Source organism: Urocitellus parryii, chromosome 9 (assembly GCF_045843805.1).
Source record: "Urocitellus parryii isolate mUroPar1 chromosome 9, mUroPar1.hap1, whole genome shotgun sequence".
NCBI lineage: Eukaryota > Metazoa > Chordata > Mammalia > Rodentia > Sciuridae > Urocitellus > Urocitellus parryii.
Genome location: NC_135539.1, coordinates 5,892,542 through 6,180,899, shown reverse-complemented (window position 1 = coordinate 6,180,899; position 288,358 = coordinate 5,892,542). Strand labels below are relative to the sequence as shown.

At 45.0% G+C, this 288,358-nt stretch overlaps 4 protein-coding genes and 1 long non-coding RNA gene across 13 annotated transcripts in view; 2 read left to right on the top strand and 3 right to left on the bottom strand.

The window, feature by feature from the left end:
* Slx4 (SLX4 structure-specific endonuclease subunit) overlaps window positions 1–15,069 on the bottom strand; it is a 21,697-nt gene extending 6,628 nt beyond the window's left edge. The window contains exons 1-11 of the mRNA XM_026385640.2: window positions 14,637–15,069; window positions 12,736–12,912; window positions 9,905–10,094; window positions 8,601–8,813; window positions 6,991–7,199; window positions 6,544–6,860; window positions 5,780–5,999; window positions 5,278–5,366; window positions 3,989–4,135; window positions 2,661–2,827; window positions 1–1,661 (exon numbers count right to left, since the gene is read on the bottom strand). The exon at window positions 1–1,661 is cut by the window's left edge and continues 582 nt beyond it. Of these exons, the coding sequence (XP_026241425.2) occupies window positions 1–1,661; window positions 2,661–2,827; window positions 3,989–4,135; window positions 5,278–5,366; window positions 5,780–5,999; window positions 6,544–6,860; window positions 6,991–7,199; window positions 8,601–8,813; window positions 9,905–10,094; window positions 12,736–12,912; window positions 14,637–14,994 (3,748 nt within the window). The 5' untranslated portion in view covers window positions 14,995–15,069. The remainder of the gene's footprint in view (window positions 1,662–2,660; window positions 2,828–3,988; window positions 4,136–5,277; window positions 5,367–5,779; window positions 6,000–6,543; window positions 6,861–6,990; window positions 7,200–8,600; window positions 8,814–9,904; window positions 10,095–12,735; window positions 12,913–14,636) is intronic.
* Window positions 15,070–17,401: 2,332 nt separating this feature from the next.
* LOC113180415 (uncharacterized) lies at window positions 17,402–22,292 on the top strand. The gene is made up of 3 exons (XR_013344319.1): window positions 17,402–17,844; window positions 19,919–20,043; window positions 21,869–22,292. It is a non-coding gene; the product is annotated as an uncharacterized LOC113180415 (long non-coding RNA).
* Window positions 22,293–23,911: 1,619 nt separating this feature from the next.
* On the top strand, window positions 23,912–32,583 carry Dnase1 (deoxyribonuclease 1). 7 transcript variants are annotated; one of them, XM_026385217.2, is made up of 8 exons: window positions 23,912–24,667; window positions 30,465–30,622; window positions 30,909–30,997; window positions 31,127–31,210; window positions 31,587–31,702; window positions 31,862–31,974; window positions 32,054–32,208; window positions 32,299–32,546. In XM_026385217.2, exons 2-8 carry the CDS (start codon window positions 30,476–30,478, stop codon window positions 32,462–32,464), a joined length of 870 nt encoding a protein of 289 aa, XP_026241002.2. In that variant the 5' UTR covers window positions 23,912–24,667; window positions 30,465–30,475; the 3' UTR covers window positions 32,465–32,546. The 7 variants fall into 7 exon arrangements, with proteins under 7 accessions (XP_026241002.2, XP_026241004.1, XP_026241000.2 ...); XM_026385219.2 differs by lacking the exon at window positions 23,912–24,667 and having other exon boundaries at window positions 26,511–30,622; window positions 32,136–32,208; window positions 32,299–32,395; window positions 32,494–32,583; XM_026385215.2 differs by lacking the exon at window positions 23,912–24,667 and having other exon boundaries at window positions 26,511–30,622; window positions 32,299–32,395; window positions 32,494–32,583.
* A 46-nt stretch (window positions 32,584–32,629) lies between these two features.
* On the bottom strand, window positions 32,630–70,317 carry Trap1 (TNF receptor associated protein 1). Its single transcript, XM_077802783.1, has 18 exons — window positions 70,190–70,317; window positions 57,379–57,546; window positions 56,140–56,222; window positions 54,869–55,009; window positions 52,410–52,481; window positions 49,932–50,092; window positions 48,502–48,611; window positions 47,980–48,053; window positions 47,394–47,549; window positions 45,603–45,723; window positions 44,658–44,727; window positions 40,555–40,702; window positions 39,035–39,220; window positions 38,609–38,747; window positions 38,030–38,115; window positions 36,779–36,924; window positions 32,978–33,050; window positions 32,630–32,859 (listed from the first exon to the last, which is right to left on the bottom strand). The coding sequence occupies exons 1-18, from the start codon at window positions 70,275–70,277 to the stop codon at window positions 32,758–32,760; spliced, it is 2,124 nt and encodes a 707-aa protein (XP_077658909.1). The 5' UTR covers window positions 70,278–70,317; the 3' UTR covers window positions 32,630–32,757.
* A 4,487-nt stretch (window positions 70,318–74,804) lies between these two features.
* On the bottom strand, window positions 74,805–207,875 carry Crebbp (CREB binding lysine acetyltransferase). Of its 3 annotated transcripts, XM_026385650.2 has the most exons (31): window positions 207,730–207,842; window positions 183,767–184,479; window positions 151,507–151,683; window positions 135,012–135,252; window positions 133,642–133,755; window positions 123,317–123,559; window positions 121,723–121,825; window positions 121,273–121,419; window positions 119,536–119,653; window positions 118,512–118,683; window positions 118,158–118,196; window positions 115,855–115,979; window positions 115,054–115,242; window positions 112,995–113,411; window positions 110,895–111,074; window positions 109,763–109,952; window positions 103,791–103,909; window positions 102,521–102,760; window positions 101,995–102,083; window positions 96,292–96,372; window positions 93,827–93,883; window positions 90,210–90,287; window positions 89,725–89,792; window positions 87,351–87,501; window positions 86,947–87,093; window positions 85,717–85,830; window positions 84,353–84,518; window positions 83,442–83,609; window positions 81,349–81,510; window positions 80,630–80,911; window positions 74,805–79,542 (listed from the first exon to the last, which is right to left on the bottom strand). In XM_026385650.2, the coding sequence occupies exons 1-31, from the start codon at window positions 207,812–207,814 to the stop codon at window positions 77,383–77,385; spliced, it is 7,335 nt and encodes a 2,444-aa protein (XP_026241435.2). In that variant the 5' UTR covers window positions 207,815–207,842; the 3' UTR covers window positions 74,805–77,382. The 3 variants fall into 3 exon arrangements, with proteins under 3 accessions (XP_026241435.2, XP_026241436.2, XP_077659108.1); XM_026385651.2 differs by lacking the exon at window positions 123,317–123,559 and having other exon boundaries at window positions 207,730–207,875; XM_077802982.1 differs by lacking the exon at window positions 151,507–151,683 and having other exon boundaries at window positions 207,730–207,875.
* Window positions 207,876–288,358: the final 80,483 nt, after the last annotated feature.

Genomic DNA, 288,358 nt, shown 5'->3' with positions numbered 1-288,358 from the left:
AGCAGTACCTGGGGCGGGGACCGGAAGGGCTTCTGTAGACCTGCCTTCTACTGTCAGAGGCTCCTGGGGTGACAGGTGACATCTGGGGCGTGATCACTGAAGACTGTGCAGCTTCCTGAGTGGCCCTGTTTTCTGAGGCGGCGCTGGGCATGTGCCGACCCATCTTGTCCCCTGGAGTCCTGGGGACAAGGCTTGTTATCTGGGTTTGTGATGAGCAGTCACGACTTTTACTGGCCAGTGGGGTGGCAGGCACCAGCCATGAGGTGTCTGTGCTGTCCTCGTGGAGGCTGCTCTCCTGGTCACACAACAGCCAGGGGACCCTTCCACGGCCCAATGCATCCTGATTTTCCAGCTCTCCCTCTTCTTCCTCCGGCTGTATCCCAGCTCCTTCCTTCAGTGGGCTGCAACATTCCTGATCTGCATCAACATCAATGACTGAAAATAGTTCAGAGGACCTGGGGCTGAATTCTAGAACTTTCCTTTCCTCTGGGAGATCATTAGAAATGGACTTTGTTTTGGTCTGTTCCAGTTCCAACTCTTCATCTGAATCCAGTAAAAGGATAATCTCATTCTCTTTGCTCAAGTGGGATGGGAGGTCCTGGGAGCTGGTACTCAAGCGGTCAGGCTGTGACTGGGTCAGGTCAATGGGTGAAGATTTTTCTGGAGAAATCGGGACACCCTTGGTTTTGCCTTCTAACATGGAACTACATCCTTTGCTTTTCCAGTGACCTGGCTCTGTGAGTGAAGTGAGAAAACTATCGTCCCTCTTCTGCCTTAAAGGTACAAGTGGGGACAGTGAGCCTGGGGAAGCCACCCGGGAAGCACCACCGTGTGACTGAGACGCTGCTGGGGATGGATCACCTATGTCAAGGTGGAACTGTGACTGGCCAGGACTCCTGCCTCCGGGGGGCTGTGACAGGAGGTAGCATGGGTGTGGCGGGGATATCTGCTGTGGAGCCAGGGGACAGGCCATCTCCACCTGCCTCTTCCTGACAGTGCCACTCTGCTCTTCAGGGCTGCTCATTATTTGGGACACTTCAGATCCTTGAGTTGATGAACAGGCCTGTTGGTGATTGTGGATCTTGACTGGATGCAAAAGGAAGCCTTCTTTTTCCCCTGCCTGGCAGCCCCCAGAGGGCCTCGGGCCAGGTGGCCCTGTTGGCACCTCTTGCTCGTGGGTCTCTGCCTCCCCTGTGCTGACTGAACGCAGGCCCGGGAGCAGCGGAAGGGAATGTGGTGCGTTTCCCCAGGTGGCCGAGGCCTCCTCTTTGCCAGGCCCAGACAACTCCGATTGTTCTTGCTTTTCTAACTGTTCATCACTCTGGACCCTTCCCAGCACAGGCCCAGCCACTGGACTGTCCTCCCCGGGGTAGTCACTGTCCTCCTCTGTGTCTGCTTCTCTCTCCCGCTGGAGTAGCTTTCGCTGAGTAGCTGCAAATTCATAAATTTCTTCCATCTCTGCTTCATTGACCTGCACTCTGTCTTCTTGGTGGCTCTCTGTTTCCTCCTCCTCCTCATCCGCCCACACTGCCCTCAAGAGCTCTTGGAGATTCTCCACTCTGCTGTCACAGTTCTCATCTTCCTTCTCCTGCTGTTCGCCCTCGGAGTCCATCAGGACAGGCACCTGCTCACACAGGTGAACGAGGTCATTCACACCAAACCTGCAACAGGAAGCACTGTGTCACCACCACTAGGGTGGTGGCCCAAGCTATCTTCAGGAGGAGGAGCAGCCAAGGGATTCGGCTGTGGCCTTCCCCACTCTCCTAAGATGGCGTCCACTCTCCTGCCCAGGACACCCCAGCCACTAGCTCTAGGAACCAGAGACCTACCACATTTACTGGGCTGCTACAAACTCAGGGGTGTGTAGACAGAGTACGGGATGGAGGGGTTGGCAGGGCTGCAAATCTGCATAGTGCAGGCTGCCCTGAGAGGCCCCTGGGACAGTCAGTCAGAGACAGACCAGAGCAGGCCAGTCAGCCACTGCCCCGAGGCTCTGGGACTCAGCATTGCCTCCTAAACACGGGGGCTGAGCTGTTCCTTCCCAGGCACTGAGGAATGAGGCAGCCTGGGAGGAGCAAGGCTTTACCCCCAAGGCCCTTGAGGTGGCTGGGAGGCAGGATGCCTGCTGCTGCTGCTGAGCTCACAGGGGATGATCAAGAGGCTGCAGTGTGGGGATGCTGAGGCCGCAGGTCAGCCTCTCACCACGCTTGTGGCCTGGCAGAATCCTCCCTATCCAGGGCTTGGCATCCCAATTTTCAACTACCATACTCTATTCAGAGTTGTCACTGGTCATAAACTTGGGATTAAAATTGGACTTTCAAAGTTTTTTGGGGGAAGGGAGTAATGGGGATTGAACCCAGGCATGCTTAACTACTGAGCCACATCCCCAGCCCTTTTTATGTTTTATTAAGAGATAGGGTCTTAGTAAGTTGCTTAGGGCCTCACTAAGTTGCTGAGGCTGGCTTTGAACTTGTGATCCTCCTGCTTCAGCCTCCTGAGCCACTAAGACAATAGGTGTACTAACAGACCTGGCTAGGACTCCAAGTTTTGACAGCCTCAGCCCTGACATTCCTGCAGCACAATCTTCCCCTGAGCTGTCAGTCTGCCAGCCCTCACTACTGACTCAAAGACTGTGAAGCTGTGGAAGGAACGGTCCCAACCTGAGGGCCAAGGAGCTCAGGGCAGGGACCAGGCACGGAGGCAGGCTAGTATCTGCTGTGTAGAGATAGTGCAGGAATGCACAGGCCGCCTCGAAGCTCACGTTGCTCAGTAGGACACGCTGGGTCAGATTACCATCTTCTACAGCAGAGAAGCCTTCATTGTTCACCTGAGAATAAAACAAAATACAGAAGGTTAATTGACTGGACAGTTGTGACTTGGAGTGAGCAGATTGTCCAGATGTCCGTGTGTCTTCAGCCTGGGCCTTTGCTGTGCATTTAGTTGGCCACAACTCTGGAGGATGGGCTATAACATTTCTCTTTATTTTTTTTGTACCAGGGATTGAACTCAGGGGTGCTTAACCACCGAGCCACATCCCCAGCCCTTTCTATTTTCTATTTTGAGACAGGATCTCAATAAATTGCTAAGATTGGCCTTGAATTTTCAATCCTTCTGCCTCAGCCTCCCAAGCCACTGGGATTACAGGTGGATGCCACCATTCCTGGCTTGGGATATAACGGTTCTTATTTTCAAAGTCACATTATGGGTGGATGTTTAAGGAGCTAGTTCATTTTCCTTTGACAAGGTCTAGAGTTTTTTGACACAGACTAATTTCTTGGATTCCTATAAGTTAGAACATGTCTGAACAGCAACTCAATCTTAAAGAGACTAATGTAAGACTTTAAAAGAGTACAAAAGGAGGAAAGAGGGAACAATTCTGAGGGGAAAATAAGGAACTGAAAATCTGGCCAGTTGCAGTGGTACACGCCTGTGATCCCAGAAGCCCGGGAGACTGAGGCAGAAGGATTGTGAGTTCAAAGCCAGCCTTAGCAACTTAGTAAGGCCCACAGCAACTCAGCAAGACCCTGTCTCTATTAAAATACAAAAGGGGGACTGGGGTTGGATCAGTGATAGATCACTTGTCTTGCATATGTGAGGCACTGGATTTAAAACTCAGCACTACATAAAAATAAATAAATAAAGATATTGTGTTCATCTACAACTAAAAAAAATATACTAAAAAAAAAATACCAAAAGGGACTGAGGATGTTGCTCAGTGGGATGTTGCCCCTGGGTTCAATTCCGAGTACAAAACAAACAAAAAAAAAATTGACATTTCCCAGCTCTGCAGCCTTCCCTTCTCCACAGAACCACAGAAGCAGACCCTGCTGGCAACCATCAGGAAGCCTGCTCTGCAAAAGGACAGTGGTGTGGGGTGAGACGAGTGAGGAAGGGAAAAGGCTGCATGAGACATAAGAGAGGGCCCGGTCGGAGAAAGGTGGCAAGGGAGGGCGAGAGGTACGTGCTGGCCACTGCCCTGCGTACTTACATACTGAATGAGAAGTGGACATCGGGCATAAAGCACAAACTTGTGGGCATAAAGCACCTCCCCACTGTCCATCTGGAACTGGACGTCACTCAGGTGTGGGTTATTGACCATGGCACTGAAGTCAGCAGCCAACAGCCCCAGGGAGACCTGCAGAAGGAGAAAAGGAGGAATCCTAGCATTTCTAACTGGGCCTTGAGGGCCCCAACAGGGGGGGCGCTAGGGTGGGCTGAGCCAGGACACTTGCTCTCCTCTCTAGAACGTGCCTGCACCACCTCTGGGTTACCTTAAAGCCCTCAGTGATCCAGAGGAGCAAGACACTACTTTTGTCTCAGGTTCCCTAGCATACTGTGCTCCCTGACCCACAACGGGAGGGACCTGCAAGTGGATTACGATAAGATGTCCTCGCAGCCTCTGGGATTGTGTGTGCACATGCTGTCACACCCAAGTCCTCAGAGCAGCCTGATGTAGCAGACCAGAACCCTGAGCTCAAGGTGCTCGGGGACCTGCCATTTCCTGACTATACGTGGTGACATCACCAGGCTGGCCCATGGCATGAGGTGCTGGGTCTCCTGGGATGATATCCACTCTAAAAAGTACCCAACTTCTGGGGCTGGGGTTGTGGCTCAATGGTAGAGCGCTCGCCTAGCATTTGCAAGACATCGATCCTCAGCACCACATAAAAATAAATAAACAGGGGCTGGCGTTGTGGCTCAGTGTAGCGCGCTCGCCTGGCAAGCGCGGGGCCCTGGGTTCAATCCTCAGCACCACATAAAAAACAAATGAGGGTATTGTGTCCAACTACAACTAAAGAATAAATATTTAAATAAATAAGTAGATAGATAGATAGATAGATAGATAGATAAAAGTGTAAAAAAAAAAGTACCCAACTTCTAATGCTCTCTGCCAACAACATGGGACACTGGACCATTAGTTGGAGCCCAGGACACACACAGAAGGGCCACAGCAAGTCCCTACACAATGAAGGTAACAAGCATGTGAGCAGATGCCAGGATGAGGAAGCTGCAGTCAGTAGTCCCACTGGGCTCCCAGGACAGAGAGGCTCCAAGGCTTTGCTGCTGAGGTAACCCACAGCATCCAAGGATGAAGGGACAGAAGCACCAGGAGGGGACTCAGGAGGGCAGGTGGGCTCTCTGCTGGCTCCATTCAAGGGCCAGTCAGGGTGTCAGTCATCTGGGAAGCAGAGACCAGTATTTGAGGACCAGTGGCCAAGACCATGGAGCTGGAGCAGAGCCAAAAGCCTGGCCTGTGGCACAGAAGCCCATCCTTACCGAAATGTGGTCACCTCTCTCAGGAGGCTTCTCCTTGAATGGCAGGACAAAGCCAGTCAGTGGAAGGCTGCTGGGCACCGAATCTATCCCTGAGAGGAGGAGTCACTCATTAGAACATTACTTCCTGTCAACGTCAACCACCAAGCAGGCAGCACCACCTTAGGCTGGGCTGCTCCAGCAGTGCCCTGGCAAACTGCCAGCCAAGGCCACCTGCACTTAAAGCACACCCCCAAGACTATTCTCACCACCCTTCCTGAGGGGGAGGTAAAAGGACAGTAAAACATACAAAGTTAGCGAGGATGGCTCAGTCTTTGGTTGAACTTCTTGTAAAACTGTGACAGACACAAGTGTCCTACATCACATTTCCCTCTAAGGAAAATACCCAAGGCCTGACCCTCACGTTGAGCTGGGATGAGCCTCAGGTCTGAGCTACTTCACAGCTCGGTCTAGCCTAGCCAGCCACATCAGGTAGGGCTGGCCCAAAACCCCACCCAGGGCTCACCTGCAACCCCACTGCAGGGCCATGGGCTGCCACTCAGCCCCTCCTCCGCCAGGTCCATGAGGTCCTGCAGGGCTTGGTGCTCCCTCTGGCTGGCAGAGAGCAACGGGTCCCTGGGGCCAAGGGCTGCAGGGTGGCTGCTGTGGAGAGCAGGTGACTTTTGCATGCTTGGCTCTGGCTGCTCCCACAGCACCAGTGGTAGCTCAGGTTCCTGCCTGAGACCCTGCAAGAAGGTGGAAAACAGCAGTTTGATCACTGTCACGCACTGCAGCAGCCACCTCCCCCACACACGGCTGGACCTAAAACTGCATAGCAGGAAAAGGACTGTTCTGAGGGTGGCCAGTCACAGCCAGGAGCAGTCCTGGGAGGCTTTCTCCCATCCCTGTATCCTGGGCTCTGTCATGGCCCGGCTGGGCCATGGCATCCATGTCTGCAGTCCATCCCTGGGCTGGAAGGGGGCCTAATGTCATCTAAATGGCTGCATGCAGTGAGTGTTGACTGAGGACCTCCTACAGGAGGATCCTCTGAGGAAAGACTTTACTAGTCCCCCTGGGGGTGGAGGGCATGCTAATTTTTGGAGCCAAAGTTCTTCCTTTCTTATCAAGAGAACCACTTAGTTGCTAGAAGGAGAAATGAGTGGCAGCTGGTGCCCCTTTGGCTTCCTCCCCTTCTATTTCCTGGACTTCTCATTGCCCACTGTCATATCCAGGGCTGCATTTCTGCACTCTCCCCAAAGCCTGTCCATGTGCTAGGAGGGACAGGCTCACCTTGGCTGGCTGCTGGGGCACGATGGGAGGTACCAGGCCCATGGTGTAAAAGGACTCCACAGCCCAGGCCCCAGTCAGGGCACTTCCCTCCCACAGAAAGTTCCTCTTTCCTTCAGGCAGCTGTAGACGCCAGCCTGCCTCTTCCCATTCTTCCTTGAAAATCCTGCTGGCAGGAAGTGGTGGCGTGCTGGACAGCTCCACTTCCTCTGAAAGCAGCTGGGCCACGCGGTCCTCAATCTGTCTACCTGTGGTCTCAGAATCCTGAACTAACAACTGTGGGGGGGAGGCCGGGGGTTTCTTCTTGCGACTCTTTTTCTCTAGAGATAAACAGAAGTGGCTCAGTCAGTGATGGATCTATCTCCTTGTCTGGAAGCCCCCACTAAGAGGAACTTAGTCATGGCACAGCAGCGAGATCTCTCGGGGGGCCCTGCTCCCAGCCACTCATACCTGCTCCTGGTCTCATTCTCTCAGAAAAAGCGTTTTCTAGTATGAGTGCAGGCACAGCTGGACACTGCTCTATCTCAGATCGGGACAGAGCCATGGCCACCAGCAGGTCCTCGGATGGCACGCTGGGCTTGCTAACCTTCCGCCTCTTCTGGGGCTCCTTCTTGTTGGTGGCTCCTTTCCTTTTCAAACCCCTAGTATGACTGCCGGAGCTAAAAGGCACAGAGAAAGGCTGGTGAGGGCATCCCCAAAGCCTGGGCCTCTTCCCTTTTAGGGGTGACAGGAAAAGGATTGACATGCCATCAGTCACCTCAGCTTCCACTGTGCTGATTCTGCTCCTCCTGAGCTCACGCAATCCTAGCCAAAAGTTCAGCATAGGCGGGACACAGAAAGATCTGGGCCCTTTCTATGACTGTCCAGTTGGGTTCTTAGCAGACAGACAAAGCCATTGGTGGTCCCTGTAAACCCTAGTTGTGTCCAAACCTTCTGGTGTAGTCAACACTTGATGGCTCTGAGTTGGCTCCCTAGATTTGCACTGAAACTTCAGGTGGCCCCAAAGCAGCCCTTCCTTCAGGGGCTCCAGGGCAATGTCTCTACCCCAGTCTAAAGGAAGGGCCTCCTTTCCGTCAACAGTGAGCAGCCTCAGCCAGTGCAGCGCCTCTGACATGGGCAGTTAGTGTGGAGGGATCTCTGGCTGGAGGAAACCTGCCTGCCCTGGCTTTTGCAAATGCTGTGTTCTTGCTGGGTGAGGAAGGCTGGAGATTCCAGCGGTGGCCTTGGAAGATCTAAGCAAGCCCTAACTCAGCTCCAGCTTCCTAGGAACCATAACTGCCAAAGGGAAAGGGGCCAGCTTGCTCCTATGAGGGCGGCAGGGCCTGAGCTCCAGGAAAGCAAGCGAGGAGCTCAGGGGCTGGGTGCCCAGTCAACATAGGCACCCAGGCCAGCGAGCCTGCCAGAGAGCCACATGCCCAGGCTTGGCCTGAGGAGGTGAGTTCAAAGACCCCTCAAGGGTATCCAATTCCTGTAGCTTTCTATTCAACCTGCCTTCTAGGACCCACATATGTCTAGTTTCACTACTTGGGAGAATTTTAGAAGCAGACATTTAATCTGATTGGCAAGCAATGGGTGAGACAGTCTATTCACAAGCCTCAGGCTGCCCATCCTATAATCTAGTGTGGATGTCTAAATATAGATGGGCTTCTCAGCTAAGAGAACCCCTCTGCCTCTGCAATCTCAGCTTGACCAAGCCCAGCTGCCATGACCCACAGGCAAGACAGTGGTATAAACAGTCCCCAACCTTCGTCTTCCCTATACTCCTGCTAGCTGTCAAAGAAAAGAAGTCCCAAACCTAAAATAGTCTGAGGCCCACAGTGCCTTTGTTCCCTCTAAAGTTGGGATCAACTTGGGTGTCCTGAGCCCCAGGGCAGTCTGAGCAAAGCTAACCTGTGTGAGGCACTGGGTTTGATCCTCTGCACCACATTAAAAAACAAACAAACAAAAAACATAGATAAAATAAAAGCATTCTGTCCATCCACAACTACTCCCCCCCAAAAAAAAGTACAAACCACATATCAACACTATCATTTGGCTCCTGTTTTCCTCATCTGTCTCACCTGGGTACAGGAAGACTGCCGCCTGCCTCCCCCTGAGCTGTCTGCAGCCGCGCGGCCTGCAGCAGGAGCTGGGGGCCCACCTCCATCTTCACTGCACACTGCTTCAGGTGACTGATTCTGCTCTTGGAGCTGAGAAATGGTTTGCCACAAATCGGGCACTCAGGGATCCGAGGGATGGAAGGTTTTAGTGCCTTTTCAGCCTCATCCAAGCACCTGAAGGAGAACAGTAAATAGGGGAGAGCTAGCCTACCCAGGAACATGGGAGGCAGCAAATGCTGGTTCATTTCAACATGGATCTGCTGAGGTCCAGGCATGTCCCCAAAGCCAGTCCCCCACAGTCTGCGCATCTCCCCGGCAGTTGGCTCCAGAAACTAAATTTAGACATCTGTTAGTAAAGTGGCTAAAGAAAGCAAGGAGAGTTCCAACAGAATTACCTTGGGATCCAGCAACTCCACTCCCAAGCACAAGCCCTGAAGAACTGAAAACAGGTATTCAAACAAATACATGAAACCTCCATCAGAGCAACTATTCACAAAACCCACGAGGTGGGAAACATCCAACCGTATATACAGGGATGAAAGGATAAATATGTGGTGGCTCCATACAACGGCTGTTACTCAGCCATGAAAAGGAATGACACACTGATACATGCACCACACAGATGACCTTTGAAAACATTATGTTAAAGGAAAGAACACATGAAACATGTGAGTGAAGGAGGAAAACAAAAGGACCAAGTAATGCCTGACTCTACATCTATGTAGTGTCCAGAGTGAGCAAACCCACAAACCACAATCTGTGGTTTCCAGGGGAGTGACGGAGGGGCAATGGGGTAGAGACTTCTTGGGGTGATGAAAGTAACCCACAATTGATACTGGTGACAGCCGCACAACCGTGTGGATATAACAAAAGCCTCAGGATTGTACACTGTTATTTTCTTGTGACACTGAGAATAGAACCCAGGGTCTCAGAAGTGCTAGATAAGCACTGAGCTGTATCCCCCACCCTTTCTATTTTTATTTGGGGATAAGGGTGTTGCTAATTTGCCTAGGCTGGCCTCAAACTTGTGATCTCCCTGCCTCAGCCTCCCAAGGAGCTGGGATCAGGGGTATGTGCCACCATACCCAGCTGGAATTGTGCCCTTTAAATGGGTGAAAAGTATGATGTGATTATATCCCAATAAAGTTGTTAGGTGGCAGGGCATGGTGATGACACCCAGGTGCTAGTCTCAATTCCCTCTAGAGTGGGCTGTTCCCTACTTGGGTCGTTTAGGTGGGAGACAGGACGGTCTGTGTTGCTCCTACCTGTTCACGTGCTGCTCCCTCCGGGTCACGTTCATGGATGAGAGGTTCTTCTGACACATTTGGCAGAAGAACAACCCATTCTCCTCCAGACTACCATTGTGCGCAGATGCTGCTTCCCTTCCAAACTCCTGCTGCAAGGCCAAGGCCACGGCAGCATCGCTATCTGTGGCAGGGAGCCTGGGCTCATACCCTGTGGAGAAGCAACCAAGATCCATGAGGACAGGGCCACCACCAGACTCTGCCATGTCTATGCCTCTCACAGAGCATGAAGAAACCAGAACCCAGCACCACTGTGCAGGCTTGGTGATGGGGGTGCGGCCCACTGAGACTGGGCACGAGGGCACTCCTGGAACAGCTCTCCCAAAGTCCAGTATGCACATGAACCACCTGCCAGGCTTGTTAAGATGCAGGCTCAGATTCAGGAGGTCCAGGTGGCACCTGGAACTTTGCATCTCTAACAGCCACCAGATGGGTGATGTGAGTGGTCCAGGCCACTCTGAGTGGTCCTGCAGAAGTTGTCCTTCATCTTCCACTAAATCCTGCACCTCTGGTACTACAGGGTCACACGGCTCCTAGTCCAGCAGAACTAGGTTTTCTCTTTCAAGCTCAGCCTCCCCCACTGCTGACCTACTGCCCATGACAGAAAAACCACAGCAAAGTAAAAGGCCTTCTGTGGTTAAAGGCAGAGTCTCCAACTTAGCATTAGACCAAAGGAGGTACTGATTCTGACCCTGAAATGGCTGCTGGGTGGCCCATCTGATATTACTGGAGCTGAGTATCACTGTGGCCTATCACTGCAGCCACAAAACCAGGAAGCAGCACTCCTTCATTTGACATCCTGTTTTCCTGTCTTCCTGTGGAGCTGGGAACCAAACCCAGGGTCTCACCCATGCCAAGCACATGTTCTACCACCGAGCTAGCTCCCAGGTACCCTCCCTTTTTTATTATTATTATTTTTGTTACTGGGGATTGAACTCAGGGGCATTCAATCACTGAGCCACATCCCCAGCCCTATTTTGAATTTTATTTAGAGACAGGGTCTCACTGAGTTGCTTAGCACCTCGTTTTTGCCGAGGCTGGCTTTGAACTTGCCATCCTCCTGTCTCAGCCTCCCCAACCGCTGGAATTACAGGTATGCCCACCATGCTGGGCAGCCCTCCCTTTCTTTTCTTTTTTTTTTTTTTAAATAAAGAGGTGGAGCCAGGCACAGTAGAACATACCTGTAAACCCAACACCTAGGAAGACTGAGGCAGAAAGAGCTCAAGTTCAAGATTTGACTTGGTAACTTAGTGAGAACCAGTCCCAAAACTTAAAAAATAAGAAAAGGGGGTGTCTGGGGACATAGCTCAGTGACAGAGTGCCCTGGGTTCAATCACCAGTACTGGGGGCAGGGAAGGTCTATCCCTTCCTGAATCTTAGGTGGGCATAATGTGAAAACACCTGGCAAACAACTGAGTCAAATGTATGGCAGGTGCCAGGCTTAGGCAATTGCTGAGTGACTCCTCTGTCCCCCACTTGTGTCACAAGGATCAATGCCTCTGTAGATATCAACTCACATGCTGTAGACCTTTGGGGCAGCCCAAGAATCCTCATGCTCTCAGGTGAAATCAGGAAATATATTACCAATCTGTATTTATTAGCTGTAGTTCTACCACAATGGTTTCTTCCTACTTCTTTTCCTGTTGTTATGTACTTATCAGAGGATCCATGCTTTTTAGGCGATAAAGAGGACCATCTGGCACTACGACACTGACACACTTGCAGTGGCGCAATACAAAGTACACAGCACTGTGCAGTGTGGCTTCACAGTGTTTAACCTGGGCCAGTGGAGCCCGACCCACCCACAGTGCACCACAACCCAAGCACCAGCAGAAGGCATGAAATGACACCAGAGGAAAGAATCAAACACATCCAGAAAGTGGAAGATCTTATAGGACAATTAGCATGGACTCCTAGGAAAGTTAGTGTTAAAACAAAACAAAACAAAATAAAAATAAAAACCAGGGCACTTGGGGCTGGAATTGTGACTCAGCGGTAGAGCGCTTGCCTAGCATGGGCGGGACCCGGGTTCGATCCTCAGCACCACATAAAAATAAAGACATTGTGTTGTGTCCATCTATACCTAATAAATAAATAAATAAATAAATAAATAAAACCAGGGCACTAGTCTAGAATATGACCTTCAGATACCACAGAGCTATAATACAAAGTGTATTACTTATACTGAGTCCTCACTAGGAAAAAACAGTTATGAGAGACAGTCTGGAAGCAACTGGGAAATAGGACTATGAACTGCATATAAGTTCAATCGTGGAATCAGATGGATGTTGGTGGTGTGGTTATGCAGGAGAATCCAGCAGTGAAGCATCATAATGTCTATAACTTATTTTCAAATAATATAAAAATATATATTTTTAAAGAAACATACAACAGGAACATTCTGAACCAACTTTGGGACTACTGGTCAATTCTAGAATCACAAACAAAACCAATTAAGATCTGAAAAACTAAAAAAAAAGGGTATATATGTGGCAAAATGTTAACATATTGTTGAATCTATATGAAGGTATAGAGAATTCATTGTAATTTTTATCAAGCAAAGACTTATATAATGAAATGTCAAAGTTAAAAAAAAAATTTAAAAAAGGTACTTTTATCAAGGAAGCCAACTGAAATGACCAAGGGACCCTTCATTCTTTGGCTGGAAAAGTTTAAACAATAGGCAGAGAGCCTGCCTACAACAGAAATGGAATGAACACTGGTTCCTTTCTGCCCCCGTACTCTAGTACTATAACTTATTTCTACTTGGAATAAGAACATGCTTCTCATACCATTTCCTGCCACCATCTCCTCTTGAGGACTCTGTGGGCTGTTCTCTTCCAGTGCGGCCTCCACGGAGCACTCTCCTGAAGCATGCCTCAAACGCTCAGGGTCTGCTCGCTTGAACTGCTGCATCCGCTGGAGAACCAGCTCTGCAGTGCGGGGTTTGGAGGGACTTGGCACAGCTGCTGTCAAACAGGTTGGAGCAAGGTGGGAGTCACGACTGGGAGCATTCTCTGGCAGAAGAAAATATTCAGTGTCTGTACTACTAGAGAAATGACTTTCCCCACCAGAGGCAAGTGACCCAAGGTTCCAAGGGATACTTTACCAACCAGTTTAGGTTGGACCTGCAAGTGTGAGCAAGACTGCTTGCTGGGAACTTGTTTGTGGCAATGACAGGAGGAGGGATGTGACTGCTGATGAGCTTGGGGTCTATTTTTGGGGTGTTTAAAAATGTTCTAAAATTAGGTAGCAGTGGTGGTAGCACAACTCTGATTATACCACTGAACTCTACATTTTAATAAGTGAATTAAATTCCAATACATTTCACAGGAAGTGAATTATATTTCAAGAACACTTATTAAATATTAATGACAAATGTTTATTTCTAGATCCATTCTCCTTTAACTTGGGATCCACAGAAGGCCTTCAGTGGAGACCGTGAACCCCCTGAAGCTGGGTCAATTTTACAGGCATAGGGTTTTCTGGGAACCATGAAGAGCTTTCATTAGATGCGCAAAAGGGAGCATGAAGGGCCAAGAGTGTCTAGGTGACATTACTCTGCTGTCTACAGTCTCTGAGCTAAGGTTTGACTACCACGCTTTAGAGGAGCTTCTGCCCATGTTAGGGGGAAAAATGCTATTTCAGGTCAGGAAGTGAAGGTAAGGAAAATTTAGAAACAGAACAGTAGCTCAGAGGACTTGTGGTGCATTATTCACACATGGCTGGCCTTCAGTTCTACATGCAGAACTTATGCTGAGGCAGGCCTCAATGTGCTGAGGGCAGCAGGAGAGAATGGCTACCTCAAACGAAGAGAAAAGGAAAAAAATAATTAAAGGTCTTTGGAGAAGAGTTAAGACCTGAAGATGCTCCTGGGATCTAGACACAGCACAACTTCCTCAGCCTTCTCAGCAACCTAAACAAATTGGCTGGCCATTCCAACTTACCCACACTGGAATGAATTCAAGAAAATCACAGCATTATTTTCAGGTTGTGTAACTCCCGTTAGCTATGTAACATAAACATTCATGAGCAATTCTCAAAGAGCAGAGGGCTCCAAAGAGAATTGCATGGGAGATTCACAAAGGGCTCATGTTTTCTATAGTTACAGTTTATAAGTTGGCAAACTCTGGGCCTGGGGCTGGCTGCCTGTTTTTGTACATGAAGTTTTATTGGCACATGGCCACACCCACTGATTTCCATATGGTCTATGGCTGCTTTCACACTATAGATTCAGAGTTGGGTACAGTCATGCCTCTAGGGAACTGGTTCCAGGACCCCCTACAAATACAAAAATGTGCAGATGTTTGAGTCCCTTATATAAAATAGTACAATATTTGCAAAGGACCTTTAAGTCATATCTAGATGACTTATGACACTTAATATAATGTGTTAGGTAATTGTTACACAGTATTGTTTAGCAAATAATAAGAAAATAAGTCTGTACTTGCTCAGTACAGATGCAGTTGTTTTTCCTCAAATATTTGCTATCTGAAGCTGGCTGAATCTTCAGATTTGTATCCCACCTATAGGGAGGGCCAATGACAGTTCTAACCGATTGTAGGGCCCACAAAATCAAAATATTACTGTCTTTTGCCTTTTTCAGAAAGTTTTCCAACCCATGGTTGGAGATAGTGCAAATAATTTATGTGGTCCTCTCTGAAAGGTGTGGCCACGGTTCTTGCCTGGTTACCTGTCTGGATGCTCTGTGCTCTTTCGCAGAGGTTGGGCTGATTCAGAGCAGGAGCAAGCACTCCTCCCTCCCCATTCACAGAGAGAGCTTGTTCATTTTCTTGCAACTTGGTTGCCTCTGGCTTTTTAGTGCTAGGGTCCTCGCTGCCTAATTTAGGTTTCTTCCCTGCAGGGCCAAGAAGTGTTTTGCTCTTGGTGGTGGATTGTTTGTTTTTTTTCAGTTTGTTTCTGATCTGAGTGCTGTTTGAGGCCTTCTGGGTCTTCTTTTCTCCTGACACTTCCTTGGTCCCATTTTTTTTTACCCTTTGGAAAAAGTTGGCACAGAGTTCTTTAAAATCATCATCTGACTCATCCATCATCTGACCAGTTTTGAGTTTTAAGGCTTTGGGACGGGTCTTCAGGGGAGTAAGGACTGATCTGAGGGCATTTCCACAGTAAGAGAGAGAGAGGCTGCCTACAAGCCCAGCTTCAGTCACACTTTCAGCTCCACCAGCTTCTTCCTCGACTCACCAAGTCCCATGGAGAGTGCACAACTGAGCAAAAAGTATTGTTTTCCTCTCCATAATGATTTAAATATCTTTCTTCAAATTGGGCCCATGGTTAAACCACATATTTAAAGCTTCCTTCTGCTAAAGTTCACAGCTGAGAAAATATTCTGCTGTCCAACAGAGGCCTCTGACATAAAACACACATGAACTCCATGCTCAGGTGAATCTCCAAGATCTCCATGATAATGAAGCACATGGGTTGGTTTGATTTCATATCTGTGGAAAACCAAAAGCAGAACTGTAATTCAACAAACATTACCATCAAATGTCATTTCTTCCAGGAAGGTAAAAACCATGCAGGGTGTGGGAAGTCTTCAGAGTAATAACATTCTACAAATGCTCTGTATGGCCTTATTAACATAGTATAATCATCCCACAGGACATCACAACACATCAGGGTATCTAGAAACCTGCCAATGCAGTCTTCCATAGGCAGGAAAAAATATGTGCATCTTAGGAGAGCTTTGCTTTTACTGAAATTTGGAGAACCCTACAAAGGGCAGTTACCAAAGAAATTGGGTAAGCCCAAACCTAGGGGACCTATCTCCCTACACAGGCCTAAAACTATCAGATTTATTAATGGCTTGAGGCTCCATGAATAAATACTGCATAAAAGAAAAAGCATATAACCCCAAACATGTAGGAGAGAAAAGGCCACTTCTCTACCTTCTCAGCCCACAAGAGCTCTCCAAACCCAGAGAACCAGAATACTGCTTATATGCAAAAGTTGAACCAAAGGGCATTATTATTTACTTCAGCACACTATTTAGTGTGGTTCAAAAATCAAAACTGAATTATCAGATGGCAAAGTCCTTCATTTCGAATTCAACAAAATCTCCAATGCCCAGTCTAATTAATCATTTAGTTTTCCAGAACTGGGTAGATAAAGCTGCCCAGAATCTCCTTTGTATGGCAGCTGACTGAGTCTCATCTTCCCTGTTATCTCCTCAGAGCAGCTTCCTTTGATGTTTAAGTGAACACTCTCCATGTATTGTCACACATGGTTTTCAAAATGGCACTTATCAAGGTTATAGTCACATACAATGAAAAACCTTTATTGAGTGCTTACTGTGTGCCAGACTGTTCCAATTGCTTTTCAAGTCTTTAACTCATTTAATCCTTACAACTCAAAACAAGAAAATCAACCGTCATCTTTTCTTTACAGCAAGGACCTATGCACAAGCTGAATAAGGAACTAGCTCGAGTCATACAGCTTTTCAAGTGTCGAGGCAGAGATCAGACTCAAGCAGTGTGGTTCCAGAGTATCACTCTTATGTTTTATTCATAGACTTATCTGTCCCCAACTTAAGTTCAACACTTCAAGAGGGCACAGTGAATTCTTTCTGGCTGATCCAGCACCTGACCTGTAAAAAGGTGCTCAACAACCATTTGTTGATCATGAACTGCAGAGAGTTTGATACAATTGAAGTGAAGGAAGTGGTAGGGAGAAGGTCTGCAGGGAGCAGCAAAGATCGGTTCAGGAGAGCGCGTAACATCAGGCTAAAGCAAACTGATTTCGTCTTGTCGGGGTGGGGGCGGCTAGACCAAATTCCACACGCCACAGTGAGGAGCCCCCACGCCTCGGTCGGTGATTGTCAAGGCGGTCGGTCCCCGGTGGGTGCGCAGTCACTACCTGCCGGATGACAAACGGACAGGGCGCTCTGCGGGCGCGCTCCCAGCAGGCGCGGGAAGAATGAATGAGTCGGGGCGGGGGGACACCTCCCCATCCCGGCCACTACAGGCAGGGGCTGGGGGTCCGTCTGGGGAAGAGATGCTAAGGGCCCTGAGAGCCCTAAGGCCAGAGAAGGACTCCGATCGCTGGCCGCAACCTCCCGCCCCGCCTCCCTCCGAGGGGCCCCCGTACAGCAGGCGCGGCTCCGGCCTCTGGGCCCCGAATGCGGCCCTGCGGAGGCTAGGAGGTCCACCAGAGGCGGGTGAGTACAGATCGGCCCGCAGAAGAACGGGAACGGCTAGAGGGGAGAGGCCTTCCTCCTCCCGGGCGCGGACTCCCAGCCCCGAAGCCGACTCCTCCTACCTCCGGCGCCGCCGCGGCACCTTCTCAACCGAGAGCCTTGCGCTGGCGCATGCGCCCCCCGGCGTCCCACGGAGCACGGCTTGTGCGCAGGCGCAGAGCGGTCGCGTCAGGGATGTGGAGGGAGGTCTTCCCGACTTCCTTTGCGGCCTCGGGGGCGCGCTACGGCGTGGGGCAGGACGAGTGGGCGGGGCGAGGCGCGGCTGTACCGCTCCGAGGAAGGCGGCTCAGGGTCGGGGCAGAAGCCGGGTGCGCCCCACGCGTCGTGGTTTTTCGGGGACGCTTACGGGTGCAGCCGCGGCCCCGTCGCAGCACCTGCCGCGGAGCGTGAGCGCGGGGAAAGGCGGTGGCGCGGGCGGGAGCCTCGCCCAGAGTGGCCCCGAGCCCCAACCTGTTGCGCCGGCAGGACCTGGGGGGACGTCGAGGCCCGCGTAGGGGCCCCGCTGCAGCCCGAGGCCTGGGCGGCCGTGCGGACCGCCGCGCTCAGAGGAGGGGAGGCGCGGGGCGCGAAGGGCCGGTGCCAAGGGCTTGGAGCGGCCCGGCCCGGTCGCCGTCGGTTACTTTCTGGCCGAGCATCTGAGTTAAGTGGGATCCCAGGCGCTGTACGAGTGACCGCTCAAGGCGAAGGAGTAGGTTTGAGGAAAGATAATGTTTGCTGTTTTTTTAAACATGTGATGCTCATAATGTAAAAGTCACCCCTTGAACCTGTGCGATTCCGTGGTTTTTCAGTCACAAGATTGTGCTTCCATTGCTCCTCTAATGACCCCAGGTGGAAACTGCTCTCCCTCCCCGTTTCCTCGTGTTCCGTCTCCCCTGAATCGTAAAACCAGGAGTTTTCTGTCTGGCTTTTACTAATCAAGGTTCATCCATGGTGTAGCTGACTTAGCACTTCATTACTTTTTGTGACTGAATAAACATTCCCTGTAGGTATACACCACATTTTGTTAATCAGTTAATTGACTTATGGGTGCTTCCTTTTTTTTTTTTTTTTTGGTTACTCTAAATAATGCTGCAAGATTTTGTGTTCTAGAAGTGGCATTACTTGGGTAAAACTACTTCTGGATTTTTTTGGGTAACATTTAGTTTTGTGTTTGTGGGGGTGCAGACTCAGTGCCTCCTGCATACTAAACACACATTCTATCACTTAGCTACATCCCCAACCCTAGCTCTGACTGTTGAATTTCAAATGGTAGAGAAATTCCAAGATTTTTTTCTGTGTGATTGAGCTAGGAGGTATTACTTGGTCTCTGGGTTTGGAATTCTTAGTTTGTAGTATGGTTCCCAACTGGACTAGTTAAGTAGATAGGACAAGCCTGGAAGGCAGCAGGGAAACATGGGTTGTCTGGAGGTTTAGCCTATGGAGATGCCTGCCTGACAATGTGTAGAGGTCAGTGCCATCAAAAGAGGAACTGAGGGGCTGGAGATGTGGCTCAGCGGTAGCGCGCTCGCCTGGCGTGCGTGCGTGCGGCCCGGGTTCGATCCTCAGCACCACATACCAACAAAGATGTTGTGTCCGCCGAGAACTAAAAAATAAATATTAAAAAAAAAAAAAAAGGTATTGTGAATAAATATTAAAAAAAAAAAAAAAAAAAGAGGAACTGAGTAGTTTCTCTAGAAGAGGGAGCATGCCAAACCAGTCAGGGCCACAGGGGAAGCCCCAGGGTTTGCTTAGGAGGAAGCAGGAGCAAAGGGAAGCCTAGGTGAGCACTTTCATGGGGCCTTGGCAGGAAAGGCACCTGGGACAGAGTGGACATATAGGATTGGCTGATTTTAATAAGTTGAGACTCAGGGGTAGAGCGCTTGCCAAGCACATGTGAGGCACTGGGTTCGATCCTCAGCACCACATAAATATAAAGATGATTTGTCCATCTTAAAAAAAAAAAAAAACCTAAAAAAATGTATTGTGTCCGTCTATGTAACTAAATATGTGCAAATATATATGAGATACATTTTATGAATAAATAATTCCAGGGGCTTTGGGCTAGATAGTGTTGTTCCCCAGATGTTTGGTACCTGGCCGTGGGATGGTTTAGAGGAAGGAAAATAATGGTGTGTGAGTTAGATAAAGAGGGTAGTGGCTTACCTATGAGTCTACACTCCCTAGTTAAGTTTTGTACTCCCTAGGAATTAGCTAGTCCTGAGAGAGGCGGTGTTTTCCCAACAGCAAGATTAAATATCATAAGATACAGAAAAATTTTAAAAATGACTTGTATATCTGGACATGGCTGGGACAATGGGAAAGTCAGTTATGAGAGTATTTTTTTCCTCCAATCAGATTAGAAATGAAGTACCTCATTTGCTTTGGGGATTTAACTCTCTTGGAAGCCAGGTGAAGAAAACCCTTTCTACCTCCCCTCCCTAAACCCATCTATTTAAGTAAAATGGATCAAAGTGTGGCTTAAAGAAGAGAGTGCTTTAAACTTGGGATTCTCAACTGAATCACCATGTGATTTTCTGCACTGGAAATGGGTGGTCACTATCCTTATGCTTGAGAAACCTTGAGGGAAGAGCCCTGTTCTCAGATGATTCTGGTGGCCTCTAGATTAGGAAGCACTGTGTTTAACCACAGATGCTGAGTAGATCCTGGAAGCTGAAAGACATGCCAAAAGTCTCTAGGAAAAGGACAACTGGAATTTAATTTTAGGCCTAATCCTTTGAGAAGCGGAGTTATCCCTAACTGAGACAGCTTTCTCTTTGACCCAGGGTGAAGGATGTGAGCCTATTGATCAAGATCCTGTTGGGATAAATCTCCAGCAGAGGCACTGGGATTAGGCAGAAGTCATCCACTGTGACTAAGCTGAGAGACAGTGTCCAGAAACTGATACTGGGTCTGTGTTATTTCCATGAGAATATTACTGTATGTTTCGTGCTTTGCAAAACCCATAACCCAGGGAGGTTAAGGGGCACTTCAAGTATTAAAAAGTGAGGCTTGACCTTGGATGGATGCAGAAGTGTGTGGGAGAAGCCTGTTGTTCCAGGCGTGGGCTCCGTTTTTCTAGCCTACTGGACTAGGTAATTTTTTGAGTCCAGGGGAAAAAGCAAAGAGGTTGAATGCTCTGATTATCACAGCCTAACCGTCCTGGAATAATTACTTTTAGAAAACGTTTGGCTTCTTCCACTGAGTTGATGTTTAAAGCAGTCCTGTGGTAGAAGTGAAAGCACTTGTCTCAGTTCTGCAAAGCCAAAACCTGTCCAGCTCCTCCTCGTTTATCTGGGCAGGGGTCAGGGAGAGTGCAGATTGAGTAAGCAAATAATTGTCTTCTCAGTTTTTTTAGTTGTAGTAATTTTACTTTTCCCCCCCTTTTTTTTTTCCCAGTTGTACTGGGGACTGAACCAGGGGCACTCAGAGGCTCTGTTTGCCCGGTTCTGAATAGGACCCCCGTATCCCCCCAGGCTAATGATTCGCTCTCCTGGGTCTGTAGCTGGGGTGGGGGGTTGAGGATTCACAAACACCTTTATAGCAGGGAAACAGTTGGTCAGGAAAGGCAAGAAGTGTATGTAGAGATGAACCTGGTAGAGCATTTATATTTTTATTTGGTGGTACTGGGGATCGAACCCAGGGCTGCTCTAGCACTGAGCTACATCCTCAGCCTCCTCTCTTATTTTGAGACAGAGTCTCACTAAGATACTGAGACTGGTCTCAAGCTTTCCATCCTCCTGCCTCAGCCTCCCAAGTAGCTGGGATTACAGGTATGCACACCCGGCTGGCTGGCTTGCTTCTTTTTAATGATTTGCAGTACAGTAGGTGGAGCCCAGGGCCTCCTGCATGCTAGATAAGTCCTGTGCCCTAAGCTGCACTGCAACCCTCCTCAGTAAATAGTATACTTTTTTTTTTTTTTTTTTTGAGACAGGGCCTCACTAAGTTGCTGAGGCTAGCCGTGAACGTGTGGCCTTCTGAGTCTCTGGGATTACAGGTGTGCACCATGTGCCTGGCCGTAGTGTGCTTTTTAGCAGGGCCATTTTTAAGATTTTATTTTCTTTGCTAGACCCAGTGGCACAGCCAGTAACCCCAGAGACTGGGGAGGTTCAGGAGTTTGAGGCCAGTCTTAGCAACTTAGCTGCTAAGGCAGTGGCTGTGTGCTGGCATCCCCTTGTCTGAGGTCTGTTACAGCAGACTTGGTGTGTCACCTCCACTCAAGGCCGCTGTGGTTGCTGCGGGTGACACCCTCCTCCCTTGCTGCCTGCTGATCTGCTGGGGCTGGAGGAGCATCCTCTGTGCTGCTGTTCTGCTTATGCTTGTTCTGTGACAGGCTGGCCTGTGGGATACTTGGGCACCTTAGGCAGGTTCTGTGGCCCCAGCTGGCTCCTGGCTACTTTCTGGTGAGTTTGTGCTTTAGAAAAAGCCAGTCCCAGTGTTTGAGAACCGGCTGCCAAAGGTGGAAGGGGTCACAGACCAAAGTAAGAGGACGACAGATCCAGTAATGCACCGACTGCAGTCTCCTGGGGACTAGAGGACTGAAGGTGTCTTGGGTGGTGGCGGCAGGAAGACGGGCTTTCATGCTGAGCTGGACAGAGATGGGCTGTGCCATCTGGAATGCACTCAGCCTTTCCCATGAACTCTGAACATGCCCACACAGTCAAGGAGCAGTCCAAGCATGGGTCAAGGGCACAGCCCACTCAGGTGATTGTTTTAATGATCTCTTTGCCCTTTAGGGGTTGCGACTCGTGCCAGGGTCTCCTGGTGGCAAGATGGAGGCTACCACCAAGATGGCTGCACACGTGAAGCTGGACCCCACACAGCACCCTCACCTCGGGTCTTCCCAGCCCTTCCACAGAGAGCCTGACAGCTGGGTTCAGCACCCCCAGGGGTTCTCAACCCTTGGCCTGGGACACCATGGCGGGGTACCTGTGACACACCCTCCCCAGGTCTGGATCCTTCCCTTGGTACCTCTCTACCCTAGGGGTTCTGTGGAGTTCTCTTTTGTTGGTTCCTAGTTAATTTCTGTAAGTAATTAATTGTTTTCTGTACTGAACGGCCCTTGTCTCCACGTTGGACCCATGGACAGACCTGGATTGAAGATATTGTGGATTTTAAATCGCTGGCTCTGAGGTTCTATATCTCCTTCAGCAGTGTTGAGTTAGGATTTAGCAAAGCCCGTTCAACTCGGGGGTCTTTGGAGGTGTGCTTCTGGGCTTTGCTTACAGCTGCCTTTAGTCCAGCTTTAACTTTTTGTTATCAAGGGCCATGCTCCTCTGAGGTTCTACCAGTCTCCTGTGAGTTAGGAACCGTGGCTTGTGGAAACCAAGTCTCCATCCCCACGTGGGTTCTGGGGACTCTTAGTCTACTCCCTGCAGGGTCCTTTCCCTTGGGTCCTCCCGCCCCCCCCAGCTGCAGGCCCCAGGGGACCCTCTGGCCAGTGTCCTCTTCTCTACCCGCAAATCCTCATCTGTGTTGTCCATGTGTTCAGGGGTCCCTGTTGTCCCACTTTAAGCCTGTCAGGAACTTAAACAGGTGGCACCCACTTGCCAAGCTGGCCATGTCAACACCCCTCTTCCCTTCCTTAGGATCCAGCCACCTGGGAATGGGAGCAGCAAGATGGCAGAGGCTTTGAGTGGTAGCCAGGAGGCAGCTGGAATCTGCCACCCCAGCAAGCTTGCACTTCTCCAGTGTCCCACAGCTATGTCATTGGTGACCTAAAGCCCCTCAGTGCCTCCTCACAGAGCCCAAGTGAGGAAAGAGCCCGATCATTTAGGAGCTTATTTTGGTACCAGGGATTGAACTCTGGGGCCCTTGACCACCGAGCCCCCAGCCCCAGCCCTGTTTTGTATTGTATTTAGAGAAAGGGTCTCACTGAGTTGTTTATCACCTCACCTTTGCTGAGGCTGGTTTTGAACACATGATCTTCCTGTGTCAGCCTCCCGAGTCACTAGGATGACAGGCATGCACCACTGCACCCGGCTCACTCAAGGCAGGGTGCTGGTGGTGGTGGCACATGCTGGAACTCTGAACAGGGACGCAGGGAGAAGTGCTCACCCCGGTGGACACCTGTGCTTCCCTGCATGTCCAGGAGAGGGAGCCTAGGAAGTCACCTTCCCAAAGTGAGGGGACTCTGGGAATGGTGCTGCTCCAGGGCCCAGTGAGGCAGATGTCTGGCTGCTACATTTTCCCCTCGGTCACCTTTCCCTTTCCACAGCCAGGCCTCTGTGCTTCAGGCCCTGCCCTGGACTGGTGCCTGTGCTAAGGTGGGAATGGAGGGAGGGCCTTGGGGAGCCCCTCATGCCAGTTGGGGATTGGGACAGGAGGGAGCATGGTGTACTAACTGCAGCCTCAGAAGGCATGTGTCCTAGAGGCCACCATGGGGCAAGGCCTTTCCCTGAGCATTGGCTCCCCACACTGCTGAGTCCCCTGGCTCTCAGGGAAAACAAGTGTGCTTCCTGCACATGTCCCTGCTCCCACAGGAGAGGTCAGTTGTGGAGAATGTAACAGCACATGACTTCTCCTGGGCAGCGCAGGTGGGGGAAAGACCTGGGTGAGCTCGGCACCATGGCCTCCTCACAACTGGAGCTGGGCTGCCCTGGCAGTGCCACATTGCCCCAGTGTCCTGTGCTGAGATCCTGAGGTGCCTGGGAGAGCAGAAGCTGGGTAGGAGCAGCCGCCCTGGCAGGAGGCTGCAGCGGGACGTGCAGCCCTCAGAAGACCAAGAGGGCAGAAGCTGTCTTCACACCTGCACTTGTGTCCAGGAGGAGGCCCGAGGACAAGCACAGGCCCTCTTGCTCACTTCAGGAGCCAACGGGCAGCTTCTGGTGGGAGGACTAACCAGCTCCCGGCACATGCCATCCTTGTTAGGAGGAGGCTGCCAAGAATGCAGAGGCCACTGTCCCAGAAAGGTGACAGCTCAGTCCCTGACTGCCCCACAAAATGGGCTTGTGTCCATTTTGATTCTCCCTCATCTGGTGCACTCTAGACAGGACATCCGTAACTGGAGCTGTTTAACGGCTACTGGTTGGACCAGCCCCACTGGTGTCAGCCCATCTCAAGTGACTCAGGGTGCTGCTCCCAGATTAGCTGCTCCCATGGAGCAGCCTGCGGCAGACTAGTGCTGCCAAGAACGCGAGGCTCCAACACAGGACAGCCACCCCAGTCACAGGAAGGCTCCTGTGCGGGGTCTTTCCCCCCAGGGCCCTGGCCAGGCAAGATGCTGAGGCGTGAAGCTGAGGGCTGTAGGCAGTATCCCAGGGTGGGCCCCTGCTGAGCAGCAGTACCCCAGGGCCAGGATCCCCAAGGAGGAGGAGGCCAGAGAAGAGACCAATCCCAAGCACCAGGAAGAGAATCTGGAAGTGGAGAATCTGGAAGAGGTCAGGCCTGTCAGGAGGAAGGGCCTAAGATAGAACGCAGGCTTTTGGTCAGGACAGGTGTGGGGCACGTGGAAGTGAGCAGGCCGCAGGGCAGTTGGTCTTCACAAGGTCCCTGAGTGCCCCCCCAGTAGGCTGTTCCTCTGGCCCTCCAAGGAGGTAAGTCTTCCGTGGAGGGGACACACCCAGACGCTCCCTTCTGTCACAGTGGCTAATTCTTAGTCGAAAGTGACGAGGCACACTAGGAAATGGGAGCATGGGAAGATGACTCACAGATGGGCTTGGGGACAGCTGTGGCTGACCCCTGAAGAGACGGGGTGAGGGGAGTTCAGGGGCGTTGGAATTCCCAGAGGAAGATGAGGAGAGGGTTGTGGCTGGAGTCTACCTTCGGGTGGCTGTGTCAGCAGAGCAGGACTAGGGAGCTGAGGGGAGGTCAGTGGAAAACACACGGCCTGAGCCTTGGGACCCTGGACCTGTGTACCTCTCCATAGCTCCAGCCCCAGGATGGACACACGGAGCTGCCCAGAGCGCTCCTTGTGCCTGTGGGAGGCTAAAGTGGCTTTGGAACTAGGGGATTTGAGAGGCATTTTCATGGTAGCACTTGGGGCCCTGCTGCATGCCCAGGAAGTGCAGCTTGTGGCTGGCGCCCCAGAGGCATGTGCTGCAGGGGTACCCACACACCCAGCATGGGCTTTAGAATGTGGCTTTTAGGCAGACGACCTGTTTTTGTGTTTTCCTGAAACCAGGGTGCAGAATAGTGGTGTGCTCAGGCTGGCAGAGCCCTCCTGGGAGTGCTGGCTCCTGGCCTCCAGATGCCATCTGCCCCCTAACGCACTGGGTTTGGCATGACTGACCGAGCATGACAGAGCGGAGGTCACGAGTCTTGGCATTTCATGTGTGTTGTTCTGAGGAATTTTCCACCCTGGGTGGAAATGAGCAGAAATGAACTTGGGCTGGCAAGTGCAGGCCAGTCACGGGCCAAGGGCAGCACACTGTGCTGAGCGAAGCCTGTGACCTCCTCAGGGATTACAGTGACATGGCAAAGACAGGGCCTTTGTCCTCCAAGATGGGCTGACGAGACGGGGTGAGGGGGCAGCACACGTGCCTCCTGAGGTACGTCTAGCCCACTGAAGGGAGCTATGCCTTGGATGCCCACAGTGTCCCCTGTGCCCAGTGTCTCTGAGGACAGGCTTTTCTCTGGAGGGTCCTGGAGGAAGGGACATTCTCTCAGCCAGGAGGAGCAGGAAAGCTGAGCACAGCTTAGCTGTGGGTGCCCTGTGCCTTCCAGGTGTTGCCGTGTGCACCAGGGACCTTCCATGGACAGAGAGCCAGGGTCTCTGCCGCAGAGCTTTCTGCTTGAGAAGTCGGCCATCTGGGAGTGTGAATGAGGAGCATGTTACAACCACTGAGCAACAGGGGCCCTGTGGGCAGGGAGGGAATGGCCTCTCTGGAAGAGGTGACATTTAAGCTGAAACTGGGATGACATAATAGAAGGCCCCAGCTGCTCAGGTGAGCAGAAGCTCTGAGCTGGAATTGTTTAGGTTATGGTAAGCATTGATTTCTCCTTAAGGACAATGAGAAATTGGTGACAGATTCCAAGCAGAGGAATAACGTGTTATGTGATCTGATTACACACTTAGGAGATGTTCTGGGACCGGGTGGACCATGGAGGTGTTTCTGGAAGCTGAGAGGCCACACAACAGTGGTGAGCGGGCCAGTGTGGTGGCTGCAGATTGGAGAGAAATGCACTCTGGATGTTTGGGGGAGGGTAGGGGATGGCAAGGACCTGGAGTGCTCTCAGGAATTTTGGCATCTGCACGTGGTGGGGTCACTGCATTGGGCCAGGAAGGGGGTGTGCCTGGGTTCCAAGCTAGCGCTGCAGATACTGGATAGCATAGAAAGGAATAAAGTGGGATGCAGCTTCAGGACCGTGGACTTCCCTGAGCAGCACACGCCTGATCTGAGGGTGCCTTCGCACAGCTCCTTGCACCTTGCCTTGACCCCTGTGTGGCCTGTGCCACTGCACATGTCCCTTTGAGGTCCTTTTATTATGGCTAGATTGCATTAAATCACTGAGTAGATCTTAAAGCAGGGCATGGAACCATCTTTATTCAGCAGCCTGTGGTTAGGATCCACCAGCTGGCGGGTCAAGGGGCAGGCTGCAAGTCTACACCCTTCAACTCCCTCCTGGGGTTAGAGCACACCTTTACAGTCCAAAACCACATTAATCATAAGTGGCTGTTGCTGATTCAAGACCATAAGCAAACATCAGGAGATCATAAGCAGAAGGGGAAGTAGGTCAAAATGATCCTCATTTGGTACAAGTTAAAGAATGGTTACTAACATCTAGACAACCAATCTGACAGGGTACATTGTCCAAGAAAAATGCGAACCAAAGAGAATAATTTTACATTGTATAAGAATTGCCATTTTGTGGGCTGGGGCTGTAGCTCAGTGGCAAAGTGCTTTAGCATGCGTGAGGCCCTGGGTTTGATCCTCAGCACCACATAAAAATAAATAAATAAAGGTGTCCAACTACCACTAAAAAATATTAAAAAAAAAAAAAAAAAGAATTGCCATTTTGTGTCGCCAAACATGCTATGCTGTTTGATGGGCACAGAGGCAGGTATTCCTATGGGAGGAGCATTTCCTACATGATGTGGAGTCTCAGGGCAAAATGGAGTCTGTTTGGTCATTGCCCATAAAGTCTGGCCCATAACACTTTGTTCCTGATTGTGGTGTTTATAGGATTTTCTTTACACTTTGTTCCTGACTGCGGTGTTTGTGGGATTTTCTTTATCCTGTGACTTGGTTCATACTTGAGACCACTGTCATGAGCTGCTTCCCTTTGTGTTTCTGTGGAGGAGACAGGAGAAAGCTGCAGATCCTCGTGGCTGATGTAAAAACTGCTCACCCTGACGCAAAAAAGGGGCCAGCTTCCCAGCTGTGGGCATTGGCTCTCGGCACACACATCCTAGCTGATAGGACTGGAGATGCCAGGAATGCCATGCCTCTCTTCCCTGGTGCCCATCTCTGCATCTGCAAAGTAGGGGCCATGAGAAGAGTGTACCTCACTCCTTTCCGCTCACCTTGGCTTGGCCTACTGGCCTGCTAGGGCCAAAAGAGTGGGCAGAAGGGACAGCACAGAGTCCAAGCCTAGGCCTCAAGGGGTGTCAGATACCCTGCTTGCCCCTTGGGACCTTCCAGCCCAGCCCCAGCAGCCCCAGCGCCGTCCCAGCTGGTCTGCAGATCTGCACACAGGAAAGGAAATGCATGCTGTGAACAGACACTTGTGTTTGTTCCCCCCAATACTGGGGTTGAACCAAGGGGCACTTATATCCCCAACCCTTTTTAAAAAATTTGAGATGGGGTCTCACTAAATTGCTCAGGCTGACCTTGAATTTGCCTCAGCTCCCAGGTTGCTGAGGTTGCCAGCATGCACTGTTATGCCTGGCTGTGCACACTCGTTTTGGGGCAGCTTGTTACACAGCAACAACTGGCTGAAACAAATAGAAATACCCAGAAGGGAAAGGTAAGATCAATGGTGGTACAGCATTTGAGAGGGCCTGTCCTCAGGGAGCAGGGGACTTTTTGAAGAGCTGCAGTGATTCTGTGGAATGGTGTTGTGTCTACTGCTACTTAAACCTCAGGACAGCAGTGGAGGTGGTCCCACCCCTTCTGATGGTTGGGACCACCAGTGCTGAGCTGGGGGCTCACACTGAGCTGGGGGCTCACATAGAATAGGAGCCCCTGTTCTGAAGGCTGTTACATACAGTGGGAGTCCAGGGCCCAGTCGTTTGTACAAGGCCTGACTCCCAACCTTCTTGGTGGGTAGGAGGAGGGTGAGGATGGTGCTTGGGAGCTCCCAAGAGTAGGGAAAGGATGAGAGGCCCCCAGGCACCCTTGTCCACTGTGCTGCAAACCCGAGCTAGACCTCTGACACACTGTGTCAATGGTAATCGGTGCCCTGCATCCACCTGGAAGCTAAGCAAGTCATCTCTGTGGAGCACAGTGACTTGCTAAGCCTGCTCCTGAGATTAAAAATAGGGAAAACCCAGCAACCAGACCTTTGAAAAAGTCTGATGGGGCTTCTGGAAGCTGGAGCAAGTTGGTGACTCCATCTCTCAGGTGCCATAACAAAGTCCAGTGAACCTTTGCTGATGGCCAGAGGCACTTCTCAGTGCCCTTTGATTCCTTAAAGTTCAGGTTTACCCTCTGTTAACCCTCACTGGGCCTGCACTTGGTTCCTGGCCAGCAGGCCAGATCTGTAGTTTCCTGACTGACCTTAGCCCCTACTGACTCCTGCCCTGGAGGCCACCCTGCTCCCTGATCTCCCATAGCACCCCCTCCCCCAAGGTTCTTGAGCCTTGGTCCAACAATTTCTGCCAGGCCCTCCCACCTCCCAAGGAGAGACCAAGGCCTCCCACATGGTTGTCCTTGGAGACGCAATAGCTCTTCCCATATGGGGCAGAGCCCCCTTAGATGGACTGCCTGAGCACGGGCCCTAAGAAATACCCATGTCCTAAGCTTATGTGGCAAGAGGACTTCACAGATGAGACTAAGGATGGTGAGGTGGGGACATTATCCAGCTGACCTGGGAGGGCCCCAAATGCAACCATGGTTATCTTTCTAGAAGGAGAATTGACAGATTGACAGGCCACATAATCACAGAGGCAGAGTGGAGCTAGCCTAGAGGAGGATCCTCCCCTAGAGCAGCACCCATGGCCATGCTGATTCTAGGCCTCCAGAACGGTGAGAGGATCAATTCCTATTGTCTTAAGCCACAGAATCTGTGACTTGTTGCTGTAGCCTCAGGACATGAACACTCATGGGAAGGCCAAGGATTCTGAAATGACTGGACCAAGGTGTGGCCTTGTGACCTCTTCACTGAAGGTCCCTGAGGCTTAAGCCTCTCATCTGTTTCAGAAAGCTCCCTGCTGCTTGGCCTTGCAGTCCTCACCCTTACCCAGTGATGCTGTCATGCCACAGCCTGCACCCCCATTCACAGCCCTGCTCCTGCTCAGCTGCCAGTCTGCCGCCTATCACGGCTGATGAATTGGGAGGAACTGGGGTGCCCTGAAGGTCCTGGGCCAGAGTGGTGGTGCTCCACTGGCAATGTGCAGCTGTGTTCCTGGCTTTGGCCTTGGCTCCAAGGTGACCTCCAGGATCCTAGATCTGAGGCTGAGAGCAGCCCTGCCCTCCAGCACACACCCGTGCCCATCCCTGGTGGGCAAAGGACATTTACTAGATACTTTACAGCCAAGTGCCAACATCATTATCAGCTGCTGTGTTCACTCCATGATGGAGCCGGTCTGTCAAGGGCCACACAGGTGTGCCATTGTTCTGCTCAGGTGCAGGCGCACTCGTGCCCTGGGGGCGGTCTTGCTGCCCGAACCCTTAAAACCCTGGCTGGGACCAGCAGTGTCTGGACAGAGAAGGAGCCCTGGCAGATCTGCAAGTCCTCACTGTGTCGTTTCTTCCAAGAGCTCCCTCTGGAAATTAACTTTTTCTTAAAGCAGCAAAAGGAGAAAATTATCACCAAAGAATATTCCAAATTCTTAGCAGAAATCCCATCATCTCTGCAGACATCACCTTGGGTGAGTGTTAGGCTTGGTCATCTGTGGAGTCCTAGGTGACCAGCCAGTCCCTGAGCAGGGAGGGCAGGCTCAGCTGTGTCCCACCAACAGAACAGGGTCTGCTTGGCAAGTGCAGGCTCTGGTGGCCCCAGTGGCTCAGGATGGCATGTTTCTGGGGCTTGTTTCCCCTGGTGGGTGAAGGAGGAAAACCAGGGACTTCTGTGGCACTGGGTGCTTGTCCCTCTGGATATGTGGTGAAAGCACTGAGGGTCTCCCCGGCCTGTGCTCTTCTTGTAGTACAGCCATGAGGGCAGATGCCCTTGACCTTGGGGAGGCGGGGGCGAGGACGACAGGCGATGTCCCACTGTTCCCTATAACAGGTTCTCCCAGGATGAGGGGCACAAGGCCTATGATAGTGCTGCTTGCCCTGGCCAGCCTGCAGCATGTGGTCACATCTCTGAGAATTGCAGCCTTCAACATACGGAGTTTTGGGGAGACCAAGATGTCCAATGCAACCCTCTCTAGCTACATTGTGCAGGTAAGTCTTGGTGGCCTGCTCCTGAGTGCAGACCTCAGGGGGAGGGTGTCACAGCCCCATGAACACAGGGCCAGTGGTTTGGGCAGGGCAGCTCCGTGGGGCAATGAAAGCCCCAGGACCCAGGCAAGGTGAAGACAGGGCCTGCTGCACCATGAAGAATGTCCCAAGGAGCAGCCATGGCTCTGGCTGTGACCCTTGAGATGGGCAGGACCCGATGCCCCAGGCAGCTAAGGGCTGGAGTCACCACCCAGCTCCTGCTCAGTACCCGTGCGGCCCTGTCCCCTAGATCCTGAGTCGCTACGACATTGCTCTTATCCAGGAGGTCAGAGACACCTACCTGACAGCTGTGGGGAAACTGCTGGATGAACTTAATCGGTGGGTGACAGTGGTAGGGTTCTGGGAGAAGAGACCACTTCCATGGTACAGCCTCACTTCATTCTGGTCCCAGGGACAGGAGGCAGAGCCCTGCTGAGGCCCTGATGGACCTTTGTTTCCCCCATCCAGAGATGCACCGGACAATTACCACTATGTGGTCAGCGAGCCTCTGGGACGCAGTAGCTATAAGGAGCAGTACCTTTTCGTGTACAGGTAAAACCTGGGCCAGTGCAGTCTGTGACTGCCAGGACCAGGACGTGAGGACCCCGTCTGTACCTACAGGGCACCGTGCAAGGGTCAGGGGTAGTCCAGAGTCCAGTAAGCCCCTCCCTCTCCTGGGAGGATCCTAGGAAAGTGGGAGGGACAAGAACCCAAAAAGAGAGCACGCCAGGAGGTGGCGACCACCCCTGCCTCCAGCCCGAGTGAGCCGGTGGCTGGCACCTGCTCCTCCCCAGGGCCACCTGCTAGTGCCAGTGCTAGTGAGACCTGGTCCCTTCTGCTGCCCCAGGAAGCAGGTTCATTGAGATAATGTGAAGGAGCCGGCTGGTTCACCAGCCCCACGGTTACCTCCTGCCTGGCCCTCCCGCAGGCCTGACCAAGTGTCCGTGTTGGACAGCTACTACTATGATGACGGCTGTGAGCCCTGTGGGAATGACACCTTCAGTCGAGAACCAGCCATTGTCAAGTTCTTCTCCCCATATACACGTGAGTATTGCTGAGCCTCAGCCCTACCCAGGCCATCCCCACACCTGTTGGGATCTTGTTGTCCTTAAGTCCACTCCCTGGGGCACCATTGTGTGTCCTTTATCCCAACAGCTGAGCCTGCTTCTGCCTGCCAGGCGCTCAGTGTGTCTGTCTCCTCAGATGTCAGGGAGTTTGCCATCGTGCCCCTGCATGCTGCCCCAGCCGACGCAGTGACGGAGATTGATGCTCTCTACGACGTCTACCTGGATGTCCGGCATAAGTGGGGCCTGGAGGTGAGATGGTCCGTCCTGTGGGCAGTGGGCTCTAGCAGCCCAATCAGTCCCAGGGCCAACAGGCAGGTGTCTCTCGCAGGACATCATGTTGATGGGTGATTTCAATGCTGGCTGCAGCTATGTGACCCCCTCCCAATGGTCCTCCATTCGTCTGCATACAGACCCTGCCTTCCAGTGGCTCATTCCCGACACTGCGGACACCACAGTCACGTCCACACACTGTGCCTACGACAGGTGAGTAGGATACATCATGGGCGTCCAGCCTCAGAATGCATCACCAAGCCTCTGAAGCCCAGCCTTCACCTCCTGTCCTGTGTCACACAGGATTGTGGTCTCTGGAGCTCTCCTCCAAGCTGCCATTGTTCCCAACTCGGCTGTCCCTTATGACTTCCAAGTGGCCTACGGCCTGAGCAACAAGCTTGTAAGTGTGCACCCTGCCAGCTCGGGGTGGGTAGATGATGCGCTTCCTCCAGGGGAGGGGTGGGGCTAAGTCCCGAAGCCCTGTGTGTCTCCCTTCAGGCTGAGGCCATCAGTGACCACTACCCAGTGGAAGTGACGCTGAGAAGAGCCTGATGTCAGTGAGTAGCATGGCTGTGCAGCTTCCAGCCAAGGGAGCTACCTCACTGGACATCTCAAAGCCTAGACAGCCCAAAGGTGGATTAAGAAATACTTTAATGGAGGTAAATAAAGCTCAAGAAGGTGGTGGTCTCTTGTCCTTACTGTCTCTGCTTGGGAACACTTCCCAGGCACATATCTCCTTTGTCACCTGGGAGGACCATGTCATCAGCGTCTCTCCAGGGCCTTGACGAGAAGGTCATTGAGGCGGCCAACCATGGCCCTGGGGTCGTCTACTAGCCCTGCTGCTATCATGGCGTTGTCATAGATCTGAAAGGCAAGGGTGGAAATGTCATTGGGCAGGGGACCCAAAAAACAAAGACAAGAGAGCTGTTTCCCACCTCCCAGGTGGGCAGGGGCTGTCCTGGGCGGGCCCGGCTCCTCTCACCTGGTCGGCCAGCAGCTGGGCCAGCTCTGGCTCCTGCTCTCTGAGCTGACTGAGCTTCTTGATCAGCATGTGCCTGCAATGTGGGAACCACAGGAGCTGTTGGCTCAGGCCTCTACCTGCATGCTGCTGACCCTCTGAGGGGGTTAACAGAACATTCCGGAAATGGCCAATGAATCCCCAAACAACCCACCAATTTACTAATAGACTGTTAAAAACCACAGAAGACCAAGTAGCCAAGAGGGCCCCTGGAGGATGCCGGTGCACGGCAGGGCTCGGGGAAGGCAGATCAGCTGGCCTGTGGTGTTGGGCTCACCAGCAGCCAGCCAGAGAACGATGAGACTGGATTCCTGCCTTCTTCCTTAGACCAAAATTAACTGGGATCAAAGATAAAAAGTACAATTCAAAAAAGCTTAATCTCAGAAGAAAACAGGTAAATTAAAAAAATTTCATAAACCCAGAAGCCCAAAACAAAAGAATGACAAAAACATTTTTCCTGCAAAGAAAAAATATAATAAGAAACATACATCAAACTGATGAGACTTCACTTAGGTAAACTGAGCGCACAGGGGAAATGGGAATTAACTATGATCTCTACAGAGACCCGAGGTCCACAATTACGCACAGATGGTGTCCCATCTGCAAACTGCACCGGAGCAGGAAGCATCTCTAACGTACGTCCTTACAACAGCATCAACACAGCTGGACAAAGGAGGGCATTCGGGATATTCTAGCACGGGGGTCCCTTGTTACACCATTAAGTGAAAAAATCCAAGTGACCACCTGCACAATGCCCGGGAGGAGCCCCGGCTGCTCCCTGGGACACGCACTTCTGGCTGCACTGGGGACAAGGCCAGGAGGGAGCGTTTTTCCTATCAACTCCAGGTATATTCCAATTCTGGACCATGTGAACACACACAGGTTTTAAAGGCAAGATTGAGAAGTGAAGCCCTTGGCCACTTCCATACAGCAGAACTAGTCAGCAGTTGCCACCGGCCCAGAGCTGCCACCTGTTGCTCCACACTCAATTTACCTAAGTGACCTGCAAAAAGGGGAAAGAGATCTCCCCAGCCCACTAGTTCATGGTAAAGACCATGATAAAGTGACAATGAAGAAGTTAAGCCATGTGCCACAGGAAAGCTCCACACAGATGTGATTCACCAAGTAGGCCACGCTGTGGCAGGTGAGGAGGTGGATGAGGGTTTTCCTTTCGCTATTAACATTTTTGGTAACTTGTTTATATAATTTCGTTTCAAAAGATTATTACCAATTAAAAAAACGACAAGCAAAACAAGGGCTGGGGACATAGCTCAGCTGGTAGAGTGCTTGCCCTGCATGCACAGGCCCTGGGTTCCACCTCCAGCACCACAAAAAATAAAAAGAGTTCAGAAAATGATAACTTAAACATTTAATAAAAAGACCCATCAGCAGCCAGCTGGGTGTGGGGGCACACACCCGAATCCCAACAACTAGGAGATGGGAGCAGGAAGTTACAGGCTAGCTTTAGCAACTTAGCAGACTGTGTCTCAAAATAAAAAGGGGCTGGGGATGTGGCTCAGTGGTGGAACACCCTTAGTAGCACCCACAAAAAAAAGGCATTAGAGCCAGATGTGGCACACACCTGTAAACCTAGAGACTCAGGATGCTGACACAGGAGTACAAGTTCAAGGGCAGCCTAGGCAATTTAGGGAGACTCCATCTCAAAGGAAAAAAAAGACATCAGCTATAAAAACTAAAGGGACATGCCAGGCATGGTGGCACACACCTATAATCCCAGCAGCTTGGGAGGCTGAGGCAGGAGGATTGTGAATTCAAAGTTGGCCTCAACAACTTAGTGAGGCCCTAAGTAACTCAGCAAGACCCTGTCTCCAAATGAAAAATAAAAAGGGCTGGAGATGTAGCTCAGTGGCTAAGTGCTCCTCGTTCAATCCCCAGTATAAAAAACAAAACAAAACAATCCAACAACAACAAAAAAGAACTACACAGAGAACCTAAATTGCCAAAAGGTATTAAAGTCCCAAGTAAAGGGAGAAATATACCATGTTCTTTCGAAAATTGATTTAGGGAGTTAAGACCATCCCCGTCACAATCGCTGGATTCCTGTGTGTGAGGGGTGTGGGCGTGGCACAGGTCAGGCCACTTACAGAGAAGCAGCCAGCTCAGGGGCAGACCTGGCTGCTGGGCCTGGAGACCTGGGAAAGCTGAGCACCCAGGACCCTGCGGAACTGGCAGAGGGACAAGCAGAAGATGTGCGTGGACACCTGACACCCTGTGACCTGGGCAAGGACAGGTGTGTGCAGCGAGTGGGTGGGACGATGGCTGTCTTGCAGAGTGGGTAGAAATCCAACCCCCTATGACCACCAGTCAGTTACAGAGCCAGCTGAAGGGCCAGAGTCACCTAGACCTTAGAAGGGAAGGGAGGGGTTAAGTTCGGCCTCCAGTGAGAGGTTCCTTAAGATCCAAGAAAGCCTCCAAGACAGATTCCTAGATTTAATTAAAGTCAAGCGCTTCTACTCGAAAGAGAGGGGCCAAGCTCCAGGCCAGGAAATGCTTGAGAAAGCACGCGCAGGAGCCGTCCAGGGCCCAGGGGTCTTGCTCTGTGGGAGGGGGCACTGCTCCAGGGTCCACAGCACCACAGCTGCCTGGCAGCAGCTTGGGCCAGTGAGGACCTGTAGCTACTTCACCACTAGTGATCCTCCCAGAGAAGCCACATGCGTGCCAGACCTGGAACAAGAATGTGCACAGCAACCCTGTTCCAACAGCCCCAAACTGGAAACCACCAAAATGCCATCAGAACAGAACGCTCGAACAAGCTGTGCCGAGGGGGATTCATTCAGTGGGTGCCACTCATCTGTGGCCTCAAAGGCCCCTGATTGCAGACCATCTCTCGGATGCTGTGTGAAAAAGACAATTTCAAAGAGAATATCCATGCCAGATGCAGTGGCACACCCACAATCCCAGGGACTCAGGAGGCTGAGGCAGGAGGATTGCAGTTCAAGGCCAGGCTGGGCAACTTTTTGAGGCCCTATCTCAAGATACAGTAAAAGGGCTGGGGTATGGCTCAGTGGTAGAGGCCTGGGGTCCAGCCACCAACAGTGTCCAAAAAAAACAAGGCGGGGGAAGGACAAGTACATGTGCTGGGACCCACTCCCGGGTTCAAAACAGGCCAGTCTGCTGCTCTAAGGCACACAGGGCAATGTGACGCCAGGACGGTCCTGTGAAATGTGGCTGACCTCTGAGGGACAATCACAGAGGGCAGAACCCTGGGAGGGTGTCCAGTCTGTTTAAATCTCATGGAGTATAGTTCAATGGTGTGGATCGTGTGTGGTTTGGGTCTTAAATATCCCCCATGTCTCCTATGTCAAAGGCTTGGTCCCCCATGAGTGGCACCACTGGAAGGGGATAGAACCTCTAGGAGGTAGGGCCCAGCAGAAGGAAGTTAGGTCACCGAGGGCATGCCTTTGAAGGGACATTGGACTCTGGTCCTTCCCTTCTCCCTACTTCCTGGCTGCCACAAGTAGCTTTACTTTACTGCATACCCGTGCCATGTTCTGCCTAGCATCAGACACCAAGTGACCAAGCCAAATCAATGCTGGCTAAAAACTTTGAAATCATGAGCCAAAGTCAACTTTTCCTCTTTTTAAGTTGAATTTCTCAGGTATTTTGTCACAGCGACAGGCCTTCTCCTTATAAACAGCCATCTAACTGAGTGAAACCTTTGTGTACTTTCCCATGCCCGAGAAGGATGCATGCTCCTGTAGGATAAAAACCCCTCAGCAGGTCAGAAAAGCGCCTGGACTGCACCTGGGGTTGACCTCCAGTGTGGGCTGTAGGAGCTGAGCACGCTCCTCTTGTGTCTTGGCCAGCTGCTGCATGCGCAGGAAGTGCCGGGCGGCCCCCATCTCTAGCACAGTCACCATAGCAGGGTGGGTGTCCAGGCGGAGAGTTACCTGCAAGCAAGGCCGGGGTGGAGCTGAGGGGGACTGCAGGGGCTAAAGAGCCAGGCTTGGCAGGGTCTAAAATGGGGGGATGCTCTCCCACATCACAGGGTAGAAGGCACGGTCTCAGGGACAGTCCCTCATAGCCTGGAGCCAGCCTTGCTTGCTCCTCTTCCCCCCTCCCCACTAAGAAGGGGATCACTGAGGCCCATGCCGCCTCCCTGAAGCACCAGGCCCTGTCTCTGAGAGCCCAGCCCCAGGGCAGGTCCATCGCTGAAGTTCCTCCTTTGCTCTGTCCTGCAACCCTGCTCTCCCTCCTCCCATCATAAAAAGACACCCTCCCAGCAAGGCACCCACTCCAGACGCTGGAGTGGCTGGGACCATGGACTCTTGACTCAGGCTGAGAACCCTCCTGCCTGCCAGCCTGGCCACTGGGGAACAGGCTCTGAGCTCTAAATCAGACTCTGCCCCCTGATGTCTAGCTATGGTCCTCTTTCCTCACCACAGACCGGGGACAACAGTTGCCCAGGGCTTAAGGACCTGGCATTTGTGAAGCAGGGACACAACATGCTCCACAGAAGCAGGTGCCACACGTAACCCTGTCTGCACAGGTTGGCCCCAGTGTCCTGCAGAGGTTCTTTCTCTTCCAGCCAGGGCCACCCTCACCTCACTGCCTTTTGCTTGAGGTCACTCCTGCACACCCTGAGCCAATGGCCCTGCACCAGATGCCCCTTTACTGCTGGTTGTCTCTCTCCTTTCACTGAGCTAGGCCAGCAGGTTCTTAGCTCCATGAAGCCCACCAGAACCCCATTAAGACCCCCAACTGAGAACATGAACTCCCCTCAGGCGGGGGGGGGGGGGCACTTCCCTTCTTTGGAACCCCCACTTTAGCCATTACAGCTTCTACAAGGTCCAGAACAGGCTGGCCCTGGGGTACCTGCTGAGGACCTATTGTCTACACCTGTCCTCCAGGGCCCTGGCTGCTCCTTCCACTTCCTCAGTTCCCATGACCTCCGCCATATGCTGCAGGTTTCCACCACTGCCAGGGCCAATGTCTACCAGGCCAGCAACTTAACAGCCACAGGGGTAGAGGGAAACCCGCCTAGGAGGGCCTGACCTTTACGTTGGCAACTCGAGATCCCAGTGCGTTCCTCATCCAGGCCATCAGCTCCTCTGTCTCCTTCTCAGACAGGCGGTCACTGGCTGCACAAGAATGAGCATGAGCAAGCCCAGGGGCCACTGCCCACAGCACTGCTCCTCGGACTCCTTTCTTGGGCTCTTCCCACACCTGCCCCCTGACTGCCCGCTGCTCCAGAAGACTCATTTCATCTACAGTGAAAACCTCAGGAGGGCACTTTGGTTGCCTGAGGCCCAGGTATTTTTTTTTTTTTTTTTTTTTTTTTTGGTGGTGGAACCAAATCTGGTTCTCTTGGGACACTTGGTCAACACTAGAAGCCACCATGAAAGGAGCATCAGAGAGGCCCTAAGACCTATTTTCTATGAATTACTAAGATGTTCCCAAGCACCTTCTTTCATGGGTTGGTGTCCCCAAACCCAGGTGAAAAAGAACATCCCAGGTCAATTAACAGACAGGACAGGAAAGGACTTATAGGACCAAAGCATCAGTCCCAGGCCACCTGCTACTTAGGCTACAACCTGTGCTAGCTCTATACCCTGGAGAGGAAAGCAAGCCCACCTGGTGATGTGTCCTCAAACTTTTCCTCCTTGTACTGATCGACAACAATGTCTGTCTCTACAGAGATCAGCTTCTTCTTGTCAAACTCTCGAAGGTGCAGCAAGGTGAGCTCATCAAACTGCTCATAACAGAAGAGGACCTGCAGACGTCACAGAACCTCAGTGGATACATGACAGAAGAGGGGACACCTCTTAGCAGGTCCTGAGGCTCACTCTACTCATGAATGAGTTCCCCTGCCATGTGCTGGTGAGAAATGCGCCACAGGGCAGGAGAGGGTCCGCTGAGGAAGGCCTGGCTCATACCATGTGGCCTCCCAGCCTTGGGCACACTGGGCTGGGACATTTGAGACCTCTGCTCAGGGGCTCTGACCCTGCAAGGGAGCCTGGCCAGGACAGCGGCCCCAAGGCAGCCCCACTGCTTGCCCACCTCTGTGTGCTTCTGTTTCATAGCCTCGTAGTAGGGCGAGTGCTCTGCCAGGTGCCGGCTAGGTGCGCACAGGTAGTAGATGCTGCGGGTGCCAGCCTGCATGCGGCTGGCATAGTCTGACAGACTGGTCAGCTGCCCAGCAGGCAGTGCTGAAGACTCGTAGCGCAGCAGTTTCGCGATGTCCTCCTGTGGACAGACACGGGCAATCACTGCTTGCTGCAGGGCTACTCCCTGAGCAGCTCTACCCTGCAGGCCGCAGGCCTCCCTCTGCTCATGCACCCCCACCTAAAGAGGAACAGGGACCTTGGACTGGACCTAGATACGAAGTCCACATTTCCCAACCTCCTTCACAGCCAGGGGTGGCCAGTGACTAGCTCTGGCCAGTGGGGTGTGAGTTAGAGTGGGCCTTGGAGAAGGCCCTTAGGAGCTAGGTGGAGTGTGGGCTGCATGTGAAGGACAGGAAGGAGTAGCAGCAAGCTGGGAGCCTGGGCCTGATGTCCCCAGCCCAGACACTGCTATACCCAAGCTGCTGTCACCGCTGACAGTGCAGCAGAAGGGTGGCAGAGAGTGTGGGACCCAGGGGAGGGTGAAGAGGACACACAGGGACAGGTCCAAACTAAGTGCCAAGCCGGGGACTCAAGGTGGACAGACACAGACAAACTGAGGGAAAGATGAAGACCAGGAATGGCCCTGGAGCGGCCACCACACAGTCCTGTGCATGGCAGGCATGGGGCACTTCCTGGTAGGCACAGCTGCACGTTCACAAATCACTTGGAAAAGACCAAATCTACCAGGTCTATGAAGTAAAGGCCAGACCAGCAGGAACGAGGGGTGAGCTGGACAGGGGAGCGCAGTCTGCTGCCTCGGGTGGAGGTGTCAGAGGCAAGCCACTGGGCCCATGCCCCAGTGTTTAGCCTTCTTCCCTGGCCTTAGGGAGGATGCCGTGGGCAGGGATGAGGACGTCCTAGGACAAAAGGGTGCTGGAGCTGACACAGCACTATGGCTGCGCTAGATGCCACTGACCTGTGCATTTCAAGAGGGTGACATTCATGGGTTTAAGGTATGCAAATGACACCTCAATAAACCTCATGAACAACAGCAGTGTTGAGGGCTTCCACTGTCATGAAAGGCAAACCCCTGGTTAACACCAGACCCCATCCTTAGCCTGCCCTGCCTTTCTGTGCCCGCCCGAGCCCCCAGCAAGCTCTCAGAGAGTGTGAATCCCTCTTCCTGGCAGCTTCAGAGGCCAGGGCCTCAGGAAGAAGAGGCTCAGTCCTTGAGCTGAGAGCCATAGTGCCTGTGGGACCAGGGACGGGCATGCAAGCACCATGTGCTTGGCCTGCTGCGTCTGCCAGCAGAGGCCCAGAACTCAGCATTTAGTGCACTGACCCCAGTGGCAGTGGCCAGGTGCTGGCTGCCCCATTGCTGCATTCACAGAAGCAATACCTCTGAAGGAACCAATTCCTCTGAAGCCCTAGTGCTGAGGCAGACCAGAGGAAGGCCCAGAAAGCCAGTCTCACCTTGACCTCCTGCTCTGCAGTGGTCACAATGCCTTCCCTCATGAACAAGCCGTAATCTTCAAAAAACTTTGCGTACTTCTCAGCATCCCTTTTGCTCTGGTCAACGAAGAACTTTATCAGCCTCTGCTGTAACACGTCCCGGAGCTTCCTGGGAACAGAATTCACTCATGGTGAATGACAGCTTCTGTGACACATTCAGGTAAATGACCAGCCCACCCTCAAAAATGTGAGAATAGCAGAACCACTGAGCCTCCTGATTCTCAGCAGAGGGGCACCCTGGAGGCCCAGAGCTGACCATGCTGCCCCCCTGCAGGCCCAAGACACCTGAGAACATGACCCTCTGCGAGGGTCGTTCCAACTGCAGGGCAATGGGCAACAAGGGGAGCACCAGGCTGTGTGAGCAGGACCTCGCCTGGCACACAGATGCAGAGCTGCTATAAGCAAGGTCCTGGAGCAGTGGGAAAGAACAGCACAAGTGGTGTGCTGCCACACAGCCACCAGATCACCTGAGTCCCAGCAGCCTGAGACATGCCAAGGAGAAATCAGAGCCATCCCAACAGGAGAGATCACAAGACAGAACAGCTCCATCTGTCCACATCTGTTTGGAACCAGGACCACTAGTGTCCAGACCATAGTGTACTCTGTAACTTGGGATTTATTTCCTCATCAATCCAAGGCAGGGGACAATAATGTCTAAAGCTCATTTAATCCCTCTCCTATACTCCTGTCCCAAACACTCATCTTCAGCCCCTGAGCAGAATGGGACAGGGTGGGAATCCTCACCTGTGAGAGCGGTCACAACTGCCCAAGATGGGGAGGCACTGTGTGGAGTGTCCAGGCCTGGGAGGGGAATACCCAGACAGGAGGGTGGGCAGGCACAGGGTGTCATAGCCAAGCAAGGTGATATGGCCCCCACAAGGAGGGTGGGGACTATGCCAGATCAGTTATGTGGAGGGAGATCAGTCAAATAAGGAACCACGTTAAGAATAATGAGAAGCAGATTTCTCATGTCAAAAGGGCGTTTCCAACATGGAGAGGGTCAAGTCCAGAATGCACCCGTGCTACTGGCTTAGCACTGGAGGTATTGGTGTGGGCTCCACAGAACAAGAGGGAAACACACATGAAATCATGTGCAATGGGGCTGGGGATGTGGCTCAAGCGGTAGCGCGCTCGCCTGGCATGCGTGCGGCCGGGGTTCGATCCTCAGCACCACATACAAACGCAGATGTTGTGTCCGCCAAATACTAAAAAATAAATATTAAAAAAATTCTCTCACTCTCCCTCTCTTTAAAAAAAAAAAAAAAAAAAAAGAAATCATGTGCAAGCTCATCCGCACAATCACACGCTCCTGAATTCTCTCCCAGGAGGGCTGGGAGCAGTAACACCTCACTAGCCATGAGCTTCCCCAGTTCTCAGATCTCAGCCAGGGCTCCCAGGGGAAGCAAGGAAGCGCTTGGAAAAGAGGCATCGAGGCACCAGAAGGCCTGGAGCACCTCGTGCCAGCAGAAGCATCCAGAGCTCAGTGGAGACTCATCAAAGGGACAGGAGCCTCTCACCTGCCTTAGGGGACAATCAGAGATCAAATCAATGATGAACAGATTATTAACCTTTGATGAAAATGGAAAATCACACCAGAAAGAAATTATGAACATTTAAGGATCATAAACGAATATGCTAAAGTCTGAAGATGGTATGACACTGCTTCAAATCACCTGAGTTGATATTCATTAACAAGGTCAAGAGACACCATGTAGAGACACCTGCAGACACCCCTGAGCGAAGTGTTGCTGTGAACCTCACCGGCATGGGACAAGTCAAACCAATGCCACACCAGACAGGACTGTCCCCGTGTTCTTTCACCAGAGCATCAGTGGCAAACACAGGGTCACTCCACAGAACCACAGACCTCCTCTCCAACAGTATCCTGGGAACTGAAGTCAAAGAAAGCCCAGGTGCTCATCTTCAGTGGGGCAGCATGGGAACCTGGACTGGCTGGAGGACAGACGGTGGCAGTGACATGGCAACACTGAACCCTGACCCTGAGGCTGCACTGGAGCTACACGGGACCCCAAGGTATCTAAAGGAAGGCGAGGCAGTGAAAGAAGACTTGAATGAAGAATTGAGGGGGAAAATGTTCTTTGTAGACTTTGCAATTCTTTCCAAATTTCTCATAAGGTGGGCTCTTGAGCTGTCAGACTGGCAACCTGACAACCACGAACAGAGACAAGGGGCCTCTGCAGGTGGGGCACAGTGGGCTGTCTGGCAGACTCTGGGGCCATGGCAGCCAGAGCTGCAGGTTTGCTGACTGATGCACATGACCTCTCCGTGACGCAGGTAGGAAGGGGCTGTGTGACAAGGCCCACACAGTTCTGCTATGGTCAGCCTGGGGTCACTTCACCAGTCTCCTGGTTCTAGGGTTGCTCTTGTCTCTCCATCTCCAAGATGTGGTTGGGGCCTAGAATCTCCCTGACTGTGGTATCCTGGGCTGAGAAGTAGGGATGGGCCACAGTGGAGCCCCCGACCCTTCCCATTAACGTGGAGCAAAGCAACAGACTCACCAGCCCCCGGGCTCACTCAGCACCCTCGTGCAAATGCACCAAAGCCCTCTGCCCCCAGCAGTGGAAACTGCTCTGCGGCCACTGGCCAAGAAGCAGAGGCCACAGCTCTCAGGAGGACGGCATCGCTGGCATAGACTAGAACAAGGTACTGAGGTCTGTTTTTTATTTATTACACCTTGTGCTTTTTTTTGTTTTGTTTTTTAAGACAGAGAGAAGAGTGGATTTTTTAATATTTATTTTTCAGTTTTCAGTGTGGTGCGAGGATCGAACCCAGCGTCCTGCGCATGCCAGGTGAGCGCGTTACTGCTTGAGCCACATCCCCAGCCCATTGTGGTTGTTTTTAATAGGAAAAATAACTGGTTCTACTCTGGGGGACTGGATACTATACACATCTGTGAGACATACTACTATGCAGTTATTAAAAGAGCCTCCCAGCAAATTAACAGTGGTTGGAAATAGCCAAAATAAACTACTACGTAAGGAAAATAGTATAAATATGAATTATGTAAAAAACAAAGACAAAAGCATCTGCATGGTGACATCTGCTCCTGAAGGCCAACCCTCACAAGTGGGAGCCACTGGCCCTGGGATGAGACAGTCCTGGCCCCTCTCGAGGCAGGTGTCTCACCAGCGAGCTGCCCCTTCTCTACGCAGGGAGCACATTCTCTTGAGGATGGAAGAGCAGTCCCTTGCTGCGAGCTCTTGCAAGACTCAGTGAGGCACGCTGCTGCTGCATCTTGTTCTATATAGGCAACCTGGAGACTCTTGAAGGCCACGTTCCCAATTTGGTTGATTATTTATTTATTTGGGGTGGTGGTGGTATTGGGGATTCAACCTAAGGGCACTCTACCACTGAACCACAACCCCAGTCTTGTTTATTTTTTGAAAAAGGGTTTCAACTCAATTGTCCAGGCTGGTCTTGAACTTGTGACCCTTCTGCCTCAGCCTCCTGAGTACCTGGGATTATAGGTGTGTGCCACACCACATCTGGCCCCAATCTGGTTGTTGCTCTGGTTGTTGAGGCTCTAAAACCTCTGCTCCTATCTTCTAAATCCTAAAATGCCAACCATGGCCATTTCTAGGTTAGGATTACAGGTGAGACATATGTCCAATAAATGCAAACAGTAACTTTCACTAGGAAAAAAAAAAAAACAGTGAATGCAGTTTGAAAACACTATCTAGAGAGCCTGGAACCAGAGTGGGTGCAATAAAGATGTTGATGGAGAATCCTGCGCTGGAGTTCCACCTTTGCACAGGGCCTGGCCTGCTGTAGCCAGCTGCCAAGAGCCTTGGCCCCATGCAGCTGGGCACCCCAGCTGGCCCCATAGCCCCTGTCCTCTCTAGATTCAGCCTAGGCGATGACCAACTACTCCCAAACTCTTTCAGATCACAGCCTGAGTTGTTCAAGAGTAGGCCAGGCCCAGCTTTCTGCTCTTTACATCGCTCTGGGTTCCTGTAACCAAGCTCAGGCCTGAGAGGCACAGCCTAACTGGAGTGCCTGGTCCTCAACAGGAATCCCGCACTGCCCCTTCCCCCCGGGCTCACCGGATGAGCGCACTCTCCTGCAGGAGCTCCCGGCTGAGGTTCAGAGGGATGTCCTCACTGTCCACCACACCTGCAAGAACAGGGCAAGTCAGAACTTCCCTGCGCCTGTGGCCCCTCAACCACTACCCAAGAGCTCTTACCTGGCCCTTTGCCTCACACCTTGGCCTTATGTGGTGAGAAGAGCAAGGAAGACAGAGGGCTAGAGATAGCCTGGGGATAAGACACATCTGAGACAGGCCCAGCCTAGGCTGGGGGTATGCCTACCACCTCAGAAGCCCTTCGACACTTGGCAAACACACTCAGGATTCGACCTTAAAAATTCTAGCTACATCAGGTGCAGTGGCACATGCATGTAATCCCAGTGACTGGGGAGGCTGGGGCAGGAGGATTGTGAATTCAAAGCCAGCCGTAGCAACTTAGCAAGGCTCTAAGTTACTTAAGAGAGACTCTGACTCTAAAAAAAATGTAAAAAGGGTTGGGGATGTGGCTCAGTAGTAAAGCACCCCTGCATTCAATCCTTGGTTAAAAGGGAGAAAAAAAAGGTGAAAAAAATCCTAGCTACATCAGGGACAGTAGACACCTTTGTGCTACAATGATATAAAGATCTAAGCACTGAATTCTTTACTCAACTTATGATCTCAAGTTCAAGACAATTCATGCATGAATCTGGAACTCACATGATAGTTCTAATCACTGAAAGAACTCAAGTCAATCTCCCCTGCCCTCTTACCCAAATCAACTACAAAAAATGTGGAGGCTGGAAACAGTCCTAGAGGCTCTGAGCTATACTTCTCAACCACTCCATAAATACGGCCAGTGCACTGAGGCGTGCTTAGGAAAGCAGATCTGAGAGCCAGACCAGCAGCCCGCTTTTGCAAACAGTGAGCAATGTGAGGCCACATAGGAAGCCACTCACAGACTCAAGGCCAAAGTCCAGCACCGTACCTCGAACAAAGCGCAGCCACTTGGGTAGGATGTCTGCAGCCTTGGTCTGGATGAGGACTTTGCGACTATACAGTGCCACACTGGAGCCCAGCTCCCTGCTCACGTCAAACATGGAAGGTTTCTGAGAACAAAAGGACAAGGTCAGGAGCAGTGGCAGAAATCCATGATAGACACAGGGAGGCAGAGCTCAGTGGCAGGATGCGAGACAGCCCTTCCAAGGCTGCCCTGGGCAAAGAACCCAGAAGGCAGGGAAGGCCAGGGGACAGCTCCACCAGAGGCCCCAGTCCAGGGAGGACACTTCCATGACACTAACACCAGGGTTCTGCAGGGTGTGGGGTGGCCTTCTTTGGGCAGCTGCTACCCTCCCCAACCCACTCCCACTGGAGAACATAAAAGGACGTGCATGTCTCCAAGAATGGAGCCAAACTTGGTGATAAATCTGGGGTCAGAAAACCACAACCCAGAGGCCAAATCTGGCTCACTGCCTATCTGTATGACCCGAGGATGATTTATACAGTTTTAAATATCTGGGGGGAAAATTAAATAATTAATGACATGTGAAAAGATCTGTATCTTTTTAAAAAAAATTTTTGTAGTTGTAGATGGACAGAATGCCTTTGTCTACTTTTATGTGGTGCTGAGGATTGAACCCAGTGCCTCACACATGCTAGGCAAGCGCTCTGCCGCTGAGCTATAGCCCCAACCCCTGTAACTATATCTTAACATTTACAGGCCCAGGGGCCCTGCCTGAGTGGTTCCCAAGGCACCGTCTATAGGGCTCTCTCACCATAGTAGCAGGGTCAGTGGCCACATAGAGACCGTGTGGCTGCAGGGCCAAACCCAGTGCTTTCTGCTCTCACAGTAATGTGTGCTGGGGTGAGCTGGGTGCAGTGATGCACACTTGTAATCCTGGTTACTTGGGATGCTGAGGCAGGACGATCACAAGTTCAAGGCCAGCCTCAGCAATTTAGCAAGACCCTGTCTCAAAATTTAAAAAAATTAAAAGGCCTGGGGAAGTGGCCCAGCAGTAGAGCACCCCAAATATTTAAAACTGTATAAATCATCCTTAGGACACACATCACCAGTACTGCCATCTCCAAAAAAATTTAGAAAAAGAAAAAAAAAAAAAAAAAAAAAAGGCTATTGGTGCCCACTCTGCCTTAGCACTGGGTCCTGCTCATGTGGGCTCTGATCCAGGAGGTCTTGATAGGCTAAGACTCTCAGCATTTGTAACAAGTCCCAGGGGGTGCTGAGGCTGTAGTCCATGGACCTCACCTGGAGGGAGGACACAGTCCAGCTCTTTCTCAAAGGGATACTAAGAAACCGGCACTATAACAGTTTGGTCAGATGAAGGCACAGGAACCTATATGCCCACACGAGCCAGGCTGAGGGATGAGTGGAAGCACACAGTGACCCTGTGGATCCACCAGAGCCCTTTCTGCAGCATCCTGGGGAAAGCCTCACAAGACCTGCAACACAGGCTGCATTGCCCGGCCAGCACAGCGGTTCCAAGGGCCCCTCACCATGCAAGCGCCTGAGCCCAGGCCTGCTCCGAAAGATGTCATATGAGACAACCTTGCATGTGGGAGACTGACGAGACTGCATTCCCCACCCAGAGGCCCCTGCTTTTCTTTTGCTCTAATCCTGCCAATGTGGTGGCATGTCTGCATGAAGATGTGCCCATTTGGGGCCATCATTGTGGCCACAGGAACGCCCTGGCTCTGAGAGCAGAGGGGTATCTCCACAACTGTAGCGTGTGAGGGTCCTGCAGGTCTGAGCCAAGTGCCTCACCATCTCTGGCACATAGAAGAGGCTCCGGATGTTGAGGGGTGCATCTGTCCTGTAGTGCAGGGTGTAGCGGGGCTTGTCATATGCCTGAGCGATGTAACGGTAGAATTCCTCATGCTGCAACTCGCTGACATCCTTGGGGTCCATCGTCCAGAGGGCCTGGTGATGGAGATGGAAGGGGAGCACAGAGAGCTGCATCTCCACCACAACCCCATAGGTTGGTGGAGGAGTGCATGCCCCTTGACAGCCTGGGGTGGGGAGGGGCCTGCCCTCCACCTCCATCCCCTCTAGTACCTAAAAGGCTCTGGCACAAGCGTCCCTTCCCCAGGGCAGTGAAGTTGGGCAAGGGCCAACCAAGAGGCTGGAGCAGAGCGTGAGGGAGAATCATGCCATCTACCAACACAGAATGTGGACTGGGTGCACTGGGACTGGGGACCCTGCCAGCACCCCCAATCTCATCTCTCCACAAATGATGCCTCGTCCTGGGATTCTGGGCAGCGACCCCCTGTCATCTCTACCCTTCCATCCATGGAGTAGGCACATCTGTCTCCAGGGCTGCCTGAGCCCTGCAGGCAGCTCAGGGCCTCACCTGCAAGGTGTTAATCCGCCTTCCATTAAGGTACAGAGGGAAGCTGACGAAGTTACTGTACTTGGTCACCACATCTGCAGGAGGTGGAGACAGAGGAAAGCAAAGCTGCTCCAGGGTGAGGACAATGCTTGCTGAGTTGCACCCACCTCACAGGTGCAGGCCAGGGTCCGACAAAGACACAGGTCCTGCCCACCAGTTGCATGGAGGTGGTGGCAGAACCTGGAGAGAGCAGACTTCCCAGGGCCTGCTGTGAGACCATGTGGGCTAACCGCATCAGAGAGCTCAGCGCTCTCTGTCAGACCCACCAAGTTTACAAAAGATGGAGGGCTACACACCCTGTCTGCCAGCAAGCCTTGCCTTTGGTTCTCTGAAAGAGTCAATGAGAATTTTGTCCTCTGCAGACCTACTGGCCAAGCTGGAAGCCCAGTCCTTGCCCAGCCCTTCTCAGCTATATCTGCCTCACCAACCCACCTGGCTACCACACAAGTCCCAGAGCCCAGCTGGGGCCCAGGTGCCACTCACCTTGAACCCGGGCTTCACTGGCAAACTCTCTACAGTCTGACTTGAGGTGGATGACAATTTTGGTTCCAGTTCTGACTCCTGAAGCTTCAGCGATTTCAAACACTCCAGAGCTAAGACCCAAGAGAAAGAAAGGCAGTGTCATCGTAGGGCAAAGGTAGTTGCTTTCCTGAGCAGAGCCCAGGCCAACATGTGGGAGACCAGATGTGCCTCTTCTGACCTAGGCAGAACCCCTCAGGTCACAGAGTGCACACCAGATGAGAACCTCTGGGCTGGGGTGCAGGTACAAGCCCCCAGGCTCCCTTGGAGAATTTCCTGGGCTTGAGTGACCAGAAAGCAGACCCAGGGCACCAGTGAGGCCTGGCCCAAGTATAAATCAGCATTAGATACCTCTGCTGTTTCTGAACTGCAGCGGAGGCCAGGGGTCCCTGAGAAAAGCAGAAGCCACCTCAGAAGTGAGGGAGGAGGGGATGCCCTTAGACAGGGCCTTGCTGATGCCTTGGCCATGTTCATGCTGAGCAGCCGCTTTCATGAAATTTAGAGATCTCAATATGGACTAAGGGAGGAGGCAAGCTATGCTCCAGCCAGGCCTCCTGTCCCTGGGGCTGCTATGCACAGCCAGAAGGTCAAACTCATTTAGGGGTAGAATGAGACGAACATCATTACCCTAGGTACATGTATGATTGCATAAATGGTGTGACCCTACTTCCCGTACTACCAGAGAAGTAAAAACATGTGCTCTATTTGTGTACAATGAATCAAAGAGCATTCTGGTGTCATTTATAACTGATAGGAACAAATTTAAAAAAGATTATATTTAAACTGATTTTAAATTGTACCCTAAAAAAGGCAACAACAAAGTTTTGAGGCCAGCTGAAAACAATGCTTAAACTTGGCCAAGATCCCACTCTCCTCAAACACTGCTGAAGTGCTGCTAAAACACTTACCTAATCAACTTGTCACATATGGGAGTAGGAAGTGAGCAAGTGGCTCTTTTTAAAGAGTGCCACCACCTGTTGCACAGAGGCATCCTAGAACCTGCTGATGGGGTGGAGTACTAAGGACAAGAACCTAGAGGGTGGGGAGAACCAGAGGAGCCCCCATAGAACCCAGGCCAGAGAGGCTGTCTACAGGATGGCCCAGGAGGAAGGCCCATCCCATACCCAGCCACCGAAGGGGCTCAGCCTGGACGGGCCAGCACCAGAGCACAGTGATTGGTGTCCAGTCACACAGACTGTTTGGAGCCACAAAGTAACTACCTTCCCAGAGTAGGAGAGTCAGGTTTCACACCCATAAACCTGTTTTTTGCATTTTCTCAATAAAGTCTCTTTCCAAACTCAGTGGTCAAACTCAAGTATTAGGTAACATTGACTCCAAGTGTTCCCAAGGGCAAAGACACTGCCCATGTGATGGAGGCTTGCTTCCTAACTTACCCATCTGATAGCCACTGGTAACCTGGCTTCCCAGGGGCCACTGAGCGGGAATAGACTTCAACTCTGTCGGCTACCATAAAGGCCGAGTAGAAGCCCACTCCAAACTGGCCGATGATCTTGCTGCTGGCCTCCGCCTGGTTCTGCAGTGCTTCCAGAAAGGCCTGAGGGGACAAAGGTTGGTCACAGGGAGGCTGCCCCTCTGGCACCAGGAGCCGACATTCTTACTTTCTGTGTAGGTTCTCCAGCCCAGTCAAGATCTCAGTAAATGCTGAGGCGACCATGCTGAGATGCCCTCTTCCCATGCTGTACGTAAATAACTAAGAGGTGGGACAACCCACCTAAAGACACACAGCTGGGCCAAAGCGGGAGGGTCCTTATTCATCCATAAAGCCACACTTCCACTTGTCTCAAGGCAAGGGCAGACCTGTAGGTCACACTTGAGTGGGCAGAGTAGTGCCTCCACCTATCAGGTCACTGAGTAAAGAATGAAGACTCTCCTCAGTTTGTCTTTTGTCCCATGTCTCCAAGACTTGAAGCCTTGAGGGAGACAGCACAAACCCAGCACAGCTGTCCCTCAGCACCAGGGGGTAGTCCTAGGACCCCCACAGATACAAAAGCCCATGATGCTGAAGTCCCTTGTATAAAATGGTGTATCATCTGCTTATAACACATCTTTCCCTGTATTTTAAATCACCTCTAGATTATTTAAAATGCCTAATACAATGCAAATGCTGTGTAAATAGTTATACCATACTGTTTAGAGAACAATGACAAGAAAAGTGTCTGTACGTGTTCAGTACAGACATAATTAAAAAAAATATTTTCTTTCCCAGCAGGAAAGAAAAGGAGGCTGAAGCAGGAGGATCACAAGTTCAAAGCCAGCCCCAGCAACTTAGCAAGGCTCTGTCTCAAAAAATAAAAAGGGTTGGGGATGTGGTTCAGTGGTTAGGCACCCTTGGGCTCAATTTCCAATGCCAAAAAGGAAAAAAAAAAAAAAAAACTTTTTAAGATCGGCTGAATCTGTAGTTGCGGCACCCCTGCACACAGTAGGCTGACAGTGATTGCAGAGCGTTCCTTGTTCTGAGCTATCAACATTCTGAAGGCTAAACAGGAAGCAAAATGCACATGCTCTGCTGCTCTGCCAACTCAGCCCAGCCCAGCGTCCTGCCAAGGTGTGGACATTCTACACCTGCACCAAGGGGCTGTGGAGTACCTGGAATGTGACTGAGGAACTGAACTTGACATTTTATCTCCTTTTACTGCATTTAAATATAAGCAGCGGGGCTGGGGATGTGGCTCAAGAGGTATCGCGCTTGCCTGGCATGCATGCGGCCTGGGTTCGATCCTCAGCACCACACATAAACAAAGATGTTGTGTCCGCCAAAAACTAAAAAATAAATATTAAAATTCTCTGTCTCAAAAAAAAAATAAAGAAAGGTGTTGTGTTTACAACAACAAAAATAAATAAATGTAAGCAGCCACACCTAGCTCACAGCTGCCATACAGGACAGCGCATACTATCCCTGCCATCATGGTCACAGAAGTTTTTTCCCCCCATTTATTTATTTATTGATTTACTTATTTATTTTAGTTGCAAAAGGACACAATATCTTTATTTTTTTAATGTGGTGCTGAGAATTGAACCCGGTGCCTCACACATGGAAGGCGAGTGCTCTACCTCTGAGCCCCACATCCCCAGCCCCCTCACAGAAGTTTTAAAAGCAGAAATTTCTGAGTCGCTTTGGACTGACAATGGTACCACTTAGGCCAAAAAAAAACAAACAGAAAAGCACTCAGTCACCAGGAGAGGCAGCAAGGGCCTCCAGCCCCTGTGTTAGGCTGGAACAGACACACTGAGAGGACTCTTGGACCACTCATCTCTTCCCAGCATCAGATTATGCCACACTGGGCTGGGGGTGTGGCTCAAGCGGTAGGGCGCTCGCCTGGCATGTGTGCAGCCTGGGTTCGATCCTCAGCACCACATACAAACAAAAGATGTTGTGTCCGCTGAAAACTAGAAAATTAATATTAAAAAATTCTCTCTCTTAAAAAAAAAAGAAAAAAAAAAAAAAGATCGTGCCACACTGGTGGCCACATGATCCCTGTGTGGCTGGCAGAGCAGAACTGCTATACCTGTAGACTGTGGCCCGGGCTGCCTGGGAGGAGGCAGACCACCTCTGCTGTGGTGTCAAGCCCACACAGCTCAGGCAGGGGCCCAGTAGCCGCCACAGAAAGGCACCAGGAGGTGAATGGCACCCTCAAAATAGACTGACAGCTGTGAACCTGCCACCCTGTTTCCCACTCTGGGCAAAGTGCTTGTCTGAACCCTTCCTGCCCAGCAGTGCCTGGGACCTGTGACGCTGAAGGGAAACAATGCTGCTCTCACAGCGCCCTCTGAGGGGCCCACCTGACCAGGCCTCACTAGCCTGGCACCCAGGGCCGCCCTGTGGAGGAGAAGCAGTGACTGCGCCATCTTACCTTTGACCCTGATCTGGCGATTGTGCCCAGATTGGACACCAGCTCCTCCTGTGTCATCCCGATGCCAGTGTCCTGAGGAGAGACACACTAAGTGCCAAGCATGGCCCATGCGGCACAAATAGCCTCAGTGGTGGGGCCCAGACGGGATCTGGGAAGTACACTTCACACACATCAGAAAAGCCCAAGTCCAGTTATGTGAGCCCTGAGTCCCTGGAGAACACTGGAAGGGGTGGGAGATTTGTTATTAAGACAGTTCAGGGGGATGGGCAGAGCGCAGAGGGGCTCCATCCCCAGCACAAGCAAATGAAAACCAACCGAGGAGGAGACGCTCCATCAGTAACTGGAAGGAAAACAACTCTCGCCCTAGATGTAGCCAGCTCTGCACCCTCGGCCTGGCACACACGGGCTACGGCCTGCACTCCCCAATGCCCCTGCCCCCAGGTGGTGATGTCAGGAGGAGACTGGTCAGTGGCCACCAGCGGCTCCCCTCAGGAAAGGGGACAGGAATCCTCTGCCTCATGTATACACACAGAAACACACCACGTCTGCTGGTGTGGCTGTGGACTTCCCGGCCTCACAACTCCAGCAACCATTAGTGCTGCTCATCAATGTAACAGCCCCAACAGACAGAGACAGGCGACATGCTAGTGAGGCTGCCACGGGCCCTCCCTCTTCCTCAGACCTCTGCTGGTTGGCCTGCTCCCACGTGCAGACACCCCACACAAGGCACAAGCTGCCATGCCACCATCAACTTGGGAAGTGGGAAAGCATGCAGAAGCAGCTTTTGCCCTCTTATAGCAAGTCACTTCTAGGTGTTCTTCCTGAGAACAGCCTATGGGGCAGCTGTAGCCCACTGGGTGCCGGAACCCCCTGGCTGCTGTCAGGGTGTCCTTACACAGGCCCTGAGACTCACCAAGAAATAGGACACTGAGAGGCTTCTAGTAAATTCTGAGGTGCTCGTAGGAGTCCAAAACCTGGCCTGATTCATTTATTGTGATACATGTAATAATTACAGATAAAGAGCTGATTTAAATTAGCTTCTGGTTGGTATTAGTCATTAAATATAATTACACTAAGATGCTTACTTTCATGCACTAAAACTTTCTTCATTTTGGGTGCTGGAATTGAAGCCAAGGCCACCTGCAGGCCAGGTAAATGCCCTACCACTGAGCCACACCCCAGCCTCATGGCCCTTCCCCTAAGGATTCTGTTGAAAGTTCTAGTTTAGAGCTGGGGATGTAGCTCAGCAGTAGAGTGTTTGCTGGGGTTGATGTGAAGGAGAAAAAGCACCTAATGGTTCCTGTTTTCAGCTTACAGTGATTTCTTCTGAAATTGATCTACAGATTCATTGAAACTCAGTGAAAATTTTCACAGGTTTTGTGGAAAATGACAAGAGAATTCTAAATTCTATATAGAAACACAAAGAACCTAGAATAAACTGGAAAAGAACAAAGCCGGAGAACTTTCACTACCTAAATTTAAGCCTTACCACAAGCTACAACAGTTATGTTGCCAGGACGTGGACACTTAAGGACAGACACACAGATCACAGGCACTAAGCTGTGGTGCCCACAATTTCTAACCAAGGTTCCGAGACAGAGCAGTGGGGATGGAAGTACTTAAACAGACAGTGCTGAAGCAACTGCACACCACACACATGAAGCCAATGGCAGTCTCCAACCACACCCAGATTCACAGACCTACATGTAAGAGCTAAAGCTACAATCCTAGCAGAAGACCATGTGGGAGAAACTTTTGGCTTTGGAAGAAGCAAAAAAGTCCCAGACAAGCCAGGCGTGGTGGTGCATGCCTATAATTCCAGTGGCTAGGGAGGCTGAGGCAGGAGGATCTCGAGTTCAAAGCCAGCCTCAGTAAAATAAGGCACTAAGCAACTCAGTGCGACTCTTGTCTCTTAAATAAAATATAAAATAGGGCTGGAGATGTAGTCAAATGCCCAAGTACAATCCCCAGTACAAAAAAAAAAAAAAAAATCTGTCCCAAACAGATCACTAAAAGCATGAAGTATAATAGGCAAAAGTCATAAACTTGACTTCCTTAAAACTAAACAACTTAAGGGGATGGAGGTTAGCTTAGTGGCAGAGCACTTGCCTAGCATGAGGGTTCCATCCTCCGCACTATAAAAAAGAAAACAACAACAAAAATCTTTTGCTCTTCAAAACATAATAAAAAGACAAGCCACAGACTGGTGATTTTAAATTCTCTTCGGCTTTCTGTGTGTTCCAAATTTTCTATGAAGGGCAAGTGTTAATTTATAGTAAATTTAAGGCAGGAACTCTCAGAACAGGAAGGACAGTCCATGTGTCACTTGAGCCTAGATGTAACTGGAAGGCAGGCATGGCCTCCCTGTGTCAGCATGTTAAGCAGGGCTGCTGCCCACCAGACCATCCTGGTCAACTCTGAGAGGTGGGAAGTGGGTCTGGGCATCAAAAGGGAGGTACCTGGATGGTGATGGTGCCTTTCTCAGAATCTGTCTGCAGGTGGATTTCCATTTCTGGCAGGGTCTGGCCATCAGACACCAACTTGTGTCGCAGCTTTTCCAAGGCATCGCTGGCATTGGAGATGAGCTCCCGTATAAACACCTACAGGACAGAAGCAAGAGGAAGGATAACAAAGGGCACTGACTCTGCGGGACCTGCCTGGCTGGCTGCATCTGCCCCAGCTCCAAGTTGAGACCTGATACAGATCACTCAGCCCCCAAACACAGATGGTCAAGGCAGGCCCACACATGAAGGGTGGGTCGCTCCTCCCCAGCACAGCTTTCTGTGGCAAACTGACTTCTACTGATCTTTCCTTTGGGGTTTTCAGTCAGGCCTGATATTATTACATGTCTATTAACTCAAATTATAGCCATTTTCTTTCCTGTCTCTTGCACAGCGATGACAAAATATTGTCCTCAACACCGTTCTCTCCTACTTAAGAGGGTCACTGCTTCATTTCATCTAGTGGGGTCATCAAACATCAGAGCCCCCCATGCTCTGGAGGAAGAGGGCCCCAGGCCCAACAGTCCTCTCACAGTCTGGGAGGTACCTCTGCCCAACGCAGAGCTCCCACTCAAACTATACTAGCGCACTCAGGTGAGGCGGGGGAGGCAGCTGGCCAGGCAGAAGGAGACCTGCGAGCATTCCTGAAAAGCCCCTTCCCACTTTGTACATTGTGCTTTACCCTTCTTCCCAGCAGTGATTAGCATAGAACCTACAGCTTATTTGTTCTCTGCTTTATCCAAGTCCCGTCACCCTTAAATGTGTTTTAATCTCCTTGAAAAGTTCTTTTGTGACCCTCCCTGCTCTATGCCACACAGATAGCATGTCCTCCAGCTGCTGTTGCCCCACTACACTTGCATGTAGTCATGCCAGCAAAGAGGTAAACAAACAGGGGCCCCAGGGCACACCAACAGCACCTCAAAAATGGACCTCAGCACAGCTCATGCCAGCATTTGAAAGATTTTTAAATTATCAGCAGAATTCAAATGACTCCCAGATTGACTCTCCCAGAGTCAATCTAGCCCCTTCAAAATCATCTGGATATACTTATCCATGAAGCTGAAGCAGATTTTGGTGAAAATACTCCCTGTGGTAGATTAGGATCAGGGCTTATCTGCAGCCTAATGCATTCTCACAACTAAGACATATCCCAGCACCTCGGCAAGACGGTGTAAGAATAGTTCTGCCACAAAACATGTGAGACCTGAAAGCGATAGATGGCACCACACCTCTTTTTCTGAGTATAGGGAACGGGCCACGATATCCAAAAGCTTCTTTGTCTCCGCCTGGAACTCGTGTCTGGAGATGGACCCTGGTAATCAATCACAGATGCAGCCAATAAAGCTATGTTTCCATCTCTGTGCAAGAACATGCTATAATACCACTCAAAACAATATTTAAGGGCTGGAGTTGTGGCTCAGTGGTAGAGCACTTGCCAGTCATGTGTGAAGCCCTGGGTTCAATCCTCAGCACCACATATAAATATATAAACAAAAGATCCATTGACAACTAAAAAAAAAAAAAGTTTAAGGTTCTAAGTTTTAAATATTCCTTTTTGTGTTTTTGGTAGTAGGGACTGAACCCAGGAGCACTTTACCCCTGACCTGCATCCCCAGCTCTTTTTATTTTGAAGACAGGGTCTTGCTAAGTTTCTCAGAGCCTTCCTAAGTTGCTGAGGCTGTCCTTGAACTTGTGATCCTGATCCTCCTGCCTCAGCCTCCCAAGTTGCTGGGACTACAGGTATGTTCCACCACGCCCAGCTAAGTTTTAAATATTCTTCAAGAGTGAACAAAAAAGAAAAGTGGACAGAAAATAAAACCTTTCAGGTAAGGAGTCTCAGGAGCAGGACATCTTCCACATGACTCTTGTCTCCACGAAAAGGAGTGGGTACATATGGAAAAGCTCTCCCACATGAGGTCAACACACTTAAGTGGGCTGTGGAGGCCAGCTTCTCAGAGCTGCTGGTCATGAGAATCAGGCTGGCCCTGACAACCAGATCCTGCATCATGGTCTCCAAAAAAAGTGGCATTCTATTAAATTACTTACAAAAGGAAAATGACAAAAACTCAGTTCTCTCAACATCAAAGATTCTTTTCTTGTTGCCTCATTTAAAAGTCAGAAACAGAACCCCTTCAGGCCTGGCTCTGGAGGCTAACTTGCCGTCCTTCAGAGTTCAGTCTTGTGGAAGCTGGGCCAATACTCTGCTTCCATGATCATTAGCAGAAGTGAATCGCCACTCGGCACACTCCCGGGTGACCACCAGAGGGGGCAAGGCGCAGCAAGAGAAAGCCAGAAGTTGTTTACTGGGACGGAAATGGAGGACTCACTAGTCTAGGGATCGCTCTCCACAACTGAGACCTACATGGGGTTGTAGTCAATAAGCAGCTTTGTCAATCACTGCCTCTGCCTCAAAAATTTCCCCTACCCTGCCACCAGTGACCCAAGAAAGACTCCCCAGGCCACATCACCTTGTACCGTCTCAGTGCTGCTAATGATGGAATGCAGGGGCTCCTCCTTCTTGTCCTCAGCAGCCTGCGACGTACTATACAGACGTCCGGGGTAGAAGCTGCAAACCAGGTTTTGCCTGGGGCTCCTGAACTGAAGTGGGGTCCTCTGAGGACACAGAACTGACTTTCCTGAAAAGGCAAGGATGTGGAAAGGATGACAATTAATACTCAGAAGCAGAATACCCCAATTTCTTCACATCTCCTCTGTGCAGCAGAGGAATGAGGATTTCTCTAAGGCAGCCTGTTGCTCTGGAGGAGTGAAAAGCGACTGGGCATGGTGTGGCTGCAGTTTTGGTGACATTCCCTCACATGTACCACACAAGTGTGTTTTAATGAAAAACAGTGAAAGATATGTTCTATCTCGCAGCCAGGGAGTCAGCAGCTCACCCACTGGGTGCTGATGTCTCCTCCAGTCTACTGTTCAGACTCCTCTGCCTTCATTGCCACAGAAACCTCACAGGCCCAGTGCTCTTGCCAGCTGGGTGGACCCAGGAGCCAGCAGCCCAGGGCACTGGAGATGCTTAGATGTTCGACACAGAATGGTCAAGGATATGTAGACAGTCAACATGACAGTCTGCAGGAATCCGGGCCTAAATGAATGTTATCTGCCCTGTCAGGTATTCTCCTACTTTTTGGAAATTTGTAACAAATAGAAAGGAATGGGGGCTGGGGATGTGGCTCAAGCGGTAGCGCGCTCGCCTGGCATGCGTGCGGCCCGGGTTCGATCCTCAGCACCACATACAAAGATGTTGTGACCGCCAGAAACTAAAAAATAAATATTAAAAAAATTCTCTCTCTCTCTTAAAAAAAAAAGGAATGATGTAAAGGTACAGAAACAAGGAGACAGGTTTTTTCTTTGTTTTTATAGTTGTATATGGACAGCATGCCCTTATTTTATTTATTTTTATGCAATCCTAAGGATTGAATCCAGTTCCTCACACATGCTAGGAAGTGCTCTACCACTGAACTATAGCCCTAGCCCTGTTTATTTCCCCATTTATTAATTTTTTTGGTATTGGGCATTGAACTGAAGAGTATTTACCACTGAGCTACATCTCCAGCTCTTTTCATTTTTTTAAGACAGGGTCTCACTAAATTGCTAGCCTGGAACTTGCGATTCTTTTGTTTCAGTCTCCAAAGCTGCTGGGATTATAGGTGTGGCCACCCTACCCAGCCCATCAAACATTTAAGATGCCAACACTCCTGCATGGTCAGGCCATGCCCTGTGTTCTCTCTTCCCACCATCTATTTGGCAACCCCTCCCCACACCTCATACAGGAGGCCACCCCAGCAGCACTCATGGCCCTCCCCTCCTCTGGCCCAGTGCTGCATCCCTTCACAGCAAGAGTTGCAAAGCTTGAGATCCAGTCTTTAACTCTACATGGTCACCTCAACATCGCCTGGTTCCACCTTGTTGTTGAAATTGTGGGGCACTTGTGACCCCGACCACATGGATGTAGGCTGCTCTGGGCTGGGACTCCCGCACTCCAGTCACAGCCTGCCAACTGCCTCCTGCCCCGCCCTCCAGCAGGTGTGTGATGCCCCAATACCCACACTTTCACCTGAGCCCGAATGGCACATGGAAGCACTTGCTAAGCTTCTGTACACATGCACGTGTACACACACACACACACACACACACACACACACACACACACGGTGCTCCTGCAGGGGCTGGCATTCCACTCTGGTGGGTCGGACCTGGGAAGAGCAAGCCTCGGTCCACTCCAGCCATGGAGCACACTTCCCGAGACCATCACCTCCCTCCACCCGACCTCTTGCTCTGCTGGAGGCCCTTTCCTCACCACTGGGGCTCCTGGTCCCCTCAGCTCTTCTTCTGCCACCTTGCTCTACCCCAAAAGAACACCTGAAATCAGAGGCATCTGTTTCAACTAGTTCACAGGTATCAGTGGTCAGGGCCTGAAATGTCTTCTTGGGGACACAATTCAAAACCACAATAGACTGGTTACCTACAAGGAGGTGTGTATTGTTTCCTGTGGCTGCCCTAAGAAGTGCCGCAAACCAGATGGTTTAAACAACAGAAACTCATTGTCTCAGAATTCTGGAGACCAGAAGTCAGCAATCAAGGGGTGGGCAGGGCTGGCTCCACCTGAGTTTTCTGGATGGCCATTCTCCACATCCCCAGCCCTATAAGGATGCTAGACTGAGGCCTGCCCTAGTGACTTCAGCATAATTTGATCACTGCAAAGACCCTATCTCCAAATAGGTCACATTCACTGAGAAGACTTCAGTTTTGGTTTTTGGGGTTTTTTTTGGTGTGTGTTGGGGATTCAACCCCCAACTGGTATATGTGAATGGAGTGGAAAGAGGGAGGGTATGTGACACTCCTAAGTATACCTCTTTGTATATCTAACTCTTTGAACTATAGCAATGTTTTAAATGAGCCATTAACCATGCAGGGCATGCAGGAACACAGAAGGAAACACAAACAGTAGCAAAGGTGCACGTTACAGATGATACAATGAGCCTAAGAGGAATCAAGAACTAACCTAAGTGATTTCAGAAATTGGTGTTTATTTTGAAGCTAAACTCAAAAAAGGACTGCATATAACTACTGTACTCAGGTTGCTAAATCTGTTCACCACTATACATTAGCAAGCCCCAAACTGCTCTGGGTGTGGACCAAGTTCAAGCAAGTGGGTATAACGTGAATGAGTCCAGCTCTTCCCTGAGAGAGAAAGGTGGTAACAGCAGGAAGGAGGCTGGGGAAAACCCTGCAGAACTACACTGGAAGTGGAGGCTCTATATGGACTCACCACCTTGGTCTAGGTAGATCAGATATACAAACCAACGCAGAATTTGTGACCAGGCCTCACACATGCTAGGCAAGCACTCTGCTGCTGAGCCACACCCCCACCCCTCCATAATTTAAAATATGTTCTTTCTTAATTAACGGACTGTTTATATCTTTTTATTTATTTATTTTTAGTTCTCGGCGGACACAACAACTTTATTTTATTTTTATGTGGTGCTGAGGATCGAACCCAGCGCTCGGCGCATGCCAGACGAGCGCATTACCGCTTGAGCCACATCCCCAGCCCAACTGTTTATATCTTCTGACAATTTTTCTACTATATCCTGAATCTTTTCTTACTGACCTGTAAGAAACTTTTATAGGGCTGGGATGTGGCTCAGTCGGTAGCGCGCTCGCCTGGCATGCGTGCGGCCCGGGTTCGATCCTCAGCACCACATACCAACAAAGATGTTGTGTCCACCGAAAACTAAAATAAATAAATATTTTAAAAAAATAAATAAAAAAAAAATAAATTAAAAAAAAAGAAACTTTTATACACTAAGGAAACTAGTTCTGTTTGCAAAACTTTCATCACTTCAAGATTAAATATGGGGCTGGGGATGTGGCTCAAGCGGTAGTGCGCTTGCCTGGCATGCATGTGGCCAGGGTTCGATCCTCAGCACCACATACCAACAAAGATGTTGTGTCCGCTGAGAACTAAAAAATAAATATTAAAAAAAAAATTCTCTCTCTCTCTCTCCTTTCTCACTCTCTCTTTAAAAAAAAAAGATTAAATATGATTTCCCCGTGTCTGGTGTTTCCTGGTCTCCCCCTTAATATTTAGAATTCTTTTGAAAGGGCTGGGGATATAGCTCAGTTGGTATAGTACTTGCCTTGCATGCACAAGGCCCTGGGTTCAATCCCCAATACCACCACAAAAAAAAAAAAAAAAAAAAAAAAAAAAAAATCTTCTGAAAGGATTTGATATGTTGTGATGGAATAAGTACATAAGTACCCATAGTTGGAAAAAGGAAGGAAAGCAGCAATCCATATTTCTACCTGGAACTTCAAGATTCTTGAAACATAATTTTAAGACTACATCAATCCATATCACTATTAAAAGCAGGTCTGGAGCCAGGTACAATGGCACGTGCCTGTAATCCCAGCGGCTCTGGAGGCTAAGGCAGGAGGATTATGAGTTCAAAGCCAGCCTCAGCAAAATCAAGGCACTAAGCAACTCAGTGAGTCCCTGAGTGTAAATAAAATACAAAATAGGGCTGGGGATGTGCCTCAGTGGTTGAGTGCTTCTGAGTTTAATCCTCGGTACTACCTCTCCCCTGCCAAAAAAAGGTGAATCTGCTGGTCACAGTGGCACACTCCTATAATCCCAGTGGCTTGGAAAGCTGAGGCAGGGGATGGCAAGTTCAAAACCTGACTCAGCAACTTAGCAAGGACCCGAGCAACTCAGTGAGACCCTGTCTCTAAAGACTGGGGATATGCCTCAGTGGTTAAGTGCCTCTGGGTTCAATCCCTGGGACAAACAAAAAAAAGCAGGTCTGATTTTAGATTTATTGAACTTTCGATGACTCCACAAATAAGCCAAAATAGTGCAATCAATCTGCCCAAATCAGATACCAAACGTACCATCTGCACAGTATCTGTCTTCATATTTCCCCCACACCCTATAGAAAAAGCCACAAACCTCAATGTCAGGCCACAATATCCTTGCGTTAAGATATCAGTCAGCTTGGGGTTGCATAGAAAGAGAAACACTGGGAGTCTGAATGTGACACCATCCATAGGACCTGACAGTAGGCCTTCTGTCAAGGCCCTCTTCCCCTACTGTGGTTCTTAGTAACCTCTCCCTACAAAGAGTTACAGCACTTACTTTCCATGCTGCTCAGTTAAAACTGCTGTTACATGCAGGCTTGAGGCATCTCTTCTATTAATTTCTTGTTACTATATAATTTATCTCACTAAATTAAGAGTAGGAATGAGCTTATATTTCCCTGTATCAAATACTCGGAAGGCAAGAACATCCATACTTCTCAGGAGGCATCTATTACAAAAGCAGTACATCTCCAGATGCAGAACTTTTTTTTTTTTTTAATTGTAGATGAACACAATACCTCTGTTTTATTTATTTATTTTTAGGTGGTACTGAGGATCAAATCCAGTGCCTCGTACATGCTAGGCAAGTGCTCTACTGCTGAGCCACAACCCCAGCCCTCAGATGCAGGACTTTTTATAAACCTAGATATCACTATGTTCTAGCAGACACAAGGTGGTCCACAGTGGCGTTAGGTGTTCTTCAGGGGCTTGTTAGACAAGTTTGTTTATTATTTACTTATTTATTGTGTATGTGTGTGATACTGGGGATGGAACCCAGGGCCTTGCACGGGCTAGGCAAGTGGTCTACCACAGAGCCACACTCCCAGCCCCTTTTTTGACTAGTATGAAGGAATGAGAACAGCACCTGCCCACAGAGGCCACCAAAGTAAGGCCAATGAGTAAAAACACTGGCTATTGTGCTTTAATATAAAAAGATCACCCATCTGTCTTACCAATCAGTCACTGTCCTTACTATGGTTTTACTTCAAAATGTCATCTTCAGTTACGCTCCTTAGTAATATTTTTCTTTTTCTTTTTTTTTGTACTAGAGATTGAACCCAGCGCTTTACCATTGAGCCACATCCCTAGCCCTTTTTGAGACAGCTGCCTCACCTGACACCATCTCCAATTTTATCATGAGTGACAGCAATAAAACTATTTCACATTTAGTTTCAAACACTTCCTGACGGGCTGGGCTGACTTGTGTCCTACCACATCAAGTCTCCTACAGATAAGCACGAACTCAGCATCATCAACAAAAAGAGATGATCGGAGCTGCTAACGAACAAGAACAGGAGACTCTGAAGGCAACTGACATAGGAGGGGTCAACACAAAAGGAGGCAGGCTGGAGTTAGGTGGATGAACGCCAAGAGAAACTGCTCAATGACTTGAAGAGCCAAAGGGAGGACTGGAGCAACCACAGAAGCTGAAAGGGAAATCCCTGAAGGAAAAGAGTCAAAGAAAGAGCCTCTCAAGTTCCTGACGGATCCCCTAAACCATGCCGTGTGGCAAACTGTAAGTGACCCATCCAAGGACAAATAATGCAGCTGCTGTCTGTGCAGTTTGATCAAGTCAATAGCCTACTTTAAAACAGAAGCAACTCAGAAAAATAACAGCCTACAGAGTCCACAAAATAGCACCTGTAGCACCCAGGAGGTAATAAAAAAAAAAAAATCACTGATACAGAAAGGGGAAAATGTAACCCCTGCTCAACAGTAGAGTCCATGGAGGCTGATCCCCACAGATCCAGATACTGGAATCAAAAAGACACTGGTGTGTCAAGCATGGTGGCACACCACACGCCTTGATCCCAGCGGCTTGAGAGGCTGAGGCAGGAGGATCACAAGTTCAAAGCCAGCCTCAATAACTTACCAAGACCCTATCTCTAAATGAAATATAAAGAAAAGGAAATAAAAACCACAAAATTCAGGCCTGTGGTCACCTCTGGATGAGGACAGGAAAAGCATCAGGGAGGCAGCAGGGCCTGGAGGGACTGGTGTCTGAGCCATAGCAGCTGGGGAAGAGATGCTTTTCACTGCACACAGTCCTCTGAATTCTGCACTATGCATCAATAACCTATGCACAGTGTAACCTGTTCATAAAACTATCTACAGAAATGATCAACTTACAACACATAAAAATTCACTAGAGATACAAAACACACTTACAAAAGGACACAGCAGAGCTGGGTTGTGGCTCAGTGATAAAGCACTATGTGAAGCACTGGGTTTGATTCTCAGCACTGCATGTAAGCACTGCATGTAAATAAATTTTTAAAAATAAAGGTGCAGCCAGACACAGTGGTACCTGCCTGCTCGACAGGAGAGTTGAATGCCCGCCTGTAATATCAGCAGCTTGGGAGGCTGAGACAGGAGAATTGCGAGTTTAAAGCCAACCTCAGCAACAGCAAGGCACTAAGCAACTCAGTGATATCCTGTCTCTAAATAAAATACAAAATAGGGCTGGGGATGTGGTTCAGTGGTCGAGTGCCCCTGAATTCAATCCCAATTTCCCTGTGTTTAATCCTGAGTTACTCCACATTATAAAGCAGTAATTTGCCATAAGTTACTCCTTTTTTAAGTCCAAGTACCAAAGTGGGATAACTCCATACCTTGTTTTTACAAGTCAACAACCACCATCTACCTGGCACAACTATAAGGTGCAAAGTGATAACTTGTGCCAACTTATCAAACTAAATCAGAAGCAATCACCTGGACACCCCAAATCATATCAGAAACACTAGACACAGGAGCTTATCTACCTCAGAAGATGTAACACCTTCACCTAAGATCCATAAATGAAGGAGCCCCTGCAAACTGGACTTAGCAGCCCCCTGGCCCTGTCACCTGGTCACTCACCACAAACTCTGGAAAACTGTCACAGTGATGAACTTCAGCTTCCATCTCCAGGCTTCAGCAGAGCTTGGGTTTTCCCATCCTCATGACCACCCAAGTGTCAGCCCACTCCAAGCTGACACTCTGAACTGCCTTCTGTATTTCCAGACCCACATTTTGACAACTCTGCAGAACTGGCTTGTTAAAATTCTTATGTGACCACTTACAGTGACTCTCCTTATCTGTTCTCAGCCTGTGCTCTTGGCACAGTATCCTGTAACCCTGTGACTGCCTTAACCTTTCTTAGTCTTTCTGTGATCTGTGTATATGTGTGTGTGTGTGTGTGTGTGTGTGTGTGTGTGTGTGTGTATATATATATATATATTATACGTATATCTATCTATCATTGTGTAAAGTGTGAGCACCACAGATATCAGAAATTTAGATTAGAACAGAATAAAGGAACTTGTGATTCGCCAGCTCTATCAGTGGTGTAGCTGGTGCATCTGTTGTTCTAATAAACCCTGACACTGTGGAAAGAAACAAACATTTGGTATATGTCAATAGCACTGCTCACTCACAACAGCCCCAGAGAAGCCTGCCAGGTTAAAGCTACTGCAATGGAGGATGATAACTCCTCAGTACTCAAGACACAGTTTTGGTATGGAGGCATTTCACAGATGAAGTGTTCTTCAATCTCAAAGCCCTGCAGGGGCCAAAGCACTCAATGGAAGACAAGGAACTGACATCCAACAATACCTGGAAACCACCAAAGAATGGCTCAGCTATGTCCCAACTAACCAACAGGTCTTTTAGAAAGACTTCCAATCATATAAAATAAAATATTTAGGCTGAGCACAGTGGCGCCGACCTGTAATCACAGAGACTCAGGAGGCTGAGGCAGGAGGATGTCAAGTTCAAGGCCATTCTTAGCAACTTAGTGAGACCCTGTCTCAAAATAAAAAGGGCTGGGGATGTAGCTCAGTGGTAGAGTGCCTATAGGTTCAATCCCCAGGACCAAAAAAATTAATCAATAAATTAATGTTTAACTTTAAAAGTAAGCTTCATGGAAAATTTACTTGCCAAGGCTAGACTACTTGTGGATGAACTAAAACAGACATGTGCCTTAATTTCTCCTTCTGGGTACTATATCACATCCAGGTACACTAGGAAGATGCACACTCTTTATTTTGTTCTTAATAATATTAATATCTAATTTTCTGCCTTATTAATATGGCATTTTGGCTATCAAAATTAACTATATTCTAATCACAAGATTGCTAAATATGTGGGCCATTCTCTCTCTCTCTTTTTTTTTTTTAAAGAGAGAGAGAGAGAGGAGAGAGAGAGAGGGAGTTTTTTAATATTTATTTTTTAGTTCTCGGCGGACACAACATCTTTGTTGGTATGTGGTGCTGAGGATCGAACCCGGGTCGCACGCGTGCTTGAGCCACATCCCCAGCCCGGGGCCATTCTCTTAAATCAGTTACACCCATGACTAAGTTACACTTGCTTTCAATTTCCCTCATCTATAGGCATCTACCCAGCTAAAAAGCATATAGAGAGAAGCCCCACACATAGATCCTGGAACTGTAAGCTATGGCTTTCATGGTCTGTAATTCCTAGTGGGTTCAGCAGAAATAACCAGCCACCCCAGAAACAAACCTCCTGAAATCTGTCTTTACTAAAAGTTGCAAAACTATAAGAAATCCTGATGGACAAAGAAAAGCAGCTTCCTTGTGGAAGCCAAGTCTTCAGTATCAAGACTAAGTAGGATGGAGTGTGAAATGGATACAGTTCATTTACTATCAGAGTGCTTGTCAGTATTCCAAGAAGCAGAGGAGCACTGCTGGGTTCAGTGCAAATCTCCCTTACAGAACTTACCTCTGCACCTGGTATTTACTGACATTCAGGGTATCAGAATTTACTCTAGTTTTCTCATCAGCTCAACACACACTCCCTCCTCCTTCAAGCCATATTCCCTCTTCTTGTCAGGGGGCAGCAAAACTCAGCTAGGAACTAAAGTTTTTGCTACTGTTACATCTGGGTTGATTTTTCCTCTCTCAGACAGCTCAGATATTTTGGTCCCCTTGGTCCTCACCAAGCCAAGGCCCACTCAATACCTTGCAAGTAGTTGTGCCACATCTTCCTCATCTGCTTTTGTCTATGCCCTTATGCCCCAGCACCCGAATCACACAGATGGCAAAAACATTAGTCACTAAACCTGTACTATCATGTCATCTTAGGAACATAAAGCTGTTTCACAGACAGGGTAAAATCTGACAGCAAGCAGCACCCCACTCCATCCTGAGAAGTCCAGTCTGAGAACACCACGAATTCACCTGGATTCTTGTGAAGGCCGCAGCACAAGAGGGATAAAAATTAACAGCACGGGTTCCAACCATAAGCAGAGAAAGAAAACAAAATAAATCAAGGAAATAAAGTATGAAATGGGAGGCTGCAGCCAGGCAATGCCACCCTCAGGATTGTAGCAGGGTCCAGGTAAGGTTCTTTTCTTTTTTGTGTGTGTATGGTGCTGGGGATTGAATTCATGGCCTTGTGCATGTGAGGCAAGCACTCTACCAACTGAGCTACATCCCCAGCCCAAGGTGAGGTGCTTTTCATTAGATGAAACAAATCTACCAATGCTTGAGCTCCAGAGCAATCAGCAACCATCTCTTCTAATGTGCCCAAAGCTTGTAGGCGACCCCGCCATTCTTGTTTCCAAGACAGACACTTCTAACAATGACTCCAGCTCACAGGATGAGAAGGAAAAAAATCAAAAACCACTCAACCCTGAAAACAAAAGTATCTGGCAGAATGAAGAGGCACAGCTCAGTGGCTGCGGTGATCATGATTGCCTGGCATCCCATCTGCTTGACTAGTCAATGCACTTGGGAAGACAGTCTGCTGTGGATTCTCTGGCCGTAGCTCTCTGATGAAAACTAGTCTATCAGTCTGGTGGTCAGCCAGCCAGTTCTGATACTTGCCAGAGCTCTGGTGAAAAGATGTGATGGCAGTTTATGTTTGTTATTGTGGAGGGTTCAAGCAAGAGTCCCTCATGTTCAAGGCTCCGTTCTGGACAGCCCTTTCTCACCCCAGATTTTTTATTTTGTTTTTTATTTTTTTCTGAGATGCTGGAGATAAGGTCGGGTGCATACTAGGTAAGCACTCTACTACTGAGCTACATTCAATTCCCCCAGTTTACGTTTTTATTATTAACATCATGTTTTCCAGGTAACCCATATTCTGCCATCCCTACTCCCAACAATGAATAACTACATTTACCAGGGCACAGAATTACTTTTTTTAAAATGTTATTGTATTTTTTTATACCTTTATTTATCTTTATGTGGTGCTGAGGATGGAACGTGCCTCATACGTGCTAGGCAAGTGCTCTGCCACTGAGCCACATAACTGCAGCCCCAGTTCTGAAAAACATACTCTGGTGCAAGCAGATGAAGCAGTCCTGCATGTGTTTCTGTGCTCCCAATACCCTACAAAGGCCTCCACAGAAGCCTAAGTACACTGCCCAGTTCACATATGACACTGACAGTGGGGTCATATTACCTCTCAAGTCAGAGAGCATTTGAAATGTATTTGTTGAATACACTAAGTAGTGAGCAAAAATGAAAAATAAAAGCAGAAACCCTAGCCCATATCTCACAGGGATATTCTAAGGAAGAGTGAAGGGGCCAGTGGTGATGGAGTCAGTAGGGTTTAGAAGGATGAATCCTACATTTGAAGCTAATCACATGTTTGATTCCAGCAACACTTTCCTAAGGAAAAAAAAAATCAAGGGTTCTGGATTTTCTGTATGGGTGGATTCACCTATAACCACATTCTTCCTCCCTTAGTATATAAACAATGTTTTCTTCCTTAATAAACATTTTACTTTTACACTTGTGCACACAGGTGACAACATCAAGGTAACACAGAGGCCTCTGCAAAGCTTAAACTGCTATACCCGCAGGTGCAGGAAGAGCTGGGGGCCATGAAACACACCTATAATTCTAGTGACTCCCAAAGCTGAGGTAGGAGGATTCCAAGTTTAAAAAACCACCCTGGCAACTTGAAACCCTGTTTCAAAATAAAAAACACTAAAGAAAGGGGTGAAGATGTGGCTCAGTGGTTAACTTATTACTCTGGGTTCAATCGTTGGTACTACAACAACAACAAAGTGCAGGGATAAAGGACAGAGAGTAAGGGAAAAAGCTAAACAGAATAAAGATGTGGAGCACGCCTCTATAACCACAGATTATGGATTAATTCCGGCTTGGGAGACTGAGGCAGGTGAATCACAAGTTTCAAGCTAACCTCAATAACCTAGCAAGACCCTGTCTCAGAACAAGAAATAAAAAGGGCTGGGAGCTGGGGTTGTAGCTCAGTGGTAGAGCGCTTGCCTGGCATGTGTGAGGCATTGGGTTCAATCCTCAGCACCACATAAAAATAAGGGCACTGTGTCCATCTACAACAACAACAACAACAAAAATTTTATTTAAAAAGGGCGGGAGGGGGGTGGCGCTGGGATGTGGCTTATGGTAGAGTGCCTCAGAGTTCAATCTCCAGGACCAAGGGAAGCGGGGGAGTGCTCACTGTACTCTTCACTGTAATAAAATAACCTGAAATAATCTTTATTGCATCTAATAGGACGTTAAGCGAAGAAACACACATCCACAATACAAAACTGTGTCGCCACTGGAAACACGCTGGATACCCGTATACTGATATTTTCATGTCAGTATTTTCCTTATACAGATAAGTATTTTCCTTATACTTATAAGGATATATGTGAGGGGGCTGGAGATGTGGCTCAGCGGTAGCGCGCTCGCCTGGCATGCGTGCGACCCGGGTTCGATCCTCAGCACCACATACAAACAAAGATGTTGTGTCCGCCAAGAACTAAAAAATAAATATTAAAAATTCTCTCTCTCTCTCTCTCTCTCTCTCTCTCCTCTCTCTCACTCTCTCTTTAAAAAAAAAAAAGGATATATGTGAGTATATATAAGGATGTACACGGAATACTGGGAGCGTTAAGGAATACTGGGAGCATTAAAAAATTCTGGAGCACGATGCATATTTGACTCAGGCCTTTTTAGGCAAAAAGTTATACACGTACACGTGCGTAGCGTGAGTGTGCAGAGCCCACTAGGAACGCCAACACCTGCACCGTGGTTATCTCCGACTGGCAGCAGGAAAGCGGGGCTTAAGGTCATTCTGCATTCACTGCTCTACCCACCGATTCCTGGCCCTTGGGGTCCCAGAACCCGAGCAGGGCTCAGCCGGAGCGCGGCGGCATCCGACGAACCACGGACCCAAGCAGCGCGGTGCTCCTGAACAGCTGGGGCGGAGGAACACCAAACCAGCGCCCTGCCAGGCCCCGACGCGGCAAGCGGCTCCACTCTCCCTAGCGGCTCCGCTCTCCCGAACCCTGCGCTTGCCCGCTCTGGGTCCGGCCGGCCCCGGGACCTCGAGCCCGCGTCCCCACGTGCCCCATGCCGGCCTGCTGGGTGGCCGAGAAAAGAAGCCTACCCTGCGCCCGCCCTCGGAGGGACGACCCGCTTCCCTCACCTTCCGGAGCGGCCGCCAGCGCGGGAGACCGCAACGGAGCCCGAAGGCGGCGGCCCCAAATCAGAAGCGTCCGCAGCTGCCTTGCCATGTTGTCCTCCAGCGCCTCACGGGGAGGAGCCGCGGGGGTGGGCCTTCCTTGGGCGCGGCGCGCTGACGTCACCGCGCGCGCCGGGATGCCCGGGGCGCTGCCTGCGCGGGCACGGGGCGGGGTCGGCTCAGCGCCCGACCGGCGGGCTTGCGGGCGGGACTTCCTTGACCTTGGGTCGCGTAGTCAAGGGCTAGGGCCCCATACGTTGATCCCCGGGAGGTGGTCGTAGTTGGTCCCGCGCCAGCTGCGAGCTCTTCGGCGTGCGTCTGTCTGAAGTGCGACGAGGTCGGCGCCCGTGCAGGGCCGAGGATGGAAAGAAGCTGGTAGCATTTCTGCAGCCCCCGATTAAGCCGCTGGAAGTCTCTCCTGAACCCAGCCGACCTAAAGCTAAGAAGAACCAATAGCGGGGTCTACAGCAAAACGTGAATTCCACCACCGGCACAACGGGATGATTCGTATACTCCAGCTCTCTCCCTCCCTCTTAGATGTTAGGAGTCTGGGTAGAGACCATGAACCTGGTCTCTAAGGTTTGGTCCTAACCCTGCACCACTTCATATGCAGATTGCCTTGCACCACCCGTACCCAGGAATGGAGCCCTGGCAGCTCTTTTTACATAGATTCCCAAATGATCCTGAGGCACGTTGGAGGTCTGCTGCTGTGACCAAATAACTGCACAAAAACATTTACTTGAGGGCTGGAGGGGTTGCTCAGTGGTAGGGTGCTTGCCTAGCACGTGTGAGGCCCTGGGCTTATTCCCGCCCCTGCCCTCTACAACCAGACCCCTCCTGCACAAAAACAAAGCAGAATAGAGGACTGGGGTTGTGGCTCAGCGGAAGAGTGCTTGCCTAGTATGTGTGAGGCACTGGGTTCGAACCTCAGCACCATATAAAAATAAAATAAGGGTAGTGTGTCCGCCTATAACTAAAAATGTTAAAAAAAAATAACAAACCAACCCATAGTTCCTTGAGATTGGTAACAGGAGCTGCTAGAAGTGAAGGTCCCAGGACAGCTCCTATGTAGATCTTGGTCAGAATTGGGGTGTTGGGAGACTGTGTTTGGCAATGTGTCAAGATGGAAAGCATAGGGGATGACTCTCCACTGTACTGGTCTAAGCAACTGAGAGGGGGAGTATCCAACGAACCCGGTGGACACTGTTGCATAGAAGGCAGGAGTCCTCTCACCTGGACACTCTTGCCAGCACCCCCATCCTCTGAAGCCAAGTCCTATTCTTTTTACTCACTCCTCAATGGTCTCCCCCAAACTTTTTTGAGTGGAGGTACCTGGAATTGAACTGAGGGGCACTATATCACTGAGCCACATCCCCAGCCCTATTTTGTAGTATTTTATTTAGAGACAGAGTCTCACTGAGTTGCTTAGCACCTTGCTGTTGTTGAGGTTGGCTTTGAACTCACAATCTTCCTGCCTCAGCCTCCTGAGTGGCTGGGATTACAAGCCTGTGCCACCGTGCCTGGCTCTTTTTTTTTTTTTTTTTTTTTTTTTTTTTTAATTTTAAGAAGGGATCTTGCTGGCCTTGAACTTAAGATATGGTCTTAGCCTCCTGTGTCACTGGGATTACAAGATGTGCCAACTACTATTGTACCTTCCCTCAAACTTAAAAATCAATTTTGAATTCTTGTCTCAGCCCACAGGCCTGTATCACTTGCCCCTGCCTCTGCCTGGTTCCCTCCCCATCACCACTCTCCAGAGTGGTCTCCAGGATGTTCTCATACAGCTACTCCCAGGGAAACTGAGAGGTATTTGCCTATTTTATTCCTTTTTCACACCATTTAGGAAATCATCTCTTGTGTAAAACCAAACACATTCATCTACAGGCACTTCTGGCTTGGAAATCCTTTCACTTCAGCAAGGGGAAGTGGTGTTTGGCAAGGGGAGGAAAAACCTGGGCTCCATTTAGGATGGGACATGAAACAGCAGGACCCAGGCTCCCTGGAGGATAAACCTACCAGGTTCAGGACAAAACATCTAGGGCCCTCTGTCCACTCCCAGCTGGTTTCCTTGCTCAGGAAACCAATGCTTGGAACTCATGTTATCTATTGAGGGTCAGAAGTAACTTCCCACAAAGGTCTGAGGTTCCTCTATGCTCCAGTCCTGGCTGCCTTCCTGTGCTTTCTGGTGACACCAATTCTAGCTGCCTAACAAACACCTGTCAGCTTCAAATGTCTCTTTGACCTATGACCTTTTCTTTTCCTTGATCTATCTCCCAGCTTTGGGAGCATGTCTGGTTCCCAAGACTCTTAGCAGCATTTACCTACTCTCCCTCCATTCCTTCCTCAGGAAGCACAGGAAATAACCTTCCTCTTCTGAGGGGCCCACTCCTGTGTCAAGGTCTGAGGCATCCTTGGTGGGGTAAGAGGTTACAAGGAAGGAGTCCCAGCAGCAGGAAGCCTGGTTGACTGGAGAAACAGAGAAAGCACTGATGGCAGAATACACCTTCAGTCACCCTTCCCAGATTCGGTGGGCTTCCAAAGACCTTCAGATGTGGAATCTCATCCTGGCTTGGCGCATTCCCCAACTATCTTCTTCAACCATTCTTTCATCTGAATTTCATGGACATACCTGGATTTTAAAAATCATTTTTTAAGCCAGGCATGGTTGTGTACGTCTGTAATCCCAGTGGCTTGGGAAGCTGAGACAGGAGGAGAGTGAGTTTCAAGCTAGCCTTAGCCATGGCGAGGTGCTGAGCAACTCAGTGAGACCCTGTCTCTAAATAAAATACAAAATAGGGTGGGGATGTGGTTCAGTGGTCAAGTAGCCTGAGTTCAATCCCCAGCACAAAAAAAAAGAAAAAAAAAAAAAAAAAAAGAAAAACCCAAATCCAAAAAAATAAACTCCAAAATTAGTTTTTAAGAGGCTTCTTTGTGAGCCCAGGGACATGGGATGCAAGATCAGACTACAAAACTCATTTCAGTTTCAATCCTCTCACAGGCATTGGGCAGAGGATGGGCCAGAGTCACCTACACCATAATCTTGTTGCTGTGAACACTAGATTGACCACTAGGATGTAAACATTTTCCTGATTCCAAAGTTAACCAGCAACTGTTACCACTTACTGTCCACTTAATGTCTGAGGGGGTTACTATATAAGGTGGTTCTCCTAGTTCCCCAAACACCCCCATGGTGGGTTCAGGGTAAACCTGGTTAAGGATGGCAGTAGGAGCTCCAAAGGCTAGAAGGGCTCCTCTTCAAGCACAGGGCAGGAGCAGAGCTCAGGGCCCAGGTGCCTCTGCTCTGCTCAGCTCTGAATGCTCTATGGACTGGGCTAAATCACTTACCCCATTTACCTTTTTCTACCTTACAGGCCAAAGGAGTGAATCCATTTAAACAATTTGCATATATTATAATGCTTTTTCTATGTCTTCACTTTATTGTCTATATCAGGAAGGCAGAATTTGGCAAGCTCACTTGAGGTCAAGGCTAAGGCCCAGGGCTCCTTGCTGGGATTTTTCCTCAGTGCCCCCAAACCTCACAGAGGCCTCGTGCCAACACTTCTAAGCCCTCTCCAGGTTCTTCCTGATCCCTTAAAAACCTACCACACCAGGTCCTCCCCATGCTAGGCAAGCACTCTACTAAGTTGCACCCCCAGGCCCCTGACATTTTCTAAATCAAAGTGTTCAGTAGCCATCAGCTCCCTATGAAACTTTGTTTAGTGAAATCAGTCAATAAGATTCCTACTAACTCCTAAGAAGATTGAAGCAAGCTGAAAGCATTGTTTATGGACAATTTAGGTAAACTGCAAAGCATCCCCATCACTCATCAAGGTTCTTTGGAGAATACTTTGGCTGTTATCTTTCATTCAACTAATTTGTTTCCCCATCCTTGACTTCTTATTATTCATAATGGAATCATACATGATTAAAAATGTGTAATTAACAGCAACATCTGTTAGGAGGCCACTACATCTTTTCAGGCCCAGGTGAACAGACTTTATTCTCATTCCTACATGCCCCCATGTATGAGTCTGCTACAGTATTGAAACTGTACCTCCACTTCCCAGCCCACTATTCTGTGTCAAAAGCATTTCCTGGTTACACAGTGGATACCAAATGTACAATCACTGCCCTAATGAGGTGTTTGTTCTAAACAGCAGCTTATTTTGCAGTGCAGTGCTAAAACTACATTGTTGTTCAAATGAAACCTTTGGTTTAATTGTATAGCAATCAGAAGACACAGAAGCCAGGCACCATGGCACATGCAGGTAATCCTAGATGTGGGAGACTGAGGCAGGATGACTGAGAGTTGGAGGCTAGCCTGGGCGACTTAGTGAGACCCTGTCTCAAGTTAAACCTACCAGAGAGCTCAGGAGAGCTCTGGAGAAGCAGCAGCTTTGGTAAAGCATGCCTTCCGAGGCATCTCATTCAATTCCAGCTCTTTAAGGGTAGAAGTTCAAAGACAGCATCAAACACATATTTAGTCCAATTACAACTGAGCATCTCCAGTCTTTCAGTGACAAGCTGCTGAGCTAACACTAAGGATCATTAGCCAATCCGAACCATCTTTGAATCCAAGCAGTTTTACCAGCTTTTATTATAAACACCAGCACATTTTAAGTTCCCTCTTTTTGATCACAAATATAGGACTTTTTTCTTCTCTTCTTAAGTATACAGCATGAGACACAGCATCTGGGCTCTCCAGTTCTTACAGAAATTTCCTTAGGATTAGTATCCACAGCCCCACAACCTTAACATTGATTGCTCAGGACAGTTGCATAGGATGCAGACTCCAAAGAGGATGAGGTTGGTACATAAGTTTTAAATTCCAGGATAACCTGAAAAAGATAACCCCATTGCCCATTAAAAGGCTGCATGTCAGAGAGCACCACCTTCTGAGCAGGGGCTGGGAGTGGCTCCTCCAGGTCTCCATATCCGCTTTTTGTTTGTACACAGGGCTCAGGGCTTCCCCCTCTGGTGGAAAAGGAAATCTGAAGAGGACTTTGAATGTGCAAGGACCTAAGTAAGTTGAGCAAGATGGCAGATCTCCACAGGAGGGCATGCCATCACCATGGTGGGGGGTTGGTCAAGGGTGTTGGATGGGCGATTTTATCCTTACCTGATTAATTCACATCATTAAAACTTAAGATTGAAACCTGTATGCTATATCTACATTGCACTCTTCCAATTTCTTTGAAATCTTTAAATTGAGATTCCCAAGCCAAAAGTCAAGTATTTTGAAAATACTTCTGTGAACATAAGGGCCACAAAAGGGAACCTATCAGGGCCACAATTTGTAAATCCAACACCACAAACCCTGCTCTTCTCATCTAGACCACTCTTTGATGGATTCCTGGGGGAGAGGGTAGCAGACTAGGTGGTTAATTTTGGCTCCCCTGGGGTTGGTCCTCCTTTTGGATGAGATGTCATCCGAGAGCTCATGTCATCTGCTCAGTAAGGGCACAACTGGACCTCGGGGAAGGTGGGACCTGGGTGGCACCTGGCCTGTGTAAAGAAGGCTCTGCTGAGGCCAGAGACAGGCTGAAGGAGGTATCTGCCCTATGGAATTAAGATTTTAGAGGGGGGCAGGGAATGGGGTCAGGAACCACCCTGAGTCCCTTGAGCACCCTTTTCATCAATTCTGGGATTTGCAGATAAAAACAGGTGGCTACCTGAAGGGCAGGAAGTCCTCCCCACCACCAGGGTGACTGGCTCCAACAGAAGGCAGGACAGGGGAAGTGGGCTGGAAGCAAAGTGCTGTTTCAGACCCATTGGTGGACCTCAAGCACGAGTGAAATTCACCTGTGAGCATCAAAAGTTGAGGCTGAGGCTAGGCTGTTTTCTCAGTCTCTGGGAAGGAAGCCCCAGGAGGCTGTTGGCCTGGGATGTTTCCCAGCTACCCCCCACATCGCCACCATGAGCGCAGCCCCAGCCTCTCCGAGCGAACAATCAGAACCATGTCTTACAAAGAACAGACTCCAAAAATATATATAAATAAATAAAAACCTTAAACATTCTTACAGGGATCTTAAAGAACAGAATACATGTTAAAAACTTCAGTAATTTATATCAATTTTAAGCGATACTTTATATACAATGGGGGAAAAACACATGCATAGTCCAAATACAATGTTGAAAACAGCATTTTCATAACAAAAACCCCAACACCAAGTGTTAATACCATGTACATGAATTCAAGAAGGACCACCCTTTTTGTCTGTTGCACACAGTTTATTTAACAATATGATATAAGAAATGAGTTGGTACTTTACCATTCTATACAGTGATTGAATCTTCTTGAATTTTCTTATTTATAGTAATTATAGCGCTTGCATGATTTACACTAGAATTGCTTTTCCTCATTTCAAGTTTCACATAGAAGAAAGAAAAGAATGCTTCTTCTCTATTAACATTAGCATGGTCTAAGAGAGTGATCATCCCTATTTTTGTCTAAAACCAGTTTTATCAGAGAAACAAAGCAACAATTTCTACATCTGCAAGACAAGAGTTTGGCTTAGGCCAGCATGTATAGATAGATGTGTGTGGGTGTGTACGTGTGTGCACGCCGAGTCAACTCCTATCGTCCAGGGGTAATACTTGGAGACGCCCACAGAGTTCACTATAGAAAAAAAATCTTCCCGCAACGTCAGTTATCGGGATACATTATAAGATGCATTATTTCAGGAACCAGTTTCTGAATATTATTTTTCTTCTCACTTTTAAACATAAATGTTTAAAGTCTTGAAAATACAAATAAAAAATATGAATATAATGAACTTGCTTTTCCCATTAAAAAAAGGCATGAGTCACCAGCAATGACGACAAAAAGAATCCAAACAAGCCCCCCTCCCCCCAAAATAAAAAGAAAACAGAAAAAAAATGAAAAAAACAAAACAAAACAAACAAACAAAAAAAAACAAACCAAAAACAGAGAGAGAGAGAGAAAGCGAGAGCGAGAGAGACAGACCAGATATTTAAATCAACTGGTTTTTAACAAAAAAATATATTCTTTGTATTGTTTCTTTAAACATCAATCCACCCTTCCATGGCCTGGAAGTTGCAGTTCCATCTAGGAATAAAAAGAGCCCAGATGCCTGGATTTTCAGTACAAAAGGTCCAAGAACATGAAAGGGACAAAAAGTGATGCTCTCATAATGCTACAAACCCTCCACAAACTTTTCTAGCGTGTCTCCCGTGGTGTCACCAACCAGGGAAAGTTCGCTGGATAGTGCGCTCCTGTTGGGGGTGTTCAACTGGGGGAGCATTGCACTCTGTTCGGGGTTCCCCAGGTGTCCCTGATCCATGGAGCTGGCCATGGTGACTGCGAGTCCAGGGTGGGGGGAACCAGTCTGGGGTGAAACATGGTGTGGTGAAGGCTGGGGCTGTATCCGTGGTGACGGGCTGGAATGTGGAGGCTGGGACTGGGGTCGCGGAGACTGGACAGGGGCTGGAGACCGCACCTGGTTACTAAGGGATGTGGCGATCTGCTGGCCAGGGAGGTGCGAGGCCTGTGGCTGTCCTGAGAGCATGTGCTGCTGGGGGCTCATGGGGTTCGGTTGGCCTGGGGACCCAATCTGCTGCTTCATCTGTTGCTGCTGTAGAATCCGCTGCTGCAGGGCCTGCTGGATATTCGGGGTGCTGTCTGCCCCCAGCCCAGGCTGCCCCATCTGGCTGAGCTGTCCCATCTGAGCGGCCATCTGGCCCATGGAGCTACCCTGGATGGGGAGATGTTGCTGCATGCGCTGCTGCTGCATGGCTGGAGCGTAGCCTCCGGGTCCTTGTGGCTGCTGGAACTGGCCATGCCCAGTCATGCCCCCAGCCATGGTGGCATTGCCTTGCTGCTGCTGCTGCTGTTGCTGCTGCTGTTGCTGTTGCTGCTGCTGCTGCTGCTGCTGCTGTTGCTGCTGTTGTTGGAGCAACTGCCGCCTCAGCATCTCCCGGTACTGTGGATTCATACTTGCCATGTTGGGGTTGTGTCCTGGGTTCATGATATTCAGAGCCTGGCCCTGGGGGTTCAGGCCTCCCATTGCCTGCTGCTGTGGAGGCACACCAGGCCGTGGCACACCAGCTTGCATTGCGTTCAGGTTCTGCATGCCAGGCTGCTGGTGCATGCCGGGCTGGGGCTGCATGCCAGGCTGCGGCTGCATGCCAGGCTGATTGGCCACATACTTGGCTGTGCGCTGTTTGATGAAAGCTGCCATTAGCTGGGGGTTTGACTTGAGGATGTTCAGCACCTGTTGCTGCTGCTGAGGGGAGCTGGGAGACTTCAGGGTCCGCAGTAGGTCTTGCAAGGCGCTGGGAGAGATGCTCCTGGGTGGCTGCACACTGGGCATTCGAGGCCCAGCTACAGCTGCCTGAGCCTGCATGGACATCACAGGCCTGGGCATGCCTGGCATTGGTTGCTGCTGGGGGATGGGTGCCTGTTGCCACTGCCCAGGTGGCATGCTAGGCATGACAGGCCCACTGACCTGGTTGGGTCGGGGCACATTCAAGCCTACAGGGGCCATTTGGCTCCCTGGGGTTCCTATGCTTGTGCGCCCTGGGGGCATGCCATTGTTGATGTTCACTCGGTATAGGTGCTGCTGCTGTTGGGCCTCACGTTCAATCTGCCGGGCTGCTTCCACTGCTGCAGGTGGGGGCTGGGCTGGGGGTGGGGGGGCCTGTACTTGGTTGGTGGGCTTCCCAGCAGATACTGTTGAAGGGGGCTGAGTCCGGGCCACATTGGGGAAGCCAGCTGGTGACATGCTCACAGGTGAGGGCTGGGGCTGGGCAGGGGGCTGTGGTGTCTGGGGTGTGCTGGGCTGCTGTGTGGGGGTCCCAGGTGGTGCTGAGGTAGGAGAAGGCAAACTCTGCTGAGGCACATTGCGGGTGTTCATGGTGGCCATCCTCCGGCGCATGAGCTGGGCCTGCTGCAGGCGGTGCTGAATCTGCTGCTGGCGGAGCTTGTGTTTGATGTTGAGGCAGAAGGGCACGGGGCATTTGTTTTCTTGGCAGTGTTTGGCATGGTAGCAGCAAAGAGCAATGAGCTGCTTGCACACTGGGCAGCCTCCATTGGTCTTGCGCTTACAGCCCTTGGTGTGCTGCACGACCCTCTTCATCTTCTGGCAGGATGGCAGTGAGCAGTTGGCATTGCGGCACTGGCAAGCATGCACCAGGGACTGGATGCAGCGTTGGATGCTCAGACGCCGGGACTCCTGGGGGCTCTTGGACTGTGGCTCACCCTGGCTGCTGCCCTCATCATCCAGGCCCAGGCCCCACTTCACCATCTTGTGGGTGTGGCTCTTTGTGTTGTAGCAGTTGATGCAAAGATCATAGTCCTGCAGACAAGGAAAGGAAACAGGCTGGCATCAACACAGGGCCCACCATGACCAGACATTCTGGCTGTCCCCCCCCACGCTAGTGTCTGCATGAGGTTCCCAGGCAGTGGACACCTGTCCCCTTCCTGTCTTGCTTCCTCTGCTGTGGGAAAAACATCAGGTCCTGCTGCCTCCCTCCAACTCCCACACCCAAACTGTGAACCCTGCAACCATTTCTTCCACACTCCACCAGAGACCATGGGACCTCTTTCCCAGGAAGGCATGAGTGCCAAGTGGTCCTTCCCCAACACAGAAGCCCAAGTGACTGAAAACTGCATGCACCTGAAAACAGAGAATAAAGCACTAAATCTGAAGAATATAGCCCCAGGATGGGTGTGAAAACTGCTCACAGGAAGAATATGAAAGCCCCAGTATTAGGAAAGTAGAAAGAAGGCGAGAAGGTGGGAGGAGGTTGGTAAAGAGAGGCACTCAGAGGTGGGCAAAGGAGGGGCCAGGCATGCACATGGGTAACTCCAGCCCTGCCAAGGCAAGCTGCCCACATGGCAGTGACTGTGGACCATCCTGGGAGGAAATGCAGGTGGAAAGCATGGCATCAGTGACTCTTTAGAAAGGGAACCAGAGGGCCCAGCACAGTCTGACCTACCAGCCCACCAAGGGGCAACCAGTGAGCCTGTCCATGGAGTCCATTAGGGACATGAGAGGAGGGGCTCACGTTCCTGACCCAAGGTGCCCAACCTGCCAGGAGGGCAGAGGACATCCCTGATCTCTTAGCAAGACTAGAGCTGGAGTCACAAGGAGGCAAAGAGATCTGAATTACCATAGGACCAAAGTACCCCACTGCTCCTTCCAAGCCTGCCCAACCAAAACCATAGGCTGCCCTGGAGGTACTGCAGCTGTACTAGACATAGAGTAGGAGCCAGTGAAACACAGGGAAGAAGACAGCAAAGCCTTTGTGTCCTGATGGGCTCCTTGTGCTGGAAGGGTCAGCAGAAACACAGCTGGGCAAAGATACCAACAGTGATCTGTGTGTGCTCAGTTGGAACTCTATGCTAGCTGCTGGAGAAGGGAAGGAAGTGGTGGGGCCTACCTCACACACAGTACAGTGCCAGCGGGTCTCCACATGGTGTTTGCACTCATTGCAGGTATAGACAAAGCGGTCCTGGCCCTGGGTATGCAGCTCCACCAGCATGCACAGTGTGGACCACTTGGAGCGGCGCAAGGAGGAGAACTCCCAGTGCTTGTCTCTGGCCAAGGTGAGGAAGGCATCACGTCCATCCATGAGGTCGCAGCTGAGCAGGGGGTCAGGGTCCACGATGGGGGGCAGGGTGTTGATGACAGGCCCAGCATGTAGGTGAATCACAAAGAAGACCTGCAGAGAGGAGCTGCATTAGCCTCCCCTCCACCTGCAGAAGAGGCAGGCAGCAGAGCCCAATGCCTGCTTAAGGGCCCTAGCTTCATGGGATGGAACAGAATTGGTGACAAGTACCAACTAGCCAGTTCTGCTCTCTCTGAGTAGCCCTCCTCCCTTCCACTGTAGACCTACACAGGGTACCTGGAGATAGCCGGCCTTGAGCCCTCTCCATCTCCTGGCTAGAGGCAGAGCTGCTGCTTCATCTGGTCCCTGAGCATCACCAATACCACACCCACAGCCTGTGCCACTACCTCATCTTTTTTTTTTAGTTATAGATGGACAGAATGCCTTTATTTTATTTATTTTTATGTGGTGCTAAGGATAGAACCCAGTGCCTCACACATGCCAGGCAAGCGCTCTGCCCCTGAGCTACAGCCCCAGCCCTGTGCCGCTACCTCTTTGTGCTTCTCCATGGTAGCATAGAGCTTCTGGGACAGGTCGTTGGACACATTGGGCATGCTGGGCTTCTTCTTGTTGGCGCGGCTAATGCTACTTTTGTTCTTGTTCGTCTTCTTGTTGTTCTTTTTCTTGGCATTCTTGCTGTCACCCTGACTGCCCTGCAACCACAGGCAAAGTTGTCAGACCAGCTTCCTCTCCCACACTTGGTACTAACACCCAACTCTCAGGCCATAGGGCTCCAGGAAACCCAGCCTAAGGAGGGAATGCTGGGCAGAACAAGTCTTCAGAGAGAAAGGTGGTGAGGATGGAAGCAGAACCTGTACTCAGCCAGGCCTGGCCATGTCACATGTAGTGCCACGTCACCTCTCAAGGGAGAGTGGACCGGGAAAGCTAGTCCAAGATCTAACAAAGGAGGAGGGAGCATTTCCCACTGCTCCATTGGACACTAAATTGCTATACCCCAGCTTGCACTCCCCAGTCTTTTCTGTGCCTGCAAAAGGGCTCTGAACAGTCAAAGCAGGTAAGTCTTCAACAGAAGGGTGTGAAGAAGGGAAAAAAGCCATGTTGGAAGGAGCAGGAACTCTCATGAATCTCCTCCAAGTCCCATTTAAGGCCCACATGCTCTATCACTGAGCTTCATCCCCAGCCCAGAACCTTCATTTTTTAATTAGTGAGGCCTCAGGGCCTCACTAATTTGCCAAGGCTGGCCTTAAACCTGCAAGGCTATTTTTGAACTTTGATCCTCCTATCTCAGCCTCAGAAGTTCCTGGGATTTCAGGTGTGCACCATTGCACCCAGCTTCAGAACTTATTTTAAGAGCAAAACAGCATTCCACCCTAAGTGTTAGTCATAAATAAAATTATGGACATCCTCAGGATGTCCCTGAGGAAGGCAAATCCTTGCCATCATGTTTAAACTCCACATAAAGAGAACAACAAGTCCATGCTTCAGCACCTGTGGCACCTTGCCCTCCAACCAGGTGTGCGTCCCTGGTACATGGCCAGGGATGGCCCAGGGATAAGCCCCTCTCTACCTCCACGCTCTGAACAACTTTGCTGCCATCAAACCAGATGCTTCCCTGGCTGGGATAAAGCTTGGCCTGCGATATTCCCCAGAGTCTACCAACTATGGCAACAAGGCTCTCCTGCAGGAACTCAGCAGTCAGGGCTCTGATTCTAACCAGGCACCATAACCTCCCAAAGTTGGCCCCAAACCAGATCACCTGGTTTCTCCTGCACTGAACTTTGAAACCTGCCAGACTTTCCAAAGTCAGGCCAAGTATAGACTTCACCCTAAGGTGAAGGGACTTCTAAGAACCGAGTCACCAAACCCTGATGTGGACCAGCCATGCTCCAGAGAAAGGCCAGCCTCTGTCAGTCTAGTGTCAGGAGGTCAGAAAATGACAAGAGTCCTAGAGCTCTTGTTGGGAACCACCAGGACAAAAGCCTGTGTGTCTCTTGGTCAACACTCTATTCTGTAGAGACTGAGGGCTGGCAGGCCAACAGCATAACCAAGTTGCACATGGCCTATCACAAAGCAACCACGCAACTAAACACAGTACATTTCCTTCACTGTCTAGAAAGCTCTTCCTCTGCATCTTGCGTGGTGGGGGTCTGAGCTCCCATGTCACCTGTGTGACAGCACCCAAGACCTCCTACCCTAGCCCCTGTACTTTCACTGCTTCTCAGAGCTCTCTCACCACTGCAGCAGGAGCCACGCTGGGTTCAGAAGGATAATTATCAGTGAACAGGCTGAGCACAGGAAGGCAAAGGAAGAGCTGCCACAAAATGCAGGAACAAGGTTCTCCTGGTTAAGTAACTTCTGTGTACCTCTGCCTGCCTTCCTAGCTCCCCAACAGGACACCTTCCCTTCTCCTCTCTGGATCTAACTCCCATGTTCCATCCCTGCTCCCGGAGCATCCTTTGTGTAAAGACCCCGGGCAGATCCCCTACCATAGGTGGTGACATCCTGAGCCCTTGAGTCGAAGACACCATCACAGAAATAACACAATTGCAAATATGTGCTTCCTGGCCTGCTACTTAGCATGCCTGGGGCCTGCTAGGGCTGGGGTCTTGGGGAGGGCCTGCACCTCGGGGGTCTCGCTAGCTGCCGTGCTCTCCTCTTTCTTCCTCTCTTCTTCTTCTTGTTCTAGTTCCTTAATGCTCTCTTCCAACACATTGGGCCAAAAATCTCCTTCAAAATAGGGCAACTCCTTGGCACTTGTGAGCCTGTCTTCGGTTGCTTGTTTGAAGATGTCCTGGGAGAAAGCAAAGCACAGCAGTGAGAGGACAGCCCTTAGGCCCCTGGGAACCAGGCACACTAGCCACTGATAGGAGCGGACTGCACTGCTGAGATCTACTATAGACACCTCTGCATTTTCTTTCTATACTGCCAAGTTTTTGTTTTCAATCTTTTTACATGTGTCTGTGGTGGTGGGGATTGAACCCTACTCACTACCACTGAGCTAAATCCTCAGTCCATCTTATTTTGAGACAGGGTCTCACTAAGTTGCCAAGGCTGGCCCTTAAATGTGTGATTCTTTGGCCTTAGTTTCCAACAAGTGTGAGTCACTGTATCTGACTTTGTTTTCTAATTTTAATTTACTTTTTTGTGGTACTGGGGATGAAACCCAGGGCCTTGCACACGCTAGGCAAGTGCTCTACCACAGTAGTATATCTCCGGCCCCCTTTTCTTTCTTTTTTTTTTAAATATTTATTTTTTAGTTTTAGGTGGACACAATATCTTGATTTTACATTTATGTGATGCTGAGGATCGAACCCAGTGCCCCATGGATGGTAGGCGAGCGCTCTACCACTGAGCCACAACCCCAGCCCCTCCCATTTTCTTTTTAAAAATTTTTTCTTCTGTTTATTTTCAGTTTCATGGCCCCATTTTCTAATATTTTTATGTGAACACAATTATAATGCACATAAGCACAAGAGGAAAACACAAAAATGAATTTCAATCAGCTATGAAAAGCACAAAACCACTGGTATCTACCTTATAGTCATGAATGATCCGCTCTGCAAATGCCTTGTCCAGCATCTTCTTATACCACTCCTGCAGTCGTTTTGGTTTGGGGATTTTTTGATCAGGGGGGTGGCAATGGAAGATGTAGTCATCTCCTTCACTTGGGGGACAGGCCCAGATGTGTCCTGTTACATACCTGCAGGACACAAGCATCAGTGTAATAGGCCCTACCTTCAAGGAGTCATAGCTAAGGATCAGGAGCCAAAACAAGGAAAGAAATAATTACAAAGGAAGAAGAAAATAAAGAAATTACCATAATGCTTATGGTGGAACCTGTGAGAGACCTAGGTTCCAAGCCAATGTGCTGGGGGTGGGGTGGGTGGTGGGTTATCACTTGTGAATTTAAGCCTGGATGTGGCCCTGAAACACTTTGCTCTCAGAGATGCTCACAGGAAGAGGGCCAGTCATGGCCCTGATCACCTCATCACAGAGCCTCGAAGCGAGTCAAGGCACAGCAAAGGAGTACATCACGTGTGTGCTGTGCTTTCTACTTATGTCCTCAGCGCACCAGAAAGGCAGCTCAGTTGAGTATTTCTAAGGGGTTACGGTCAAATCACATTCATTCTAAGACATTTTTTTTTTTAAAGTTGTAGATGGATACATTTTATTTATATTATTTTTATATGGTGCTGAGGATTGAACCCAGTGCCTCACACTTGCTAGGCAAGCACTCTACACTGAGCCACAACCCCAGCCCCTGTTTAAGACATTTTGATCATCTAGATAGCTCTAACCTTTTCAAGTTTGGGGAAGGAATGTGATAGATCTGTAATGTAAAAGTCAAAGTACTGCAGAAAGAAGTCAGACATAAGGGACACTGTACTGTAGGGTACCATTCCTATGCGATATCCAGAAAACACAAATTTACAGAGATAGGAAGTAGATTAGTGGTTGCCTAGGGCAGAGGTGGGACAGGGATTAACAGCAAAGGGGCACAGGGATCTCTTGGAGGGGATGGAAACATTCTAAAACTGATTTATGATGGTGGCTGCAATATTCAGTAAAGTCACCCAAAGCCAATAACTTGTAAACATGAAATAAGCAGATTTTTGTGATATATAATCATGCCTCGATTAAGGGGAAAGAGAATGAAAAGCAAGAGAAAGCAGGCAAAGAGCTTAAATTGTCTCCTCTTGAAGCCAGACATACATGCTTCCAAAAGCACTTTAAAGGAGGCTTGGAAGACTTCTGAATTGTAATATTAGAAATAAACACACACACACACACACACACACACACACACAAATTTAGGTGAAAAAACTCATTATTTCACAAGCTAAACATGCAGGAAAAAACAAAAAGTTTTTATTGGTTCTGAATAATTTAATCCTTACCCCAATTTCTTCACATATTCTAGGTATCCAATAAGGATCTCGTGGTAAACAGCTGTCCGGAGGCATCGCGGCCGGAAGAAATGAATACTGTCCAGATAAGATATGTAAACACGCCTGCAGGGGTACATTTTAAATTCAGGATCGCAAAGAAACACCAGCATCCAAAAACATTTTCATAAAGGCTTTGTTTTGTTTTGATTTGCAGTACTGGGAATTCATCAGGGCCTTGTGTATGCTAGGCAAACACCCTACCACTGAGCTATATCCCTAACTCTTTTTAAAAAAATTGAGACTAGTCTAATGCCCATGCTGGCCTCTAACTTTGAGATCCTCCAGAGTTAACGGGATTATAGGTGCACATAACTACTCTTGGTGATGCTATTTTGACAGAATGGGATAAAATCCCTACCATAGACCCTGTTGCCAACCAAGGAAACAGTTATCATTTTCTGCTGCCAACAGAAAGGATGGCATCCCTACCCAGGCAGAGCCAAGGAAGAACTAAGGCAAACTTGGGAGACAACTTGCAGGTCCCTCTCACCAACATTCTTTTTTTTTTTTTTTTTTTTAATTTTTTTATTTTTTCAATATTTATTTTTTCAGTTCTCAGCGGACACAACATCTTTTGTTTGTATGTGGTACTGAGGATTGAACCCGGGCTGCACGCATGCCAGGTGAGTGCGCTACCGCTTGAGCCACATCCCAGCCCTCACCTACATTCTTGACTAAACCTGTACCAACTTCACTTGAACAGGTATATCCAGGTGCCCCCATGTCCGGGTAGGATGGAGAAGACAGTAAGACAAAGGCCCATGTGCACTCACAACCCAGACACGTGCCATGGTCATCAAGACCCTTTGATTCCCACTAGTTTAGAGAAAAACAAAACTAACTGGTTTGGTTAGTTAACTGTGGCTTATTTAAATCTAGTACTGAAGAACACATGCTCTCTAAGGAACCTGAGCTTGGTCTGTGTGCATACAACATACGAGAGCAATGCACTTCTTTTTTTTTTTTTTTTTTTTTTTTAAAGAGAGAGTGAGAGAGGAGAGAGAGAGAGAGAATTTTTAATATTTATTTTTTAGTTCTCGGCGGACACAACACCCCCGTTGGTATGTGGTGCTGAGGATCGAACTCCCGGCCACACGCATGCCAGGCAAGCGCGCCACTGCTTGAGCCACATCCCCAGCCCCAGCAATGCACTTCTTTAGAAAGGAGATGGAAGGCTACCTTGTGTTTGGCGGGGGACAATCAGAGCCGTACTCCTGGACGTGCATTCCAAAAAAGCACACATCCACTCCATCGATCTCCTCGAAAGCAAAGAGTGCTTTGGTTCGATAGGGGAAAGACTCAGACATTTCTCCAGAATCCACAAACCTAGAAAGAAAGCCAGACCTGGTGTTTAAAGACATTCTTGTCTACGAGGCGCTGCTGATCTAACCTGGTCAGGAAAGTGAAGGTCCAACCACCTCTGGGACTGGTCAGAGAACCCTCCTGACCTGACCACCTCAGGGCTGTAAGCCAGTTCTTCCTGACCCTGCTTCCTGGACCAGGAAACCACTTCCATGGAGGGAAGCCTGGCCAAGCAGATGTGAGGACTGCTTCAGCAGGGTTTAGGAAGTGAGCACACAAACCTTGACTTCATCCCAGGTTTGACCTCCACAGTCTTGTCCGAGCTGGCCACTACTCTGACAAAAACCTCCCCAGCTTCAGGGTGATTCTGGCGCCGCAAAAACTTGTTCACTCGGTCTTCTAAGTGGTTTCCCAATCTTGTGGTCTGCAGTCCTAGAAGCCCAGAAGGAGCAGGTAAAAGGATCAGAGAGCAGCTGAGACCACAGAATCCGCTTCTCCCAGTACCACCTGAGGCTCTCCAGGGTTAACATCTTATTTGAGATATGTGTGCTTATGAGGGAAAGTAGACTGTGAAGTCTTAGGGTGTTTACCAGCCCAGATGTTTGTTTCCATTCTTTTCTAAAAGGCAAAGAATCATAGACACAGCCTGAATCTGTCGAGGACTGTGAGGAGAGGATGGAGAGAGCCAGACCTGAGAAGGAGTGAGGCTACATCCTCCTTGTCTCCTATCCCAGGTGCTGGGAGGCTACAGCTTGCATGACAAGCCCTGCTTTGACGTTGTGTGGAAGGCCAGCTTCAAACTTGTCTCCCATGGATGTCAACAACAGGCTGCTTCCTGCCCCAGAATCAAACTTGAAGAATTCTTAACAGCAAATGGGAACACAGCACACTTTCCGGATAGGAATGGTGTAAGTATGTTCAGTAACTAAGCCTCCCAGCTCTATTACAGCCCAGCTCACTGCAGTCTAAACAGGACACCAACATTCTGGGGCCCACTAGTCAAGCGTCAGTCAAGAAATTGTTTTATGAGCGCTCCGATTACTTAGAGGGAGGCAGGATGGGCACCAGGTCAGGACCCACTCTGGTCCCAGCCTACAATCTCCATGAGGAAGCCTGGCTTCTCTCCTTCCCTCTCCACACCAGGGACACCCCTCATGTGGCCACTGTGATAGGAACAACCAGAGGTAAAACAGCAGTCAACGCAGTCAACACAGGGGAACTGGTCAAGAATAGACAGAATAGGACCAGAAAGTGAAACATTCATGGTGATTACTTATAGGTGATGAATTTTTTAAAAAGTTTTTATTAGTTGTAGTTGGACACAACACCTTTATTTTATTGTATTTATTTATTTTTATGTGGTGCTGAGGATCAAACCCAGTGCCTTACACATGCTAGGGGAGCACTGTACTGCTGAGTCACAACCCCAGCCCCAGGTGATGAATTTTTTTGTTTTGTCCTGTCCATGAGTGCTGCGGATTGAAGCCAGGGCCTCATGCATACTAAGTGTGTACTCTACTACTGAGCCAAGCCCCTGAATGATGAAATTTTAAAGCTTTCTTCTTTACTGACTTTTCAATATTTTCTGCATTAGTGAGAAATGTAAAAAGTAAAACCTATTTGGGATCTTAGAAGGTTTCTTGCTAAGAACAAGAAATACCTGGAAAATTTAGACTATTTCATTTTTTTCTAAAATAAGCCTATCAATAATGGTGCTTTTTGGGTATGTAAGATATATAAATTAAAAAAAAAAAAAAAAAAAAAAAAGCTCGGGGTGGTGGCACACAACTGCAATCCCAGCAGCTTGGGAGGCTGAGGCAGGAGGAGTACAGGTTCAAAGCCAGCCTCAGCAATTTAGCAAGCTGTAAGCAATCTAGTGAGACCTTGTCTCAAAAAATAAAAAGGGCTGGAGGGCTGGGGATATGGCTCAGTGCTCCTGGGTTCAGTCCCTTGTACTGAAGGGAAAAAAAAAAAAAAAAACCATGGAACAAGAGCTGGGGTTGTAGCTCAGTGGTAGAGCACTTGCCTGGCATGCATGAGGCCCTGGGTTCGATCCTCAACATCACATTAAATAAAGAAAGAAAGAAAAAAAAAAACATGGGACAATAAAAATGTATACAGTTATAAAAATGAGGATAAATGGCTTGAAGGTCTATTTTATTCTTTGATGAACTTCTACACTTCACATGGGCTATGAGAGCTTGAGACCCTGTACTTGGCATCCCCTAGTGGTTGAGAACCATCTGATAGGTTGAGATGTGAGTACAAAGGAACTCAAGAGCCAACTGCCCATACCTGCTGAAGCCCTTGAAGGAAACCCACAAATTCTCACACTGCTGCTGAGCAAGATATGTCTCTCATGAGGCAGACTCCAGGTCAGACCCACAGCAGCCCTTTCCCAGGAACGAGGACTCAGAATAGCTCTAAGCTTCTGGAGGAAGATCTGCCAACAAATCTCTCAGAATTTACAAAGTTTATTGTCTAAGCTTCCTTAAAACACAGACTGATCATAAATGCTAGCATTCATGTATGGATCAAGCCAAATGACAACTGAGCTCTAAAACCAATGTGTTGAGAAGCACCAAAAGAAGACTAGAGGAATTCATATAAGCTCTACTCCATACCACCCTGGAGAAAAGTCTCCCATAAACTTACGCTTAGCACTGAATTTGTTTTCTTTCCGAGGTCTGCCAGTTTTCTTCAAGCAGTTGTCACACACAAAGCTGCAAAACAAATAATGGTGTCATCAGATCACATTCCACAGTACCTGTTGCTGGACCAAAGAAACGAAGCATCAAAATACACTGATGGGGGTTGGGGTTGTGGCTCAGCGGTAGAGTGCTCGCCTCACATGTGTGAGACCCGGGTTCAATCCTCAGCACCACATAAAAATAAACAAAACAAAACAAAACAAAAAAACATTGTTGGTGTTTTAAATTCTGTGATTGTAAAAGATGGAAGAAACAGAAGGCGCTGATTCTACAACTTTTAAAGCAGGAAAACACTTAGGTTTAGAACCAACTGCCATCTCCCTTAGTGAACTCTTGCTGATAACAATGAACACAACAGTCACTAAGCTGCCTTCCCACCAGCTCCATGCAGAACTGCCCTCCCTTCCCCAGATCATAGGAAATACTCACCCTGAAGGCCAAATGATGTCATAGTGCAGGACACAAATCTGATGCATCTTGCGGCCACACTCCTTACAATCAACGAAACTGGGAGACAAAGAAACAACATAGTCACACCAAGCCACACAGCAATCGTCTTGGGCATGACCCTATGTGTGCACCCACACCCTCCCTAGGTCACTTTGAACACCCAACATTGGTGCATCTGTCAACTGATCCAGCTGTATTTTACATTCTATGTGATATTTTCTACAGGAAGAAACAGATTGTGTCCCTTTCTTTGTACAGTGTTTAATTCCTTTTCTCCTAGTCTCCCTTTGCAACCAGAAATAAAATATTACTTTTAAAAGTTACTATGATAAAGGCAAATTTCACAGGCCAGGCATTCTGACATTAATATGCATTTTCAAGATTGACACCTTTTCTAGGTAATTTCACAATATTTAAGCTGATACAGGAAATAGAGAACAATATTTTCAGTGTTATGAACACTTGTTCTTAAGAATTTTGTGAATACAAGCTGAGCGCAGTGGTGCACACCTGTAATCCCAGTGGCTCAGGAGGCTGATGCAGGAGGAACATGAGTTCAAAGCCTAAGCAACTCAGTGCGACCCTGTCTCTAAACATAATACAAATTAGGATGTGGCTTTGTGGTCAAGTGCCCCGGGTTCAATCCCTGGTACAAAAATAAATAAATAAATAAATAAATAATCTATCTATTTATTTATTTATTTTTGGATGGGGGGGTAGATATAAACAGGAAAGTAGACATATAAGAGCAGCACACTGAGCCTGAGGCGCAGGAGGTAGAAGGCATCCAGTCTGGTGAATGGACAAGCTTCCTCTGAGCACACACTGGCATGGAAGAAGGCAGGCCCACATATTCCTCCTTCCCCACAATATTCTATGCAGCCACTGCCATCAGAATTGAGCTCCATCATCTCCGGGAGCTGCCTCCTAAGGAGACCTCTGCAACAAGGTGCTGGGAGGGCAAACCTTCAGGTTTTTCAGGTCTCTCTCTTACTGCCACCCTGGGAGGTCTTAGGGCAGCACAAACTATCTCCAGGCTCTTCTGGAATATGACCCACACCCTTGCCCATGAACGTTAGGCCCCCATCCTTCATTCTGCCACTGAGTGTGCTGTGTAAGCTTGCAGCCACGGTCTACCCTAACCCTGCCTCTCTGTCCCCATTTTCTCAGGGGGAAAAAGGTCACAAATGCAATGCTATGTGCAAGAGTGGCAGCACTGTGACAATGCTGAAGGCTCCCACCCCACCCCACAAGGCAGCTGTTCTGGGCCTTCACTGCTTTCCTTCAGTGCAGCATCACCGTGGCCAGCACCTGCAATCTCCATAACTGAGTTCAGCCCCACGCTGAGGCGCAAGGGGAGGCACAGCAGTAATTCCCTCAATGACTGGGTCATCTCCATAGACACTCCACTCTAAACTTTCCCTCCCACATCAGGAAAGGAAATATTGAAAATATGCCACGTACTCTTGACCTCAGGACATCACTGTTGAATTTCATCCCCCATTACTATAGATTGCCTGGACAGCACCCCTGCCCTTAGCCCCACAGTGTGGTCTCTCCCACCTGCAACAGTTCCTGCTTTAGTTCAGGACTTGACTTGTTGCCCGAGGTGCACATGAAGTCTCTTAATGAGTTCCTCTTCTAGAGATCAAAATCCTTTCCAGTCAATTCACCTCCCAGATCCAGGTGATTTTTTTTGCACCAGAAACCAAAAATTTTCTTCAAAACCTCCCCAGCCATATGGTATGAAGTCTAAATGTCAAAAACAGTGTAAATGGCCCTTCTATAAGGACCTTTGCCTCTGTATCCCATGAGGGTAGGCTTTCACTCCCAGGGCACCAACCAACCACTCTAGGAGACCTGCAGTTGTACTGGACATCCTGTGTTCTTTGGTTCCTTTGTGTCTAGAATGTTCTGCCCCTCCCCCCAGCACCTGCTTCCATATGACTGTCACCTTTTCCAGGAAGTAGACCCTAACTGTCGTGGTGCCACTCTGCCAGACCAGTGCCCCTCACCTTTGACACCACTCTTCCTGCCTCCTGCTGCCTGCACTATGATTCTCTGCTGCTAGACTATCAATAGTTGAAAGGAGGAGCCCCCTCTGTTCATCCACACAGTCCACTGCCTGGCACCTAGCATGTGAATATATCTGAAATTGAAAAGTGAATATAAATTGTAAAGAACTAAAAAACTTTGCAGGGAAGGTAATAATGTGAAAAGGAGGTGGACAATAAGAAATAACCACCTAGTTGTAGTGAAAAGCATACGATGGTCTTCGAGGGAAGTCTCCACAGGTACCAGCATTTCACCATGGCTACCAATCTGGGTTTTATTTATTTATTTGGCGATAACAGGATTGAACCCAGGGGCACTCGGTCATTGAATTACATCTCTAGCCCTGTATTTCCAAATGCCTAGATTGGAGGTCTCTTTCACCATAGCAACTGAGCTCCTAGGAGTGAGGAGATCAAGGGAGGGCAGAACCTGTTTCTGGGCCTTGGATGTGTCTTTATTCACACTTCCCAGAGAATAAATGTGCCTGGAGCCAGTACTCCCCAAGCAACCCCAGACACTGTCCACCCTAGGGTAAGAAAACAATGGGTATCGTTAAGGCCCTTGGGTGCCCCTCGGCATTCAACTCTGAGTACCTGGGACATATCAAAGTCTCTTTAAAAGCTATTATAAAGCAAATTTTGCAGATGATCATGACAGACACTCAGCTTCCCATTATATTTATTTGTTTATTTTTAGGTACTGGGGATTTAACCCAGGGGTGTTTAACACTGAGTTACATCTATAGCCCTTTTTATTTTTTGATTTTAAGACAGAGTCCTTGCTTAAGGCCTTGCTAAATTGCTGAGGCTATACTGAGCTTGGGATCCTCCTATCTCAGCCTCCAGAGTCACTGGGATTACAGGTGGGATTACAGGTTATTTTTAGAAAGTGGTTTCTAAGAGGTTTTCTTTCTGAAAACTTCCTCACTAAGTAGTTTTCTGCCTGTGGTCTCTAAAGAATCACACTCAATGTATCCTTTTTTCTTCTTTGCTCATCCCTCCCCACCCTACCACCACCCCATACTGAAGATTGAATTCAGAGTGCTTTTACCACTGAGCCACACTACAAGTCCTTTTTAAACAATTTAAATTTTGAAACAGGCCCTCACTAAAAGTTGCTGTGGCTGGCCTCGAACTTGCAATCCTCCTGTCTTAACCTCTGGAAGTATCTAGGATTAAAGGTGTGTGTCACTCTGCCAGCTTGGTTTCTTGAAGACAAAAATGACCAAATTATTAAAGAGCTCTAACAGAACCAAAACATCCATCTGATCTTATCATAGTTAAAATTCAACAATTGGAGAACGAGTGACAGAGGCATATCTATTTTGTAAGAGTTAAAAAAAATAAATAAAAAGAAAAAGAACTTATTTCTAAAAGATAACTGTACACAAAAATTCTATTTGGGGCATTGTATCTTTAATGTTTTCTCCCACAACCTAATCATAAGGAGTAACTTGCCAGATCTGAAATCAAAATTAAAAGTTAGAAAAACAAAAATAAAGAAAGAAAAAGAAAAAGAAACAAAAAAGGTTATATACTCACGGTTCAGGGTCTAAGGTATCATTTTTCTTCTTTTCAAACTGATCCTTGGAAATTGTCCTTGTTAAAAAAAAAAAAAAAAAGAAAAAGAAAAATGTGAATCAACAAACATTTCTCTGTGGAATATAAACTACTGGGTCTGTTCAAATACTAGTGAGCTAAAATCTCTTTTTTTTTTTTGTGGTGCTGGGGATTGAACCCACCAGGGCCTTATACATGAGAGGCAAGCACTCTACCAACTGAGCTATGTCCCCAGGAGCGAGGAGATCAAGCAAGGGCAGAACCTGTTTCTGGGCCTTGGATGTGTCTTTATTCATACTTCCCAGAGAATGCCTGGAGCCAGTACTCCCCAAGCAACCCCAGACACTGTCCACCCTAGAGACAGAAAACAGCTGAAATCTTAAGCAGACATAATGAAGGGATGAAACTTCCACAGAAGTACTGCCCTTTATTTCCCCACATATTCCACTACCACCTACCCTCCATGTATTTTCTTTTTAGGGACTATTTCCTTCCAACTATTATCAGCTTTACTACAAGATTTAATTAAGACTAGTTAATATATGACAACAAAATTGTGTTAAGATTCAAACCTGTTAATTTTCAATCAAATTTGCATAGTGAATGGCTACTGAATTGGACTGACAGCAAAACCACAGTTAAACTGAGACATTTCCTCAATACAGCAAGGTCAATGTGTGAGGTATGCATCTGGGTTTCTACTGTCTTGCTACTATGATGACTGCATATGTAGATTACTTCTGATTCAAAGAATTATATGATCTAATTATTGTATTTTTGCTGGTTATTTTATTTTTTAACTGATACACAAAAACTTAAAGAGTTGAAGGCAAAAACACAGAAGTCATACATATTAATGGGGCACCATGATACAGGGGATTGAACCAAGGGCCTTGCACATTCTAGGCAAGCCCTGAGCTTCATCCCCAACCCTTTTTTATTTATTTTATTTTGAGAGACTGTCTTCCAACTTGTGATTCTCCTGCCTCAGCCTCCCAGCTGGCTAGGATTACAGATGTGCACCACTATCCCTGGCAACCATGCAAATGTCTGATATATATATATTCACTAAATGCTGCTTAAATCAGGTTAAACATGTTAGTTCACATTTATCATTTCTTTGTGTGGAAAACTTCCAAAAAAATCTTTTTAGTTATTTTAAATGTATAGTACGTAACTGTTATCCATAGTCACCATATCATGCAATAATACCCCAGAGCTCCTTACTAACTGTACCTTGGTACTCCCTCACCCTGCAATCCAATTGTTCATCATGTAATTAGACCAAAGAATTAACACAGCAAGGGAAGTAAAAATAAATTCAATAAGCAGAATTGTAGATGTTTGGGTATCTATGTGGTTTGAGAGGTTGGGCTTGCTATGTGTGTGAATAATGGCAAGTCTGCATCACTGTAAGTTGTCTCTGCAGTGAAGCCTTCCAGCTTGTGGTGCACAGCCACTCTGCAGCCAGACTTCCAACATGGCCAGAAGCATGGAGGACTAGAGGAGAGAGAACTACAAAGCACTGGCAGGCTATTTGATATTTTAAGCACAAATGAATTGATCATCCATTTGTGGGCTTCCCCTTTTCTTCCATTTCTGGTTATTCTACCATTACTCAAAAGCATTGGGGAGGAAAACAAACTCAGTACAGGAATGAATTAGAAAACTCATACCTGTCTACAATTTCCAAAAATGGACCTTGTCAATCATGAGGGGAAATCAATTTCTTCTTCTTCTTCTTTAAAAATTTGTTTAGTTGTAGATGAACACACAGTATCTTTATTTATTTGTATATGGTGCTGAGGATTGAACCCAGTGCCTCATACATGCAAGGCAAGCACTTTACCACTGAGATATAGCCTCAGCCCCAATTTCTTCTTTTCGTACTGAGGATTGGTCCCAGGGGTGCTTCAGCACTGAGCTTTATCCCTCGTCCTTTTATTTTTTGAGAAAAGTTTTCGAGGCTAGCCTCAAATTTGCAACCCTCCTGCCTCAGCCTTCTGAGTTGCTGGGACTATAGGTGTGTGCGACCAAGTTTGGCTTTTCTTTTTTTGACATAGGGTCTTGCTATGTTATCCAGGCTGATCTCAAACTCATGTGAGGAAGTGATTCTCCCAACTTAGACTCCTGAGCAACTGGAATTTCAGGTGTGTACCACTGTGCTTGGCTCAAGCAATTTTCTTTACCAGAAGAGATGTATGAAGGTCAAGAGACCACTGAAGTACAGTGGGAGGCTGCAGTACCCTTGCCTTGAATGGAAGAAGAATGTTTATGGCTGTTTATGGCTAAGACCCTTCCATCTTCAAGTATAAATGTCTACACACACACATACAATTAAATGTGGGCATAGTTAATATGAAAAAACTACACTGAAGTCAAAATGGCACACTCTGGTTTCCCTTTTAATCACAGGCAAGAGGAAAATATGAGAAAATTGTACTTACGTCTGGGGCTGTGAAGGGTCGTCACCCAGGGTCACATTCTCGCCCTGGATCTCTGTGAAACACTTCTCACAGAAATGATACCTGTCAGCAAGAAGGCCATACTTGGGTGAACTGGTCCATCATAACACACAGCCACCCAAGCAACGAAGCCACCAATCAGAGCAGGGCAGAGCACCACGACGAAGGGGGGGCGTTGTTGGTTGATTGATGGGTCAGTGAGGACAATGGAAGGAACAGGGGCAGGTGGGGAAGGGCAGGATTAGAGAACAGGGAAGGGAACAAATAGCACAGACACAGAGGTAAGACGCAAACACGAGACAACACAGAGCAGAAAGCCAAGGCAAAGCATTGATTAGCATTCGGTCTCATTGCACACGTCACAGGCCATCATCACTAACAACGACAGGTTGTCCGGCTCCAAGATGCAAATGCTTTAGAGTTGTTAATGCTAGGATTGCATGGAGCCTAAATTTAGGAATCTGAATTTTGTCATAAAATCAAATATAACGCCAGGGTTTGAGATGGAGCAAAATAATCTGACAAAAGGCCTTAAAAAGCAATTTAAACTGAAATACTTTATTTTTCAAAATAAAAATTTATGCTTGACAGCAATTCAAAGGTTTTATTTCTGATATTAAGCCAGCTCTTGAAATATGTGATAATGTTGAGCACCCAGAACTGGTTTTAATTTATTCCTGTTATTTTTCTCAAGTTAATCACTCAGTTTATTGTATTCTAATACAAATGAAACCAAATCCATACTCTAGACAAACATTTAACAGAAATGCAGTCAGGGTCAAAGACTTTCCAGCCATTTATTAATAAGTATATAGAAAAATGATATATTGTATAAATAATACAATATATGTAAATACATGAACAATCTTAAAGACTTTTAAAATTCAGTTCTAAGCTCTGATTTGAAGTTTTGGTGCTGGGACCAATCATTCATCAATCTGAAATACTTGGCGAATGACTGTTCTGACTTGGTAACTACCCAAGTTAAGCAAATTTAGAGTTTATCGTTAAAGCACAATCTGCATTTGAGAAATTATCCATCACCCCAATTTCTTATACAATAATAACAAAGAGCCTGGGCTCAAGCTATCAAATAAGAACAATTAAAATAAAAACTATTAAATGTTTGGAAAGGACATGAATCAGAAATCAACAAAAATGCAGGTGGATGTCGCTTATACAAGATGAGTACACAAGAATACTGTAAAATAAACAAGCTGAATGGAGAATGACACAAGCAAAAAGAATGAGTGTAAGATAGTGATGGCAGCACGATAAAATGCAGTTTTAGAGCTCAAAACTACGTCGACGAGATGCCAACAAGGATTAGTAGTAGAAACACTGTGACAAGACACCGGGCGTCATGCTGACCCCGGGGCAGAGGGAGGCACTGATCCTCATCACTCGCTCAGCTACAGATGGAGGCACAGCCAGGAGAAGAGGCCCCCACAAGTCCCAGTGCCCACCTCAGTCAAACACACCCAACATTTGTCTGCTGGGTCTCACTAACTGAAACACACAGCAAACAAAAAAATGAAACCTGAGAGCATGCAATATCTCAAGGTTATTCAATTTCCCACACTCAATCGATGAGCACAGGGTGGAATTACTGCAATTAACAACTGTATTAATAAACAGTTTCTTGCAGGGACTAGTTTATTTGGGTCCAATTCAATTCATAAATTCTGCCAAGATTAAAAACTCTGACTAGCAACAGACAGATTAGCAGTTTTTAAATATACACATAATTTATATGTTTCTGGATGAACTATAGCAACATCCTGGACATTCACTATTTTGCAAATATTCCTATGGAGACATTAAATCATATAAAGCAATTTCCACATGTAGGAGGGCATGGTTATCGCTGGCAAGAATTAAAATACAAAACTATAGACCGATTCAGTGGAAAGAAAACAAAATGCGAAATAGATATTCCCTCAAAGCAAGTATTTCCTTTTTAAAAATAAAGCTCAGAATTAATTGCGCCACTCCTTATACAAAATGCAGCTCTGTGGGCCAGTGAGAAGACTACCACTGGACAGTTAAAAGTGAAATTACCACCACAATTATAAGCAAGTCCAAATGGCTTTAAAATCCTGGGCAAATTCTTTGCTTTTATTCAAGAAGGGCATCAAGCCCCACAACTCTAGGAAAAAAGAACCATGAACCCATCCATGTAGCAAACTGAGGCGGAATGAAGTATTAATAGTTAGATGGCAGCCTCCTGAGACACCAAGGAAACCTAAGTAAGTCTCTGTGTGACCCATGCCCACCCCTGGGAATGTCAGGTCAGTAAGTGGGAAGGACAGAGTGTTAACAGACTCTCATGTCTGTCCCAAAGCACTGTCTTTCAAGAAATCACAGAATTTAGCCTCTTCATGTTTAAGACGGGAAGAGGTCATGGATCAGGCACAGCCTCTCTCCTTCCTCACCCTTCAGAGAAACGAAGACAGTGAACAGAATGGGGAGGGGCTGTCCATCAAATCAAACCAGCTAAAACCACCCTGACCATGGGTAACAGATACTAATGTTAGACTGTCCCTATCTATTACCTAGTCCGAACTTTATTCTCCCTGGAAATAAAGGTTCAGAAGTCCACTCTTCAACCATAACAGCCCTAGGTGGTATTTTGCTTGTGTGAAAGAAGCAGTTTGATGAACATGGAGCTGTGAAGGAGAAATCCTTCATATAATCCGATGAGGATGTACATCTGGGTGGCTAAAGTAGCACAACGTGACTGCACAGTCTATTTGAAAGGGTAATTTATCACATGGAGTAAGTTTTCAAATGCAGATTGTTTTAAGTATTCTATCTAAGTGTGTAACTGAGGTATCTATAAATAATCCCCATATTAGCTATAGATAATTCCTGGAAAAGCTGCAAGTTTCCCCAGCATGAGTTAGTTCTAAATTTTCAAAGCTTAGCAACAAGTGAAAACAGAATCACATACTAGTTTATACATTAGGGTTTCACTTGTTTAAATGGTCTATAGAATTTTCTATTGTTCTAAGTGCCCAAATAGTTTAGCACAGGTGATAAAACAAATATTTAAGAACACCACAGTGTTCATAAATAGTCGAAGTTGAGAACAAAAATGCAGTTAGAAAGCTCACCACAGAACAGGGCCACTGCTTTCTTAGAATAACAATGTTAATCTACTCAAGTACAGCATTCCAGAGAGCAGAGGTACATCTAAAGCTTTTAAAAGCATCATTCATAGGATACAACTATTTTATTTGCATTTTACTCAAGAAAAATATATTATTTTTATTTGGTAAAAGTGAATTTTTATGTAGAAATAAAATCGGACATTTCAGAACTTTCCAGAAGTCCTGTTTGTGCTCCACTGATGACCTTCCCTGAGAAGGCATTAGTATGCCCTGATCCCATCAACTCTATCTTTAATTGCTCTCAGCATCTGTGGCCAAAGTCTGTTCCTACCAGCAAAGGCAGGATCCCAAGGACCCAGGAACAGTGAAACCAACAATGAAAAGGCCCCAACCACTTAAAGATAGTAGCAAGTACCCTTTTCTTCCTTCTAGACCAAAACCGTGCTGGGTGACAGAGCAGCAGACAGTATTTCTCAGGGCTTAACATGTGGATTTCAGGAAAGATGCTACTGCTCCTGTGTCTCAGATAAGTTTAAGTTTAAGCTTGATATATCATGACAAGTGCTAAGGACCATGGGGCTAAATTGTAAATGGTGGGGTCAGACTTCTGAAACAATGCCTGGTCATTAGGGAGGGATGCCATCACAAATGGGCTGTGGTATAATTTTAAAGTTTGCTTTAAAACGATAAAGGGGATGCTGAGACAGAAATCAAACTCTGTTAAACTGGTTTTAGCAAGACAGCTGCACAGGCCACACTTCCAGGAGAGCTGCCCTTATATTGTACAGGAAGCCAGTGAAGCCTCTCAAACCATTTTTGTGTCAACAGCCCCCCCTCCCAACCTCCCGTGGTACTGGGGATTGAACCCTGGGGTGCTCTGCCACTGAGCTACATCCCCAGTCCTTTAAAAAAAACTTTTTTTTTTTTTTTTGAGACAGGGTCTCAGTAAATTGCTAAGGCTTGGCTCAGCCTCCCAAGTAGCTGGAATTATAGGCATGTACAACTGGGCCCACCAACAGTTTTATTTTATTTTTTAAATAGGATTTTGAGCCCTGTGATATGATACATGCCTGTAATCCCAGCAGCTTGGGAGGCTGAGACAGAAGGATTACAAATTCAAGTCCAGCCTTAGCAATTTACCAAGGCCCTTAAGCAACTTAGACCCTGTCCTAGATAGATAGATAGATAGATAGATAGATAGATAGATAGATAGATAGGGCTGGGGATGTGGCTCAGTGGTAAATTGCCTCTAAGTTAAGTCCTCAGTTTTTGCAGTATGAGGACTGCCTTATAAAAGGATTGTGATGGGAGTTACTATTTTTAAAATAATCACATTTTCTTCAAAAAACAAAAAAACTGGAGGAAAAAAATCTCAAAATTCCATATTTGTCAGGCCTGTGTATATAATATAATATACCTTTGAACAAATAACAAAATCCCTCTTATCTTTTTTGAGCTATCATAACACAGGTGATTACTCTGACCCAAAAAGAACAAAGTAATCAAAACACCAAACTCTAACACCAACATTTAATACTCGAACCTCAAGACAAAGCATAGGCGCAAAACTCTACCTTGGTCTCATAAAGATTCTAGCTGCCAGATCACAAAATGAAGCTGCTGTTACTAACTCAAGAAGATAGTTCCTGCTATGGCAATGTGAGGCCACTTACAGCAATACATACAAAGGATTTTAACCTTCAACACAACCTCAAATTGTGGAAGCTCAATTTTTGGGGAATCAACAACAAACATTATTTTCACTTTCCCTCTGTTTAAAACAGGAGATCTCTTCTCTAACCACCTTCATATTCCAAAAGGATGGCAACTGCCACTTCCAAGTAGGACTACCACTCTCAAAACCCTGAAGTAGCCATCCTAAACAGGAGGATCATTCTTGAACTCAATTTAAAAAAAATGACAGATCTCATTTTCTATTGTGCTTATAATTTAAATTAGATAATAAAACCCTCAGACTTTTTTTTTTTTTTTTTTTCATAAAGGAAGCAACACTAACGCAAATCTTTCCATCAGATCAGCCAGGCCAAATTACCTAAGCAAATGTTAGCCTGCAGAATTCTATTCTCTGAATATCTTGAAAAAGACATTTCAATCTTTATCAGAGTCGCTCTCAAATTCAGTCTCTTGTTTTGAGTTACATTTTATTTTTTATTATTATTGTTTTCTTGTGTGTGTGTGTGTGTGTGTGTGTGTGTATGGGGGGGGGTATGGGGATCAAACCAGGCCTCATGCATGATGGGCGAGCACCCTACCTCTGAACTACACCCCAGCCCCAGGGTTATATTTTAGAAAGACTGTGACTTACAAATGAGTATATCTAATCCAAACCAGTGTGGCCAGTGGCTCTGAAGTTTAATCTTTACACTATACAAGTGTGATTTTAAAATTAGGAGACCATGAGCCTGAGTGACCAAAACCAGCTGAGACTGTGTAACTTTTCTTTGGAACTTCATTCAGGAAAGAAGTAGCGTAAAGCAGGCTAAAGTGAGATGAGCACACCTTGCCCAACCCTTTTTTCTGCCCTGTAGTGCAGGAAACTACTGAGGCTTACCTATTCTGATAGCTGTAGTAGGCTGCATCTCGAGGAATGGTACACAGCTGCTTTCCATAGCAGCACAAAGTCTGTGGGGAAAACTCATACTGCAAAAACAAAGAGAAAACACCAAAAATGAATTCCATTTACCATCCTGAAATGTTCTAGTCCATTGTGGAGAGTTATAAAAAGCCATTAAATTATTTGTTAGCATATTGAGTAATTTCTAATAATTTTCATAGCTATTTTAAGAAATTTTGGGATTAAATATGACCATTAGTGTAACCTGGCTCTGAAACAAGTATTACAGACAGAGGAAATGAGCAGCAGGCAGCCAGAAAGGTGTCACCCAAGGCTTCCTCACAACCAAGCACTCTAGCCTTGACCATGTTATCACTTTAGGCAGTCAACTGTGCTACAAAAAGACCGGGTGCTCCTGTGAGTTTCTAGCACATGTGTGGTCAGAATGCCAAGTCTCCTCAGTATAACACCCCGGGCTTAATTAACCAGGAAAGTTTATTTTCTGAAAAACCTAAGACTATACCTTGCGTCCACAGCAATATCCAAGGGACTGCATGACAGGGTCAATTTCTTGCTCAAAGACCTCTGCAAGTTTACTGCAAAACTTATAGACACGGGACGTCTTGCGGTTGTAGAGCCAGGCATTATTGAACATGAGCCAGACATCATCCACATACTGCCAGGGCTCCTGATACTGCCCTGTGTCCAGCTTCCGCTTGATAGTAGAGAGGTCCATGGGATTCTTCACAATGTCAAAATAATCCTTAAAAATAAAATGTTCTTAGTCTAGTGGATCCTCCAAATTTTAAGTGCTAGCCTCATCTGGCAGCTTTATCTATCTATCTATCTATCTATCATCTTTCTTTCTTTCTATTTTTTAGCTGTAGTTGGACATGATACCTTTATTTTATTTATTTATTTATATGTGGTGCTGAGGATCGAACCCAGGGCCTACGTGCTAGGCGAGCGCTCTACTGCTGAGCCACAACTCAGCCCCTGGCAGCTTTATCTTAAAATATAATAAATTCAAAAGTACCAGAATAACTTTCATTCTCAATAGTAAGAAATGAAATGATAATCAATTCCTTCAATATGATTCATTAAAATTATACATATTTGAAGTGTAATCAAATCACTTAAAAGGAAAACTTAAGAAAAAAAATTAATGGATTATTTAATAAAAGATTTTTTAATAAAAAAATTTAAGTGAGAATTTTTAATTCACTGAATTAAAATGATGAACAAAAGTGTACTTCTAGATGTTCACTAGGTCCTAGCACATAGAATGCAGTGGCAAACTGATAACCATAGTTCAACAGAACCTGTTGGATCCCCATGACCTTTGGGGGGCTTTCCAGGGACATCAAAGAGGGATAGGTATATATTTCATAACTTATGTCCTCCAATTCCTGTGTTTTGTGGTGCTGGGAATTAACTCAGGGCCTCACACAGGCAAGGGGACACTCTCCCACTAAGTGGCACCCAAGCCCATATTCTCCAGTGCTTTAAGACAAAGCTTTCACAAAGCCCCAAATACAAAGCAAGACCTTGGGCATCTTGAGGTAGAGTGAGTGGATTCGGGGCCCAGTGCATGACTTCCCTGACCCAGACCTGGGATTTCATGGACAAGTGAGACTGTATGAAATAAACACTTCCATAGATAACTGCTGACAGGTAACAGTTTTCACTATTAGGAGAAACATCTTCAAAGCAAGGAGGGTATTTTACCCAACTATCAGAGATAAAACAACAGATGCTCAAAGAATTAACATATTTTTATTGTGTTAACTTACTGGAATTCCTAGGAGCTGGGGATCTACAGGCTGCCGAAAAGGTAAGGACTCTGGGTCCTGTCGATAGAGCGCTTCTAGGGTTGGCATAAGTGCCTGGCGTAGCTCCTCAGGTTTGAAAACTGCAGGTAGAACACCAAACAGACATGTAACAGCTGCCCAGACCTCTCTGAGATAACATTTAAAATGGAAACCAAAGCAGCTTCTATCTCCCAGCCACACATCTGAGGCACTGTGGGAGCTCCTAGGAATCAACCTAAGAGTCCATGGACAAAATGTCAAACTCAGGGCTTCTGGAAACATAGTAACATTAGGGTTTTAAAAAACTGCATTCAGGTTGTGAGGCAAAATACAACACTGGGTGGTTTGCTTCTTTAACAACAGGGTTTCCAATCTTAAAATTTTTTTTGGAATAGAAAACAAAGTTACTCCCACATCTGTTTCATTGATCAAACTGGTAAATAAAGCCAATTCATTGAAAGAACCTTTAAAAAAAATCCTGATGAGACTTTTCTATCCTTGGCTATATTAAATTGAGGCCACCTGAGACCAACAGTTCTATATTATAATCTCATTTAAAAGATGTATACAGTAATTGGGCTACAAAACCAAGTATTCTCTCAAAAAAGTTCCATACTATTCTAACCCACATTTACCAATGCCCACTGCTCCAACCCTATATACAGCCACTGCATTCCTACTGTACCTTTTGGTATTGGGGAATGAATTCAGCGGTACCCTACTACTGAGCTACATCCTTCAGTTCTTCTCCCTCCTTGCCTTTTAGAGACAGGATCTCATTAAGTTGCCCAGGTTGGCCTCAAATTTTCGATCTTCTTGCCTCAGCCTCTGGATAACACCATGCCCAGCCCTACCACAGCTTTTGTTGTCACCAATACAAGAACAAACACTGCCAAATACTTTAAGGTGGTATGTTCATACAAGACCCACATGGGTCTGAATACTACAGGCAACTCAGTGCATGAGGCAGATGAGTAAACAGTAAGCAAGTCATCATCCTGTCTGGATCACAGAACCTCTTTTACATAGAAAAATGGTCAAAGGCAACTGTGTTGAAAAAGTTCCGAGGAAACAAGTTCTTAAGTAATGCAAATTTTCTTCTTTGTGTTTTCTGTATGTTGAAAATATTTTCTAGACAGGTACAATGGCATGTGTTTATAATCCTAATTGCTCAGGAGGCTGAAACAGGAAGATTGCAAATTCAAGGCCAGTCTCAGCAACTTAGCAACACCCTGACTCAAACTAAACAACCTAAAACCACTGGGGGTGTAGTTCACTGATAAAGCACCCCTAGGTTCAATTTCTAGCACCCCCCCAAAAAACAAACCCAAAATATTTTCTATAATAGATACATGGTAAACTATAATTTAAAAATCCAGTGCAAGTTACAAAGATCCACTCTCTGTGCTCACAGTCAGTCAGTCAAGAACACCATCCAAGTGCTCATCAACTGCCACAACAAGAAGAAAGCCCTGGGTGGTATGAAGGCTTTTGAAAGGCATTGCAACGCAGTGCCAGAGAACATGAAGGAGATGCGGACCTAGGTCCCTAAGAATGGCAAGGGAAAAAGTCCAAGCCAGTCAACAAAGACTTCTACATCTTCAAGATGTTTCTGCACCGGGACTCTGTCATAGCGGTCCTGCAGAACCCTCTCATCACTGGCAAGTAGGGGGTCCTCCCCACTGTCAGAACTTGCTGCCCTGTACTGTGAAGGTCTGCCCTTTGTGATCAAAATAACAAAGTCCTGTGTTTAAAAAAGAAAAAAGAAAAAAAGTCAAGATCTAAAATACTGTGAACATTTAATTCCAGCGAGGCAGTGGCACATACCAGGTCCAGGAGTCATTTTTCTGAGGGGAGTCTAACTTGTTAATTCTGGAAAGCACCACCTGATTTCCAGCAAGCGAAAGTCAAGGCAAAAGGTTAAAGGAAAAATCCATCTCAACACCTCTCATTTTAGAGATGGAAACTCCATGGTCCAGGAGTTTCCCCAGAGCTGATCCCCTGAGGAGCCAGGGACCCACTAGTCTCCTGAGCACCTCGGCAAACGCTGACTCCTCTCCAGGACACCTGGCTGTTTTAGTCCTTGGACTGCTGCTCAAGGACCAGGTGAGCATGGTAAAGGCCCAACTGCAGCACTCCCCATGCACACACTGCCAAGTGCTCTATCACAGCATAAAGGCCTGATCTAGTAAGATTTGCCATCCAGCATCCTCGGAGACACGTACACATCTTTGCTCTTCACTAACCCTTTTGTTCTATACTGTTTTTATATGGAAATAAGGAAGCAATTGGTATTTTTTTGAACAACTCATAATTATTAGGACACAATTAATAATTTTTTCATTCTTCGAGTTTCAGGGTTGGCAAATTATGACCAAGAGGCCTAATCTGGCCTGTTGCCCAATATATGTGAGCTGAGTGCTAAGAATGTATTTACCTTTTTTAATGACCAGAATATTTCCTGACGTGAAAATTACATAAAATTCAAGTTTTAGTCTCCAGAAGAAAAGCTTTATTGGCACAAAACCACATTCTTGCATTGGTATGTTTTCTGTGGCCCGCTTTTGTACAATAGCTAAGTTCAGTAGTTTTAGTAGAAACGCTATTATATGCAAAGCTGAAATACAAAACTTTTTTTTTTTTTGAAACTAGGGATTATTCCCAGGGGTGCTTTACCACTGAGCCATATCCCAAGCCCCCACCACCCACGTTTTAAAAATTCTCAGATGGGGTTCTCACTAAGTTGCTGAGGGCCTTGCTAAATTGCCCAAGTTAGCATCAAACTGGTGATCCTCTGGCCTCAGCATCTTGAGGTCCTGGGATCAAACATGCATCACTACACCCAGCACAATGTGCCTTTTTACAAAATAAAAAGTGTCTTCTACTCTTGACTCTTGGACCATGTCATCTCCCTAAGGTGATTTAAAAAGTGATATGGCCTTGCTGGGCAAAAAGGCACAAGCCTCTAATCCCAGCTACTTGGGAAGCTGAGTAAAGAGGTCAGCCCTACAACTTAGCGAGACCCTGTCTCAAAAAATTAAAACAGAGATAGAGCTAGCTATAGCAGAATTTGCTTAGCATGTGTGAGGCCCTGGGTTCAATTTCCAGTACAAAAAAAAAAAAAAAGGCCTTCACTGGGCAGCATTCTGGTTGATCATTCATTCCATAACTATATAAAACCTATACTGAGGAAAACATTTGCACACTCCTGTCTCCAAATGGGCTGAATGAGAAATATCAGGAGGACTTATTAGTTTGTGTGTCATAAATGAGTCATTCTGCTTCTCTGGCCTCAAAGCCTACATTCAGTGAGGATGGTGCACCATACCCAAAGTTCTCACAAAGTATGGCTCACAGACTCCTGGAAGACCCTCCATGTTGCTTAAAGTGGTAGTCACCAGCCACAAGAGATTACTGGAATTTAAATGCATAAATTAAGTAAGTAATTTAGCTCCTCAGACACCGTTGTCATGTTCAAGTAGTCAAGAGCCACATGTGGCTGCTGGCCACCATAAGAGAGAACACAGATTTGTAACACTGCTGTTACTCCAAAAAGTTCTAGCATTGCCATGGGTCCTTTTAGGTGTAAGATCAAAACTATTTCTTTAACACAAAAGTGCCCTGTGTTGACATTCACACAAGTGAGTCAAACTCAACAGAGAATAAAACAGCTAATATTAAAAAAAAATTTTTTCAGTTGTAGATGGACACAAATTTTTTTTTTTTTAAATTTACTTTTATGTGATGCTGAGGATTGAACCCAGTATCTCACAAATGCTAGGTGAGCGCTCTACCACTGAGCTACAACCCCAGCCAAAAACAGCTAACATTTTGGCAAGGCCAAAAAAAAAAAAAAAGAAAAAGAAAAACCAAAAGTAAAAAAGGCAACAACACCAAACTCAGGGGTCACTACATTCTTTGTGGCCACCCTGCACTCACAGGAAAAAGAATGCCAGCCATTCGAGATTACTCTGGATGAGGCAGAAAAGTCATTATTCTTACTATATCTCAACCTCTGACACACCCTAGTTCTGTGTGATGTAACAGGAAGTCTGTACAACATAAGTGCTGCTCGCAGGCCAACTTCAGAGCTGCACCTGTGCCAGTGGCAGGCTGAGCTGAAGGAGCTGCTTTTTCTCATGGACACACACACCCTGCAAGAGCAACAGATACACAAGCTCTGGTTATTGGGTTCTGGTGTGTGGCAGACATTTTCTCAAAAACAAACTAAGACAGCCAGTTATTTCAAGGATAAGTGACAATATTGAGGTTTTCATCAAAAGTTTAGAATTTTGAAAAACTTGTATTTGTCACATGAGCTTGACACTTCCCAAAATTTATAAAATTTGAAGAGGTTGGTAACATTAAAGAATGTGGTCTTTTGCGGGTTTTTTTTTTTTGATGAAAATATATATATATATATATATATATATATATATATATATATACACACACACACACACACACACACACATACACACACACACAAACTACATTCCCAGCCGTTTTTAGTTTTTATTTTGAGAGAGAAGTTCCCCAGGGTGGCCTTAAACTTGCAATCCTGACTCAGTTTCCCGAGACACTGGGATTATAGGGATATGCCACTAAACCTGGCCTTTTTTATTTTTTAATTATAGAATGAAGTATGTCAAAACTTGGAAATTCTACACAATGAACCAATACTTCTCAGGTGACCAGAGGATGATGTCACACACACAAATTAATGTGTATTCTTTGAATACATAGACCCCATGAATCCTGATGGCACAGGCAGAGTTCAAAAAACCCAGTGCTATGGATTCCACACTGCAACTCACCTTCAACAAATGTCCACTTTTTGGTGTAGTGTTAAAGGATACCCACCATTACCTGAAAAGCTATGAAAACTGAGTCTCCCTTCACTAATGACTGATCTGACAGGGACTGAATTTTTTTCACACAGTTCATCCCAACCACGTACCACAGCAGTGAACACAGGGTACATCTATGAATCTAGCTGGGTTCCTTTAACCCTTTTTGAAACATTGCAAAATTATAAAATAATGTCACTTTTCTATTTGTATTTTTCATAAAAAATGCATTGACTTTAAAAAAATTAAAACTTTCAAGTTTTAATTCCCAACAAACAGTGTGTGATAACCTATGCAATCTAAAACTCTCTCGGGGAGGAGATAGAGAGGCCTAGGGTCTGCTGTCCTCCACAATTCAGGTCCCTTCCAGCCGTGAAGCTCCATGGTTTCAGCTGCTGACACTTCTCTGCAGTTTTTCCCAAATGTGACATTCACCACCCTCAACTATCTCCCATTGAGAAGGGTCACTTGCCAATTTTCCAACTCCCTGTTACCTCCTTGCTCTGGATACATCTTAAGGGGGTTGCATCCACCTTCCACTGCATGGCTGGCTCATCCCAAAAGCTTCTTAACCCCTCCTACCTTCCCATCCTGCAACACCAGGTCCCTAGGGCTAAGCAGCCCCCTCTTCTCCACTGCCCCAATACTGTGTACGCACTTCCCTCATGAAGTCAGCAGAAACCTGCCATCTCTAGGCCACACTTGTGTTGCCAGTAATCATTTTCCTAAAACAATAGCTATTTTGCCATTTTTCTAGATTCTTCATTGGTTTAATATCTTGACAAGAACCCACACTCATTACCCTGCTCAAAGTCCCAGAGGCATTTTCAACTCTAACCCCTGTCTGTAACACATCACCTCAGGAGACAGTTCTGTGCTCTGAGCTGCCTCCCCAGCTGTGTCCTGTCTTGCATCCATACCATAAACCTTGTGCATTCTCGTGGCTCACTGTTGCTATTTCTCAGAGGTAAAACTTAGGGAACGGGAAGCAAGAAGATAAAAGGGGACATGGAGTTATTCTGCTCTAGTTCTCAGTCCTTAATATGGAAGCTCAGTGTAATGGAAGGCAACATAGACCAGCAATTTAATGAAAACACAACCTACTCTTTTTGCGTGGCTGCGAAGGGGACGTTGACTGAGAGGAGGCACCATTAGCGCTGCTCTCTTCTTCCTCTTTAACCTCCACTTTCACTTCGGGTTTCTTCTCATCTACTTCCATTGGTTCTGGCTTCTGTTCTGCTGTGTCTGTTTCTTCTTTAATTTGGGAAGACCCTTGTAAATCCTCCTCCATCATCTTGAGAAAAACAGAATCACGGCTAGTAGATCAATCCCCAACCTCATTCAGATCTCCTGATGTCCATGGCTCAATGCACCCTTCCCAGGCCCAGGTGCATTCAGCGTTCCTTTCCTCCCCCAAGGAAGTGTTTGGTTTCTACTGAGTCCCTTCAACACAGGACCAGTGCAATTATAGTCCTAATTGAAAAATTTTAAATGTGAACAGTACTTGTATTTTCACACATAGGTATTTCTAGTTTAAAATAAGTATCTTTGAAAACTGGGAAGGGGTCAAAAGCTCTTGCTCAGAGGTGGAAGGTGTGGTATGAGACAGCAAGGAGCAGTGGAGACCAGCTAGTTAGAAAGCCCATGACCCACACAAAGGGTTCATCCAGATCAGGGCCCACATCCAGACTGTTGCCACACAAGGCTGTAAGCACAATGACAACATAGCTAGCTGCTCAGTTCTCAAGTCAGAAAGCTAGAATCTTCTTTGTAATTTCCTGATTTTTAAAATACTACAGAGGCTAAACAAAACTCACAAACAGACTAGATTTGGCCCACAGCCTGACACAGACTAACTAGTAAGTAAACCCCCACCCTTCCTGCAAAACTAGAAATGAATGAGGAACACCAACAAAAAGGTTGGATAATTCAAATGTTTAAAATGTAAGCCGGTGCTCTTCATTTCTGGCAAAGTAAGATAAACCCACACCTCATATTTTAGAAAGAACCACCAATCTCTTCTGAACTCGTATTTAAACAGATTAAAACAAAATCTGGTCTGGGGATATAGTTCATTGGTAGAGTGCTTGTCTAGCACACATAAGAGCCTGAGTTCAATCTCAGCCCTGTAAGCAAACATAACAATAGCAAAATCAAGAGATACCGATGAGGAAGGATTCCTGCTATCTCCCCAACAAGAACATGTGGGATTTAATTCTAAGGAAAAAACACCCACCTCAGACCGAGGCTCCCCCTTGGATTCACCAGGATCAGGTTCAGTGTCCTCAGTCTGGACCTCCGTCTTCATTTCCAGCACGGGTACATCAGGCCCTGGCTGCTGGGAGTTTGTTTCAGCACTGGCCACTGAAGACGGGGTGGGGACCCTGTTATCAATGCTAGTTGCTGCCTGAGAAAGCTGTGAAGAAACCAAAATCATTCATCTCTATAAAGAGACAACACAAATGGCCTTCAACCCTGTTGCTCATCCGATCCCCAACTTCTTGTTACCATTTCTCACTACTAACCTAAGAGGCACATACCAAGAGAACTAAGAGAAGTTACCAGGAGGAAGCTCTGGTTAGGAAGATAGTGACAGAACAGATCTAAGTTCTAATAAAAAATTATTTTCTCCAATTTTTTTTTAGCCAAGTGCCAAAAAAAAAGGGCATAAGAGCCTGAGTTCGATCTCAGCCCTGTAAGCAAATGTAACAATAGCAAAATCCAGAGATACCGATGAGGAAGGCTTAATCCCCATATTAAACAAACAAAAATTATTTATTATAAAGGGAGGGTAATTTGCCTATTGCAAGCAGGATATCCAATGGGCCTGTATTCATTGTAGAATGATGACAGTGGTGGAATAGGAAAACACTAGGAAGGAACCACAAAGCATTCTAAATTTTCAAAATCTTGGGGCTAGGTTGTAGCTCGTTGGCAGAACATGTATGAAGTATATATGAAGACAGTATGTGTGAAGCGCCAGGTTTGATCCCCAACCCTTACCCGACAAATGAATAATTTTTAAAAGTCTTACCCCAATGAAATTGCAAGTAAACAAGCAAAAGACACCAAAAAATTTATAAGAAGATTATTTAGGAATTGGGGATGGCATTCATAAGCCTCTGGGCTCAATACCCAGAACCACAAAAACATAACAAAATATCTTTAAAAAAATGTTTTTTAGTTGTAAATGGACACAATATCTTTTATATAAAGATATAAAAGTATATATATATATGTGTGTGTGTGTGTGTGTGTGTATATATGTTTGTTGTTGATGGGTCTTTACTTTATTAATTTACTTATATGTGGTGCTGAGAATTGAACCCAGTGTCTCACATGTAATAGGTAAGCACTCTGCCACTAAGCCGCAATCCCAGCCCCACAATATCTTTTCATATATTTATTTTTATGCGGTGCAGAGAATTGAACCCAGTGCCTCACACATGTGAGGCAAGTGCTCTACCACTGAATTACAACCCCAGCCCCACAAAATTAAAATCTTAAGAGTGAGAAAAACAAGTACATGTCCCTATGGAGAAATAGAAATAATAATGTCATCTTTGGAATTGTTGCTGGGATTAATCCTCTCATTTAATAAACAAATATCCTTGGCACCTAAGAATAAAGTTAATGTATTTTGGAAGGTGACAGGTTTAATTTAGTCTGTAAGAAAGTGATACTAAGCTTTCAGTGAAAACTTGAGAGCCAGATGTGATAATGACAAGTGCCGTCTTGAGGCACCCAGGTCAGCGGAGGCAGCCCTGCCTAGAAGGGTACCTGAATTGGCATTTTCTGAGGCCTGGGACGCAGCAGGCAGACCCTCTGCAGATGAATGGGAAATTCTGAGCCATAAGAGGTACAAGTCTGGCTCTGCCACTTTGTTATGAAAAAGAAAAGCCCTTCACTAGACTGAAAAAAATTTGATGGGAGGATGCAAGGTCATAAAATTAGGAGCATGATTTGCTTATCAAATCCTCAGAACAGCAGAAAAACTATAACAACTCAAAAGACAGTAATCTAGGACAGATAAGGGGAAACACTCTGGATCTATGTATAGTTTAAAGATTCTACATATCACCTGGGTATAGGATCTCAATCATTAATGATTTCTGCAAACTCCTTTAATTACGGGGGGAAACATAAGTCTTGTTCTGCATACACAGCGTTTGGTGCCAATGCCGGAAACAAAGCACAGCTTGTGACAGTTCCATTGGGGTACAGGTGCTTTCTGGTACTGCACCAAGATGGAGTAGCAACTTCATGACAGAAAATTCTTATGGGAGAGTATCTTCTAAGATTCTTGGCCTTAAGACAACAGATTAGAGAGGCTCACCGGAGTGCCAGGTGGCTGAGCATGCACAGGTGTTGGTTGCTGCTGCGATGACTGAGGGGTGGCCACAGATGGGGGCTGAACTGGGGTCTGAGGCTGTGGGGTCACCTGGGCCTGGGCTGCTGCCTGGACTGTGGGGGTGCTTTGGGTTTGGGCAGCACTGGGTACTGAGCCAGGAGTTGGGGTGGGAGTCTGCCCAGAAGATGACGCGGGAGTGGATGGCTGAGTGGGAGCTGCTGGCTGGGGAGGCGTCATCCCAGGTGGCGTCGGGTGCTGAAGAGATGGCATGCCAGCAGCTGTGGACGCAGGAGGGGGCGTCGGGTGCAACGGTGACTGAGTCACTGGTGGGCAAGGCAGCTGGTTGGCCTGGGGCCCCAGCATGTTCAGAGCATTAGGGATAGCAGCACCAGGCACCTGGCCCTAAAACAAATAGACAGAGAATGTTAAAACCAATGGGACAAGAGACTGAAAAATCGCTTATATAAAAATTTAATCATGGTTTCTTAACAAGGCCTGCAAGCTTCATAGGAATGTTCCATTTGTAAAAATTCATCAAGTTGTATACTTATAGTCATGTGTCCTTTCAAATAAAATTAATGCTATGAATGTTTCTCATACTGTAAAATTTTTGGCTTAAACAAACATACATACAATCACTCAGTTTATTAGTTTCATGCCCCTTAACATCTACTCATAGCCTAGGACATGGAAAAGTTAATCCTCTTTTTTTAAAAAAGTGAGTTATTTAAACACTAAAACTTCTGTGTAGCGGCTCTCAACTCCTCAACCCAGGAGACACATCAGAATTATTTGTAGATGAAGGAAAGAAGAAGGAAAGAAGAAGGGAAGAAGAAGGGAAGGGGGAAGGGGGAAGGGGGAAGGGGGGAGGAAAGGAAAGGAAAGGAAAGGGAAAGGGAAAGGGAAAGGGAAAGGGAAAGGGAAAGGGAAAGGGAAAAGGAAAAGGAAGGAAAGGAAAGGAAAGGAAAGGAAAGGAAAGGAAAGGAACGGAAAAGGAAAAGGAAAAGGAAAAGGAAAAGGAAAAGGAAAGGAAAGGAAAGGAAAGGAAAGGAAAGGAAAGGAAAGGAAAGGAAAGGAAAGGAAAGGAAAGGGAGAAAGAAATCTAATCACTGTTCTAGAGCAGAGGTTAGCCCAAATGCAGTTGACTGCTTGTTCCTGTAAGTCATTTTTTAATAGAAAGAACCACAATTGTTCATTTATGTGCTTTTTTTATGGAAGCTGCTTCACTACAACAGCACAGATAAATAATTAAAACTAGAAAGATGAAAATATTCACTCTCTGGCTCTGTACACAGGTTTATTGACCTCTATTCCAGAGCAATAAGATGTTATGAAAATTTTTAAAAATGGTCATTATATAGTAAATATATCTACTGTATTCAAAGACTCATTCAACATTACTTCATATTAAAAAAAATAAGATGTGAATTTTATCTTTTAGGAAAGATTTGACCTGTTTAAACACATCCAAGTTTTGTATACAGTAGTAATCTGATGCACTACAATTAGCAAAAGGGGGAGAGGAAGCAGTAAAAAGAAAATAGTTGTCTTCAGCTTTAGATTGAATAATTAAAAACATGTTCAGCAAGAAGTGAGCTACTCCAATGATTCTGTTAGCTTGACATCCCCCAGGCAGTGAGAGAGAGGCAGCAAGATACATAAACTAAATCACTAAAAGTAAACTCATCCCTTTAAAAAACCCCAATATCTCTCAGGATCACATGTTAATCTTAGATTTTAAAAACCACAAAACAAATTAACAAAACCAAGAAAACCACCCCAAACTCAAAGATCAAAACATAAAACACATAAGCCAAAAAATCACACTCCAATCTACTATTTGCATGAAGTTCACCAAGAAAGGACAAGAGGAATTCCAAATAAATTAAAAATTACTGGATAAACAAGGAAAAAATGAAGAGATGCTGATACATGAAAACTAATATTCTAGAATTTGAATTTCCATTAAATAAGACTGCTTCACACTGCAGGGAAGCTGGAGCTATATGGATGTCAGCAGCCAAGGTCCCCATAGTAAACATACCTGTGACACGGCTGTCTGGGCAGCTGGCTGCCCCATGCCCACACTGTTTACACTCATGGCCCCACTGGATGATGGGAACTGGTTTTGTGGCAGAAACTGGTTCTGAGTGGGTGCCTGGGCCATCATGTTGTTGGCGTGTGCACCCATCATGTTGGGGGGCTGAGGCATCCGGGAAGGAGAAATGGCCATCTATAAGATAATAATCATTCAGAGAGCTGTAATGCAGACGGTATGGAACACAGTTTTCCAGACAAACAAAGCAACCAGAGAACCAAGGGCTTACAGAGTGCAGAGCACATAGCTTCAGTCCTGGAGACTGCCACTAGGAACCCTCCTAGTTCACAGGCACTTTTCCTCGCCTTCTCAAGTAGTCTCTCAAATGAGCCAACTTCAAATTGTCCTACGAGCAGCAATCAATAGCATGCCAAGCTCAAACATGCCTTTTATTAGTTCAGTAAAATGTTTAGAGAGCAGCCTCAGGAGAGCAAGCTCAAGTCAACAGACACTGGCAATCTCTGTCTGGCCACCTATCTGAGGATGGCTGCCTGCTCACTTTCAGAGCACCTTCCTTCTTACAAAACCAGGTATTTCTATGAATGTTATTCCAATAAAAATAAGTAACAACCAAATAATCTTCAATGTCATAACAAAGATTTTAAAAGAGACAGAGATGTACAAAGTAAAGAATAACCCAAACTCCAAGGAACAGGTCCCACCATGTTCTCAAATGACACTTAGAATTCCCTACTCAGACAGCATTCCTAAAGAGACAAGGGTTGAGAGGAGGGGAGAAGCACTCACCCCTGGAACTGAGGCCATGCTGTTCATCTGGACAGAGTGGTTCATTGGGGAAGCTGCACGTGGACCCATGGGTGCTTGTGGCAACTGGACACTCCCCAAAGACATTGGGTTAAATGAATTCATCCCTGTAAACACACCCACAATGCACTCTCAAGAAAACAGAATTACAACTTTTCAAGTAAAGAAAATAGAACACATAGACAACATAAGACAACCAAGAAGAACTCACTCAGCTAACCAGAGAAGACAGTTAAGCAAGCGATTTCTCTACACTTAGGGAAAATGGCACACATGTGGCATGAGAGAGTGCGATGGTAGGGAGAGCTGGGCAGAACAGGAGATGAGAATAGAAGGCTAGGTAAAGGAACAAACAAGAGCTGATGTGCACAAAGCAAAAAAGCAGGTGAGGGGGCACCGCAAAGGAATCCATCTATGTAGGGAACATTTCCTGAATCCAGGGCCAGCATCTGAGTATAGCCTCACCTGACATCACTTGGAGCAGCTGGCTCCCATCTTCCCAGGATTTCAAGCTTCTTGGCTGGGTTTACATTTATTGTTAGAATCTACACTAAGACTAAAAGCACTGTTTCAATACTTTATAAGCACTTTTAGTGTTCAGGAAGTGCCCAAGGGCCAGCAGGTCTTATACCAAGGCTCTGTCAGTTTTCAGAAACTCCAAGCCACTGACAAAGACTTCATTAGGCAGCAAGTATCTCCAGACCACAGTGGCTAGTTCTTACTAATTTCCGACAAAATTCTGCAAATTGTGAGTTCTAAGTAAAGGTCAGCTCAAGAGATCTTCCACCAAACAATGGGATCTAAAAGAAACCTTGGAGGACTTTCTGTAGGCACTGCCTTGACACTGGTATAGCCATGACAGGATCAAGAACATCTGTGTCTTGTACACTATCTTCAGCAACTACCCCAAAAATGCCATCAAGGCCCATGAGGAATTCTAAAGGAGCCTATCATTAAAAAAAATAATAATAAAATAAAAAAATAAATTAAAAAATCCCTTCCTTGACAGAAATGAGAGAGAGAGAGAGAGAGAGAGAGAGAGAGAGAGAGAGAGAGAGAGAGAGAGAGAGAGAGAAAAAATGGTCGGTACGAAGAAACAACCTCTAAAAAAATCCACATTTCCAAAGATCTGGGTGTGCTGGTAGGGAGGCCAGTGGGTGCTCACCTAGAAAATGTCTTTCTCAGTAACCTTTAACCAGTGCCTCATGTGTGCTGGGCAAGTGCTCCACCACTGACCCACAACCTCAGCCCCCTTATTTATTTTTTAATTTTGACCAACAAGCTGTACCATCATATTCAAAGCATGCAGACCAAAGGCCAGAGCATCCCAAGACAGCACATAGAGCTTCCAATTTTCTAAGCTCTAATTTTTAACTTTTTGATCTGATTCACTTTCATATCTAGTGCATACAAATGGGTCCCTGATGATTCTATCCTATGTCTGTTTCAGTATGTAGTAAGATTGCCACAGCTTTAAACAACCTTTCTCCTCTTCCAAACTACTCTGAGAGTAGTTTGCCCTGTAAACACTGCAACAAAGCCTCTTCCTTTAGAATCCAGATAACGTCACCACCTCATTTCACAACCTAGAGAAATAAGAACTGAAAGGCTTGCAAATGACTCTGGGCTTTGAACTCCCAAAAAGAGACCACAGAATCCTCCTGACTTGAGAAAGAGCCTATAAGACTGTTTAGAAAGATGCAACTGTCTAAACCTGCTGGGGCTTTCTGCACACAGGCTCCCAGAGCCAACATCCACCAGCCCACCTTAAACCCCACACCCTGGAGTGGTCAGTGCACGTCCCTACCCGACCTGCTGCAAGTACCCACCATCCCAGGGCTGGCTCTCACATGCTCTCCTGGCATTCGGAACTGCCTCTTCCCCCATGTAAAATGCTTCTTTTTTGTACTATCCCTAAGAGTAATGTCTAACCCCCCCACCCATTCATTTAAAGAAAGTTCTAAATCCTATAAAATAAATGATCTTTATTTTATTTAGTTACTTTTATGTGAGGTTGAACCCAGTGCCTCATACATGCTAGGCAAGCACTTTTCCCTAGATCTCTAAATCCTACTTTTGATCTCTTTTGAGATCTTTGCTATAATTTCCAAACTTCCAACCACAACGAATTCACACTACCTGTAGAACTGAATTCTCATCAACAAAATGAATGGAAAGAGTAAGAAAAGGTTACAAAGACACTGACAGAGAAAACGGAAAAGAAAAAAAAAATGTGGCTACTAAAAGCTAAACTAAAATATGATATGCAACAAATAGTTAAATACCTTGAGAAACCTGCATGCGATTCAGGGGTAGGGGTCCATCTATAATGGCAAAAAAAGACAACTCTGGTTACTTAAAATAACCCTTGATTTAGGAGTCAGGAATTTTCTATGGAGGACTTCAAACATTAAGAGAAATAGTGAATGGGTCTCACAACACTTGCATTCGGATGCCAGGGCACCCTTTAAAGAGCCCTCCCCCAAGAGAAACTCAAACATCCCCACAGGCCACTGCCATACAATTTCTGAAGTGAAAGTTTTGGAGAACATAATTCCAGTCTTTGAAATATATCCCAGACACAGAAGAAAAGCCAAGTGAACAGGCTAAGGGCTGGTGGGAGGAAATGCAGTCCTTACTTGGAGGTCTCACAGACTGGGCCGGTGGGATCACAGGGGGTTGAGCCCCAGGGGTGGGTAAAGCCGGCTGGTTACCCAAGATGCCTTGTTTATGTAAACGCGATCTCCGTTTTTCCTCGAGTTCTTTTTGTATCTTATAGATTTTCTCTGCTAATAAGTGATAGTATTCATCCTAAAAAGCAGTAACATTCAATATTAAGCATAAAAATAAATAAACAATCTATTTTGTTTTGGTGCAGGGATCAAACTCAGGGTCTTGTATATGCTGAACAAGTACCACAGAGCTACACCTCAACCCAAAATTGGTGTGTTCAGGGGTGGTGGAGGGGGTACTGAGGATATAACCCAGGGGCACTTTACCACTAAGCTATATCACCAGCCCTTTTTATTTTTTGAGACAGGGTCTCCCTAAGTTGATTAGGGCCTTGCTAAACTACAGAGGTTGACATCGAACTTGCAATCCTCCTGCCTGAACCTCCTGAGTTGCTGGGATTACAGGCATGCACCACCATACTCAGTTCCCAGCCAAATTTTTAAAGTATATTGACAAAGATAACTGTTCAACATGTCTGATAAATCACAGGGCCAAATTTTTTCTGAATTTCTAGTGATTTTATTGGACTTATCAAACAGGTCACTGCCATACAATTTCTGAAGTGAAAGCTTTTGGAGAACATAATTCCAGTCTTTGAAATATATCCCAGACACAGAAGAAAATGTTGTTATATGTCATTGTACAATGGAGCCTCCACTTGGGTATTCACTGACTCAGGCAATAATATGACACAAGCATTATAAAGAATATCGACTATGAAAAGTATGTACAAGGGATATTCTGTGATTGCACCCACCCCTTGAACCCCTGTAGATACCGCTTGCAGTTAACAAGAGTGTCATGCAGGAATCTCTTATCTGGATCTTCAAGGCGCAGGGTCCCCACACAAGTTCCCTCACAATAACCAGACAGATGTAGCTCTCCCCACCGAAGGTGTTATGCAGGCATGGCTACTACCTGGTGACCTACCCTGCTGTTAGCAGACTCATACATGTCTCCCTCCACTTTCTTGGCATAGGCAACCAGGTTCTCCATGCGACGATCCTTCAGAGCTGCAGGGTCAGGGGTTGGGAAGATGGCTTGGACACTGAAAGAATAATACACTCTATCAACATCCTACTTTTTTTTTTTTCCTTCCTGATGGTACTAGGGATGTAACCCAGGAGTGCTCTCCCACTGAGTCAATTTTTTCCCCCACTGAGTCATTTAAAAAAAAAAATTTTTTTTTTAGTTGTAGACAGATACAATACCTTTATTTATTTATCTTTATGTGGTGCTAAGGATAGAACCCAGTGCCTCATGTGTGTTGGGCAAGTGCTCCACCATTGACCCACAACCTCAGCCCCCTTATTTATTTTTTAATTTTGACATAGAGTCTTGCTAAATTGCCAAGGTTGGCTTCAAATTTGCAATCCTCCTGTCTCAGCCTCCTGAGTCACTGGGATTACATGCATGTGCCACCATGCATGCCCATCCTCAACCTACTTTCAGGGTCATCACATGAAAACTACAAAACCAGGATGGGCTACCTGTGAGGGTGACACAGTGCTGAGAAACACCCCAAACTCTCACCTCACACATGAACATGGGAAATAATCCTGACCTTCAACTTACCTACATGTCAAACACACCACTATTTTGCTGCACCAAATATGTACAGAGTCATTTCAAGAATAACATGATTTCAAGTCAGTCCCAAATAACTAAAGGCCAATGCTCTCTCTGATATGTGGATGCTAAATTCACAGTAAGGTGGGGGTGGGAATAGAGGTATTTTGGACCAGACACAGGGGAGGGGGCATAGGGGTAGGAATGATAGTTGAATGAATCAGACATCATTACCCTACGTGCATAAATGATTACATAACCTGTGTAACTCTACATCATGTACAACTAGAAGAATGAGAAGTTATAGTCCATTTATGCATGATATGCCAGAATGCATTCTACTATCATGTATAAATCATTAGAACAAATAAAAAACATATTAAAGAACAACATGATTTCAAATTCCCAAGCTTTAACACCTATTTATTACAAAAAAACATGATCAAAATAAGAGAGGAAAAACATTAACTTCACCTTCAACTTAACTAGCTTTAAGATAGTGGATGACCATGCTGTCTATACTCAGCAGGTCCAAATTCCCCCCAATTCTCAGGGGTCCTTTTTTTTTTTGGTACTGGGGATTAAACTCAAGGGCACATTACCACTGAGATAAGTCCCTCCTCTTTTTATTTGAAACAGGGTCTCTCTAATTTGCTTATTAAGGCCTTGCTAAGTTGCTGAGGCTGGCCTTGAACCTGTGATTCTCCTGCCTCAGCATCCCAAATCGCTAGGATTACGTGTGTGCCATTCCACCCAGCTATAAGTTTAATTTGAGCCACAAAAAAGGTGAAGCTCTTGAGCTAATCCTCAGAGCTCAGAGGTAAGGAAGCCATGCTATAGTTCTTGCCCCTCTGCTATCTGATGCTTCTGCTCACTGGGGACCAAAGATCTGTGAAACCCAGCATGCCCAAGGAAGCCTGGGTAGGGGGTGGCTTTTTAAAACAAGCATGTGATCCTTCTATAGTTCTGTCTCCTGAGACCAATGGGAAAATAAGAAATAAAAGCAGACATCTATGAAACTGCAAAATTACAATGTTGCCTTCAGTCACAAAATGTAAATGGGGTGTTCATGGCAGGGGTGTACGGATGGATACATACAGTTTATGCACTAGATGGCTCCGAAGGTCCTGAGTGACATGTTCATGCCAGCCTTTCCGAACTCCAGTGCTGGAAGGAGGTGCTGCTGCAGGTATCGTGCTGAGGTTTCCGATGTTGCCAGAGTTTGAGCCATCATTCATCAGTGGGCTAAGGAGGACACACATCCAGCTATTCAAGAGACTCAAAGGCTTTCCATCTCAGCAAAATATAACTTTAAAGTTAGGAGAAGCAAGGAATGTATAAACAAAACTCAATTTATGCATAATTGATTCTGTTCCACATTTATAAATTTAAAGGGAGAGAAAAATGCCATTCACCCCCCACCACCCCATTAAACAATCTTCCTCTCTACCACATGCTGAGAAAGGCCACAGAGTTGTGTGTGAGCCCTGCTCACTCTCGTGCCCATCTGTCCTTCAGATTAAGAGCTAACCGAAACCTGGGTCTTACTTGGTGGCCCCCAGGGAAGCTGGAAGAGCAGATTCTGAAAGCAAATTTGGTGGCTGCTGATCTGTTGTTATTCCTCCTGCTGGAATGTTCATTGGGTTATTTCCTTTAAAGACAAAGAGAAAAAAAGTCAATTAACTTCTAGATTATAACATACATTTCTAAGTTCTAAAAACAAACAAGTCACCACATCAACAAGTGATTCACACAAGTCACAGTAACAAATATAATGACAGGAACGCTGGGAGCTATATTTTCAGTAATGGTGAGCAACTCCTACAAATTCTATTATTTTCTCACTCTGTAACCAAAATAAGACACATTCAGGAGGCTGGATGTTGTTCTAAGTGCACTCTATGGCTGTAGGGAAAAACTATAAATGGCCCATTTGCAGACTCCAACTTTGATGTTTTATTAATGTTATACCCTAGACAATTAAGATAACTCAGTCATATCTTTGGGTCATTTTCTTTTGGGGGAATTATCAGAAAATAAAATCACAAATTAAATATAGGAGAAAAATATAGAAGGCCAATTTAGCTTCAGTCTTCACATGAAAGTAAGAAAAAGTTGAAATTTGAAGAGCGGTTAATAAAATTGTCAAAAATTACACTATTTGCAGGAGTGGGATCAGAAGAGAACTTGGGTTGTTCTTGAGTCTTTTATCTAGTCTCCAGGCCAGTATTATATTTGATAGTCATTAAGGAAGCTGTTTTCCAAAATGCAACATAGGAGATGATTTTAACTGGTCATGTGGAGAATCATTTTTTGAGTCTCAAAACTCTTGTTCTGGGGCTGCGGATGTGGCTCAAGCGGTAGCACGCTCGCCTGGCATGCACGGGGCGCTGGGTTCGATCTCAGCACCACATAAAAATAAAATAAAGATGCTGTGTCCACCGAAAACAAACAAACAAATAAATAAAAACTCTTGTTCTGCTGGGAAGAGGCTAGCCCAACTGCCTGCCTTCCCAGGCAGCACTGCTCATGTAGCCTAAGCCTGAGATTAAAAGCACTGTGGTCATTTGGAGAAAAACAATAAGGAAACAATATGCAGAAATGGTAAAAACTGTGGAGATGTGTGAGCAAGATACTGAAGGCTGGCAACTCATAGGCTGGAGTGACAAGAAGCTGGTAACAGGAGATCCAGTCAGAAGTTTGACGGTAGAGTAGAATTTCTGAGACGCCTGTTGTTGACCAGTCCAAGTATAGATTGGTTAATTCCAGAGGTGGGTGAACCATGGTTAAGATGTGCCAGGAAGTGTCCATAGTAAGTTAATATCCACCTAAGTGATATAACTGTAAGTATGATTTGTGGGATTTTTGCATCCTGAGCCACAAGGCACACCCTTTATGAAAACTATTCAGGCAGAAGCAGCACAGCAAGCAGCAAAGCATTGCTTCACTTGAAAATGGTGTTCTTTTTACAAGCATGGTACACCTTCCTTACATCAGATACCTTAGCTTTTTCTTAGAAGTTTGTTATTTCAACTATTGAATCTGAAGTAAAAACAAGAACTAAAAAGCCTTGGGTTCTAATAACAGTTATCATCCATTCACTGCATTTAAATAAAGGAAGGTCTTGAGCTCCTTCACATACCCAGGGGGTTGAGAGTCCTCATCTGCTGGTGGGCTGGAGGCTGTGCTGGTTGCTGGCCAGGAACCTGAGGCTGCAGCTGCGTCTGAGGCTGGTTCATGTAGGGGAGTCCAAGAGCAGCATAGGCCCGCTGCATGGAGCTGGGGTCTATGGGATTTGGGTTACTTAAAGAAGTGGCATTTTGTTGCCCTGTGCCAACAGAACCAATTGTGTTTTGAATTCCACTAGCTGGAGACCCCAGGATGGCTAGAACAACAAACAGACAGGCAAAAAAGGTAAATAAAAGGGAGAAGCCCACATGGTATTTAAAAACTAATGAGAAGCAAATAAAATCTTACCAAAAGACTATACATACATGTCATAAAGTGTTAAAACAAGGCTATTGAAAAAGGAGCTGTGCTGAAAGTAAGAATCCTGTTCTATTCAGCTATTCTGGCAGTAGCTGAAGAATAAAAAGCTAAAGAAAATTTATGCTTCTATCTCAGAAAGCAACAGACCATAAAAATTGCAGAGATAACTTAATAAATATTAGCAGGAGGGAGTGCAGCTCAGTAGTAGAGCTCTTGTGTAAAATGCACAAGACCCTGGGTTCAATTTCCAGCACTGCCCACCCCAGTATTAAAATCTGGTAATTCCTAATACGAAGATTCAAGAAAGTGGCCAAGTGTGTGACAGGCAAAATTCCACAGGGATTGGCAGCCATCACTGAGACAACAAAGGAGTCTTCTTGTTGCCCCCACCCCACATCCCTCATTGCTTCCATGCACTGGTACAGAGAGATTAGCAGAGGTAACATCTGGTACTTTCCAAATAACAAAATTACAATTTCTCTAAACTTACTCATACAATGACAAAACTAACAATAAGCCTTTCCTGTGGGAATTGTGCAGAGAGCACAATGCTGGGCTCTCTACCTATTTGAAACTATTCAAGAACTACTGCTCCCCGCAAAACAACCCAATCAATAAAGGGGCTAAGGAGCTAAAAAGACACTTCTCAGAAGAAATGCATTCAATCAACAAATATATGAAAATAGGTTCAACATCTCTAGTAATTAGAGAAATGCAAATCAAAACAACTCTAAGATTTCATCTCTTGCCATTCAGAATGGCAGTTATCAAGAATACAGACAACAATAAATGTTGGCGAGGGTATGGGGGGAAAGGCACACTCATACATTGCTGGTGGGACCACAAATTGGTGCAACCAAACTGGAAAGCAGTATAGAGATTCCTCAGAAAATTTGGAATGGAACTACCATTCCACCCAGTTATCCCACTTCCTGGTCTATACCCAAAGGACTTAAAATCAGCATACTATAGTAACACAGTCACATCAATGTTTATAGCAAGTCAATTCACAATAGCTAAACTGTAGAAGCAATCCAGAAACCCTTCAATAGAAGAATGGATAAAGAAACTGTAGAATATTACTCAGCATTAAAAGAGAATAAAATTATGGCATCTGCAGGTAAATGGGTAGCATTGGAGAATATCATGCTAAGCAAAGTAAGCCCCTAAAGGCTGAATGTTTTCTCTGGTAAGTGGATGCTGATCCATAATGGAGGGGGGGGCATGGGAAAAATGGAGAAACTTTGATGGGGCCAAGGGGAGGGAGAGGTGGGAAGGGGGAGTGGGAAGGGGAAATGGGGGCAGGAAAGATGGTGTAATGAGATGGACATCATTACCCTAGGTGCATGTAAGACTGCACATATGGTGCGATGCTACATCATATACAACTAGAGAAATGAAAAGTTGTGCTGCAATTGTGTACAATGAATCAAAATACATTCTTGTGTTATATACATCTAATTAAAATAATTAAATAAATTAATAATAATAATAAAAAGAATTATTGCCCTTGACAGACTTAACTGATGTGGCTGAAATTAAGGAATGGAATGAGCCCTAAAGATTCTGTTCTGGTTTTCATTTATCCAGGTACCACCTCAGTACCCCCTGATTTTCAGGACCTGGATCTGTCTCACCACCAGTCCCACGAGTGCCAGGTAGATCAGTTGCCCCACTTAGTGGATTAGCCCCAAGGGACTAAAGGAAAAGCCAATGTCAAAATAAGGAACTCTGGTGGCCGGAGTTGTGGCTCAGCGATAGAGCGCTTGCCTAGCATGTGCGAGGCCCTGGGTTGGATCCTTGGCACCACATAAAAATAAATAAAATAAAGGTATTGTGTCCAACTATAACTAAAAAATAAATATTAAAAAAAAGCAACAACAAGGAACTCCACTCCAAAAGGCTTTCAAATTAACCGAGAGACGACCATAAACTTTGATTTCCTTGGTCACTGGAGGTTCAATTCCATCTATCCATCCACCCATCTATCCATCTGTCCATCCCAATGTCCTCATTTGGTGAGTATTTACCACATGACAGAAGTTTTATGTCATACTATTTACTGTTAACTCTTTTATTTTTTACTTTTGGAGGTACTGGGGATCAAACCCAGGGCCTTATATAGGCTGAGCAAGCAATCTACCACTGAGCTACAACCCCAACCCCCAAAGTCCTATTTGTTGTAACTCTGGAACTTCAAAGCCATGTTAAAAATAACAGCTTAGCCTGGTGAGATGGCACATACCCATAATCCAGTGACTGGGGAACACCAGTTCAAGGCCAGTGATGGCAACTTAGCCAAGACCCTGCCTCAAAATAAAAAATAGAAAGGATTGGGATGTAGCTCAGTTGTAGAGTGCCCCTGGATTCAATTCTCCAGTCACACCCTGCCCACCCACCCCCACCACAGCAGCTTACAAAATTAATACAACTACATAATTTTTTGACATCGTAAAACACTATCACAAAATCTTTCTTTCAAATTCAAACCACTAATGTATAAGCACTATTCTATTCTGTCATTCAACTACCAGTGCAAGTATAAACACTTATCAGAGCAACTTAATTAAATCAAAACGTGTGTTAAAAAATAAAAAAATAAAATCTAGGTAATTACCCATTCCATACTATTAACTTTTCTAATAAGGATAGTCAGATCTCAAACTCATTAATGTTCATTAGACACAATTATACACACCAAGCACCTTATTATTATAAAAGAGAATCAATTCCCAAGATGCACCTTGCCAAGTGTGTAGGTGAAATAGTCATATACCTTTAGAAGTATTTTGTCCAACAGCTAGTACTCCTGGAAACTTTAAGCACGTGTCCATCATGCTTCTGAAACTGATGTGCTAATTTTTTAGGAGGGTGGTGGTGGGGTATTAAAGATTAATCTGGGGACCCACTATATGCTGAGCTAGATCCCCAGTTGTATTTTATTTATTTATTTGATTTTTTGGAGACAGGATCTCACTAAATTGCCCAGACTGACCATTATCTGTGATGATGCTCCTATCTCAAGCTTTCTGAGTAGCTGAGATTACAGGTGTATACCTCTGCACCCAGCTCTTGCTGAACCTTAAAAAGAACTATGATATAAAAAAAGAAAGTAGTAATGGTTGGCTGGTTTACTCTGGAGGCGGGAGGGTTCTGGGGATAGAACCTAGGGCCTCATGCATGCTAAGCCCACTTCCATGCCCCAATCCAGAGTAGTTCACTATCACCTTATGGTGTAACAGAACAGATGCAGACTGCATTCATATACAGAGTGGTGAATTGTGGCCAGGAATGTGAAGAAACAAAGTTATCTATGTAGCCTTCTACTTCTGGGTGATGATACCATAGCTCTGCTTAGAGGGATTCCATCCTACTATATTCCTCTTTCATTCACACTTTCCCAAATGACATCCATTTAGCTCAACTAAGGGTGAAACACCATTCTTAAGCCTAAGGCCACCTGTCAGGCCATCAGTGACTCATTTACAAAAGGCCACCCCAGGGAAGCTGCTGACATGGTCACTGTATTTTGTGTTTGTATTATAAGCATTTATTTCCTAAATGTCAATGTTACCGTATTTTTTGAAAGAAAATATATCTATCAGAAGATAGGCACACATTTGGAACTTAGCATTTCTAACAATTCAGAGCAAGGAAAAGAAATTACACAGGCCTCTGGGGCTGGGGTTGTGGCTCAGTGGCAGAGGGCTTGCCTAGCATGCATGAGGCACTGAGTTCAATCCCTGGCACCACATAAAAATAAACAAAATAAAGGTATTGTGTCCACCTACAACTAAAAATATATTAAAAAAAGAAAAGGAAAGAAATTATAAAAGACCCTGACATTATGGCCCCAACATGTGACCCAAATGATGCTACTGGATAAAAAGGCACACACAACTTTAGGGTAAGGGACATGGGGCTTCCTGTGGGGTGATGGCTGATTGTCAGGGGAGTCATGTAAAACATCAACTGTTTTGCAACGCAGGATGCCACCAGAATCTGTGAACGTTTTCCTAAGCCTTCTCTAAATTCCTATGGGGCCCACTAGGCCTCTGCTTAAGGCACTTTTACGTGTGTTCACTCACTCACTCAAGCACAAAACAGACTCAGGAGCATATTCTACCAGGCTCCCAAGTACAGGTTAAGCACCAAGTCTCTGCACTGTCTGAGCTTAGAATCTGCTGGGAGAAACAACAGAGTAATCCAATCACCACACAACTCAAGTCAAACTGAAGCTTACAACAATACTTGAGCCAAAAAAAAAAAAAAAACCAAACAAACAAACAAAAAAAAACATGTTCATATCATCGTCCCTGGACATCCCTGAAAGGTGGGAACCCATGTGAGACTCAAGCTTATTCTTCACCTGCCACATGGAACCCTATGAAATGCCATGTAGACTCCAGGGGATTGACAGCCCATATAATGCAGTGAGTAGCCATACCCATGCTGTCCTGCACACAGCATGCTGGGACTGAATAAGAATGGATGGAGTGCTACAGAGAACAACGCATCTATCTGTATCTCTAAGAATGAGGTGTTCTATAGTCATCAATTTTTCATGTTTGGAAAATCTTGGTCTTTTTGTCATTTTTACATCTTTTTTTTTTCCTTTCTAGAGCTTAATGCCACATCACAAGCCATGGTGTTCCAAAATTTCTCTGTGTGCTGAGGATATCCTTTTGTGCATGAAGGCTGATCAGTGTCAGCCCGTAGCCCCCCTCAGGAGGAGGGTTGGATACATGAGAGAAAATCAGGTCGGCTGCACTTGAACTCCATTCCAGGGCACTCTCAGGATCTAAGTGCTAGTTCACCTCTCCCTGAGCCACTCAGAGAAAGTCAGAAAGAAAAGCAGCACATGTTCCCCAAGCAGCAGGAGCCCAAGGAAGATGATGGAGAAGACTTAAGAATGAATATTTGGGGTTCTCCCTGGCATATCTTATAGTGTACCTGAATTCACACACTGTATTTGCTTCCTTAAAGAGACCTCCAACATCCTGCATCGCCACACTCCTTCTGTTGTAGCTAAAGTAGAGACCCAATGGCTTATGAAACAAAAGGCCAAATTTACCATCATTCTTCATGTCAGGATAAGGCAGTCTTTTCCCATTGAGCACACTAAGAGGTTCCCTAAATAGCATATGAAGCTTACTAGAAACATTCAGCAAACTAGTCCCTGATCATTTTTAATAAAACTGAACTTGATGTAGAAATTCAATGAAAATTACCACAAATTAAATTTCAAAGCTTTGTCAGGATGATGGAAGATATGTCACTAAGCAGACAAGGAAACTTCTCTATTTGTCTCTTAGATTTCTATAGGAAAAGTGGTGCTAGAATTTATTCAGACTTGCAGATCTCTGCCAAATTTGCAGGAATCACCACAATGCCTTTGTGAGTCCTGTGTAGGCCAGCACTTACCTGTGACACAGCTTCTCTCTGTGCATAAGACAGAACACCAGAACCAAGAACAATGCTCAAGTGTTCAGGTATCACCCAATTGTTCAGACCTGTCCTCACCACTGACACTATATCATATCTCAACAGAAGCCAAGAGACGCAGAAGAAATGATTCCACATAACCCAAAAGGCCAAGAAGCAGTCATTCTGATGAAATCTTTCAACAGAATCTGATGCTGAAGCCAGGGACAACAAAACCACTGCTCTTGCTATAGTCATACAGTCCCAATTTCTGGTACCTCCATCTCCACCACAGTCTGTTAAACAGGTGTCTAGAGACTATGAAGGGCTCAAGTGAAGCAAAGGGCCTGGCCAGCACCCAAGTAAGGCACTGGATGAGGGCAAGTTTTGAGGAGGAAGATTTTGACTCAATGTTAGCAAAGGAAGGCATCTCAAACAATCAGAGGCACAAAAACAAACAAACAAACAAACAAACAAAAATAACCAGGCCATGCAGTGAGGGCCAAGGCAATGGGAGGCATTGGAGCAACAGGCTGGAGGACTACTTAGGTCTAGGGCTGGGGTTAACCTTTGAAGCTCTCACCTAATATTCCTTGTGGGATTCAGAGTTGGGAAACCAGGTTTCGTTTAGAGAAATGCCTCTTCCTTTCTCTACAGCTTCAGTATGCAGGCATCCTGAGCAGAACATCTCAGGTTTTTTTGTTTGTTTGTTTGTTTTTTTAGTTTTCGGGGGACACAACATCTTTGTTTGTATGTGGTGCTGAGGATCGAACCCGGGCCGCATGCATGCCAGGCGAGCCATGCGTGCGCGCTACCGCTTGAGCCACATCCCCAGCCCCTCAGTTTTTTTTTTTTTTTAAACATTTAAGTTTTTAGTGGACACAATACCTTTATTTTTATTAATATTTTTTTAATGTGGTGCTGAGGATTGAATGCATGTGAGACACGCACTCTTTCTCTGAGCCACAATCCCAGCCCCAAATTTCAGGTTTTTAAAAAAAAAAAAAAAAAGTTTATTTTTTAGCTTTAGGTGGACACAATATCTTTATTTTACATTTATGTGGTGCTGAGGATTGAACCCAGTGTCTCATGCATGCTAGGCGAGTGCTCTACCACTGAGCCACAACCCCAGCCCCAACATCTCAGATTTTAATGTGCATGTAGACTAAGTACCTGGGAATTCGTTAAAAATGCAGATTCTAACGGGGTGTGGTGGTACTCACCTATAATGCTAGTGACTTGGGAAGCTGAGGCAGGAGGAGCAAAAATTTCAGGATTTGAGCTGGGGTATAGTTCAGGAGTAAAGCACCCCTGGGCAAGGGTGGGGGAGGGGGGGAGGGGGAGGGGGAGGGGAGAAGAAGGGAAAAGGAAAAGAGAAAAGGAAAGGAGATTCTAATATAGGAGGTCTGGGATAGGGCCCAAATCTCACCCAGGAGGTCACATGGATCCTAGCAAAGGAACTGAGGCACATGTCCACTCAGAATTTTACTAAAGGTCAGATGCCAGGGTTGACAGTAGAAAAAGACCTAATTATTGAATAAAAGTTGAATATCTCTATAATAGATGTATAACTCAAGATTACAGAATTTCTAAAAAATAATAATTCAAAGAAAAAAAATCAAACAGAATCTCAGCAAAAAACATTCTCTGGGTAGAGACACCAATTACATCACAGAAGTTAAGAGTGGAGCGTGTGCCAACCACAGAGGTGTGTGTTAGGTAAGCTCAGCATCTGTGGGAGACACTGCCCAAAAGGCAGAGCCCCAGGTTTGCCTGGTCACAATTCTACAGAATAGGTTCTAAGGGGCCTCAGTAGAGCCTGGTCTTCAGCAGCTCACCATAGCCCACGTGATTCCAACCAAGCCATGCTCACAGGCTTCCACAGTGCCAGCACTGTTCCTGCCATCCAGACTGTGCTTCCATTGATACTTTGTTTAAGCCAGTCTAAGCACACACCAAATCTCACCCCACCCATGAACCACCAAGAACCTGGCTTGCTATCACTTGAATCCTGAGTGAGAACACCATGATATGATGATAGTGGTGGTGGTGATGATCAAGATGTGTGTGGCACTCGGGATTGAACTTATAGGTGCTCTACCACTGAGCTGGGTTTTTTTTTGTTTGTTTTAATTAGCTTTAATTTTGAGACAGTGTCTCCAAGTTACCAAGCCTGGCCTTGAAATTGCCATCCTCCTGCCTCAGCATCCTAAGCTGCTAGGATCAAAGGCATGCACTTCTGTGTTCTGTGCCTGGCCATGATGTTCTTTTTTTATTTTTATTTTTTTCTTATTTTTTAGTTGTTGATGAACATTTTTATTTATTCATTCATATATATGGTGCTGAAGATCAAACCCAGTGCCTCACATATGCTAGGCAAGCGCTCTACCACTAAGCCCCAGCCGCAGCCGCAGCCGCAGCTGCAGCCCCAGCCCCATCATGTTCTTTTTTTATGCATATGTTCTGTCTCTAAAATCCAACCTTAACCTACTGAAGGATCAGATTCTCATTTCTCTCTCTCAGTTCCTACAGCAGGTTCACACACTGTGAGTTCAATTTGCTTTAGAAGACAAAAATAATAACAAAAGTCTACAAAAATCAATATTGCTAAAAGCTTTCTCATTTTATAAGCAACTCTACTCAAAAAACTATAGTGCTAGAGCCAGCTGAAACCTAATTTAAGAAGCATTTAGAATTTTAAAAGTATTAGAATTCTCTTTTTTTCCATAGTAAACTACCAACACCTTTCGTGGAGCTCATCTGAACCTTCCCTTAGACTCTGCAGTAGGAAATGACCCTGGCAACACCTCCTAGTATGACTAGTAGGAAGACTGCGGCTTACCACTTGAGAGAGCATGTACCAAGTCAGCTTTCACAACATTTAAGCCGTTGTAAGGATGCTAAGAAAAATAAACCACATACACTTCTTTTCTTTATTTGAAACAAAAACCACATAAGTAGTTCTTAAAAAGAGAAATCATAAAAGTTTACAACTGTTATGGCAGTACATACTACACACACCTATAAATTAAACAACTATAATTTCAACAATGAGTATTTGGACACTTAAAAAAGCCTTATACTGAAATGTGTCTTAAAGTACAAGATATTTAAACAATACAATATACTTTAAAAAATAAAGTTTTATAAAAACTTAGAGGAAAAACACACTATATTCCACAAGACATATTATTCTAAATACAGGAAGACCTATGATCTCAGAACTTTATGTAAGAAATGTCTAGGGCAATTGTGCATTAAAAATTCAAATTTTGTTCAATCAAAGAAAAAATTAACGGATTTAGGAAACTTTCAAAAGAAATTTATTGTGACTCCTCTGTTGGGAGGAAGGATAACAGGCCCCAGCAACCTGGAAATTTCTCTGTGTGCTCAGGATGCCATGTTGTGCATGAAGGTTGTTCAGTGTCAGCCTGTAGCCCCCTCAGGAGGGTGGGATGCATGAGAGGAAGCCAGGTGGGCTGCACTTGAACTCCATTCCAGGGCACTCTCAGGATCCAAGCGCTAGTTCACCTTTCCCTGAGCCACTCAGAAAAAGTCAGAAAGAAAAGCAGCACATGTTCCCCAAGCAGCAGGGGCCCAAGGAAGATGACAGAGAAGCATTAAGAACCATTCTCGGAACAAAATCAGGGAGGAAGAAAGACGGCACAGATGAGAGAGAGTAAGATGAAGACTGCCACGCTGAAAGATTACTGAGTGGGGGCCTGAGGAGCACTTCCTAGCTGTCTGTAAGACAAAGACCACAGTTTCACCTCTGAAATGACAGGGCAAGGCCTTAGAAATCGGAAGAGATATTCATCCTTCTTACTGTTCTGAAGCCTACAAATAGCAGGGACCCTGGAGACCACATGCAGGCCTCCTGATGAACAGATATAAGCATAAAACTAACTGTACCAAGGGTTACATAGACAGCTTCAAAGATGACAAACAATGGGAATGATTAAGATGTACCAGTCCTGGGCTAGTGGAAGCTGAATAAATTGTTAGTTATACAAGTAGGTCTGGGAATTCCATTTCTATGTAGAAGAAAAGGTTCACAAATGCCTGCAGGTGGGATTATACCGACCCATCCTGGGTGACAGGGCCTTCAGACATACTTTTTAGAAGGGGGTTCAATTCCAAAAACAGTGCCCTATTTATATGCCCACTGATGTCACCACCATTAAAAGGGACATGGCAGTGAATTTTTAATATTTGGTGATACTCAGTGAAATCACTTAATATCTGGTAGAAAATACCATGTCTTCAAGTCAGCTCTTTGATCAAAGTGACCTTGCTGTTTTGCGCTCCATCAAGTACATGTACGCAGGGCGAGGAGCAGTGAAGATGAACGAAAGTCCAACGGCCATTGCCATTCATGTTTACTGGCAGCCCATCTACCCTCTGAGCCTGGCTGCACCTGGGTCTCTGTCCACCCTGCCTCACCCCTGTGCTCTGTGGCTGGAAACCCCTGCCCACTCCCTACCTACTCTAGGCACTCTCTAGAAACAGCTTCTAATCTCATCTCCGAGCTTCTCTGCCCCCGTGCTCACTTACTTTGTTGGTTTCGCTTGTCACTGGCATTTTTCAAAGGGAGGCAAACAGGACAGTCATGTCGTGTGCAGTTCTTCCAATGAGAGATGATTTGTCGTGAAGATGCACAATGGGCAACTATGACCAGAAAAACAACGAGATGTTATTTTTCTATCCAAATCGTCACACTTTCAATTACACCTAAATTATAATGCCAGATTCCATAAGAAAATGGTAACAAGTGTAACCGTAACACAATATAGGCAGTCCTCAACTTACAAACAGGCTGTTTTCCAAAAAGTTTGTAAGTTGACTATTGAAAATTCCAAACAAAAACTTCCCACGGAAGCAATGTTATGAATGATGGGTGATTAAAGTTCAGCCCACAAAACAAAAGCTATTCAACCTAAAATACTTAACAACTGCAATGAAAAGTAGAACAAACGTAGTTCTGTAATGCCACTATTTAAAATAAAAATATTAATTATGTTTAAAGATGAAACCACCTAAATACAACAGCTGAAGACTTACAGCTGGAGAAGCAAATGAGAAGACTGTGGAGATTCCAGAAGGGAGCTTAGGTGCTTTGGAAAGTACTTGAGAGGGCACATGACCCTGGTGATTTTCAATCTTCATCTTCTAGCATCTAACCTTACCCTTTTTTTTCTGTGCTTCTATCATAATCAGGGTTACTCTGGGAACTCACAAATGTGAACATAGATAGAGAGGGAGACCAGGGAGATATTTTCCCCAGGGTTTATGAGCACAAGATAGAAGAGAAGCAAAGAGAATAAAGATACTAGGAAAGTACAGCTGGTAATAGAAATATCTGGTAAAAGAGGGGAAAGGGGGCACATAATGTGCCTGATTCACTACCTCCCTAGGAATGACAAGGTGCAGTTCCCTGTGTGACTGCCAGTCACTCAGGACAACCTGGTTGTCACTGAAGTAGCCTCAAGACCTAGGGCAGAGGAGCAAGGCAGTGGGCCACTGCTGGCCTGAGTCTTTGAAACAACCACAAGATAGACGCCAGGGTATGGGAAGGGTGCGTGCCCGACTGTGTATGTGCTGTGTTTGTTGCCCCAAACCGAACGGTCTAGACATTTACATCACGGATTACTCAAGAAGTGACAAAAGTCTTCCATGAAAAGGAGGAGGAAAAGAGCAAACTCGGGCATAGCCTCAAGCAGGAGAAGGTTGCAGAGAAACAGAAAACCAGGCTGCCTTTCTCCTCAGCAGGTAGGCCTTGCAAGGGGCAGCTGAGAGCACACATCCTAGGCTACACCAAGGAGGGGACCTTGGCCACAGGAGTCTTCTGACCTCAAGAGTGCTGAACAATAACAATGCCACATTCCACCCTGGTCACTGCCACCAGTTCAGAAAAGAGCACTTACCTTGGCAGGCCTTCCCAGCCTGACAATGAGTCATGTGATTCAAAACGTTTTTCATGGTTCGACAATGTGGGAGAGAGCAGGCCCGAACCTCTCCGTTGGCTTGTTCTCGTCGCTGACATTTATGAGCATGAAGCAGTAGAACCAGCTGCTGCTGTATCAGTTTGCGTTTTTCAGGGTCTGCTGTGGGGCCTGTTGCAATTGCTTGTGTGGGTACAATTCCCACTGATGTCTGCATTTGAGACTAAAACAAAACAAAATAACAAAAAGTATTTTATTAAGCTTTTTAGAGTTTCAATTCATACTCATTATTTCACAAATGTGAAAGTTGTCAAATAAAACCAACTACAGAGAGGAGGTTGGTGTGTTTCTCTTATCCATCAGTGACTTTAAGAAGATCCAGAAGCCAAGAACTCTACCCAACTCAGACGTAAGGCTGATTCAAGTTCCATCATTCAAACAAAAAAATGATACTATGAACGGTAGCAACCAAAACCCAACTCACTCTACACCACATACAACTACTGGAAAAGCTGCGTATTAAAGCAGGCTAAATTCACAAGAAAATTCTGCTTTTGTAGGTCACAGGCTCCACCAAATTAAGAAGTTTGCCAAGGCAGGATGAACTACAACATACTACAATATCTGAAGTCACAAAGAGAATCACCATCACCTTCTGTTTTTTGGATTTCATTTGCAGTTTGACAGCGGTCCCTGCCCTACAGCACCTATCCTTAATACAACCATCCTGTATGAGTCTTGATGCTTTTTAAAGAAATGCTTTTAAAAAAAATTATTTTTTAGGTATAGATGGACACAACACAATGCCTTTGTTTTTATGTGGTGCTGAGGATCGAACCCAGGTCCCACCCGTGCTAGGCGAGTGCTCTACCGCTGAGCCACAATCCCAGCCCCAAAGAAATGCTTTTGACTTTCAAAAATTGCCATTCTGACATTTGGAATCTTTTTCAAAAAATATTTGATGATCTGCTAAAAATACAGAGTTTGCTTGTCTTTATCTTTCTGAAACAACAAGCCAGACCAAACATACCTCTTTACTGCAAAGAAAATGGAAAAAATGACCTGTAGAGTCTTATTCTTTACCAACTACCAACATTCTTCAGACAAACTTACTGCAAAGACCAAGTAAGAGAAATATAATCCTCCTACTATGTAGTGATAGCATCCACAGTTCAGAGGTTCTGGATATTCTCTAATATTCTGATACACCTACCCTGAATCCACGGCACCTACTATCTTCCCTAAATCACAACACCAGTATGATGTTTTTATATAAGAATCAAAACTACACAATTATGAGAAAGAAACTAAAAATGTTTCTTAATCATGATTCATTTGCTAAAAGTTGTGATTTTCTATCTGGGTTTTATCCTCATGAGAATTCAGAAAATAAGTGTGCAGGAAAGCCACGTGGTTTTGCTAAAGAGCACAACCCCTAGAAGCCCAAGAACAACCCAAAGCAACAGCGAAATTCTGGCTATGGCAGAAGACCCTGAATGCAGAAGCACAGGAATTCTAGGAGAAAATAGCCTCTATTTCTTCTGTTTATCTTTTCCTGGTTAGGTATAAAGTCAATAAACATATACTGCAGATTTCATGCTCAGGATATAAAGTGCCTCCCCAAATATTTGTGCTGAAGGCTTGTCCCCAATGCAGCAATGGGGGTGTGTGTGTTAGGAAATGACTGGATCATGAGGGCTCTAGCCTCATCAGACAATTAATAATTTGAATGAACTACTGGGAGATGATAAGAACAAACAGGTAGGCCACCTCTGGAGGAAGTCCTGGCCGTGTCCTCACTCCCTCCTCATTGTCCCTGGCTGATATGAGCAGTTTTCCTCCAACATGCCTTTCCATGCCATGTGTTCTGCCTCACTTCATACCCAAAGCAATGGAGTATTAATAAAAAGTATTAATAGGTTTTTGTTTCTTCTAATCTTTTTCTATATGTAGATGCACACATATGAACCATAATTAATACTTTCATATCTGACATGTAGATATGTCTGGTAAACACAAATATGCATATGTCTTGTTTCTCCAGGTCCTACCCTATACCACTGTGTTGTCTCATAGGTTTTGGTATGACCTGTAATGAAAGCACAGCATCTTACGATATAACCATAAGTTTATTTAACTAGCTTCCCACTGTGTCATATAAGCTGGAAGCCCTTTCCTCTCCAAGGGTTTTTGCAATTTTAAATAGACAGTCTATAAGCAAAGTCTGTGACTGCACCCCTGTGAGCATTCAGTGTCAGTGCTCAAAGTCCAACCACAAGTCACTGGGAATGGAGACGTGAACAAAAGTGAGAAATGTATGGCCCTTGTTCAGGTATCTTTCTTTTGCATTTATAAAATTTCAAACATGCAGAAAAGTAGAAAGGACACCATTACCGGTGAACAAGTAACTGTTCTTCCCTATCAGCTAATATCCAGTCATATTCCTTTACCTGCCCACAAGATGTCCTCTACATCTGGTTTGCACAAACCAAGACTTAAGGCCCACACCCTATATCTGCTCATCATCTTTAAGGTTCTTCATCTATTGATCTCTCCCTTCTGTACTCTTGACAACCAGCTGGCACAAGAGATCACCCAACCATCTTTCCACTGCTGCTTAAACTACAGAAAAACCACACAATAGGAAAACATAAAACTTACGTGCAAATTCTAGTAATTTGTAAATTATAAGCAGATTTTGTTAAATTACCAAAAATGATCTCACAGGGCCTTTCATTTGGGATGTTTTTAATAGCATCTTTTACACCATACTTGACCATATGTCAACACAGTTGGAAACCATATGACAAATTAAAAACCTGCTCTACTATTTGCCTACCTGTGGATGGAGGACATGACTCACACGACATGCATCTTTAAAACAACCTGGAGGGTGGAGCTGAGCCAACAACAAAATGGAACAGAACACTTGTCTTGTGTCCCGGGTCTTGCTTTCCCCATGTAACTTGCTATGTCCAGTGCTCCAGTTTTTGCCAAGTACTCACAAATATAAGGGGTACATTTACTGCTCACCTCTCCCAGGCTAGTGTTCAATGAGCTAAAAGTGCTATGGTGAACTGCAGGTGGCCTGCAAAAGCACACTTCAGACTCTCCCAAAGTCCCAACTGCCCAGGTAGGCACCAAGAACAGAGGGAAAGTGCTTGGACAAAGAACTTCCCTTTAAAAGACTGGAAAAAACTTAAATGTTGTAAGCTCCCCAAAAGCCATCAACATTTATACAATTTTGTTTTGGCAACAGCCAAGAAAAAATTTTAAAACAGTGAGAATAAAGAGGACTCTATATTGCTAGAGTCTGAAACACACTCTAGAGTTCTTTGAGTAAATCCAGAAACAGACACGTGTGCACATGAAACCAGCATCTGATAAAGATAGTGCTCCAACCTGTGGAATGGCACGCATCTCTGACTGCTATTTACCTGAAATACAAAAATAAACTCCAGAGGGAATAAAGTAGGTAAAACATACTAAAATGCATAAAAGGAGTATCTTTAGAATATGAGGATAAAAAAATTTCTTAACACAGGCATACAAGAATAAAGATTAAAAAGGGGAAAAACTGAGAAAAATTTTGTTGTTATTCTCATACACAAACAGCCTTTAAGAGATTAAAAAAATCAAACTATCCTACTAGAAAGCTGGGCAAAGAAGACGCACAAATACTTCATAAAATATAAAGAAACAACAAGCACAAAAAAATCTCCTCCTTGCTGCTGAGACAATACAAAGGAAGAACAGTCTTTTCAATTGGTGGCGAAAAAAGGATGACAACAGGGGCTGTAGTGCAGCTCAGCACCACCTGCAAGAGGCCCTGGGTCCTACTCCCAGCACCCCCACACACAAAGAAAAGAAAGGAAAAGGAGCCCACTGCAGTGGTGCATGCCCGTAACCCCAGAAGCTCTGGAGGCTGAGACAGGAGGATCACAAGTTCAAAGCCAGCAAGGCACTACGCAACTCAGTGAGACCCTGTCTCTAAATAAAATACAAAACAGGGCTGGGGATGTGACTCATTCACTGGTCAAGTGAGCTGCCACTTCATGCTCACCAGGATGGCTATAATAAAAGAGACAGATGTTTAACAACAATAGCGACTGTAGGAGAGAATGTGGAGAAGGTTAAACACTCATGTAATGCAGGTGGGAATATACAACTGTGTACAGAACTACCATATGATCTCATAATTCCACTCAAAAGAGAATTAAGAAGACATGTTTGCACTTTAATTTGTTGAAAGGAAAAAAAAGAACATTCATAGAATCATTATTTATAAGTCAAAAAGTGCAAACCAGTCAAATGCTCATCAACTGTTGAAAAGATAAAATGTGGTATAACTAAAATGGAATATTATTCAACCATCAAAAGCAAATATTGACAAATGACACAACATGAATTTTAAAAACAGTATTTTCATGAAAAGAAGTCACAAAAGACCATTTGTTGTTATGATTCCATTTCTATTAAATAATAGGGGCAGAAAGTAGGTTTGTGGTTGGCTAGAGCTGGGGTTCAAGAGAACCAGGGAGTGACTGCAAGTAGTGCAGAGGTTCCTTCTGGGGTGATGAAAACTGCTATACAAGTGACTGTGAAAATGACTACACAATGCCATTTGAGCACTTTAAAAGAAGAATTGTATGATACATGATCTACATCTCAAAGAAACTGCTGTGAAAAGTTCTACTTCACTAGTTATCAAAGAAGTGAAATAAAATGCTAAGCTATTTTCCACCCATCAGTATGGCCACAATCCCCCAATCAGTGGCGTAGTTAATGAGGGTACAGAGAAATGGTCATCTCAAGTACTGGTGAAACTGCAACTGGTATGCCTTTGGAAAAGAATGTATCACAAGGAAAAATGTGCATTTCTTTTGATCCAGTAGTTCTACTTCTTATAATAGATGATTAGAGAAGTAACTATACCAGGGTGTGCTAAAATGTCTATGCAAAAATGAATATCACACCCTGACTAAATACTGAAAAACTGGAAAAACTTAACGTCTATCAAATTAAACAGATCTATAGTAAGGATCTACAGTGAAATAATATGCAGCCATAAAGAGTAAGGCAGAACTCAAGTGACCCTGGTTTTATAAAGTCATGTAAGTGGAAGAATGGCATGCCTAAACTCCTGGCAAACAAAACAAAACAAAACAAAACAGGTGGTAATACAAAACAGCTATTTTTATTTTGGGAGGTACTAGGAATTAAACTCAGGGCCCACCGAGTTACATTCTCAACCCTTTACATTTTTTACTCTGAGGGGGTTTTACTAAGCTGCCAAGGCTGGCCTCAAACATAACTGTGATGCTTCTGGCCTTAGCCTCTCAGCAGCTGGAACTTCATGTAGGTGCCACCATACTTGGAAAAATAACCATTATTTAAGACAACAAATAATAACAGCATTGTTTTTAAGCCTTAACAAAAAGTTACTAATTATATTTTAAGTAATTAAAATATATTAAGTCAAAAAAGATTTCAGAACAGTACTATAAGGTAATTCAGTTTTTTCTTACTGACTTTATATTTTTTAATATTTATTTTTACTTGTAGTTGGATACAATATTTTTATTTATTTATTTTTATGTGATGCTGAGGATTGAACTCAGCACATGCGAGCGCTCTACCGCGAGACACAATCCCATCCCTCCTTACTGACTTTACTGAACTGGTTCTTAGAAAAACCTCAGTAAAGCTCTCTGCTGGTTATATCATGGCGGAGGGTCTTTCACAGTTTACTTTTTAATAATTCTGCATTGTGGAACCCAAAAGCATTCTGCTTTGAGGGAAAATCCTTAAATCAAAAGAACCAGTAGAAAATTATCAAGAATATAAAAAAATAAAACAATACAGGTACTAGAAGACAATTAAGATGAATATTCTGTAATGTAAAGGTCGTAAAGGTCTTAGTCATGAAATGTAAAGTACTGAAAATGTAAGTACTACTGGTCCCCAACCATCATGAGTAAAGCTTTTGTGTGTGTGTGTGGGGGGGGGCTGGGTATCAAACCCCAGGACTCCTGCATGCTAGGCAAGTGCTCTACCACTGAGCTACATCTCCAGTGAAACTCTTTTATTTTTAGGGGGGGGGGGGAGGGAGGGGGGAGGAAGGGAGGGGGGGGGAGAGAATTTTTTAATATTTATTTTTTAGTTTTTGGTGGACACAACATCTTTGTTTGTATGTGGTGCTGAGGATCAAACCTGGGCCGCACGCATGCCAGGTGAGCGCGCTACCGCTTGAGCCACATCCCCAGCCCTCCAGTGAAACTCTTAAAAACACAGGTCCCCTCTCTCCCACATATGCCAAGGGGCCACAGCCATTTCTATTTGTTGAAGTTCCACAGGGGATGTATTATTATTTTGATTGATGTTTTACCAAATTTTCCAAAATTAACATGTATGTACCTTTACAGTGAGAATAAAACAAAAGATTTAAGAGGAAAAGAGTCCAAGGCCAATTATCATACAGCAGAGCACAGTTCCCTAAAGGGAAAGTATGAGGCCAGACTACGTAAAAACTCATGCTCGTTATGACTAAACCCACTAGGAGCAAACAGGACAAAGGTAAAGACTGATAAACCAGGGGAAAGACCTGAAACACACAAGACCATACAAACAGTACTGCAAAAAGTACTCTTTTCCTCTTGGCCCATCTTCATTTCTCAAGTACCCTGTTCCAGGCTCTGAGTTCCAGGCCCAGCAAGCAGTGCTAAGTTAGGGGCTGCCCCTCCCAAAGCACTCAGGACCAGTCCCAGAGCCCCCATGCTGAACCTTTCTGCTCCCCTCCTCAACATAGGGTTGACTATCTTGCTAAAGAGTTCTGAGCAAATCTAACAGGATAAGAACTAAGTGACTTAAATAAGTAATGACCATGTCTCTAAACATAGCACTTTAATTCTACTAGTACTAAAAAAAAAAAAAAAAAAAAAAAATCAAAATAAGATGACATCATTTTCTCCTGCCAAGAACAAGGTGAGAGCCCCCAGATTTGGGAGGATGATATGATGTAAGCAACCTGATACATGGCTCTTGTTGAAAGGCAATATAATAGCATCTATCCAAAGCATTAAAATACACATACTAGGTACTTCATGCATGAGAATCAGTTCATGCCAAATTCATAAACACAGAAGGAAGAGGTCAGTAATGGCCAGGGAGTAAAGCTGGCTAAACATTCTGAACGACTGAAGAACCGCTTGTGAACAAAAGCTCACCAACCCTGGTCTTCTTCACTCAACTTAACCACATGCTCTTTGCCTGGGTTGCTTGTCACCATAACTTACTAGTCCCAACATCAGTCACATCCCATCCATCAGACCACGTGTAAGGGCAAACACTCACTTGCCCTTGCATTCATTAAATTTTAGATTTCAACATGCATTTTTACAAGGATCGTTAGTAGTACATAGCTTTGTATAACTGGTCCCAACTGTTTCTCCCATATACCTTGTATTCTATCCTAAGGAAATAGAGATGTGCACCAAGAATGAGCATAATAAAGTTTATTCTGGCATTCCTCATTAAAAAAATGTTATTTTCCAGTAAGTGTCCAAGTTTACATTATAATGCCTTCAAAGCACCCTGTGTTCCAAACACTGAGAAGAGAGACCAAAAAAGAACAGTAAGAAATGCACTACCTCCTTCCAGAACAGCCCTCGAGACCCAGCCAGCCCCCACCTTCAGATCCCAGTGAGGTCCCAGAGCCATGCTTCTTGGATACTCCCTCCCTGACTATCTGGAATGTGTGACCCTCCATAACCTCCATTTAGTATTAGAAAATCACACTAACATCACCAGGTAGGACAAGACAGCTCTGCAGTATTGCCTTTCTGATTCCCCCAGAAGGACCCTGCAACAGCTGACTATGCAAGCTCTGGAATCACAAAATAGAATGTTCCCCATAAGAGTTCCCCTACCAGTGTAGGAAGAAGGATGATCATGCTGAGATGATGAAGATCAACTGGTAAGAAATGGAACACAGCTATTCATTCAGATGGATGGAATAATGGTTCTTGAGTTTCTGTATTCTTGATTGGTGTTTACTGATTTTTAAAAAAAAATAACATTATCTTAAATTTTAAGATCTCAATTCAATAGGGAAATAACTTAAAATGAGCAAGTGGGACTAGGATCATTTCTAGGTAAATCTTCCAGCTCAAAAAAGTTGGAAAGAAAACAGAATGGCCACAGCAGAGTTGAGGCAAGTAGTTCTGCTACTCCCTTTACCTGTCCCATGGTCACAGCCTCCAGAACTGGAGAGCAGGTCTACCCAGGAGGGGTTCACACAAATGAAAATCAGACAATGCTCAATCTAGTCCCATGGGGACAAGGTGATGGACCAAGCCAAATGGCAGGTCTCAACTCAGTTACAGGGTCTTATCAGGCAACAGTCATTTGCCTATGACCAGTTTAAGGATTACCAATTGACTAAAAATTTGTAAAGAAACAGTCTTCAGGAATATTTACTATAGACTGGCTTCAAGAGGATCAACCTGGCTCACAACACTTCAGACACTGAGGCACTGTGTGGACACCATGGCTGGCTATGACTGTCCTCATTCTGCATCATCACACTTATCATCTACTAAGTCCTAACAATCACTAATTTCTCAGAAATGCCTGGTAAACACCTATTCTGCTTGCTGCTAACAAACAGGCAGACATTGTGGTACTAGTTCTAAGTAAGGACAGAGCACATCTCCTTTAGTCTTTTTAATTTCTTTGTGTGTGTGTGTGTGTGTGTTTTAGATGGACACCATGCCTTTATTTATTTATTTATTTATTTATTTATTTATTTACTTACTTACTTACTTATTTATATGTGGTGCTGAGGATCAAACTCAGTGCCTCACAAGTGCAAGCCAAGTGCTTTACCACTGGGCCCCAGCCCCAGTCCTCCTTTAAAGAAATGTCTGACCAGGTCTCTACTTTTTATGAAGTGAAAGAGCTATGCGTATCTGTGGGCACAATTTATGCTTCCAATGAGGAGGTTTTGTTGAAGAAAGGGCTATCCTAAGCAGACTCTGGACTCTACAGTCATTCCTAGTATTACAGGAGCCTTGTGGATAACAAAATCTATTGATGCTCAAGACCCCCACATAAAGTGGTCTGTCCACTTATAACCTAGGCATAGCCTCCTGAATTCTCTAAATCATCTCTACATTACTTTAATACCTAATAGAAGGAAAGTTCGACATATATAGTTCTTATACCATATTGTCTATGGAATAATGTATGTGTTACTTAGAAACTAATTTCCATCTGAGGTTGGCTGAGTCCACAGATGCAAAACCTACAGACACAGAAGGTTGACTGTATTTATGGTACACAGAATGTTCCTATACCACAGGACTGCCTAATTTCCCCCAATTTAGTTTCCTATTATATGCTACAAGCCACATACTATAATTTGTACTTAGACTATGTTTCCCAGCTGATATTTATTGCCAGAACAAATGAGGATAAGTCCAAACAGAAAAAAAGGATTTACACTAAGCTACTGTTAAGAATTTTAGACCAAAGGTTATTCTTTGAAGGTCCTGCATACTTATTTTCCCAGCAATTTTCATGATACAGGTGGAGCCAGTATGATAGAAGAAATAGATATAAATTCTTAAAAATACACAAACATTTAAATTATTAACAATTATGGTCAAAGGCTTACATTCAAACATTTCCCCACATTATCCAATTTGATCAGTGAGACACATTCACAATTGCAGTGTGGCTTTACACAGAGCTGCTGTCGCGGGAAGGTGGCAACACAACTACTGCCTGATCATCCCTGGGAGAACTCTGCAAGCACCCTCCCTAGTGGACAGAGGCAAACATTAGACAAGCAGCAGTCTTCCGATTTTCACATAAAGAATGGTGAACTTTAGCATCTGTGGGAAAAAATCTATGCCATGAAATGAGCCCATTGAAGACAAGGACAAATAGAGTCCTGGCCTTCAGGCAGTTTCACCTTGATCCCCCAGTCATTAGAGACTAGACCCAAGGGAAAGGCAACAATGAGAACATGATGAACATAGCTGGCAGGGGGGATGGTGAAGGCTTTTGAAGTATTAAGGTTAAGGAGGACACCAAGACCAACAAGGTAAGCTCACTCTGTAGCACACAGGAGGCCACATGGCCACTGACATTTCACACACAGTGGCTCTCGTGAGCTTAGTTCTACATCAGAATCACCAGAGGGGCTATTTTAAAGCGCAGATTCCAGTGAAAGGACTACAGATCATCTACTTGAGAATTATGTAAATTACATCGGAGGGAAATAAGAACCATAAACTGAGAAACTGAATAAGAAAAAACCTGAAGTTTCACAGAGTGGCCACAAAAACTAAGATATTCCTAACTTTCCTCCTGAAAGATTCTGAGTCAGAGGACGAGGTGAGGCCCAGGAACCACTGACATACAGAAGACAGCTACAGCTGTGTGCACCGCCTGAGCAAAGCCTGTTGCCTATGGTTTGCCACTCAAATGCTGCCAATGTCACTGCCCCAGCCAGGTAATTCCAGCAGGACAGAAAAGACACTCCACAACCTTCAACTGCCTGAACAGTCTGCCACCAGCCACACTTTCCTGTTTAGAGACGTCAGTCAGCAGCTGCCAGAGGCCTTATCTAAAACCTTCACGTCAATACTCTTGACAATCAAAAAAACCTATAACTCTGCTTTCATGAACATTTTTGCATTTTTAAAAAAATTTGAATCCAGTGGCACTGAGCTACATACCCGGCCCTTATTTTTATTTATTTGTTTGTTTGTTTATTTATTTATTTTGAGATGGGATCTGGCTAAGTTGCTGAGACTGGCCCCAAACCTGTGACCCTCCTGTCTCAGCCTCCTGAACTGCTGGGATCACAGGTGTTTCCCACCACAGTTTTAAATAAGCAGCACACCTGATGAATCACCACATGATGTCGTTTAAATTTTTCTTTAAAAAGTCCACACAGTAACTCCATATCAGAAATAACTCTGTGGGAAACCATATGGGGAAACCTGGAGACAAGGCCCCTGTGGTCACAAAATGTTCTCGGTGAGCACTCTGTGGAAGTAGCAGAAAGTCCACGATGAAGCTTAGATAGGACAAAGTCACCAAGAGTCAAGTGGCACCTCTTCCAAAAGAACTGCTCTTAAATGGACTGTTCATCCCTGCCTGCTTGTAGGGCTTGAGTTCCCAGCATGCACTTCCTGCTCAAAGATAGGTCTGGCACACCTCAAACTCAACCTAAAAGGGTGACTCAGCCTCTCCCCCACAAAGCCTGCTCCTCTTCCTTTGTCAAAAAAATTTAATTTCTAAATTCTTACATCTACATATGCTATCCTAATAAACTGTAAGCTTGTTTAATAATTATGTCACTCTATTAATTCAATTTATGAACAAGTCAAACAGCATGCATTCTGCATGTCATTAAATCGAAGACTTGACTAGGTCTAACACACACAGACTTCAGAGATGTACATCTGCAGAAAAGTAAGCAAAAAAAGGTGCACCTAAGAATTATGAAATAATATATGGATATTTTTAACAAACCTCTAAATCTATATAAAGTAAGAGACTTCAAATAGAATGGCCAAAGATAAGAGCCACAATGAGATGCATTTGAAAATTTAAGAAAATGTACATTTCCTTTTCTTTTTTTTTTTTTTTTTTTTTTTTGGTAGTTGGGATTAAACCCAGGGACACTTCATCATTGAGCCACATCCCCAGTCCTTTTTTTATTTTGAGACAGTCTCACTAAGTTGCTTAGGCCCTTGCTAAGTTGCTGAGGCTGGCTTTGTACTCATGATCCTCCTGCCTCAGCCTCCCAAACTGCTGGGATTATAGGCATGCATCACTGTGCCTGGCTACTCACAGCTTCTGAAGCATGACTTTCCTTTTGAAAAAGTCCTCAAGAATGGTGCTATTTCCAAGAGAGGAATTAACCCTTTCAGTGCTCTTGGCAACACAGCCTATGGGAAAGGAGGCTGGGAGTGTCAGGGGTGGCCACAAAGGCTGTTGGTCCCCAGGTCTCTGTGCATGTACATTGCATCTCTCAATGGCAGACTGTGCTCCCCACAGATCAACTAATGACGCCATCTGCCTTATCTTACTCAGCCTCTCAGCAGCTACCATTTCCTGCAGCCTAGAGGTCTTCTCTTTGCTGTGGTGACTCACTCCCGTACTATCCCCTTTGCTGGCTATTCCTTCATGTCGTCCCTAGCCAGGCTGTCTAGTGATCTCCCTGGGTCATATTATTCACCCTAGAGTTGTGAGTGCACTGTGTGCTTTGTGAGCGCTGCTGACTCCCAGAAGGCCAGTGTTTGCTCCACTTGTATGCCTACCTGCTTTCACCACCTCTTGGGAATCCATAAGTATCCCCAAAGGCACTAATCCCTGTCCTCTCCACCAGCTCCGTAAAAGACTTTTCACCATGTCTCCCATACAGCTACCCAAATGGCAAACCTCAGCTAGTCTCCCATACCCCCAGTGCATCCAACCACATCTAGGCCACTAGCTCCTCCAGCCTTTGGCAGTGCACTCCATCCTCAACCTCTCCAGCTGGCAGCCAGAAAAAGCTCTGAAGGGTATTAAGACCGCAGATCATTCCCCTGCAAGCCAAGGTCTCTCCTATCCAAGAGCCCTGTGGCTGGCTCCTACTTGGCCCTGAGCTTCATATACCCCTTTTCCCCTCCCCAAGAGTCATCTTTCCCATGCACTAGACTCCTGCCACTTTCTACACAAGCCAATGCACTCCTGGTGCCCTGGGGTCTCTGTGACATCAAATGTCCCCTTCTTGGTGCAGCCTTCTCTGAGGGCTCCACGTAAGGTGGCTCCTGTGTTAGTTTCAACCACTGCATGCTATGCAAACTTTGGTGCAGTTTTCTGCCGGGTTTCTGTTCTTGCGACTAAAAGGCTCAGGGGTCACTCCAGTTGAACTGGGCTAACTGGGCTGCACGAAATAACCACACAAGAGACACAAATACCTTTTTCTCAGGGGTCACTGTGACGGCTCCTCTGACCTTAAGGGTTCACAGGAAGAGAGAGAGCGAGAGCACATGCTGACCTCCTTTATTGAGGAAAAGCTATACAAATGAGGCAAGGGGTCAGGTTTCAGGGGCTGAGTCTATCTTCATGATGTCCACTGTCAGCAGGTTGACTGACACCTGGGTAGGCCACACCCAAGGACACAGTAAGAGAAGGGAACACACACAAGGCACTTCCTTAGAAGATTCTATCGTAAACAGGGCAAGGGGTTATATTACAAAGGAACAGGTGAGCGTAGCTTCACCCATGGGGCTGTAGCAAGACACATCCATGCAGGAGACACCAACCCTCGAACCCAAGAAGGGTGGGGAAATCTCTGCCAAATTTCTGTGACTGAGCGCCTCAGCACCGAGCCAGGGAGTGTGACTCAGTCCCGTGTAAGGTTGGTCTCCCACAGTTTTCTACTTATTTTCTGTCACCACTGCAGTCCTAATTTCACGAAAGAGGAGCATACCCTGCAACATTCACACCTGTATTCTGGATGCCCACACTAGTACTCGGGCACATAGAAGGACCCCCAAAATGGGACAAATTAACAGAAAGACCCTATCCCTTCCCTTTCTTAACACCACTCAGCAAAGTTGGAATCCTGTAGAAACCCAAAAGACAGAAAAGCAAGAGCTCCTAGGTCAATGACCATGTAACTTAAATTATTCCATCAGAGCCTGACCTGGTACAACGTAATTTGGCATCAAAGTTCATACCTAAACTGTTTGGTACCAAGTCTAGTCAAATTCCAAAGATTACCCAAAACATGAAAAGAAGTACAAGTGAGTTCAAGGCTTATTTTCCTTTTTTTCATTGAACAGACCTAGTTTTTCTGTAACCACTTTTCTGCATAATGCAAAAATCTGTGGTTTTCAAGAGGCCAGATATAATGGAGAAAATTTGAGGAAGATCACAAAACAAAATGGAGGAACTGCAAACAATCGGAGTAAGCACAGGCAAGGGGGGCATTCCCAGGGGACCCAGGGCTTCTGAAGCATGACATCCGGGCTTAATTAAAAAGAGCTTTACAGCTGGGTTTGGTGGCACACGCCTGTAATCCCAGCAGTTTGGGAAGCTAAAACAGGAGGATCAGGAGTTCAAAGCCAGCCTCAGCAACAGGGAGGCGTTCAGCAACTCGGGGAGACCCTGTTTCTAAATAAAATACAAAATAGGGCTGGGGGATGTGGCTCAGTGGTTGAGTGACCCTGAGTTCAATCCCTGGTACCCAAAAAAAAAAAAAAAAAAGAGCTTTACAGACAGAAAGCTATATAGTCTTGAACAAACCAAACTCCCTCAAGCTTAACACCCTCATCTATAAAATGGGGCCTGTAATGATGCCTCTCACGAGGCCACTGCAGGAATAAGGTTAATCAGAGGGCATGAACACTTAAAAAGATGCCAGGCAAACCATGTGTGCTCATGTCCAACCTCCCTGCCAGCCACTCCAGTTCCTACCTCCAGCAGGGCACTGAAGGCCACACTGGGATCATGCTGCCTCCCAGGCGTGAGGGAGCTCATTCTATCCCGGAGCCTCCAAAATAAAGGGTCCAGGCCAACAGCAGTAGTAGTCACTCAATTTTGCCCTTTGAGGACATCTATGGTAGATCTCTCTCCTTAAGTCCATATGGGCTTTTGTGGGAAAGTGGCCCCCAATTCCCGTGGACAAGAATGCTTCCTCAGTTTACCATGATCCTGGGAAGCCCAAGAGAGAGAAAGGGGAAGGTGAGAAGAGAGTAAGGGAGGGAAATGATTAGACTCCAAAAGACAGACCAAAGAATGAGACTTCACTTTTACTGCTTCCCCCAATCACTCTCCACAGTAGGAGTTCCAAATGGTGGGTGTGTGCGCACGTGTATGTGAGCGCACAAGACTGTGCCCCTAGGGAACTTATGTCAATATCTGGACACATTTCTGATTGCTACAAATGCAGTAGGGAGAGAGGGCCATGGGCATCTATCTCATGGGAGATGGCCAGAGATGCTGTTAAATATCCCCAAGGGTCCAAGAGGCCCTGTAACAGAGAACTGAGAGTCCCCAGGGCAGAGAGGCCCTGCAGCCCTAGTACAGGAAGGAAAGAAGCCTCTGTCCACTATCTTGATGAGTAGACCACAGCCAGCAGATTCAGTCCTACAAAGCAGTAGCCCAGGCTGGCAGAGTAGAGGGATTGTATTAGTCAGGTGTAGGTAAAGAAGAGAGGGTGAAGTGGGGCCAGCAGCCAGATTTTTTTTTTTTCTCCCCTGTGGTGCTTGAACCCCAGGACTAGCACATGGTAGGAAAGCACTCTATTAGTGAGCTACATTCTCAACCTCAAACAGAATTTTAAAGGAGAAAGGAAAGCTAGGCACAGTGGCCCATATCTGTAATTCCAGCTACTCAATAAGCTGAGGCAAGAAAATCATGAGTTTGAGGCCAATCTGGGTAACTTAAGGAGAAGACCCTGTCTCGAAATTAAAAATCAGGGCTGGGGCTGTAGCTCAGTGGTGGAGTACTTGCCTAGCATGTGTGAAGCACTGGGTTCGATTCTCAGCACCGCATAAAAATAAACAAACAAACAAAATAAACATATTGTATTCATCTACAGCTAAAAATATGTTTTTTAAATTAAAAATTAAGAGGCCTGGGCTCAGTAGTAAAGTGCCCCTGGGTTTGATCCCCAGAACTGAGGCAGGGGTAGGGCAGATGACAAATGTTTTTGAACATAATCCTCTGGCCTTCTTCTAAGACTTCCCAAATTGCTACTGCAGAAATATGTGAGTAGCAAGCTTAGAAGGTCTGACCACTGGCAATAAGCCCAGGAAAGAAGACAGTTGTCTGTTCAGGGCTTGACCAATCACCAAACACAAATCAGATGTTCAACAGTTGGGGTGTATACAGTGAGGATGGACCACAGTAGGCATTGCTTCCTCCATGATCTGAATTAACAAAGATTTTACTTTGTGGTGCAAAAGGAGGTATTTTCCCACTAATATCTTGATTAGTTAGGTTAGAGAGTTCGGGGACTGTTCCTGTTTTATAGGGAGAATGAAGATGTGAAATCATCCATCAACTCAGGCACAAGATCTATCTTATCAACAAAACGAAGTCGTTGGAAGACAAAAATGTCATTTGTTTGACCATAACACAAATTGATGAACTTTTACTGATAGCTTCAAATCACTAACAAATAGCAAGCTAATAAAAAGCCAGTGTTGCTGATTCTGCAAAGAAAAGTAAAGTAATTCACTTATGTATATTTTCTTCATAAACAAAGGAAGTCTGTGAGGAGTGGCTATCCCTCCTGCTGTCAGCTCATCACAGAAAATGTAAAGATCACTTAGAGAGTAACTTAATCATAAGAAATATGGGTTATCTTCCTATCACCCACTTAACACACTGTCGGTGCAATAAAATCCATATGCCAAAGCACCCACACCAAGTCCCACAGCACTGAGCACCAAGGGCACCTTACCATATTTGGCACATTGGTGACTGAAGTATTCTTGATGTCTGTAGGGAAGGTAGGCAAACTATTGACCATGCTCTGTTTGCTGGATAATTGGGGGTTCACTCCAGTGGCTCCCATTTGCTGCCCTCCAGGTTGACTGAAAGGCTGTCCAAATGGACTTGTGTTACCAGTCATTCCCATCTGAAACAAAAACAGGTAAGATCAACTGTCACAATGCAAACATACATTAAAGGAAGGGCCTCAGAAATGTTCACTTGATCCAATGATGGAAAAATTGTTTATTTCCTATGAAACTAAAGGCTCATTATCAGAGTCCACAATCGGGATTATAAACGCAGCAAGTTGCTCAAAGCTATCACTTCAGGGAGAAGGCTAATGAAGAAGCTTCAAACAGTTATGTCCCATCCTAAATATAACCCAAAAGAGGCAGGACTTTTCTCCCTCACTCTCAGACATATTCCTCCTTCCCAGATATGGATCCTTCCAGAATCTCAGGGAGTTGGTTCAGATGTGAACTAAGTGTTCATTAGTTCAAAAGCAAAGTAGAAATATTGGTAATGAAATGATATCTTGGATTTGCCTTAAAATGACCCAGCAAGGTAGCTGGTGGCAGCAAGAGGGGCATGCATACAAGGGTTAGTAACTGCCAAATATACTAAGTAGACAGGACTACATCGTCCCCCTCTAATAGTATGCATGCTGGAAATTTCCCCTAATAAATCTTTTTTTTAAAAAAAAAATTAAAGCAAACCAGGCATGGATTACACATCTATAATCCTTTGGAGGCTGAGGCAGGCGGATCACAAGTTTGAGGCTAGCCTCATCAACTTAATAAAATCCTGTCTCGGAAAGGGGGGTATGGCCGAGGATATAGCTCAGTGATAGAGCAATTGCCTAGTATGCATGATCCCTGGATTCCATCCTCACTACTACGAAAGAAAATAAGAAAGAAAAAAGTGAAATAAAACTAAATATATGGTAGATTAGGTAAAAGTGGGAAGGAGGAATTCTCAGCTACGCCTCCAGGAGACCAACCACAGACCCAGGTCAGTTTCCTCAGATCACATAAGTTCCAGCCTCCTTAGGTACATTAGGAATCCCCAACACATTACCCTGATGCTTTCTTGTCCCCTTGGGGAGGAACAAAGACTAATCATTAAGAAGCTGGATGTCTGAGCTACTTGCCTTTGTTTTCTCACAAGCTGTCCAACACTTGCTCTATATTTCTAGCATCCTGGTCTGTTTGATGTCTGGACAGGAAAGAACCCCAGGAGTGAGTTTCCATCCAAGAACTCACCACCAGCCTCACATGGTGACTACATACCAGCACATCCACTCTGGGTAATTTAGATCCCTCTGAGAATTTCCATCTCCTTATCTGCAATATGAGTGTCTTGAACAAGACAAGCCATGTTATTTCTTTCAGCTCTAAAAGTCTACACTGCCAACAAACCAACGTGAAACACCGCTAACTCCAAATGTCCCCTTTCTGCTGAAATAGGTCTACACACAGAACCAAACACACAGCACCAAAAGTACTTCAACCAAAAAGATATTGCTCTATGCATTCTTATACACAGGTGGCTTCCCTCTACCCTGAGCCCTCAGAGTTGGCATTTCTCACCTTTCTGAAAGTGATATCTTTCTAGCTACCACTTTTGCCCTATGTGTTCTATGTGAGTAAACTGAAACATAAATCCTTCACCACGCTCACCAATGAGCCTCAACCTTCAGCTCAGGAGAGTTCATCAATGTGAAACTATAGTGAGCAAATTCTCAGCTAGGTTCTGTCAAGTGTTATCTGAAACTCAGACTGAAGCAGTAAATATATTTTCAGAAAGTACTGTGCTAAATTCTAGTTAGCAAGTTCTTAAAGGCCCAGAATTTGAAAACGTTAACAAACATTATACAGTTAAACTTTTCTAATTCCTCAATTTGTCTACTTTGGACCACTTATATCAGAATACATGACCTCAGTCACCTTCCTCAACTTGTCCTCCTTGTCAACAGCATTCACCAAGGTTCTGCTGTGAGCCAAGCCCAGTGCTGAGCACCAGGAGACAGCTTTCCTACTCACCATGGACCTTGCCCCTTATACCACAAATTTGGCAAATAAGAAATCAATGTCATTTGGAAGTTTCTGATTAATTAGGATTTGACTAGCATCAAGCAACCAATGTGGCTGGCAGGTGGTACATGGTGAAGGGTCTTTCTACTCACACCAAATGCCCCTTCAGTGAAGAAAGGGAAACCCAGCAGCTGGGGTTATAGGCATATGCCACTGCACCCAGCATGTCTGAACTGTTTTGAAGATCCACTTCTAAAACTCTGCATTTCTGACAGCATTCCAATGATCATTTTGACAAAGTAAAGAAAATGGGATGGGTATACCTGGTCAGTAGGGTAATACCACCTGGTCAGACTATGCAGTACTTGCTACATGGTCAATTTCAAAGAGGAACCTTGTGTTTGGAAGCACTATAATAGATTTCTTTAGGAAATTTCTCTGCATCTTTTCTCCTTGGACATCAGATAGGATATAAACTGCTTCCATATAGTTAGAATTTTTAAAAGGTTAAATGCCACAGCAAAGTCAAAGGTCACATATGGCATATAAGAAACGTCCACCTCACAGAGGTTCAACCTGAGCCATGACAAAAGCAAACAAACCTAGTGTCTGGCCCCAGACTTTCCTTAGTCAGCTCAGGGTCAGTAAACAACACGGCCAAAGAGGCCACAGTCCTCCAAAGGCCCACTGATCACCTTCAAGCAGGCAATCCTTGACTCACCCCAAAATGTCTTCAGGGAAAGTCAGGAAGAACTCAGGGCCACACTCCAGTCCTCAGTTGAAGTTTAAGGGATAAGCCATTTGCTTCTGAGATTCTAAATTTCTAAATTCTTATTCTATATCTATTCTTCATTAATCAAACTGAACATCTGTGGTCCTCAAGCCTAGGCTAACACATGTGTACTTGGAGCACATATACTCAAAATGAAATAGTAAAATCATAATGTCACTTCAATTAATTAAAAACCTTCATTTAATCTCCGTACAGTTACTTGATGATTATCTAGTGAATGTGGCTTTATTTTCCATTGAAGTTCATCAAAATCTGGGGTAAGACTTCTAGAGAACTTCTGAAGTAATCTTTTCAGCAAAATCCAAAAAGCAGAACAGAAAAGAAACAGGGAGTACTCATGACTATGAAAGGGACGTGCTAACAGGTAAACAACAATGGAATGCTAGCACCCTCCAACGGCCCATTCGTGTTTAAGTGTTTCTACTCTGTCCTTCCAAACAGCCCTTCATATTCATGCATTTAATTTACGTTCAATCTCAGAAAAATCTAACTGCAATAAGAACCTTAAAAAAATCTCTCTCATAATGAAATCGATTAAATAATACCTTAAGCTCTACCAAATTGTCCAACAAAAAAGCACTGTGATGAAGTGTATCAGTCATTTGAACACCTGCTTGTCTCTTCACTGAAAGAATAAAAATACGTAATCTACAATTCCTGTGCATAAGGAAAGAACACACTAGAGAAGACTGGGGGAGGGAGGATATGAATACCAGACTAGAACTTACCCACCCCAAGGACGAAATGGGGTGGGGTGAGGGACAGTAATGACCCTTATTTAGCATGACCAAGTTATGAGACCTGACAACCACAGCTCCTTTAGAGCCCAAGAGCAAGGCCCACTCTATTCTTTCTTACTAATACAAAGGCACCTGCAGCAAACTGGCGGCAGTAGCATCCAGCCATCGGCCAAAAGCAGCTTGGGTCCTAATGTATGGCATATAATCAAGAGACAGTCAACAACACAGAAGAAAGGGTGAACTATGCTTCTCCTCTTCTGGCAGATATGGTGAGGCAGAGCACTACACAACTGGCATTATCTATCATAAATAATATTTATGATGACCCATCCTGAGTCTGTCTTGGACTCAAAACCAGGATAAAAAGTACTGCCCTCCTTGAACATGTGTCTCCTCTGTAACTCTAACGTATATCAGCACATAGTGGGTACTTCGTACTTGTGGAAAGAACCCAAAATGAACATTCCCAAGACATCACTGCCCTCAAGCCCTCAGGAAACAGAGCCCCGTGTGTCAGCCCCGAGGAAGGAGGTTGTCAAAGAACATCGGGCAAGTCAGGGATGCTGGGCACGATGGCAGTCGGAGTGCACTGGGAAAGACAGCAGGACTCTTTCTAACCATGTTCTGAACTTCCACAGACCTGAGTTACTAAAATGAATTGACAAACAGTTCACTTACTCATGTTGAAAAGTTGGGCAAAATAAGCATATACCCTTTAAGTTGATTTTACAGAATGACAGTTTTGTGTGTGATGGAAGCAAGACAGGAGAGCAGTCTAGCAGTCTGGGTCAACTGTGCCACACCTCCTGGGCCAGCAGATCTTTGGCGTTGGTGCAAGGTTCCATCCATGCCCTAATCCAGAGCCTCTCACCTGGGATCCAAAATACTGAACCATCAGCCTCAGTGGTCATCATCTCTGACTTCAGAAAGCCTTCTCTGTTTACTTTGGTGTAGAGGACAAATATAATTTTCTACTTGTAATGATATGACAGCTATTAAAATATTAGTAAGAAAACATGCTCTGAACCCCTAAAGAGCAGAAATATCTCTGTCTCCATTGCATTAATCAGGGGAACATCCCTACTGCTCACATTTCCCACCTAATTCATCAAGTAAGACCTAGTCTATAAAGAAGGCAGTGGACAGAAATCTGAGAACTATCTAGGGGTTAAGGAGGACCAGCACTGAGTGGAAAGATGAGACTGAAAGAGTGCAGGCAGATCACACAAGAGAAGCTTCTCCCTAGAACAGGCTTCTGCAGTGGTAGCAAGCCACAGAGAGGCACTTTCTTCACCCAGGACCACACTACAGCAGTCCAGGGTCTACTGGGAGGAAACAATGGGTAGGGACTGCTTGGGCAGTTGGTAGGGACACGAGAGAGAAGTCTGGTTAATGACACCTATGCAAAGTTTTGTACGACATTCGTTTTGGAGGGGGAAAGAACATTATTCAATTTCCCCACAATGCTCAAGGAAGAGCAAGACTAATTCTGATCTCACAGGACCATGTGCCACTCACAGGACCATATGCCACTTGCGGGAGACTTAGCACACAATCTCCTTCCCCAGAGGCACTGCCTGGGTATGAAAACCACCTAGTCACAAACCAATTCCTCCAGGAAACTGCTTGGAACAGGCACTCACAAAAAGAGTCCAACACAGCTAAATGCCTGAAGGGATACTGTGCAACCAGCAGGAGCAGAAGGACAAGTAGACAGTGCTGCCAATGCAGGACCTCACTTGACTCAGCGGGGCCGTAGGAAACACATCCAGTGCCAATGCTGAGTTTGATGTGGTTTCAGTGAGACCACTAATCACACTGCTTTTTCAAAAGTTGACTACTTCAGTTTCCTCACACCTTGAAATACACTTAAAACCACACCACAGTAGAGTGCTCAGAGGAAGCAGAGCTTTGTCGGTCAGAAAGCATAAGGGGGGGAATATATAAGCAATAAGGTTTGTGGGGATGACCAGTTAAGTCAGGGTATTAAACCTGCCACTTTATTCATGAGGAAAGGATAAGCAGAATACACCAAATCAGCTCAAGAACTCATCCCAAAGCTCTACACATCTCCAGTACAGAGACCGTACCCTGAACCATGAGGGTGTCCCCTTCCCACTGAGGCCCTCCAAGCAGACTGGACTTGAATGAGTACCACCGGCCAGAGACATGGGCTCTGCCTACAAAGACCAAACTACTGCCATGGGACAAAGCCAGCACGATGCCCATTTGGGGGGGGGGGGGAATGAAAAAGTTTTACTGGAACACAGTGATGGTACGATTTTATTCAGAGAAGTGGGACAACCTCATGGTCAGATATATGGACTTGGGATATTTACTTAGTCTTAACAGTGGCTCTGCCACTTACTATGTCACCTTTGGAAATTTATTTAAATTTCTCTGTGCCATGATCTTAACATCTGAAAACTGGAGATAACTGTACTTCTTAGGGCTGTGTGCAGATGACACAAACTCAGATGTGAAGCACCCAGAAGAGGAGCTGACATGCAAGAGTGTTATGGTGTCATCTGCTCCAGCACCATGATTATTCTGAGACTTTGGGACGGGTCGCTTTATACTTTATGTTTCTAAGTACACCTATGGTAATAAATGAAATAAAGAAGTTTCCAGGAACACTGATGGTGAGGAGTGGGCAGCCAGGCCAGGTGGACTCACTGCATTTAATCATGACATGTGCTCACAGCAACGTCAAAAGCCCTGTGACAGCCCTGTAAGTTTACTCCTTATACAGATACTCAAGAGGCCACTATTTCCAAACTGTCCTGGTGCATTACCAGCTTTTCCAGTCTTTACTCTCTCTTGTTTTCCAGCTTTAAAAACAATTAATTCAGAATATTCACTTCAAACTTAGAATATATCATAAGCAATGTAATCAAACTACCCTGATCTAACATCCCTGGGTTGAGATTTATACCAAAATGTGGACAAATTGAACAAGAATGCTCTCATGAAGAAAAAAACTGATGTGCCTCCCTCTCATAAGTGACCACGCCATCACAAGCACTCTTAGATACGGTTCAGCCTGCCCTGACACGTTTGTTGAGTTGAGGTTTTCAACATCTTCCCCAATCACTGGAATACACTTAAAAACTACAAATGTATATAAGGTGTGTAAGAACACCACCATTCAGTTTGTAATAACCAAGTATTTGTAAACCATTTGCAGGCCAAAGTATTCATTCTTTTCAATGACATGAAGAACCAGAACTAACTGAAACTATGGCCACATCATTTGTAAAGCCAAAAGCATTTTTTTTTTGGCAACCTACCAGTGTTGGAAGGAAGCCAAGAAAAGCAGTTTTCATGGAAAGACACGACTGTATTCAGTTGTCCGCTGTCACCGCTTGCTCCTGGAATCTTTCCAGCACCTCAACTTGGCAAATGGAGAGTAAAGGGCAGAGGCCACCACTGATAATGCCACAGGCAGCACTAGCTGGCCAGAGTGCCCCTGGGCAGAACTGGGCAAGAGCACCTGGGCACTTGACCCCATTCTTACAGCTGCCACCTTGGAGAGCACTCAGCAAACCACATCCCAGGTCTGAAGACTTCCCTTGAAGAGATAAATTCTAACTGAAAGGTGAATAAGAAATATCTAGCAACTCTCATCACGCTTCACTTGGATAACATGTCTTCTTTCAGGAAGCTGTGACCAAACTGAGACTTAGAGCAATGGATACTCAAGCCTAGAGATCTTTTGATAACAAAGCTGGCACCCTAATATCAGTGCTATAGTTCAAGAGACCAGGGCCTCGGGAAATTCCAGCTCCCCAGGGTGCAGTCTTCATTAATTCACAAGCAAAACACTCACCCAGAGAGTGATGGAACCAGAGAGTGGTGGAAAGACGAGAGTGGTGGAAAGACGATTTCTAAGCCTCTTCTAACCAGCCATGTAGTGGGGATAAACTTCTTGCTCCTCTAAGCTTTAGTTTTCCTCATGTATAAAACAGAGGAGAATTTAGATGATCACTGGGTAACTTTTAAAGTTCCTTCTGATCCTAAACTCTGATGGCTTTGGTTTCAATATGTGCTTGATTTATGTGAGGTTAGGATTCCTAGGAGAAGCAGCTACTCGAAGGGAGTAACAATTCGAGGTCCTGAGTCTTCCTGGTCCTGAAAGACCTCACCCCAGCATTACCCTCTATAGGGCCCCTGTGATGGCCAGTGAGTTTTCCAGAAAAGCAGGATCTCATGGAGCACTTCCTGTAGTCCACACAGCAAAAGGACAAAGCTTCCACAGCTCTGTGCCTCTGCATCCATGTCCTGAATACTTTATAGAAAGCACAATCTGAGGCAAAATAAACCAAAGAAAGAGTGATCAAGCTTAGTAGATTATTTTTCCCAATTCCTTCAAATCCTAATTCTCTGGACAGAGGAGCAGCCTCTTCAGGACTAATAATTCCTAGCCCAACCCAGTCCATCCCTGTATGGCCTAACCCACAGTGACAATGGAGAAGTAGTAAAGGGGAAGAGGGGGTAAGGGGAATAGTCAGGCATAGCAGCACACATGCTGATAATATAATCCCAGCTACTCAAGAAGTTGAGGCAGGAGGATTTCAAATTCAAAGCCAGCTTGGGCAACCCAGACCTAGTCTCAAAATAAAAAGGGTTGAGGATATAACTCAGTGGTAGAGTGTGCACAAAGCCTTGAGTTCAATACCCTATACAACAAAGAAAAAAAGAAAGGAAAACAGGGGGAGGGGAGATAACCAAAAAAAAAAATCGTTTCAAATATAAACAGAGAATCTATAAAAATTCTTTTAATTAATACTGAAGCTCAACTATAGCACAATGAAGCAGAGATGAGAGCTAGCCATAAGTCACTAGATGAACTAATAAGCATGTACCCCAAATCCTCTGCAGCAGACAGCTCTCATGACAAGCAGAAATGCACCTTCCTCCTGACAATTCACTCACTGATGACAATGACAGAAAACATACACAGAGGAAGCCACAAAGGAACAAGGTTATGTGAGTAAAGGTAATGAAGGAACCCACAGCAAGGAAAAGTAAAAAAGGGTAACCTGAAAGAAGATGTGAGAGGAAAAGAGCCAAAGGAAAAGGTGACACTCTGAGAACTGGGCACCCCCTCTCCAATGGAACAGGAAACCAGAATGAGTTCTTGAAACAGGCTGTCAACTTTACCATGGGAGCAAGGAAACAGTACAAGGGGATAAGCCCTAGAAGACAACCTCAGGAACATCCTCAATTCAGGTTCTGTGTCACCTCCTCCTGGAAAGCCTCCTGGCTAGGGTGGCAAGAGGAAGATGAGTAGAAGGCGGTGGCCCTAGAACACTGAACACCATGACAAGAAGGGTAAAGCACACACAGAGAATAGTACAGTCATTTCAAAACATCTGTGGCTCGACTTCTTATAAAACACTGAGTTGTGAAAAGTCCTATCAAAAATACAGCTGGCACAGGAAAATATCTTAAATCAAGTCCTCCTGACAGGTGATATTGATGAGGAGACTCTGGGGAAGCCTGGAGCTAGCTTAACACCTGGTTCCCAGAGAGATCACATTCAAGGCATTATGGCAAAAGGGACTGGTGGGGTTGGTGAGCTGGCTGTGTGACTGCAAGTCACTCTTGATTACTGGCAGGGGAAAAGCTCCTTTAAGTTTAAAAAAAAAAAAAGAGGGTCACAAAAGACACAATCCTGTAGGCAAGCATTCACACACACACAATAAAGAGAAAAGAATGTTAAAATGTTTAATAGTGATTACTCTGGAGTGTTTATTTTCTTTTTTATATCATTCAAAACATCTATACAAAGCATTGTTTTAAGGAGGAAAAACTGGTTTTTAAAGTCATTCTCCACTCAAACATACTGTCGATAATGACAAATGACTGACCCACTGTTTAGCTGTAGGGTTGTATTTAAAGTATTAATTGAAGCCGTCAGCAGACACTGGATAAACTACTTAGACTAAACTGATTGTGACTGTCAAGAGATTACTCTGGGGTGGCAATTTAAATCAAATGCACCCTGACTATAACATGGCTTTCAAAATTGTCACACTTTGCTCTAATGTATTATTCATGTGACCAGAAAAGTCCAAATAAATGAGGCTCAGCCATTGCTATTAGACATCTACCACCAGTCTTCGCAGAGAAGGCTGGGAGGAAAGAAAGAACAAAACAAAACACAAAAACAAGCAGGACACTTAGAGTTGTCTGTTGTCTAATAGTCCGCTACCTCGGCAATCACACAACTGGCTCCTAGTGCAACAGAATGGATCAGGAATTCACCTGAGCATGTTTAGTTACCAAATTCAGATTGCAACATGGTTATTATTGGAATATATCTGTACAAGGAACAGGCCCTCATGGCAAGAAGGCCACCCAGCAGCTGTCACATGGTCCCCCTGCCCTGGGATAAACACTCTTTGAAAAAGATGTGGTAACGTAACACTTATCAAACAGGAAAGTGACTCGTACTAGGCCTCTTCCAGGGGACAGGTACTAAATGGTGATGGAGGCAGGCAATACAAAGGGGCCAAGTTCTCTATAGTCCAAGGTAAGAGACACAAGCCACAAAGAGATAAAATGTAGGCTGTCAACAGGTGATACCACAATGACTGTGAGGTGGATCTCAAAGGAGCTTAAGAAGTCATCCTTGAGCTGTGCCATAACAACATAAAGCTCAGCTGCAGGTGCTCTGCATTGTTGGCAAGAATGAGAACGTATTGAGACACTTAAGGAAGGGGCCTGGATATCCCATTATTCTTGCAGTTTCAAAGCCTCTCTCTACTCAAATAACTTAAATGTACATAAAAACAGACTGGAAGGAACAGGAGTGAGTAGATTATTAAGGCTGGTAACTCGTCTTAAAAGGTAAGCACTGGCTCAGAGAGCATCACTCACACTGACAAACAGGACAAAAGTTACTTGGCTTGCTCCAGTTGAAAGCTGAGGACATGATCCAAGAGCCTCTCCACCTCCTGGCTGCTCCTTCCTCAGCTTACTGTGGTTTCAGTGAAACCCCCAGGGCAGGGCAGAATACCAAGGTGAAGCCATTCCCTGAAAACCCAGAGAGCACAGCTGCCAAGCAGACAATGACTCCTGATTTATGAAGACCCTCTCCGTACCTGGTTTTAGGGGAAAATGCACTTTGTAACCTCCCCCTGGTCTGTCCTTATCTCTGTGCTCCAAGCCTCACCTCCTTGTACCAGATCAGGACATCTGTTTACAGCTGAGATTATATACCTGCTCTCCATTCACACAGGGTTGCTCTGACTTCCTGTTTCCAACTTCAATGGCACAGCAACATGTAGGAAAACGCTCTGAAAAAACAAAAGGCACTGCACAATCTTGGGGCAGCTTTAAGGTCTCTTTCCAGATGCAGAACGCACACACAAAAAAAATAAGCTCTAACATCAGGTAGGACTCTGAAATGAACAGATCTTCTACAGTTAAAAACAAACAGGAATGCACTCAAACTGCAACAATGATCAAGTCAGTAATTCCAGACAATGTTTGAAGACCACATCTCTCAGTGCTACTGATCTCTTGCTCTGGTCTAGGAAGAATTTAAGCTAGCCTGTTCTCCAGTTCAATCTTCATTACTTGCAAAAAACACAAAATGAATAACATGGCTCATTACTGAGCACATGAAAAGTTTCCACCTGGTTAACAAAGCAGCCACTGCAATCATATCACTTGAGACCAAGTGCCACGTTCTCATCCTAAAACGTGTAAGAGATTGCCATCCACTGATAAAGTACTGATAAGTACTCCCTGACAAGAAAATGTCACCAGCATTCAATTCCGGGTTCTAGTCAGGCATTAGTTGGAGGGTCTAGACATTTTTCTTAGAGCCTGCAACCAAAAAGGAAAAGTGAACCTTTATACAGTCAGAATGCATATCACACCAAGAAAATCAAAGACAACCAAATATACTTGGGGAAAGACCAATATATAAGCATGCCTTTGTTTTTAAAAGTATTAAGACAAAAATCTCTTGTTGCTGCAATTCATTCATATCCACTATTTGAACCTCTTATAGAAGGCCAAATTTTCATTTTAGAATTTTATTACAGACCTTCAAAAGATGAAGAAACAACAGAGAAGACTAATTTAAAAAAAGAAAGAAAGAAAAATACAGCCAGACGCAGTGACACACAGCTGTAATCGCAGAGGCTTAGGAGACTGAGGCAGGATGATTGCAAGTTCAAAGCCAGCCTCAGCAAAAGTGAAGCACTAAGCAACTCAGTGAGAACCTGTCTCTAAATAAAAAAAAATACACACACACACACACACACACACACACACACCAGGGGTTGGTGGTATACCTGGGTGGTAGAGTACTTGTCTAGACCTGGGTTAGATCCCCAGCACCAAAAAAAAAAAAAAAAAAGAGACACACACAAATTTCACATGCAGAATTCCAAATAAAATGTGTCAACACTCTACCCTAAAGTAGATAAAACATAATCCTCCTCACCCAAAGTGTTTACTGCACTTAGTGACTCCTTCCAAAGAGAAAGTATGGAAGGGCAACACTGAAGTGGAGAAGCCCGAGACACAACCACAGCCACGTGACCAAGGGCAACACCACCAATAGCAGTGCACCCCTGAAGTATGTGATGAAAACAGTTCTTCACCTCTAGGATATTCCCCACTACCCCAGTCTATCTTGAGAAAAACATCAAGCAAATCCCAAAAGAGGGGCATCTTACAATATCTTACAATATACCTAAGCAGTTCTCCTGTCAAGGTCATCATATGACCAAGGAAAGGCTAAGAAAATAGCACATTTAAGAAAGGTCTGTCCTGGAAGGGCTCCTAAAACAGGAGGAGGACATGAGGGAAAAATCAAGAAAATCCAATTAAAAGTGGACTTCAGTTAATCATCATGTATCAATACTGGTCAATAAATACACCACAACCATGTGAGATGTGAACAGGAAGCTGGGTGGGTGTGAGTCGACGAGGAACGGGACTTTCTGCACTTTCAATTTTTCTGTAAATCTAAAACAGGTGATTTTTTTAAAGCCAAATTTTAAGAATTAAAAAAATGATAACTATCAACAGGTATTAATTCAGACTAACAGAAATACAGGTGTTAGGGCTGGGGATGTGGCTCAGTGGTAGAGCACTTGACTCACATTTGTGAGGCACTGGGCACTGGGTTAGATTCCCAGGACCACTTAAAAATAAATAAATAAATAAAATAAAGATATTGTGTCCATCTACAACTTAAAAAACATTAAAGAAAAGAAATACAAGTGTTAGTTATTCTTTGTTCTTTTGTGTTTTAAAAATTTTAAAACACTCAGCAAGTTCTAAATCAAACCTTTCTTTGCTACCATAATGTAAGCAAAGTTAAAAGAGGCAAGGTAACTTCTTAGAACCACCTGTAAATCATATTTGTACTCATGCTGGCCTCCTGCATGTAAAGCAAGCACATACTTTACTAGCTAGGAGAGTCCACCTTCTCATGGGTCTGGCAAAACCTATTTGCTCTAAGCCACAGCTCAACCGGACCATGGGCATGGTGTGTTTCTATAAGATGTAAGTAGTAAATCCTTTCACACAAGAAAAAATACTCCCAGGAAATAACTCATTCTCCCAGATATTTGTTCCATAAACTGTGTATGGGGAATCCTGCTCCACACAGAGAAAGTAAGGCATCATACACTTCCTTGTTTTATTACAGATAAAATCATGTAGAAAAAATTCAGGATTTGGAGTCAGTCACAGGTGGATGTGAAGTACAAGTCTGCCACTTTCAAACACATATAATTTGAATAATCTCCTGGACAGTCAGAAAAGTAGCTCAGCAAATTTTATTCCTTGTGTAAAATAGATCTGGTATCGACCTCACAGGAATGTTAAATAAGAGATGATACAAAAAGATTTGCAAAGCACCCAGTACAACAGATATGTCCTTTCCTGCTCTTCCTTTCAGGAATACAGTTATTGTTATTCTCATTCACAAGATCATCCTGAAAGTTTAGGCTATCAGCACACACGTGCGCACACACACATATATATTTTAATGCCAAAAATGTTACATGGTAATCTACATAAAAACCCTTAAGTATTTTCACTTGATGTTAGATGGACAGCAAATTACAGTCTACAGTAAACATAACTCTTTCCAAAATACAGCAAAAACATTTTGGAAAGCTGGTCCTTGAAGTTATGCTCTGGACCCATTTACATTATGAATGTCAAGAACCAGGCTAGGGATGTGGCTCAGGGTTCAAGAGCTTGCCTGCTATGTGTGAGGCCCTGGGTTCCACCCCAGCACCACAGAAAAAAGAAACAAGAATGTTAAGTGTAGCAGTGACCAGGTTTCTACAGCCTATGGACCATTCAGTAAATAACAGATCATTTTTTTAAAATTTTATTTTTAGTTCAAAATATTACATAGCTCTTGACATATCATATTTCATACATTTGATTCAAGTGGGTTATGAACTCCCATTTTTACCCCATATACAGATTGCAAAATCACATCAGTTACACATCCATGTTTTTACATACTGCCATACTAGTGTCTGTTGTATTCTATTGCCTTTCCTATCCTCTACTATCCCCCTAACCCTCCCCTCCCCTCCCATCTTCTCTCTCTACCCCATCTACTATAATTCATTTCTCTCCCTTGTTTTTTTTCCCCTTTCCCCTCACTTCCTCTTATATGTAATTTTGTGTAACAATGAGGGTCTCCTTCCATTTCCATGAAATTTCCCTTCTCTCTCCCTTTCCCTCCCACCTCTCATCCCTGTTTAATGTTAATCTTCTTCTCATGCTCTTCCTCCCTGCTCTGTTCTTAGAGACATTTGGCATTTGTTTTTTAGGGATTGGCTAGCTTCACTTAGCATAATCTGCTCTAATGCCATCCATTTCCCTGCAAATGCCATGATTTTTGTCATTTTTTAGTGCTAATACTCCATTGTGTATAAATGCCACATTTTTTTTATCCATTCATCTATTGAAGGGCATCTAGGTTGGTTCCACAGTCTAGCTATTGTGAATTGTGCTGCAATGAACATCGATGTAGCAGTATCCCTATAGTATGCTCTTTTAAGGTCTTTACGGAATAGTCTGAGAAGGGGAATAGCTGGGTCAAATGGTGGTTCCATTCCCAGCTTTCCAAGGAATCTCCATACTGCTTTCCAAATTGCAGTCCCACCAGCAATGTACAAGTGTACCCTTTTCCCCACATCCTCGCCAGCACTTGTTGTTTGACTTCATAATGGCTGCCAATCTTACTGGAGTGAGATGGTATCTTAGGGTGGTTTTGATTTGCATTTCTCTGACTGCTAGAGATGGTGAGCATTTTTTCATGTACTTGTTGATTGATTGTATATCCTCCTCTGAGAAGTGTCTGTTCAGGTCCTTGGCCCATTTGTTGATTGGGTTATTTGTTTTCTCATTGTTTAATTTTTTGAGTTCTTTGTATACTCTGGATATTAGGGCTCTATCTGAAGTGTGAGGAGTAAAAATTTGTTCCCAGGATGTAAGCTCCCTATTTACCTCTCTTATTGTTTCTCTTGCTGAGAAAAAACTTTTTAGTTTGAGGAAGTCCCATTTGTTGATTCTTGTTTTTAACTCTTGTGCTATGGGTGTCCTATTAAGGAATTTGGAGCCCAACCCCATAGTATGTAGATTGGAGCCAACTTTTTCTTCTATCAGATGCAGAGTCTCTTTTTTGATATCAAGCTCCTTGATCCATTTTGAGTTAACTTTTGTGCATGGCGAGAGAAAGGGATTCAGATTCATTTTGTTGCATATGGATTTCCAGTTCTCCCAGCACCATTTGTTGAAGATGCTATCCTTTCTCCATTGCATGCTTTGGCACCTTTGTCTAATATAAGGTAGTTGTAATTTTGTGGATTGGTCTCTGTGTCCTCCATTCTGTACCATTGGTCTACCTGCCTGTTTTGGTACCAGTACCATGCTGTTTTTATTACTATTGCTCTGTAGTATAGTTTAAAATCTGGTATCGATATACCACCAGTTTCACTCTTCCTGTTTAGAACTGCTTTTGCTATTCTGGGTCTTTTATTTTTCCAGATGAATTTCATGATTGCTTTTTCTATTTCTGCGAGGAATGCCGTTGGGATTTTGATTGGCATTGCATTAAACCTATAGAGTACTTTTGGTAATATGGCCATTTTAATGATATTAGTTCTGCCTATCCATGAACAAGGTGTATCTTTCCACCTTCTAAGGTCTTCTTCTTTTTCTCTCTTTAGGGTTCTGTAGTTTTCGTTGTATAGTTCTTTCACCTCTTTTGTTAGGTTGATTCCCAAGTATTTTTTTTTTTTTTTTTTTTTTTAGGATATTGTGAATGGGGTGGTTGTTCTCATTACCATTTCAGAGGATTTGTCACTGATATACAGTGATTTATGCATGTTGATTTTATATCCTGCCACTTTGCTGAATTCATTACTAGCTCTAGAAGTTTCTTGGTAGACCCTTTTGGGTCTGCTAGGTATAGGATCATGTCATCCGCAAATAGTGATAATTTAAGTTCTTCTTTTCCTATCTTTATGCCTTTAATTTCTTTCGTCTAATTGCTCTGGCCAGTGTTTCGTGAACTATGTTGAACAGAAGTGGTGAGAGAGGGCATCCCTGTCTTGTTCCAGATTTTAGAGGGAATGCCTTCAATTTTTCTCCGTTCAGAATGATGCTAGCCTGAGGCTTAGCATAGATAGCTTTTACAATATTGAGGTATGTTCCTGTTATCCCTAGTTTTTCTAGTGTTTTGAACATAAAGGGATATTGTACTTTGTCGAATGCTTTTTCTGCATCTATCAAGATGATCATATGGTTCTTATCTTTAAGATGTGGCTCAGGGTTCAAGAGCTTGCCTGACATGTGTGAGGCCCTGGGTTCCACCTCAGCACCACAGAAAAAAGAAACAAACAAGAATGTTAAGTGAAGCAGTGACCAGGTTTCTACAGCCTGTGGACCATTCAGTAAATAACAGATAATTAAAAAAAAAAATTTTTAAGTTGTCAATGGACCTTTTATTTATTTATATGTGGTGCTGAGACTCGAACCCAGTGCCTCACACATGCTAGGCAAGCACTCTACAGCTGAGCCACAACCCCAGCCCAACAGATAACTTTTAAAGCATGAAGTAATCAATCACCACAAGGTACCCTATACACATAAGTTCACACCACCAAAACAGCATCTCTCAGTGATCTACACATCAAAACCACAAATTCATCACCACCTAGAGCCTCTTCAAACTGTCCCCATGTGTATGATGACTAAGATACTGTGAGCCTAACAGACTCCAGAGGCAGCACCCCTGGTCAGCTTTCTTGCTAACCACTTCAGGTACTCAACTGAGAACCCCCCAAAACCATGTCTAAGAAGGATGACTTCTCAACTACCCCAACGAAGTTTAAAAACAGCCTTAAAAAGATCAAACTCAGAGCTGGGGTTGTAGCATAGCGGTTGAGGACTTGCCTCACCCATGGGACACACTGGGTTGGATCCTCAGCACCACATAAAAATAAATAAAGGCATTATGTCCATATACAAGTAAAAATATATATACATATTTTTTAAAAATCTGAAAAGTGTGTAGGGGAGGAAGACAGGCATGATGCACATCTGCAATCCCAGTGAATCAGGAGGCTGAGGCAGAAGTTCAAGACCAGCCTCAGTAATTTAGCTCAAGTAGCTTCGTGGTAGAAAGCACCTGGGTTTAGCCCTCAGTACCAGGAAAGAAGGAATGAAAGAAAGGGAAGAGAGGAAGGCAGGCAGACACAAATTAAAAGGGTGAAAACAAACACTATGCAAGCACTAAATCATACAAAAAGTAGGAGTGGCTATGTTAATATGAGAAAAAGTAGACTTTAAGACAAATATTAACAAAAAAACAAAAAGAAATCATGAAGACTCAACTTATTAGGGAAACCGAACAACCCAAAATATATATTCACTTCCCAACACATAATAAAAGACTTCATACTGATTAGGAGAAAAAAATGAACAAATCTACAATTAACATTGTATATTTTAACATTCCTCTCTCAGAGTAGATAGATCCAATAGGTATTTGAACACAGCCAATTTACTCAAATTGACATTTACAAAACACAATAGCCCACAACTATAGCATATACAATCTTTTCAAGCATACATAGAGCACTCATCAAGAAAACCATCTGCAGGGCCCTAAAACAAGTCTCAATAAATTCAAAGAATAAATATCATACAGAACATGTTCTCTAAACAGAGTGGAACTGGAAAACAATAACAAATTTATGTCTGCAAAATACCCAAATATTTGAAAAAAAAGAAATACACTTCAACATCACCCAGGAATCAAAGAAGAAATCACAAGTGAAATATAAGAATATTTTGAACTAAATGACAGTAAAGACAAAATATATGAAAATTTATGATAAGTAATTACAGCAATATTTAGGGAAAATCTTTTTAAGTATCTACTGTGTTTATTATAAAGAATTCAAGGATGGGCAGGGAAATGAAAGACATACAGGGAAATGAAAGAGATACATAAGGTTGAGAGGGAAATGTCAAATGTTAATATTAATTAATATTAATTAAATGTTCAAATGTTAATAAGTCTAAAATCAATATCTAAGCTTTTATTGTAAGACACTACAAAACGATAAGAAACACAAAATAAGCAGAAGAAAATAAAGACAGAAATAAATAACACAGAAAACATAAAAAGCCAGGAGTGGTAATACAAGCCTATAAGCCGCTGGGCTGTGTATGTGTGTGTGTGTGTGTGTGTGTGTGTGTGTGAGAGAGAGAGAGAGAGAGAGAGAGAGAAAGAGAGAGAGAGAGAGAGAGAGAGAGAGAGAGAGAGAGAGAAATGTGGTATATATACACACAGTGGAGTTTTATTCAGCTGTAAAGAATAAAATTATGTTCTTTGCAGAAAAATGGATGAAACTTGAAACCATTATGTTAAACAAAATAAATCAACTCAGAAAGTTAAGTGACCCATGTTTTCTCTTACATGTGGAAGCTAGAGAGGAAAAAAAAGAGACCAGTAGAGGAAATGAACCAGGGGGTGAAGAGAGAGGGAAATACTGGGGAGAGACACTGGCCAAATCATATTGTTATATTGTGTGCATGTACAAATAGGTAAGAACAAATCCCATCCTTATATACAACTATAATGCACCCAAAAATGTGGGGAAAATATTAGATGAAATGTATAAACTCCTTGAAAAAAAATATGGATTATTAAAAGCAACATAGTAAGTAGCAAATTTGACTAGCTTAATATCTATTAAAGTAATTGAATCATAAGAAAAACCTTCAGAAGTGAATTTATCACTTAAGGAATAAATAATAATAATCTCAGATAAACTCAGAAAAAGGGGAGTAATTCTCAACTAATTTTATAAAGCTAGTATAATTTTTTAAGTATTTTTAGTTGTCAATACATCTTTATTTCATTTATTTACTTATATGTGATGCTGAGGATCAAACCGAGGGCCTCACACATGCCAGGCAAGTGATCTACCACTGAGCCACAACTCCAGCCCAAAAGCTGGTATACTCTTGATACCAAAATAAATAAGATCATTATAAGAAAATAAAATCGCAAACTCATATTCCTCATGAATTCAGAGGCACAAATACTGAACAATATTTTAGTACTGAGACCAAATAATATATATAAAAAGAATAATTCCATTTTGTGGCACACTCCTATAATCCCAGTGGCTCAGGAGGCTGGGGCAGGAAGATCCCAAGATCAAAGCAAACCTCAGCAATTTAGCAAGGCCCTAAGCAACTCGGCAAGACTGTCTCTAAATAATATATTTTGAAGGCTCAGGGATGTGGCTCAGTGGTTAAGAGCCCCTGGGTTCAATCCCCTGTATTAAAAAAATAATAATAATAATTCCTAATCAAGAAGTTAGGGTTATCCCAGGAATACAAGGTTGGTTCAGCATTCAGAAAAATGTAATTCATTATATCAACATAAATAAAAGAAAACATTAACATAAGGAATTTAAAGAAAGAATAAGAAAACCTCTACTATCATCTGATGAAGAGAAAATGTGATAAAATTCAGAAGCTACTTTTGATAAAAGATTCAGCAAACTAGGAAGAGGATGCTTTCCTAAACCTGATGATGGATGTCTAAGCCTACAACCAACACCATACTTAACACTAAAAGACTGAATGCTTTCCCCCTCCCATTAAAACTAAGATAAGAGACTCATTCTCACTGTTTTCTGGATTAATTCTAGAAGGATGAAAAAAATGAATCCTTTCTTGCTTTTCTATTGAATCTAAATTTGTACTGTATCATATGAATAGTTTTTATTTGAACAGGCACACACACAAAAAAAGAAACACTATACTAAAGGTACTAGGCAGAGAAATAAAGACAGAAAGTTGAATAAAATGCACACAGATCAACTGAACTAATAAGTACATTAGCAAGGTCATAGGACACATCTAATGCAGAAAAATCACCACGTGCAGCAGGGTAAACCTGTAATCCCAGCTACCCAGGAGACTGAGGCAAGCATCAGCTATTAAGCAAGACCATTCTCAAAAAGGGCTCAGTTGCAGAGTACCCCTGGGTTCAATCCTTAGTACCCCCCCACACATACACAAATAGAAATATCAATTGCATTTATCTGCTCTAGTAACAAATCAAATAATGACCCAAAATGCAGAAATGAACAGAAATGGAAATGAAAAACTAAGCAATCTCATTGTAATACTTACAGCAAAACTAAAGTACATCAAAGAAAGAAATAACAAGCTAGACTTCATTCGAATTAAAAACTTCTGTTCTTTGAAAGACAATGTCAACAAAATAAGAAGACAAGCCACAGACTGTGAAAAAATATGAGAGGCATTTGATAAAGATCTGCTATCTAAAATATGCAATTTTTAAACTCAACAATAAGAAAGCAGACAACTTGATTAAAAGTGGGTCAATGACCTTAACAGACACCTCACCCAAGAAGATACACAGATGGCAAATAAGCATATGAAAAGATGCTCCAGATCATCAGGGATATGCTAATTACAACCATCAGATACCACTACACATCAAAATGGTCAAAATGCAGAACACAGACAGAACTAAATCTGGTGAGAACCGAAAGCAACAATTCACTCACTAAAGGCAGGAATGCCAAATGGCACTACCTTTGGAAGACAGTTTTGCAGTTTCTTACAAACTGATGAAACTCTAATACCACATGATCAGCAATTTTACTCACTGGTATTTATCTAAAGGAACTGAAAACTGACATCCACACAAAAACCTGCACATGGATATCAATAGCAACTTTACTTATAACTGCCAAAGCTTGGAAGCAACCAAGATATCCTTCAGTAGGTAAGGAAAGATGCCATGACTTAAGTACAAGGCATTCAAACTACTGTTTGATACTGTAATGATGTACACTAATATAGTACACATTTGTCCAAATCGAGTAGTGAATGAGTGGAAACCCTAAAGTCAATTATGGATTTGGAATGATTATGATGTGTCAATGTGGCTTAATTGGTTCTAACAAGCTGTACCCCTCTGGTGAGAGGTGCTGATAATGGGGAGGCTACATGTGTGGCAGGGATTAGAAAGGAAATCTCTGTGCCTAAAAAATAAAAAAGCTTTAAAAGCTTTAAACAAAGAGATAAGTAGATCAATGGAAAAGACTAGAATAGAAACTGGGAGATTGTTTTTCCTCAAGTACCATTAGTAAACTGTTTCAGTTTTTTTTTTTTTTTACAGGCAACTTATAGTTACCACTCCAGATTTTTTTTTTTTTTCCTACACAACACTTAAAAATACAACCCCATTCTCAGGTGCAGGCCAATTGAATGTAAACCACAGGCTACAGCATCTCCGGACCCCTCAAAGAATCCAGAAACAGGTATTCCCTCTCCAATCAACTCCATTCGCAGTTATTTATCTAAGAGAAACGAAACCCAGTAGCCCACATAAAAACTTGTATAAAAAAATCTCTGCAGAAGCTTTACTCATAATATCTCCAAACTGGAAATTGTCCCAAAGTTTATCGATACAAGAACAGATAAGTAAATTGTGGAATATTCATAATACTATTTAGTAACTAAAAAAAAAAAAAACCCAAACAAACAACAACAACAACAAAAAAACAACTACTGACTCATGAATCAACATGAATCTCAAACAGCATGTGGTGAGCAAAAGAAGCCCTGAAAAAAAATCATCATACTGTGCAATTCCATTCATAAGCAGTTTGAGCACAGGTAAAACCAGTGGAAGACCTCAGCAGTGAATGCTAGGGTAAGGATGAGAGTTTAGGAAAAAAGAACTTTCTAAATAAAAGAAATACCCTACATCTTGGGGGTTGGGGATGTAGTAACACAATTATGTGAATTTTGACACATGCAAGATCTGCTTTCACCGTGTAATTTTACCTCCAAACATATTAAAAGTAAAACAACAAAATATAAGAGTTAGCATAGGTAGGTCTTTAAATTCGGATCATCAGAGTTGACCTTTAACTGATAAAATAACAGTCAAGGGTGGTGGTGTATGCCTATAATCCCAGCAGCTCAGGAAGATGAGGCAGGAGGATCACAAGTTCAAAGCCAACCTCAGCAATTTAGCAAGGCCTTAAGCAACTTAGTGAGACCCTGTGTCAAAATAAAACAAAAAGGGCTAGGATGTGGCTGGTGGTTAGATGATTAAGTGCTCCTGGATTCAATCCCTGGTACCAAAAAAAAAGATAAAATAACAAAGATGATTGGGTCTTAAAGGAAGTCACTGGGGAAGTTACCAAAAGTCTCCATTGTTGCTATTAGTAAATATCCATTCAGGTTGAATTACAGAGAATCAGCTACAAAGTTAACTGGAAAAGAGAAGTTATGACTAAAACTTGGGCTTTAAAAAGATACATAATTATAGATAACATTGACTAGTAGGAAATAGAATACATCCAATGTTTAAACGCAACAGCAGACACCTATAATCCCAGTGGTTTGGGAGGCTGAAGTAGGAGGACTGCAAATTCAAAGCCAGCCTCAGCAAAAGCAAGGCACTAAGCACCTCAGGTAAGATCATGTCTCTAAATAAAATACAATAGAGCTGGAGATGTGGCTCAGTGGTCGAGCACCTCCTTGCCCCCAGTTCAATCCAGGGTACCAAAACAAGAACACGTACAACTAGGTGATGGGTTATGGGCAACGTATTCCTTTCTAGACTTCCCAAGCTTTCCAATTTTGTAAAATAAATATCAACTACTTTTATGTTTAGAAAATGTTCTCTGAAAACATTACAAAAGAAGGCTCATTATCACTTCAAATGTTTGTAGCTATCTCAAGACCTTCATGCAGCAAAGTCTTTGGACTCCTCAACCTTCTTTGAAAGGTTCAGAGTTAACCTAGGGCACTGTGTTGAGTATTTCACATACACATCTTATTTACTTAAAACAACAATTCTATAAGATAGACATAATTATTATGATTCTCTTAATTGACACCATTCTCAGAGAGAGGTACTATTATTATCCTCATCTAGAACACAAAAACCAAGGCTGAGGTAGGCTAAGTAATTCTCCCCAACTGATCATCAGTGGAGCTGCACATGAACCAAAGCAGCTCACCCCAGAGTCCAAGCTCTACTCTTCAGACTTAGCTGTCCTCCATCTGCAAAGGCCATCTGGGCTGCTGCTGTTGCTGAACAGACTGGGCACTATCTGTGAGTCACTCCGTTTAATTATACAAATATAATCTTATTTAATTTAAAACTTCTATAATGAAATCAATTCATGGATAATTATCATGGGGAATTAGGCACATCTTGACCCATACATTCTAAAGGACATCTAGGATCACCTTCCTTTGCAGTCACAGTAAGATTACTGAGCCAGTATGAGACTGCTAGATATTTCTAACAAAAAGCTATGCTTAGGGGCTGGGGATGTGGCTCAAGCCATAGCGCGCTTGCCTGGCATGAGTGCGCACCACATACAAAGATGTTGTGTCCGCCGAAAACTAAAAAATAAATATTAAAATTCTAAAAAAAAAAAAAAAAAAAAACTATGCTTAGTTGGGCATGGTGGCACATGCCTATAAACCCAGAGCCTCGGGAGGCTAAGGCAGTAGGATTGAGAGTTTAAAGCCAGCCTCAGCAACTTAGAGAGACTCTGTCTCAAAATAAAAATAAAATTTAAAAGGGGCTCTGGATGTGGTTAAATGCTCCTGGGTTCAATCCCTCGGTACCATAAAATAAAATGAAATAAAAAGCTACGCTTAAATGGAGATGTATACAACCCATATTGCACTGTATTAATTCACTGCACTGTTTAGTTCCACTCTATAAATTATTTCTGTTGTAATCTTTTAAAAGACCAAATTAGGATTTTCTTAATATAAAATTCCCTTATTTTCTTTACATTATTTTAAGGATCAGATATCATTATATGAAAAAGTGGAAAGCATCAAGACAAATATACAGTATTATTTCTCTTGATACTAAATATTAGAAATTCCCAACTCTCCAAAATAGAGAAGATGGACCAACCATTCCTCTAAGAGCCAACTTGTCTCTACTCATTCTTTAATGACTACATTCTAATAATCTACTCTGCCGCAGTCTTGCTGGGCACAAAATCACGAGCCACTCACAGCTTTGTAGATTCAAACAGCAATTCTTTATTCCCGAACTCACACAGGCCCTCTACAAACACGTTCTGGGGAAATCCAAGTTCCGCCGCCCAATTCACGTCCCAAATACTTTCTGAATTCCACGAGAACTCAACGGGAACTCAGGAAGCAGGATACGCCCTATACCCAGTAGCAATAACCTTCAACCTGGAACTGCCCTAAAACCCAGATTGTCTTAAACCGGGAACGCCTTAAACCCAAATTATCCTAAACCGGGATACTTCCTAAAACCTGCAGGATACACCCTAAACCTGGATCCACCCTCATCCTTGAGCAGAGTCACCTTTCTCAAACACACATGCAATGTCACAGCGAATTCCCAAGGCAAGTCCATTTAACATGGCAAGGAAATTTCAATGCGTCATTCCTACTTGGCAATGGTCCTCAGCACTACTCCTTTAGAGCAGATTTTCAGTGTGTTCCCTAACCACAATCAGGGTTATCTGCAAGCTTGTTAGAAATACCCATCCCAACTTGCTGAATCCCAAAGCTTAAGGAGGGCCCAGTACTCCTGTGAAAATCTGCAGATCATTTGAGCACCTGGCAGAATAATGACGGACTGTGTTGGAGCCTAAATCTAAACGAATATCTTGACTCCAGGAAGAGTTCCCTGCAATATCAAGCCCTACATCTTCAGACTACTTTCTAGAAAAGAATAATATTTCAGAGACCATACCTGAACAAACCAAAAGGCCCTCCTCTCTAAGACACCTACGAAATCCACCTCTAAGATACCTGTGAAGTTCTCCCCTAATGCACCTATGAAGCCTGCTTCTAAACACCTGGAAAGCCATCCCCTGAGACACCTGGGGTAAGTCCTCCGTTATGACACCTGGGAAACCCCTCTAAGATAGCTGTGAAAAAAGATGATACAAGTTTATTTAGGTCCCTTTTCAGATACACAATGAGAAAGAACAAAAAGGATTTCTGAAACTACAAAAGCAAATTTTTATCAACCTTAAAATGAGAAGATTCCTTATGTTTTTAATTATAGATGGATACAATACCTTTATTTTTTATTTATTTGTATGTTGTGCTGAGAATCAAACCCGGTGCCTCACATGTGCTAAGCGAATACTCTACCACTGAGCTACAGCCCCAGCAGAGATGATTCTTGCCCACTTGGTGAGTTAACATAACACTTTCCTCTTTCTACCGGCCACCTTCTCTGCGCAGAGCAACATCTCTCACTACCTGCAGCAGGAGAAAACTAATCTGAATGTTCATGTGGTTTCTAAATCCCATTTAAGTTAATCATTTTTGCTTTCCTTCTATAGGCCAAGTATTTTCTACTGAAAACTACCAAGTTTGGGTTATTTTCAGTAGAAAATTGGAACATGCCCTCTAAAAAAACAGCACATCAAGTTTTGCTGCTGTTGAAATGAAGAAATCATTTTATTTTGTTGCTAGTTTTAATTACATCAGGCCTTGTTATCACTGCCATGTTGTTGAAATGGCTTATTTCTGCTAAAACAGAAAAGTGTTTTGTTATAGAGCCTCACAAAATTGGGAACAAGGGGGAAAAACAAACTGAGAATGTCTAACAATTTTTGCACACTTCTAAGTTTAAAATTTTTTTAAAAGGAAAAAAATTATATTAAAATATAAACTGTAGGAGCTAGGGTTATGGCTTAGTGGTAGAGTACTTGCCTGGCATGTGTGAGGAAGGAGGGATCATGAGTTCAAAGCCAGCCTCAGCAACTTAGCAAGGCCCTAAGAAACTCGGAGAGATTCTATCTCAAAATAAAATATAAAAAAGGGCTGAGGATCTGGCCCGGAGGTTAAGCGTCCCTGGTTCAATGCCCAGTACCCCCTAAATAAACTGACCCAAGTTTTCAAGTGGGTTCTGCTTTATAGGCTGTGCGATGATGGAAAGTTGTTCAATACCTGGGTGCCTCCATTTCTTAATCTGTAACATGATGCTGCCATAGCATGTACTTAACTACCTACTTTCACAAAATGGACTAAAAGAGTTAAATATTTTTAGTTTTTTTCAAAATCAGAGTACACTTTACACACACACACACACACAGATTGATAAGATATAAATATGTATCACTACAGAGACCACAAGAGCCAATATCTATAGGAAACATAGTAAGAAAGTTGTCAAAGATTTCAAGTCAGATTCCATGGAGGAACAGATGAGGGGAGGAAAGAGAATGAAAAAACAAAACCAAAGTTTCAGGTCCAGGCATCTATATAGGTAAAGCCTCACAATTCTTCAAGGTACAAGTGCTACTTAAACTGTCCAGAGAACGGATATGAAAGACCTCCAAACTTTCTTTGACCAAGTTAACATAACACTGGCAGACAAATATGACAGCACTAAAAGGGGTCTATCTCATTAATGATTAGTAATAAAAACTAAATGAAACATTTGCAAATACAATTCAGCAACATGATATCTTTTAATTTCATGATTAAAGGAATGATTCAATTGATAAGAGAAAAATCAATATAGATATATACCAATATAGATATAGCAACAAAATCCATAATATATCTAGACATCAACTTAATAAGACAGACAAAACTATAATGCACTTGTGAACAACATAAAACTCCATGAAAGGATATGATTTCTAAGTATGTTAAGAGACTCAGGAAGCCATAAAACTATTAAAATGTTACATTTCTCCTAAAATGATTTACAAGACTCAAAAATATTACCATAAAAATGCCAGGTTGTTTTGGTGGGTTAGTTTTTTATTTTTCTTTGGTCTATTTTTAAGAATTTAAAAAAGGGCCCTAGTATTTATCTACAAGAGTGGTTCTGGGGGCGCTGGAGTTGTAGCTCAGTGGTAAACTACTTGCCTAGCATGTATGAGGCACTGAGTTTGCTCCTCAGCACCATGTAAAAGTAAATAAAGACATTGTGTCTATATACAACTAAAAAAAATAAACACTTTAAAAAAAGTGCTTCTAGGGCTGGGGTTGTAGCTCAGTGGTAAAGTACTTGCCTAATGCATGTGAGACACTGGGTTCAATCCTGAGCACTACATAAAAATAAATAAAATAAAAGTATTTTGTCCATCTACAACAAACAAACAAACAAACAAATAAATAAATAAGTGGTTCTGTTGCCACAAAAATCACCTGAGGAACTATAAACTATTTTAATACCCTGTCATACCCTAGAGACTCTAACTTAACTGGTCTGTAGTGGGGTTCAGGCACTATATTTTTTAAAATTCCCCAGGTAATTTTGATGTACAGCCAGGGTTAAGAACTGCACATCTTAATAAGCAGCACCATCAGATGCTAAAATTCATTGTACAAACAGGAAGTAAGTTTCTGGCACAGACACAAGCAAAGATCCCTACAACTAAAGGAAGAGTCCAGAACTTTACCCAAACCTTGCACTATCTGAAAGGTGAGTAAAGTATATCCAAAAATATAAAAAATAAAAATAAATAAAAGCCACAGTCTGTAATCCTAGCAGTTTAGGAGGCTGAGGCACGAGGATCATGAGTTCAAAGCCAGCCTCAGCAACTGAGCAAGGCCCTAAGCAACTCAGTGAGACCCTGTCTCTAAATAAAATATTAAAAAGGGAGGCTGGGAATGTGGCTCAAGTGGTAGCACGCTCGCCTAGCACCTAGCATGCATGGGGCACTGGGTTCGATTCTCAGCACCACATAAAAATAAAAAATAAAGATATTGTGTCCATCTAAAACTATATATACACACACACACACACACACACACACACAAAAAAAAAAGGGATAGGATATGGTTCAATGGTTAAGGACCCCCCTGGGTTCAATCCCTAGAACACCCCCTCCCCCCAAAAAACCCAGCACATCAAATTGGTGGGAAAAAAGATAAGATTATCATTATCTAAATAAACTGTATTGGGATGACTATAACTGAGAAAAACAACAACAAAAAATGCTAGATTGGGCTGGGGATATAGCTCAGTTGGTAGAGTGCTTGCCTTGCATGCACAAGGCCCTGGGTTTGATCCCTAATGCCAAAAAAAAAAAAAAAACCTGCTAGATTTTCTTTAGCCAAAATTAACTAAATTAAAGATTCACAGATTAAGGAGGAAACTACAAGACAATATTTCTTTTTTTCTTTTTTTTTTTTTTTTGTGCCAGTTACTGAACGCAAGGTAGGGCCTCACACACACTTAGCATGCACTCTACCAATGAGTTACACCCCCACCCTTTCTTCCTATTTTGGAGATGGGGTCTCATTATGTTAACTAGACCAGTCTTGAACTTCTGGGTTCAAGTGATCCTCCTGGCTCAACCTCCCAAGTATCTGGAATTACAGACACACTCTAGTATGCCTGGCCCAAGAGAATATTTATAATCTTGGGATAAGAAAAGCATTTCTAACCATGACAAAAATCTAAAAGCAATAAAGGAAAAAAAATGGATACTTGGTCCCCCACCATCACCCCGCCCCCCCCCAAAAAAAACCAGAAACATAGAACTATCATATTGTAACTTAAGTGACCTTAAGTGACTATATTCCTAGTAAAACTAACTTGGCAAATTTAAAAGAGGAATAAGGTTTGTCAAAACACACAGTGCCTGTCACAGTAGCACATGCCTATAACCCCAACCACCTCGGAAGCTAAAGCAAAAGGATCACCTGTTTGAGGCCAGCTCTGGCAACTTAATGAGATCCTAAAAGTGCAAAAGGACTGCAGATTTAGTTCAGTGTTAGAGTGCCCAAGTTCAATCCCTAGCACCAATAAACAAAACTGTGATAGCAGGGATAGGGGTATATATAGCTCAGTGGTAGAATGTTTGCCCAGCATGCTGAAGAGCCTGGTTTCAATTCCCATACCAAAAAAAATTTAAACCTTATTATTTAATACACAAAAATAATAAGATCATAAACCAATAAGAATAAAATGGGAGGGGTTCAGCGGTAGAGTGCTTACCTAGCACCTGTGAGGCACTGGGTTCAATCCTTAGCACTACATAAACTTAAAATAAATAAAAGTATTGTGTCCAACTACAATTAAAAATATATTTTCTTAAAAAGGTATCTAAGGGCTGGGGATATAGCTTCACATGTAGAAGGCCCTCAGTTTAATCCCCAGCACCAAAAAAAAAAAAAAAAAAAAAAAACCTATATAGAAACAATATTCTACGTGGGGGTACTTTTTTATTTTCTGAATTATTTTATATAAATTACATATTTTCTTTGTAATGATATTTTAAAAATGAATTATCTTTTTAAAATAAGTTTTTTGTGTGCATTTTTATCACTGCTTTGTTTTATTTACTTATTTAGATACCCAGGATTGAACACGGGGGTGCTCTACCACTGAACTACATCCCCAGCCTTTAATGTTTTATTAATTTTTTTTACTTTGAGCCAGGGTCTTGCTAAAGTTGCTGTGAGCTTAAGTTGCTGAGGCTGGCCTTGAACTTGCAATCCTCCTGCTTTAGTCTCCTGAGTCACTGGGATTATAGGCTACACCATCATGCCTGGCTTGCTGTGTGCATTTTAAAATCTTAAGGAATAGTATGAAATAGACTTGTCTTTTCCTTTTACTACTTGACCACCACTATTTGTTCTTTTTATCCCATCCAAAGGCCATTTCAAATATGCTAGTCCCCATCACCACCATGACTGCCTTGGGAAAACCACAGGTAATAGTGTGTTCCCCACACACTAATTTGGCTTACTTTCCAAACAGTGAACATTCACAAAGTGCTGTATGAGAGAAGATCATTCCAAAGAAATGAAGCTCGGGACGGAATGGAAAACTTCAGTGAACAGAGGAACATAAAGTGCTACAGTTATCATAGGCAACTCCAGACCACAGGGAACTCCAAGGACAAAAAGCAAACAACAATCAAAATAACAGTTTCTTGGACAAATAAACTGTGAGGATCCTATAGACTAATTCATAGGAGCCATAATCACTGACTGAAACACACATCATTCAGCTTTTGAATGGAAATTTGTAAAAACAAATAATGACATACAAAAACCACCAGGAACTTGAATATGTAGTGGATCCTGGATGACATGAAGTATTAATTCATTTATATGTGATAACGATCTTGTGTTCAGGTCACTTTTATACACATCTTCTCAATGGCTCTCCAAGTGCAGTACAGGGAACCAGACACTTTCAGGGGGACCATACTGACCAAACTGTTTCCATCAAACATGAAGACATGACTTGCCCTTTTCATTCCCACTCAAAAGAGCACAGTGGAATTTTTCAGACCCCTTGTGATATGTGATGTCACTGAGCTTTGTGGCTAGCAGAATGTATACTTGTGTTTTAAAATCCTCATAAACACCAATTTTAAAGAAACCTCTCTGGGGTCCTTGATAATTTTTAAGATTATTCAGGAATCCTAGGACCAAAAAGTTTGAGAACCATTGCATTACGCCAGTATGTCTACTTTTTTTCTGTATGATTTAAATTTCTCCAAAAAATAAAGTTTTTTTTTAAACGGGCAGTGTGCAGTGATGAGTGAAGTAGGAAGATAAAAATATCCATTTACCCAGGAGCTAGAAACCCATTAGAAATCCCCTCTTGATCCAACTCACACAGGTACACCCAGACCCCTCCTCAAATGTCAAGGGACAACTAAAATTAAAGTTCATGTTTTCCTCTGTTAACTTCTCAAAAGAAACACATGCAATTACTTCACGTTTATATTTTAAATTTAAAAACCCCTCTCCCTTGCCTAAGATAGTCACAAAACTTCGTAACCACCAATCATGCTAAAGCCAACCTTATGGAAACTGTGCTCTTATCTCTCTCTCTCTCTCTCCCTTATTTAGGACTAATCAGATCCACGGTCCAAACTCTGTTCTGTTCTGGAATTTGCTGAACCACACTGAAATAGGTGTCCCATGGCTGCTGTTCAGAAGTCTTTGGTGGCAGGGCTTGTGTGGGGTTTAGCCCATCAATGGGTTTAGCCCATTCTTTCTCTGCACTCTCCTCCCTTGCCAGCCTCCATCCATTCCAGCTGTCTTGCATAAAGCTTGGCATCTGTCTTTCCTCTTCTTCATGTTCTAATTCTGCTCTAGAAAGCAGCTACAAAACTGGTGGCTGCAGTTGGTCAGTATGGTCCCCCTGAAAGTGTCTGGTGCCCTGTACTGCACTTGGAGAGCCATTGAGAAGATGTATATAAAAGTGACCTGAACACAAGATCATTATCACATATAAATGAATTAATACTTCATGTCATCCAGGATCCACTACATGTTCAAGTTCCTGGTGGTTTTGTATGTCATTATTTGTTTTTACAAATTTTCAGCTCAGGCCTTCCCCAAGCACTGGGTCTCAGAAGCACTTGGTGGCTTCCTAAAGCTCACAGTGCTGGGCCCCACCCCAGTTTCCAAGTCAGTGGGTCCAACTTTTCCACAAGCTTAAGGGAATGCTGACGCTATTCCTGCTGCTCTGGGAACAACAAATCGAGAACCACTGCTCTGCTGTTTCTGCTGAGACCCAAAGGCCCGTGTTTCCCCCTGGCTCTGTCCAACCTCTTAAGAGCAACAGGTAGACCCTGGAACAGCTTCTCCATGAATAAAGCAGACTAGGAAAGTAAACTTCGTTCTCCAGAGGGTTCAAAGGAAAAGGTATATAGGAGGATAAACTTCATCAGGTGGGTAAATTGAGGTAAAATAATTTTTTACCAGATCCACTGATGCAATAAAAAGCTAATTCTCAGCAGAAGTTGCCTCTTTCAACCATGTGGTGCTATTTCTACACATTTTCCTCAGAGATTGAAAATTGGCAACTAGCCCAAAGGTACTCCCTATAGTTTTCCAACTACCTGACCTGCAGGCTGTTCTGGCGGCTTCTTTAGGAATTCTCATTTTAAAGACATAGGGAAGAGATATTTATCCCAGAAAGCAAAGCTCCAGATAACAAGTCTATCTCTCACATTGTAAGTGGCATGTGCAAAGTCCAATAGTAGGGACAGGAAAAGGCCAAGTAGTCCCATGTTACCATGTTGCTTGGAGAAAAAAAGCCCCCAGTTAAGCAGAAAACAAACACTTCAGCTCACTTACCTTGGTCATGCCTCCTGCCTGTGCCGTGTTCAGTCCCGCATGGCCGGCCATTTGCGGGGAAACCTGTGTTAAAGTCTCGGCCAACACACTGCTCGTGGCCCCCTGCATGGCTGGAGTAGGGTATGGCATTCCAGCTCCCCTTCCTCTGCCAGCAGCCCCAAGAGATCCATTCATGACTTGCGCCTGCCCTTGCTGGACTTGATTCATTAAGCTATGGCCAGAGTTACTATTGAGGAGGCCTGAATGGGTCTGGTTAAAGTTAGCATTCATGCAGATCCCAGGTCCAGTCTGCGATGTGGCAGGGCTGCTGGTCACCAGCCCCACTTGCTTTTGTGCTTGTGGATTCAGTGCTTGGGAAGCAGGGGGAGTGGGCCCAGAGGTGCTGGCTGCCTGTTTGGGCAGGCTAGGGGCTGATGAATCTCCCTGGTTCAGAGGGCTTTTGCCCATGGCCCCCAGGCTGGCCATGTTCGTACTGTTCGGCTGCCCTTGAGCCTGGCTGCTTAGACCCTGCTGCACAGGGCTGCTGGCACTCACATTTCCTATTCCTGGGTTGATACTAGAGCCACTGCCTCCTCGAAGAAGCTCCGACAGCTGTTTATGTTTTGAAGCAGCATCTGGAACAAGGTTCCCACTGTTTAAAAGGCCTAATTCTCCTCCATTGGGGATCAGTTCATCAGGAAGATCATTTTCCAAGTCAAACAATGATCCAAAATCTAGAAATTAAACAGAAACGGAAATGAGAAAATAAGAAACCATAATAGCTTTCCTACTGTCACATGTTACTATGATTTTTAACCTAATGGGCATTTGAAGCAGAACACTAGGATGCCTTCAGAGTAATGTCAAAATGATCTGAAATTTTGGGAAAACAAAAGAAGGAAAAAGACTTTTTCATGTTCTAAAAAAGGAAATGTTAAAGGTGAGAGGAGAGCCAGCCCCCCTGGATTTTATCATATTCTAAAACAATTATATAATACTATGTGAGAAAAAACTCAAGATATACAAAAGGATAATAAATAGGAAGTCCAAAAAGTCACTAAAGTTAAAATGGTTTTAAGAATCTATGTGTATTAGAAAGTAACTGGACATTAAATTAGATAAATAGTAGTTTGGGGAAATGAAAGCTCAACCTTAAGTGATTATACTTTTTAAAGTTAAATCATTTAAAAAAAAAAACATAATGGAAAACAAGATTAGTGATTTCTCAAAGTGGAAAGCTGCCAAAAATACTAAAGATACATACAGAATTAAAAAGTTAAAAATAGAAGTTTAAAGAGTTGTATTATGAGAAGTGTCAATCATACAGAATAATTATAAGCACAGCCGGGCATGGTGATGCACGCCTGTAATCCCAGTGGCTCGGAAGGCTGAGGCAGGAGGATCCTCAGTATATAGCCAGCCTCATCAACTTAGCAAGGCCCTAAGTAACTCAGCAAGACCCTGTCTCTAAATAAAATATAAAAAAGGGCTGGGGATGTGGCTCAGTGGTTAAGCACCCCTGGATTCAATCCCCAGTATCAAAATAATAACAACAAGGGTAACCACAAAGACTCCCAAGTGGACAAGGCATATAGCAGACAACCATCCCAAAGGAAGTGTGTGGTCTTGTGTCACCTCTACTCCCTCACCTCTCTGAGCTTCCCAACCCATAGTAAGCAAGCTGCATATTCATGTACAAAGGATGAGATATGCAGAATGATGTTCACCTTGGTATTATCTGTAAAAGAAAATGCCAATGACATAAAAGAAAAGGCCAATAACAACAAGAAACAGTTTAGCCTGATGGTAGAGACTAATTGGTCCTGCTTACACCTGAACCTTTGCTTTCTTCCAGCTTCCTACTTACCAGCTATAAAACCTTGGGTAGGTTACTTAGCCCTTCTGTGCCTCAGTTTCCTCACCTGAAAACTAGATGATGATGGCCCCTACTCCTAAGGGTGCTGTAGGAACTAAATGAATTAATGAATGGAAAGGAGTGCTATTATAGGTGACACATGAACTCAATAAGCATTACCTATTACTACTATTATTATTATCCAATAACAGAAAACTTAATTGCTTGGGCTGGGGTTGTGGCTCAGTGGCAGAGAGCTTGCCTAGCATGTGTGAGGCACTGGGTTCAATTCTCGGCATCACATATAAATAAATAAAGATTCATCAACAATTAAAAAAATTTTTTAAAAAGAAGCTTAATTGTTCTGTACTATAAAACATTCTATTTAATACTTAGGATGACTATAGAAATGTAGGGAAATGTTATAAAAACATGCAAATAGAAATGTATGCAAAATGGTATACAGAGTAAAATTAGAACAATGGCTGGAATGTAACATACCAAAAATAAAATTAACTGTGCTTCTCCCCTCCCCCACAATTTAAAAAACTCACCTGCCCTCCCATCTCCCACATTTAGAAGTTTAACAACAACTTCTCCAGGGTGGCAGGTCCTCGTGTTTGCTTACCCAATTACCTGTCCCCCTACACTGCTGGCAAACCCATGTGGTTCTGAGGTGGCTGCCTTAGAGTTTCTCTGGGGAAGGGCAGCACCGTTCCCTGGCCACAGAAGAGAAAGTAGCCAAGCACATGTCCACATGTCCACCTTCCCCGTGCAGGTGACAAAATCCCAGCTCAAGGAAGTTGAACAACTGTCAATAGAAATCATTCTGGAAAAGGTTTCCCTGCACAATAGTAAGGGAGGCTCAGAAAGAAATTTCTTTTCTGACCAGATTTCGTCATGGACCTGTGGCAGTCCTCCTGCAAGCAGAAGAAACCACCGCTACTCTCACAATAAAAAATACTAACACTTGAGTCCATGAAGTCCGAACTGCTCAATTATCCAATCCTGGAACCTACTGATGTCTTGTTACATGAGAAAATACACTGCCTACAGTTGAAGCCATTTTAGCTACAGTTTAATATAATCACAGCTGAAAATATCCTAATATATCATCAGGTCTATGGATGAGCAGAGCACACAAAGACCATCACAGTGGACCCCCTCCCTCTTCTGAGTCCTTTACCCGACCCCTCCAGATGCACCCTACTTTCCAGCCATAATACAGTGACCTGTCACTTAGATTGGAAGTCTTTTCTGGATATTCTCTTGAGCTAGAAAATGCCACCCTAAACCCCACTCAGTGACTATGAACAGTGACCATGCAGACTTCCTTCCCGTACAGAACTGACTAGTGCCTCTTTTTCACTGTCCAAGTTCTCTGTACTCTTCTGCCTGGCAAACCATCTCTATTTAATACACACCTATTACTCACCATCTGACCACAAAGAATGAGGCACTACTTACCATGTACACACACACACACACACACACACACACACACAGCTTCCCCAGAACCCTGAGAGTAAGCTACAGACTACTAGCAGGATACTTTCTTCCCACATACTTCAGTATGTATCGCCTAAGAACACTCTTTCACATAACCAAGTACATTTGTCAAATCTAGAAAGTGTAATACCGAGCATATAATTAATATATTGCCCTTACTCAAATTTTATGGTCCCAATAATGTCTTTTGTCATACTCATTTTCCTGATCCAATTCAGAATCCCAGTTGTCCTGTCTCTAGTATCTCATCCCATCAAGAAAAGCTCTTCAGCCTTTGTCTCCCATTACTGACATTTCTGAAGAGTAGAAACCAGCTGTTAAGTAGACAGTCCCTCAATTTTGGGTGCCTCTTCAGGACCTGTCACTGTGAAGAGACTGAATATAATCCTGGATCAAGCAAACAGTTCCATGAAAAAGCACAGGTGGTACCCAGAGGACCACTCCACTATTGCAGGTCAGTCCACAAGTTTTATGCTGCTACGTTGTCCTGAATTTTGAGATTTATTAAGTCTCCAGATACAAATCATACAAAATAAAGTTCAAAAAAATTTACCCCACCATAACTAACATTTTGTCTGCTGCCTTCCAGGCTTTGTCCACATGCACACACACTTTCTACTCATCACTCTACAAATACATATTTTTTTAATGCAGTGCCCCTTAATCCATGAACATGAAAATGAAATTTCATCCAAACCAGAAAGTGGAGCACCAAAATAGAGATTCTTTCCTTCATATTTGCTTGGAGTGGGGATGAAGAGTGTGTAAACTAGAAACAAACACACTCCAAATATTTCATACTTAAAGTGCGGAACAACCTGCAGAATTTTCTAACAGGCCCTTTCAAGCATCCCCAAGCACTCCTCCAAGGAGAAGGTGCCAAGCCAAAGAACAGCAGACAACGCCACAAGAACAAATTAAGATAAATTTGCAAAGTTAGGGCCCCAGCTAGGTGTAGGACAACAGAAAAACTGAAAACAGAGGAGTTCAGATTCTGACTTAACAATTGGTCATGGGTCCTTGAGCAAACAGATTAATTTCTTCATTGCTTTACCCTCATTTGTAAAGCAAGGATAATATTCCAGGGTTACATGATACACTTTGGACTAAGACATTGTGTGCCATAGATAGTGGTTATTTTATAATATCCTGAAGAACAATTTCTCACCTTTAAAAATCCACCCATCATGGGCTAGGATGTAGGCTCAGTGGTAGTGTTTGTCTAGCATGCCAAGGCTCTGGGCTTAAAAAAAATTCACCCATCATCCTACCACTCTCCGATCTACCAGTTTTCATTTATGGCTTATTCTAGTCCTTACCAAATACATGGTCAATTTTTGTAGCTGGGTACTTTTCTCGGGCTAGTGTTTTAGTTTGGTTTTGACTGGTCTGTCAAATTGTATCCACTTTGATAATATTTTTTCCTCATTCTATTTCAGTCCAAACATAGATATCTAACAAATGGTGGGTTCAGTAAGAGTTGACTAATTCTTACATCCTCATCCACCAGTCCAAACACATACCAAATATACTAGGTGTGGTTTTTTAAAAAGACAAGACAGATTGAAGGGAGATTGGTAGAGTAGATGAAAGGGAAGGGACCAGGACAAAGGAGGAAGGGAAGAAAAGAGGAAACACAGGGAATGATATTGGCCAAATTATATTGCTATATTGTGTGTATGTATGAATATGTAACAAGAAATTCCATCATTATGTGCAACACACACACACAAAAAAAAAAACAGAAGAAAATAAAGACAGGACAGGCTGCATACATTCCCTCAATACCACCCTTCTTCTCACAGCTGTTCCCTATACTTTTGTTCAAAAAAACTAACAAAGGAGAGTGAAGAAAGCACATCAGGATATTACAACATGCACAACTACGCTTTCTACACAACAGTGTCCCAACATGTGGACTGAGCAATAGCAATCTGAGTCATCGGAAGTTCCTAAGGTTCAAGATGAAAGCTACCAATTCCAATCCTGGGTAAATTCCCTTCTCTCTGCCAATCACTAAGGCAAAGCTGAAGATGCACAGATCACGGGTACCCTGCTTTCTGAACTGTTGTCCTTGGCAAGAGATTTCCCGGTCACACATCAAAAATACCAGAAACCACCTGTCACATTTCCATGGTTAGGGACAAGAGTATTCTCTCTTCTGGAGCTTCCTGGCCACTAATCTGGAGCCCACCCCCTCACTAAGCTAATAAGAGAGAAAACACAAACTACAGCTTTCCAATTTCTGGGGAAGCCTGATGAGGAAAAAGGAAAATTTAAGGCTTTAGAACAGAGAAAGTCATAACCAACCAAAACAACAAAGGACATTTCACAGCTAGCTGGGAAACCTAAGCCAGCAGAGATCCTGCTCAGATGATGACCACTTCTGAACACATAAAGATAAATGGTATCCCAAAATGAGCTGTGAGACCATTCTTATTTATCATGATCAGAATTCAAATCTACCTTTTTTTCTTTGTACCTTGAACCTTGGGGCACTTCACCACTGAGCTATATATCTCCAGTCCTTTTTTTATGTTGAGACAGGGTCTCATTAAGTTGCTTAGGACCTCACTAAATTGCTAAGGCTGGCCTCAAATATGTGACCCTTGAACTTGTGATATTTCATCTTAAACAAGGCACAAATAACTAGCAGGTACTTGGAGGAAAAGCTTCTCATTTTACAGAAATATATATCAGGAAGAACAGGTGCAGTCATGCAACCCCTGGTGGTCCCAGCTACTTGGGAGGCTGAGGTTGGGGGAGGGGGGTTGGGGTGTCACTTGAGCACCAAATCAAGCCAGCTCAGGCAACACAGCAAGACTCCATTTCAAAACAAAAACAAAATCACCAGATAAGTAGCTAAGTCAATCTGTCCATCCAAAAACATTTGAAAACTGTTTCAAATATACCAACCAAACAAATTACCCACAAAATACACCTTTCTTCAGAATTTCTGAAATCTCCTCTATCTCAAGATCTTTTTCCTTTGAATTACATTTGGCACCCCAAATTCTCTAAATTACACAACTGGTTTTAATATCAAAACTTGGACAAACTATTTTATCGTATCTTCTATGGCCAGAAGTATGAACTCTTGTACTCAATAAAGATACTGAACAAATTAAAATTGAACAAATTAAAATTACACTATCAATTTCATATGCAAATTCAGGAGGGCTTAAGCTCCACTGAGGGAGGGATGCTGGCTGTCTGGCTCACCACTATCTACTTGCTAAAGTACTTAGTATGGATCAGGTACTCAGTAAGCATCTGTGTGTTAAATCAATGTGTGAATTACCAAGAAAATCACCAGTTATGGTGGAGACATACACTGTCAATTTTAATAAGTCGCTCCCCTAGCTGGTCAAAGATATAAAGTAAGAATCATTTATTACTACATTCTGAAAACAGAAACAAAGAGAAGTAAATTAAATGATGAATTCTCAGGGCTGCGGTTGTAGCTCAATAGTGGAGTGCTTGTCTCGAAATCAGGAGACACTGGATTCGATCCTCAGCACCACGAAAGAAAGGAAGGAAGGAAGGAAGGAAGGAAGGAAGGAAGGAAGGAAGGAAGGAAGGAAGGAATTATGTCAATCTACAACTAAATATTTTTAAAAAACAAAGAATTCTCTTGGAATGTTACACTGTTTTACTCATCTGTCTCTTTACCCCTCTTTATGTTCCAGGGAACCATACTGGTACAATTCACTCTACCTCAGTATCAATGAAGACTGATGCAAAGATTATATGTAGTAAGAAATGGTAGTGTGAGAAACTACAGAAAGCTTTAGATGCTATTTTGTTGTGTGTTCACATTTCTCTACTTCCAAGAGTCTGAAACTCCCTTCCCATGAATATTTGTTTCTCTCCACCCACTCCTTAATTCTCTCTAGCATCCCTATTCCCTGTGAAAAAAGCTTTCTTAAAGAGTTTTTCAGAGTTCTTTAAGGTTTTTCTTTCGGCATTACCTGCACTATAAATGACTACTCAAATCTTTCAAAACTGAGCATTTTATTTAGCCACCCTGGAAAAACTTAAAAGAAGAATTTTAAATTCTTAAGCATCCACTGGACACAACATGAACTAAGACAAAAAATCATTAGCTGATTTAGCCAATCCATGCTGTGTTTCAAAATATCGTGTTGTATAAAAACATGCAATTTTTACCTATCCATTTCAAAATTTTTGATGCCTGCCCTCAAAAAAAAAAATCAATACAAAAATGGATCTAACAGGGGTAAGGGATGCTGAGAAACTCACATCTTAAGACAGAAGGGTATGTGTTTCACAGGGCTACAATTCTTAGACAACCTGGAAACCATTCTAGACCCTGTCAGTACCTTTATCAAGATCTTCTAATTAGAGACAACATGGAAGCACTACCTGGTGCAGTAAGAAGAGACCCAGGAAGGTGTGCATTCAGATCACAACTGTCACTACTGCTGCTACCTTCCTGTCCTGCATATGCTTTCCTCGGTGGAAAAACAGAAAGCAGCACCTGCCCAGCAGGGCAGTGGATGGAAGAACTCCATCCTGCAATATACCCAATGTGTACATTATGTACACATGGTGCTCAGCACAGAATCACTGTCACAAGCTCATCTTCCAAGGCAACTGGGACTGAAGATAACATCTGTCAAGAACCTGGCACCCATGCAGGGCACAAAGCAGGCACTCAAAAACCACTGCATTTCTATGGTACAGCCCTGCTATTATCTGCAGCTTTGATGACCTGTGGCAATTCTGGTAAATTAAACCCCACTTTGCCTTGAAAATTCTTAGGGATTATATAAATATACAATGGAATAAACTCATCAACAATGGAGAATGAAAACACAAGAGAGAATATGAGAGAGAACTCTTTCATTAGCATTTATGCCACTGTAAGTAGTACCATCTAGCCAATTAAACAAGTTCCCAAAAGACATCTAACATTTTTTTTTAAATAATACTATTAGGAAATAATTAAAGCAAATTTCTTCTAAAAATCTTCTGTGATTCAGGCTTCTTTTATGCAGACACACCACCCGCTAATTAGTACAGAATAATGAGGTTTTACTTCATTCTGAACAGTGAGTGATCTGATATGAGCAAAAAGTTGTGCCCCTCCTCAATGGGCCTCACTAATCCACTTGAGGTTGGCTCCACTTGGCTGGACAGTCGCTGACACTCACCGCCCCCCACAGTGGGGAGGCAAGTCCCTGCTCTGGGCCTTTACTCTGGGAAGGTCTGACTGGGACTGAAACTCCACTAGAAGAAATCTTCCTACCCAGAGGGTCATAACTAATTGAGGAAAAAGACAATCCATGGACAGACACCAAGTCACAAACTTAGATTGATAACACACATATCATATTTCACAGCCAAGTGGAATGGGATGAAGATCCATAAAGACTTCAAATAATAGGCAAACTCCGAGTAGAACATGAAGGAAAGAACACTGAGAAAAGAAGAAAAGAAGATTCCAATCAGTCAGGTATGTTAATACAGCAAGCTAAGCAGCCACAAGTTGGTTACTTTGCTATGGTGAGTTCCAAGGAAAAAACTTCCAAAATCTCAGGATCCACACCTGATCAGATAAAGAATGCTCTAAAAGGAATGGACCTCTGGGGAGGATCACTGCAACTATCCACCCACTGTTCAGCAGACAAAGCACAGCAGATGACAGACAATAAGGCCCAAACCCTAGCCTCTAGCATAAACTTAAGTTCTTCGTTGAAGGCTAGACAATAATTCAACTTATTAAACCTGAATGTACAGCTGAACTATGGGACAAATGTCATGTCCCAGAAGTATCCATCCAGGGGTGCTCACATGAAAACCTGCCTAGCAAGTATATTTCAATCTTTTTAAATTACAGGAACTAAAATATAACTCGGGGGAAATACCTGATTTATCAAAAAACACACTTTTATAGTTTTCAAGAATCATTTGACTTGTGAAAAGGTAAAGGTAAACTCTACTTCACATGATCACTTACTATCAAAACTTCAGTATTTTGTTTTTTCATTGTCATATGGGCTTCCTGGCCACTCTGCATCAGGTACCAGGAAACCTCGCTTCACTGAATGCTGACAGTTCATCTTTCATTCAAGAATCCAAAACGGACCCAACTGAAAGTGCTCTGTTGTAATGGACCTAAACCATGCCATCCTGGATATGTACTGAGCCTCCTATCTTCATTCTGCACACCAAGAAGTCAGAGGGGAAGTGCCATTCTCAGACAGCTGCAACAACTTAAGTTTCCCAGGCATGGTGTGTGTATTAAAGGATGGAGAAAAGCCTCACAGGTACTAGGATGGAACCAGAGGGTGGCTGTCATAGTAAATGACCTTGCAGTCCCTACAAATTATCTCAACTGTTTAGGGCAGGAACAGTAGAAAGGGGCTCATTGTTCTCTCTTGACCATGGCTGAGAGGGGCACCAAGACCCCAATGAGGCACTATTACCAGCTGCCTGCCTACTCTGCAATTAGTAAACTGTTGGGGAAAGGATTATTTTGGCAAGAACAGTCCTGGAAAGGAAAGGCTGAGCTAGGATCCAACCCCTCAGAGCAAGCCCCAGACCTCAGATGCCCTGGTCACACATCAGGACAAGCAAGCAGACCTGGTGGATCAGGTCCTTGGGCCAAATGCTTGTGAGCTATAACAGGCAGGCAGCAACATCAAGTCAGGAGAAAGGGGGAAAGTGCATTCCGGGCATGAAAGTAAACTTAGGTGACAGTGTAAGAAAACGTGTGCACTATTTGGAAGCCAAAAAAAAAAAAGAAAAAGAAAAAGAAAGAAAATCAATGCCTTAAGTTCAAAAGCATCCCACTAAAGATAAATCAGAAAAGACTGCATAGCTCAAAATGATGAAAAACCCCCAGGATAAGCACTAATTACTAGACTATGTTAATAAAGAAAACATAAAACCTCCAATGATTCTTATATTGGGCACAGGTGTGCTACTTTTAAGACTCTGCCAACATACAAGAAAACTTTTTGGAGGAAAGTTTGGTAAAATTAAAATTACAAATGTTGCCGGGTGCAGTGGCACAGGCCTGTCACTCCAGCAGCTCAGGAGACTGAAACAGGAGGATCAGAAGTTCAAAGCCAGCCTCATCAACATCAAGGCATAAGCAATTCAGTGAGATCTTGTCTCTAAATAAAATACAAAACAGGGATGGGTATGTGGCTCAGTGGTCAAATGTGGCTCAGTGGCCCCCAAATTCAATCCCCAGTACCAAAAAATTTACAAATGTATATGCCTTTTAACCATGAGACCCATTTCTAGGAATTGTTATATACATGTGTACTTAACTTCCAGGGCTACTTATTACAGCACTGCTTGAGGGAGAACAAGACTGGAAATTACCTAAATATCCATCAGTGAAGCAGATTAAATCAGTGATGGCACCATCTCGTACAACAGAACACTAGGCAACTGTATAAAGACACAAAGTTCTTCCCATGCCAACATCTAAGGCCATGTGCACAGTAAGCTACCTCAGTTTGCAAGGAAAAGGCAGGAAGAGGGAAGAAAGGGAACACAACAGTATGTGCTAGAACACAGATCTACACTGGTAGGGAGCATAAACTAGTCCCTGTGTGACCTGGGAAAACAAGGTAAGAGGGAGGGAGGCTCTCAACATCTGCCCTACAATTTTTGAGCCATGTGAGTTAACTACTAAGTAGTAAGTGAAACTGTTGTTTTTAAAGGCAGCCCCTACTCTGGGGTGCCTGGGCCCAGATTATTAAGTTTCAGCACCTGGTGAGAACATCTGGAATAGTCCCATGTGCTCCCGTTTCCAGTGGGAGTATTTGCAGTTTGAGGTTAAAATTTGAAATGGGTTCAATACTAGTGGACTGGGATTGTAGCTCAGTGGTAGAGCACATGCCTCTCATGCATGAAGCACTGGTTCCATCCTCAGCACCACATAAAAATAAATAAATGTATTGAGTCCATCTACAACTAAAATATTTTTTAAAATATTTCTGGTGTTCACACAAGCTTAGAAGGCTGGCAAAGAAAAAGCACTTTAAAGACGGACTTTGTTTTTTTTCTAAAGGAATATGACAATCTACATGTAACATTTTGTACCCAAAGTAGTAGCAGAATGAGTGTTTCTCACCTTCAGAAATCTGACATCATTTCAAAATACTCCAAGAAACAGTGGTTAGCTGTCAAGACTTGTAGTTTCCAGCACATCAACGAAAAACCTCTTATAAAAAGATTGTTAGGGTCTGGGATTGTGGCTCAGTGGCACAGAGCTTGCCTCACACGTATGAGGCCCTGGGTTCGATTCCTCAGCACCACATAAAGGTATTGTGTCCACCTACAACTAAAAAAATTAAAAATAAAAAAAACTGTTAAAAATGGAGCTTATCCAGGAGGCTGAAGCTAGAGGATTTTAAGCTTGAAAGGCCAGCCTGGGAATCTCAGTGAGACTCTGTTTCAAAAAATTAAAAGGGATGGTGATATAGCTCAAATTCCCAGAACCATTAAAAAAAAAAAAAAATGATCTTGTAACAAAGGAAGTGGGAACTGGATAACTGGACATAACAAAAAAACACAATCACATTTTCATATCTCTGAATGGCACTTCTCAGGTAATCTGTACTTTCTTTAAAAATTCAAGGTTTGCAACAGGAATTTATTAAAACTCTGCTGTCACCATGTCACAGATTCTCCTAATCAAAAATACAAATACTCATACATGTACATATTCAAAAAGGATGTTCTGATTTGGATTAGTTTTTAACTAGATTTTCATTAGGTTTGTGTGTGTTTTAAATGCTGGAGATTGGACACCCACACACACAAGGACCTCATGTATGATAGGCAAGCATTCTACCACTGAACTATATCCCCAGCCCAGATTTTGGGTTTTTCAAAAAAAGCACTTGCAAGAATATAAAATGAAAGAGAAGTCCCAAATCCCCAGTTCCTCAATTCCCTAAAAATACCTAGAGCTTATTATCTGAAAACTTTTTACACTGCATACACATTAGCATACATCTTCTTACCCCTGGAAAAGGTTCTTGTTTTTATTCACCCTTTAACAGGATTTTGGGGTCATCTTCAGTGTTAACAATTTTAAGATTAATTACTAAATTAATGAAAGCTGTGCAGTTAATGTGAATGTTCTTCCAAGGCCCACCAAGCAAGAAACTGTTTTTTCACTCTGCTTGGTGTAGGCTGTTAAGCTACAGATATCTGTATATCAACTAATAAGCCAACCCAGATTTTAAAGAATCTTTTCCAGGAACTGAGAAACCATAAACACACCACTAGTGTGAACTGGCTGCATGATATACATTTTGATAACAGTAACAAAACCCCTAACATCTAAGATGACATGAAATTAGCTTTTTTTAAACCTTCAATTCTTCCTATTTACACAGTACAAACAGTAAAATCATTTTATTTATCTAAGTACAGTACCAAAACACTTTTACCATTAAAGTAAGATTTAGAATAAAGTCCAGTCTTCTGATATTAATACCTTTTTTTAAAATATTTTTTTAGTTATAGTTGGACACAATACCTTTATTTTATTTGTTTATTTTTATGTGGTGCTGAGGATCGAACCCAGCTCCTCGCACGTACTAGGCGAGCGCTCTACCGCTGAGCCACAACCCCAGCCCTGATATTAATACTTCTAATAGTACTAAGGTATCTATCAGTGCAAAATGCACTTGTGTAGAACATCACATATAAGCTCTTTGGGTAAAGAGTATACGGAGGGACCGGGGTTGTGGCTCAGCGGTAGAGCACTCACCTCGCAGTTGCGAGATCCTGGGTTCAATCCTCAGCACCACATAAGAATAAATAAGTGAAATAAAGGTTAAAAAAAAAAAAGAGTATATGGAGACTATATTTTCTTAGTGATGCACAGCACATCTCTTAGAATGAGATCTAAGCAAAGTTGAGGCAGGCTGCTATGGGTAAGTGATTCCAGAGACAAAGGAGGAAGGCTTTTCACCAAGTCTGGCTTTTTGTTTTGTTTTTAATTTTGAACCACATAAATACATTATCTGTTCAAAGATAACTTTTAACATTAAAAAAAATCTATCTGTACCAAAATTCCCTAACATCTTCAATATAACCACTAATTCTGATTCTTGAGCTGCTTTCATGTGGCTCTTTTCCTCCCCAAAATGGGATTAGGGGTAGAGAGGCAGTTGTCAATCTTCTGCAGATCTGAGCTTGGATGGAAAAGTGGACTTTGGGAAAAGCTGATCCATATGTCTAGGAAAACAAAAAAAAATCATGATAGCATCTCCCCAGTCACTTTGGGCAAGGTCAGTATTTCAAAAAACTGTATTGTTCTTTAAGCCCTAAAAGACCTAGACTCCCTGGTTTGACACCCAAGGCTCCTGTTAACCTTACCTCATCTCCAGATGCCCAACCTGCCTCCTAAAATCAGTTCCCATGCTCCCCCTCTGTCAAGTTGCCCACCCACCTGAAACACCCCGCTCCACTGGTCAGACAATGACCTCAGTTTGAATGATAGTCACTGGTGGGGACTGGCAGGCTGCCTGACCACACCACTAAATTCTGAGTTCCATGAGGCAAGAGAAGCTTCTGTCACCACTGTTATCACCACAACCCAAGAGAATGACCTGCATATAATACACACTGAAATATTGGTTGAATGAAATAATGAAGCAGTAGAATTGATACAGGATCCCAGGCCCAAACAACTCCCCCAGGGCAGTCTCCATCCTCACAGAGGCAACAGGAAGTTACCTAAATTTTGGTGGCCCAAAGAATATAAACAAAAAGCAAAACCAGTGTTCACAAAAACTATTAAAACAACAATCCAGAGGTTACACCTCCAGACCTTCACACTGGCTAATATGCCATTCCCTATGCCCAGAGATGTACCACCTGCCATCTCCTCTTCATCCTTAGGCCCAAGAGGCCTCTCCCACAGGCTCAGTTGCTGTCCTGTACACTGCCATGCTCAGTGCCTCCCCTCTGAAGTCACACCTGGTTATACTTGGCTTCCCAGGAATTCTTTCCCCCAACCACAAGAAGGCCGAGTTCAGGTCTGTGATGTCCCCACTAGATCATCAGGGTCCGTACAACTATCTACAAAATATTTTCTGAGGCTGGGGATATAGCTCAATTGGTAGAGTGCTTGCCTCACATGCACGAGGCCCTGGGTTCTAATCCCTAGCGCAAACACACACACACACACACACACACACACACACACACACACAAGTCTTCTTGCAAAATATCTTCTGAGTGGATAACCCATGAAGAGAGTAACTAAAGCTATAAATATTTCTGAAAGTGTCTTCCATCTTTAAAAGATGGTCCTTTTAAAAGAGGCATTTATTATTATTCCTGCAGGTCATAATTATCTTAGAGTAAAAATTCAACTAACAGGAAAAGCACATGTACTTAGAGTTGTACTACTACAGTAGTCACTATTCACATGGGGCTATTTATTTAATTAAAATATTTTTAAATTTAAAATTTAGTCTCTGGGGCTGGAGTTGTGGCTCAGTGGTAGAGTGCTTACCTTGCACATTTGAGGCACTGGGTTCAGTCCTCAGAACCACATAAAAATAAATAAACAAAATAAAGATATAAGAAAAAAAATTTAGTCCCTTTAGAATACCAGGCACATTTTAATTAACAACGCCTAACGTGGCTCATCATTCCAGTCTTCGGTGGTGCAGAGAATATGTCCACTGTCACAGACAGTTCTACTAGATAGTGAGGACCTAGAGATTATCACCAGTGTCATCTCTCAAACAAGAGAAACGCCCAGATCTTCTCTGGCTGTTGAGAAGGAATGCTTTTTCCTCACATACCGGAGACTAAGAAAGTTATCAGTGAGAACTAGAACACTGACTTCTCCCTTCTATCATTTGAATGATTCCCTGAAGATGTTTCAAGATAAGTTCAACTATTTTGAAAGATAGGTCCTGCTCTTCAAACAAAACCCAACTCCCACAACAGTAGAGGAAGACCAAACAACACAGAAAAACTATCAATATTTTATGCATTCAGTTTATTTCCAATAAAAGTTACTTACTAAAGGTTTAAGATTAAGTATAAAGATACTCACAAATCAGGAGGGAAATTCTTTGTCCACACTGGGATAATTTCTACTAGTAAAAAATATAAAGGACCACACCTATAATATCTAGGAGAATGGGAAAAAGAATAATCTCCTTTGAAAGAACTTCCCATTATAGAGTTTGTAGGAAAAGGAAATTCTCAACACAGCCTAGATCTGAATCCATTCCTCTTGGAATTAGTGGGAGCCAAACCAAAGAGGAATGAAGTCTCACTGGCATTCCTTTCAACCAGTCAACCTGACCAAACTGGACAGTGATCCCAAAGCCATTCTCTCCTCTGACTCTGCTTTCTAAAAAGAAAGATGATTTTTATCATTTCTCTGTACTTGCTTTTTCTTTCACTCTAAGGTCTAACCTAAAATAAATCAAGTCCTTGTTATGAAACAACTAGAAAAAGTTCCATTTAGTTAAGATTTCAATTTGCTATGAAGAATAGCTGCACTGCCAACACAGACTAATCAAAGTAAATCAAACTATTACCAATTTTGTAGGATTCCTGAATCCAGCTCTTAATTCATTATTTTGCAAACTGGAAACTGCAACTGCAATAGACCTGGTACTAGAAGCAAAAGAAGCAGAAGCAACAGCTTCCTATTTACTGTTTCAGTAAGAAGCTTCTGCAGGTCTGGCTCTGGCTTAGGTCCTCACCTATATCATTCCAATCCTCACTGGCCTGAAAAGTAGGTGGTGTCTGATATTTTCCCACACAACTAAACAATAATAATGGCTGTCTCAACAGGCAGTATGCCACGCACCATAGTAGCCCAACACACACAAAGTAAATCAAAGTAAGAAGAAGTGGAGTACAGCAGCAGAAACCTCTCTCTTCTCTCTCATTCCCTCTCTCTCTCTCATCCCCCCTCCCACACACATATCCAAGTGCGAGTACCCCTTGTCCCTCAAAACTCAAGAGGTGAAAGTTTTAGCCCCAGTCATGAGTGAGTAGGCTGGGAGCTCAGCTTGTGCGTCCAATGAGCTGAAGCTAGGGCTCCTTCCCGAGTATCACACTGTGTGCTCCCAGTATAAAAAGCACTGACATTTCCTTCAACTCTGAGTCATGCTTACAAGGTTCTACTTTTAATCAGGTGACAAATACTCAAAATATTTTAATCCAAAGGAATTGGGTCAAGCTCTTATAGTCCATAATTGTCAAAGCAAACCCTAATTATTAGATTCCTATAGTTCCCGAGAGTCATCATTCAGTTTGTAATCAAAGACCAAAATCCGCTCTGCTGAAATGTTGTACAAGCCGTCTCCACAGGCTGTCATGAAGAAGAGCAGCTTATTTTTCTTGATATTTCACTGGAGAGTGTAACTATAAAGTTAAGACATGTACAGGTGGTGCAGTTTTAGTAAGAAAAAGCCTAGCTAGTTATGGGGAGGAGGGGAAGCTTGAATACTATAAAAAGAACTTGTGCTGTAACAGAATTGTACAACCCCGTTAAACAGCTCATTTTCTATGATTACAGATTATTTAAGTTCAAAAGGCTGATTGAGGTGAAGATCCAGAAAATATCTACTATCCAGTAAGGAATACGATAAGGTATATTAGCAAGACTAGCAAATTAAGACATTTCCAAACAGTAGCAGATGGAAACCCAGAGCTGAGAGGAGGGAGGGAGGGAGGCAGAGGTACTCAAGAACAAGTATTCACCACTAGATTTTACTGTTCTTGGAAATGGCTGGACTAAACACTCCTTTGATTAATGTAAATGAAACATAGGGAGGGAGACACATCACAGAGGCCAATAGCCAATATACTTAAGGGTAAGTTTAAAAAGGAATTCAACTTTTAAACACAGCTCAAAAATAGTCTTGCTTACTAAATTTAGAACCAGAAAATAAATACCCTGAAGGCAGTTTTTCAAAGGTTAGCAACAGTCATTCTCCACATTGTCTAAGAACTTTAACAAGGGCAAGGGGCACCTTGCTTACTTCCACATCTTCCCCACACCCTTCTGTAAGTGCCACACTCAGACAATAACTCAGACCCCTTCAAGAAAGTCCAAACTCAAATGCAAGACTGCCTACTCCAGGAAGCTTCTACAGGACCCTGTGATCCCTCTTCCAGCCCTCACCAGAGAAAGTGAAATATGTGAAAGCTTATTACCTGTGGGGTACTTGTGCAATGCTTACACTTCCCATCAATGTCAGAGTTCTCTTGAACACCAAGCTTAATACAGAATGAGGAGGGTAGATCTCTTCCCCCACTTGAAGCAGGAGCTGTGGATAGGCCACACTAAAGCCCGTGGAAGATGGATGTATTCAGAAAAGAAGGGATGCACACAGAGGGAAAGGCCTTAGTGGCCTGAAGGTAGCACAGGGCATGTGTGCTGAAGCCAGAGAGCATGCCCAGGAGTGTGAAGGTTTCCCAGAGACTGACTGGGACAACTAGAAGAGGACTTAGACAAGGGTCAGAACCTGTAGTGACATCCAAGGACACAAGACTGTCAGGTCCAGGATGCTATTCCCAACCTAGGAGGCCAAGAAGACAAGCAGGTTTACCCAAATGCGTGCCTGCATAGCAGAAGAGGCTGGGGAGGCAGCAGAGAGGGGAAGGGAACCAAAGTACTCAAGGCCCCCCAACTCCAGGGTACTGCCCCAATCTGGGCCCCAGCCCTAGACTTCTGCAGGAAACAAATACAACCTCTTTGGATTGCCCCACCTGAGTGTGTTTTACATTCTTTTCTCAAGTTTTGCCTCAAAGTCTTATTAATAATGTTCTAAGCTACTGAAGGGAATCTACCAAAATCCTCTGGTACGCTGCTATTGCCCAAAGTGTACCTCAAATTGAATTATAATATACACAGCAAGAAACAGAATCAGATATTCATTTATTGCTTAAATAGTCCATGGAATATGTTTCAGAATTATTAAGTATTCTCAGAACACATGACACACTTAAGTTTTTTTCTAATTTTAAAATTTCATGGCTATCATGTTCTCACTTAAAAAAAAAAAACTGGGGGCATAGCTCAGTTGGTAGAGTGCTTACCTCAAATTCAAAAGGCCATGGGTTCAAGCCCCAGCAACACACACACACACACACACACACACACACACACACACTTAAAAAAAAAAAAACACTAAAAATGGAGGCAAAATCAGCGGCACTGATTACAGAATTCCTGGCTGTGTGTCTGGTAACAGGCTACACAACATATGTGCCTGCAAAAGGGACTCTGTGGACGTGCACACAAGACTATTGTCGCTGTTTCCAGAATTACTAACCAACAGGTCTCAGTTCCATTGGGCCAGCACTCCTAGCAAGTCAGGCAATGACAAGGCACACCCACTTTTCCTGGTAACTGCAAATGCTAGATCCAGATCAGGCCTCTTCCAGACACCACCACAGTCCACCCTCAGATGCCCTTTGATATGGAAATCATTATGATCTCCATTTTACAGCTGAGAAAACCGAGGCTCAAAGACCTGATGTGACCCACCCCAAACACCAGCCAACCACAGCACAGAATGAGAATACTGTAGACGCCACTGGGATCAGCAAAAAGTAAAATGGTCAGCAAAGAATGAAAAGAAATCTGTTTACGAAGTTACCTAGCTTTTTGTTAAACTTACTTGATTTTAAATGATGTATAAAACTGTTAAAGAGAAACAAGAGGGACAGAGGAAGAGGATCCTACTAAACTCCAAACTCTCCAAACTGTTCATCTCACCCTGCTGCCCCCTGGCTTCACCTCCTGGTGAGTGTCAGGGCCAGCACACAACATGGGCTCAGAGCACAGCCCAGAGCTCTCAAATGGGTGAGTCCCACCATCACATCAAGGTTATCAAGTGAGGTCATGGCCAAATCCCCTGGATGTCATAGAAAGGCACAACTATGCCCATTCATTTACACACTATCTATGGCTGTTTTCTTGCCAAAATGGCAGTGTACAGTAGTTGCAACAAGAGACCAGATGGCCCACAGAGCTGAAAATATGTGCTTTACAGAAAAAGTTAGCTGGTCCACATATTACATAAAAAAAAGTTGTTTTTTTTCTTTCTTTTTTGGTTGGAGGGGGGGGGGTACCAGGGATTGAACTCAGGGACACTCAACCACTGAGCCACATCCCCAGCCCTGTTTTGTATTCTATTTAGAGACGGGATCTCACTAAGTTGCTTTGCACCTCACCATTACTGAGGCTAACTTTGAACTCATGATACTCCTGTCTCAGTCTCCCAAGCTGCTGGGATGACAGGAGTGAGTCACCTTGCCCAGCATAAAAAAGGGATTCTATTGATAACAAGGTTTGTGAATGGTGTAAACTCTAGTCCCTCAGTGCCCCCAGCACATGAAGGCTCTGGAAAGTCCGCACTACAGCCCTCAGATAGAACCAACAGCCTCTGAGCACAAAGCCTTTTTTTGGAGAAACACCTCTTAACATCCCCTCTAATTTTCTGGAACACACTCCAAGTGCTGGCTGCAGTAAGATAAAGAGGTGGTGCCCTCACTAATGTGACCCCAAGAACTAGACTGGAAAGCTTTCCTAGTCTTTACAAACTCATAATAAGGTACATTTCACCTAAACAAAGTAAGCACACTTCAGCCAAACGATTAACAATTTTGTTTTCAAACACGTTAAGTAAAAATACAAAGTCAGCACTTGTAGAGGCCCAAGTAAAGACATACTTTAAAACACAATTGTAACCGCAGATCTTAAAAGTGTAAAAACACAGGCTAAAGATCTAAGCATCAACTTCCGACTGCAGGATTAAGCCAAGTCATTTTCAGTTATGTTTAGGAATCAGAATCAACTCCGAAGGCTAAACAAGGAGTGATACCCATCTTCTGCTCTGTCTGAGGCCCCTCTGGCATGCTTCACACTGACTGGCCTTAACCTGTGAGGGGCTTCCAGTGGAGCCACAGGCATTCTCCACCTCGCCAATTTATTAAAAAGTTCCTCCCACCTTTTTATTAGAGCATGATAGTTTTACAAATTAAGTAGGTTCATTTTGACAAAATCCTTCATACATGGAATCTGATTTACTCCATTTCATCCGATGACCCCAGCTTTTCTCACCCCTCCTCCCTCTACTCTAAGATCTTCTTTTTATTTCTGATTGGTGCTTTCTACATATACATAAAGGTGGAATTTACTGGGGCATATGAGGCAAAATCATGAGAAATCCTGGCCCTCAAAAGTCTCCATAAAAGCTTTTTCTTCCTATTCATCCAGGACTTAGCGATGAGGTAAAACAACTTTAGTATTTCTCAATTATCCCCTGCAGTAAATAGGTGTGTGAGCCCTCATGATTCAAATGGAGGACAACACCTGAACCAGAAGAAAAGGGGATCCATGCTAGGAAAAACACACCCTACTCCCCCCCTCCACCATAGCCAGTTATAAACTTTCCCCACAGGGTTTTAATTAACTGACTGGGGTGATGGTACTGAAACTTGCCAAATACCAGAGTCTCTTGGGTTTGTGATTCAAGCAAATTCAATGTTTACAGATGTAGAATTACAAATTAAATATACAGAATTCTTTAACAATCTAGGTTCTGATTTTGACCCTTCCTATAGCTTTAGGCAGATCACCTCTCTGAAACCAGGATCCTCACCTAGAAAATAGCAGTAGTAATTTCTTCTCTCCCCCCACCCCCCCCAGGATGGAGTGAGGATCACAGGGAGATGACAGGGAGAAAACACTCCAATATGTAAAGTACTGCACAGGCAACCAAGATTGTCATCTGGCTATAAAAGATGTGTGGGTTGGTAATCGTATCCATCACAAGAAAACTTAAAGGGATTCATGGTCTGGTGCAGAGTTGTCCCAGTTACTTGGGAGGCTGAGATAGGAGGATCATTCAAGCCCAAGAGTTCCAAGCCAGCTGGACAACATAGCAAGACCTCATCTCTTAAAAAAACTTAAAATGTTTTCAAAAGAGCATTCACATTATAAAATGTATTTACAACTCTTTAGGATAGGATGAAATATACCTATGTTGTGTTTTCACAAAACAATTTTTAAAACTTTTTAAGTTGTTTACTTATACAAATTTTGCCACAATAAAGTTGACCAAAAAAAGAAGAAAGAAAAAAGTCTACCACTTGCTCATTTATTTCTCTTACCCTATTCATCGTGAATCCCTGCTGCTGAAATACACTGGTACGGTTGTTTTAATTTGAACATGTTAAAGAAAAAATTTTCTAAAATATACAACCAACTACATAGTATGGGTAACAAAGTCCTCATTTCTTAGCCAAGAAAAGGAAAATTGCATCTGAGACACTGTTTAAGACTCCAATGTACAACTAAAAAATGCTACTTCATCAACATTGATACCATGAAACTCTGCCACTCCAGAGCTGCTGCTTTAGTGGCATGGCAAGTACTGCTTCTCCTTCTCTCTTGCTACTCTCCTCTGGAGCACATCCCTCTTTCCACATATTCTTCACAAGCTCTCCCCAGCCTTCAGTGGTGACTACTGTTGGTCACTAGTGACAATGGCATTCATCACTCAGATGCCACTTAGCCCTACTAGAGTACACTGCAGGCAGTGCCCTGGCTGGTAAACTCCACAATCAGAGTCACGCTTACTACCATCCCTGTGGTCGCACCTAAGGAGTACCAAGGGATTCACAGGCCAGTCCTCACAAAAGTCCATCTTACTCCTGTTTATAAGGCTCCAAGGCTGCCATCTCCCTCTCCTTCCAACCCTGCATCTCTTCCCAGGCACAAAGCTCCCCTCCCTCAAATTTGATCATGTGTGCAAGACACACATCTTGCTCCACCCGGCTCAATATACTCCTGGAAGCCCAAGACATCTTCTCACTAAAAAAAGGTTAAATCCCTCAAGAATGTTTTCTTAGGCCTCTCTGTCCCAACTAACCAAACACCTTCACTCCTTTCAATGTATTTAATATAAATACTTAAGCCCTTATTTGCTTAATATGCATCCTTAAGATCTCGGTCCATCTCATTACTAGATATATTAGACTACTGGTTACTCCTGAAGATTTCCCCTTGTTTAAGGTGCTCAGGAGTCCACAACACACCCTTTCATGATAATATGATGGTGATTTATATGTAACCAAGGACTCAATTTAAATATGATCATTTTAGTTTTTGGATGATTTAAATTAGAGCCATTAAAAATGGTTACTTTTTGTTTCTCATCTGGAAATAAGATTGCCCTGTAACTTTCCGGGCTCAAAACTGGAAAGGAAGGGGGGAAAAGTGGTTAACTGTGGAAAGTAGTTTCTGATAACCTCTACTGTGATTAGCAGCACACTAATAGCTGATAGCTCAATAACAGAAACCACCCCTAAAAGGCCATCTTTGGGGCTCCATCTTGGAAACGGCTTGATGTATACAGTAGGTACAAGAACTTGCCTAGTATTATCTACATTTCACATAATTGACGACTTTTTACTCAAACATGGTTCGATTAAAGAAGCAAATGAAATCTGTTCTGCAGAAAAGCATTTTACCTATTGTTTTTCCATACTTCTCACATCAGTAAGTTGATTTTATAAAATTAAAGTCAAACTCAACTTTTTAACCACTTAAAAAGAAAAGCATTATCAGTGACTTTTACACTTGAGAGTCATTACTCCTTCCCACTGGTGAACAAATTTTAATTCAACAAGAATCTCCTTTAGACTAATTTTTTTTTTAAATCATTTTCCTCATTTCTACATTAACTTAATATTACATGACACCTTTCACAGCTGGATTCCAGGAACTGTAGTCACACCGAAGCCACAAAATTCCAGTTTTGTTTCAAAAGTAGAAATAGATTTTTGAATACATTAGTGGCCAGTCACAGAAATAGTTTCACAAGTTGAACAGCTGTGTCTAGCACGAATCTGAAGGCAGCAATGCAATTCAATTTGGACCCATTCATCAGAAACTGATTTTCGGATGCTACCACTATAAGACTGCGCTGGAGGAGCCAGGCTGCGCTGAGAAGGCAGCGTTCGCAACAGCGCCTAGTTTCCACCGCAGAGGAGAGCTTCGAAGAGGAAGCAGGACTCGCTGGTAACGTTCCCAGGAACCAGCAACTCGGAGGGACTGAATGAACTGAGCACGCTTGCACACCTGATATCGTTCTCCAAGAAAGTTTCTAAGGAAGCTGCTTCATGAGGGGGAAAAAAGATGACTCGGTCGGTATACTGCTGATTTCTTGAAAAATCAGAATCCTTACATTTCTTAACATTTTTTTTTTACATCGATATGGTAAATGCAACGCAAGCTCAAAGGCAGACTGAAGTCCGGAGGGATTTAAAAATTTGCCAACTTTGTTTTAAAGTTAGATATGTAAATGAAACACACCACAGACACTTTGATGACATCTTGTTAACCGAGTTTGGGGTTTTGGAAAAGGAACAACTAGGTGACCCCCCCCCAGAAAAAGTTTTCAAAATAACTGCTCAGCGCGTTCCAAGGCGCACATTCCAAGAAACTTCCCAGTCCGCACTCAGGCTGCGGAGCCCCGCGACTGCGGCCCGACCCGCACGCCAGCGGCGCCGCAGCCCGCCTGGCCCGCCCGCGGCGGGCGCTGACAGCGCGCCGGCCCCCGCTCACCTGTGCTGTCATTCGCCGAGAAGCCGGGCGAGCTGAGTTTGGCTCGTTTGGGGTTGGGCGGTCCGTCCAGCAAGTTCTCGGCCATCTTCGCCCGCTCGCGGAAGCAGCCCCGAGCGCAGGGCCCGGCGGGGGTCGCGGCGGCTGCGAGCCGGGGCGCGGGGCGCGGGGCGCGGGAGCGCGGGCCGGCCGAGGAGGGCGCAGGCCGGGTGGGGGAGGCGGCGGCCAAATCTCAGCCTCAGCAACAGCGCCCCGCAGCGCTCACCGCCCGCCCCCGGCCGCCGCCGCCGCCGCCGCCGCCGGCCGCGGCCCCCTCATGCCCTGCCCGCCTCCCGAGCGCGACACTCCGCGGCGGGGGCGCCCCGGCGGCCCGGCCGCCCCCCCGGGCCCGGCTGGCAGCGACGGCGCCTGGCCCGGCGGCTCAGGCGGCGCCCGGGAACATGGTGCCGCCGCCTCCGCCTCACTACCCCCCCGCGCCCCACTTAATGAACCAGCCCGCGGCCTGACGCCCGGGGGGCTCCGGGCTCCGCTGCCGGCCCGCGGCCCGCGGCCGCCGTGAGGAAAAACAATGCGCCGAGCGGAGCCGCCGCCGCGCCGCGGCCCCCCCACCCCGCGCCGCCGCCGCCGCCGCCGCCGCCGCCGCGGCCGCCGCCGGGCTCCGGGAGGCCGAGCCGAGAGGCGAGCGGGGCCGCCGGGGCGGGCGCCGAGGGCCGGGCGGAACGGGCCGGCCGGGCGGAGCGGGGTGCGCGGGCGGTTGTGGGGCCCGGGACCGGCGGGGCCGAGTAGATCGCGCTCGAAGCCCCGGTCGGGTCCGCGACAAGATGGCGGCTGTTGATTCCTCAATTAAAAAAAAAAGAAAGTTTTTTTTCTTCTCTTTCCAGAGCCTGAACGGGGAGGGGGAGGGGGCGGGGCACGCCGGTGCGTCACCCCCCCGCGGCGTCACCACGCACAGCCCCCGCCCCGCCCCCTCCACCTGCGCCGGCTGCGGCGGAAAGAGCCGAGCGCGTTCGAGCGGAAGAGCCGAAGGCGCGGCGGCCGTGCGTGGGGCGGCTGGCTACCGCGCGGGGGCCGGGCCTGCGGGACGCCAAACGCCATGCGAGTCACCACTTTTGTTCTGACGGCTATCCCGGGCCCGGCTTGAGACTGGAGGACGGCCAGGCGGCAGGCGAGGCCCCCAGGCGCGGAGTCGGCGCCGCCCGGGACCTAGCTGTCGCGTTCTGCCCCTGCTCAGGCTCCTCGCGTCCCTGTCCGCGATCCTCCACGGTGACTTCGGGCGGGACCGCCGAGGAAGGACCCAGGCCAGGCCGTGCCACTTCTCGTTGCATGCCAGCGGAGTGGCCTCTACAGGTTACAGGCCAGCTTCGGGGCGGCCGACCAATGTTACAGATGGGGAAACTGAGGCAGGAAGGAGCAGAGCAACTTCTCCAAGGGCACGATGGGAAGAAGTTACAGGGCGAGAATCGAGCCCCCTCCCCAAGTAAAGCGAAGAAGACGCGGGGGTCCTGGGCGCCTGTCTCCAACTACAAGGTGATGGGGCCCAGTTCGGACACCCTCAACTGCAAGAGGAGGGCGGTGAGCTCTGCCTGCCAGGGTCAAAAAGGGCCTTCGCGTCAGGACTGAGGCAAGAAGCCCCCGGCTCACTCTGGGCCCCGAACAACCTCCTGGCCCCTCGTGGGTGCCCAAACAGGGATGGAACACCTGGAAACCGGCACACAATGGCCACTGCCCGTGGGACACGTCCACAAAACTAAGGTGTACCCATCTCATTTCTTTATCTGCCCCTCAAAACTTGCCACTTCTCCCTGAAGTTCTCATCTTGAAGGTGTCACCAGCATTAGTTTCCTGAGCCAGAAACCTGTGAGTCAAGTGGGCTCCTCCCTCTCTTCCGCCCAGGAAGCAGCCAGTCTACCCAGGTCCTTTACCTGGAGAAACAGCTCCTTCTTCCCTGCCCCTCTGCCCTGACGTTGTCCTTCAGGGACTGGAGACTATGGTGGCAACTCGTCACTTAAGTGTGCAGTGAGCTTCGGTTTCTCCTCATGTAGCACCAGAGTTAACTTCCTGGAAAAAAAAAAAAGAATTTGAAATATTTAAAACAAATAGCTCCTATACATAGAAAAACAGATCACTAAGAACATACATGAAGTCTGTCAAAAACTGTATACCTACATGGTCATACACATGTTTACACACATGTGTCTCCCACATCAAGATGGAGTGATCTACTTTTTATGTTCATGCCCTTCAACACCTGCACTCCTGGATCTGTCCTTACCAGTTTCCATTGCTCATGTTACCATCAGCATCCCAGCACACTCAGTCACTAAGTAGTTCTAATCATTCAGGCCATTTTACACTTTTATAAATGCTGTATCCTGTGCTGATAAGCACATGTGCTTGACCAAGTCTAACCTCCTCCAAGACCCAGTTTCAATATCATCTTCTCTGGGAAGCCCCAACATCACTTCTGGACAAACTCTGAGCACATAACATACCCCCTGCCCCGTTCATTCATATTTTTTTATTCATCTAATATCTCTTTAGAATTTCCTGAGGGCATTGCCACTGTGCTAAACATAAAGAAATCCCTATACACTGTATTTGAAAAGTTAAAGTAGCAAACCCTGGAAGTCACAAACAATATTCAGAGAATCAGTTTTTGCAGGGAGCATATGGAGTCAGAGTGACATGGGGTTAGCAATACCCTGCATCTGAATGTGCCCAGTGTCCATCTTACAATAGGTAGGGCAAGGGCTGTAGGTTTGTAAATTTGATGAAATAAGTGATGAACAGTGTCAGGTCCCCTGTGTCCTGGAAGCTTCCAGGCCTCTGAGAAGGGTGGGCCCCAGCCAACCTACTGCACTATAGAAGAAACAAGGTGTCTAGAGGCCTTGGAGTGGGGCAATGGAGACACCATACAACCCAGAGAAGCGTTTGATAAGTCACTCACACTGCAGGGCACACAAGTTCTGATTCCCTACTGTTGAACTGAAAGGGTACCGAGTCACACAACATTTTACAGAGGAGGAAACTGGGGGACCCAGTGAAAGGATTCTCACAGAGTTCATGCAAAGTCCAAAGACCATGCTACACTCCAGAATCCCACACAAGAGATTTCTTGTAGGTAACAGGAGGCAAACCAAACCAACAAAGCTGTCCCTCCAGGGGAAGCAGCAGCCTGTCGGCACTCTCAGAGCAGCTTTATAGCCACAAGAGGAATCTCATAAGCTGCTTAGGAGTTTAAGCTGGGGTGGGGTCGATAGCAGGCACGTGTTCTTAGCTTTGCCTCAGAATAGAAACTTTGGAACCTCTAGTTATAATGGCTCCTGGGCTGGGGTTGTGGCTCAGAGGTAAAGCACTTGACTACCATGCGTGAGGCACTGGGTTTGATCCTCTGCACCACATAGAAATAAAGATATTGTGTCCACCTATATCTAAAAAATAAAAAATGGCTCCCGACCTAAAATGGTGAATCTGATGCCAATATTCCTTTTTGTTTTTATAGATGGGGTGGGGGGACAAACAATGGTCTTCTGTAGTTTCTTCCTGCTGGTTAGAGGTGAAGAATCTCATTACTGTAAAGGGGGTCAGGGAGGGTTTTAGGTAGGAGCAGAGTCTCTGGAGTTGGAGGAGGGCATCAGGAGCTGATAGTCTTTGTAGTACACTCCTCTGATGGAGAAATCTTTAGGAATGGGCAGGGAGTTTCACTGGTTTTGGAGATGCGCAAAGACAGAAGTCCTGTGGGGGTTGCCATATAGTGAGATGTGAACAGTTTGAGTTGGGAGTTGTGAATCCAGTGTGGAATGCCCTCGAGTTTGGCCGTGGAGGGGGTAGTTAAGATTACCCAAAATGGTGTCTTCCATTTTGAGGTTAGTGAAGAAGAGGGGGTGTGGGGGGGGAGAGAGGTGAGGGAAGATAGATCCCTAGAAAGGGCTTGGCCAAATAGATGGGGACTATCTCTAATCCTTGGGGTAGACAGTCCAACTGGGTAGAGGTGTGAGTGTCTGGGTCTGTCCAGGTGAAGGTGAAAACATCCTGGGGTTGGGGGTTTAAGGGAAGGTGTCCTTTAAGTCCAAAACCGAAAAGTGAATGGCATGTGAGGGAATGGAAGAGAGGAGGGTACACGGGTTAGGAACTACTAGGTGAATGGGGATTAAGGCTGTATTGATGAGGTGAAGATCCTGCACAAGTTTGTAGGATCCATTTGGTTTCTTTATTGCTAGGTTGGATGTGTTAAAAGGGGAGTTCAACCATTTGGTGTAGGAGACCTTTTCGGAGAAGATCAGAGATTAAAGGTTTGAGACCCCTGAGGCTCTGGAGAAAAGTGGGTATTGGGGTCATGCTAGGAAACAGGTGGGGTCCTTGAAATGTATTATCAAGGGAGGGTGATGGGCAGCTATGGAGGGGTTTTGGAGTTTCCAGATCAACCTCTGATGCAGGTAATGGGTAAGGGGAGTCCACGGAATTTGTCTGGAGTACTAGCAGGACAGGAACCAAAGGCTAGCTGGGGTTGAGGCGAGACTCAGGAGTGAAAGTAATGGAAGCTCCAACTTTGGCTAGGAGATCCCTGTTTAAGAGAGGAACTGGGCAGTGGGGGAATCACCAAGGAAGGAATGGGAAAGGGTAATGCCCTGGAGTATGCAGTGAAGCAAAGGGGTCTTAGGGGCTGGTCTGTGTTCCTTCTACTCCAACAATAGAGGGACAGAAAGAGAGGTAGGTCCCCAAAACTCCTTTAGGACTGAGTATGTGGCTCCACTGTCCAAGAGGAAAGAAATGGGCCTACTTGCTATCACAATGGTTACCCTGGCCCCCGAGAATGATGGTAGTGGTCGGGTAAGGGGATCCCGGGACTCCTCAATCATCTGTTGCCAGACCTAGAAGATCCACTTGAAAGATATCAGAGCAGGATAGCTTAGTGCCTCTTGGTGTGTGAGGACAGTTGACATCCCACTCTCTTTCCTGATGGCATTTTGGACATACACCAAGAGGCTTTCAAGGATTTGGGCACACTCTGGTCCGATGACCCATTTGACCACATTTGAAGCAAGGGCAGGGGGTCCCCCTGGCTGCTTCCTAGGGAGCAGGGATGCCGAGTACCAATGGTTAGGCAGGTTGAAAGGCCTTGGCTAGCATCTGGTATTTTTGTTTACGGTCCTTCTTATCTCTCTCATTTACACTTTAAAAGCCACTGCCAGAACCTCTTCTTGAGAAGTTAGGGGTCCCCTCTCTAGGCATTTGAGTTCAGCCTTAATGTTGGGGAAGCTCTAGGAGAAGAAGTAGGCCATTAGTAATTGTTTCCCATCTGAGGTTTCAGGGTCTAGATTGGAATACTGTAAAAGGGCTTTTGTAAGATGGTCCAAGAACATTGAGGGGTTTTCTTTCTTTCTTTCTTTCTTTTTTTCAAGTGGACACAACATCTTTATTTTATTTTTATGTGGTGCTGAGGATCGAACCCAGCGCCGCGCGCATGCCAGGCAAGCACACTACCTCTTGAACCACATCCCTAGCCCCAAGGGATTTTCATTTTTGTCCTGAATAATTCCTTAGAGTTTCTCATAGTTAATGGCCTTACGGGCTGATTTTCTTAGTCCTGCCACGAGGCAGGTAATAAATTGGTTCCTACTGGTGATCCCTCCAGCTGAATTTTAATCCCAGTTGGGGTCACCATCAGAACTGCCTCAGTGCCAATTGGGAGAGTGGGAGAGGTTTGGTGGACCTCATTGGTTTAGTTTCTGGCCTGCTCCCAAACTCGCCTGCATTCCTCAGGTAGGAGGGTGTTAGATAGGATCATATGTTCATATGATTGGGTTAGATATTGGAATTCCTTTAGGTACCCTTAAGAATTGGAGGTGAAGGACCCTAACCTTCTTTTGATTTGGGAGAAGTCACTAAGGGAGAAAGGGAGGGGCTGGGGATGTGGCTCAAGCGGTAGCGCGCTCGCCTGGCATGCGTGCGGCCCGGGTTCAATCCTCAGCACCACATACCAACATGTTGTGTCCGCCGAGAACTAAAAAATAAATATTAAAAAATTAAAAAAAAAAAAAGAGAAAGGGAACTGTACCCGAACAATTCCCTCTAACCCTGCTATTCACCAAGGGGAAGCAGAGGTATGGGCTGGGTAGAGCAAGAGTAACAGGTGGCCTGAAAGTAGGTGAGGGTGGTCCCGGAGGAGTTGGAGCAGAAGGTGGAGAACAGTGGGGAGGGGGTCCATCAGTAGGGTTGAAGTCTGGGGTTTCAGGAGGGTCCTGAGGTCGAGAAGAGAGAATTTCAAGAGCCAGAGAACCTGGGCCAGAGAGCAGAAAGAGCAGAGGGACCGTTTGGAAAAGAGAAGGGCTGAAGGTAGGGGACATCTTTCCATTTCCCTGAGCACTCTCAAAAGTTAAAAAGGTCCCTTAAAATATTGCAACCTAGAGTGCCGTTAAGCAGCCATTTAGAATCATTGTCTATGGTATAGAGAGGCCAAATTTGGTTGCAGAGACGAATTAGTTTCCATGCCTTTAAGTCAGGTGTAAGGCGGAGTGAGTCTAAATTTGCTAAAAGGCAACCCAAGGGGGTGTCCAAGGGGATGGCAGAGGTGGCTGCACCATGGAAAGAGAGGGAGCTGACAGGGAGAGCAGAGGTGTCCCTCTGTCTTCTCACACTAAAGGAGGAAGAGCTAACCACTCTGGGAGTCCCCACTGCCTCAGGAGGGCAGCTGGGACTAAGGTCTGTAGGGTTCTCAGTGCCTGGCACCGGGGCTTTGAGCCGAAGGAATATCAAGACCCAGAAAGAGATCTTTTGCCAGGGTTGAGACCTTCTGAGCTTGTGGGCTCGGCTGATGGTAGGGACTAACCGTAGTTCTGAAAGCCAAGGTTGGGAGTGCCCCTAACTAAACAGGAATCCTGGGAGTGCCGGATGTTCTACTGTCACTTCCCAGGACCCACAGGTCTTTTTTGTTGACCCGTGGCAGGGAAACTTACCCAAATCAGTGGGTGAAATGGAAGGTGAGTTTGTGGTAAGGGCAGCCTAAGACCAAGTGTAGGATCCCAAAGCAGCTCAGATCCCCAAAGGGAGGGCAAGGTCAATGGGAGAGCCTATCTGAGTCACGGCACCAATGAAAAGACACTCAAAGTTCATGCAAAGTCCAAAGACCAGGCCACACACAGGAATCCCACACAAGAGATCAACTGTCTGTAACAGGAGGCAAACCAGTAGGGCTGTCCCTCCAGGGGAGCAGCAGCCTGTCAGCACTCACAGAGAAGCTTTATATAGTCACAAGAAGAATCTCATAAGCTGCTTAGCAGTGTAAGCTGGGGTGGGGTTGATCCTAACCTGCTTAGGAGTTTAAGCTGGGGTGGGGTTGATAGCAGGCACAGGTTCTTTCGGGGAATTAAACAGCTTTGCCTCAGAATCAAAACTTCGATAAAATGGAACCAGACCTAATATGGTGAATCCGACGCCAATACCCAGTCCCCACCACTTGAAGTGGACATGTCGGGGCAAATCTTGGGTCACAGGTCTTCAGGTTCCAACACCCCTACTCTTCAGCTTTTCCAAGACTAACCCTGAAGTGCAGCCTGCTCTCCAGCACCCCAGGTCATTGCTCTCCCTCTGTCTTCCCCATCAGTTCCTCTGGTCCTTCCTGTTATCTATTTTTTCTTTCTTGCTGTTTTTTCTGTCTTTAGTCTGAGTTTCATCAAAGAACCCTGAACTCTGACAAGGATAGGGAACTAGCAAGGGAAGGGGGTGGGGTCCTGCCTGTACCCATTCATTGGGCCTCACAGCCCACTGCTGATGCCACTGCCCCGCCTTCACATGGAGAGCACTTCCCACAGTGCTGCAGGACAAACTCATCCTTATCACAGACAAGGAAACGAAGTCCAGAGAAGAACAAGCCACCCAGTCACTGAGGGGTTTCAGTGGGGTGCACACTAAGGCTGCCCCCTCTTCCTCTCCTGTCTATAACAGGAGGCAAACCAACACCCTCCCCCGTGTCAGAAACCACACTAAATGACCAAACAATCCCTATTTACAGAAGGCTCAGGAGCTTAGAGAAGGAGGTGGGAAGGAGTATGCAGAAGAGTGAAAAGTGGGAATAAATCAGAAAACGCTTCTTGAGAAAAAAGGGTCACAGGTTTTCCACTTGAATCCATCAGTTGATAATGGGTGAACCTAATGTCTATCCACATGGCAGAATAATATTCAGCCATGAAAAGGACCACACACTGACACCCGCTACAACATGAAAGAACTCCAAAATCATTATACTCAGGAAGAAACCAGACACAAAAAGCCACTTATTGTATGATTTCATTTATATGAAATGTCCAAAATGGGCAAGTCCATAGAGATAGTAAGCACATTAGAGATTACAGGGGTCGGGGCAGGGTGATGGCAGACAGTGGTTACAGGAGATGGGGGTACCTCTTGGTGATGAAGATGGTGATGGCAATGAAAATGTCCTGAGACTGTGTCAGTGGTTGTACACCTCTGAATACACTAGAAACCACTGACATCTACACTTTAAACCAGTGAGTAGCATGAGATGCAATTTATAACTCAATAAAGCTGCTTTTTAAAAAGTCAGATTGGAAGGCTGCAGTTGTGGCTTAGTGGCAGAGCGCTCGCCTAGCATGTGTGAGACACCGGTTCAATCCTCAACACCACATCAAAACAAATAAAATAAAGGTATTGTATATGTACAACTAAATTATTTTTAAAATAAAAAGGAAGATAGAGACAAGGCAGGGCAGAGAGGGGCTAATGAGTCAGCCCCTCAATCCTAGATGAGGGACGGGACGGGGTGGAGCTGATGTACTTGATAACTCTAGGCTTTTCTAACTCTAGGCTAGGGAATGAGGAAGAAAACGGGGCTAGGTTCACAGGCTGAACTGCAAGGACAGGAAATCAAGGAAGGGAGGCCTTTCTTCTAAGCCCCAGCCCCCTGTCCAACTGCTGCCTGCCTCAGACCCCTGCCCATACTTCCTGCTCAGCAGACTCTACACACATACCACAAGCTCCCCATCCCAGCTCTTTCATGTGCTTTGCCTCCCAGGGAACGGCCCTGGTTTCCATCAGCTGCCTGAGTCAAGCACCTGGACACAGGACCAGCTCCATCATTTGGGGAGTCCAGTGCAAATGAAAGCATGGAGTCTCTTGTTCAGAAAGTGTTAGGAATTTCAAGACAGCAACCCAGAGCATTCAGCCTTGTGAAAGCTCCTTCTGAGTTCAGGACGCTGTGCCACCACGCAGGACTCACACCCAGAAGCCAGGCATTGCTATCCCTTGCTGCTACTTTCTGCATATCAGCAAACCTTACCCATTCTCCCTCCTCAGGAAGGTAGCTCTATAATGTCTGGACCCAAAACCACCAGGAGGGTGAAATTAGGGGCTGGGGTTGTAGTTCAGTGGTAGAGCACTTGCCTAGCATGTATGAGGCACTGAGTTTGATCCTCAGCACAACATAAAAATAAATAAAATACAGGCATTGTGTCCATCTACAAATAAAAAAATATTAAAAAGAAAGGATTAAATTAGGTTTGAGGTGGACATCCATCCAGAAACACAAGGGGCTTAGAAACTTGGTTTGGATTTTGCCATGTGATGTGGTGCAGGCCTGTAATCCCATCTACTTAGGAGACTGAGGCTGAAACGACCACTAAATTAAAAGACAGCCTTGACAATTTAGTGAGACCTTTTCTCAAAATTAAAACAAAACAAAAAAAAAAAAGGGGGAGGCTGCTGTATTGGAGAAAAACAAACAAAACGAAAACAAAGACATGGACTTCATGCAATTTTTTTTTTTTTTTTTAGAAAAAGGAAAAAGAAGGTTTATTGCTTTGCTAGCAAAGGAGAAGCACAGGGAACTCCTGTTTCAGAGGCTGTGATGTGATTCTGCCCATCAGCAGGAACAGGAGCTAAGAGGTGACTCAAAGGCTACATTCCACGTGTTCTCTGTCTGGAGGTGTGATTCACTTGTTAATTTGGGAGATAGTCATTTCTGAGGTCTTCTGGTGCCATCCCCAAAGACTGGGTTACTTCATTCCTACAATGGGTATGTATACTCCAGGAAAGAAAGATCTGCCTAGGATGGGGAAGAAAGGTGATCCTGTTTCCCCTGAGATTAGGGAGGTGAGAGATAGGGAGGAACAGGAAGAGAGGAAGAGAAAGAAACATGTCCTTTTAAAGATCAGTTGCAGTGGAAGAGCAGCAAGGCCTATATTCAAAGCATAAAGTGGACACTGTTACTCTTCCCCACTGTCAATTTCTACATTCCATTTCTATGAAGAAATGGGCGATGACATCTCCAAACTGCTTCCTGCTGAAAGGGGTTGAAGTTGAGGAAGTAACCCAAAGTCCTTGTTCTCTATCAGGTGGGACATGAACAGGAGCAATCAGCATTAGAGCAGTTCAGAGGTCCACAGTGACAGATGGCAGGTGACTGGACAAGGCATACATAGGGCAGGGATCATGAGACACAGCTCCTCTGGTTTGACCTGAGGCACACTCACCTGTCTCCTGACTTACTAGCAGTCAGCTTTCAAAGAGTTTGCCTTACATCCTCAGCATGGAAGTGGGGTTCCTTGGAGAGCCAGGCGTGTCCAAGAAAGTCGGAGTGGGGGCTGATCTCAGGTCCCATCTGGGGTGCCAAATTTGTTGCCAAAAGCTTGGTCCTTTTTCTCAGTGCCAATCTAATAATGAGGACACAGTTTTGAGAAAAAGGAAAAAGAAGGTTTTTGCTTTGCTAGCAAGGGAGACACACAGGGGACTCCTGTCCCAAAGGCTGTGATTCTGCAATTTGGTCTTTATTGTCTATTTCTATGCTTACAGTAAAAACATCAAATTTGAATTTTGCCATCAAGTGATGCAAACAGTGGGGAGAAAAACAAACACAGTGCCCACCAAAATGATGCAAGAAGAAAAGTCAGGGTAGCACAAAATAATAATGCCCTCCCCGCAGGTAGGAGTATTTAGAGAGCCAGGGCTGGATCTGAGCAGGTGGGACGGGGGTAGGATAAGGAGGGCAAAATTTCAGCAAAAAGAGGGCAGGATGTGTTCTGGGGAGGGAGGTGGAGCTTACATATTTGGGACGTTGAGGTAGAATTGGGTTCAAATCCCAAATTTTCGCTTTGTCGTTTTTTAAACATTATTTTTAATATTTAGTTGTAGTTGGACACAATACCTTTATTTTATTTATTTATTTGTATGTGGTGCTGGGGGGCACCCAGGGCCTCGCACATCCCAGGCAAGCGCTCTACTGCTGAGCCACAACCCCAGCCCATTTGCTTTGTTTTTTGAGCTATGGCAAAGACTAACCCTTTCTGATCTGCAGAAGGGATTGAGGTTCAGGTGAGGGGACAGGAAGGTGTGTGAAGTACCTGGCACACAAAGGCTCTCTCAGGCCTACTTGGGGTTGCAGTGGGGAAGCAGAAGCCTCAGTGAGGAGATGCACACCTTTCCTCTCCTCCCTCTGCGGCTCAGCCTCCCCTGCCTCTCTTGAGAGGACATGCTGTCACTGCCCATCATCTTCCCTCCTGAATCTTTCATCTCATATTTGGCCTTGACCTCTTCTCCTAGATCCACACCGTGGCAGAGCTGCCTCACACTTTAACCTGACCCTACTCACCTCTTCCACCCAGCCCAGCCTCCTGAACCAGACCCCAACACCGGTGGCTCACTGGCACTGCTTTTCTTCTATTTTTATTCATGAAAAATTTCAAGGAAGTTACCAAAAATAATGAACAGGTGCCGCAGTCTGGCTGGGTACAAAATAACTGAGCCACCATGAGGCACTTGTAGGTTCAAACAGGAACTCCTTTATTGCCCGAACTCCCGAGAACACCACCCACGCGGCCCTTCCAGGAACACCACACACCAACTGGAACTCTGTCCATTGGAACTTCACCAACCAAAGGGAACTCTCCAGGAATCCCCGGGAGAGCTCAACCGGAACTCAAGGGGAACTCCGTGAGAACTCAAAAGTAGCGGAGGCAGCAGGAGCCTCCCTATTGCCGGACAGCAGGGGTCTATATACAACTGAATACACAGCCTGTTTCAATCCAGCATCATCCAGTCACAGCAATTATACACAGCTTAATTTAATTATCATCATCTTAATGGCTCGCTGGCGTCACCTCTCAACCATTCCTTCTGGCAAAATGCCAGGGGCCATTCCGACTCGGCTGTGGCTCTGGATACACAGGTGCTCATAAATACATTACTGGGTTAAATAATGTTAACATTTTGCCACCTCAGCTTTGGATTTTTTTTTAAGAAATAACATGTCAGATGTAGCACATCTATAATCCCTGTTACTCAGGAGCATGAGGCAAGAGGACCTCAAATTTGAGGCTAATTTGGGCAATTAGCAAAATAAAAAGGGCCAGGGATGTGGCTCAATGGTAGAGTTCCCTGGTTTCAATCCCAGTAAGGCAAAAGGAAAAAAGAAAAGAAAGAACATGCCAGGGGGCTGGGGTTGTGGCTCAGTGGTGGAGTGCTCGCCTAGCACACGTGAGGCACTGGGTTCAAACATCAGCACCACATAAAAATGATATAAAGATATTATGTCCGCCTACAACTAAAAAATAAATAAATATTTAAAAAAAACAAAAACCACGCCAGTGGCTAAAGCCATTCCCCATTTCCTCCCTCATCTCTGCAGGCTGGCACTTTCCTGGAGGTGGGTCATTATCACGCATGACATGAATTTCTGTTAAGTGAAAGCACATGCCATTGCCAATACTTGAATGTTTCTGATCCTCCAAGATGACAAGTCCACAGGTTCATCTGATATGACCTAGGTGTCCAACCATTAGTAAAATTTGTTTTGAATATTTAGACATTTTATATTAATGGCATACTGCATGATTCTTTCTGGAAATTGCTTCTTTGCACTCAATATTATGTTTATTTAATTGTGGTAAAATATGCATAACATAAAATTGACCATGTTTAAGTGTATAGTTCAGTGGCATTAAAACAATGCCATGAAATTCTCACCTCCATCTAGCTCCAGAATTTGTGTGTGTGTGTGTTGCTGGGGATTTAACCCAGGGCAAGCACTCTGCCTCTGAACTACACTCCAGCCCCTTCCAGAACAGTTCATCTTCCTGACGGGAAACCCTGCACTCACTAAACGATAATTGCACATCCCTCTCCCCTGAAACCCTGGACACCTCCACTCTTCTCCAGGTTTCTCCTGCTGTAGCGTGTGTCAGAATTGCCTCTTTTTAAGGCTCACTGTATGCATATACCACACCTTGTTTATCCACTTATCTGCCAGTGGACACTGGGTTGCTTCCACCCTTTTGCTGTTGTGAATACTGCTGTGACAGGTGCACTGATCTGTCTTTGAGGTCTCACTTTCCATTCTTTGCCGTATATGCCCAGAACTGGAATGATTTCTACCTCAGGTGGGATTTCCATTTTCAGTTGTCCGGGGAACCACCGTGCTCTTGTCCACCGTGGCTGCACCGTTTCACATTCCTGCCAGCGGTGCACAGGGCTCCAGTTTCTCCTCACCAGAATGGGTTTTCTGTCTTTCTTTTTGATACCAGGCATATTAATGGATACGACATGGTATCTTCTAGTTCATTCTTTTAACTGCTAGGTTGAATTCTATCCCAAGAACAATCACATTCTATTTGCTTACAGTCCTCCTAAAGGACAGTTAGTTTGTTTTCACTTTTTCTTATGATAAGAAGTGTTGCAGAAACCATCAAAAGGCTACCAACTAAGAAAAGCCCAGGACCGGATGGGTATACAGCAGAGTTTTACAAAACCTTTAAAGAGGAACTAACACCAATACTTTTCAAGCTATTTCAGGAAATAGAAAAAGAGGGAGAACTTCCAAATTCATTCTACGAGGCCAACATCACCCTGATTCCGAAACCAGACAAAGACACATCAAAGAAGGAAAACTACAGACCAATATCTCTAATGAACCTTGACGCAAAAATCCTCAATAAAATTCTGGCGAATCGGATTCAAATACATATCAAAAAAATTATACATCATGATCAAGTAGGATTCATCCCTGGGATGCAAGGCTGGTTTAATATACGGAAATCAATAAATGTTATTCACCACATCAATAGACTTAAAAATAAGAACCATATGATCATCTCAATAGATGCAGAAAAAGCATTCGACAAAGTACAGCATCCCTTTATGTTCAAAACGCTAGAAAAATTAGGGATAACAGGATCATACCTCAACATTGTAAAAGCAATCTATGATAAGCCACAGGCCAGCATCATTCTGAATGGAGAAAAATTGAAGGCATTCCCTCTAAGATCTGGTACAAGACAGGGATGCCCTCTCTCACCACTTCTGTTCAACATAGTCCTCGAAACACTGGCCAGAGCAATTAGACAGTCAAAAGAAATTAAAGGCATAAAAATAGGAAAAGAAGAACTTAAATTATCACTATTTGCAGATGATATGATTCTATACCTAGCAGACCCAAAAGGGTCTACAAAGAAGCTATTAGAGCTAATAAATGAATTCAGCAAAGTGGCAGGATATAAGATCAACACGCATAAATCAAAGGCATTCCTGTATATCAGCGACAAATCCTCTGAAACGGAAATGAGGACAACTACTCCATTCACAATATCCCCCCAAAAAATAAAATACTTGGGAATCAACCTAACAAAAGAGGTGAAAGATTTATACAATGAAAATTACAGAACCCTAAAGAAAGACATAGAAGAAGACCTTAGAAGATGGAAAAACATACCCTGCTCATGGATAGGCAGAACTAACATCATCAAAATGGCGATATTACCAAAAGTTCTCTATAAGTTCAATGCAATGCCAATCAAAATCCCAACAGCATATCTTGTAGAAATAGATAAAAGAATCATGAAATTCATATGGAATAATAAAAGACCCAGAATAGCAAAAACAATACTAAGCAGGAAGTGTGAATCAGGCGGTATAGCGATACCAGACTTCAAACTATACTACAGAGCAATAGTAACAAAAACAGCATGGTACTGGTACCAAAACAGGCGGGTGGACCAATGGTACAGAATAGAGGACACAGTAACCAATCCACAAAACTACAACTATCTTATTTTTGATAAAGGGGCTAAAAGCATGCAATGGAGGAAGGATAGCATCTTCAACAAATGGTGCTGGGAAAACTGGAAATCCATTTGCACCAAAATGAATCTGAATCCCTATCTCTCGCCGTGCACAAAAGTTAACTCAAAATGGATCAAGGAGCTTGATATTAAATCAGAGACACGGCATCTGATAGAAGAAAAAGTTGGTTATGATCTACACGCTGTGGGATCGGGCTCCAAATTCCTCAATAGGACACCCATAGCGCTAGAGTTAACAAATAGAATCAACAAATGGGACTTACTCAAACTAAAAAGTTTTTTCTCAGCAAAAGAAACAATAAGAGAGATAAATAGGGAGCCTACATCCTGGGAACAAATCTTTACTCCACACACTTCAGATAGAGCCCTAATAACCAGAATATACAAAGAACTCAAAAAATTAGACAATAAGATAACAAATAACCCAATCAATAAATGGGCTAAGGACCTGAACAGACACTTCTCAGAGGAGGACATACAATCAATCAACAAGTACATGAAAAAATGCTCACCATCTCTAGCAGTCAGAGAAATGCAAATCAAAACTACCCTAAGATACCATCTCACTCCAGTAAGACTGGCAGCCATTAGGAAGTCAAACAACAATAAGTGCTGGAGAGGATGCGGGGAAAAGGGCACTCTTGTTCATTGCTGGTGGGACTGCAAATTGGTGCAGCCAATTTGGAAAGCAGTATGGAGATTTCTCGGAAAGCTGGGAATGGAACCACCATTTGACCCAGCTATTCCCCTTCTCGGTCTATTCCCTAAAGCCCTAACAAGAGCATGCTACAGGGACACTGCTACATCGATGTTCATAGCAGCTCAATTCACGATAGCAAGACTGTGGAACCAGCCTAGATGCCCTTCAATAGATGAATGGATAAAAAAAATGTGGCATTTATACACTATGGAGTATTACTCTGCATTAAAAAATGACAAAATTATAGAATTTGGAGGGAAATGGATGGCATTAGAGCAGATTATGCTAAGTGAAGCTAGTCAATCTTTAAAAAACAAATACCAAATGACTCCTTTGATATAAGGGGTGTAAACAAGGACAGGGTAGGGACGAAGAGCTTGAGAAGAATATTTACAGTAAACAGGGATGAGAGGTGGGAGGGAAAGGGAGTGAGAAGGGAAATTGCATGGAAATGGAAGGCGATCCTCAGGGTTATACAAAATGTCATATAAGAGGTAAGGAGGGGTAAGTCAAGAGAATACAAATGGAAGACATGATTTACAGTAGAAGGGGTAGAGAGAGAAAAGGGGAGGGGAGGGGAGGGGAGGGGAGGGGGGAGAGTAGACAATAGGACAGACAGCAGAATACATCAGACACTAGAAAGGCAATATGTCAATCAATGGAAGGGTAACTGATGTGATACAGCAATTTGTATACGGGGTAAAAGCGGGAGTTCATAATCCACTTGAATCAAACCGTGTAATATGATGTATTAAGAACTATGTAATGTTATGAACGACCAATAAAAAAAAAAAAAGAAGTGTTGCAATGAATATTTCCGTTTAGGTCTCCGTGTGCACCTGAGAGTGGCACCACTTGAACACTAAAAGTGTTCTAGAAGCTAACTTGCAAAGCTCTTCATATAGGAATCGCTTACATAAGCTATTCCAGCATAGAGCAGCTGAGCTGCCACCACTTCCCGGACCCGAGGGGCATGGAGTGCAAGGCTGCCCAGTTCCGAAAGGTGAGCAATTGTGTAGAGATGGCCACCTGAACAGGAGGAATCTTTAGCTAAGGGATTCAGCTGGCTTTGGGTGAGCAGATACCCTGATCTCCCTCTCCTGTGTTCTGTCAGGTTGGCTGCTGGCGAACCCAAGGCCAAGGGCATGACAGCACCTGGCAGTCAGCCTCCGGAGGCAAGGATGGGGGGTGAGGTGGGGTGGTGGAGAGCATCTGTTGAGGGGGCACATGGAAGATGTCTGGTCCAGAGGATGTACCCCTCCTCAACATTAAGAGGAATCTCCAATTTGCTTTCCAAAATGAAGTGATCACTCTGTGTTCCCACCAGCAATGTACGCTGTTCACGTTTCTATATCTTTACCAACACTGGCTATTATTTACTGGACTTGATTTACTTGATTTTCATTCATTTAATTTTTTTTTCAAGTCTTTGGGGGACAAAACAATGATTTTTGTTTTGTTTTTGTTTGTGCTGGGAATTAAACCCAGGGCCTTGCACTTGCTAAGCAAGCACTCTACCACTGGGCTGTACCCCCCAACCACAGTGTCTCTATATTTTAATATTGAGTATTTGGGGGGAGTTTTATATACTACAAAATGCCTTATCCTTTACTCTTTCGCTATTGGGGTCATCTTTCTCTTATTCATTAGTGAGTTTCTCTTTAAATTTTGGATGTTGATCCTCCCTATGTAGCTATTTCCTCCTGTCTGTCTCATTTTTTCATTTGCAGTATGTTTCTTCACACAGAAGTTTTCAGTTTTAAGGTCTTGAAATGTATTATTCTTGCCTTTCATGGTTTGTAGCTGAAGATACAACCTTCCTACCCTGATGTCATAAAGATGGACTCCTAGTTTTCCTTCTGGAGCTCTTCATACATTGGAAAGTGATCTGGAAAAGTGCAAGGAATATTCAGTGCATTCTGGGACTGTGTGTGTGCATACCATGTGCAGTTGAGGTAGGTATCGGCTTTCGTCTTTTTCCTGACACAGAATCGGGTTCCTGTCCTGAATACTCCATCCTTTTTTCTTTGGTGGGTAATGTCTGCTCTTCTGTGCAATCATCCTGCAGCAATATTACAACGTTTCCCACTCAAGTACCTCCTGATGTCTGGGGAGGAGAGTTCCCCCCACTCCTCTTCGTCTTCAAAATTGTGCTGGTAGTTCTTGGCCTCCTTACTCTTCCGTATGAATTTTAAGGTCAGTTTGTCAAAGACTGTGATAAGAAAGGTGGGATTTTCATTTAAGTTGTATTGAACTTGTAGATGAACTTGAGGGAAGTTGCCATTTAGAAAATAGTGCATCTTGCTACCAACTAAGCAGCAAACAGAGGACAGCGGTTGTCACGGGCAAAATCCAAACTGTGGGAAACTGCAAAAAGCATACCTGGTGTCTTTAACAAATAAAGTTCAAAGGGGAAAAAAAAAACAGACGAAGGGAGAACCTATAGATTAAGAGTCTAAGCAACAACAACCAACTGCTTTTGGGTTTTGTGTAGATTCTGATTCAAATCTATTCAAACAATGAGACAATGGAAATGGAAACTAACTGGTAGGGAATGATACTAAGGAGTCCTATTGGGCTGGGGCTGAGGCTCAGGGGCAGAGCACTTGCCTGGCATGTGTGAGGCTCTGGGTTCCATCCTTAGCACCACATAAAAATTAACAAAAATAAATAAATTTATTTTTAAAAAAGAAGTTACTGTTAATTTTTTGAAGTGTCATGGGGATATTTTGTGTTCTTAGTCCTTATCTTTTAGAGAAATAAGCTGAAATATTTATAATCTGTAAATATGATAGTATATAAATATATAAACATAAATCCATAGCATAAACATGTATATGCTGGGGATCAAACCCAGGGCCTCACACATGCTGGGAAAGCATTCTGTCCCTGAATCACATCCCCAGCTCCGAGTGAGTGATTTCTCTAGATGAGCTTTCAAATTTATCACATCTTCTATCAGCTCTTGCCTTTGTTATGGCCCCTCAGTGAATTTTACCCAGCCCTGGAATAAGATGTGTTCTCCATCTCTATTTATCTGCTGAAATTCTGTATTGGTTCATACTTTGAGACCGTATTTACTTTTAATTCATTGGATATAGTTTCCTGTAAGAATATATTTGTAAGAGTTTCTTTAAAGATCAGTCTGTTAAGACCACCTTCTAGGGCATCTTCTGTTTCTGTTGATTGCTTTTGTTTTTCTTGACTTCAGACCATGCTTCCCTGATTATTTATATAGCAATTTTTTAGTTATAGTAGATATCGTGGTCAATTCAACAGAGTGACAATGGCTTCTGTCGTTGTTCTCTGAAAAATGTTGATTCTCACTCTAACAGATAATTGCTACCAGCCGATCAACTTGAACCTCAGTAGACTTTTCTTCAGTTTTCAGGGTGGATTTTCAGAAACCAAAGTTTTCCTCTAGCTCCTGGGTCTTCGCGGGACTTGGTCTTTAAACCCTGCCTGTGTTGTGAAACTTGGTGGTTTGGTGGGGCCTTCATTAGAATGAATGGAGAACACATCTTATTCCAGGGCTGGGATTGGCCAGCTATAAACTGTCGGCCAAATCTGCCCATTGGCTGGTTTTTGTTTTGTTTTGTTTTAATTAAGTTTTATTGGGACACAGACATTCCCATTTATTATGGTGTCTGTGGCTGTTGTCACACTACAAAAGCAGAGCTGAGTTGTGGCTGAGACCAGATCACCCACAAAATTTAAAATGTTTAATATTTGCCTCCTTTAAAAAAAAAAGTTGGCCTTCACCGCTGTTGAGTCCTGGTCCTTTCTTCTCAGACGTGTCTCAGGTGGATGCCAGGAGTGTTGAGGAGATGTGAACGTGGCCTCTCCCCGCCAGCAGACGGGACTCCAGTGTAGCCAGCATGTTCTTCCCCAGTCCTGCTTGATCCTCTTGTCTAGAAGAGCCTTGAAACATGAAAGCCTGGGGTGGTTCCATCCTGCATGGGAACAGCCTGGGGAAAAGAAAAGGAGTGGGCCTGTGGCGGCAAGGCCACTTTAAACTTTCTTGAGAAAGTGCTTTGGAGCAGGCTAGGAGGAGGGAGGGAGGAAGGGCCAGAGGACTCCCATGGGGGGTGGTCCTGGGCAGAGGGAACAGGTCGGGGCTAAGGCAGCAGCAATGTCATGTTCCAGGAACAAGGTGACAAGTGGCTGGAGAGGTCAGAGGGAGCAAGTAGGTCAGAGACATAATGGTGGCCCTACAGGGCCTCGTAGGACACTGTAAGGACCTTGGCTTCTACTCTGAAATGGAAGCCTTTGAAGATCCCATGCAGAGAGTGATGTCATTTGGGCTGAGCTGCCCAGATGGCCTCAAACTCCTGGGCTCAAGTGACCCCCTGGCCTCGGCTTCCCAAGCAGCTGGGACTACAGGCACATGCCTTGGCGCCCAGCTTGACTGATGTTTTTTAAGGATCTCTTTAGTTGTCAGTCATGTATTTGATGGGGGACTTGCATCTAGAATGCATAAGAACTATCATGACTCCATATTGAAAGACAAACAACCCAATTAAAAAATGGGTAAAGACTGAATAACAGTTCTCCTGAGATCACACCTGAGTGGCCGACAAGTGCGTGAAAAGGCGCTCAGCAGCACTGGCACCAGGGAGCCGCAGCCGAACCCCACGGCCAACCATTCCACAGCTGCCTGGACGGCCATAGCCACAAAGATGGGCAATGCAGTGGACAAGCCTATGGCCGGCCCTCCCGTTGCTGGAGGGAATGGAAAATGGTGCAGCCCCCAACAAAAACAGTCTGACAGCTCCTCAAAAGGTTGAACCTACGGCCCAGCATGTCCAATTCTAGGCATATACTAAAGATAAAAGAAAACTTGTGCCTGCACTAAAACTTCCTCATGTGCGTTCACAGCAGCATTTTTTTTTAAGAGTCAAAAGGTGAAAAAACAACCAAATGCCCACCAACCCATGCATGAATAAATAAAATACGACATAGCCATACGATGGAATATTATTTAACAATGAAAAGAAATGAAGTACTGACACATGCTACAGCATGAGCTGATCTTGAAAACATTATGCTGAGTGAAAGAAGCCAGTCACAGAGAGCCCATATTATGTGATTCTATTTATATGAGCTATCCAGAATGAGCAAACCTCTAGAGAAGGAAAGTAGATCAGCAATTGCCTGCTGTTTGGAGATATGGGAGAATAGAGCTAATGGTTTAGAGATGCAGGATTTCTTTTTGGATAATGAAAATGTTTCGAAATTGATTGTGATAAGAGATGCACAACTCTGTGAAAGCACTAAAGGTCATTGGAGGAAGGGTTCAGAGGACTGAACCCAGGGGCACTCTACCTCTGAGTTTCATTTTAAGCCCTTTTTTATTTTTTTTTATTTCGAGATAAGGTCTCTCTAAGTTTCCTGAGGATGACCTTGAATTTGTGATCCTCCTGCCTCAGCCTCCCAAGTGACTGGGATTATAGGTGTGCCCCACCACACCTGGCTTGTCCCATGAAACTTTTAAATCGTATTATAAATAAACCTATCTCAACAACAACAACAAAAATTTCTTAAAGATTCCTTTAGATGCTGCATTGAGAAGAGATATGGAAAGCAGAGCTGGAAAGAATAATTCTAGAAAGGAAACTATTATAGTAACTGAATAGGAGTGGCTTAGACTAGGGGTGAGAAGATGCAAATGGGGAAATGTGATTGGATCCTGGCCACATTTTGACGTTTGGTCAATCAGATTTCCTGAAGAATCAGCAGTGAGGGGTCAAGGATGAACTCAACTTTTAGTCTGAGCAACAGGAAGATGGGGTAGCTGTGGACTGAGATGGAGAAGGCAAAGCGAGGGCTAGTGGGTGGAGCCGGTGGTAGGCACTTGCCTAGTATGCTCAAGGCTGGGGGTCTAACCACCTCCCCCCCACCCCCCACACACCCCACACACCCCCCACACCCCCACACACCCCCACTTGGACAAAAGGAGGACCAAAGATCAGGAGTGAGATGGTGACATACTGATCCAGGTTTGGATCTAGACACCTTTTCTCAGGTTAAGGAAGTCTGCCTTCTGATCTTTGTAGCTGAGTGTTATCAGAGTGTTGACGTCTATCAAATAGTTTGCAGAACTTGAGGCTCTTTGTTCATTTTCTCTCCTTAAATCTGTCGATGCTGTGAAACACAATAGTAGATTTGCTGATGTTAAACTTTCATTTTATTCCTAGGAGAAACCTTACATGATCTTAATTTGATTGTGAGTTTGTTTTCCTGTTGATAATGTTTTTAATATATTGCTAGAATTAATTTGTTAATATTTATTTAGGATTTTGCTTCTAGTTTCATAAATGAGATTGGCTTGTAATTTCCTCTGTTTAAATTATCCTTGTCTCATAAAATTATATGAGTTGTTTTCCCTTATTTTTTTTCTTTTCTGGAATAGTTTGTATTAGATAAGATATAATTGTTCCTTGAATATTCAGTAGAATTCACATATAAGACAAACATTCTTTGTGTGTTTTGCATTGCTACTGTGTTTGATTTTTTTCTCTTATGGGATAGAATTTTAACTATTGAATCAGATGTTTTTATGATTATAAGTTAATGCATATATTAAATCATTTTAAAAAAATTACTTAATTTCTATTTGTGTGTGTGTATGGTGCTGAGGTTCAAACCCAAAGCCTCACACATGGTAGGCAAGTGCTCTACCACTGAGCTACATTCCCAACCCTAATTTATCTGTTTTTAAAATTACTGTTACAGCCAGTTGCAGTGGTGTATGCCTGTAATCCCAGCAGGTTGAGACAGGAGGATCGTAAGTTCAAAGTCACCCTCATCAATTCAGTGAGGCCCTTGATAACTCGGTGAGACTTTTTCTCTAAATAAAATACAAACAAGGGCTGGGGATTGTGGCTCAGTAATAGAGCACTTGCCTGGCATGTGTGAGACACTGGGTTTGATTCTCAGCACCACATATAAATAAATGAATGAAATAAAGATTCATCAACAACTAAAAGAATATTTTTTTAAAAAAAGTATTCTTACAAAGTTATTTCTAGAATTCTCTTGGCCCTAAAACATCTGCTAGAGCTGTAGCTGCATTGTTCTCATATTTATGTTTTGTCTGTTTGGTATTAGGGATTGAACCTAGGGATATGATACCACAAGCTCTATCTCAGTACTTTTTCTTTTTAATTTTAAGACAGGGTCCCACCAAATTGCCTGGGCTGGCCTTGAACTTGTGATCCTGCTGCCTCAGCCCCCAAGTTGCTGGGATTTCAGGTCTGAACCACTGTGCCCGACTGTTTTCTGTTTTTTGAGTGACTCTGTCTCAAGAAAGGTTTCTCTATTTTACAAAACAAACAACTTTTGTTTCTGTGGATCCACTTTATTGGTTCTTGTTTTATATTTCATTCATTCCTGCTCTACATTAATAACTCTATCAATGTAAATGGCCTGAGCACCCTAATAAAAGCAAAGAAATTATTGCATTGGATGAAAAAACAAGACACAACCACGGGTTCTCTAGCAGATTCCAGAGCTTCCCTGGGACAAAGAGGAACATTATTTTTTTAAAGCACTTTTTTTTTTTTTAAAAGCACTTTTTTTTTAACCTTCATTTTATTTATTTATTTTTATGTGGTGCTGAGGATCGAACCCAGTGCCTCACATGTGCTAGGCAAGCACTCTACCACAGAGCCATAACCCCAGCCCCCACAAAGAGGAACATTTCATACTGATGCTAAGTAAGTGGATTAAAAGAACATAACAATATTAATAGTACCTGCGCCTGCAAGCAGGCTTCAAAACATACAAATCAAAAATGCTGGGCTGGGGTGCAGCACTTGGCAGGGGCTTGCCCAGCCGACACAAGGCCCTGGGTTCAGTTCCCAGAGCAAGAAGAAAGAACCAGTCATTGAAGCAAAACCAGATATTACTGAAAGAACACGGAGGAAAATCCATGTTTAAAGTTGGCCCTTCCAATGCCCCTTTTTCAGCAATTGATAGAGCAAGTAGACAGAGACTCACTGTCAACAGGGAAGACTCCAAGGACGCAGCAACCACCTGACCCCGCTGACCTTTACGGAGCCCACAACCTGCAGCTGTACGGGAGCCTTGTTTTGGAATACCCACAGACAACCCAGGAGAGACCACGCTGGGGTGGAGAGCAAGCTGCAATAGATTTGAGAGGACTTAAATGACCTCAGATGTATCTCCTGGCTTCAATGGCAACTAGAAACATATAGAAAGATGTCTGGAAAATGTCCAAATGTTTGGAAATTAAACCACCTGATTCTAAATAACCTGCTCTTCACAGAAGAAACAACAGGAGATGTTGGGAAACATTTGTCACTAAATGAAAATAAAACCATGACATACCAAAACATGTGGGATGCACCCACAGCAGTGCCAAGAACGATGTTTTTAGCATTGAGAGCTTATTTTTTTTTCTTTTCTTGGTTCATTTTTTAAAATTTTATTTATTCTAATTTGTTATATATGACAGCAGAATGCATTTCAATTCATGTTACACATATAGAGCACGATTTTCATGTCTCGGGTTGTATACAGAGTCACACCATTTGTGTCTTTGTACATGTTCTTAGGATAATGATGTCCATCTCATTCCACCGCCTTTTTTTTTTTCCTATTCCCATGCCCCCTCTCTTATCCTCCCTCCCCTTTGCCCTATCTAAAGTTCCTCCATTCCTCCCATGCTCCCCGCCATCCCCGTTATGGATCAGCATCCTCATAACAGAGAAAACATTCGGCATTTGTTTTTTTGGGAGTGGTAACTTCACTCAGCATAATATTCTCCAACTCCATCTTTTTACCTGCAAATGCCATGATTTTATTCTCTTTTAATTTTGAGTAATATTCCATTGTGTGTGTGTGTGTGTGTGTGTATCACATTTTATTTTATTTATTCCATTCATCTACTGAAGGGCATCCAGGTTGGTTCCACATTTTGCTATTGTGAATTGTGCTACTATAAACATTGATGTGGCTGTATCCCTATAGTACACTGTTTTTAAATTCTTTGGGTATAAACCAAGGAGTGGGATAGCTGGTTCAAATAGTGGTTCCATTCCAAGTTTTCCAAGGAATCTCCATACTGCTTTCCATATTGGCTGCACCAATTTGCAGTTCCACCAGCAGTGTATGAGTGTGCCTTTTCCCCAACATCCTCACTAACACTTATTGTTGTTTGTATTCTTTATAGCTGCCATTCTGACTGGAGTGAGATGAAATCTTAGAGTAGTTTTCATTTGCATTTCTAATTGCTAGAGATATTGAACATTTTTTTCATATATTTGTTGATTGATTGTATATCATCTTCTGAGAAGTATCTGTCTATTCAGTTCCTTGGCCCATTTATTGATTGGGATATTTGTTTTTTGGTGTTAAGATTTTTGAGTTCTTTATATATCCTAGAGATTAGGGCCCTATCTGATGTGCTTGTGGTAAAAATTTGCTCCCATTCTGTAGGCTCTTTATTCACCTCACTGGTTATTTCTTTTGCGGAGAATAAGCTTTTTATTTTGAGTCCATCCCACTTATTGATTCTTGATTTTATTTCTTACACTATAGGAGTCTTATTAAGGAAGTCAGGGCCTAATCCAACATGATGGAGATTTCAGCCTACTTTTTCTTCTATTATGCACAGGGTGTCTGGTTTAATTCCTAGGTCCTTGATCCACTTTGAGTTGAGTTTTGTGCATGGTGAGAGATAGAAGTTTAATTTCATTTTATTGCATATGGATTTCCAGTTTTCCCAGCACCATTTGTTGAAGAGGCTATATTTTCTCCAATATATGTGTTTGGCACCTTTGTCTAGTATGAGATAACTATAATTATGTGGGTTTGTCCCTGTGTCCTCTATTCTGTACCAGTGGTCTACAAGTCTATTTTGGTGCCAATACCATGCTGTTTTTGATACTATTGTAGCACTTATATTTTAAAAAGGAAAAGAGGCCTCAGCTCAATGATCTAAGTTTACTTGCTCAGCAACCACAAAGAAAATAAGTAAAAGAAAGGAAATAAAGGTAAGAGTAGAAACCAATGAAAGAAAAAGTAAAACTGCAGAAGAAAAATTAATGATGATATAAGCTGGTTCTTGGCAAATATCAATAAAATTGGTAAACTTCCAGGAAAAAAATTTTAAAATTTCCCATATCAGGAAGATAGATAACAAAAGGAAGAGAGATAACAAAAGAATACTGTGAATATCTTTATACCAACAAATCCAAAAATGTAGATAAAATGGACAAATTCTTTGACACAAACTACGAGAACACACACAAGAAGAAATGGGTTTAATTTCTATGTCTATTAAAGCTCATTGAATACTATCACATGACTTTTTTATCATTAAGAACTCCCAGCAGCAGGTGGCCTTACTTATGAACTCAACTAAACATTTAAGGAAATCAAATAAAAGTGATACTACACAAGATTCTCCAGAAAACAGAAGAGGAGGGAACACCTGCCATTTCATGCTTTGAGGCTGCATTACTCTACACCAAAATCAGACAAAGATGTCACAAAAAAACCGACAAGCCAGTATCCCCAAGAAACATGAACCCCAAAAACAAACTTCATGCATCACAACTTGCAAGTGGGTTTATTCCAAGAAGGCCAGGTTTGTTTAACATTTGAAAGTCAAGCATTATAATTAGACAGATTAGTTGACTTACGTAAGCCTAAAAATGAGATCCCCAGAACCTGGAAAGGTTACCTTATTTGAAAAAAAGGTCTGTCCAGATGTGATAGAGTGAAGGATCTGGAGATGAGGAGATAACCCTGAAGTATCATGTGGGCCTTAAATCCAATGATGAGTGTCCTTATGAGAGAGAGGCAGAGGGGTATGGAAGACACAGACACAGAGTGAGGGCTTCGTGAAGACAGAGGCAGAGGCAAGCCAAGAAGTGAAGGATAATGGGAGACTGAAAGAGGCAAGGAACACATTGTCCCCACAGTCTTCAGATGTAGAGTGGCCCTACTGACATCTTGATTTAAGAACTGTGGCCTCCAGAACTGACAGAGGATAAATTGTTTTTTAAAGCCATCAGGTTTGTGGTAATTTGTTATAGCAACTGCAGGAGACGAAAACACTAACTAAACAGAAAACTCTTATGATCATCTTTTTTGATGCAAAAAGTCATGTGATAATATTCAATTGCTGAGAATAACTCAGAATAAAAGGGATTGTCACTTGAAAGAATGGAACTGCATTAGATATTTCACACTTCAGTGGCTTCACTGAAGTACCTGACATTCAAATGGTTAGAACCTCAGTGGAAAAATCATGGTCTTATTGTTTTGAAGAACCAGAGGACAATTTGTGAAAACGATGGCTGGTTGGAAAATCAGGAGGGAGAACCTGAAGAGAAGAGAAATCAACAGAGGGAGAGAGCCCTCTCTCCGTTCTGTGTATTAACCACCCAAATGTCTGGGTGACCTAGGAACAATGGCTATACCAGTGGACTCCAAGCTGAGGCCAAGAGAACTGAGCTGGGGCCTAGCTACCTCCCACTCTAGCAAAGACAGAGCCTGGCCCCTAGGCCCAGCCGAGCTCATGTCTGCTGAGGAAAACAATCTACATTCTCTGGGAGAAGACAGAACTCCATGCTGAGAATACAATTCGATATCACTAGACATACCAAGATGTAGGGAAATGTGACCCACCCTCAAGAGAAAGCACAAGCAATGGAGATCAACTCCAAGAAAAGCCAAATCCTGGGATTAGCAGCTGAGGATCTTAAGCAATCACCATAACTTGTATGAGTCTGTTGGGACCGTCATGACAAAAATGGCAGAGACGGGCTTCATTTTGTCTAATCTAGGTCAGGGAGCCAGCAGGGTTGGTTTCATCTGAATCCTCTCTCCCTGGGGTACAGACGTGGCTTCCCCGTGTCCTTACCTCTTCCTGGGCATGCACATCCCTGGCACCTCCTTCTTTTCCTTTAAGGACAGGAGCCAGATTGAATTAGGGCCCACCCAGGTGCTCTCACTCAAGTTTAATCACCTCTTACACACAGTCATATTTTGGGACAGGCAGAGGGGGCAGAGTTCAGTTCACAACAGAAACGCTCTCCAAGATACTTCCTATGTAAGAAATACACCTGAGATGTGCTATCTCAGGACAGAAACAGAAGCCAATCAAGGGAACCAAATAGAAATCCTGGAACTGAAAATTATAAAATCACAATCTTTTTGGCCGGGGGTAGGTACTGGGAATTGAACTCGGGGGGCCCTCAACCACTGAGCCACATCTCCAGCCCGATTTTGTATTTTGTTTAGAGACAGGGTCTCACTGAGTTGCTTAGTACCTCACCTTTGCTGAGGCTGGCTTTGAACTTTCGATCTTCCTTTCTCAGCCTCCCGAGCTGCTGGGCTTAGAGGCATGCAATACCATGCCTGGCCAAGACTACGATCTTTAAGAAAATATTTGCTGGGCGCTGTGGTGCAGGACCATAATCATGGGAAGCTGCGAGGCTAGTGTGAGCGTGTGACCCACAAATTTCACTCCTAGGCACATACCCCAGAGAAATGAAAACATGTCCACATTGAGCTTGTACACGAATGTTTTTAGTGAGATTATTCATAACGGCCCCAAAGCAGAAACATCTCAAATGTCCATTTATTAATGAATGAATGGACAAATGTGGCCTATCCATGCAACGGAGTGTGATTTAGCTATAAAACACATGCTACAACATGAAAGAACCTTAAAAACATTATGCTAGATACAAAAGACCACCAATTATACGACTGCGCAACTGAGAGTATAACAGAACCATTAACTTGGAAAAAGAATAAGTTTAAATGTAAATTTATCATACAATGGAGAAATTTCATAGAAATTAGGTACCTACCCAAGAGCTAAGAGAATGAAGCATTATGTACATAAATGTTTGCCCACAAATAGCTTTAGCATTCTTCTTTTAAATTCTATTTATTTATTTATTTGTATCCGGGATTGAACCCAGGAGTGGCTGACTGGCATTATTATTATTTTTTAATATTTATTTTTGAGTTGTAGTTATAAATAAAATGCCTTTATTTTATTTATTTTTATGTGGTGCTGAGGATCAAACGCAGGGCCTAGCTCATGCTAAGCGAGTGCGATACCACTGAACCACAAAGCCCCAGCCCAGCATTATTATTCTTAATAGTCCCAAACTGGAAACAATGTAAGTTCCATCAACTGCGCAAAACTTATTTTATCCAGGAAATGGAATATTCTTCAGAAGTAAAAAACAACAACAACAACAACAACAAAAAAAAAAAACCCACAATGAACTATTGCTACCTGCTATGATGAGGACAAAACAAAGAACAGTATGATGAGTTACAAGAGCCCAGGTGCTAGAGAAGATGAAAGAGGGGGTCTTGGGACCAAAGAACACAAAGACGAGTTGAAGCCGAAGGGATGATGCTGAGAGCCGAAGGGTTAAGTGAAAGTTCATGGGCCACTGCAGGTCAGCCTCGCTCCCTGGGCTCTTACCCGCCAGCCAGGCTGGTGCCCTCCAGGGGAGAGGACAGGCTTCCCAGGAATCGGGGCAGCCCAAGAGAAGATGCTTAGAGGATCTACCACTGGAGTTCTCGTGGCCCAGACCTGGCCAGAGCAGCAATAAGGGACTTGACAGGGCTCCCACCTACTTCTTACCAGCCCGTCTCAGATAGGAGTGGGTGGTCAAGGATGAACAGACACGTGAGAAGAATCTCTTATAATTGCACTTTCCCCTCTCATAAAAATAAGAAGAGGAGGAGGAGGAGGAGGAGGAGGAGGAGGAGGAGGAGGAGGAGGAGGAGGAGGAGGAGACAGAAAACCAAGCAAACAAACAATTAAAAAAAGATTAACTTGGAATACAGACAAAGCAGGGAGAAGACAAAGTAGCTTGTTAAATAAAGAGATTGTATTTTAAAAAGAGACGTTTAAAGAACATGAAATTGCTTTGGGGAATTAAAAACATGATAGCAGAAATGAGTAACTTAAAATGGAAAGTCTGGAGGAATAAAAGGTAGGAAAGGCTGGGGCGGGGTGTCGCTCAGTGATAGACTGGGTGCCTAGCAGAAGGGAGGCCAGAGGTCCAATCCCCAGCCTCAGCAAACAAACAAAAATAGCAAGAAAGAAAGGGAGAGAAAGGCTAAGAAAATCAGAGCCCTCATAGAGGATGTCCAACATACAACTAATCAGAGCTCCAGAGAACAGAGGAAGTGGCAGAGAGGGAGGGGCACTGAGGAAGTCAGAGAATGTCCCAGAAGGACAGACACCAACCTCCAGATAGGAGCACAGCCGCCTGTGCCTGGGGCCAAGCCCACCCCAACACTTAGAGCATGTGGGGCAGGAGTGCAGACAGTGGCTCACAAATCCCTGTGTCTAAATTTTTTAAGGTTAAAACTGAAGTCAACACACTATCAAGTTCAATATGTTCTCTCCTCCTACCTGGACAAATACAGCTTCATGACCACCCGGAAGGCAAGACCCTGGTCCAGAATGCCCAGGCTCCTTGAGTTCTGCTCTAGAACGTGGGGTGTGGGCAAAGCTGGAATTCCTGCACCCACTGCCCTCGCTTCCAACTCCTGCATCTGCCCCATGTCACGGGGCACCCCTGGCATGTACGTGGACGCCCCACCCCACACCTCCAAGCTCCATCCCTGTCTCCCACACAGAGCCATTCCTTGCCTACCTCCATAAGCTTAAGGGGCAAACAATTGTGGGTGAAGATGCCTACACCAGCCCTGGAAGTAGGCTTTGGGCTATTGGGCAGGGAATTCCAGGTTCCAGGAAGATACCTGGGTCATTGCCAGGGGCAGGGCTCTGAACTGTCTCAGGGACTCGTCACCCTGTGGGAGGGAATACAGCTGTAGGATGGGGGGGCGGGGCTCCCTGAAGTCAGGCGCCTAGGGCAGGGACCTTCTTGCCACATCTCAGGATGGCTCTTCCTAGCTTGATGGATGAAACAGACCCACATTGAGAAGTCTGTTTCATTATTGTGACATTTTGGAACACTGGGGCAAAGGAAAGATTCTAAAAACTTCCAGGAGAAAAAGTGAGAGGGAGAGGAGAGAGAGGACAGGTTTCATACAATGAGCCACTGTCGGAATAACAATGGGTGTCCCAACTGCAAGGCCAGAAGACAAGGAAGCAAGGCTTTCAAAATTCCAGAGGAAAATGGCTTCCAACCTAGAATTCTATATGCATCCAGCTAATTCTCAGTTGGGAATGAATAAAAGCCATTTTGGACTGTGAGTGTGTCCCCATGCACCTTCCTTAGGAAGCTACTGGTGGATGTGACACCTTTAAAGAAGTAAGCAAAGAGGAAGATAGAGGACCCAGTAAACAGGGACCAACTCCAGAGAGAAGACGGAATCCCAGGATGGGTGTGCTTGCTTCCTGCTCCCGTGTAACCATCACCACAAGCTCAGCTTAAAACATCGTGCATTTCTCTCCTGTGTCCATGATCCAGAGATCAAGGTCAGATGTGACTGGGGCCCCTGCTTAGAGACTTTGGAGGCTGAAATCAAGGTGTTGGCTGAGCTGTTTCTCATCTGGAAGGTCTGGGGAAGAATCCACATCCAGGAGTGCTCATGGTTGCAGGACTGAGCTCCTAGGAACCACTTTCAGGTTCTTGCTTCATGGTCACCTCCACCCCAGCCATGGAGAATCACCTCCTGACCATCTCTCACTCTTGGAATGGCTGATTTCTATTACCATCCAGAGATTAAATCCACCTGGACAGAGTTCCTGTGATTAGATCAGGCCACCTGGGAAGCTCTCCCTATCTAAATGTCAACTGATGAGGAAGCTTCCACCTGCATCATCTCTTGTGATGGTGCAAGGTAGCATAAGCACAGGAGGTGCATCCCGGGAGGCCCCTCACTGGTCCTGCCCACACAGAGGGGAGGAGCTTGCGCAGGGGCCAGGGTCACTGGGGCTGAGAGAGAATTCTGCAGCTGCAATGAGGGCGAGGAGCTCCTGGGGTGACCAGTGCAGGCAGACTTCAAGGGCAGCTGGAGAAGCCTGAGGGCACGGGGTGCGGGACGCCAGGGGGTGGGGGGGGGACTTCTTCAAGGTGTGATTGACTTGCATGGATTTGAATATACGGGGAGTGGGGAAAAGATTTTTCAACAACTTCCTGGAAAATAAACCATTGTTCAGGAAGGAAATCATAACCTCTACATGGTCATAGTAACATACACCTAAATATTGTTACAAAAACATTTTTGGAAGCTGGGGCAGAGGAAGAGTGTGAAGGAGAGTGTGTTGGAGCCGTGGGTATGAAAGGGGGAGACCCTCCTCTTCCAGACTGGAAAATGTCTCTAATTTAGAGACTAAGAACAAGGGACACAAGCTCCTTGTGAGAGATTTTTGGAGGTAGACAACCCCAAAATCAGTTCAAAGAGTTAAGAGTCGGGTGTGGAGGCAGGGGATGACCATTTCTGTAATGTCTTGTGGAACTCCTTGATTCTGTGAGTTTATAACTTACATAAGAACTGAACTTTAATAAGGCATCTGAACTCAGCCTCCTTCTGCAATCACCTACGTTCTCGTCATCCCCTGGGGAGCCAAGGCTCATTTCCTTGCTGGAGACTCCCAGGTCCCCATCTTCTTCTGAAGGTCTGTGCTTGGCCACACTCCCCCGATGTCACCCAGTGGATTCACAGTACCTCCAGCTCAACTAGTGCAAACTGCTCACTGTCCCCGCCTCCAAACCTGCCCCTGCAGCCCCTGGCTCAATGCATCCATCCACTTGTTCAAACCAGACAGTGGGACTATAAGGGAGGGTGGGGGCCCCAGGTGCCTTTCTCCCTTCACCCCACATGAAATTAACTTGATGTCCAGCCTGTCACCATTACTGAGGATCTTGTCTCTCATCTAGACCATAATAGTCTCCATAAATTGTCTGCTTGCCTCATTTTCCTCTCTCCTATTCATCTTTACAACCCTTCTGGAAAGATCCTTCAAACTGAAAAATAAGACAAAAATGCTATGAGTTTAAAAAATCTTGTAGACTCTTCCCGTAGGATAAGATCTGCCGCAGGAGTGCAGAGTGTAAGGCTCCATCCCCCAGGTCTCCACACCTGGCCACCCACTCACCCACATGGGGCCTGTGTGGTGTCCATACCAACCTGCCTGCAACCCCAATCTGCTTTCTTCCTTCCCATCTTTGCTGTCTGCAGGGCTCTCCCCCCTCCCCGAAAAGACCTGCCCTTCCTCCAAGGCCTGAGGCCACTCCACTCTTCTGAGAGGCAAAACCTGCAGGGACAGCTGGGAACCAGCATTTGGTGCTGTGGTACCCAGCCACCTTCCACTGACTGCCTTTCTCTCTTGCAGCATCAGAGAAAGTGCCTCACAGGGCCTGACAGTCAGCAAATGCTTCCTGAATGAACACAAAACAGAGGTTGCGATTGGTGGAACCCTTACCAGTGAAGATGCTTCTGGTGGCAAGGGAGAGGAAGCCCACCCTAGCCAGCTGGACCAAAGGGTTTGCGGGCCTCAGGAAACTGTGAAGTCCATGCAGGGTCAGCTTCCAGCGCCTGCAGCGTGTGCTCAGTAGGGTTCTGTGCTTGGGTGAAGTTCTGTTGACATGATCTTGCAAATTTGCCTTTGTTTATTTGTTTGTTTGCAGTACTGAGGATCCAACCCAGGGCCTTTACATGCCTGACAAGTGCTCTACCACTGAGCTCCATCCCCAGCCCCTCCTTTTTTTCCCCCTTTCCTGAGTTAACTCTGCTGGCCTTGAACTTGCAGTCTTCCACCTGCCAAATAGATGGAATTATAGGAATGCACCACTGCACTTTGTTCTGGTCTTGCCTTTTTTTTTTTTTTTTGGCACTGGGGATTGAACCCAGGGGTGCTTTACCACTGAACTACATCCCAGCCCTTTTTATTTTGCAGCAATGTCTCATTAAGTTGCTGAAGCTGGTTTTGAACTTGTGAACTTGCAATTCTGAATGACATCTTCAAACTTGGGTTTTGTAAGTAAAGTCTGATTGGATGGGCTGGGAGCAGTTGGTGCTTGACATACATGTCCACTATTCCTTGATGCTGTTGCTATGAAGCCTTGGGGCATGCACAAAATTCCAGGGCCCAGGACGCACAGCTATTCAAGAATCAAGGCGAGCACTGAGTAATGAGGGTGCTGACATTCTTGGGGGACCATACCTTCCTTTTAAACTAGAACTTGCTTCAAGCACAGAAAAAAGGTGATGGTGGTCCAAGAAGAGGACCTGCCAAGGACCCTGTCCTACCTTTCTTGCTGAGCCTTATGTCCCTGTACCAGACACACAATTATGCTAAAAATGAAGACGTAGACAGAAGGAGCGGGATCGCCAGGGTTCCTTTATTTTTCATCCTTCCTGACTCATCAGCAAGCTGAAGGTCGAGCATGCTTTGTAGGACATGCTCTTGTCAAGAGTGAAGTAAACACCTGCAGTAGTTTGGTGCAGTGTTTCCTTTGCTCTGGCTGGAACCAAATACCAGTGCACAAGCCAACCATGAGGTAGCAGTGGCGTTAACATCGGAGATTCCATCATACCTGTTAAGTGCTCATATTTGTAAGCCTAAGTAGTAAAATACATGCCAATGATTTATAATGTTCATTTTCCTTTATTTAGAATGATATGGAATGGCAAATAAAAAAATACCATGGGCAGTCCAGAGACACACAGGAGAGAGCGAGGCATTACATGCTAACACCTTGAATGGCACTTTGCTCCTGCTTTTCAATGAGACCCACATTTTCACTTTGATGGAGCCAGACCTTGGTCCGTGAGTAGTTCTAACTTCAGGCACCTCTACCTGCAGAATTTCAATGACAAACTCCAGACTGAGCCTCTCTCCTCCCTTGGCCCTGGCCCTTGTGCATTGGTTTTGATCTTGGCCTCCCCTGTAGCAGGGTAGAGCCTCACCATTCTGGCCTTGTGAAGGTCTACCAGTCCTTTGCGTTCTCAGACCTGTTGGGAGTCCATGGCGGAATCATCTGCATTGGGCATCGGAGGGACAGCATCCCTTCTACAGGGTATTCGACATCCTCAACAGCCCACTTCTTGATGGTATAGTTGATCTCCCCTGTGTTTGCCAGATTTAGGGTTTTCCCGGCCACATACACCCAATGGCCGGCAGTCAGAATTGAGTAGTGGAAGCCTTGTGCCCGGTCAAGTTAGTCTTGATATAAAGGCCGTCTGGAAACCTGGTTCCATAGCATCAGACCTCAGGGTTTTGTGTCTATCTATAAAATCAGTTCCATGGCTACCCTGTGGCCTGTGCCCCAGTCTTGGCCATCCGGGTTTCCTGGCCATCTGGTTCTTGGAAACCATACCTCAGAGGTAGGCAGCGCTTTGGTCTGCCCTTAGGCTACAGCAGCTACTTCTTTACAAAATAAAGGAAAGGCCTTCCATAGATCAATGCTGAGATCAATCAGGGGCCAAGAAGTGTCATCTACCCTCCGTGCCTAGGGCAGAAAATACTAAAAACAAAGGAATTAATTTGTTCATCACTTGCTAAATTTGAAAAATTAAGTTTTTTTTTTTAAAGAAGGAGAAAACCAATGATCAAAGGAAAATCAAACAAATTGGACTCGATTAAAAAAAAAACGTTTTAAAATTGTGCATCAAAGACATTATGGGACATGGTGGTGCACACCTGTAATCCCAACAATTTGGGAGGCTGAGGCGGGGGGATTGCAAATTCAAGGCCAACTTCAGTAACCTAACAAGGCCCTAAGCAACTTAGTGAGACCCTATCTCAAAATAAAATAAAATAAAAATTAAAAAGGGTTGGGGATGTGGTTCAAACCCCAGTACTAAAGTCCAGGGGAGACATTATCAACAGAGTAAAAAGGTAACCCACAGAATGCGAGAAATATTTGCAAATCATAAATCTGAAAAGAGATTAAATACCCATTTTTAGAGATCTTCTAAAACTCAACAACAGCAATCATGAAAGAACCAGATTTTTAAAAGTGGGCAGAGGACATCAGACATCAATCTAAAGAAGACACACAAATTCTGTAGGCAATGAGCACATGGAAAGACACTCAGCATCACTAATCATTAGGGAAATGCAAGTCACCATAACGAGACACCATCTCCCACCCATTAGCATGGCCACCATCCCAAAACAGAACAAAACAAAACCCCAGAGAATAGCAAGCGTTGGTGAGGATGTGGAAATACGGGCACCCTTCCACATGGTTAGTGGGTGACCATTGTGGAAACGAGTTTGGTGGTTCCTCAAAAAAATAAAAATAGGATTACCATGTGGTCCAGCAATTCCTCTTCTGGGCATAAACCTCAAAGAATCAAAATGAGGATCTTAGAAATATTTGTATACCCACATTCATAGCCATATCATCCACAATAGCCCAAATGTAAGAATAACCCCAGGGTCCACTGAGGGACGGAGGGGAAGATGAGACGTGATGGGCGAGTGCCCGTGGCAATAGCGGGGATTCAACGCATGCTGTGACAAGGCTAAGCCTTGAGCACAAAAGTGAAGCAAGCAAAAAGCCCAACCCAGCACGAGTCCAAGGTGTGCTGAGCTGTCAAACGCAGAGACAGAGGCCACGGGGCTGGGAGAAGGGGAGGAGAGGGAGTCAGTGTTCAGGGGACGATGCAGTGTGGAAGGGGAGAACAGTTCTGGGGCTGGAGGTGGTGATGAGGTGGGCACGAGCTCTGCCCTGAAAACCAGTAAGAGGTGAGTTTTATGTATATTTTACACATTTTTTTAAAGTAGTAAAAAAAAAATCACAAGAAAATTTCAGTGACCAGAGGGATCCTTGTCAATTAAGCATTAAATCCTACTGCAGAGCATCATTAGTTTTAAGGAAGGGATGAAGTAGTCACCTGAACACTTATGATGACTCAAGGGACAAGTCAGCAGCAGGTTGAGCCAAGGTGCCAGGGGCGGGCTGAGCTCTGTGCAGCCCTTGTTGTGGCTCACGGGTCCCAGAGAGCCATCAGCAGAAGCCTGGGGGATAGAGTTCCTCCTCTCATGTGATGCTGAGAGCAGATGACCACACAACGCACAGCAGGGCCCGAGCAGGTGGAGAGCTGAGAGAGGCGACAGGTTTGCTGCAAGGCCCACCTGACCGATATGGTGGCACGAGAACCCTCGAGGTGCAGTTTGGCAATCAGGCATCTGTGGCAAGCTCACGTCATTAGTGATCTTGCTGCCTGTTGACCAAGCGCACATGGGTAACCACAGGCACGAGGGTTGGGAGGGACAGGAATGTGGGCCAGGCCGTCTTCAGGCTCTGCAACTGTAGGCCGTTGTGACTCAGGCCTCTTGGCAATGCCCATGAGCCAGGTGACAGCTGGGCTGGGACAGGGCACAAGGTGGCTGCTAAGTTCCAGGTCCCATGTGTTTTGTTTTTTGTGGCAGCGGGGGACAGAACCCAGGGCCTTGTGTGTGCTAGGCAAGCACTCTACAGCTGAGCTACATGCCCAGCCCTTTTTACATTTTATTTTGAGTTAGGCTCTCACAAGTTGCCCAGGCTGGCCTCAAACTTGCCATCCTCCAGCCCCAGTCTCCAGAGTAGCTGGGATCGCAGGTAGGTACCAGCATGCTGGGCACTGGGTTCCATCTGGATCAGAACCAGGCAACCCCCTTCCCCCATAGTGAGAGAATCCTCTGCCCATCACTGGCCTAAAAATAATTGGGGCTGTAAGGGTACTGCAGTGACGCTTCCTTTAGGACTTGATCCCCCAATAGCCGGGAATGCTCTGGGAGCTACCCTTGACTGAGGACAGCTACTTAATCCATGCGCCTTTCTGGGGTCTGCCTCCACAGAGGTAGGTATCTGAACTCAGGTGGGAAGGGCCACCCTGGTACTGGGCAGGTGATGCCCTCGTTGAGACTACACTACTCAGTGCCTCCATACCTGCCCGGCAGACCCCTGCCTCATCTCCAGTTTTCTATGGCTGCCACAACCAAGTACCACCAACTGGGCTGCTTATAACAAAGAAACTAGTGTCTCACAGTTTTGAAGGCCCCAAGTCCAAAATCCCTGCAAGGGCCCTAGGGGGGCTCCATCCTGACTTGCTCAGCTTCCAGCGGCTCCAGGTTATCCCTGGATTGTGGCCACATCTCCCTAGTCCTGCCTCTGCTGTCACATGGTCTCCTCTGTGTGTGTCTGTTTCTCCTCCTCTCCTCTTATTGGGACTCCATGGGGTTAGGGCCCACCCTAATCCAGGACGAAAGCCTCTCCAGAGCCGTCCCTCAATTTCATCTGCACAGACCCTATTCCAAGTAAGGCCCAGGTTACATGTTGTGGGTGGCCATTCCCTCTGCAGCAGTCCAGGCTTCTGTGTCTACAGCAACCGCAGGAGCAACCCTGAGCTTGAGGGACAGGATTTTGGTTACATTTTCTCGAGGCCTGCAGGGGTCCCTCAGAAGGGGTGACAACATGAGCAGCCCCATCTGCCACAGCCACGGACTGCCCTCTAACGATGGTGCTGAGAGCAACATGGAAGGTGCAGGGGGTGGGGCGGACACCCCACTAGCACCCGCAGAGCTGTAGCCACGGGGAGGGTGTCCCACCTCTCACTCCCACTCCAGGGCAGGTTGCTACAGGACATTAACAAGGCCAGCAAGAGAGAAGGGAAGCCCCACAGCTTAGATGCCTTTTGAAATTCTCACTGAGGATAAAGAATAACTGTTTTCCACAAGGGAAACTGCCAGGATTGAAACTCAAAATGCTTCTCTGGGGACCAAGCCAGATGTGGGGACAGTCCCAGAAATGTGGGCCCCGAGGTATGAACTGGGAATGTGTGTTAGCCAGGGATCTCCAGAGACACAGAGCACATACAGATAGGGGTGCTCCCCAACCTGCATGGGGTCTTGTCCCTGTAAAGCCATGCTCAGTTGACACTAAGAGTCCCAAGCTTCGTGGCTGAGCAGCACAGCACGCTGTGGGTCAGTGCGCAGCACACGGAGGGTCATTTCACCTTGTAGTCGCTGGGCTGGCACAGCTATGGCTCACTGTACAGCATCTTGAGAGAGGGTCCACTTAGAAAGTGCTGACTCAGGAGAAGATCAAAATTTCAAGCAGGGTTTCCAATGAACACATATCGCTTTCGTGCCCTGGTAAAAACTGAAAGATTGTATTTTAAACCATGGTAAGTCAGGGGCCGTCTGTATACAGAAAGACGGCTTGGTTCACATAATCAGAGAGTCCAAGAAGTCCTGCTACCACTACCTGCAAGCTGGAGCTCCAGGAAAGCCGTCTACAGCTCCTGTGCAAAACGGAAGGGCCGAGAACTGAAGGCCAATGGTATATGTCCCAGTCTGAGTCCAAAGGCCCAAGAACAGGGAGAAGAATGTCCCAGCTCAGGAGAGGGAGACCCTGCCTTTCCTCTGCCTAGTTGCTCTTCCCACTGCATTGGGAAGGTTCCTCTGCTTCCTGCAGTCCACAACTCAGATGTTCATCTCGCCTGGACACACCCTCAAAGACACACGCAGAAATAATGCGTAAACAGCTACCTGGACACCTTTAGCTCAGGAAAGTCGACACATAAGGTGAACCATCAGGCTGCCCCCAGAAACGCCAGGCCCCTCCACTGCTAAACTTGACCACTGTCCACAAGGTGGGGAATACGCTATTTAAAGAAATTATTGGGGGGCTGGGGTTGTGACTCAGAAGAAAAGCGCTCGCCTAGCATGTGTGAGGCACCGAGTTCGATCCACAGCACCATATTAAAAAATTAAAGGTATTGTGTCCACCTACAACTAAAGAATAAATTTTTTTTTTTAAAAAAAGAAATTATTGGGGGACTGGGGATGTGGCTCAAGCTGTAGCGCGCTTGCCTGGCATGCGCGCAGCGCTGGGTTCGATCCTCAGCACCACATAAAAATAAAATAAAGATGTTGTGTCCACCGAAAACTAAAAAAAAAAATATTAAAAAAAGAAATTATTGGGTGCAACCCTTATCATGTTCATTTTTAAAATCCAGATCTTGAGATCTTAAAGTGGGTCCTCATTTGGACCAGTACTTGTATTCTGTCCATTCTGCTCTGCTTTTGGGAGGAACCACCAGAGGCCTCTTGCCCCAACCCTCTGGATATGAGGGGCAGACACACAGGATATGGGGGGCCAGGGACGACACACAGGGACAATGGCCCCTGGAGGTGCAATATTGGAATCTCAAAAGTGAGAGGAGAGGAACATATGCTGCTAAGAGGACTAGGCAGCCTGAGGGGCGTGTACCAGCGGGTGGCTCCCCAGGAAACCTCCGAGGAGGTGACAGCTTTGCTTGCACTCTCTTTCTCTCTCTATTTACCTCCTTCCCACTTTCCCTCCTGGGATGTCCACAGGTATCAGGGGCCCTGGAAGAACCATGGAGTGAGGCTGAGTCCCCCCTGGACCTGCCTGTGTCTCCTGTCTCCAGAGTGGGGCCCCTGTTGCCGTCTCCTCCCAGGTTGCTATGAGACCCTGAGGCAATGCTACGAAGAAGCCCTGGACTCAGGACTGGGAGGCACATCTGCAGGCCTTGCCACCCAGGCGGCCCTGGGCCAGCGGGGCTTGGGACCTTGACTTCCTCAAGGTGAATATGACAAGCATCGGGCAGCAAAGGGACACTCACAGGCCCACGTGCCTGGCTCAGCTTTCCCCCCAGAAGGCTGGCTACCTGGGGGCGCATGAGGACGGCATGGGAGTGGGCACATGGCAGTTTTAGTGTGTCCTGAGTGGATGGCCATAGGGTGGGCTGCAGGGTGCCCAGGAAGGGCCAGGGATCCCAGTGGTGTGTCCTGACCTTCAGCTCACTATTTACAGTCTTTATTTACTTTGAGGCATGAGGAAGTTTAATGACTTGGTGGAGGCCTGCCATAGCTAATGCCATGAGTCCTGTCTAAATAAACAATAAAATCATGCTTGGTCCACATGACTCATGACACTTAGAAGCTCTTAAAGTGCAGCGTGCAGCCAGGTGTGGCGGCGCACCCCTGTAATCCCAGCCACGCCAGAGGCTGAGGCAGGAGGATGGCAAATTTGAGGCCAGATTGGGCAATTAGTGAGACTCTGTCTCAAAAAAATAAAAAGGGCTGGGGGTGTGGCTCAGTGGTAAAGTGCCTCTGGGCTCAACCCCACTAGCAAAAAAATAAATAAATAATACAGTGTGTAGAGTTGTTTGCCGCCATGTCCACACGCAGATGTGCGGGCCTGCCTGACTGTCGTAACTGAGGTAAATACCAAGTGCTTAGTACAAATGGCAGACAGGAAGGGGCTGCTGGCTCTGCAGGGATTTCTCCATTAGCACTCCAAAGACAAGCTGGCAGGCTGCTGTGGGGCCTGGAGAGGGTGGAACTGCTTCCTGCTGTCTTGCTTGAGTTTTGCACAAAGGCTGGTAGGAGTTAGATGTACTGGGTCTGGACTTCTCCATCACACACCCTTCTGCCTCTCTCCACCCTGTGCTCCCGCATGGCTGACCCTGAACTTTGATGGGTGCTTCCATTCCCTTTACTATCCTTTTTTTTTTTTTTTGGTTCCAGGGATTGAACCCAAAGGGCACTTAACCACTGAGCCACATCCAGCCTTTTCATATCCATTTATAAACAGGGTCTTGCTGAGTTGCTCAGGGCCTCACTAAGTTGCTGAGGCTTTGGATTCTCCATCCTCCTGCCTCATCCTCCCGAGCTGCTGGGATCAGGCGTGGCCACCACGACCGGCTCCCTTTGCTACTCTTGCCCTCCTAGAGTCCACATGTGCATGAGGAAAGAAAGGCTCCCCCACAGGGAGAGCAACAGCAGGCCTCACCTCTGTGCATAACAGACACTCCCTGGTGGGTAGAGAGGGTTCCAGAGAAGGTCTATGACTTCAGTGTGGTCACCCATGTGGGCCCCTGCTCTCTCAATCCATGAAGGTTCTTGTCATACCCTGTTACAGTTGGGACCCTCAAGGCCACCAGAGTTCTATATGTCAGAGGCTTGGTTCCCAGGGTGGTGCTCCTGGGAGGTGGAGGAGGCTCCAAGAAGTGGGGCCCAATGGGAGGTCTTAGGTCATTGGGGGTACCCTGGGAGGGATAGTGGGACCCCAGCCCCTTCCGTTTTGCTTCCTGCCATAAGGTGAGTGGTCTGGCTGCACACATGCTCCCACCATCCTGTACTGCCTGGCCACAGGCCCACAAGCAACAAGCCCAATGGATTGTGAACTGAAGTCTCCAAACTGTGGGTCAAAAATAGATTATCTTAGGTATTTGTTATGGTGACAGAAAGCTAATGCATGCATGTGTACCCCCCCACCAAGAGCCCTGACCTTTCTCTCCCCAACCTCAGGCCCTCTTAGGAGTCTGACTTATAAAACATGAACTGAAAGCTGGTGGAGAGCCAGAGCCCATGCTGACAAGATGCAGCATCCCTCCCTGGCAGAGTGGCCCAGCCCCATAAAAACGCTCCTTTGATCAGCATCCTGATACTGAATGTGCAAAAATGGGGCTACAGATGAAGATGGTGAAGATGGCCTCAGACAGTGGACAGCCACCAAGTGCCTTCTATGCACCACAGACTGAGTCAGGAACTTTCCTGGTCTGTCGTCACAACAGCCCTGAGCAGGAGATGCCATTATTATCATCCCCACTCTACAATGGGTCACCCACAGCTCAGAGGCCACCCAAGGATGGGCAGTTTGCAGAAAGACGCTGAGATGGGGCCAACCTAGCAATCAGAGCATTTACCCCACATGGCAGAAGCCGCTCTGGAAGGTGGGTCCCCAGACTGAGGAATCTGCCCTTAATGACAGAGCTGGGACAAGTCCTATCACATACCAGTGCCGCAGTCCCCTCTGGCTGCCTCTGAAGATGCCACAAGCACCTCCTGGTGGTGGACTGATGGCAGGGAGCGGAGGAGCAGGGAAGCCTCCTGTCCCAGGACCCCTGCCTTACTGTGCCTAGCGCTCAGAGGTCCACCCAGCGGGTGGTCCCTCCAGGCCTTGCACCACCCTGGACTCATACAGCATATAGTTAGGTGGCATCTGGACCTGTGCTTGGGTTCTCAGCACAAGCTCCCCTCACTGTGCAATCTCTGTTTCTCCATGGGGAGAACCAAATTTGGGTCTAGATTTGAGTGCAGGACAGGCCTCTGGCTGGATTTGGCCATTTGGCAGTGTGTGTTGAGCTAGTGGATCTGGCCCCACCCAAAGTAGTTGCAGAGGCTGAGGGACCCGTGAGAAATAACTCAACCCAGGACAGAAGGGAGCAGGCCCAGGAAGCTGACCCTGTAATGACGGGCTTTGGCAAATGCCCCAGCCCCTAGGAGAATTGCATGGTATACCCGGAAAGCCAGAGGGGGGTGGCGGTAGATGTGCCATAAATAGAAACTAACAGGGCTGCTTTACCCTATAAAATAGAGCAGAGCCACCACCATAATCATGAGAGTAGCCATCTTGCTCAAAAAGGGTAGATGAGGCTGGCGGAGGAGTGGTGGGCAGTTACTTTGAGCATGCATGGACAGCCTTTGGCAACATCTTGGAGGCTGTGGCGAGGCTGGGGCGAGGCTGGTACTGGCCATGCTATGACCATCTCCCTACTGCAGAGGTGGCATGGTCCATAAGGTCCACAGTCTCTGGAGGCCTGGGCTCTCATTCCATTCCTGCCACTTCCATGTACTGTGACACAGGGCAAATTAACCAAAGACTCCTAACCTGGGCATGAATGATGTGGCCCACTGTGGTTTAACATACGTCCCCAGATTCTTAGCTAGTCTTCCCTTTAAGAGGTGGAGCCTAGCTCCCCTCCCCTGAGTGTGGGTTGGAATCAGGGACTCACTGTCAATGAACAGAGGAAGCCAGAGTGATGTTGCAGGCATCACGAAGTTGCGGTGGCTCCCTGCCTGCTCCCTCTCTTGCTCTTGGGTTCCTCACTTTTGGGGGAAGCCAGCTGCTGTGCTATGAAGCGAGGCACCATCTTGGAAGATGGCTGTCCCAGTCGAGCCTTCAGAGGACAGCAGACCCAGTCAGCCTCCTGACTGCAATCTTCTGACCGACCCCGAGCCAGGACCACCCAGCTAAGCTGCTAGTGGAAATCACAGGATGATTAATGGTCATTGTTTTAAGCTAATACATTATGGGAGTAACCCGTCTCACCACAGTAAACAATGAATACGCCCATCTCAAGGTAGGTGTCAGAATCGATCGGACTAATCTGTGCGAATGGTCAGAAGTCTGGAAGATACTTGGTCTGATAAACTCCTTTTTTACCCTGAGGTCTTAGAAGCCTTTCCTCATGGTGGGGAGGTGGGGTGTTAGGTTTGGACTGTGGGTTATGCCCACGGAGGGCCAGTCCTGCAGCTGGGTTCCTTCTGGCTTTGCCCACCAGAGACCATGTCATGCTGGGGGAGGCCCACTCCCTATTTTCAACAAAGGGTCAAAGAAATTGGTTATCACTCAGTTTAATCCACACCCTGTGGCAATATCTGTGTGACCTCTCTGCTCACACTCACCTTCCGCACAGCAGCTCATGGAGACGTCCAGAATGCAACCAGTTCATAGCACTTCTTGATTAAAATCCTCAATGGCTTCCCTTTATCCTTAGAAAAAAAATCCCTGTTCCCAGTGCTATGGGACCCATGTGCTGTCCCTCCCCAAATACAGTCCTTTACCATGCTCTTCTCATGCCAGACCACACTTGCCAACAGTAGTCCCCTGCGTGGGACATGCTTCTGCTAGACCTTCCCTCCTCAGGCTCCAGCCTGGGTCCTCTGGGCCAGGTTATCTTACTTGACCCTTGTTATCTTCAGCTAGGACATCTGGTCTGCATGCTCCCTGCCTGAAGCCACACGAGCACGGAGTGTCCTTTGGAGGACAGCTCTGCGCGCTTCCTCCAGGGACCGGAAGGGTGCCAGGTATGCCGCAGGCACTCACCGAATGTTTAGGGCTAAGAGTTCTTTGGCTGCCACTCAAATTTTCTTGTGAAAGTGCTGGAGGCTGCTTTCTTCATGAGGAACCTTTGGGAAAGTCCTCCTGTAAAGAAATTGAGTCACCTTCCGCCTTGCTTACAGTGAGGCACACCTGCATCCCAGTCATGCTCATCTATGAAGAGTCCTCTAGGGATTTGGGACACTGGAGCCTTTGGGGAGCTCAGGTGTGGTCCCAGGAACTGCATCAACTGCAGCTCTCAGGTGGGGTTTCATGTGAATTCTGTCCCTCTGCAGAGGGTGAGGGTCCAAGGACCTCACAACCATGTGATACAAACCTCTCTTCCAGGATACCTGTGGATCTGGGGTCAATCTCAGGAGTGCAGGATATTAAGGGCCAGCTGGGGTGGTAGGGGACACCCTGGAGGAGGCTGTGGTCCAGGGAAGAGGGAGGGCTTGATCCTCAAGTGGGACTCTTGCATAGGGGAAGGCACAGGAAGGACTAACCAGCGGGTGCTTGGGGAGGGGCAGAATGGCAGGGAGACGTCTAGGTCTTTGCAGCATGAATATGTTCAGCCTTTATTTTTTTTTTTAATTGAACTCGGAGATGCTCTACCACTAAGCCACACCTCACAGCTCTTTTTATTTTGAGGCAGGCGCTCACAAATTTTCTGAGGTTGGCTTCAAACTTGCAATCCTCCCTCCTCGATCTCCTGAGTGGCTGGGATGACAGGTGTGTGGCACCACACCCGACTGTGTTTAGCTTTTAATGCCTGCTCAGGCCAGGCCGGTCGTTCAGCTGGCTGGCAGGAGGCACGCCCACCCGCTTCCTTCACTTATCTTTCTCGATGTCTGGCCACTGGGCCTGGGTTCCCTTGGGGCTTTGGAACCTATAGTGTTTCTCCCTAAAAGCCCCCAACCCTGAAACACCTCCCTGTCCTTCAGAAGTCAGCCCATCTGGCCCTTCCTTGGGGTGGCTTTCCCCAACTCTTAGATTGGCCCAAGTCCCCTGGTCCCCACTGAACCCTCCCGCTTCCCAGGGCCTGGTGTGTAGTTCCAGAGAGGAGAGAGCGTCCCACCACCGGAGTCCATAGGTTCTAGAAAGGGTGATTTCTGCTCACAACTGCGCATTGACATCTCATCCAACAGTCACCGGAAGGATGAACAAACGGACAAGTCAACAAAAGCCTCTGGCCCTGTGGACCCGTGACCTGCTCCTGAGCGAGCCCCTCTTGCAGTCTAGAAATATGTGGCTTCTGTGAGGGTGCTCAGAGACCTGTGAGGACCTCAGGGAGCCCGTGGGCCGGCTTCATGGGACACAAGTTCTGCAGAGGAGCAGGAGCAGCGAGGATGCCAGCCCCAGCCTGGACACCTGGCCAATGCAGCAAGAAGTGCTCTGACCACACCTGGTGGCCGATGAGACCTTTCAACACAGACCTCACCTGTTCAGCACCCGTCTCGCAGCACCTGGATGAGATCTGGACCTTTGGAATGGAGCTGGCACCACCATTAACCACACAGATAACCCGCTACATGGTCTGACGCTCCATCTGTTTGACTCTCCAGTCAGGGTATTCTTTCCCACTAGAAGAATTTCATCTTCCCTGACTGGAAAAGAGCTCAAACAAAGTAGCAAAGGACTTAATTAAAGAGTGGAGGCTAAATTAAAAAGTGGCTGCATTCAACCTTTCCAAACTAAGGGTGGTGGCTGAGCAAGAGATGAAGGCTCCTCCCTCAGTTCTTCAATTGCTGAAATGGGGAAGGCTTTGGTCAAATAGTTCCTAGGACAGACTCTCTTGCAGCTGAAAGCAGCTCTCCCAGCCTGGGCTGCTTTGGGCGGACGCCCACACTCCCGCGTTCACCTCCCCTGACTCACCTGGCTGTGGTGGGGCCCCTGCCATGCTCTCTCCTGGGCGGAGCTGCAGTCTTGGCTCTCCAGATCACAGGCTGCCAGTCGTCACACAGGAAATCAACTTGCTGGCAGTGTCCCCTGCATAAAGGTCTAGGGGAGCAGCAGCCAGCACCCAGGACTAGCAAAGCCCTGGGAGGGAGACAGCAGAACAGCAGAGCTGCCGGGTGGGCCAGGCTGTGCTGTGGCAGGGAGCTCACACCGCAGACTCGGAGGGACTCAGCTGGTCTTTGCTAATCCGGAGTGGTCTCTTACCTCGCCACCAGTGGGGTTTTAAAAAGCTGTATATAAACTGGGCAAGAGGCACGTGTCTAATGAGAGGAGATGAGGTGAGTGACTTTAAGTGTTGAACAATCTGCAATCTGCCCCTTGATGGAAAACCTGGAATGGAAGGAGATTCTATTAAGTCAAAATAAAGCACTTGCGAGGATGCCAGCCCTTAGCTGACAAAGGCTAAGGAACGTCCTTTTCTCTGAAGCCTGAGTTCTGTGGGGTTGCTGGTGGGTGAGGGCAACTCAGGCAGGGTGATAGCAGGAGCCGGGGTAACATCACCACAGGTGTGTGCCCAGCGCAGCAGGCCTGGACCTGGTGGTGTCGCTCACCTGCAGGGAATGCAAGGAAAATGCACAGGAGGTGCGGCTTCACACCCACCAGGATGGCCATGACAGAAACACAGAAATAGGAAGTGTGGGCCAGGACGGAAGAAGCTGGAGTTGTATGCATCTCTGGTGAGAATGTAAAATGATGCCATTGTGGAAAAGCCTGGAAGTTCCTCAAAAGGTGAAACATGGTGACTTTGTGACCCAGCAATTCTACTCCTAAATGTACATTCGAGAGAAATGAAAACCTGCATGCACATCCAAACTTACACACCAATGCTCATAGCATTCCTAAAAGCCCCAAATGGAAGCCCCAAATGTCCATAAATGGATGGTGAATGGATAAAACAAGATGTGGTCCATCCACACAATGGAATATTACACAACCGTGAAATAAAGAGGACGGATTGGTTCGTGCTACAACACGGATGGACCTTGAACGCATGGGGCTTAGTGAGAGAAGCCAACAAAGGACTGCAGTCATAGACGCCACTGACGAGAAATGTCCAGAGCAGGCAAATCTGTTTGGAAAGAAAGTAGCTCATGGGTTGTTCATGGTTGGGGTTGGAGAGAGGGGGGATCAGGAAGTGACAAAGGGTGTGGTGTTTCGTTTTAGGGCAATAAAAATATCTGAAATGGATTGTTGATGGCTGGACAACTCTGCAACTATACAAAAAGCCACTGAATTGTACTTTTTTTTTTTTTTTTTTTGCAGTATTAGGCATTGAGCTCAGGGTCTCATGAAGGATGTGCCGTTATGCCTGTGAACTGTACACTTTTTAATGGTGAATTGTATGGTATGTGAATTATTGTTTTTTTTTCTTTCTTTCTTTCTTTCTTTCTTTTTGGTGGGGTTCTGGAGATTGAACCCAGGGCTTTGTGAATGCAAGGCAAGTGCTTTGCTGCTGAGCTACATCCCAGTCCTGGTATGTGAATTATATCTCAATAAAGCTATGTAAAGAAAAAGGGAACCTGGTATAATGGCCCACACCTGTAATCCCAGTGACTTGGGAGGCTGAGGCAGGAGGATCTCAAATTTGAGGCCAGCCTCAACAATCTAGCAAGACCCTGTCTCAGAATAAAAAATTAAAAAGACTGAGGGTGTAGCTCAACGATGGAGTGCCCCGGTTCACTCTTCAATACAAAAAAAGGCAGGGGTTGATGGGTCAGGGAGACTCTTCTCAGTCTGTGTGGCAGCATCTCCAATAATCCTTCTAGCCATCTATGAAATGATTGCCCTTGAACAGTAAGGCTAAAAATATAGGAATTTCTTATTATGACAAGTGCATTTAGATAAGGAGTACAAATTCTACGCCGAGACAACCATTGAAAGAGAGAAACAAAACGAAATCCTGAACATTCAGAACTAAAAAGAATCAACTCACAGCAAATGACTACAGCAAGCTACAGTGATATAAGGGACTGTTTAAAAAGAAACTGAATCAATAGTTAATAACCTTTCAAAACAAAGTGCCAAGCCAGTTGAGTTGATTGGTGAATTCTACCAAACATTTAAGGAAGAAATTACAACCAATTCTTTTTTGTTTTTAGTTGTCATTGGATACAATATCTTTATTTATTTTTATGTGGTGCTGAGGATCGAACCCAGTGCCTCACATGTGCAAGGCAGGCGCTCTACCACTGAGCTACAGCCCCAGCCCTACAACCAATTTTTTATAATCTCTTTCTTTTTTTTTAATTTTTTTATTTTATTTTTTTTAATATTTATTTTTTAGTTCTCGGCGGACACAACATCTTTGTTGGTATGTGGTGCTAAGGATTGAACCCCGGTCGCACACATGCCAGGCGAGCGCACTACTGCTTGAGCCACATCCCCAGCCCTATAATCTCTTTCATAAGATAGAAGCAGAGGGAATATTTCCCAACTCATTCAATGAGGCCTGCAATACCCCAAAACTAAAACTAGACAAAGACATTACCAAAAAAACCATAGACCAATATCTCTTAAGAACATAGATTCAAAATCCTCAACAGACTATTAGCAAATCAAATTTAAAAAATGTATGAACAGAATTACACACTACAAAGTGGAATTTATTCCAGATATACTCATCTGGTTCAATATTTGAAAATCAATTAGTGTACTTCAGCACATTGATGGGCTAAAAAAATTATATGACTATAAACTGGTCAAAAAGTACTTGATAAATTCAACACCTACTCATGATAACAATTCTCAGCAAACTAGGAATAGAGGAGAACTTCCTCAGCTAGATAAAGAACATCTGAAAATAAAGACAAAACCCTCTACAGCTAACATTGTACTTAATGGTAAGAATCTAGAAGCTTTCTCACTAAGATCAGAAACAAAGCAAGAATATCTCTTCTTCCATATTGGAATTCTTAGCTAATGTAATAAAACAAGAAAAGAAAGTAAAAAAGTATACAAATGATAAAGGAAGAAATACAACTGTCTGTCTTTCCTTGCTAATAGCAAAGACCACCTATACAGAAAATCCAAAAGAATCAACAACAACAGCAAACCTCCTGAGACTAATAAGTGATTATAACAAGGTTATGGGGATACAAGGTTAATATACAAAAGCTAATTGCTGTCTTACATGCCAACAATGAGCAAATGAAATTTGAATTAAAAATACCATACCATTTATATTATCATATCCCTAAATGAAACACTTAGGTGTAAATCTAACAAAATATGTACAAGGTCTTTATGAGAAACAAAACTGGCATTTAAAAAAGATCTAGGCTAATGGAGAGAGGTTCTGTGTTTGCAGATAGGAAGACTCAATATAGTCAAGATGTCAGTTCTTCTTGATGTGATCTAGAGATTCAATATAATCCAAATCAAAATCCAAAGCAAGCCCTTTTGTGGATATTGGCAAACTGAATCTATATGCAGAGGAATTTATATGAAGAAGAAAAAGACCCAGAACAGTAATACTTTATTAAAGGAAAGAACAAAGTTGGGATAGCATCAAATTAAAAAAGCTTCTGCACAGAAAAGGGAGCAAATGTGAAGAGTCTACATAATGGGAAAAAAAATCTTTGCTAGATATTCTTCTGATAGAGAATTAGTACCCAGAATATATAAAGAACTAAAAACATGGAAATTCAGTTTGAAATTGACCAGATTATGTTATATACATGTACAAATATGTCACCCTGTATCCCCCTGTTACATATAATCATAAAGCTCTAATTTAAGAATTAATTTTAAAAATAAAAATATCGATCATGGACCTAAGTATAAAACACGAAACTATAAAACTCCTAGAAGATACCATACAAAAAAATCTGGATGACATTGGACATGGCAATGACCCAGGATATAACCACAAGGGCACAATCCAGGAAGGATATAGCTGAGCACCTGAATTTCATTAGAATGAACAATGTCTTCTCTGTCAAAGACATTGTTAGGAGAGTGAAAAGACAAGCCCCAGACTGGGAGAAGATATTCAAAAGACATATCCGATAAAGGAAGTATTTATCCCAAATACACAAAGAACTCAACAATAAGAAAATGAGAAACTGGATTTAAAATGGGCAAAAATCCTGAACAGACACTTCATCCAAGAAAATACACAGGTGGCAAATAAGCATTTGAAAAAATGCATCACATCAAACACCATTAGAATAATATAAGTTAAATCAAGAAAATACTGCGTACCCGTTAGAGTGACCAAAACCTGGAACGCTGACAGCACCAAATGCCGGTGAGGACATGGAGCGATGGGGATTCTCTAATGGGACAGGCACTTGGGAAGATAGGGTGGCAGTTTCTTACAAAACTGAACATGCTCTTTCTGGGTGATCCACCTGCCCTGCTCCTTGGGGTTTATCCAGATGAGTTGAAAACTTATGTCCACAGAAGAGCATGCATATGGGTATTTCTAGCAGCTTTCTTCCTAATTGTCCACACATGCCATCCCAGGGATGAGTGGGTAAATAAACTATGGTCCATCCAGTGCTAAAAATAGGTGCTTTATCAAGCCATGAAAAGACATGGGGAGGGGCTGGGGATGTGGCTCAAGCGGCAGCGCGCTCGCCTGGCATGCGTGCGGCCCGGGTTCGATCCTCAGCACCACATACCAACAAAGATGTTGTGTCAGCCAAAAACTAAAATAAATAAATAAATATTTAAAAATTCTCTCTCTCTCTCTCTTAAAAAAAAAAAAAAAAAGACATGGGGAAACTTTAAATGCATGTTACTAAGTGAAAGGACCAATCTGGAAAGGCTCCAGTCTGACCGTGGACACTCCAGAAAAGGCAAAACCAGGGAGATATGGAGACACTAAAAAGATGAGAGGTTCCCAGGGGACGAGGAGAAGGAAAGGCAAACAGGTAAAGCCCAGAAGATGTTCAGGGCAGTGAGACTACTCTGTATGATTCTATAATGGTGGACACATGTTATTGTACATTTGTCCAAACTCATACAGCTACAGACCAAGAGTGACCCCTGGACTGCGAATGCTAGTGATGCGCCAACGTAGGTTCATCAATTATAACAAATGCACCACTCTGGTGCAGGATGTTGAAGTGGGAGAGGTTGTATGTTAGTAGGGGCTGGGGACATGTGAGAATTCTTTGCATTTCTGTTCAATTTTGCTGTGAAACTAATACAATCAACAGCAAAATAAACTGTTAGGTTGTGGCTTCTGAGGCCCCATACAGTGGAACGCTTCTCCCAAGGAGCCCTCTTGGGTCCCCTGTGGCCTTGTACCATGGCACACTGTACATCCTACTCTGACTTGAGGATAAGCTGAGTTCAAGGATGTCTTCTCCAGGAGGCTGTTATTTGCTTCAGGATCAAGATCTCTTGTCTATTTATGTTGAATATTTTATGTCTCTGAACTGGTATCTTACACAATATTTATCGAAAAAACTTCTATTTCTAATAATGGTGATCTAGACAGTTTGTACCAAGCTGCCCGCCAAAAACCAAGGAGAAAGTCTGAACAAAATATAGCAACCAGCAAGGAGTTAGCAAGAGTGGAAGGATCAGTGGGCTGACATCCAAGCAGAGATCTAGAAAAGTTTAGAAAAGTAAGCCCGTGGTGTCGCGGCTTTGTCTGGAGGTTGTTCGCTGGTCTGAAGAGACAGCCAAGAAGCCGCGCTGCACGTTTTACAACTTAGGGAGCCCTTGGGGAGAAGCCAGGAGCTGGGGCCTGCCAACAGTCCAAGGCTCCGGGAAAACCATTCCCGGGTTGAGGCTCTGATTTCAAAGAGCAGCACCTCAGGAGGAAGGCTGCTCTGCAAGCAATGTGGCGGCTGCAGACTGCAACCCAGCTGCAAGCCATCAGGTAGCTCAGAAATAGCCCAAAGACTGGACCCACTGGGTCCCAGACGGCTTTGTCCTCTGCCACCTGGCAAAGAGGGAAGTCCTCTCTAGAGGACAGAGCATCACAGAGCATCGTCCCAGGCCCCACATCTTCCTAGAAATAAATTTCTATACACATCATCCATCAAGGAGAGGTTCAGGCCTCTGAGGTGGCTTGACATTAAGAACAGGAGCCAGCAGAGATGAGCGGACAGGAGCAGCCCACGGGGCTCCCAGGCATCAGTCAGATCCAGACAGAAAACAGCTACGCTGACTCTGTCCAGGTAGGCAGAAGTCAAGCTTGAATTTTTTGTCAGGAGAGTGGAAATCATATTTTTAAAAGCTATGAGGCCTGGCGATACAGCTTAGTGGCAGAGTGCTTGCTTAGCATATATGAAAGGCCCTGGATTCAATCCCTAGTACAGCCAAAAAATTAAAAAAAAAAAAAAAAAGACTGTGAAAAATGTTGAAAAAGAATGAACAGTAACTTTAAAACTAAAGCTTGATCAAAATTAAAAATTAGGGGCTGGGGCTGTAGCTCACTGGTAGAGTGCCTGCCTCACAGGTGTGAGGCACTGGGTTCAATCCTTGGCACCACATAAAAATAAAGATATTGTGTCCATCTACAACTAAAAAAAAAAATAAAAATTTAAACTGATTACATTATATTAATTAAATTAAATCATGATCAAAATTTAAAAACGAATGTAAAAGTTTATTGGGAAGTTAGACACTGTTGAAGAGTGAATTGGTGAAATGAAAGTTAGGAGTACTCTGTGAGATTTGCACAGTATTTGTGAAGGATGCCTCATTTCCCTCTTTTGGCATCATGTTTTCACCTCACTTGATTATATTGTAAACACTTTGACCTTCATAAAAAAGTCATCAACATGTTAATGTGAAACTTGCTTTTGACTATGATGTTCTTGAGAGAGCTTTTTTTTTTAAGAAAAAGAAGAATATGATTACATCTGAAGAGCAAAAGCCTACGGAGGCAATAAAAATTGATGCTCCTACTCATGGTCAACATAACCTCTAACCTTCTAGTTGAATTTCTGGTATAAAACCCTAGCCCACTCTGCTGCTTATGAGCACGAGATGGACCCTGCCTTTCTCTTCAGGCACTGAATAGTTTTTTAAAGACAATGAAGGGACTCTGAACTCCTCATGTAGGCTGGAAGAGGAACTGCCAGGAGAAGCCACCTATGCACCAGTTGTGAGTTAACAGTGACCAAAGGAGAAGGCTTAGGATGCTGACAACATTCCGTGTGCTGCCTAGTACCCACCTGGTCCCCCTGACTTGTCTCATGCTTCTGTGAAAGTGGGGCGGGGGGTGCTGGGCTGTGGCTCAGTGGAACAGCACTTGCCAAGCACATGTGAGACCCTGGGTTTGATCCTCTGCACCACATAATAAATAAAATAAAGTGATTATGTCCATCTACAATTAAAAATATTTTTAAAAAACAAAGTGTGTGTGTGATCAGCAACTTCAGTATTGCCTAACTTTGACATACTAAGCTTAAATTTTTAAATTCAGTAAAACTCAAGGATAAACTTGAGTTAATTGTCAGAATAAAATAATCTGGAGTGCAGTATGAGGAGACAAATAAATGGAAAACATTTAATTAAACATTACAAGAATAGCTAAGATACAAATTATACATTAGGTTATCATATTTATTTATTTATTTTTTTTTTTTTTTGAGAGAGAGAGAGAGAGAGAGAGAGAGAGAGAGAGAGAGAGAGAATTTTTTTTTAATATTTATTTATAAGTTCTCGGCGGACACAACATCTTTGTTGGTATGTGGTGCTGAGGATCGAACCCGGGCCGCACGCATGCCAGGCGAGCGCGCTACCGCTTGAGCCACATCCCCAGCCCTAGGTTATCATATTTAATATAATTAATATGCACCAATAAATTGTTTTAAAAAGGAGTATCCCATCTAACTGTTTAAATATAGTCTAAGGAAGACAGGAGAGAAAACAAGGTATGTGAGTAGATTATAAGCACTGACTGCTCCATTTTACATCAGGGACTTGAGCAGCCACAGGTGCTCAAGGAAACTGAGGGTTTTTAAAAAATGCAACAAGCCTGTCAAGTAAAGCTAAGACAGTGCTTGGAGGAAAATTTACAGCCTCAACCGCATATTTTAGAGAAGAAAAAGGCTAGAACATAATAAGCTAAGCATTCATTTTAAGGTGTTAGGAAAAGCTGGGCATGATGGTATAGGCCTATAAACCCCACATCTCAGGAGGCTGAGGCAGGAGGCCAGCCTCTGCAACTTAGTGAGGCCCTATACAAGTTAGTGAGATCCTGTCTCAAAATAAAAAATGAAAAAGGGCTGGGGATGTGGCTCAGTGGTTAAGTGCCCCTGGGTTCAATCCCTGGCACAAAAATAAATAAATAAATAGATAAATAAATAATAAATAAATAAGAAGTTTTTGGGGCTGGGATTGTGGCTCAATGGTAGAGTGCTCGCCTAGCATGGGCGGAACCCGGGTTCGATTCTCAGCACCACATAAAAATAAAGGCATTGTGTTATGTCCATCTTCACCTAAAAAATAAATATTAAAAAAATTTAAAAAATAATAAAATAAAGAAGTTTTAATTAATAAAGGGCAGGGAGGGAAATAAACCTTGAATAGTCATTATTAGTCATTCTCAGATAATGATGCTATATGAAGAAAACCAAAAGAATGTACTGATAAATATTAAAACTAATAAAGATTTTATCAAGATCACTGGGTATAGAGTCAATATACAACAGAAAAGCCTTCCAATAGGTAACAGAAAAGAAAATAAAAAAGAATATCCCTGGAGCATAGTGGTGAATGCCCGTCATCTCAGCTGCTCAGGAGGCTGAGGCAGAAGGATCACTCCAGCCCAGGAGTCTGGGCCAGCCAAGGACAATGTAGTGAGACCCAGCCTTTTAAATAAAGTAGAACAAATAAGACACCAACTACAATAGCTTTAAAAAGTAGTAATGCCTAGGAATAAAACTAGAAGAAGATATACAAAGAGCTCTAAGAAACTAAAGATGTATCACTGCAAGAGGATTGGGGATATAGCTCAGTTGATAGAGAGTTTCCCTCCCATGCATGAGGCCATGGGTTCAATCCCCAGCACCACACACACAATCTCTCTCTCTCTCTCTCTATTATATATATATATATATATATATCTCCCCTCTGCAGGAAATTTTAAATGACCCAAATAAATAAAGAGATATACCAATACACTCACAATATGTACTATTAGTGTGTATTAACCATAATAACATATTTTATATAATAAAATGAAGCAATCATATATGTTCATGGATAAGAAGACTCAATAATGAAGTACATCAATTCTCAAACTACTCCATAGATCCCTAATAAAAATCCCAGTAGCTCTTTTAAAAAAATAAAACTTGACAAACTGAGTCCAGAACGTGGAGGCAAGGCCAAAGGCTGTCGCTGGCGGGATGGAGACGCAGGCTGGGCCTCTGGGGGGAAGGAGTGAGAACCAAGGAGCCACACAGCTGCGCGGCGCTCCACACACGGATGCAGGCCTCGCCTGAGACTCGGGATGTTTGGTGGAGAAATTGCAAGCATAAGCAAGGAATGGATTCATGAAAATTAGGACGGAGGAGAGAAGATTTGTGCCGGGAGGAGGCGGACAGTGGGATGTGGGCACTGGCCCTGCTCCTTGTTGCTGGGTGGTGGCTGCGCAGGGGTCTGCTCTGTGATCCACCACGCTGTGCCCCTCCCTATCTGCCTGCCATAGTCCGCAGCACTTTTAAAATATTTGTTTTCCACTCATCAGATCAGGGTGTCAGGAGTGTCCACCAGGGAGACAAAAGGAGAGCTCGTGGGATCAAGAGCCTGCTGAGCAGAGACGTGCAGAGGCCGTCAGGGAGGGTGGTGGGCTGGACGGAGTCGAAGAAGAAGACGGCTGAAGCCTCCAAATTTGCTGCTTGTATTCAGAACTGACACCGGCAGAGAACAGCGGTGGCTCCGACTTCCACTTTTGCCTGGATAAAACCCAGCATTAGCTGGTATTCCAGCCTCCCCCAGAAACCCTGGAAGGCCTAGATTGGCTTTTGAGGCCAAGACAGGTAGGGTGTCTTGAAGAAAAGGAATAACCATTCAGACCTCAGCAAAGACTCACGTCCTTTATAAACTAATAAAATGGTAGGCTGGTCTACCCCTCTATGGGTATGAATGGTTTGATATGATTCCCCAGGAAATTATCATGATTGAGTTATCTGATGACACTGAATTGTTGAAACTCTACAGCAGACTCTGGTACCAATTTTACACATCAAACATTCCTATAAGAGACTGAGGGTGGCTGGTCTTATACCATCTCATCACCTGGGCCACACCTGGGAATGGGGCCCTACCTAGGGACAATCTAGGGCTTAGCAATAATCTCTGTGGGGAGGACCCCTTCACAACTCTCCAACTTTATGTAAGGAGGAATATGGGGTTCATAGTAAAGATAGTATGAACAAGAAACTACAGACCAAACCCTTAATAAAACATAAATGCAAAAATCCTCAACAGAATGATAGTAAATAAAATCTAGCAATATCTGTAAAGGATCATGAGCACGTGAGGTTTATCCCAGGAAAATAAAGCAACACAGAAAATCAGTGTAATCTGCCACATTGGAATAGGAGAAATATCATATGATCATCTCAACATATACAAAGCATTGGACAAAATTCAACACCTGTTCTTCAAGAAAAACTGTCTGCAAACTAATAGACAGGATTTTGTCAAAATGATGAAGGGCCTCTGTGAAAATCCACATGGTGTTTTCTTAAAGGACTGAACCCTTTTCTCCTACCATGGGGAACAGAGCAAAGATGCTCACTTTTGCTACTTCTCTTCAATACTGTGCTGAAGCCCCAACCACTACAATAAGGCATGGAAAAAAAAATAAAAATAAACTACATTCCGATGGGAATGGAAGAAAACTTCAGATAATGCAGAGAGGTTCTGAATATCCTTTACTTGGTTTCCACCATGGCTACATCTTTTTTTTTTTTTTAAATAAATATTTTTAGTTGAAGACAGACACAATACCTTTATTTTATTTATTTGTTTTATGTGGTGCTGAGGATCAAACCCAGTGCCTCATACGTGTGAGGTCCACCATTGAGCCACAACCCCAGCCCTGGCTACATCTCATGTAACATAACAAAACCAGGAAACTGATATCAGTTAATTGATTTTTTCCCCTCTTTTATTTTTTTTGCAATGTTGGGGTCTGAACCCAAGGGTGGTGGGAAAGTGCTTTATCACTGAGCTACACCCACAGTCCGTGGCCAACCGATTTTTTACTAAAGTGATAAAGCAATTGGATGGGGAATGATCTTTTCAACACTCAGTGCTGAATCAACTGGAATCTGTTCAGAAAAGAATGAACTGCACACAAAAAATAATTCAAAATGTATCATAGTCCTAAACATAAAAGTTGAATGAAGCTATAAAGCTTCTGGGAGAAAATGCAGGGGAAAATCTTCAGGGCCTTGGGGATTAACAAAGATTTCTTGGAACACAAAAAGTGGTATGCTAGGACACCATAAAGTAAAATAAAGATAAAATGAACTTAATTAAAATTTTTAAGAAGGGAAAGTTTTCTTTTTTACATTTGTTCAGAAATAAACTTGTGGTAAAAGTTAAAGGAAGATAAGCTATTCATTAATATTCTGCACATAGTGTACAACCAGAGATATGAAAAATTGTGCTCTATATGTGTAATATGATTTGTAATGCATTATGCTGTCACTTATAACAAATTAAAATTTAAAAATAAAAAAATAAAAAATATCCTGCACATAAAAGAGTTGTGTAGGGCTGGGGTTGTGGCTCAGTGGTAGAGCACTTGCCTATCACATGTGAGGCACTGGGTTCGATCCTCAGCACCACATTAAAAAAATAAAGTTATGTCCACCTATAAGTAAAAAAAAAAATGAAATAAATGCTTGAACACAAGCATTTATTTCATATTTAAAACCAGTTCATTAGAAAAATTGAAAAAAATATTCTTGAAATTCCTAAAATTTCTGCAAAACTAACTAGGAAAGTATTTGGAAAATTTAAGTGCTCAATAACTTTTGAAAATTCTATGAATCTATTTCCTTTTTAAATTTACTCTAATTTATTATATATGACAGCAGAATGCAGTTCAATTCATATTACACATATATAGCACAATTTTTCCTATCTCTGGTTGTGCACAACGTAGAGTCACACCATTCATGCTTAATTGAAATTTTAATAATTTGCTCTTCAAAGGACATCACTGAGAAAATGAAAAGGAAAGCCATAAATTGGGAGAAAATATTCAATAATAGCATATTTAAAAAAAATTTTTAGTTGTAGATGGACACAATATCTTTATTTTTATTTGTTTATTTTTATGTGGTGCTGGGGATCGAACCCAGGGCCTCACACGTCAAGGCAAGTGCTCTACCACTGAGCTACAATCCCACCCCACTCGATAATAGAATATTAACAGCCAATTTTAAAAGCAGACAAAAGCTAATAGGTATAGGTTTTTTTGTCTGTTTGTTTGTTTGTTTTTGGTACCGGGGATTGAACTCAGGGGCACTCAAGCACTGAGCCACAATTCCAGCCTTATTTTGTATTCTATTTAGAGACAAGCTCTCACTGAATTGCTTAGTGCTCATTTTTGCTGAGGCTGGCTTTGAACTCAGGATCCTCCTGCCTCAGCCTCCCAAGCCGCTGGGATTACAGGCATGTGCCACTGTGCCTGGCTAGTGTTTTTTTTTTTTTTTTTTTTTTTTTTGAGAGAGAGAGAGAGAGAGAGAGAATATGAATGAGAGAATTTTAATATTTATTTTTTAGTTTTTGGCGGACACCACAACATCTTCATTTGTATGTGGTGCAGAGGATCAAACCCGGGCCGCACGCATGCCAGGCGAGCGGGCTGCCACTTGAGCCACATCCCCAGCCCCCCCCTTTTTTTTTAAGTGATGAAAATATTCTGGAATTAGTGATAAGTGCAGAAGATAATGAGCAAACTGAAAATTACTGAAGTACATACTTTAAATGGTGACTTATTGTGAAGAATATTCCAATTTTAGCCAGGAGCTGTAGCCCACACCTGTAATTCCAGTCATTAGGAGGCTGAGGCAGGAGGATCTCAGGTTCAAAGTCAGCCTCAGCAATTTAGCAAGATCCTATCTCAAAATAAAAAATAGAAAGGGCTGTGGATGTGGCTCACGATAAAGTGTCCTTGGGTTCAATCCCCAATACCAGAAAAAAAGAATATCCAATTTTAAAATATGCTCTAAAAATAGGCAAGAGACTCTTAACAAAAGATACAGGAACAATGGATATAGCTATGCAAAAGATGCAAAAGGGCCATGGTGGTGCATGCCTGTAATCCCAGCTACTTGGGAGGCTGAGGCAGAAAGTTCAAAAGTTCAAGGCCAGCCTCAACAAATAAAAATAAAAAGGGCTGGTGGTATAGCTCAGTGGTAGGGCACCTTTGGGTTCAATTCCCTGTACCAGGAAAAAAGAAAGAAAGAAAGAAAGAAAGAAAGAAAGAAAGAAAGAAAGAAAGAAAGAAAGAAAGAAAGAAAGAAAGAAAGAAAGAAAAAGCTAACCATCACCACTTGTCATATGGATTCAGTGCTGTGGCTAACGCTTTTATTTTAATAACTCACAATATCAAGTGTTGGTGGTGAAGAGCAACCATTTTATGCTCTTGTGGAAGCATAAAACACAGTGAGCATTTTGGAAGACAGTCTGGCAATTTCTCCAGAGCAGCAGTCCCACCACCAGGCATCAACCTACCAGAAGTGGAAACATTCTACAAAAGACTTGTACATGAGTGCTCCTAGCAGCATTATTCATAATAGTCCCAAACTGGAAAAACCCCATCCATCAATGTGTGAATAAACAAATTGGGGTACATCTCTACTACAGAAGCTCTCAGCAATCAAAAGGAAAGCCACCAATCAAAAAGGAATGCCACCAATACACAAAACCGCCTGGTCGGACCTCCCAGTCAACAGGGGCCAGCGGGTTAGGACAGTCATGATTCCTGGGGAAGGCAGAGTGTAGGAGGGAGCTTGATAAAATACAGGATCCCTGTTAAATTTACATTTCAGTCAACAGCAAATAACTTTGTTATAAGTATGTCCCATCACATGTAATATTGAGATATACTATAGATTATTATTCTTTATGGCATTTGCTGATAAACTGAGGAAACTGGAGATTATCATGCTAAGTGAAATAAGACAATTCCCCAAAACCAAAGGCCAAATGTTCTTTCTGATTTACAGATTCTAATTCACAATAAGGGGGGTTAGGGAAGAATAGAAGTTCATTGGATTAGAGTGGAATGAAGGAAAGGGAAGGGTGTGGGAATAGGAAAGAGTAGAATGAATCCAACATAGCTTTCCCACGTTCATGTATGACTACACCACCAGTGTAACTCCACATCATGTACAACCACAAGAATGGGTCCTAATTAGAAGTTATACTCCAGGTATGTATAATATGTCAAAACACATTCTGCTGTCACGTATATCTAAAAAGCCCAAATAAAAAAGATTATTATTCATTGTTGACCTGAGATTCTTATTTAACTGAGCGCCCTTCACTTTTATTTAACTCGGGCTACCCTTGCTGGGCAGGAAGTTCAAGGGTTCAGATTCTACTCCTGGCTCTGTGTCGGAGCACAGGCCTGGGACTCAAAGGGAGCCCCCACCCCTCAGGATGTCAGGAGGCCCAGCAGAGCAGGAGCCCAGGCCTGTGCCTGTGCTTTCTAGGGCGGATTATTTCCAAGAGGGGCAATGGGAGGGAGACAATCAGAGTGGGCACCACAAGCAATTGAGGAGGATTCAGGTGCAAAGGGGAGATGGGGCTCGCTCTTTTAAGTTTTCGTAGCGTTCTTGACACTTAGCAGAACTTCGGAACCATCTGAGGAGCGTGAGAAATGCGAATGTTCAGCATCCACCCGACTCCGATCGAGCGGTCTGGGAAGAGGTCCGGGTCTTTCTAAAAGTCCCCCTGGGTTCCAACAACCTGCACGGCCGGCAAGGCCGGCTTCCAGGGTGTCGGGGGCTGGCCCCCACCCGGCCGCAGCGCCCCTGCTGCTGCGGGGAGAAGCGGATGCGGAAGGGCTGAGGCGGGACCAGGGTCCCAGCGGTGTCCCTGGTGGGCGCTCTCCACCGCAGGCGACCAGAACTCCAAAGGGAGGCGCCTGGGCCCCAAGCAGGAACGAGCTCGAGTGGCGGTCCGCGGCTGGCTTTGGCACCCAACGGTTGCCGCCGGCGCTCGCTCCTCCCGGGAGCCGGTTCCCGAGCGGCGCGGCCCGCCCGGCTCTCGGTCGGAGCGCTCAGGCTGCGGGCTTGGCCAGCGCCAGGCGGCGACCGCGAGCGCGGCAGGCTCCCGGGGCCCAGGGGCTGGGGTCTCGGGGCCGAGGCCTCGGGCCACGGGGGTCCCCGGGTGGGGTCCCAGAGCTGGGGGCTCCGGGTCGGGGTTCTGGGGCCGCGGTCCCGGGTAGGGGCCTGGGGCCGGGCTTCCAGGGCTGGATCCTGACCACTACCCAGGCGCGCAGCCTCGCAGCCTCGCAGCGCTCTGGCCGGTGGGCTGTGCGGGGCCCAGCGCCGGGCGGGCGGCACGCGTGCTCCAGACCCACACCTCGCCTCCCTGGCAGGTCGCCTCCCCTGGTCAGGGCGCCGCGCCTCCCCTGCTAGTGCGTTGCCAAACTCTGACCAGCCGTCCCGCTCCACGCGCGCGTCAGCTGTCGAGTGGCAGGAAGGTCCCGTCTTTAAGGACAGGAGATTATCAGAGCCGACTGAAACGAATGTGTTTCCTGTGCTAGGGTGACCGAGAGGGGACTCACCGCGCGGACGCCGAGACGCGACGGGCAGAAAGACCTGGTGTAACCCAGCTACCATACGTCCACGTAGAGGGCTTTACGAATTTTATTACAGATTTAGTAAACGGACGCATCGTTGAGCTGCTACCAATGGTAACACCGTCCCTAAAGCAGAACGTCACTAACAAAACCAAACCACAAAACAAACAAACGAAAGACGCCAACAACAGCAGGACACAGGAGAACCTACTTGGGAGTAGACGTTCTTTTGCAGTCGTGACTATTCGAATGAGCTGCTTCGGGGAACTAGTCTTTTCCATGTCACCTGATTCTCTCTCTCCTCCTTTTATTTAAAAAATGTATACCACTTGTATTTTCCAGCCTCTGAGTCAGACTCTGAACAAAAAAATCAAAAACCATCGCTGTCCTAAGGAAACTCATCTTCTAACACTGGGGAAGGGAAGGTTTGTAGATAAGCCAACAGCCCACACCAGGGTTTCATGAGAGCACAGAGGAGCAAGACATTGATTGCTTAAAACTTTGTATTATGATAATTTTCAAAATAAACAACAGTAAAAGAGATAGTATAACGAATATCCATTACCCATTACCCAATTTATAAAGTTATTAATATACTGCCAATCCTGTTTTATCTGTGCCTTACCAGCTTTCTGGTAAATTTCTCTATTAAGGTTTGATTGTGTACTAAAAAACATTTGTCCACTCTGAAAGTATAACTCAGAGATTGTTTAGTAAATTTTATAAACATCATCACATTCCAATTTTAGGACACTGCCACCATCCCAAAATTTCACTCCATGACTTCTTGCAGCCAGAGACAAACCTTGATATTTCCGTCTGTGGATTTGCCTTTATGGACATTTCATGTTATTGTAAATATATAATATGTGGTCTTTTGCATTTGACTTTCTTCACTTAGAATAATGTTTTCAAATTCACCCACATGGTAGACTATATTAATGTACCATTCATTTTATTAATGAATAACATTCCATGGGTGAATACATCACATTTGTTTTTTCCCACATTTTACGTTGTGATGGGATTTGTTATATTTGAACTACACACAATATGACGATATAATTTGGCCATATCACTTTCCAGCAGTTCCCTCCTCCCTCCCTGCCTCCCGCCCCTTGGTCCTTTTCCTCTACTGATCTCCCTTTGATTTCAGGAGCTCTGCCCAAACCTTTCTTTTGCTACTTCCTCTCTAGCTTCTGCATATGAGAGAAAACATGTGACCCTTTACCTTCTGAGTTTGGCTTATTTTACTTAACTTAATGGTCTCTAGTTCTATCCATTTTCCTGCAAATGACATGATTTAATTTCTCCTTATACCTGAATAAAACTCTGCCATGGATATATATCACATTTTCTTTATCCATACATCCTTTTTTTTAGAGAGAGAGAGAGAGAGAGAGAGAGAGAGAGAGAATTTTTCTTTAATATTTATTTTTTAGTTTTCAGCGGATACAACATCTTTGATTGTATGTGGTGCTGAGGATAGAACCCGGGCTGCACGCATGCCAGGCGAGCGCGCTACCGCTTGAGCCACATCCCCAGCCCTATCCATTCATCTTTGATAGACACCTAGTTTTAATTTGGATTTTCCTAATTGCTAATGATGTTGAACATTTTTTCATGTATATGTTGGCCATTTTCTTTGAGAAGTGTCTGTTTAATTCATTTGCCTATTTATTAACTGGGTTATTTAAATTTTTTGATGTAAAGCTTTTTGAGCTCTTTACATAGTTCTTTGGATATTAATCGTGTGTGAGAAGAGTAGCTAGCAAAGATTTTCTCCCATTCTGTGGGTTCTCTCTTCACATTCCTAATTGTTTCCTTTGCTGTGCAGAAGCTTTTTAATTTGATTCTATCCTATTTATTTATTTACTTGTAGTGAGGATTGAACTCAGGTGTACTTAACCACTAAGCCACATCCCCAGCCCTTTTTTATTTTATTTAGAGAAAAAGTCTTGCTAGATTGCTTAGGGCCTTGCTAAGTTGCTGAGGCTGGCTTTGAACTCACGATTCACCTGCTTCAGCCTCCCGAGCTACTGGGATTACAGGTGTGTGCCACAGTGCCTGGCTCCATTTTAACTCTTGTCATCATTTCCTGAGCTTTAGGGGTCTTAATGAGAAAGTCATTGCCTGTATACCACTTTATTTACCCAATATTAGCTTATGACATATGTGGATTATTTCCACTTTTTGCTGTTAAAAATAATGTATCTGGGCTGGGGCTGTAGCTCAATGGTAGAGCGCTTGCCTAGCATGTGTGAGGCACTGGGTTTGATCCTCAACACCACATAAAAATAAATGAAATAAAGGTATTGTGCCCATCTAAATATATATATATAAAATAAAAATAATGTATCTATGAACATTCATACTCATATTTCTGTATGGACATATTATTTATTTTCCTTTTTCTTTTGATAACTAAGTGTGGAATTACCAGGTTTTATTATAAATTTATGTTGAACATTTTAAGAAACTGCTAAACAAACACTCTTTTCAAAGTGACTGTACCACTTAAAATTTCCACAGGGCCAGAGATTATCTCAGTGGCGGAGTATGTGCACAAGGCCGATTTTTAATCCCTGGCACTACAACAAAAAATAAATATATAAAAATAAAATTCCTATCATCAATGAAAAAGGATTCTGGCTACTCCACACCCTGACGACACTCAACTTCTATTGATCACAGTCATTCTGGTGGAAGCAAAGTAGCCTCTGATTACAGTTTTAATTTACATTTGCCTAGTGAATAATAATGCTGAGCATCTTTTCATGTGCTTACTAGCCATTTGTATATCTTTGTGGAAATTTCTAATCAAACTTCTTTTCCATTTTAAAAAATCAACTTTTAATTTTAGAATAGTTTGATTTTAGAAAAATTGTGAAACAAGCCCAGAGAGTTACCTCCCACCTCAAGTCCCTGTCACTAACAGCTCATGTTAGCATAGTGTATCTGTCACATTGGAGACTTAACTGAAGTCCAGGCTTTGTTCAGCTTTCCTTAGTTTTTAGCTATTGTCCCTGTTCTGTCCCAGGGTCCCCTCCAGGACTCTCCATCTCATTTAATTTCATGTCTTCTTGGGCTCCTCTTGGATGTGACACATTCTCAGGCTTCCTAAATTTTTTTTTTAATATTTATTTTTCAGTTCACAGCGGACACAACATCTTTGTTGGTATGTGGTGCTGAGGATCGAACCCGGGCCACACGCATGCCAGGCGAGCGCGCTACCACTTGAGCCACTTCCCCAGCCCCCTAAATTTTTTTAATTTAAAAAAAATATTGGTCTTTGACAGCCAGAGCAGTTTTGAGTACTGGTCAGGTATTTTGTAGAATGTCCCCTGATTGGGTTTGTTTGGTATTTTTCTCATGATTGGGGTGGAGTTTTGGGATTTTGAGCCTCAGAGGTAAAGCACTGGGCTGCTGCTCTACATACGGCACACGGGGTGGCTTTAACAATAAAAACTCACTTTCTCAGGACCCCAGAAGCTAGACGTGCAAGATTCAGGGGAGGCAGGGTTGGTCTCTTCTGAGGCTTTTCTCCTTGGCTTGTGGAGGCCGTCTTCTCCCTGTATTCAGGTGTCTGTGTCCCGATCTCTTTTTGTCCCTCAGAGCTGGGGATCAAGTCCAGAGCCTTGCACATGCTAGATAGATAAGTGCCCTACCACTGAACCACATCCATAGACCTTTTAATTATTTGGGTTTTTATTTTTTATTATTATTTTTGTGTGTGTGTGTGTGTGCGGTGCTGGGGATTGAACCTATGGCCTTGTGCATATGAGGCAAGTACTCTACCAACTGAGCTATATCCCCTGCCCTAATTATTTCTTCTTGAGTCTAAGTCACTTAGGGCCTCAGTAAATTGCTGAGGCTGGCCTCAAACTTGTGAGCCTCCTGCCTCAGCCTTCTGATTAGCTGGGATTATAAGTGTGTACCTCTCCACCACACTCTAGTCTCATCTTAACAGGACACTGTTCATGTTAGATTAGGGTCCCCTGCAATGACCTTACTTAACCTTAATTGCCCTTTAAAGGCCCTGTCTCCAAATACAGTCACTTTCTGAGGCATCAGGAATTACGACTTCAGCACATGAACGTTGGGAAGGACACTCTTCAGCCCTTCCCAGCCACCCTCATCTCCTCAGGCCCCAAGCAACTGCCGTGCCTCGTCACTGCCTCCTGCTGGTTGACTTGGATGTTTCTCCACCTGCTCTCATAGTGCATGCTGTGGAGAGACCACACTGTGTGCAGCCCACCCCCAAGGGCTGGCGCTTGGGGTCCACTGAATTCTCGAGAGGTGAGTCATTATGAGCTTGGATTTGACAACGGATGCTTAGATGTGATACTAGAAGCACAAACAAAAAAAGGGGAAAGGACACATAAACTGGACCTCATCGCTTTATTCAGGTTTGGTGTCTCTGTGACCAAAACAGCTGTCGGATAATTTAGAGGAGAGGTTATTTTGGCTAACGGTATCTGAGGGTTTCGTCTACGGCTGACTGCTGACTCCATTGCTCTGGGCTCGAGGTGAGACAGCACATCACAGCAGAAGGGTGTGTGGAGGGAAGCTGCTCACCTCACAGCATCCAGGGAGCAGAGAGGAAGGGCCCCCCGGGGAAGAGGCACCCTCCCAGGGATGCTCCAGTGGCCATCTCCTCCTGCCATGCCCCGTCTGCCTGAGACGGACTGATTAGGTTCTGGCTCTCGCGGCTCCATCATTTCACCTCTGAACATTCCTGCATTAACACAGGACCTTTGGGGGGCTCCTCACCTCCAGACCACAACTCATTCATATGAAAAACTTCTGTGTATCAAGGACACCATCAAGAAAGTGGAAAGAACATCAACAAAATGAGAGAAAATATTTTCAAATTACCTATCTGATAAGGGTTATGATCCAGAATATAAAAGAGCACTTGTAACAACAACAACAAAGACAAAACATCCAATTAAAAAATGAATGAAGGCTCTAAATAGACATTTCTACAAAGAACAAGTACAAATGGCTAACAAGCACTTGACAAGATGCTCGACGTCATTCGCTGTTAGGGAAAGATAAATCACAACGAGATAATGCTGCACACCCATCAGGATGGCTAATAGCAAATCAACAACAACAACAACAACAACAAAACCAACCAACCAACCAAACAGACAAACAAAAAATGAGAAGATAAGTGCTGACAAGCATGTGGTACTGTGGTGCAGCAACTGCAGAACAGAATTCAGTTTTTCCTCAAAAATTTATACACAGAACTGTTGTATGAGTAGCAATTCCACTTCTAGGTATATGTCCCAAATAATTGAAAACATGTACCAAAAAAAAAAATACATGCAAAAAAGAAAAGCTCATAGCAGCACTAATTGCAAAAACCAAAAGGTGGAAACAGGCCAGTGTCTATCAATGGATGAACGGGTAAACAAATGGTATTGCATTACATACATACGTAGGAACATTATTCAGCCATAAAAATGAAGCACTGATACATACTTTAATGTGGATAAGGCTTAAAAACATGCCAATTGAAAGCATTCAGATTCCAAAGGTAGTGGATTATATAATTCCATATATATGAAATACCCAGAATAGGCAAATCCGTAGTTGCGGGGACATGGTGGGTGGTGTTGAAGAGTGGCTGCATAAATGTTTCAGAACTAGGTAGATACTGTAAATGTAAAAATTTCCCAGAATTGTTCACTTTAAAATGATGAAATTTATGTTATGCAGATTTCATCTTAAGTTTAAAAAAGTGCTGGGGATGGAGGAAGGGGCAAGAGCATCCCCGGCACTAGCTGGGTATCTGTGAAAAGCCACAGAACACTCTGCTCAGCTCTAAGCTTTAGCGCTTAAGCCAACTGTGTATACTTGAACGTTAAGGAATGCGCTTGAACATTAAGGAATTGACGCTGCAGGTTTATTCCTGGCTTCCTTCCAAGGAACCATAACAATTGGGAATATTGGCTTCCAGAGGCAAGTTGGGCCTGCACCCTTCCTGAGAAGTGGAGTGAGGGGTCCTCGCTATGTGAAGAAGCAGAGGACCCTGTTCCTTCTCCCAGTTCTGGGGATAGATAGGAGAACCACTAATCTAGGCCCAGGCTGGTCTCGGCTCCACACAGGGCCTTACTTGGGCCAGATCCTTTATTTGGTTTCCTGCAAAATGGGATCCCTTGCATCTTACTGACTTTTAAAACATTTTATCGGTATTCTCATGTTGATTGCAGGGTTATTAGAAGACCAGGACTGCGTCACCATGAGCTGTTTGTTCCTTGCAGTGTCACACTGAATGAGTTGTGTTGGAGGAGGTGCCGTGATAAAGTACACCACCCTAGGTCCCTCAGTCTGCATCAGCACACACAGCCACTGTGTCTCCATCTGCACCTGTGGCTTCCTCGCTCACCTGCCACCATGTCTTCTCTACGTCCCATGATGTGCTCATGTGGGAGATGCCCAGAGGTCAGGGCAACCAACTGAAAGGTGAGCTGGTGAATGAGCAGATGGAGGATGAATGAACAATGCAGAGAGAAGCTTCCAGAGAGCCCCAGGCCACAGGACTCCTCAAGATCATGCACACCGCCCCACTCAGTCCAGCGTCTCTGAGTCCAAGCTTCTTTAAATTTAAGTTTTTTGTTGAGATCTAAGTCACATACATGACATTTGCCCTTTTAATGTGAAGAGTTCAGTGTTGTTTGTCCTCTTTACACAGAGGTGGTACTAGAGATTGAACTCAGGGGCACTCAGCTATTGAGCCACATCCCAAGTCCTATTTTGTACTTTTTATCCAGAGACAGGGTCTCACTGGGCTGCTTAGTGCTTCACTATTGCTGAAGCTGGCTTTGAATTCGAGATTCTCTTGTCTCAGCCTCCAGAGCTGCTGGGATTACAGGTGTGTGCCACTGCCTCCCATCCCTGCTTGCACAGATTGAATTTTTGAGTAGGCAATGCCTCCATAGGGCTTTAGATTCAATGATTACAAAGGAATATTTGCTAAAATCTTCCTCCCATTCCATACCCCATAACTAAGATTTCCATTTCTTGACTAAACTTGTATAGATATTTTCTGAAACTATAGCAAGTGTGTCCCCGCTTTCTCGACAGGGTCGAAAACGACACACTACTGCACCTTGCTTTTCCCACTTAACACAACTTGGAGACCATTTTGCACCACAGCCAACCTTCCTCATTCCTTCTAGTGTCTGCGTGGGATTCTAGTCCACGGAGGGGTGTGCATTTATTGATGGGTATCTAGGTGTCTCCAATGTTTAGCTTTTACAAATAAAGGCTGTAATGAGGAACCCCGGGCGTGAGGCAGTCTGCATGTTTGAGCAGGTCTGTAGAATAAAGGACAGGTGCTTTTCTAATTTTGACAGCTTTCATGAAATCACCCTCTGTAGAAGCCACACCCATGTAGCTCCCCACTGGAACTTATTCCTAAACCTACCTTGTAATACACCACACTGACAAGAAGGCCTCGCAGTTCTATTCACTACCACTCCAAACTGCAAACAGCCCTAAGGGTCCTGGACAGAATGGATAAGTATGTCCTAGTCTCGGCATATGGTGGACTATTATGCAGCAGTGGAGAGAGCAAGTTTCTGCCACACTCAGCTCAGAGGAATCTCAAAGAGATGAGAGAGGAGCCAAATGTAAAACAACAGGAATTGTGTGATTTCAGGGTTCCCAGGAAGCAGGAAGTTCCCTTGAAGCAACTGATCCATGCTGAAAGAGATGGAGATGTCAGTGTCCCTGGATGGTGGGGTACTGAGAGAATCTGCTTGGCTCAGAGAAATGTCATAGACCTTGTTCCGAGTGATAGACAGAGCACCATTGTGTCCACATGTGGACACTCATCCAACCACATCGTGTCCCTGATGTAAGTCTCAAGCTGCAGCAGGCAGCTTCTTGGGCTCCACAGGTCACATGATAGCCTCTCTCTTCTGTGCAGTCTTGAGCCAGAGGTGGGTTCTGGGCATAAGGAGGTGAAGCCTGCCGCCCTCTCTGTAGCCTCTAGGGATGTCCAGGGTTCCTCTGTACCCTCAAAGTTTTGGTCACACCTGCAAGGGAGGAGGACCAGAGTGCTCTGAGACCCTTATGCCCCAAGTTCCTTTTCCTGTCCAGGGTCCCTCAACCCCAACGCCCTCTGGGCCAGTGGGGAAGAAGCTGCCTGGTTACTTGGAGCCACATGCATCAGCCTTTTCCTCCCACCTTGGGTGCTGCTCTGGAGACCATAAGTGGGCACGGTGGAGGCTGACTCATGACAAATATCTTAGAACACAATTTGTAAAACTGTTTCTGGGAGCTGGGGTTGTGGCTCAGAGGTAGAGCACTCGCCTAGCATGTGTGAGGCACTGTGTTTGAATCTCAGCACCTTATAAAAAAATAATAGTAAAATAGAGATATTGTGTCCACCTATAAGTTAAATATATATATATATACACACACACACACACACACACACACACACACACACACACACATATATATATATATATATATATATATGTATATATATTTTAAAAGAGGTGTTCTGACTATTCTAGCTTAAAAAAAAAGCTGTTTCTGGAACCTTCCAGGATTCATGGCTGTGGTGAGGGACCTGCCCCTGCAGAGCTGATTCCTGGGGCTGACCTCTAGGACTCTCCGGATGTGACCTCCACTCTCTAAATGGCTTTGCACTAGGTGGGATAAACTTGCTTCTCTTCAGACTCTGAGCCAGGCCCCGAGCTCCTGGTGCTGGGCTCCTGTGACTTCTCCTTGGGTGGACTGACCCCTGCCTGGGAGGATCATAGAGAGGTCTCATCCCTTGCTGAGAACAGGATGTTGGTTCTGGTCTCTCCTCTGGAGGTCTCCTGGGACCTCTGGCCAGAGGCCAAGCAGCTGGTTTCTCCTGGGCCTGACACAGGCCCCTAAGAACCAGGCTCCCACTCTGCACTGGCCCACCCTCCCCAATGGTTAGAAGGGGTTTGTGCTCATCCTCACATCGTCACAGGCCTTCTGTGGGGGCCAGTGGCAGTCTCCTTCAGGGAAACCTTGAACCTTTTCTCTAAGCCCCCTTCAGCTTCAAAGTAGTCTTTTCTTCCTAATTTCAAAAATCTAGAACTCTCCCACCCGACCCCAGCACCACTGTCCCTCTTGGCTGGCCACGTAGCTAGCTGTGGAGGAAACAGGGTTCAGCTGGAAGGCCCCTTTGGAAGCCCCCTCCTTGGGAACAGGCTACACAGCCAGTCCTCTGCAGCCCCGGGGGGTACAGGAGAGGGCTGTGATATTGACGCAGGTACAGAATCAAGTCCACCGACCTCCTCCTCCTCACTCTTTCGTTCCTTCTTTCATTTCCTCCCCTCCTCCCTTGGTGAAGTGGAAGAAGGAAAGGAAAAGAGAACCAGATCAAGTGGGCTGTGCTGAGTTGGTGTAAGGCAAGGGTCCATTTTCTCTGTGTCAAACAAGCTGAGCGAGTTTACTGCCCGGGATGGCGTCATTGCCTTCACCAGACTAGTCAACTGTGAGGAGGAAGAACTCGTTCTGGAGCAAGAGAAGTTGGCTTTGCCATGATTCACGGCTTCTGCGCTGAGGTTTTCAGGGTGTGGAGCATGCGTGGAGCATGCGGAGGGCCAGGGAAAAACAAGAGCAGTTAAGCCACGGCTGTCTGCCAGCAGGTCCTTCAAATACAAATATTCTGATTTCATTCTGGAAGTTTTTTTCAGCTTTATTGCGAATGAGAGGGGGTGAGCAGACAGAAATGAAATGGTCTTTGCAGAGCCAGGCGGGCTGATTTCTGAGCCTCCTCTCCTGAGCAAACAACACAAGTGCACTTCCCTGGGCCCACACCGAGCTCTCCTTCGTGGGGACAGGTCCACGACTGTCCTGGACCTCAGTGCATGGGTGTATAGTGAGAGTGCACATGTCCAGTGTGTTGGGAGGGCCAGCACTAGCCTCCACTGGAAACCTGCAGGACACACGGGCTCTGAACTCATAGGACATCAGAGCCTTCGAGTGAATTTCACTAACATCAAATTTTTACATTCCTGTAAACGTCAAAGGCCATGAAATTAAAATGAGTGTCTCACGGTAATACAGAAGTGACTATTTTAATTTGGGAAGAAAAAAAGAGTCGCCCAGCAAAACTGGTAAATCAAAACTAAAACTTACACCCTTTAAAAATGGAGAATGAGGGCTGGGATTGTGGCTGAGTGGTAGAGCACTTGCCTAGCATGTGCGAGGCCCTGGGTTCCATCCTCAGCACCACATAAAAATAAATAAATAAAATAAAGGTATTGTGTCTACCTACAACTACAAAAAAGTAAAATAAAATAAAATAATTAAAATGGAGAACGAAAGAGGTTGGGGCTCAGTTGGTACAGGGCTTGCCTTGCATGCACAAGGCCCTGGGTTCAATCCCCAGCAACACACACACACACACACACACACACACACACACACACACGGAGAACGATGTTGTGGCATTTTCTTATTTGCTCACAGATCCCTCTGGCTGTGCAAGTTTATCACACAAGACCCTTGTTTTCAAAAGAATGTCATGGCATGGGTAGACTGGCTCTCAGTACACATGTCTCTCAGACCATATGGGACAGGCTGTGTGTGGCGGCTGGAGGGATCCCCAGAGATGAATGCTTACATCCTAGGGGAGCCACCAAACTATTTATTTATTTATTTATTTATTTATTTATTTTTTCCACCAAACTATTTAAAGAGATACTGGGTAAAAAAGGAGATGAACAAATTTTCTTTGTTGACAGGAAAAAAAAAGAAGTTGCTGACTATTAGAGCATTTGTTAATATATACACACATATAAATATCTTTCTGTGGAACCAAATGAGATTAGGCCCTTATCTCTTGCTCTGTACAAAAGTCAACTCAAAATGCATCAAAGATCCAGGAATGAGACCAGAAACTATACAACTCCTACAAGAAAGCGTAGGGTCAAAACACCAGCATATGGGCAGAGACAATGACTTTCTCAATAAGATCCCTAAACTCTGGAAATAATAAATGGGATAGCCACTTATAGCAAAGGAAACAATTAGGAATGTGAAGAGAGAACCCACAGAATGGGAGAAAATCTTTGCTGGCTATTCTTCTGATATATCTAGATATATATAATATATAAAGAGCTCAAGAAACTTTACATCAAAAAATCAAATAACCCAATTAATAAATGAGCAAATGAATTAAACAGATGATTCTCAAAAGAAGAAATACAAATAGCCAACAGGTATATGAATATGTTCAACATTATTAGGAATTAGGGAAATGCAGATCAAAACTAAAGTGAGATTTAATCTCACACAAGTCAGAACGGCAGGCGAAATTATGACATTAAGAATACAAATAATAGCCAGGCTCGGTGGCACATGCCTGTAATCCCAGAGGCTCAGGAGGCTGAGGCAGGAGGATCTCAAGTTCAAAGTCAGCCTTAGCAACTCAGTGAGGCCCTGTCTCTAAATAAAACACAAAAAAGGGCTGGGGATTGGCTAAGTGGTTAAGTGCCCCTGAGTTCAATCCATGGTACCAAAATAAATAAATAAATACAGATTTTAAAAACAATAATAATGAATGCTGGAGAGGATTTGGAGAAAAAGAAACACGTTTACATTTTGAATTAGTACAACCACTGTGGAAATCAGTATGGAGGTTCCTCAAAAGACAGGTCTGGAGCCACCATATGGCCCAGCTATACCACTCCTCGGTATTTATCCTAAAAATTAAAGTCACATTACAGTGATACAGGCATATCCATATGTTTATAGCAGTGCAATTCACAACAACCAATTAATTGGTTCCTATGGAACCAGCCTAGGTGTTCCTCAACAGATGAATGGATAAAGAAAATGTGGTCTATACACACAGTGGAGTGTTATTCAGCCATGAAGCTCAAAGCAGTCCAAAAAATGAAATTATGTCATTAACGGAAAAAATGGATGGAACTAGAGACCATTATGTTAAGTGTAATAAGTCAAACTCAGAAGTTCAAGGGTCATATGTTTTCCCTCAGATGTGGAAGGTAGAGAAGGAAAAGGAAAAGAAAGGTGGAAGGGGAATCTCATGAAAATGGAAGAGCCACATTTTCTCTTTAAATAGTTGGGCTGAATTTAAACAAAAAGAAAAAACAGCTGGGTGCAATGGCACAGGCCTTTAATCCCAGCAACTCCAGAAGACAGGAGGATTCAAGTATTAGCAAATTTTAGAGAGATCCTAAGCAACTTAGTGGGGATGTGGCTCAGTGGCAAAGCACCCCTGGGTTCAATCCTCAGTATAAAAACAACAAACACAACCAAACAAAAAAATCCATGCTGGTCTCCTCCCAGGGAGAGGGCTCCACAAAGTTGTTTATTTAAAACAGCCAACCAAACAGAAGACCCATGAAGAGCCGTGCACCTCACATCCCGTCCTGCCGGAATCTGACCCAAGCACATGTGGAACGGTCGTGATTCCAAGGCGCCTGAGCTTGGCTGCTTGTTTTCAGCATATTCTTAAAACCTAGGAAACTGGCAGTCATGCTTCTAAATTAAAGACTGAGAAAGTGGGCCAGAGAATAAATACTTATTTTGGATCTGAACTATTGATGAAAAAAAAAATCACTGAGAAAAAATGAGGCTTTTTCTTCTATTTTTGCTCAAAGCAGTCCAAAAAAAAAAAAAAAAACACAATCTTTGGTTCACTCCTGTCCGTGATCTCAGTGCAGAACGAGCACCAGGGAAACCAGGCACAAAGCTGGGAGTGGTGTTCGTCCCAGATCCCAGCCCCGACTGGCTGCCCTGTCCCTGGCGTGGGGGACAGAGCCAGGGAGCAGGCGTCTTTCTCTTTAGCTGCCTTTCTGCACAGGTTCCTGCTGGAGGGAAGAGGCTACTGAGCCCCAGCCCCAGGAGTGGCACTCAAGGTTCTGAAAACCTGGAGCCACACTGCGCCTGCTAGACAATCCCACTCAAGTCAGGGACTGGTGTGTGTCCCAGCAGAGGCAGCTGGATGGAGGCCCGCACCCTGGCCTCCTGGAAACACCAGGGACAGGCCACCTGGCTGTAGTGGCCTCCCAGAGCCCTGGGGCTTCAAGCTGGAGAATTAAAATGCAACCACCAGCCTGTGCCCTTCTGCAGAGGTATCTGGCATCCACAGGCAGGTAAGCTCTGCGATTCACAGTTGTGTTAAAAAGAGGCTGCTGGAGTCTTGTGGATGACCAATTATCTGATCGATAACTTATATTATGCCTATTTTCCACTTGAAATTGTGCCAAGCCCACAATAAACCAACAACAAAGTTTGAGTTAATTATAGTATATTTTGAATTCTTTCCCCAAGTTTTCTCAATCTGTAGTGTGAAATTTTCTCTGATACAGTAAAACATTTGAATATACAATAGATTGATTACAAGGCCTCCAGTGATGATGAATTAGAGATAATGTTTTTTTTTAATCTATATATAGAAATAGCTTATACTTCCAATACATTTCTTCCTGTTTGTGGTTGACAGAGCACAGCAGTTTTTTTGATTAATTAATTAATTTTATTTACAGTGAAGCTCTTGAACAGCAGGCAACTCTGTTCCCTTAACTGAAAGGAAACTTTGTGAGTTTCCTGCTTACTATTGTTTTTTGCCTTCTGGAAAAGAGAACATGGGAAGCTGTAGGCAAGAAGATTGGAGGGAGGGAAGAAGGGAAAACCAGCAACTTCTAGAAAATATGATGATTAAGCAAGAGCAACCCACGTTTTGGGTACAGAGAGCAGGTTTGTAATCTTCGGTCTATATCATGACAAGCAAGGTGCAGTGCCCACAGGTGGGGAGCGCCAGGCCATTTTAAGAATCTGACAGCCGGCTGCTCACTAGTCGGAAGGCAGTTGGTGCCACTGTCAGCCCCTCACAGGACATTTTTGGACTGCCAGCACCCAAGACGTCTATGGCAGCCCATCAGGACAGGGCTTGACCAAGTGGCCTTTGGGGACATGCAAGGCTCAGAATTGTTTTGGTAGAGGAGAGCTGGGTGGATGGTGGATGTGGAATTGGATTTTACTGACTGGATCACCTCGGGACAGCTAAACCTGACAACGTTCTAAGCCATGAGAAAGGGACAAGATTCCAGAAGGGTATGTTAAGGCTTTGGTTTTCTGCTTTGTCTCTGCTGTGTTTTTATCAGTGCTTCGGTTGAATGCTGAGATGAGAAGAGGGTGCACACAGAGCCCAGAGTGGCTTGTAGTACACCCAAAACTGCAGCACTCAGGATGCTGGGCTGGCAAAGGGTGGCAGGGAGCTCTGCTGTGCTGTCACCGGATGCTGGGTGGATGCTCTTCATCAACATTGGCTCTTCTGGGCCCTCTCAGTCCAGCTTTCTACTGCCCAACCCTTCCCAACTCCAGAGACAGCTTTAGGCCCCCAGGGCCCCGGATGGGATTGGGAGTCTCTCGGCCTGGGTTCCTCACTGCCCGAGGAGCTGACGTGGTGGGCCTGGCTGGCTCAGGAGGGCAGAAATGACGTTCCTCTTTCTGAACCAGGTCCTGAGCTCCCACTGGCTACTCTGGCAGCTTCCTGTGGCAAAAACCAGAGGGACTTGCAGTTGATTTTCAGGAGGGCTGTGGGTGTCACAAGCTTGCCCAGGATGTGTGGTAGCTCCTGGAGAGGGGCTTGGAGTGTCTGGCTGGCCAGTGCATGAGGTCCAGATATGAATGTCACAAACAGAACATGAAGCTCACTAAGAGGCCACAGGAAGCAGGGACTGGCATTGCACGGTGGTGCTGGGGGGACAGCTCTTCTCACTTTGGAAGAACCTGAGGAAGGGAGAGACCATCCAGTGCATGTCTGCCATTGCTGTTGCCCTGGAAAGCTCTCCCTAAGGTCACACAAGGGACTATTGCTGTGCACACAGGTGGCGAGGTCTTGTGTTTGCAGTGGTGAGAGAAGCCAGTGGCTGGAACACAGACACACTTTTAGAGTCTTGTCCCAGCATAGAGGTCGAATATGACATATTTATTAGCTCACCAGTCACACTAGGTTTCTCCCAGACCACAAGGGGCTAAGCCTGTAGTACTCTGCCAGCAAGATGGACAGTTGAACAAGCAGTCGTGAACTTGGAAATGAGCTGAAAAGGATCCAAAGTGGCTCTTGGTACGGGCTATGTAAGAAACGTGACTTGAAGAATTTGAATCACTATCCATGTGAGCCCCCAATAAACTCATTCTGTCTCATTCAAAGTATTTTAAGAAAAAGATGTTTATATCCTAAATCATCTGAATAATTGCTTCAAATGTCTATCATTAAAAAAATAGTTGCAACCTATTTTCTTAGGTTTTCATTGAATTAGTATCTTCAAAGTTCCCATAACTGACATTTTTCAATATGTAAGAGAGAGAGAGAGAGAGAGAGAGAGAGAGAGAGAGAGAGAGAGAGAGAGAAAAAAACACCTCAAACACTCTTCAGGTGCTGTGATAGATTAGGGTCTTTAGACATTTGTGGAAGTTCTTGACTGAAATTCTCAACAGTACTTCATCCCACAGGTAATGAAAGAAGCAGGGGCAGAGGCAACATTTGGCATATATTTCTGGGGGAAGGAAACATCCAAAACACATCTAAGAGGCCTCTGGAAGTCGGCACCCTCAAGGAGGAATGAGCATCACTTTAGCATACCAAAGTTTCCACAGAGCAGTCCCACCAACCAAGACCTGCCTTGGCATGAGACTTCCTTCTGAGAGTCAACTACGGGCCTCAGTCCTTTGCAAATAGTCAATGGTCAGATCTCCAAATTTACCCAAGATCTCCAAATTGCCAGGACAACTTTAAATTATGCTATAAGAGAATTCAAGTTAAACTGCCAAGTAATATTCTTTTCTTTCCTTTTCTCTAGCTACTCCCTAAAACACCAGAGATCTATGTGATAAGCATATTGATATCTAATATTGATATAATACAGTATTTATTATGCAATCAACAGGGGAAGAAACTCTGATTTGCGTTGAAGGTCCATGTCTCTTTTTGTCAAACTGGCTGGCAATGCAAGATATCAACAGAACCTGTGCCACACACGGACCTTTGTGAAGGCACAGCTGAGGGGCACACATGCCACTCCTCTGGGGTGACTGGGATGATTTGGTTGCCACATGGACACAAGTTGCAGAGGTCAGAAAATGAATAATTTGAAAACTTCTGCTTTCTAAGCATAAAATAGATAATAACTTAAATATTTCACATATAACTTAAGTAAAAGTCTTAGGAAAAGATGGGGTGAGGGAGACAGGGGAAACACACTGATTCTTGTGAGTCCCTGGCTGAGCTCCTGCCTGGCCTTGTGTTGTCAATGCAAAATGTCACATCCCACCACCTGGACCCCTTGTTCTTTCTTTGGGAAGAGAGGGAGGAGAAAAGGAATCAAATTATCTGGATTTGACCACAGGCTCTATTTTCTGCTCTTGCTCCCAGTGGACGGGCTGTATGGCTGGAAATTGTGGTTGACCTTGGCTGACACAGGCAAGCACCTCAACTACTCTGTCCTGGGCTTCCTGATCTGCTCAGCAGGAGTGCCACTGGTCACCCACTTCAGCCAGGCAGCCAGGGCCCAGGCAAGATTCTGGGTGTTTTAAATTCCTTGGCAGAAAAGTGTCACCTGCTGTCGTCCCAGCTACTCCAGAGGCTGTCCCAAATTTGAGGCGAGCCTGGGCAGCATAGCAAGACCCTGTCTCAAAATAAAATAGAAAAGTGTGGGGCTGGGGATGTGGCTCAAGTGGTAGCGCGCTCGCCTGGCATGTGAGCGGCCCGGGTTCGATCCTCAGCACCACATACCAACAAAGATGTTGTGTCCGCCAAGAATAATAAATAAATAAATAAATTTAAAATAAAAAAAAAAAAAAAGAAAAGTGTTAGGGGTGTAGCTCAGTGATAGAGTGCTTATTGTGCAAGCCTGAGGCCCGGAGTTCTAACCCCAGTACTGCAAGGAAAACAAAAACCAAAAAAAACTATTACCTAATTGCAGAACACCTATTTTTATATACAATAATGGAATTTATAGGTGAAAAAAGTCATTTTCTTTAAATCAGTAGTGTCTAACCTCAGCGTGGTGTCTGCTCGTTGTGTTGCTGAGATTTATCCAGATCCTGAAGTCAGAACACGAGAATGGCAGGGGAGGTCAAGGGGACAGGCAGCCTGGGGAGCAGGACACAAGTTGCAGAGGTCAGGGCTCAACGCAGCCCATTGTGTCCTTGGAGAGGGACAATCATTCTTGACACAGAGGACCAGAATATGAGCTGGGCTGGCCCAAGACCTGAAGTGCCCCGCAGGCCAGTCTGCAGGACAAAGCCTACGCAGCCCATCAGGCACAAGGATGCTTGAGGCCCTGGAAGTTGCAAGCAGAGCATGGGAGTCCATTTCATTCCCTCCCCGTGCTACTGTTTCCCAGAACCACCAACTCCAAACCCTCCCCAACCAACCGCGAGGGCAAAACTCTGGCTAGGCGAGGAGGTAGATGCCGTCAGAGGCTCTGCCTCCTCTGTGCAGAGTTGAGCCAGCCAGCATTGACATCTGGTCTTTGATCTTCAGAGCTCGTCTTAGGGTGAGGGGGAGTCTGCACAGGGTAGGCTGTTGTTCCTGAAAGACTCGCTCTGGACAAGCCAGGCTGAGCCAGGACTTGTTGGCCCAGTTTGGAGACTCTCATCCTGGCACCCCAGTCTCCCCGGGAAGCATTTGTTTTAAAGGTAAAACGTATGTGGGATGGGCTCCACTGTCTTCCATCTGTTGCTCTCCATAGAGATCCAGTGCTCCACAAAATCACCAAGACAGAAATCTGAGGGTCACAGATGACCTAGGAACCACTGTTTAAAAATGCCAATCATAAGAATGTCACGATGGGACTCCAGGTATCTGAAAGCCCCCTTCAGCTTACTGTTGAAATTCATTGTGGGACAGCAATCATGAAAAGCATTTCTATTCACAGCTGCTTCTCAAATGTGCTCAAGTCACAGCAAATCTAACACCCTAAATAAAGGGAGTTTGGAAGATTTATATGGCACACAGTAGACCCTCCATAAATACTGGCTGAATTTTACTCATCTGTTGAAAGTAATTTGACTTAGTATTTATATGTTGAAAAGATATTTGAGTGGCTCCTTAAATATACTTAGGCAACGCAGGCATAAAATTCTGCAATATAATTTGATAAAAACATATAATTTGATAAGAAATGCATCTATAGCTGGATGTGATGGCACATGTCTGTAATCCCAGCAACTTAGTAGGCTGAGGTAGGAGGATTGCCAGTTCAAGGTTAGCCTCAGGAGCTTAGTAAGGTCCTTCACAATTTAATGAGATCCAGCCCCC

What these genes read in the sequence shown, in the direction of transcription:
- Crebbp (XM_026385650.2), bottom strand. Translation starts at nt 207,814, where the DNA reads ATGGCCGAGAACTTGCTGGACGGACCGCCCAACCCCAAACGAGCCAAA. An exon ending in GATACCTTAGACCCTGAACC is followed by an intron (nt 90,288 to 93,826) that starts GTGAGTATATAA and finishes TTTGTCTCCCAG; the next exon opens with TTTCGTTGATTGTAAGGAGT. An exon ending in GAATATGTGAAGAAATTGGG is followed by an intron (nt 84,519 to 85,716) that starts GTAAGGATTAAA and finishes TGTGTCCTGCAG; the next exon opens with GTATGTAACAGGACACATCT.
- Trap1 (XM_077802783.1), bottom strand. Translation starts at nt 70,277, where the DNA reads ATGGCAAGGCAGCTGCGGACGCTTCTGATTTGGGGCCGCCGCCTTCGG. An exon ending in TCGCCAGATCAGGGTCAAAG is followed by an intron (nt 50,093 to 52,409) that starts GTAAGATGGCGC and finishes TTGTCCCCTCAG; the next exon opens with GCCTTTCTGGAAGCACTGCA. An exon ending in GTTTGAGGACACATCACCAG is followed by an intron (nt 38,116 to 38,608) that starts GTGGGCTTGCTT and finishes ATTCTTGTGCAG; the next exon opens with CCAGTGACCGCCTGTCTGAG.
- Dnase1 (XM_077802786.1), top strand. Translation starts at nt 30,389, where the DNA reads ATGAGGGCAGATGCCCTTGACCTTGGGGAGGCGGGGGCGAGGACGACA. An exon ending in CTGCTGGATGAACTTAATCG is followed by an intron (nt 30,998 to 31,126) that starts GTGGGTGACAGT and finishes TCCCCCATCCAG; the next exon opens with AGATGCACCGGACAATTACC. An exon ending in CAGTACCTTTTCGTGTACAG is followed by an intron (nt 31,211 to 31,586) that starts GTAAAACCTGGG and finishes GCCCTCCCGCAG; the next exon opens with GCCTGACCAAGTGTCCGTGT.